The 288358-nt window shown below is 37.6% G+C and overlaps 6 protein-coding genes, 1 long non-coding RNA gene and 1 pseudogene across 7 annotated transcripts; 5 read left to right on the forward strand and 3 right to left on the reverse strand.

Moving 5' to 3' along the window:
- Nucleotides 1-14141: 14141 nt before the first annotated feature.
- LOC140245497 (nuclear receptor subfamily 1 group D member 2-like) lies at nucleotides 14142-68384 on the forward strand. The gene is made up of 8 exons (XM_072325065.1): nucleotides 14142-14256; nucleotides 41046-41137; nucleotides 59454-59598; nucleotides 59803-61085; nucleotides 62056-62214; nucleotides 65003-65132; nucleotides 66674-66784; nucleotides 68191-68384. The coding sequence occupies exons 1-8, from the start codon at nucleotides 14142-14144 to the stop codon at nucleotides 68382-68384; spliced, it is 2229 nt and encodes a 742-aa protein (XP_072181166.1).
- Nucleotides 68385-82196: 13812 nt separating this feature from the next.
- LOC140245369 (activin receptor type-1-like) lies at nucleotides 82197-137657 on the forward strand. Its single transcript, XM_072324944.1, has 8 exons — nucleotides 82197-82272; nucleotides 111948-112123; nucleotides 112819-112966; nucleotides 130115-130323; nucleotides 132035-132134; nucleotides 133501-134121; nucleotides 136066-136196; nucleotides 136934-137657. The coding sequence occupies exons 1-8, from the start codon at nucleotides 82212-82214 to the stop codon at nucleotides 137087-137089; spliced, it is 1602 nt and encodes a 533-aa protein (XP_072181045.1). The 5' UTR covers nucleotides 82197-82211; the 3' UTR covers nucleotides 137090-137657.
- Nucleotides 137658-150732: 13075 nt separating this feature from the next.
- LOC140245172 (transmembrane protein 163a-like) lies at nucleotides 150733-197704 on the forward strand. Its single transcript, XM_072324770.1, has 8 exons — nucleotides 150733-150796; nucleotides 151566-151691; nucleotides 153463-153506; nucleotides 189393-189487; nucleotides 191753-191855; nucleotides 192830-192941; nucleotides 196075-196216; nucleotides 197423-197704. The coding sequence occupies exons 1-8, from the start codon at nucleotides 150733-150735 to the stop codon at nucleotides 197568-197570; spliced, it is 834 nt and encodes a 277-aa protein (XP_072180871.1). The 3' UTR covers nucleotides 197571-197704.
- On the forward strand, nucleotides 162520-166260 carry LOC140245348 (uncharacterized). Its single transcript, XR_011902326.1, has 3 exons — nucleotides 162520-162581; nucleotides 165354-165471; nucleotides 166138-166260. It is a non-coding gene; the product is annotated as an uncharacterized lncRNA (long non-coding RNA).
- On the reverse strand, nucleotides 181453-187922 carry LOC140245519 (uncharacterized; annotated as a pseudogene).
- Nucleotides 197705-216162: 18458 nt separating the features above from the next.
- LOC140245330 (transmembrane protein 163b-like) lies at nucleotides 216163-218696 on the forward strand. The gene is made up of 5 exons (XM_072324909.1): nucleotides 216163-216221; nucleotides 216786-216879; nucleotides 217382-217493; nucleotides 218014-218152; nucleotides 218597-218696. The coding sequence occupies exons 1-5, from the start codon at nucleotides 216172-216174 to the stop codon at nucleotides 218685-218687; spliced, it is 486 nt and encodes a 161-aa protein (XP_072181010.1). The 5' UTR covers nucleotides 216163-216171; the 3' UTR covers nucleotides 218688-218696.
- Nucleotides 218697-221514: 2818 nt separating this feature from the next.
- LOC140245384 (A disintegrin and metalloproteinase with thrombospondin motifs 13-like) lies at nucleotides 221515-236692 on the reverse strand. Its single transcript, XM_072324960.1, has 16 exons — nucleotides 236581-236692; nucleotides 235982-236135; nucleotides 235465-235554; nucleotides 234926-235141; nucleotides 234320-234437; nucleotides 232919-233067; nucleotides 232460-232583; nucleotides 231784-231864; nucleotides 231145-231412; nucleotides 230626-230704; nucleotides 229895-230023; nucleotides 229258-229417; nucleotides 225519-225677; nucleotides 224452-224622; nucleotides 223264-223448; nucleotides 221515-221704 (listed from the first exon to the last, which is right to left on the reverse strand). The coding sequence occupies exons 1-16, from the start codon at nucleotides 236658-236660 to the stop codon at nucleotides 221549-221551; spliced, it is 2319 nt and encodes a 772-aa protein (XP_072181061.1). The 5' UTR covers nucleotides 236661-236692; the 3' UTR covers nucleotides 221515-221548.
- An 821-nt stretch (nucleotides 236693-237513) lies between these two features.
- LOC140245173 (A disintegrin and metalloproteinase with thrombospondin motifs 6-like) lies at nucleotides 237514-262278 on the reverse strand. The gene is made up of 8 exons (XM_072324771.1): nucleotides 262236-262278; nucleotides 259278-259573; nucleotides 253535-253733; nucleotides 244022-244200; nucleotides 242768-242857; nucleotides 241633-241692; nucleotides 238400-238548; nucleotides 237514-237673 (listed from the first exon to the last, which is right to left on the reverse strand). Exons 1-8 carry the CDS (start codon nucleotides 262276-262278, stop codon nucleotides 237514-237516), a joined length of 1176 nt encoding a protein of 391 aa, XP_072180872.1.
- Nucleotides 262279-288358: the final 26080 nt, after the last annotated feature.

Consider the following 288358-nt stretch of genomic DNA (forward strand, 5'->3'; position numbering starts at 1 on the left):
CTTCAGATTTACAGATGGTATACAATCTAGCTCAATATTATAGGGGCGGATCCAGGAATTCTGTAAAGGGGGGGGGGGGGCACAATTATAATTTCTGGTGCCACTTCCGGGTTTCATTTCATTTTTTTTTCTTTTTATTTCTTTTGTTTTAAGGAAAAGTAAAGGGGGGGGGGGTGTGCCGGTTGTGCCCCTCTCTGGATCCGCTACTGTATTATGAGCACCAAATCAGGAGCCGAGATTCAAATCTTTTTTCTAAAAGACAACTCCATCATGAGTAAGTGATACAGTATTGTGCTCCCCTCTGGATCCGCTACTGTATTATGAGCACCAAATCAAGAGCCGAGATTCACATTTTTTTTTTCTAAAAGACAACTCCATCATGAATAAGTGATACAGTATTTCCTGTCAGTGCAAACTGAAGTAGTGCTGTATGTCCCATGACAACTATGAACCACACTAGAAACATGCTTCTTTTAAATTTGATGGATCAAAAAACTCTCCTTTCCCTCCTTGCTCTCTCTCTCTGAATTTATTTGCAGAGTACTTCGTTCCTCTTTTATGGCATGAATCGTATTCTATAATCTTGTTCAAAAACCATTCTGGCTCATCACGAGTGTTTGTGCGTTATTCTTGTTTTCAATATACCATCCATATGTCTTGTTTTACATAAATATGACACCCTGAATATACATTTCAGTCATTGACGAATATTTCATGCAATCGTCCATTTCACAGTTGTTGCTATTATATTGCTTTGGTTTTTTTTTTAGGGGGGGGGGGTTGCCTTTGATTTTTTTTTTTGTCTCTCTCTCTCTCTCTCTTGTTTTGTCTTGTTTAAGAAGTATCTTTTTTTTTATCAGCAGATTAATGTCTACCAGCGTTTTTGCTATAGTTTCATACTTGTATATCATGACTTAAAACATTAAACAAATGACAGATGCACAAGAGAGTTTATGCACTCATGATGGTTCGATTTGGGATTTAGGTCAAGGATTCATGCTGTAAAAACTCTTTTGATATATGTGTTGCTCTTAGATCTGTGCTATATTCGTTTCTATTTATAATATGTATATCTCGGCCAATGTTGAAAACAAGTCATTTCCGCTTTCAGAAAAATCTATGGTGAAATAAGTTTATATGGTCCTTCAACATACCAGGCAAAGTACAAAAGACATATTTTTCGATGACAGTTCTAAAAGAACAACTTACAAAATTATTATGTTATATGGTAAATGGATGAATGAAATGATTTTGCAAAGATATACTTCCATAAATATCATGTATGAAAGCCAATGAACAAGAAAACAGAGTAACATATGATAGGTTAAGTGAACCTGCAACAAGGGACCATGAGTCCTTGAATATGTTGGTTAAATATTCCTTTCTTGAATTGCATATCATTTACAAAACAAAGTTGGATGCATTATCCCTTTACAGCAGAATGGTATGGATGAATTGCTTGTATAGACGCTTGTTGTGGACAGAATGCTGTATATGTTCTATTTTTGGGTCTAGGGCAATTACCCCCTGGGCAATTACCCCGCACCCTTCCCCTGGCCCTAATCCTAATCCTAATCCTGAACCTAACCCTAAACCTAACCCAAACTCCTAACCCTAAACCTAACCCTAACCCTAATCTTTACTCTTACCTTACCACTAACCAGTATTTGGCCGGGGGGTAATTGCCCTCCGGGGGTAATTGCCCGGATACGTCTATTTTTATCCGATTATGAATTTGATGAGAGGTAACCGTTGAGGACAGCATTGCGCGCAACTCTTAGTGCAGACCGTGGTAATTACAGAGTGACCAATTCGTTTTTTAAACGTACCGTGTTTAGCGTCTTTCCCTATGATATAGTAAAGAAGTCATATTATGATTAAGCAAGACACTGATTGAATATCTCCAATCTGGATTGTGCGATGTTTGTAAAACACATATCATAAAGCATCGCTCTTTGCGTCTGACGAAATGAATTTACTTAGTATCAATGACTAATATTAATCAACAGGTCCTGTAATTTCACACGATTGCCTTTCTTAGGTCAAACACATATACTCCATCTTGCTAGAATAAAAAAAGTCATGTAAAATGCTTATCTGAAGACCCAGAACTGTCAATGATATTGTACTAGTAATATAATTTGGCTGGTTCAAATTATTATTATTATTTTTTTTTTTTTTTTTTGCGCTGAATTGTTTTCACTACAAATGATTGAGAAATTGCCCTACCACATCGATGTATATTAACACTGATTGCTCAGTGTTTGAGGAGCTAAGATAAAAATGTCATGCGAGATGTGTTTGTATTGACATGGTTATTTTGGTATAGTGGAATGTCAATGGAAACAAAATTTCTATGTCTGGCATAGACCAATAAAGATGAATGAATGACTGAATGAATGAAAATCATGGGCATATACGAACTCGGGTTGGACTCGAACCAACAACATGTACCTCCTGATTACTGGACTCTCACAAGCGTCCTAGCCATGCATTGTTATAGACTATCCCTACCAAGCATGCAACCAATAGCCAGATGATCATGGTTCTGATCCCTTCAAGGGGATCGATGAAACTGAAATATCACACGGATTTAAAGTGAATGCAACAATATCAGTATCAACACATCAGCTAAAATTTGAGGAAAATCTGACAATCCGTTGAAAAGTTAGGAATATTGAAAGATAAGTTGCAGCCATTGCCGTTATGGATTAGATGACTATACAATTTTGGAAACGCTATGAAGAAAATACCAAAATATCAAGAGAATTCCACCTAATATTTTTTTTAATGAAAAGTACAAATTAACTTTATAATTTTGATTAATGACGTGCATAATTATGGGTCATATTATTCAGTACGCTTTATGAAAGACGTACGTCAATAGTGTTCTATCATGACAGAAAAGTAAAAATAATTGTATGTCGAATTCTCTCCGCATTTCTTTGTATTGTTTTAACGACGTCACAAAGAGATTATCCTCATATTTTCACTCATTTGTTCTGCTGAAAATATTACATTCCCTCAATTCACATACTGGGTTTCATTCTCCATTAATAGCACGTAGTATTGTGTATCAGTTCATTCAAATTTTGATTTTTGCGTCGAGTTGTGTAGGCTATCGGGCTATGTTATATATTTCTTTGATTTGTTGTTGTTGTTGTTGGTGTTGTTGTTGTTGTTGTTGTTTTTACGTATCGGGCTGAAGCCTAGTAGCTATAGTCTATAGTAGATTTTGAGCCTGTTTAGCAAACAGGAGGCCGTTGCTTGAGTCCAACCCGAGCATGATAATAATATAGGCCCATCATGGCTATTACTAAAACACTGATGAACAATCAGCGTTTATTCGCGGCGATGTATATTAGGGCAATATTAGTCAATCGAGTTGGAATCTGGCTCGTGTTGTCCAAAAATCTTGCAACGCAAAAAAAAAAAAAAAAAAAAAAAATATATATATATATATATATATATGTGTGTATATATATACATATATATAAAGGGCAACCCCCTCTCCTTTGTATGTATTCTTTTTTATAATGATGTCTGCAAGTTTATTGTCTGAATCATTTAATTTGAATGTTGCTGCAACCATTATTACCGTTTTGCGAAAGCCTTCAGGTTTCGATGACACTTTAAATGTCCAGCTTGTTTGACTTTGGACTTTTGTTAGTATGTTACAGTTAGGTTAGCGTGTGTCCATTTAAGTTTCATCCGTATTCACTGAGTATATAATCATGATTCTATCTGCGAAAGACCGCCTGCACTAGATCTGCCAGTAATGTCAATTTGGACTGTTCTAGATACAATATGGGATTTACTCAACATTATTATACATCTCCGTTATGTTTTTTTTTTTTTTTTTATAAATAGCAAAACTGTTAAAGGACTGTGTTATTACCTGAACACTGCACTTATTTGACTGATATGAGCGTGATATGAAGTTTCTCCCATGCAGCGGCTGCGACAAGGTATAGTGCTGCATGGGCGTTGGTCTTCTGCTGTACAGCTCGACACTAAATCTGTGTCTATGTACGTCAATAGGGCTAGTATGTCTCCGTTTTCTTCATCCTGTCAACATAATATTGCTGCTCAGTTTCTCTCTGTATTTCATGTCCTGCCTTCGCGTCTTTGATCAATAACATAATAATTTCTGTGATTGTCCCATTGCAGTCCTTTGTCGTTATTTCCATCCTTTTGTTTTGTTTTTACACTTTTGTTTTTCTATCAATGTATCATTAACTGGTATCTGTCTGTATTTCGTTTCGCTTTATATTTCTTTTTTTTTCGTTTTCTTTCTTTTTTTTTTTTTTGGGGGGGGGGGGGGGTGATGTTCGCTAGGTCCGAAAAAAAAAGACAACAACAACGACGATGGAATACCAAACTATTCTTTATAAGAAGTTTCAAGTTACCGAGGAAACTCCGTTGGCCTCCTTTTCCGTAATCCTGCTGCATGTGTTAATGACATTCTTGTTTTATGCCCTCGGGCCCTCAGGCCTATTTTTCAAAACACGTTCATATTGCATACAGCAAATTGACTTTTTGACCGCATAACTATAGCATTGTAATACTTCCCATTTTAATTCCACTATTTCAAAGGACGCATTTGGTATTATTCCTGATGATGATAAAAACGGACTCGAGTTCGTGTTTTCTGAGAAGTGAAGGATGAATATTGGAATTTAGAGAAGACGGTCAGTAAGTTTCGATGTGCATTTCTGGTCTATTTAGTGTGCACTTGTGTAATGTACGTGTTGTCATTATCATCTTGAATAGTTTATGTTCATCGCGACATTATCATCTTCTAAATCGCCCTCATTATAACACAGTGTACAATGCGTAAATGCGGAAAGAATCCACACACACCAAAAAAACAAAAAAACAAAAAACAAAAAAAAACCCACACACACAAAAAAAACCAAACACATAAAACAAAACAAAAAACAAGAACCAAAAACACAAAAAACAAAAACGACGACGATAACAACAAAAACAAAAACATATATATATATATATATATATATATATATATATATACCACCTCAAATTATAATACTTTACTGCACATTAGGTATACCTATTATTCATGTACCAGTATCGTGTGAGAAGGATCTGAGGAATTGAAGAAGAATGTAAAACACAGTAAGAGATTCTTTAAGAATTAACGTTTGCATAAATCACACAACATGTATACCTCTTATTTTGTCACCTTTGAAGTACTATCATACTTGAGTTGTTTACCGAGTACACAATAAGTACAAGACAGTGTACATGGTTGTATTGTGTGTGTGCGTGTGTGTGTGTGTGTGGGGGGGGGGGGTTCTTCCCTAATTGAACTCACAGTGAAGTGTCATCCTTCTTATATAAAAAAACAATACTAGTTTAGACGTGGTACATTATGCACCTCTATTCTTATTTCCGATTTTCCATAGTAGATTTGCAAAATATGTACTATACAAGCCGACATCTAATTTCATCCCTTCATTTCTTTGAAAGTATTTTTGAAACAACAAAGGACCCGAAGATTAATCGACACATTGTGATAATGGCCTATATTGCTAGAGGCAAAGATCCACGTCACACAGTTCTGGAAAAAAAAAAGAAACAAAGCGTTTGCAAGAAAATTTATGTTCTCAAAGAGGAAAGAGTTTTACAATACGAGAAAAGAAATGTTATAGCGTCAGTCAAAGTTTGTTTGTCTCGTGCAATTTCGTCGTAGGTTAATAGGGAAAAATGTGAATTTTGTAACAACATCCAGATTTCGGCTATAGCTCAAGTGCAAGTATTATTTAAATCGCACAGATTTGCCACAGTTGATTTTGAGTTACCCGTAATGCATCGAATAATGTAGACGATTGATGTACCAACCATAATATGAACAAAGATATATTGTTATAATATTTCATATAATCGTGTCATTTAAATCGATAAAGCTGTACTACTTTTTAATACTTTAATGGTGATATTTTCTATAAATAAGGAATAGTTTGATTGAAAGTACATGTATTTTTCGTGTTTTTTTTAATCATCAATCATGATGTGCATGTGTTTGCTGGTGGTGGAGGGAGAAGATCCCCCTCCCTCTCTCTCTCTCTCTCTCTCTCTCTATCTCTCGGCCTAATCGACTTTAATCTTGGATAATCGTATATACTGGCAGAAATAATAACGAATTTCCATCTGTAAGGGTCCTCTTTATCGTTGATTTTTAATTCAATATGTATATTTTCATACATTATACGTTAAAAGTACATCAAACTGCAAGAAACCATTTCTCTGGCGAAAATAATTCTCCACTGAACTGTTATAGTCTGTTCTTGTTGATATAACCATCTGCATGATGTTTATACTTTATAATTGTTATTCTTTTTCTGTCATCATTATTAAAATAATGTCACTGCATGTCATTATTATTGGTATTTCTTGATAATCACAAAACAAAAATAACGGAGGAATATGCTCTATAGATGCAGTGATGTGAACAGAACACAAAACAAACAAAGAAACGGCTTAGGGTATGTAGTTTTTGTTTTGTAACATGTAAAACCTAGTGTCCACTGTGGGCGCGGACAAGACGCGGTAACTCAAAATTAGTAATTTTACGCATTTATTCGAAAATCTCTCCGCATGTTCTTGAAAGATTCCGTTCATTGTCTTTGTCATAGACGTTTCCGCACATTCGGGAGAGGGCAACATTTCTGAGAAAGTTTGAAAGCTGAAATTTTCGGAGACTTGGCATTCGGAGTTTGTGTTGTCGTGCTCAGGAGGACATCGTCAGGACATCCCGCAGTCATATAGCTCGTATACTCATATACTCGAACGCTTCTGTAAACCTCCCCGGTGCAAAACAGTGTTTCTTGGAGGCAAGCGGTCCCCCGGAATGTTTCGGGAAAGCGCGGACGCGATGCGAATGTGCTGTCGAGACACAGAATGGTTGCAACTTCTAGGGAATTAACCTCAAAATCAAATCCAGCTTCATGCCAATAAAACACAAGAAGTCAGAGAGGGGGGGGGGGGGGGGGCGGTCAAGGGTGCCCTCCTGCACCTGACCATCTCTTCCTCTGATAATGAACCAGTGAATGTCGACATTCCCTAGATCCCAAGTCATAGCTCGTATACTCATATACTCGAACGCTTCTGTAAACCTCCCCGGTGCAAAACAGTGTTTCTTGGAGGCAAGCGGTCCCCCGGAATGTTTCGGGAAAGCGCGGACGCGATGTGAATGTGCTGTCGAGACACAGAATGATTGCAACTTCTAGGGAATTAACCTCAAAATCAAATCCAGCTTCAGGCCAATAAAACACAAGAAGACAGAGAGGGGGGGGGGGGGGGGGGTCAAGGGTGCCATCCTGCACCTGACCATCTCTTCCTCTGATAATGAATCAGTGAATGTCGGCATTCCCCAGATCCCAAGAACGAATTTTAAGGCAAAACTGAAGATCGTAGATTCTGTGTCCATATAAGTTTCCACAAGCAGGGAGAAGCAGATCCCTTCATCTCCTGCGAAGCATATTTTTCTGTTTAGCGATTTAAAAAACAAAATAAAATGTTCTATACAATCATTTCATTCTCTATACATTTAGAAATATAAATAAAGAATGAACATCTATAATCACGACTGAGACACAAGTCATGCAGCAGCCAGCAACATTGACCCCGAACGAGGCGATTCCATTCCATGGAGGTGACGGATGCCCCGATGTTTGATTCAATTCAAAAATACTCAATTTAATTCACACACTTCATTTCCATCAAACAAAAAGTAATGCATAATTCAAAGTATACATTTGTCAATTCATGTAGGTGAGCAATGTGAAAGAACTCTACAAGACACTCATAAAGCAAGTGATACAAATATGTATAGTTCTACATAATTATAAGGAGAAAACAATGCACACGTTGCAATTCAAAGAATCAAGGTAGTAGAAAAGAGTGATCTGCTGAAAAGCGGAACTTGGAAAAAAGACGTGGGTCACTCGCCTATAGAAAAAAAAAAAAAAAAGAAAGAAGCAGTATATATACCAAGGAATTAAATATTACATAGTCAAACCTGCCTCGGCGACCAATAGCGGCCATGCAGCTGCCATAAATACTGCAACTAAAAATCTCCCTGAGAGAAAAGCCATGTTGAAGACCATGTCTATAGCGACCACCTGTCTGTAAAGGCCTTTTTTCTTTTTGGTCTCCCTTGGGTGACAGGTTTAACTGTAGACCTATATGCAAAATTAATCTAAACATTGCGTATAGCTCAGCGGCTCCGTTCACCCATTACTTTCTGTCTTTGCTATCGACATTTTTTAATTTCATTTTCAAACCATGTTATCAGTTCTTTCTCTCCTCTCTCTTCGTTCCTATTCTCTTTTCTGTATGACAGCGACTTATAGTGTTGGAATTTGTCTGAGTGTTTGTCTAGGGCTAGTTAGGTTTTTATTATTAGTTCGTGTAATTCGTTTTTGTACTTCCAGTTTCATGTACAAAAAAAAAAAAATAGAAGATCATACAATTATGTATACTTGTTTTACTATGTGGGGGGGGGGGGATGCACCCTATACAAGCGTTGCTTTTTTAGCCCCCCCCCCCCATCTCCTGTATTTTCAAAACTTCAGAATGTTTTTTTTTCTTTTTTACGTTATCAATGGTGTATCCATAAATTTCATTTTTCGTATTTTGTAATGTCTTTATATATATATATATATATATATATATATATAACGCACTTATTATCTTTAACGTGTAGAAATAAAAAAAAATGTATTACATGTTTTGTTGGAGATGGAAAAATGAATGAATGAATGAATGAATGAATATGTACCATTAAAGCATCGATATAATATAATATAATATAACATAATACAATATAATATATAATATAATATAATATAATATAATGTAATATTATATTATATTATCATATTATTTCATGTATAATATTTTATAAGACACACGTATCTTAAACCTCGGATTCTTCCGAGGCCGCATGGTTGTAGTGCCCGGGAGGAGGGGGAGGAGGAGGAACAAGACATGACGGGTAAAAAGACAACAAACAAACAAAAGACAAAAAAAAAAAACCTAACAAACAAAAACAAATATGAATGCTTTGCATTATTTCCTCGTGTTGTCCGCGCATCGGAAAGCCATCCTGTCCGTGATATTACCACTCATGGCTTGATCCAGTTATATGTCCGCGCTGTCCTGCTATTTATAACGGTCGAGTTTCCGCAGCATCGCTGGTTGCTCGCCCTTCCCGAGTGATCGCTGGGCCACTCCCATCTGCAATATGTATTCCCAGGGCCCCGTTTTATCAAAAGATATAATCGATTTTAAATTTCCTTACAACACAGGCTTCAATTATAATCAATTATAACTCTTCATATATAAAACAGGCCCCAGGTTTGTCTGAAACATGTATCAATACAGTACACAGAGATTCGTAGGAATGTCAAGGAAACTGAAAATATACACATACCAGCATGTTGAAGATGCGTACAGCTTTTGTATTTTTATACACTGTACACCTGGATACTAGTATTCTACTCAAGTTTGGTTCACCCAAGGAGGCACTAGGCGAGTACCTCCTTGGTTCACCTATCGTCCATGCAAGACGGGCTTCCCTCAACTACTGTGCAGCTCGAAATACTTTTCACCACCCCTCTTTGGGAATGAACGCGCCTTGAGCGAGCCAATCAACGGAGCCCTGCAGCTGTGCAATATTTTTTGCTTTCAGCGTAAAGCACGATATGCAAGCACACGAGAACTGGGTCAGTGGGTCAATTTGTTTTTGTGTCTGGGCTGGCCCGGCTTACTACCGGGTATCGTCGAGCGTCGCGCATACAGTCGTCACGTCCATGTGTGGATCATGTGTGTCGCGCGGTTCTTCGAAATTAAAAGTACGAGTGCCTTATGCGCAATCTCAGTTGATACTGCTGCACTACTCGACCGGTCGGTGTGTCGCGGCGATAGATGGCAAGGGGGTAACCCCTAGTGAGAAGTAGGTATGAAAACACTTGTTCTGTCATTTGTGAGCATCTCGCCAAACGTGATCTTTCGTAGAATAAAGCTTGATCGCATTTAGAAAGGATACATCACTTCAGTTCCTGCATCATTCTATTTCGGTACGTTATTGCACATTCTTTTCGTTGAACCGTGATACAGATTCGTTGACTAGATGTAAACAAAAGCGGTTGTACCTGACTCGCTCCAGCCTACCACTACCAGGCTTTGTCGTCCCCACACAGGGTCGGGGGCCGGGCAGCTAAGGGCAGGCGGTCCTGCGAACAATGACCTATATCTGCAAAGAGGCTTTGTTCTCTCCGCTGACTTTGGCATGTTTTCTGTATACACGTCACACGCCCGACGAGGTGAATTAAGTATTGTAAATCAACACAGTTGATAAGCGTTCCCAACTACATAATTATACAGCGGCCCAATATAGACCTAGGATGGTTTTATTTTTGTGTTATGACAAAATGTGTGTATGAGGTATGAGTAACGTTACTATGTATGACCACCACATAAAAATGTCAGATATAGAATTATATCAAACCAGATTAAGCAGAAAGTACCAATAAATGTATTTGTTTTTCATGTGAGGGACTGTTGATTTATAAATACAACACAAAGTGATGTCTATTCTAGAAGCTATGACAAGAAACAAATCATTTAGTTTGCTTAGGTGCTCCAAATCAGTATTATTGCCTCAAGTGGCTGAACTAAAATGTGCTTAAAATATAGTCGGCTATTGTGAGACATTCAAACTACACACAGTTTTACTCTGAGTCGATTAATTCAAATCTGAGGGTGATTTTCATGAACAGTATGCCTACTGTTAAAGTAGATATTTTCGCGTGACTTATTTTTCGCGCTTGGCCAGGTATGAAGGGTTTCGCGTGTTTATAATTCCGCGGAATCAATACATCACGCACAAGAACTTATGGCAAGCAGAAATATTTGCGTGCTTTTATTTTCGCGATACTTTCTGGTTGCGCGAAATGCATGAAAATTTCAACACCACAAAAATTTCCACTTTTACAGTACTTAATTCATTGTTAATGTCATACAGTACTAATGTGAGATCTTTGTCCACAAGTTAAGTCATTGCCTTATGTCCATTTGGCATTGGAAACATAAAAATCGTCAGATTGGAACAATGGTCTCTTCTACTGTAGTGAGTGTAGGCCTACATCGGTTTCTCTTTCCCTCCAGCATCAAATTGACAAACTCCTCTTGGATCACAGTCATCTTGTTACTATCACTTTCATCAGTACCAAAACTAACTTATTATCGGCTTCTATAGATGTACAGTACAGCAGTATTATTTTGTTAAACCATTGATGTATACAATTGTAGATGGTATGTACAATGTCGAGCCTACTGCTCATTTGAAGGTGAAAACGTTTGTACAACAAGTATACAACAACTGACAGAGAGCAAATGAGGTAGTGTTGTAATAGAAACTTTAAAAAAATAGGTACTTCATGACTGAAGAGAGTATGAACTTTTTGAGAAGGAAACTAGCAACAACAACAAAAAAAATCTCAGATGTACAGATTTACTGTGTAAGTAAGTAAGAAACTTGTAAGGTCCTGACAACACAGCATCATATAAATACCATTTGTTTTTATTCTGTTCATTTAGTGTAGAATGGAATGAAGTTTCCAATGAACATATCTTTAGATCTAGCAATAGTATGCCTTGGCTATTTTGTGGCATGTAGTACTTGCAGTAGGTCAAAAAAAAAAATATAAGAAACTGCTATTATGTGGATAACCCAAGTGAATTTTCCGGGAGAAAACTAAAAGAAATATCAATCTTTAATGAAGGATGCAACAAATATATTTGACATGTCCTTGAAGAGTACCATAGGGAAATGGATGGAGATGTAATATATGGTATATTATAAGAGGGCATACTAAAAAAAGGCTGGTGATCATGAGAGCTCACCAAAACTTCTATGTTTAACAGTGCAGTGTTTCCTCTTTTCAAATGTCATATTAGTCTTGTTAACATTTTTTTTTGCCATAGCAGAAATGTTATAAATCATCTTGGGAAGTTATGCTTCATATTTCATCATTAGTTCAGCACTGAATATGACATCCAAGACTGTATTCCATGGGCACTTACATTTTTGTGTAGACCTTATAGACTTCATCATATTCATGCTGGTAGTGGAGCATATTGTGGTTTGATGGTTTCATTGCTCAAAAGTGAGAATTTCTATTGTGCATATGCTGTAACAAGTAAGGTGTTCACAGAAAAAAACCCCCAAACACATTCATGACAAAAATCACATTCTTGAACTGATTGCATAACAAAATCAGGAGCTATCACTGAAGCAGAGAGCCAGAAGTTGGAAATGAGGTCCGAAGATGCATCAAAATAGTGAGTAGAGTTGGAACCCTGGAGAATTAGGTGCAGGAAGAAAGTACAATACTGCCAAGTTGGCAATACTTCAGCAATTGTTCTGCTAGGTTTAGCTCAATTCATGATGTATCATGATGTATGATGAATACATGCTACAATGTACAGTCACAAAATGAAAGCAGCTAACAGTACTGCCATGTAGTTTATTAGAACAGTAGTTTTTTTCAGTAATTATATGCAGAAACCACTCTTTCTCAGCTCTTCCTTATTCATTCTTCTTTTTCTTTTCCTCTTGAGATTGATTGGTATGGATTAGGGTTATTGGTCACCTGGATTTTTGTTTACAATAGAGGTAGTTGGCTTGAATGACATGTATAAAATTTTTCTTAAATGGCTTCTTCCCACCCCCCCCCCCCCCCCCCCCCAATTTGACTCAGGTTGGCATGTTGATATTTTGGCCCAGTGTACAAAAAAGGCAGTCTTGCAAACAAAATTGATAAAGACCAAGCTTTGCTCAGTTTACTAAAAGTCACATGATAGAAAGGCAGTTGTATTCTTATTTGTGGAAGCCACCCCCCCCCCCCCCAGTCTACTGTGAGGCAAGAAGAATGTGAACTGGCAGTTAAAAATTTATAGGCCAGTCCGTATAATGAGGTGATCAATTAATCATAAGGTAGCAGAATTGGCACAGCCTACATCAGCTGGGAGAACAGCCAAGTCCTTGGCTTCACAATTACAGGTCACACTTTTCTAGGATGTAGGTTACCTAATGGATATAGGTCAATACTTTTTCGTGTTATTCCTTGTCTCATGACACTCCTAAATGACTTGCTCTTAAAGCACAGAGTTTCCCTTTTATTCTTTTTTCCTTCTATTCTTTGTGTTTACATCTTGTTGGAATGAATGAATCAATCAGAATTTTGAAAAAGATGCATCTGATGCTCTTTGGGTTCATCCAGAAGAAATTGACACACTGCTATAGATTGAAACATGAACTGGGGTTTAACGTCACTCAGGTGATGTTGTTTATTTTCCTCTGTGACAAGATACAAGATATTTTTAGCAAACGTATGTAAAGTGATTTTTTTAAACCATCCATTGCTGCAAGATATACAATAAGTGAATGGCAGTTACAAATATGGGACATACAGTAGTCTGCTTCTTGCTTTGCACAATGGAATTCATCAGTGATAATGTGGACTTGACTATTAAACCAAGGAGGTATTAGTGAATACCTCCTTGATTAAACTCACTTTGCTGGAGCAGAGAGATTGTAGAATTTGAATTTGGGGGGGGGGGGGGATCTCTTCTTAATGGAACCATACAGCTATACAACCATGAATAATCACAATCATAGCTTGACAATCAAATGAAATGTTCACATTTAACTCACATGCAATGCGAATCATGCTGATTGTCATCCATTAGTTACATGGTTATATAAAAAGTATCAATATATTTCATATTAATTTGTTTTACAGGAGTTGGTGTTCAAGTACCCTAATACACTAGCTGAAAAGTGACAGTGTCAGCTAGGTATCTGTCTCTATATCCATGTATAAAACTTAACATTACTATGGTCATGCTTCGCAAAGAAAATCAAAGAAGAAATTTTCTACAAGTACATCTCTTGCTTGTTTGTCTTCATTGTGTCTGGCCTTCACAAACTTCAGATATAATTCTTCTTTTGGCAGTCTTTTACACCTGAGGACCATCATCTGTGACTGAAGAGAAAGGGTTGCTCTACAGTTCTCACATCAGTAGCATTTTGCATTGCCATCATTACTATGGCGATGATGGAGGGATCTCTGGCAGGGCCATCCACGTCTTCAACTCTTGGAGCCAAACGTAAGCTGCCTGTGGAATGGGAGCTGCGAGACAGGACAGAACCAGGTGCTCTGGGTGAGTTGTAGCATAATTTCCAGCGTGCATCTCTGATCATTCATGTTTAACAGCAAATTCGTAATGCTGGGTATAATTGTACCATTGCTTGCTGGTGGGGCCCAAGGCAGTAGAAATATGGATATTGGGTCAGAGTTGTATGTGTGTATGTTTATGTATCATGTATTATTGTTGGGTTTGTATTTTGGCTATTATTCCTCATCATATTGAAGCTACATGTATAGTCTCACAGGTTTGTGACCATTACTTTTAGCATTATATGGTCTGATGGACAATTTGTACTGCCCCAAATTGCCATTAAAACTTTTCATTTGAACCAAGTAGACGCTACCTTTTTCTTTTTGGCTAAATTCTTGGAAAAGATGATGATGATACACTTTAAACCAAACAGCATCATAAGAGGCATCATCAAGAAAACCATTGATCAGCTTTCACTTCTAACCTTAGCTTGAGCTGAAATTAGCTCCTATACAGTGTAGGTTTGAAATGACAAATTATGTCTTAACCTGTACATATAGCGTACAAGTATGACAATTGATTCACAGCTAAAATCTAATTTATGAATGAAAAAAAAAAATCATGATGTGGTTTATATTTGTCTTTCCTTATGATGCCATTGAGACTAAATGAAACCGCAAGTCCTTTCCTATCATATTTTGATATGAGATTCATTTGTGAAGAAGTAGTGTCACTGTGAGATGACATTTTGAGACAGTTCTGTTAGTCTGATACAACATTATTGAAAATAAGTGAAGGAAGGTTTACAATGAAACTTCCGTCCATTCCCAAATTGACTTCATATTTAGAAAACTAACAAAAAAAGGTACATATATTTCAATAAGATTAGGTATCAATAAGAAGTCATAGAATAGATGATTATCACATTTTGCCACTCAGTGATATTGGTGGTGCCCACCTGTACTTGTACATACAGAACCTCAGTACCACTATGTGTACTATAATTGCAAATTAACTGATAATGTTGCTCCCTGACAACTCTTTGTTGGTTTGCATGTATAGTAAGTACAATATGTTTGTAGCAAGTGACTTAACAACTACAACTCCTCCACTTGGAAGTCATGATTGCTGTGTGTATGAAAATTCAGTGATCTGGTGGGAATGGTTCAATTACTGGTACTGTGTTTGCTAGCGGTAAGGCCACACTATGTTTAACCCGTTGAGTATGAGTCCGGAGTATTCTCGGGCAAGTGTCTACGGGAAATGCGTGTTGTAGCAAAATCAAACCGTCCTCAATGGGTTAACAGAAAAAAGCAATGTTGTTCAACAATAAATTGAGGGTGCAGCCTACCTGTGGATATATCAACTCTCTTCTGGTATAGAAACAAGTTTCAGGGATACTTGGGCAGTTGATAAATGAAAAGCTGTTTTTATTATGGGGTTATGCCTTCTAAAATGCCAGAAAAAAGTGCGACCTCAAACGCGTTTGAGCAGAAATGTATTTTTGTGGAGATGATAAAAGCACAAAGTCAATATGAAATATGTTTATACCTAGGACCTACTCATGCCAAGTACAACATGATCTCTACTCATCGGGTCATACGGTGCAATAAAGCTGTGTAGTGACAAGGCCTTCCTCTTGACTCACCACAGAGATGATAAATGCAACAACTCAAGAAATGCGATGTGCAAACACATTTTGATAGTGGGTATTGAAACATTCGTTAAACACAGGAAAGATAATAAAAGCAGCCTATAATGCCACCATAGCCAAATCTAGTCTTTCCGACCCAGCAAATCACGTGCTTAACCAACACATGTAATCAAGTATGGTCTAGCTATGGTCTAGCTGTGGTGCTAAATCCAAACCTTCGGACACGATTCTGTTACGTTGGAAGGTCGGAAAATCATGTCCCAGAAAAATGCTGATTTCTTGCCTTTCCTTTGATCATTTAACTTCGAAATTTCGGCAGATGATAGACAAAACATTAGACTACAAAATTATGCCAAAAGTAGAAATCGGATTGTTTTGACCAATTTTGATGATGTGACTTCAAACTCGATTTTCTCGGCTCAGCTGTCAGCGACTTTAGGATCCTTATGTTGTAGTGGGTCACATATATGCATTGAATGTTGGAGACAACTCGAGAAAATTTTATGAAGCGAAAATATTGCGTTTTACAGTAATTGCTGTTGTTTCCATGTCAATTTTGAGGAGATTACAATTTAAAAGTCTTGAACACAGAGTGTACCAGGAACAAGTGAGTTTGCATCTATAGCCATAATGGCAATTTGTAAGACAATAGCCTGCCCTGCATGCATCACACATAACGCTATCTCATGCAATTCATTGCAGTGTGTCCAGTCCAATATGTTAGCATGCATGGTCTTTTCCACACTAAGTATTTTTCTCGAGTTTGATACTCCTGTACATCAATATTTTGTGCACACATGCTCAATTATCCTTCACATTTCAAACTCAATTCATCAAAATCCTGACTGGAAGCTTTCATCATTTGTAGGCCTAAAACTTCTAGGGAAACATACAGGATGTACACAAAAAGTCAACAAGCTAAACATGCAGAAATACAAATTAAGTTTGTTATCAAAATCCAGGATAGTGAAGAAAGTATTGATAAGAATAATTTTTTTTTTGTTAGTCGCCTACACGTTGTATGTGTGAACATTGAATGACATTTCACATGATAGAGATTACTGAACTGTAATTCCCCCTCACATCCCCCACCCCAAAAAAGAAACATAACCTGTTCCAGTAGACATGCCAGGTCCCAGTTCATTCTCCACTGTGAAGATGAAACAAAATCTGTTATACATCATGACGTGGGCAGCTCTTAGTCTCTTGCGTCACCATGATGGCATGTTTGGCTCCAGTGTTGCCCCCTGGGTGCTCCTCTGCGCTTGTGCCAATTTGAATGGTACATTCTTGGGACTGGAGCATTCAATGAATATTACTACTGTAACTCTGTGGCAGAAAATGAATAAAAGGTGTACTTTAAAACATGATATATTCGCGGCATGAATTTTTCGCGAATTGGAGCCGAAGGCCTTTTTTGCGGCACAAAATTTCACAAACTGCCACTGTCATTCAATGCATATAGTGTAGACAAGAAATTTCGTGTGCATTTTAATTTCACGAATCTTTGCGCTCGCAAAATTCGCGAAATTAAAATGCATGCGAACATTCCTCGTTTTACAGTACTTCTTTGATGTACAATGTAAGTTTCTTTGGTAAAGGAATCAGCCAAAATGTTTCTTCACTCTGTGTATCTATCCTTGTATTATCTGCAACATACATGTATCATACAATGAATAAATGGTGATGGTGATGGAAATTGTCTTAAAAAAAACAAAAAAAAAACACCTTTTGACAGGAGTGTGGTGTTACATGCAGCACCACTGTTTCACAGAGGCCCCATTCAAGATCTTTCTGTTATATTAATGATAAGAATGATAAAGGTCATGGTTATGATGATTTATACAAGTAGGATAATTATAAATAAAATAAGCATTTTCATAATCTAAGTTATCATTAAGATATATGTAGCCAAAAACATTCAGGCTTCTGGCTACCTTGTTGACTAAGGCCATGTTTATGCTTCCCTTTTTCGGGCCAGAATCAGCGTTTTGAAACGTGATTAGTGCAAAACGCTGTTGCGTTCATGCTCACTTCGATAGAAACGCTCATTCAAAACGCCGATCCAAAACGCACAAAAAGGTGCGTTTACGATCGGCGTTTCTGACTAATCACGGGGTTTGACGGGGAAGCATTAAATGCAACAGCGTTTCTAAACGTGTTTAGAGTGACATCATCTAAATGCCTTTCCGGTTCACGTGAAAAAGCGCGTGCCCGGCCAGCCAGTTACCCTGGCCTGTGCAGTTTTCCCATGTACTGTGAACGCATGTCTTTCCCAGCTGCTCTCCCAGGCTAGGCCACCGATCGCAGCGCGTGTCCCAATTTGACCTGCCTCTGCTGAGATCAGCGAAGCAATCGCAAACGCTCTTTCCAAGGCTCGAAGAAAGTGAGCATTAGATAAACAGTGCTCCCGTGAACTGCATTTTGAATCAGCGTTTTGAATCAGCGTTTCAAAACGCTGATTTTGCCTTCACAAATTGAGCATTAACACACCCTAAAAGCTGTGAAATGTCTTGAATCACCTCTTGAAATTACATGTCGTTGCTGGGGCGACAAGACCTCTTATCTACAAAATGTCAAATGTTATAGGAGAGCCAAAAAACATGGTGGCCAAAGCACTGGGGCGAATGGGATAGCCTTTCCTTTGGCGAGCCGTGGTGGCTTCATTTTTGGAGTAAGACAGTTGGGATTTGGATAGGACATCACTTAACCCATTATTTGACCATTAATCCAAAAAAGTAATTTTCACCAAAATTGCAGATACAAGGTCTTGTCACCCCAGCGATGATACAATGTATGTACCTCCTGTCAGCTGATTAAAGGTACTATTATCGAAATTACTTTACACTTTTGAGCTCAAAATACTCCAAAAACAATTATCATCCTGGCAAATCATGTCAACCAGACAAGTTTCTTGGTAAACCCTTTCAATATTGTATATTGCTGGTAAATCCCAAATGGTGGAAGATACACATAGGCCTAAATTTTGAGCCCTTCTGAGAAAGTCCTACAGTGTTTTACATTTAAAAAAAAAACATATTAGACTAGACCATGTTTGCATGTATACAGTAAATATATTTACAGAGCTCAACTAACTCTTCATGTGCCATGGTGGTAACATTATTCTGAGACACTTACGGTTTCATGCCTTGAGAAAACATTCTGTTTTTCAAGTCTATGTAACTTCTTCTGATTTTTGTTGAGCTGGGGCAAATAGCGAGTAAAGTTGCAGAGAAAATGCCAAGCTTTGCTTTGATGTATTATTGTATGACAAATCTATGATTGTTTTTCTTTCACATGACCAGTAGCTCCATTACTGCAAAGGCATGACTTTTGCACACAAAACAGTGACAAAAACTTAGAAATTACTCTCAAATCCAGAAGAGATCACCTCTTGATAGTCAATCACTGCATGAAATGCAAGCTATCAATGTGAGAGGAATGGAAGCGTGAGAAACGCTTTCATTGTACCACGGCATTTGGCGATTTATCGATCGGATTAGGCGGATTAGTGTGTTTGAGCAGAATATGCGAAGTTGGCACGGCGTCGACTGAGACTGACGTGAGAACGTGGCACATAAAGAGTTAACAGTACAGGTGTACAGTATGTTTCATCGGTTCTACACTCTTGTAGTAACTGAAGCAGGTTCCCCTCAAAGCCAGAATTTATAAAACATACAAGTATACAATGAATGTTACAGTATACAATGAATGATTCTGTATCCTACACTCAACATTATGGGAGTTAGTTACAAATTTGCAAATGTGCCTTTTTTTTTTCAGGGAGTGATGTAATTTTTGAAACCTTACTAGTTTCTATTCACTACAATGTACAGGTACAAATGTACAATAAACATCAAAATCATGATCTTCATTCATCAACTCTGTGTCTCCAACCCACTGCCATATTGAAAATGTGTCGTGGATTCATATTACTGAACACTGAAAGACATCCTACTGCCATTCCAACTCTCTCTCTCTCTCTCTTTCTCTCTCTCTCTATCATCATCATCATCAGCTTCCTGTTCAATCAGGAGCGGAATTCTGCATGTTTTCGTGGACTTCCTCTGCCATCTCAGTGAAAATATGATACATGTTCCTGTGCAAATCTTTTTCCAACCAGCAGCTATTCTCATCATGTTACCACCGCTGCTTTTGGACCCCCACTGTGCTTTACAGGTGCATGAATGTATTCGTAATAACCCATGGTTGGAGTGTCATTGGTATATAGGCTATGATATTCTGCAAAGCATATTAAAGATATTGATGTTTAGTCCTGTTGTAATGCAAGTGCTTCATCTGGTGTCTTGAGTTACAAGAATGAAAGAAACGACTAGAAAAATGAAAACGTATGTTGTTATAGTTATATAGGTTAAAGGGAGAGAATAGATTTGGTTGAGATAGGGCCTCAGGTTTCCAACTTTTTGTGAGATGATGAGAAACCTCATGTGGAGTATAAAAGAGCATACGATTCTAAGAGGAATCAAAAGTTTATTTGATGAAAATCATTTTTGAAATAACTGAGATATCAAAACACAAAGCGATCATAAAAGGTGGAACCACCTCTTACAGTATTAGGACCACTTCGTTTAACTTTGTTTTTGCATATTATCAGCCATTTCAAAACCAAATTTTGTCAAATGATCTTTTGATATCTCCTCAAATTGTATGCTCTTTAATATTTTAATTTTCTCACAAAAAGTTAAAATCTGAATTCCCCGTCTCAACCAAAATTATACCATCCCCTTAAACTCAATTCTCGTCGTAAACTCTTCTCTTGATTTGTACAAGTTCATGTTTACAGTGCATTGATATGTTGTAGGCCTACAATGTTCAGTGTAGGGCCTACATACACCCACTGTAGTATACTCCATGCAATTTTCATGCATTTCGCAAGATGTATTTTGACCAGGGCTGCACACTAACCCATTTTTCCTACTGGTTCGACCTGTCTGTCGGACCAGTAGGTATCCACTTTTTTTTTTTTTATGGTCCATTCCTGAAAAAAATTACTGGTCCAACCGTGATTTTTACTGGTCAGGGACCATCAGACCAGTGCCAGTTTGCAACATTGTTTTAGCTATTGAAAAAAAAATGATCATGATTAAGCTTTCATGGAAATTTATGACAGAATTACTTTAAGTCTGGCATTCAATTCTCAGTTGGTATCTTTGGATAAAGATTTTTATGTTTTTTCCATGTTCTGGAAAAAGGTTCGTACCCCAGAAGGAGAGAAATGTTTGAGCAAAGGCCTGTTTTTTAGTTGTGTTTCATGGAACTCTTAAAATACTGAACAGGATATACCACAAGTATTATAAAGTGTAGACTGATTGCAAAGGGTAGACAGATTTTAGTTCATTGCAGTGTATATCACCTACAATGTAGAACTTTTGTGATATATCGTAGACATGTCATCATATGATACAGAATTTCTGGGATCTGATGCATAGGGCCTATATTTTTGTTATGTTCCCTCTGGACTCAGAGTAAAGCTCAAAGGAGGGAGAACCCTTTGCTCAAGTTGCCTAAGCTGTATATGAATAGATACACTGTATGCAGCAATGTGCTCTAGTTTCATTCTTGACCTAGTTCTGCCTCAATTCCCGGTAGTGTTCAGGAATCACATTCCCTCTTAAATTGCATTTGTGGTCTATACCAGCGAGCGTCACATCCTGTGAGATTGACATTATACTGCACATTGATCACAGGGTGACATAATTTAAAGATCAATATCTTACCTCACAGTCTGTACACAAACATCCAGATATTTAGCAAGAAGTTTATTTTCACATTAGCATTGACTATGAGTGGAAAGGGGATGGGACAATTTTAACTCTTTATGAAAAAATCTGATAGCTTGTCTCATATGTTGACCTTGTACATAAACAAGGCTCATATCATTACATGTGAAGAATACCTATTTAGTTTGTAAGTGATATTTATGGTATATTATGTAACTGACATTGTATTCTTGTGTCAGGGCAGTAAACATTGGGATGATCAAAATGTTCTAGCACTCTTACCTTATGGTCAGCTTTCAGTGCATACGGTAGCTCTTTCGCTAGAAACAAAAGTGGAGCTCTTCTCTGGTTGACGAAGGCAGTGCTACTTGAAGCACATTTTATGCTGAGAGCAGCTGTCTCACATTGCTGAACAGGGTTTATTTAGTAGAGGCTTAGTGTAAACAGGTATGTAATGTGTGTCTTTTACTGTAGGCAGTGATGCTACACAGTGGAGTCCTTGTTCAAATATATTTGGACCTACATTGTACATCCATACATGTATCCTATACACCTGTGAAATAGACAGAAGGTGTAAATTGTAGTGTATCTTGTTATCGCTTTATAGCTTTTTCTCATCAATTTATGTTAAATGGCAAAGAACAGATGTCGACTACAGACATCAAAGACTGTTGTAGCCCCCCCCCCCTTTTTTTTTTTTGCAGGATGTTTCTAACTTGTTCAATTACCTCATGAAAATTTGCATTTTATAAAAAAAAAAAAAGAGCTTGCTTATCAAATTTGAAAGCAGAGCAGTTTGGTTGGGAAAAAACTTTTCATATTCAATCTGTTTCACTCCAAACAGCATCTTATTTCCTTGCATTATAATTTAGTGAAAAAGTACTTACATTTGTATTAGTTTATTACAGGAATGATAATTATGATTCACTCATTGTGCTGTATGATGTGTATTGTATTGATACATCTGTGTATGTGTAGTCTTAGTAGTAGAAGTAGTGGTGCTAATAACATTACATGATCATTTAGTGATAATAGTTATCATCAGTTTTTCATACAATTTGAAATTACAATTGTATATTTGATCAGTCATTTGATGTGTCGGTTTATCATTTTTTTTTCAATCTTTTTAGTGAATACTAAAAGATGCACATGTCAGATTTGTTTTCCTCTAAATTTGTGCGTACATTGTGGATTAGCGGCCCCAGTCTTTACAGTATTACGGATAGTTTCTTGGCTGAAATATTCCTTTTTTAATAACATTGAAATACACATTTAAATAGGCCTATCTTAATCAGTGAAAAATGAATGGGAAATGTGCATTTACATTGTAATAATATAGCTCTAGTGCTGATTTTATTAAAAAGTGAAAGAACACCTGCAATGTGATATAGTGTTTCTTCATACTTTCAGTAAACTAAAGATGATGACAGTTTTTATCTGTGTCCATACATGTAGGTGTTTCTTTGTGTGTGTGTGTGTGTGTGTGTGTGTGACCATCACTATCATTATTACCACAACAGTATCTCCGCCAAATACTGTCATATTTTTGTATGTTTTATTTTTTTTTTAATGTAGTCTTCTAGTACATATTCACATTCAAAGTGGCTTGACTTGCAGTATGCTATAAAAATATAATGTAAACCATATGTGATTGAGGTACTAACTCGCCAAAATCTCTTGCCCTCATGGCCTAATTTGCATAAAGTAAACAACTTGTTAACACAAAACTGCTGAAAAGTGATGCAAGACAATCACAATATCTTGCCACAGAAACCACCAAATGAGAAAAATATTACTGCAAAAGGAGAAACTATTCTCTAGTTCAAAATGATACAGAAAACTGAAGGAGAAACTATTGTTTAATTTGAAATGAGACAGCAAATTGAAGAAGAAACTATTCTCTAATTCGAAATGATAGTTATTTTTGGTTTTATTGGGGATAAACCTGTGAACGTAACCTCGAAACCTAGCTTACAAAAACAAGAAAAATTTTGTCTGTAAAAAAACTGTTATTTTCTCACATTTTTCTTGTTTGCCCCAAAATGAAACTTTAGTATATAATGGCTGGTTGTAGTATGTCCATACTATGTTCCAATATCTTTTCTGAAATTTATGTTGCATAGTTATGTTGTGAAAAAATAAAGATCACTGTCATTTAGTACCCATCGAATCTTCGCGGCATGCACAAGTATGTAAAATCCATCTGGTGTACAGTGTAAGTGTTACACAGTCCGATGTACAAGTTTCCGCTGATACTGCTGATTGGCTAAGTGTGCTGTGACCAACAGAGAACACATGCGCAGAAGGAAGATATAGGTGTATGTCCAGCATAATTGCACTGTATGGCTGAGCCTGAATAGTTTCAATGAACAGGTGTTCCCATATCCCCTACAAATCCTTCTACAAATGCAAAGATTTCCCTAGCCACATGTACATGTACATTGTTATATAATGCTAATGTGATTGGATTTCACCTTGACAGAAGCATTAAGGTTTTAAACTAGTGTATACGTGAAATATTTTGCGAGGTTTTTTACTTTTGCAAAATCGTTGGGAAGTCCCGATTCACGAAAATTTAAACTTTCTAAATATATGGCTTATACAGTATATGGCATATACAGTAGGACATCTAGATAGAGTATGCTGTTTATTGTTTTTAGGTGATATTTGAAAGGTACTATTACTTTTAGCTTGTGCATGAACTTCTCTTCAAGTTAATTGGCGCTCACTTTCATATAGTTTTGTATTCAAGAAAACAGTGTACATACAAGTCAATACTGGAATACAAGTAGGACAGGGGATAGATAGTGGAAGTATGCTATGAAATAATACTTATAAATGTTTAATTTCAGCAGCTGTGATAGATGATGGCACCATCTTTTTTTTTTTTCTAGGATGTGGCAGATTTATCTCATTTTCAACCCGATACCTGTAGTTGAGGGGAAGATCGAGGGGAGGGAAGTAATGAATAGTTGACGAGCAAGGAATCATTTGGTGTAATTTTCAGGGCATGTGCTACAGAGAATGAGTCAATTTGACTTACAAATTATGAGTTATTTACCTATGCCCAAAGGGCTGATGGAATCTTCAAAGCTGTGTGCATATATAACAAGAATACACAAATGAGATACAGCCAGCCAACCTTCCCCCTTTCTTTCCACTGTAATTGTGATAAGAAGCAAGACGGAAAGCTGGGAACGAGACACCGCAGGCAGGGAACAAAATATCTCTTTGTTTGTGGGTCAATGATATTGTTTTGAATTAGGTCATAATTTTCATGTTTTCTCTTGAGTCAGCCCCTGCCGCAGGCATCCAGGAATGAAGTCATAGTGACTGGCTGAAGTTGCACGAACGCTTTGCCTCATGCGGTAGATTTCAATGCATCTTAGATGTTCTTCCAATTTTAGGTCATGTAATGCATATTTCTGTTTCATCTTCAGCCACTTTGTGAGCTCATATCTATTTCTTTTGTCAGTACATAGACTTCAATTTCCATTGATCTTCATTTCTGGGTCAAAGTCTGTGATGATGAATCAGACTGAAATCAAATGTTGAAAGATTGTTGATTCAAAGGGGAGGTAAAATGAGACAAATCTTTCCTCTGTTTCTGTGGGGTTGGGGCCGCCAAAAAAAAAGAAAAAAAAAGATTGTTGGTTTGAAGGATACAGTCTAAGGGTTTCCATCAGCATTCAAATGATCTGCAAGAAAGTCACAAGTGTGATGTAGCCATGCTAGTACATGTATTCTTTTCTTCATTTCTTATGCAAGATAGCATCATGTACAGAAACCAAGATCCTCATTTCAGTTTCAGGATTTGCTATCATCATGCAGCGTGATACTGTAAAACACAATATTTTTGTGGCATGAAATTTTCATGAATTGGAGTCGATGGCCATTTTTTTTGGGCATGAAAGTTTTGTGACTTGCCTCTTACAATCAGTGCATACTGTATAGTGTTCAAACCTTGTACACGTGTAGACAAGAACTTTCGTGTGCATTTTAATTTCATGAATTTTGGTTCTCCTGAAATTCGCAAAATTAAAATGCATGCACACATTCCTCGTTTTATATTATTAGCACTAAATGCCTCATGGTGTGCTAGATGGCTATCAATAGAAGACCACTGGTGAAATGATGTTTGGTCAAAATGAAGCAACAGCCAAATTGATAGTGGGTGATTTCAAAACTGTTGCTAGAGCTGGTGCCGATGTTACAATGTATCTCCCAAACAACTGCCGTAAGCTCCAACACTGATAGTCTGCCAATACAACCAATACCAATCATAATTATCGATCCCCTACACTTTGTTCTTCACATTACCGCCGAGTTGTGTGGAAATTGCACGACAAAAAAAAAAAAAAAAAAAAAAAAAATGATTGTGTCTGGTTATAGTAACATATTCAAATATGAAAAGATGGAGTTATGGATGCTTTGCTCTAACATACAAATGTTTGAGAAGGCGTTAAATAAATATTGGTTATTATTGTTATTGCCATTATGTACACTCAAAACTGATAGGACAATCTATGAACCTTAGTGCACTTTTTTGTAGCTGATGTTAAATGACTGTCTAAAAGACTGCTCTCTGCAGGACCCTGAGTGATCTTGCAATTTACCCCCAGTTGTATGAAATTAATCAAAGATGAGGTTTATAAAGATTGTATTATTGATCAGTTCTATCAATTCCTGGAACAGGACTTGCGGTGTAGATGATGAGCAACAAAGACAGCTACATCAATACATGTTGTACAACAGCAAATAGGAAATATGATTATCAAGAGGGCCTTACAAAACAACAAAACAACAACAACAACAACAACAACAAAGGTACTGGGTGATTAATTCCCCCACTTTAAAGCCTTATCAATTTTCTTCTTTCTTTTTTTTTTGCTGAATGTGAGAATATTTCATCATACTTCAATTGAAGTGTTCCGTCAGAAAGTACGCTGTGTAATCACTCACACATTGCCACACTCTGCTACAATGGATGCGAAAGAATAAAAATCAATCTTGTTTATATAGATTTACAGAGTTGTTGGATATGCACTACCAGTCACTGGTAAAGTGCAACTGTTACTGAAATATCAAATATCTTGCTTGACAGAGCATGTAGAATACAGTGTGGATATTACAAAAGTTCTGGTGAACTTCTTGTCACGGAGTTTGACTTTACAATTATAGTCTTGTAGAACATTCTCCACTCCCACCACTATTTTCCTGTTCTTTTTGTTATTTACAGTATAGCTTGCAATAATTCTTGGTAATGGACTCTTTAGATATTAACCTACTTTGCCTGATGGAGCCATATGTTTTGGGCAGGTTATGTGTAGATGGTAGATGCTCTGAAACCATTTTCCCTAAATGTAATCTGTCGTTTCAATGTGCTGATCACCTTGTTTCGGTCCACGAAACACGTTGTTATTAGTATACAACTGTAACTCTTATCAGAGCGTGCAATGTGGTTACTGGAATACAGGAGGTTTATAACTACAGCTATCAATCTAGGGTAATGCTGTCAATCTAGGGTAATGCTACAGGGCAGAGGTTCATAACTGCAGCTGCACATATCAATCTGACAAGAGTAGGTGTGTATCTCTGGTACTTGCACAGTGCCATTTCTCGCAGATGGAGTTAGTGGATATTGCAGAAATTTTAGGCATTAAGTACTTAAAAGTTGGACTATGTGCAAGAATGTTGGTATCAATAATATCATTTCTTAATGAAAAGTATAGCCTGTTTGACCAAAGATATCCACACTAAAGCCCTGTTTTAACAGACCTTACTGCAGCAAATGTCCGGGAGAACAAAATTCCTGTAAAATTCCAATAACACTGCATGATAGAGCAAGGGGTACCGTTTTAGCAGATGCACACTGAAAACCTTACCCGGATAGGTTTTCGTAAAGAGGGTGTGTCTGCTGATACGACTAGCACGCCTACTGGCCAGCGCCGCCTATCACTTCGGACATTGCTACTGTAACTCTAGTTTGAAAGCGTCTGTTAAAACCGGGCTTTATTTTCCTCTCCATATACCTCTACATGTAATCCAGTGATGATAGCCTCCCAATAGCAGAAAACTGTAAGTAATGCCCTTTTCATTTACTCACAATGCTGGTACAATTGCACATGTAATTAATGTGAGTAGAAGCCGACAGTGATGGAAACAAAGGTTATTTTGCCATTTCCCAGTACAATTAGACTTATGCCCCTTTCATAAACTCATCCTCCTATTATCCGCATAAGAATAATGCGGACAATTCAATAAAAAATGCGTTCACAAACTCTGAAAATAATCCGCATTATTTTTACGAGCGCCCGTCTTGAAAAAGGCGGATAATCGTCATGGTGACTGCACACGTCCCTCCTGCGGGAAAGACAGGTGACGTTTGACCGCACCCCGGCAATTATCCGCATTATTTGGGTTTGCGTTCATAAACTCAAAATCTGGTCCCGACGCTGCTATTATGCGGATAATAGAAGGGTCGAAATAATGCGCATTATTCTATCCCCGCTCCGATTTTACGACCAAATGTTGCGGATATTATCCGCATTATTGAGTTTATGAAAGGGGTATTAGTTGCACTGTTGGTGTTCTATTGCTGGTGTTGAAATTCTGATAGTTGTGGGAACTATTAATGGGCTTCATGTCCAATGATGAAGGTGTGGTTTACATTGTATGAGAGTGCTCCAAACTTGGAATACTCTTAATGATCTTATTTCAATTATTTGGTTCATATTAGTGACAGAAATATTTTTTTGCCTTAGGAGAAACATCAACCAACTGACTTTTTATGGAAAGAAGAATCAGAGTTTGGCACTGTACTTGCTTGCTCTCTGAGTGAACTACAGGTACAGGTTGGAGCTTGTTTTTATTGTGTCAATATATGGGTCATTATGATGTGAGGAAATAGGTCAGAATACTTTACTGTCTCTTCCTGGCTCTAGTGACCCAATTAAACTGCTTTGTTGGACTGAATATCCAAATAGATTGTTTCCTAGAAGGAAGGAGATATGAGACAGAGGGGGCCTCAACAGAGAGTCTGGCATGAAACAATATTGATTAAATCCTCTTTGCTGGTGCTACGTGTATAGTATTGTCAAATGATAGTTGAAACATGTAAGGCCTGGTCTTTAAAGGAAAAATCCACTCTATTTGCAAGTTGCCTTTAATAAGACATCCCATATACTAAAACAATGGAAATTTGATTATTATTTAAAGACAAGAAGTTATGCTCACAATCATACAAATATCACATTATGGGTGATACAAAAAACTTCCATCAGTTACAGAAAGAGAAAAGTTTGTTGAAACATATGTTTTTATGGCATATTATGAGCACTGATCTTGTCTCGTTTCTGGTATACTGTAAAAGTGGAAATTTTCGCGGTGTTGAAATTTTCGCGCATTTCGCGCAAGCTGAAACTTGCACGAAAATAAAAACATGCAAATATTTTTGCTTGCCATATGCTCCAGTAGTTGATGTCCTGATTCTGCGAAATTAAAAACACATGAAACTCTTCTCACCCCGCCGAGCGTGAAAAATTAGTCGCGCAAAAATATCCACTTATACAGTATTCAGAAAGATATGCACGCATTGTTTTTGTCAACGACACAGCTATTATGTAGAGACTCCCATTTTAAGAAGTCAGCATTGCTGAATCGTTACAACTTTAGAATGTAGCAAAGTAGGTTTTTTTCCCCATTTGAAGATTGATTCGAACCTCAGCAAAAGGGAATTAAACGATTTGTGTACCAGTAAATTGGAGACTTTGGAAGCTAAAATTATCACCACATCTAATTTCCATACTATAATCATTGAGTTTTCTTCATCATTAAAATGTTAAATTCTTCAATTCCATGATGTTTCAGTACTGTAAATGTGAAAATTTTTGCAGTGTTGAAATTTTCTCGCATTTTGTGCAACCAGAACTAGCGGGAAAATAAAAACACGCATATTTTTGTTTGTCATATGTCCCACTTGTTGATGTCTCGATTCTGTGGAATCGAAAACATGCGAAAACTCATCTTACCCAGCCGATTGCGAAAAATTACTCATGCTAAAATATTCACTTTTGCAGTAAGTCTTTGCCTGATTTGAATGGCATGATTTTGAGTTCCATTCTGTTTGCATCATCTTAATTTTCAATGGAAGCTATAATCATGAGAGTGGAGTTTACATGACAATGTATCTTCAGTGCTGGTGAGGACATTAGGCGTTTTCACATAAGCCTGATAAAAATCCAAGCTCGAAATATTTTCCGCGATTGGGAATTAGAGCGCTATTTCATTTCTTATTCACATCAGCCGGAAGAGGGGGTAGCCCGAATAGTTAAAAATTTTGAAATAGCTAATTCGACAGCTGAGTATGTGCAAACAGCATCAGTAATGTGTGTGCCCTCTCAAAATTTCCTCATGATTTGTGTGCAGTTTGTCTCGGTCGATCGGGTCACACACGCTAGGCATGATGGGATTCATCGTGCTAATTTCTTGAGTCGTTTTCACATTATCAAATAGCGCGCTACTATCCCGCTATTTCAGAAATTTCCCGAGTTGGACTCGAGAAATTTTCTCTATCAGAGCGATACAACTAGCGCGTTAATTTGTGTTCACATTATCAAATAGCGTGCTATTTCGCTATCGGGAAAATTTCTCAAGTCAGAAAATAGCACGCTATTTCGAAACATCGGGCTGATGTGAAAACGCCTATTTTCTCAACACTTGTCTAGACAATTCATTAATATGCCACAAGTCTGTTTTCTTGCTGATCAGTACACATACATCAAAACAGTGATCCCTTGAATCAATTTTGTGAGGTCAGTTCAAACAAAGTGGATTGCAGTAATCACCCATTGTCGCCTGTGATTGTCTTCAGAATTTAAGCTTGATATTGTGGTAGAAAAAACATCTGATGGATAGTTTGTCTCAGTAAGTTTTATGACATTTCAAAATGTATAATTATGGGTAGCTCTAAGATTCTATAATTGTTACTTTTTACCTAATAAATGTTTGAGTAAATGTGTCTCATGATTTCATACATTGTATTTGTGAGAGACAAATTGATTCCACTTATTCTCTTCTGCTCTTACTTTGAAGAAGGAACTATAAGAGATCACCTGATCATTTTAGTCTGATCAAGGGAAGCTACCTACTGCATCACTTGAATTGTTGCCCCAATGTCATTCTTGAATATGAAAGCCATGAACACAGAATTATAAACATTTTTGACAATCTATAGGCGAGGAAGTTTATTTATTTTTCAACATCTAAGTTCATTGGGACTTTTGAATCATGATGTTTTGAAAATTGTACTACAGTATCATTGGTTAAAGAGGTAACAAAAAAGCTTTTGCAAAGCGAAGAAATATAAGCGTCTTCCACTAAAGTTCCTGTAATAATGATTGATACGATCATTGAGCTTATCATAAGTGAGTTAGATGAAATTCCCTGTGGGTGGATCCCTTACTGACTACCATGAACACCTTCACAAGTAGACTAAGGCAGACAATAGTGTTAAAGGGATGGTACAGTTTCGTTTGAGATGGGACTTGGTGTTTCGAACACTTTTTGATGATGATTTTTTTGAGATACTGAGAAACCTCTTATTAAATATGAAAAAGCCTAAAATTCTAAGAGGAATTCAACATTTATTTGATGAAAATTGGTTTTGAAAATGCTAAAATATCCAAAACAAAGCAATCCTTATCAAAGGTAGGACCCACTTTATTAGGATCGCTTTGTTTTACTAGATATCTCAGCCATTTCAAAACTGAACTTCATCAAATAAACACTGAATTCCATTTAAAATTGTATGCTTTTAAGCATTTCATAAAGTGGATTCTTTTTGTTAGTATCTCACAAAAAGGTAAAAGCTGAATTCTCACCTCAACTAATACTATACGATCCCTTTAATCGGGGATTGTTGTCTGTTTTGTTTTGTTTCATGCTATACTGCAGTTCTATATAATGCAAATACACTATATACGAAAAGTTTTGTTGTGTGCATCTACACTGACAAGTAAGGCAGTGCCAGTGGAAAGAAATTCCTGTTGCATACATCATCAAATGGAAAAATTAGAGTAGCATAAATTTGCACAAAAAACCCCAACTAAATATATATATAAGTTATATATATATATATATATATATATATATATATATATATATTTATTCATTTATTTATTTATTTTTTTTTTAACAGGCTTTGACCTTCAGTTTCTCATTATATCTCTGTATAAGATTATTCTTTATCCAGAAAATTTATGCAGTAATACAAATATACCGACATTAATAAAGTAGAGGGCTGGTGTGATTATCCAATACAAGAAGGGTTGAAGCGTCTACTTAAGTTCCATTGAGTTAGTGGCACTCTAACCTTTATTTTCTTCCTTTGTAGGATGAATGCCATATTGCATATTATGACAATGAAGTAATGGACAATACTAACCAGTAACATACATGCAGATCTACAAAGTGTATGTACATTTACAATATTCACTGATTCTATATTTTGATTGCTTTAAAAAATCCAACCCCATAGAGGACTGAACATCAGCATCAGTAAGTGAGTAAATATACATTACAGGGCACAATGGATTCTATACCACAGCATCATAATGCTGTATTTGGGTATGGATATGTAGATTTAACATTTTTAGACTCCCTTTCGTAGCTTTATATTTTTGATAAGAAAATAGTTTTGATGTTTGTATGTCAAATCACCAATTTGCGTATTGTACATACACATATGCCATATATTTTTGCTCTTTAGTTGTGCTACAAAAGTGGAAATATGTTGAATTTCATATTTTCTTTATATTGTTCGTCATGTTATTGTTGTGTTAGTCTTCTTATCCAGCAATGGCTGTACCAAAACTTTAAAAATTCATAACTTTTGCACAGATTGTCCAATTTTCCTTGAACTTTCACTGATGTGTTCTGCTAACATTGCTGCATTCACTCAATCCATGTCTGTATTGGGTATCATCACTCAGGGAGACCACCTCCCTGGTATCATTCTCCTATAAAAGACAATTCCATTACAAAAAGAAGCACAGGAATAGAATGAAAAATTTTAGTACAGTGAAACCCTGTTTTAACGAGTTCGGTTATAACGAGGAACTGCTTATAACGAGGTGATCGCGTCGGTCCAGTTTCTTTTGCGTGTAAACCTACAGCAGTATGGCAGAACAAATCAGTTATAACGAGTTCGATTGTAACGAGATTCTGGTTATAACGAGGACAAATTCGGTGCATTATTATGAAGAAAAACATAAGCTATTTGATCGGATATAACAAGGTTCCATTTCTTGACTTGCCGCTTTCAAACACGAGACAAACGAAGCGTTGAAAACTGAATTCACGCTATCCATGTTTCTTTCCTGTTTTCCAGAGTACCGTTCCTTCGATGTTTTCCTCTAACCCACGTGATAAGACACTGGAATACATTCCGATGTTCCCACTAAGTTATTGAATACACTCACTCAATTTTTGTTTTCGTGAGATATGCGTGCATGATATAAGGTCAGACCACACCGCAACGAGAGAGAGAAAAAAATAACGCATTCAAAAACTTTTCATGTAGTGACACTCGTGGCCAAAAATGGACAATAGGAATGTGTGTGTAACTCATCATTACCTATCCTTTCCATTTTTAGTTCCGACTAAACTTGTTTTGCTGGTTAGTAAATATGGGTGTGTATGATTAAAGCCGAAATAATTATTGAAATCATAGCAATCCCGCTGGGTGACAGTAGCATAATATAGTTGAATTACGCATGTTATTCAACTCTTCCGACTTACACTTGTTTTGCTGGTTAGTAAAGTGTGAGTGTGTATGATTAAAGCCGAAATAATTAATGAAATCATCATGATCCCGCTGGCTGACAGTAGCGTAAAAATAGTTGAATAATGCATGGTAATCTACTTACTTGAGTCGGTTTTCAGAAAAAGAAGCAAACGCATTTAACTGTTTGAATAGATCTGGTTTTGTTCATTATCATTTAACAAATGATAATGTAAATATGAGTGTGTATGATTAAAGCTGAAATAATTAATGAAATCATTGCGATTCTGCTGGGTGACAGTAGTGTAATTTAGTTGAATAACGCATGTTAATCTACTTAATTGAGTCTGTGTTCAGAAAAAGAAACAAATGCATTTAAATTTTGAATAGATCTGGCTTTGTTCATTATCATGTAACAAATGATAATGTAAATATGAGTGTGTATGATTAAAGCCGACATGATTAATGAAATTAACGCGATCGTGCCGGGTGACAAGAGTGTAAAAAAAAGTTGAGTAGCGCATGGTAATCTAGTAGAGTCAGTGTTCAGAAAAAGAAACAAACGCATTCAACAGTTTGAATAGATCTGGGTTTGTTCATTATCATTTAACACTGCATTTCACAATCAAGATTTTTCTTTCTTTCAGAATGGTCTGCGAGGTATTATACAGATTTGCGTAAAAAGGATCACAATTCCCTGTCGCATATTTTTCAAGAACGAATGTACAAAACGTGAAGAGATTTTTAGAAGAAAATAAACAATGCATTTTTAATCCTTTCAGGCACAACGATCGTACATTGTATAAGATTAAGGCCGAAATGATTTGTGAAATCATTGCATTCTCGCTGGGCACCAACAGCGTAAAATACCTTGAAAGTTACGGTAAACAGTGCATGTAATATGTTAACTCTATTTGCGCTGTGTTTAGAAAAACTTAAACGCATTTTGTACAATCTGACTTTGTTCATTTGATTTCGTTGATCCATAATTATGTTATAATGACGCAGAGGATGTTCTTAAGTTTGATTGATGGGTACAAAAATGTACATGACGTCGTGCTTATGTTTTTCTTTGTTTTTGATGTATGCGGTTATAACGAGGTAATATCGCCGGTCCCATGGACCTCGTTATAACGGGGTTTCACTGTATTATTCCTTGTCAAAGGAAAAATTGTAGCAAATTTCCCAACTTTGCAGTTTTTATCAATGTTGCATTTCTTTATCGCAAAGCAATATTTTTGCAATTTGCTCACTTTGTGAATACCAGTTGCACACTTTGTGAGATAAAAACTCTACAAATTTTATACCACAGTAATCATCTTTTTCAGCATCATGAAATGTGTGTTTCAACCTATTTTACTGAAAAGACTTGTTCACTCTACTTATTAAAGATGCCTTGAAAGATATGATACTGCCTGACTGTGAGCTAGCAATTATCTTATTATGTATGTTTAGTCTCTTCCTTTCATGCAAAGGTCTATTCTATATTTGCCAATTTCACTAAGTCAACTTTTCAGAACATGGAATGTCATTCACAGACCTGTCATATAGACCACAACTGATAACATGTGCAACATTGAATTTATAATTTGCAAGCACAAGTGTTGATACAAACTAAAATCTGGATCATGCCACCATGACGAGTCAATTCGTCACACTCAATGACATCTGTTACTTACTGCCAATTATGTCATGCCATTTAACAGTGCTTGTCTGAAACCCAATTACAACAAAGGCTTGGTAATTTCAAATTATTCATGGGCTTCCCCACAACTGGAGCAGACAAAATAGAGCAAACTGGAACGAGTAAAATATATCACGTGAAGAGGATACAAATGGCCAATTGACACATTTACAGCCTCCCTTTCCATCCTTCAAAATAATCCTAGTGTCTTTTCATCAACACTGAGAAAGAGGCCAATGTAATCATTAAATTGAATGTCTGGACAGCTAGCCGAGTATGGCATGGGGAGTTTAATCGCAGAATGTTTTCAGAGATTGATATATTTGAAGATCATTGTGGAGGGGGGAAGAGGTTTGTCTGCCAAAACAAGAGCCCTTTATGGATGTTCCAGATACCACAGAGTCAGATGGGGAACAAAAGGCAAAGTGAGCCTGAGATGGAGGGATGGGAGGAATCGGCAAGCAACGCTGCTTTCGCCATGCAGGCTGCAGATTGCCGCCAAAGAGTATACAAGACCTAGTTCAATTTTGAACGGTAATAAAAAAATAAGGATGAAAAAAACGAAATTGTTCGTAGGACTGGAAACAGGTTAACAAGCTCTCACACCGTCTCAAGCCTGATTTCACGGGATGAATCGAAAGTGGGTCAGAGAAAAATGCGACCCAGTTAATAATACAGACAGGCAGTGCCCCGACCCAAATACGCCACTCTGCGACCCACATATTGCAGGAGACGAGAAGAGAACACGAAAGCATGTCTCTGCTCCCTCCCTCCCTCCCTCCTTCTCTGCATGACAGCCAGAAAAGAGTAAACAAAGGGGGCGGTTCCACACTGTGAGGAACCCTACCTAGCTCCAACATCCATATCACTTGTATAATGTCAGGCACAGCCAATGATTTTGTGATGAGTCTCTTGTGTGGATGCAACCGCTTTGGCTGGATTGGTTTCTCAATGCGTGCCTCGTTGATGATTGAGCCACTTACCGAGCGTTGAAAACAAAAACTTGATTGAAATCAGATCACTGTAACAAATTGCCTTTTTCATTACCTCATAACCTAAATTAGTTCTCAGTGTAATGTCATACTAAGAAATCAAACTTGACATGTTTCAATTCTGTCAGTATTTGCATCATGTCTGCTACATCTCTTATTATATCTTGTCATGCATACAAAATTTCACATTAGCAATTTGCCAGAATGAAATTTCCCTTGCCAATTGGAATATGCCACTAGTTTAGCTTCAAGTAGGATACATATGATACATACCAATTGTAGGTAGGTGATATTTTTTCATCAGTATTAGTCATAAGTTTACCATGAATGTTCACATTTTGTGAAAGCTTTATTAACACTTTTTAAAGGGTTATAGTGCCCTTTAATGATATAGATTGTAGCAAAGTCCTCATATGGTCATCAGTTCTTTCAAGCGACTGCTCATAATTGAAACTGTAAAATTGAGATGAGAGCAAGATGAATGATAGGTTTTATAGTGGTTGAGTCATCTTTTATTTCATACCATGATTTTAAATTTATGGTAGACTGACAGTCTGTTCAGAAGTGTATTTCTTTCAAACTCATTTTTATAAGAACACAAACTGGGGGATTTCAAATCATATTTCAGAAGGGCTAGTAGTGTAGGTTCTGCATCCTTGTTCCTATGAACAAACATTGCGTTTGTACCCACATCATTAACAAATTATAGAATTGACTGCTCTTTTGAATCAGTTGTGAGATAGTGGCACGTGTCAAGATGATATCAGATACATGTTTATGTGCAACCAAATGCTTTTCAAGTATCCAGTGTCATAAGTTGTTTAGGGAAAATATTCATTTGTTTGTTGGACCAAGCATGTTCATGGTAGCTACAGTGTACCTACAAATATATTATTTAATTATCAATATTTTTAATATTGATAATTTTTAATATGATTTTCCCAATAACAAAATATAGTGATGATGAACATGGTGAACTATAGGTCTAACTGTAGAGATCAAGATAATTTTAGTCCCTGACACTTTTCTCAGAAAATATGTACCATATCAAGAGCACTATGGTATCATTTCAGAGCTAGATATTTACTATGCTTCAAATAGAGGATGCATGATGGAAATCAGATTGATGGTAAAAAAGAGAATAAAAAAAAGGATTGATTTGAAAGAAGCTATTATGCAAAAAGAGCCACATTAGTGGTGAAATGGAAATTACATGTATATACCATCTCAAAGTTATTATCAAGGGTAAAGAGCAGTGTTACAGTGTATGTGTGTGGTGTGCAACATGACTTTGAACACACGCACACGTATGACTTATTTCTTGCAGATTATATCTTTTTCAGTATCTCACTGCTGAAGATGTGCAATATCTTCTGTATTATCATTCAGTGGGTTGGCAATCTAGATTGCTTGTTTCTTGCCTACTGCATTGCCAAGTAAGTGCATTACTACAGTAGAAGCAGTGTAATTATTTTCTTGGCCTTATATATTTTTGTGTGCAGTTGGCCCATTTCTTTTGTTAGTAACTACAACTCCCTAGGGTCTTACTTTTATAGATAATAATCACACATATTCCTGTACATCATAGCTTCATAGACATAAATTGACCTTCCAGCCCCTTTATCTTCCTCATATTCTAGAATACAGTTACCATGTTAACTGTTCTTCATGACTATAACCATACTTGCATTAATTGTAATTTCAAAGACTTGGGAAAATTGTGAATACCCGTATTATAGAGAGTGAAGTTTAGATTGTATTGCTCATCAGGAATTATAACTTTTATATATAGATCCTTATCCCTGGTTATCCATTAATGAGTGTCACATGTTGATATGCAATATGTACTGTATACCTTTGACATGCAGTGATATGCACATCAAGATTTGGAATTTAGAAAGACTGCCAGCCTGTCTCTGGTGACCATGTGTCTATTCAGCTTATAATGTTAGTTATTGTAATTCACACGAGAGACAATATAGACAACTACCATGTTTGCCATTTCTTTTTACATTATTATTCATTTTTTTTTAAACACAACTGTGCCTACCGTACTGCATTCCTCATATTTTGTGTGTGTGTGTGTTACAGGACATTGTAAATATGTACACCTGCTGATCAATGAGTGGTTGTAGCACAAAGACCATTGTACAACGTACAGTGCATTTTGTCTTGGAAATTTTACGATTACCAAACCACTACATTTTTAGAACCGGGTCATTCTCACCTTTCTTTCTTTCTCCTCTATGTTTATTTAGTGCATGCTATTAGTTCTGATATATTTTTCATGGTCACTATTTGTACTGTTTATTCTCTCATATGAATATGAGAGTGATTACAAGTAAATCTTCACTACCCTTACAATTGAAGTTTAAAATCGGCTTCCCACACAAATCCTTCTCGTGTGTTTTCCTAATACTTGAATTTTATTCAAATGATAGCATATCTGTCATTGTCAGGTTTGTTTGTTGTTGTTTTTTCTTTTTCATTCCCCGGTTTGATGCTTATTCTCCTGAGTTGATTCCCCCCCCCCCAAAAAAAAAAAACAAAAACAAAAACAAAATAAACAAACAAACAAACAAACAAACAAACATATTTTTCATGAAGGTTGCATTTTCCATGATATATGAGTTTATGTCTTTCTTTCTCTGTGGAACTGTCCTCATTTATGCTACATTTTCTCTACACCTGTAGGTATGCCATGACCACATGACAGAGGTGAAGTGGCAGAAGAATGAAATTATGAAAATTAGGCACAGACCATGAGAACATGGGCTTTAAGTAGGACACACACTAATTGCATGAAAGGGTATTAAAAGCCACAGGATGGCAAGAGAGAAAAGAGATTGGAAAATTAGAACAAATTCATCTAATATAAATGAAAGATATGTGATTGCTTTCACACTTGCCTGGTAAAGAGAGATAAGGGCCAGTCTGCTGATTAAATATCTTAAAATGGAATGCAAAAAGGCACAGGCAGGTCAGAAAATTTCTTAGGCATAATTCTAGCTTCAATATCATGGAGGGACTTCAAGTGAAAAGCCATTACACATACAAGATGACTTTACTAACAAGAGTATAATATCAAACACATATAATTATAATGGTGTGAATTTAATAGAAAAATAAAGATATGAAAATTATGGAATGTCAAAATCTACCAAATGTTTTCAGAAAATAATGATATTGATCACAATCCATGGACTCACTGGTCTCCTGTTTTCCTGCACAAAGATACTAAGAGATACTTCCTTTCTAGAAAAGAAATTAATCAAAAGTAATGAATGATAATTGCCGAAGAAACATCACTACAAATTTTATTTCCCCCCTTTTTTTAAAGGGGATATGGTTATAGTTGCAAAAATGATTAACCCAAGACATGACTGATTGTTGGTTTTCAACCTTGGTGGGACCCTTAAAGGGATGGTACAGGTTTGGTTGAGACGGGGTTTCAGATGTCCAACTTTTTTGGAAGATGATTAGAGTCCTCTTATGAAATATGAAATAGCATACAATGCTTAGAGGAATTCAACATTTATTTGGTGAAAATTGGTTTTGAAATGGCTGAGGTAACCACAAACAAAGTGGTCGTAATAAAGGTGGGATGCACCTGATCACTTTGTTTTACTTTGTTTTTGGATATCTTAGCCATTTCAAACCTGATTTTCATCAAATATTTTTTTAATACCTCTTAGAATTGTAAGCTCTTTAATATTTCATAAGTGGTGTCTACACTTGCAAAAGTTAAATCAGGATCCCTCATCTCAACCAAAACTGTACTGTTCATTTAACCAGGATTTCTTTGATTTGAATCCTTCATTGCATACATCCTTGGACAAGAAGTTTTATGTTCACTTATGTTCTTGCAGACCCAGGTTTTTAACCAGAACTTGGCAATTTTGGGATGAAAATAATGTTAGGGCAGACTGGAAGAACAGCCTGATTGTGGAAGGACCGACTGTACCTCAGCTTCAATACTTTAAGACCACTAGAAATTCTTGCATAAATGATTTTTTTTTTTTTTTTTTTTTGAGGAGCCAAGGTTCACAAAAGTAAAATGCACTCTAAAGTGTATGTGTACACAGTGTGTTGAATGCCAGTGGCCATTCAATATCATTGATATTTGGTACATGAGTTGCAAAACCTTTTGTGATATGGTAAGCAATTGGTAAAAAACATAACAGAACAGTCTGGTGGAATATTTTCTACTGTAGGCATGCATATTCAGATGCTCTTTGTGCTACTGGACAGGCAAATGATTTTGAGATGTTATCAAGGGAATGCATAGTTATAGTTGAAAATAACTTGGTTGTTAATCCAGATTTTGCAGGTAGTCGGGGAAATGCCTTACAGTGACACTACTCCAGCTTTTGTAGTGGAGTGGCAAAGTGGCTCAATTGCACGGTTAACCTCATAAACCTGTCCTGGCCTAATTTCTGAAGGGATATCAAAAAGGAATACTAGGATATGGACAGCATTTGACACCAGTGATATGGCACAGGAGACATGCTGGCCTGAGCCACCCACAGGTGGTACCTTTTCCTGTCTTGGCCATCATCTCATTTGCTGTTACACTTGGTAGCTATTTCTTAGAGATTTTAAAGTAGTATTGTGAGTCTGTTAGTATTTGCCAAATTACTGTCAGTCTTACTCATTTCAAAGCCTCAGGAAGTATGACATACATATAGAATTGGAAAGCAGTAAAGGGTACTCATCAAAGAGATTTTGTGTCGCTGTCAAGTAAGTGCATTTTCGCATACATCAACAACATTTGGGATCACTTCAAGTTGTCTTGAAGTTTCTCATTGTATCTAACATGCACTGGAATTATGAATTATCCTCTTTTGATATGGTATGTGTGAAATTAACATGTACGTTCTGACAGAGATGCAGTTAATGTTGTTATCCTATGTTTGATGGTAGTACACAGAAAAATACTCATCTTATTGTTCTTTCTCCCTTTCCCCATTCCTTGCAGATTTTGATAAAGACATGAACATTCTGTGCCAAGTATGCGGAGACAAGGCATCTGGGTTTCATTACGGAGTCCACTCATGTGAAGGATGCAAGGTACTGTATGACGGGTGCAATATGTCATGACATCATACTTTTTAAGAAAGTTCACCTGACGGCAAAAGTTTATAATTCATGAAAACTGCAAACCAGAGAAAGCCCCAAGAAAATGAGGATGGTATCTAAAGAAAGTTTAGATATTATTTTTAATGCAGTTGAAAAGTGTTGTATATGCATGTGATATTATTAAACTCCTCAGTTCCTGTGTAGATTGTTGTTAGTATTGCATGTAGTTCCCTATTCTTGGAGACTAAGAGTTGTTTATTTCAATATATCTTGTTTTTGTCTTCCAAAATCAAACTGTAACAAAGAGATGAGATTATGAAAATGAAAATGAAAATCAAAGTGATTATAATTGTAAAGGTTGCTTACTAAAACTCATCCATTCTCTATGGAAGTAAAGTTTGCTTAGAGGAAAAGTCACACGAACTATGAAAAAATGGATGTCCAACATAATGTATATGAGAGAGTAATTTATCATTAGACTCATGCCAATCAAATAGGACACATTGTTAATCATCATGAGTTTGTGTAAGAGTGTGGATTATGAGAGCGAGTCATGTCTTGCATCAGTTTAAAGGGATGATACAGTTTTGGTTGAGGTGGGGATTCAGATTTTAACTTTCTGTGAGATAATTACTAACCACTTACTGAAAACATGATATTTTTGCGGCATGAAATTTTCATGAATTGGATCCGACAGCCTTATTTGCAGCATGAAATTTTCGTGAGTTGCCTCTAACATTCAATGCATATTGTGTAGACAAGATCTTTAGTGTGCATTTTAATTTCGTGAAAGTCTGCTCTCGCAAAATTCATGAAATCAAAATGCGCGTGAACATTTTTCATTTTACAATATATGAAAGATAGAAGAGCTTACAATTCTGAGAGGAATTCAAAGTTTATCTGTTGAAAATTGGTTTCAAAATGTCTGAGATATCCAAAAACAAAGTGGTCCTAAAAAAAGTAGCTCCCACCATTTATTAGGATAACTTTGTTTCACTTTGTTTTGGATATCTCAGCCATTTCAAAACTGATTTTCATCAGATAAATTTTGAATTCCTCTTAAAATTGTATGCTCTTCTATGTTTCATATAAATGGTTACTTATTATCTCGCAAAAAGTTAAAATCTGAATCCCCACCTCAACTAAAACTATACCATCCCTTTAAGGCACAAAGCAGTCAATAAAATCATTATTGATGATTCATATAGATAGTAGACATCTTTACAAGCATTTTTCTTGTGTGTGTGATAATACCCACCAGGGACATAAGATGTTCAAGTGGTAGAACTTGATTTATGGGACTAGGCAGTACATAGCAGTAATTACAATTCATTATTTGCCAACATGGTGTTATAATGTTAAGGGATAGTACAGTATTGGTGGAGATGAGAATTGGGCTTTTAACTTTTTGTGAGTTATAAGGAAAACACTTATGATATTGTACAGAGCATACCATTTTAAGAGGAATTCAAAGTTCATTTGATGAAAATCGGGTTTGGAATGACTGGAACATCCAAAAACAAAGTAAAACAAAGTGATCGTAATAAAGTGTAGGTCCCACACTTAATTAGAATCACTCTTTTTGTGATATCTTAGCCGTTTCAAAACCAATTGTCATCAAATAAATGTTGAATTTCTCATAGAATTACATGCTCTTTCATATTTCATAAGAGGTTTCTCATTATCTCACCAAAAAATGTGAGAAACCTGAAATTAGGTCTCAACCAAAACTGTACGATCCCTTTAAGTATCATTTATAGTCAGAGAAACTATCAAGATATTCATCTCAAATGACTGGTAAAGCAGGGAGTGTAAATCTCCATTATTTGATGTATCAGTGTAGATTAAAAAAAAAGAAAGAAAGTCAAAGACAGACCCTGTAACGAGAAGGAAAAGCTTATACTGAAGAACATTCCATAATAGATACAGATACATATAGTTACAGGTAGGTAAGATTTACCAAGTGGGCTTTTTTTGGGGGGGGGGGTGGGGTGGGGGATGAAGAATCAATAGTGCATAATGTTTCTTTAATATAGATAAATGTGAAAGAAAAGAAAAGAAAATCAGTATCAGCAGGTAAGACATTTTCCTGAAGTAGGCATGGCCTGAAGGGGGCTACAGATAATCACTGTACTATGTTGGTGGAGGTGAATTTTAATGAGCACATGACTTGTAAAGGGTACTGGCACAAAGAAAGTACGTCAGCACAATTGACATTTTCCAGCCATGACTCTTCAAAAGTGAACGCTCTGTTAGAAGCAGAGCAATGCCACAGTTATTAATATCAACTTTTCCTGGTCCTGACGTAAAACTGTTCGTGATGTCGACTCTTTCGTGATGTCGCCAGCAGAGTCGACACCAGGTGGAAGTGTGGTTTGTTATTCCGCAAAATTGGCACACTATTAACCCAATTAGTGCCGAACAGTTAGAGAATATTTACTTTTGTCCACAATCTCTCATTAAATTTCACTGACGAAACTGGGTCAGTAGCCCAATTCTTCCTTCCCCACGCAAGCTGCATCCTATCTCATCCACACCGCCAGGCCCCACCCGAGCAAGCCAGCCTGTCCTGCCCCAGTAAAGATGCTGCGGTCTTGGCAAGTTGGCTTGGTGGCTGTCGATAGTGTTTGGTTGTTCTGATTTCTCTTTCTATTTCATCTTCCCTCCTTCTCTTGCTGTCTCTCCCTCTTCCCTTCTTTCTCTCTTTCTCTCTCACTATTTGTCTGTCTGTCTTGTATTCACATAAAGAGAAATGACATTGCATTTCCTCCTGTCCAAGAATGTGATGCTTTGTTGTTCTTTAGGAAAGCATTTTATTTTTTAAAGTGCACCCTCAGGCAAATTCAGAGGAGACTGGTATAGATTACATGTAGCATATTTGGTAGCCTGAGTATATTCAACCACTCCAGGAAATTTCTTTAAGTTCATTCACATTGTCATATTGAGACTATTCTTACAAATGATGTCATGATGATGCAAATGATATCAAGTCACAAATAAAACAAATGTAACAAATAATGTCAAGTTTGATATAAAGGGGTCTAGGGCAATTACCTCCTGGGCAATTACCCCGGACCCTTCCCCTGGCCCTAATCCTAATCCTAATCCTGAACCTAACCCAAACTCCTAACCCTAAACCTAACCCTAACCCTAATCTTTACTCTAACCTTACCACTAACCAGTATTTAGCTGAGGGGGGGGGGGGGTAATTGCCCTCGGGAGGTAATTGCCCTGATATGGATATGAAGATTGCAGGAAATGTTCGTATAGTACTTCTTGAGCAGAAGTAGTAGATTGTCCAGAAATTCAAAAAATCAGAGCTTCATTGATATGTATCCCTTATAATTGTTATTAACACTTTGTAACAGTTCACATCATCCTTTTGCCTTATTTGTCATTGCTGCCATAGTGTTTATGAATTGAAGAACAGTTCGTAATCAGTGAATTATTTAATATACATATAGTGGCAAGAATTATAATTATGATTACATCAATGACATTAATGTTTTGATGTATGTTCTTCATTTAAATGTTTTCGCCTTCCACTAATCTATGAGTGAGCCATGTAATGTGACGTCCTGTCCTGTTCTGTGATCTTAGTCCTGGTCCCATGACCTGAACCAGAGGAGATGTAATGGAGAACAACTCCATCATACAATATTACCCTGTGGCAGAAAAAGTATTCATAAGTTGTTGTTTTTTCTCAAAATCCCTTTTCCATAATTTGCTGGGAATGAAACAAGTGTAAGTAGTCAGTAATATTCTTGCACATTTCACGAGACGAAAGGATGTCAGGTGGTGTAACAAAGTATGCCAATCTCTGAATGTTGTTTTTTCTATATACAAAACAACTGAAAAGTCTGAAGATGTCATGGTCATTCTGGAAGTGAGACAATGGCATGTTATCACTGCCCTCTGTCATTGTCCTCCTATCATACTATTTGAAATCACAATCTATCTATTATTTGTCCTTCACCACAAATACTAAAACAATTCTCTTTGGGGTGAATTCAATGAAATCAATTTGGCAGTGTTGACCCATAGTGCAGGTATTACCCAGCAAGGTGCATGTACAGTGCACAGTGTACTGTATGTAAATGAAGAGGGGAATTTAGGAGGCTGTAAGTCTGCTTTTACTACATGTATACATAGCAAAAATGAGTTTTTCTCTTGGTATAGTATGTCATTCTAATAATTGTTGTATTGTGAAATATCTAGGGCTATAAGATTCAGTATGTGGAACAGTAAGTGAAATCAAGTATACAAGTGTAGGACACCTTGCATCTTCGCTAAAACACATGTCCAGGTCTGACAGGGTATTTAGCAAGGCTTCTTCAGCAGCCTTTCAATGGGTCAGAAGAAAACAACATTAAAAGGTTTCAGAAATATCAAAAGGACAGGATTCTGCATGAAATTATTGGATTTTGCTCCACCCATATGAAATGGGGGGGGGGGGGGGTTGGAGGCAGAACAGTGTGTCTGTGATCAGGATTCTTGCGTGACATACTTGACCTGAGAGAATTAAACCCTCACCATGTGAGCATCACTGAACACAACATACACACAAATGCACACACACACACAAACACACACACACACACACACACACACACACACACAAAAGGCCAAGAAGAGACCATAAAAAGACTGAGAGAGAGAAGACAAAACAGGGTGCTGGTTCCGTGTGGTGCACTTAGATCCCATCTTAAGAGAGTAGGAGGAAATAATATCTAGGTTTCTATTATCGGAAATGATTTGAATGTCAGATCTTTTTTAGAAGTAAAACTGGAGTATCTGGGTCATGAACTAGTTCAGTAACAACATGACATGTTATCCTTTTTCTCTCCTTCTATTGCCCCCCCCCCCCCCTGTCATGCACTACATCACATCTCTGCTGAGCCTAAGTGGTAGTTGTTGAATGCTTGAGTGGGGTTCCTGAATAGAGTAAATTGAAAGTGCTTAATAACCACAAATTTTTGCCAGCGTTTTTTGCAAGATGAAATTGAATAATCACATAATGTTTTGTCCATGCTCTATTTTTTCAAATTGGATTTTTTTTCTCTGTTTTGCTGTTACCTCTTTGTCAGCTGTAACTGTTTCCTTTACAGACAATAAGATGATTGTTATTAGAGTTCCAGTTTGTTGGTGAATACAATTCAGTTTTATGTACCTAATTTCAAACACGCTTCTGTCCTTTTCAGACATAATGACTTTGAGTACTTTGAATTGTAGCAGATTTTCTCTCTCTTTTTCATGAATAGCAGCATACATGTCATATGAAGTTGAATGGCTCTTAAAAGGATGTACTTCCTTATTTTTGTGTTGATGAATTGGAAATTATCTACCTTTAGGAAATAGCTCCTTTTTCATCTGAGCATGATTTATTTGAGTGGCTAATAGCCATTTAACCTACTTTTAGTTTGACGCATAATGATTGTAGGTGCCTTATTTGTAGCTTTTTCAGCAGTGATACAAGCATATATATTAAAGGAAGCTACAGATTAGGTTTAGAATTACATTTTAATGCAATTGGGTCAAAGGTAAGGACCAAATTCTGAAATGTATCTGTGCAAGTTATTATCAATGCATACTGCAGAAAAGAAATACAGTATCAGTAGCAGTTTCTTGTTGTTGATAGGGCTATGCAGATGTTGAATTACAAAGTGATTGACTGATTCAATACTAGCTGCAGCACAGATACAGAAAAACTAATGCACTTAGTGGAGGATACTGTGATACTTCATGCATTTGGACATTTTGATGTCAATGTACCACATTTCAAGCTTAAATTTTGAAAGTTATAATTGGTGGAGACCTGTCTAATTTATTTCTTTTTTTGACTATGGCATGCTGTGCCTCTGCTAAATGCATTTTTTTTTCTTTCATCCGAGACTTACAAATGAATTCAACACTCTTTTCCAAAATAGTTCATATTCCATGCCAAAATTTGCCATCAATCAAACTATTTAATGACAATAAGAGGCTATGAAAAGGAAACATTGAGAGGCATACATGCACATAAGTGCACACATAAAACAAATTGATGGTTCTTGTAGAGTGCATTGGTAGACAGATTTGACATATTGTCTCCCTTGATGTTGTTTCTTTGTGCTGTGTTAGGCTGCTCTTTACTGTACTTAGCTCTCTCCTCCTCACCACCCCCCTCCCCATCATTTTTTGTTATCCCTTTTGTGATGTATTGAGGTTAATAGGCCCACGAATATGCTGAGAATATGGGGCATGTAATCTAGTTCACTCTTAGCTGGGTAATGTTGTGAACAAACCACACTCAAATATTGATAGATGTTTGTGGGAAGGGATCTGGTGGTTAAGCAGGGGAAAACATGGAAAAAAAAAGGGAAATGCATTCATTGACACAGAAAGGCAGCTTAAGACAGATAGGTCGTATCTGTCCCACTGCTTTGTCAGCACTGTGTTCCTATATTCACTCCTGTTCTTCATAGTATCTATTGAAAGGTGTTTTGGTATGTATACTCTTTACTGGCATGATCTTCTTTTCAATACTTTAAAAAAACCTTAATGCACAGTGATAAGTTGTAGCTGAGAAAGGATTACTTCTCTATGCGTACTACAAAAAAAAAAAGAAAAGAAAAAAGACTCAAATGAATCCATCTTTTATAGTTTATTCCAGGATGGAAAGTGTAGATCAATAATTGGTATGTATATAGAGCCCACTCTTCTCAATGTTATGAAAGGTTTCTTTGAATGAAACCTGTTTCTCACATCATCCACTGATCTTGCTGTAACATGCATTTCCCATAGACACCTGCCTGAGTATTCTTGGGACTTGCCTTCAATGGGTTAATAGTGATATGAGTGTGATAACCACAAACCTGTATATTTTTGTGCTGGTATATCTGCTTTTGTAGTTGGTATGCTCGCCCACCCTGGTAGTGTTATATCACCAATCTTTGTAAATGGTGAAATGGGAGATCAAAAAAGAAAGAAGAAAAGTACAGTAAAAAATATGCTACTCTAACACATGCATGATCAAATGCACACAAACATGTGAGTCCTCAAATAGTTTTTTTTTTTTTAAGGAAAATTAATGTATTTATTTTGTTTTATTCATACTATACTGCAGGGTTGGCTTGTTCAGTTTTGTAAAACTGCTTCCCAAAGGTGCCATGCAGTAATAGCAGACATCATTCTATGGTGTATATGAAAATACAAAATACATAACAGTTATACAAGTGTAGGTAACATTGTAAAATGCCAACACAGAGAGTGGGTTAATGGTAAATAAGTACACATAAATACATATGGATATATCACACTGTTATAAATCAATTGAATCAATATATAAGGGTTTTCATCATTTTTCAAATTTATAAAGGGATATACATGTTTGAACATTTACAGGGAGTGTTATGCATTAAACAAACTGGCGTTGACATATATGCAAAAAGAATTTCTTGTATATTTGGTCCTTGGTTTGGGAAAAGATATATATAACAGAATATATAAATTCCTATGAGATTTGTTTAAAAGTGCAATGATATCATTATTTCAGTTACACCAGCATGAACTGGGTCCAGAAGTCAGTGACAGCTAATCATAATTATGAGCTGATATTACAGAGTTCATTTCATTTGTCCCCATTTCCTCTACATCCTACCAGCATAAGTGTTTCTGATTTCACATTAGAAGAACAAGAGCAATATCATAAAACATATAAATAAGATAAGTTATGAGCGGATGAGGTTGTGTTATAATTAGACCATGGAATACATTGTGAGAAGATATGCATGTAGTCTCCTTTTTGTCGAGCCCACCGGAGGTGAGGGGAGACTAAGGGATCGCCTGAGGCGTCTGTCCGTCCGTCGTCCGTCCGTCATCCATCCGTCCCTCCGTCCCTCCGTCCGTCCATCCGTCGTCTGTCCGTAACGCTACAAAAACTTGAATAACTCTTTACTCTGGGCTTCAATTACAATCAAACTTCGAGGGAAGAGGGGTCATACAAAGTTTCACATTTTACCATATCGTCGGCCTCATGCCAAAAGGGCCCTAACAGTGTACAAAGTCTATGGTGTTAAGGCCCTTCTGGCATGAGGCCGACGATATATGAAGGTCACCTCAAGGTCAAAGCTCACAGGCAGGGGTCAATGAACTTTAGGGCCCAATGTTAAGTTTTTATGGCACGTTTCTATTATGGGTCATAACTTTTGATCCATAACTCCATTTGTGACCAAACTTGGATGGTAGATTTCCCTTGGGGAGTGGATGGTCACCACAAGGTCAATGGTCACAAGCATGGGTCAACAAACTTTTAGAGCCCAATGTTAAGTTTTTATGGCGCGTTTCTATTATGGGTCATAACTTTTGATCCATGGGTCCTAGTAGGCATGTCTTCATCAGCCCGAAGTTCAAACTAGCTTGAAATTTTGCGGTCTTAGAAAATAGCCCGATACAGCGAATATACGTCTTCATCAGTTTGAACAGCCTGTTTCGGGAAATTAGTCCGAAAATTGACGCATGCGCACTTTGCAATATTACTCTGCCTAGCTCGCGGATGGCTCGAGAATGGATTTCCCCACTCAAAATCTCCTACATCACCGTATGTACGATTCTACAACCAGGGAGGTGAGCAGTACAGCAAATTCTCTCCAAAGGGATATTGATAACGCTACTCTTTCTTCTGTCCAGTGAGGCATCTTATATGAAATTAACGAATTGCAATGTTTAAACAATTCCAAAATACACACAATCTGCAAGAATCTTCAGCTAAGGTAGAGTGGACCAGAAGAAGTTTATAAAACAAAAACAAAAACAAAACAGATAGCATGCACGGCACTGAGTTTTAAAAGGGAGGTGAGAGAAATCACCTCCCTGGTTTTAAAGGTGTCAACAACAGTAGGCTATAGTACACACATGTGATCCTTGAATACACCATGCGTGTAATGTACTATACACACTCACTAGCTTGTACATGCGCTTTCCATTGCCAGCTGGCTAACCAGAAGCGTGGAGGGATCGAGAAAATTTTGGGCTGATGGAGACGCACCCAAATTAGCGCACTATTTCACGAATTAGCGCTCTAGTTGACGAACTAGACCAAGATTTTGGGGGAAATTTTCCCGATCAAATAGCGCGCTATTTGCGTCTTCACAACACAGCTAGCGCGCTGTTTTGACATCGGACTAGTTTGGTAACCGCAAGATAGCGCGCTATTTTGAAACTTCGGGCTGATGAAGACACGCCTTTTGTGATCAAACTTGGATTGTAGATGTCCATTGGGGAGTGGATGGTCACCACAAGGTCAAAGGTCACAGGCAGGGGTCAACAAACTTTAAGGGCCCAATGTGAAGTTTTTATGGCACGTTTCTTTTTTGCCATAAATTTTTACCCTTTTATATCTCTTTTTATCTGTTATATCTCTTTTTTTATCTGCTATATCACATTCGCGTACAATTTCTTGTACGCGAATGGGCGAGACACATTATGGCACTTGCCTTGTTTTCAGTAGGAGAAAAAACAAGGATCACAATATTGTATTCATCACTATGACCTATTTCTTATTGATTACTTGACCAGGTAGAAGTATCCCTATTTTGCCGCAGTCATAATCTCTATCACTATTCAACTCGAGGTGGTGATTTATATCAATCAATCAAAAGTCAAATTCTTATTTTTTTTTTTTAGATAAAGACTCACACAGTGACAGTGCCAAACTCATGTTGCATCCCACTGGGAATGATATGTCTGCCAGGAGGAGTAATGATCCATGTGTACTCTTTGGGAAGGAAGAAACTATTTTTTATAAGTTCCTATTAAAGTGTTTTTGTGAGCATATAAACCCAAGTCACAAGTATTAATAAGGGTTAAGTAATACACATTATATGTGGATAATAGTGGAATAAAGGATAATTTTGCATTCTTAAATTCAAAGCAGTGACTGCCAACACAATATACAGATTGTATTTTGAATGATTGTAGAGTCTTCATGTTATAGAGTTTGTGCAGTATGCAGCATTTATTTTTCCTTTCCTTTTTTTTTTCTAAGGTAATGTGCTTGCTCACCATCTAGTGACTGTCGTGCATTGTTGGCAGTATATAAAATTGTTCACATTTATTTCTTCTTCCTGAAAAGAGATGGCTAGATTTTGACCAAACTTTGTAAGAATTAGCAATGGAGAAAGAGTTCATAGTTTGTACAAATGCTGGGAATGCCCCCATCGGGGGCCCTAGGATGGGTCCAATTATCTAGAATTTGCAAATTTTTATGATCATTTTTGTCTTCCTTGTGATAACTGGGGGCTGGATTTGGAACAGACTTACTGGGAATCGTTATGGGGGTGGGAATTGTAGTTTGGACAAATAGTAAATAATAGAAAAAAATATATATAGATGTATATTTATATATTTTCGGGGGGGGGGGGGGGGACAAATGCTTGAAATTGAATATTGCCCAAGTGGCCTGCAGCCATCCCCAAGTCTCATAATTTAAAAAAAATAGTTTGCCTCATGTGAAGTACCGTGAAGGGGAAGTGCGCTGCTCAGGTGAGCACTGAACCTGCAGGTCTCCTGGAGAGTCATTCTTTGCCCCCAATTTTTCAGAAGGAAATTAAGCTGTTATTTCTACTGATACTGGTATCTCCCTGTATGTTGCTGATAGTTTCTTATGTGGAACTTATCCTTTATTACCAACAAATATATTGTGAATACTGTGTTTTAAAGGGTGTCCTGGTCGAGGTGAGGATTTAGCTTTTAATGTTTTGCAAGATATTCAGAAACCACTCTATGAGATATCAAAGAGCATGCAGTTCTAAGGGGTATCAAAAGTTTATTCGATGAAAATCGGTTTTGAAATGGCTGAGATATCCAAAAACAAGGTGAAACAAAGAGATGATAATAAAGTTGTGGCATGTCGCCTTTATTATTAGCACTTTTTCGGATATCTCAGCCATTTGAAAACCAATTTTTATCAAATAAACGTTGAATCCTTCTTAAAATTACATGTTCTTTCATATTTCATAAGAGGCTTTTCATTATCTCACTTAGGAATGTTCAAAACATGAATCCCCACCTCAACCAGTACTGTACAGTCCCTTTAAATCATGTGCTTGTGGTTTCTAGGATCATGATGATAATTTTGTTCATGAAAAGAATGCTGTGTTACAGATCGATGTACATGTCCAGAATAAACCATCAGCTTTGGACTGCAACTTACCCATCTGTCAATGTATATGACTTTCATGAAAAATATTATCAGCTATCATTAACAGATTCATATTGAGGATTTTGAACTGATTTGCATTTCAATATTTATAACTTGACTGTGTTTATCGTCTTACTATGGTCATTACTAACACGAAGCAAACTGAGCACTGAAACTCCACAATATCTATCCATGGCATCTCAGAAGTATGGTATGGTTTTTAAGTTTCATATACAACTGTATCTTAATACATTTTGGATATTAGTGTCAATTACATAGCACAGGTGATGGGGAATCATTCAAGGAGGTGTCTTTGTAGCTTTGTTGTAATGATTTATTAATGACTCAGTGTTTATTTGGAATGAAGTGAGTTACATTATGGCATCAATTCAGCTGATGTTGATTGTGAGTGGAGAACCACGGCCATTGTGCTTTATTCTACAAAATAGAATGACATTTCCATTTATGATTTGATCTTCAGCTTTGGCATAAGTTTTAGTTTGGAAGTTACTTTGAGATATAAAAGTGAGTCATTTGCATTTTTATATGCCATAGTGACTGAAAAGATTTTTGTGAGCTAAAGTGATGTCATGATATGGGTTCAGAATACAGAAATCAGAAGATCTTCAGAAAAATCTGCTAGAAAAAAAAAAAGTTGTGACGTAGATAGGAACATTTTTGGCTGCTAAGTGCTTTCGGAACATTGCCCCTGGTAACCAGGCCTGCATCAGTCCATGGATAACCATCTGCCTTGATTTCTCAATGCAGTCACTAAACTTTCTCTTGGACTGAACTGTACATGGCTTCATGTTTGGGATAAAGAAAAGATCAGAAAAATGGAAAGACAAAAAGCACACTGTAGCCTGAATGTCTGACTATCTCTACCTTCTTGTAGCTTTCTAGCTTGTTTACTGACCTGCTGTATCTAAAGTCCTTCTGCTATCACCACACAATATTGTGTGACAATATGAAGACCTGGATGGTATATTACAATCAACCAACTCTGCTCTGAAATCAGGAAGCTTTTGAAAATGAAAAATATAAATGAAAATATATAACATTATATGTTCATAATGATGCAATATTCTTAACATCATGCCAAAAATCAATGACAAGCTTAAAATCAGAAGCTTGCAATGAGTCAAATGTTGCAGAAAACATAATCACATTAAAATCTCCTTGAATAATTTTCATCCTGGTATTACAGCTAATTTGTTGTGGCCAAATATAGATCATGTCCAGATAGCAACAAGGTATGAGACTTGGCACTTCACACACATACATTCACATTCACTCTCAAGATTTTTTTCCTTCCATCCAACATGCTGAAATTTCAAGTTATAGACAACTTTGCAGTTCTATCATTAAAATTTTGCAATGCACGTTACAATTATTTCTCTGAGCTAAATGTTATAATTGCACAGCCTAATATGCAGTGTACTGGTAGGTGGTTATACATTTGAAACAATACTCTACCTGTCAAACATTGCTGAATTTTATCTCACAATTCATACTACATTGTTTCCTTTCCACATCACTGTATCAAACGATGCTATTTGTCAGGTTCTACAAAGCAAAGTACTTACATGTACATTTTGTAACTTTCAAGAAATATAAGATTTGGGTGGAGAAGATATGGTCAGTGTAGTAATTGTGCAAATATTTCATAGTGTTGAAAGATCTAGACTTTCTAGCATGCCACCTATGGACATGTTGATTTCTTTATTTAAATGACACAATTCAGGAATGGTTCATGTCTACAGTTCAAACTACAATACCTCCACCCCAATAATCAGAACAATATTTCCAGTTCATATCGTCGCTGGGGCGACAAGACCTCGTATCTACAAAATGTCAAATGTTCAGGAGAGACAAAAAATATGGCGGCCAAAGCATTGTGGCGAATGGGATAGCCTTTCCTTTGATATGCCATGGTGGCTTCATTTTTGGAATAAGACAATTTGGATTTGGACAGGATATCACTTAACCCATTATTTGACCATTAATCCAAAAAAGTCATTTTCACCAAAATTGCAGATACAAGGTCTTGTCACCCCAGCGATGAGATTATGTTGATTTTTTTTTAAAGTTATTTGAGGGTATTGCCATTATGTATTTCAAACAGAAAAGTGATACCTAACCTTGACCTAAAGCAAAAGGGGATGGTTTAAAAAAAGAATGGCTACCTGAAAAAGTACAATTTCATATGTAAAGCTGGAAAAATATGTTTTTAATAGTTTCTAACTGGCCTAAAGATATGTATTGGTGTATGTGCCAATTCAGTTGTATTGTTTGATGAACATCTTAAATTTTGTTGTTTTATCATTCAAGATTGGAATTGTTTCATGAACTTCGATCTGATCACAGCAGCGGTGTATGATTTTGAAGGAATGTTAATTCGTGTCTGGAAAGTATTTGTTCCTCAAATTTTATCACTTGTTCATTGATGAAACCTTAGCACATAAATTGAATTGAATTTATTTCTGATACATAGTCATGTAGGCCTACTTCACAACAAAAACAATGCACACCACTGGACAAAAAAACAAACAAACAAACAAACCGCAGTTCCAAACTGATTAGAAGAGTAGATGCAATGATGCATGAAGAGGTAAACAACACACCAGATATATTTAAATCAGTGGTGGAATCATGGCAAAGCTGTATGTCCACTATAGATACAACTGAAATATGTTGTAACCAACTAAATGTGATGTTTTCTCAGCCCTGCCGAGATGGGGGAGGGAGAGGAGCTCAGTTAGGACCTTTATCAAGTCTTCATCAGAGGCATTATTGTAACCACATGTTTTTAATCTGTCTGTCATTGAAGGTACACCATGCAAAACCTTTAACATGACTTTAATGAAATCCAGAAGCTGCAGTGTAATGAAAAAAAAAAACCCTGAATTTTACATAATGTTTTAAGAAAGTTATAAGATGTACATCTCTTTGTAACTGTGTGATACTACCATTTCGATGTTGTTTAGGGATGGAGAAGTTGATAAAACAATATGGTATAGAAAAGTGTGCATGGAAGTTGCTTCGATCAATTGACCCAGGAGCACAATAGAACAGGAGACAGAGGTACTGTGTGTAAAGAGGAAGCGAGCTGTGCTGGTGGGGGTTGAGATGGGGAGAACACATTCCTGGAAGCATTCTACCACAGTAATGAAACCATCCTTGACCCATACATCTTGTAGCTGTGGTGTGGTCAAGGGACCCTCTTCCCCTGGAGTGAATAACAAAGTGTGCCCCCATATGCCCAATGTCTGCACCACTGTATCCAACATTGTTCTTTATCCATCTTTCTCTTTTGAAGTCAAAATGCGCATGCCCTCTTAAAGCAAGCCATTACCCCTCTGTTTTTGTCATTCTAATACGCAGAATAGTGGGGTCAATCTTCTGAGAAAGTTTGGAGTATTTCAGTTGCTGTGCATTTTTTTTTTTTTTTTGTCTAGCCATCAGTCATGCATATATATGCCAACTTAAGCGCTTTATTCTCACATCTGTTAACCAGTGAATGAGAGAGGTCAGCCCACACTGATTTCTATGTGGTCAGTGGTGGTATGAATGGACAATTGGCCAGTTGTAAGAGAATTGGTTTTCAGGCATCTGTAGTTTGATGGAAAGTAATCATACAATTGCCAGGAAAGAAGTAATTTGTTTCCTCAGAAAAGCTGTAAATGGTACTTGGAAGTCTTTTGAACTTATTTCTAAGCTGCTGCTTTGTAATTCTATACTAGGTTTCTGTTGAAAGTCCTAGCCCTTAATATGTTGAAGACATATGCAGGTATTGGCCTATTGAAGCAATCTATAACTGCAACTCAAGTTAACCCTTACTGTGCTTTGTTCACAGATTGGCATATGCACAGTGGGGTCCGACGTGCTTTCTTAGGCGATTGGCACAGATTTCTGGAAATTAATAATCAATGATATAATATGAGAGATTACATTTGTATGTAATCCCTGTAATCCCCTTTGTGTCATCATTTCTTTCCTGTTTGACTGAGGCACATTGCTACTCCTGAATGGGTGTGCTAATCTACAACTAGGCCTATATCAAATTTGGACAGACAACTAAAGTGTTGGAAACGACATTTTTCTGTGCACATAAAAGGGTTGATTTATCAACAGCAGACAAATTCACCATAGTGATAAAAATTATCAAATGCTGCCTAATTGACATGACAGATGCAAGGCAAATTTATAAAAGCTTGTATTTGTACTTTTCGTTTTATTTCTAAGACATTTCAATTTACCCAGCTGTTTGTGTGTAATAAGATGATGCTCTTTGAAGAACATGAGGACTTGTAAAAAAAAGAAATGAGATTGTATGAAAATGTATAGATAGTGAAATAGCTGACAGAGTGACTTGCATATATGCTTGAACATTTAACATGCCAAATAGTGCAAGTTTATTATGGTATAAAACAACCTACCTTGAACCAACAAATGTCTTTACATATATGAAAAATAAAAATTGACATTCTGTGTGATGAAAGCAGTGCTCAGTGGCTGCTAATGCAACTCAATATGAGGTAACTCTAACTACATAAACATTTAGATCAAGTTTATTGCCTACAAATACGTTTATAGTAAGGTTGAGTCTAGAAATACTGGAAAATAAAATACAATAGTACAAGCGAACCCTGTTATGACAAACACCAGATACATGTACAACGAAATGTCATCATTGCAAGAAGTTTTTCCTGGCATCAATTTTTGACACACACACATACAGTTCGTCAGCTGAGCATGAGAAGGGCGTTAAGGTGTTTCGAACACTATGGCTTTAGTAGCAACTTAATGCCCTTAGACCATTCTCAGCCAACATACTGTAATAACACAATTCACTTAATAAAGCAAGGTAAAATTTTTTTTTTTTTTTTTTTTTAGTGCCAGAGGATTTTACTGCAAGGTGTCACTACAATGTATTTCTCTCATTTGTTTTGTTCATTACAAGAAGATTGAAAGGGGAGGGGGAGGGGAATGCTCAACTTCGAAATATACACTATAAGGACAACCAGATGCATAGCTTGTACACATTACAAGTACCTGCACGTAATCATGTGGCACACATTGTAGCTGTCATGTGCAAAGTGGAGAGGTACTAATCGCTGTGCAGTGTACATATAGTTTGCAGGCACAAACCCTTGTTGGTCGTAAAGGAGTCTGCGCCAAGAATACTATATGCCACTTCGGCAGTGTCCCACAGGCCCTGCAGTACAGTGGTGCGTGTATTAGTCTTGGCACATGCAGACTCCTAATATGACCAACAAGGGTTTGTGCCTGCAAACTAGTGTACATAAGTTTTGCATCTGCAGTATGCAGTATACAGCATACTATCATATGAAAGGAAGGATGGAGTTTTCCATTAAAACACTTACTATTCCCTCCCCCTCCCCATCTCTCTTGACACAATGTTTGCACTTGCAAACCCACGAAATGAATATTCATATTGAACAGTCAGGTGGTTTTATTGTGTGCACACGGGGGTGGGGGGTGGGCGAACTCTTCAACCCCCTCCCCTTGTGTTGGTTTTTTTTTTTTGTCATCTGCAAGTGAGATGTAATGTGTCATGATCGTTTGCAGTTCTACATGTGTGTATTATGGACTTATGTTTTAATGAATACATTTTTGCAGTTCCAAATATCTTGTTAAAACAGAGTATGCATGTATTCAAGACCCCGTTTACAGTGCGGGGCCGGGCTCGGCCGCGGCTCGGCCGCGGCCGAGCCCGGCCTCAATTGCACGGCCGAGCCTCGCAATTTTGTCCGTTTACACTGCTGGGCTCGGCCGCGCTTTCGATTCAAACCTTTCATTATTTGGTCGTAGTGGCGCTCTGCTTGTAAACTAACGCAATTTGGTATTGTCTGGTCTTCAGACCCTTTGCCAACTGAATTCCGTGGCGACGAAGTCACCGTTCGGGCAAAGGCCTTTGCCGAAGGAAAAAATCCTTTGCAGGACAAAACCATCTTAAACTATACTAGTTTTCGACGTTGAGGGGGTTAATATCCTGAACAGCGAAAGATACAGGCAGAGGGTTTGGAAGCCAGACTAAAACTGGCCGCGCAATTGGCCGCGCATTTGGCCCAGTTTGCGTTTACACCAAGAAAAGGCCGGGCTCGGCCGCGGCCGAGCCGCGGCCGAGACCACCTCCAGAGCGAGGCCAAATGCGAGGCCAATTTTGACCTCGCATTTGGCCTTTTGCGCGTTTACACTGAAGCGGGGCTGGACTCGGCCGCGGCCGAGCCTCGCACTGTAAACGGGGTCTAAGTTGTGAAATTCTCATATGCATATTGTTAATTCCTGGGGGGGGGGATTGTTGCTGTTGTGTTTTTTTTTTTTTTCTGGGCCTGTATTACTGTATGCTGATTGTGAGGCAACAGCTTGCCCAGTTTTAGCATAAAAAAGGCACTGATATCTTTTGTGATATGATCTATACACTAGTTTTTCAGTACTTTGTTCAGCAATGTATGAATACTGAGAGAATCATAGAATGTATACTAACTGATAATTTTGATGGAAGCATTACACAAGTTCTTGGAATATCGAGAGTGATTGAATTGTCCTGTTATGCCCCAATCACCTGAGACTTGTTCTACAGTCACTATCTTTTCGTTGCTTCTATCATGTCAGTGGTCACAGATGGCAGCTTTCATTTTGGCCGAAGTACATGACATGTATCTCAAAATAGTTGTTCATGCCAAAAACAACAAGAAAAATACTTGATACAGTAATGTTTTGTTTTTTTCTTTCCAGTGGAAACCCACTGTCCCTGATGATGTCAGGATCAGTTGAAACCACACCAGTACTGGGGGGGGGGGGGGAGTTTTCATTCTGTCGTTAGATTAACAGGTCATTTTGATCTTTAACTTCAATTGGTACTATTATGTTGAATTCAATGGCCTTCAAAAAAAAAAAACACTTTTCTGTTGAAGCACTCTTGTGAAACTTAGACTGGGTAAACTTAGTGAGCAAAACTTGTTTCGTGCTCCCTTTACCCCCAAACATAGACTGCATACATGAAGGGGCTTTTCACAAACTCAAGACTGTCACTCCCACTATGATTTGAGACATTTTTCCTTGTCTTTTTTCTTAAGTCATTTCACTTTTGTGTCATCCTAGGGCTTCTTCAGGAGAACTGTCCAGCACAATCTAGCCTACCGACCCTGCCCCAATGGAGGAAAGTGTGTCATCCAACGGAAGAATAGGAACCAGTGCCAGTCCTGCAGGCTTAGGAAGTGCATTGTCATGGGAATGTCCAAGAATGGTTAGTGTTGTCAATGACTCAAGAAATCAATTTTAGCTGAAAATTGAATGAGGGAAACATGTCAGTACATCAGTATTTTGGGTTTCTCTGTGTTTTTGCAATGATGCATGTCTGATTTTGAATAAGAATGATATATAGGAATGAAAATTTCAACTGAAATATTTGTTAGAATCATGATTCTGTTCATTCTCTCGTTTATACTAGCTGTGCGGTTTGGAAGAATGTCCAAGAGAGAAAAGATGAAGCTCACACAAGTCATGAAGGAAATTGCAAATAAGACTGAAGATGGTACTGGTCGAGATGAAAAGCCGCTTGACCTGAGCCGACCCCCAAGCCAAGAGGCAATGGTCACCAGTGATGATGCAATTGCAGCTGCCAAAACTCACCAAAGTGCAATATCTGAGCTCCTCCTGGATAGTGGGGACCTGAAGGACAGGAGACAGGGACTCAATGATAGTAGTGATGGGTTGCACAACATCCCTCCCAAATGGTCTGTTTCCAAAGTTAGCCTACCCGACGTGTCTGGCATCACTCATGATGGATGGATGGAGTGTAACGGAAGAAATGGCTTCAGGAACAGTGTGCAAGATGCTCAGGCAGTTGAGAAAAAGCCGGGAATACACGACCTGCTATTAACACAATACTGTAGTGGACAGATGAATGGATATTTACAGAGTAATGGATTGAATAAGTTTCATAGCGGAATGGTTAGTAACAACATCAAACTTGAGCAGGATTTACCAAGTGACTATAAAAGTATGAGAATTAACAACACTAACATACCGCAGCATGCAGACTTGCATGAGAGATCACCATTTTTTGTCAAAAAAGAAGAACTCAGTGCCCATCACATACAAAATGCCACCCACTCTGGGCCAGAAGAGAAGCAATATCTCCTGCCACGACGCAAACAAATTGCACGACTCCACCATGAGGAAGAAGCAAGAAAGAATAATAAAAAGAAGGGTACTGTTATAAATGGACATCTCATGAGTTCCATTGACTCGAACTACTCAAACCATACAACACAAACCCTCCAAAGTACCACCCATACCCCATCAGCTACCCAAACATCCTCATCAAATAATTGGTACAGGTATAATGTACCCCACAGCCTAGACACTTCTGCTGTGGAATCTAAGACTTTGTTTGAATTCAAGAGTGGATGCCACCACCCTAGAAGACAATCAGCAGTGGAGACGAGACAGAATGGGAGGACGGTCAGTGAGAGAGTGTCAGACCAGCGGCAGTCATCAGACAGTGCTGTGCCTCACCCCAAGCACGAGCTCACTCTGCCAAAGGAGCCAGCCAATGGGCAGCATCCACATATGCTTCACCTTTTGCAAGGCATGGGATTGGTGGATTCACTGAGTAAGGCCTACTGTACTGAGATTGATGCCCAGTTTGCCAGCCTAGAGGAGATTCTGTTGGTAGCCATCAGAAAACACCTCCGATCAAGCAAGCCTGCAAGATGGGTAGGTGAAAAGGTTACAGTTCATTATTGCAGAATTTCATTAATCTGAAAATGAAATGAGGTTGTTCGTTTTTTTTTTTTGTGGAGGTTCATAAATCCAAAAATGAAATAAGGTTTGTCATTCCGAAGGTTCATTCATCAGAACACAAAATAAGGTTTGTAATTCTGAAGGTTTAATTAATATCAGTACACACTATCTTTGCATTTTCTTGCAACAAATCTTATTTAATTTTCGGATGAACAAACCTTCAGAATAACAAACCTTATTTCATTTTCAGAATGACAAAACTTTGGAATAACGCCGCAAATGTTTGGATTAACGAACCCTTTTTTATTTTCTGGATTAACAAACACATGTGTATATGGAATTTGTGTGTTTTGGAATGACGAACCTTCACAATAATGAATCTTATGTCATCTTTATATTAATGAACCTGTAATGACAAACATCACAGGGTGATAATGATTAAAGGATTAATGGTTAATTTCAGGTTGCCTAAAACTGATTGGGACATGAAGTCATACAGATCTTAAAACCAATCACCAATAAGTGAAAGTTCATTGAGCAGACTTTTAAACTTTTCTGTGGATACCTTGGCCTGTGGAAGCCCATAGAGAGGACCCAGTGTAAAAATGAAAATACGTCCAAGTTTCCAAAACTATGAGAGCCAAATTGATATGGTATGTTAATTGGTCACTAGGTTGGGGAAGGTAACCAGTTGGCCAGAGCCATTGACAAATATCTGTTTTTTTTTATTTGTAAATGATAACTGAGAAATACAATAGTCCTTATACTTATTTTGAATACTCAAATTCTCAAATTTAAAAATATATATATATGTGTTCTCGAGGAAAGGACAGTGTATATTGAACGTTTGGAGTGTGATTACTTGCAAATAGGCAACAATTGCCTCTCACAGGTAAAGATTCATGGATGCAAATATTGAAGTATAAGAAAGATGATGATACTGAACTTCACTCAGCAGGTCACTGAGCTATCAAAGCCAAGTGGACTTCCACAGGAGATATCTGCTGGTGACAAGGACAGTGCCTTCTGTGACCGTTTTGCTCCCATCATCAGTCGTATTGTCAGCTTTGCCAAGGCCGTGGAAGGGTTTGAAGACATTCCTCATGAAGATCAGGTTGGTAGCAGATTTGATGCAGAACACATGGTACCATAGAGTATCAGAGGAATTCAATTTAATATTCAGTCAATTTTTGTGTCTTGAACAAAGAATTAGAACTTTGTGACCTTGCATCACAAAAGTCACTAATAGTCACTGATGGAACAATAGTACCATTACTGGTGGAGTGAAAGTATGCATTTTGGGTCATGGAAACCCTTTAAGAACTTTTCAAACAATCAGCAATAGAGGTGATATTTTTGGAAAGTCATTGATAGAACATGTTTAACCCGTAGAGGACGGGCTGATTTTGCTACAACACGCATTTCCCATAGACACCTGCCCGAGTATACTCGGGACTCGTTCTCAAAAGGTTAAGGAGTATAACAAGCTTAAAATATCCTGATAGGTACCATGATAGTGGTTGTTAAGACATTGCCAAATTCTGGTTTGATGTGCACACAATTAATAGTGACTCAGGGCACTTCAATTAATCCTGAAATACAAAAGCCCTGTTTCTCATAACTCAAACTCTATGAGTTTGAGTTCCTTATTGCTTATTATACCCTGCCCACACATAATGTGTAAGGGGATATATAGGAATCATTTCAGTTGGATAAGAATATCTATTTGAGCATTTGAGAAGTTGTAAAACTGAGAATCTCTTCTTTCATAACTTGATCTTAATGAAAAATGCTATTTACATACTTTTTTATGGTTTTATGATGCAAGGTCACATTTTAGACATCCATACAACTGCCAAATGTGTTTAGGGTAGAAAAATACTGGTACAAAATGATGATGTTCACATTTATAAGATGATTTCACTGTAACATTAGTAGAACTTTCCAGATATAAACCATGTTTTGGATGCAAGATAATATCGCTGTTGCTTTTACCTTCTTAAGGGCTGATTTCATGGAGCAAGAGAACAATTTGCAAAGAATGGCAAAGTCTGACATTTGTATTTCAGTCTGCAAAAGATCACCAAACCAGCTGCGGTTCGGAAGCTGCTTGTGGTTGTCATTTTTAGTTCACCAGTAATTTCACAAAATTTTTTAATTTCTTCTGAACATTTTCCGCACACTGGGTCTTGATTTGCTCATGATATGTTCTTGAAAATAGTCCTGAAAGCCTCATTATATGCGCACAACCTATGCAAGATGTGCGCAGTATTTGCAAAATCTTTGTGAAACCCCAAACAGATCCCGACAGTTATCAAGAAAATGTCTCACATTTTTGTTTGGCAAAAGCCATGAAGTTCTTCCGATCATTTTACGACATAACTGTGAACTGTTCGCTTACTTTTTGAAACATTCTCATGAATGTTTGGTGCATGTTTGGGGGGCAAATCTGCATCACATGACGTCTGACCTCTATAAAGCACATGACCAAGGTGTCTGACTTCATAATGACTTCATTTCATTGTATTTCATTTCATTTCCTTTATTAAGTTTTCAACAAATTCAAATAGTAACATACATCTTCCCATCAAACAATTAATTAGTAATGACAGTTTAAAAACCTGTTACGTAGAGAATGAAATTTTTTTGCAATTTTGAAAGTCACAGAATACACTTAAATGACTCTAGGGTATGCCAAAATTATATCTAAGAATTAAGATGATGTGTTGGGGTACCTACAGAAAATCTGATGCTTGCTTGGGTAAGCCCTCAGAAAAAAAGGTCATCACACACACACACACACACACACACACACACACACACACACACACACAACAAGCATGTGTGCATAAACCCACTAACGACAGAGAAAAATGAAAGGGAGTGAAAGGAGAAAGAAAAGAGAACAAAGACAGCTATCAACTCTCCTTAGAAACATTTTGCCTGTGATTATTAGAAAATTTGCATTGATTTGAGTCATGTGTCCTCCGTGTATGTGATTGGCCATGGTGTAGCAATGGTACACACAATTTTTGCACGTACATCATGAGAACTACGCACGAACTGCACAAGAATGGTTTACGACTGCATTGTCAGAATACGTTCAGAGAAAACTTTCCACAATGTTGAACTTTACCATGTTTTCAACTGTGCGTCCCTCACAAATCATTCGCGTCAATAGCGAAATCAGCCTTTTATGAGACACAATTATAGATTTGAAAGTGTTTGAAAATCGGGTCAAAGAAAAAAATTATATATCTGTATTTTAATTATTCTCATGTGAGATTTGATTTAACTGCTCATTCAGGAATAGTAGTGTATCAAATCAATCAATTATGTAACAATATGGCGTGACTGGAAGGTAGTCCATTTATTCTACTTTGACAGAGACATCAGTTTGAAATGTTCCATTCATATTCTATTTTTCCTCATGGGAATTCAGTAGTTCAGCAGAAGATGACAATTGAGTCAGTTTTAAAGGAAATAAGGTCATTAAACAAACAAGGATTCAGATTATAATACAGATACCACACATCAGGCTTGGGGATTTTGGATCAGGTTCTAGTGATATTTGTGTCATGTTATCTATGTATGCCAATATCCAGCATCAGGTGTTCTATGTTTTTTTTTTGTTTTTGTTTTATTCATCAGTGATTCTGAATGAATTGCTCCAATTCAAAAGGCTGACTTGTCTGTTTGCTGTTTAGTCACATCCTGTAACTCTGAAATGATAATTTCCTTCTTTACCAAAGTTGTACAAGTTCTATTACATTGGTTTACTATTGTATTATTTCTTTGTTCTACATTTGCTGTGAAATATATTGTAGGAGAAGAGACAAAGCAGAAAAATTTTGTTTAATCCTGTGTGACTCTATAATTAATTTGAGGAATTTGTTTTCCAGCTGACACTCCTGAAAGCCGGATGCTTTGAGGTCCTCCTCCTCCAACTCAGCCAGATTTTGGACCCTGAGAGTGACCGTGTTACATTTTCAAATCAAGAGCAATACCCCAAAAATCTTCTCGAGAACTCAGGTTGGTAGACTTCTGAGTAACAACTAAACAAAAGCATGATGACATGAAAGGATATATTGCAGCATTGTCTTGAAACAACTTTTTTTACCTCCATAATAAAAGCTGACTGATTTTGTCTTTTGATTTTTCATGTGTTTGTCTGTTCATTTATTTTTCCATTTATTTTTCGTACATCTCACTATTGCAATATGATTTTGCTACTTCTACAATAGATTTAGGTGCACTGCATACATAATCAGACATTTTGAAATGTCCTGTGGTAGTATAAATATGTTAGAAAGGGTATAGATGAATATAATACTTGCATGAACCTGACAGTGGTGATGGGTCAAAGTCAAAGGTCTCTGTGGTTAAGTTCAAAATGTTGTTTCCAGCCATGATGTCTGCTTATTTGTTCATAACTTCAGTTACAAAAATCCTGGTAGAAAAGTACAAAAATAGTTCTGTGGAAAAAAGAAATAAAGGTGAATCCTCATTGTCAAGTATCTTTGTCAGTGCACTTCAACTAAATGTGAATACAGGGCTGGACTTTATGCAGTACATAGTGATAGTGTGAGAAAAAAATGGAGGCACCCCATCCCACTATGCACTGCTGTCAAATTGCTCTAGTGCAATCTGTAGTTTCTTTTAATCATGTACACATTTTGTTGTGTGCCATGTCAATGCAGTTGTATCTACAACCGTCAAGTTTACTTGTACTTATGTTGCTGAAAACTCTTTATTTGAATAATAATCATCCAAGTAAATAGGCATACATATATGCATTTATGTGTGTCTGGATTGTATGTGCATGTTTTTATGTGTTTTTGTCTGTCCATGTACATTGATTCTGCTCAAAGATTCCACTAACTTTCAAGAATATGGGCCTATGAACACACACACACACACACAAAATTCCCAATATGCTCTTGTTGTAATGATCTGTCTGGTCTTTCACATGTTTTTCATATCTTTATTTTGTTAGTTTTATTTTTTCTGGCAATGTTTTTTTTTCAGTCCCATTTGTCTGTGTGTGTTATTCTTCCTGGGCTCTGCTGTTGATCCTGTCACAGCTGACTTTTGTGCAAAAGGGCTGACAAAATAGGGTTTTAGATACTTACAGTCATTGAAATTCTTATTCAGGGTAGAAGAATAATTGATCTATGCATATTGTTATGCAATATATGTGTAAACAGTTACAAAGACTCTTACCTGTCATGTTTTTAGTGTAAAAAAGGTATTATTTATAATCTAAAAATGGTAACAAAAAATGAGATAAAAAATGGTAACAAGAAACTGGAAATTAAAGAGAACCAGCTGATAATCTGTGCCTAATTTGTAATATAGAATTCTGTAATACTTTTTCTCTAATGTTGACATTCAAAGAATTTCAAAATTGAATGATTGATCATTTTCTAAACCATGTCCAGAGATTTTGTTTTCTACTGGGAAATATGTTTGTCTTGTACAAGAGCAAGATTTGTAAAAACATAAACACTGTTTGTAATAAAAAAAAAAATCAGTCTACCTTTGACTGTGCTTTTCATGATTGCTTCACACAGATGTAGGCGATCTCGTCACAGCCCTTGCCAAGGTTGCCTTGCAGCTCAACCAACTCAACTTATCCTTGCCTGAGAGGGCGCTGTTACAGGCATCTGTGCTGGTTGCATTTGGTAAGTCTGCTGGTGTGGTTCTCTCGTAGAGCTTAACTTGTCACTTGCAGGGATATGATACAGACTTATGTGCAATGCAACTCACTGTCTAGTGCTTGTTGTGTTAACTATCTTTGTTTTGACTGTCTCGACAAGACAAAAAAAGGTAGATTTCAACTACCATGGCATATTTCAGGAAACCAAATCATAGGTTGTTCAGGTGGAAACACTGACCCTACAAGCCCTACAAGCCCATGAATATCATTTTGGGTAGAAAGCATCTGAACTTTTGAAAAGCTTCAAATTGTTTCTCTCATAAGCAGCATTTCATTTGCTGGTAGGATTTCTTTTGGCTTAAACTAGTACGTTTTGGGATAACTTTCAGTTCATGATCACAATGTTATTACCTCCGCCAAGGGAGGAGGTTATGTTTTCGTTACCGTTTGTTTGTTTGTTTGTTTGTTTGTTTGTCCATGTGCAAAATAACTCAAAAAGTTGTGCACGGATTTGGATGAAACTTGCAGGGAAGATTGGGAATGACACAAGTAACAAATTATTAAATTTTGGTAGTGATCCGATAATTTTTTGGATATTTATGAAGGATTTTTGATATTTTGGCAGGTAGGGTCAATGAACTTGGGAGTTCAAGCTGCGCATTTTTGAGGTTTTCATACTAAAGTGCTTGCTCCACTTTCTGCTAGGGCGAGGCGCGCTGCACAGCTGAGGGTTTATGACATAACAAAGGCTTCTATATTGGGAAAAAGGGCGATTTTTCAGCATGTATACCTATGGGTTGAAATCACTGACCTCTATTGAAGAGCCTAAAGAGCTTTTCCCCAGTGGTGGAAAGGAGAAAAATCTCTTTGGGAAGAGCAAGATCATCGGTGGAAAGTAGCTGCTTGGCAGAGGTCTCTGCTCTCAGGCCCGAATTCTCAAAGCTGGAATAACTATTCCGCGGAATAGTTATTCCAGGGAATAAGTTATTCCACCTTTGAGAATAGATTCCGGGGAATAAATCAAGTCATTTTACGTCACGAGGGCCTGATTTGCATAAGAGGTGTAATAAATCGGCGGAATAAGCGGTGTAATAAAGTTATTCCACCTTTGAGAATTAGGGCCTCAGAGTGCTTTTCTAGTTTCAGATAATACTTTGCATGTAAGTTATTAAAGTCTCACCTGTGATGTGCCACAAAAGAAGGCTACAAGCTTTTATCTTCTCTTATAAATGCTCTTATGGAGGTGTATGCATTTTAACTTCATATATGATAGATGCATGGTCAAATGTATGTTGTTATGTTTTTACTAACGAAGTCATTTTAAACTAGAAAGATCCATTTTCTAGCAGACCCCACCTCGGCCAAAACATTGCTTAACACATACAGGCTACAATCTTTAATCTCCTCCATATTTCTTGCCTCCTCTTTTAGATCGCAAAGGAATCCAAAATGTGGATGCTGTGAGGAGTCTTCAGACACACCTCTTGGAGGTCCTAGAGAACTTTCTCTATGCTACCCATGCCCCAGACAACCTAGTGTTCCACAAGTGTCTGCAGGTAGTAGTTGATCTACGTGTCCTCAACCACAAGTATTCTGAGAAGCTGCTGGCTCACCAAAAGGATTAGTGGTACTAGGCATGCCAATGTTCAGAGGACTTCATGTCCTGGAGCAGAAGGAACACACTGAGGATTGAACAGTTGGAGGAACCAGATGTGTCTCAATTCCTTTGAATATTTCAGGCATCTTCTAGTTGCCTGACTAATAACTTACCTAATTGTCATTGATATTGCGTAATGTCTACTGCTATGATGTAATTACTACACAAATTAAGCCGATTATTCATCTTACAAATACACATTTCATGAGTAAACTGCCTAATGCATTATTGCATTGATGTCTACTACCTTGTTGTGTGGAGAAATAAGGTCAATTCTAATAAGAACAAAACAATGACCATTTTCAATTGTTGCATCTCATCATGTAAGAAGAACATACAAATCCTGCTTTATGAAGAACAAATTATTGACAAGATAATGAACAGTTTAAAAGTAGTCATTAGCCTCTAACAATCATGCAGTTGATCATTGTGCCTGTGATACTCCAGTTGCAATCAACATTTCTTGAACAGTGCAATGCTTTGAACTTCATTCATTTATGCACAAAAAAAAATTAGTGGAGCACCATTTTATGCTGGAATATAATCTATTCAGAGAAATGCATGAGAAGGATTGGTATATCAGAAGATGTACAGAAGTGTGTGTTCATTGAATATACATCAGGCTTTTTAATTGAGAAAACTGGCAAACATTGGCACCTATCTGTCTTGGAAGGCAACAATGTTGTACCTGGTGTGGCCAGTCTCTTATTGATTTGCTTCACAGAGCAGGCTAATCCTCAAGCAACTGCCCAATCCACTCAAGCACCAGGCCTCGTTGCTGGTGCTGAAGGTGACATCAAGGTCTTGGTTTCTTGGGCCCACTCAGCTTACTGGTGTCACTGTCACTGCATTTCCTCCCACCTGGCCTCTATCTATCTCAGGGCTGCCAACTCTCACGCATTGAGAGTGAGACTCACTCATTTTGGTCCTTTCTCACTCTAAAACGTTATTTCATTTGCATGCATTTCTATTGATCTCACTCATTTTGACTCCTAAATTATAGCATTGGCCTATGGGAGTCTCACTCTCAAGTAGTTTCCAATGTTGGCAGCCCTGCTATCTCTCCCCAGCCAGGGTCCCTGTTCTGAAGAGGACTTGCTGTGTTGAAACAGCCAGGGTCAGTTTAAACAAAGCTGCTGCTGATAATGCACATAGTTAGATGTTCTTCTTTGTCAGTTTGTTACTAGTGGACTATGCATCCCAGCTGCACATACATATGTTTCGAAAGATACATGGAAAATGAAAAAGGTATTCAGTGTTTGTGATAAAGTTTGTTTGTTTGAGTCTGTTGACTGATTGCCTTATACTTTGAAAGTGATTTCTTAATCAGCGGCAGCGCTCTTTATTCCAGGAGTCTGTCTTATACATGTCAAGCCAATCAAGAACATTCCAGGTTGGTGTTGCCATAATTTTACTGGTGTCCGGTCTTGGAGTAATCACAAGGATGCTGTGGCTTCTCTTCAGGAATGTGAAGGTATCTTGGTCTAGTGGGTTACAAACTGTAGTTTCAATCAATAAGGTCCAAGGTTCAAGCCTTCCAGTAGCACTGGTGTCCATTAGCACTGCACTGTATCCAAACTCCCCTCTACTACACAGATGTGTAAATTGGTACCTGGTAGGAGAGTGAAAGTCATTGTATTTGGATTTAGTCTGTGTAGGCTTGAGAGTAGCAGCTTAACTGGGATGCTCTGTTGGAATGTAAATTTACTGTAGAACTGTCAGGTGGGATGATAGTAGGAGTTCCATAATGATAATACTCATGTATGCTTCTGTAGTGTGCATTTATCAGTCCACATCAGTAGGCATACAGTGACTGCAACAATGCAAATTCAACTATAATTGATGTGTACAGAGTGCATTAACACGAGAGAATGCCTTCTTTTGGCCATGCACTTTGATAAGGAACATAGTGTGAGAAAAGTGTGAGGATTGGACTTTAAAGAATTCCACATTATCATGCAAATGTAAGGGATAGGAATAATGACCATGGATAGGATTGATGCCACTGCAAAAAAAAAAAAAAAAAAAAAAAAATGGTTGCAGAAGAATTGTTATAAAAGTCACTTACTGGTAGATATACAAGCATTTATGAGCCTTTTTGGTGTAGGAACTCATACATGCCTGCATGTATCTCTAACTAGCAAAACATTACAATTTGTCTCTACATGACACCAAGACAAATACTAGCATGATTTGATTTTCTACTTTTGTTAGGTCACATAATTTAAAAGGTGAATGCTGCTGAACATCAAGGTTTTTCTGGTATGTATTACCTTGTAGGATTATATATAGTTATTACTCATGTAATATGCTGAATGATTTTTCCAAATGCTGCCCTCACATGTGCTTCTTACTTTAACATCTTGCAATCAATGAAAGGACCAGGTATTTAGCAGCTCCATATTGAGAGTGCCAATGTATTTTTATTCTTTGTGTATTTACTTCCTGTCAGCACAGTGTAAATATGAAATTGAACAAGAAAATTGTGCTGCATGATATTAATAGATCATGACGTTACGTCTCTGCCACAAATATCTACCCTTTTAAATTATATATATCTATTCATGAGAAGAATGGTATTCCAGTCTGCTGCACAGCTCAAGGCATTTGAACAACAAAAAGGCTTTTCTTCAAATTAATGAAATTCTTGTGTTGAGTTGCTTTTATTATTGATTGACAAACAGCAATTTGCACTGATGTAGGGCAATTTGTCAAACGGCTGCAAAGGCTTTTCTTGTGTCAAGCCAGTATGGCATATACAACTAAGTACTAGTATGCGAGTAAGTTAAACCACACTATTAGTCATCCCATTGTGTCTTACTTCCATTATCACTAAGTAGTACCATCACTGCACTGAATTCATCTTAGTAGAATCAAACACAAAATAATTGCAACTTATTGTCATTTACAAGCTATCATGCATGGTAAGTGCTCTCTTCCTATGGTAGCCCCATATACAAGAAGAAAAGTGATCAGAGGGGCTCTCAAATTGTATCCTATTTCTAAAACTTACACAGTATGAAAGCTTGAATGTGTAACAGTATATGTAAGATGATGCAGTGCACATATGTATGAAGTCTTTTGGATGTAGAAACTGTTTTGCCATGTACTGACATTTTGAATGAATGGTGTTAAATCTAATTATTTTCCTATCAGAGTTATGCTGTGGTTGTTGATTTATTCCAGCAGCTGCAAGATACAGACACACATACCCAACACATACCCAACCTACACTCCTTCCCGCACAAATGTTTCGATCTTTTAAAAAGATTAAACCATCAACCATAAAATATATACTTATGTGCAAAAAAAAAAAAAGAGAAAGAGAACATTATCCTTGTTCTATTGATATCTTTTCTTCAGTAATTAATTTTATCACTCTTGTCTCTCTATTGTCTTAAGAAAATAATGAGGAACTGCTATACATGGCTACATGCATGGGCATATGAAAGCTTATATAAAAAATATTTACTGTCTGTAATGTATAATAATATGTAGCAGTTACAAAGTGTAATTACTATATAGGGCAAAAGTAAGATCCAAATACACTTGTCAAAAAGCTGTGTTGTTTTTAAATTGTCAAACTTGCAAAGGAAAAATGATCACTCACAACCCACCATAATCTGTACATCTTTAGTATGTTGTTTTGTGACATACTGCTCATAAATAATTTTGTTGTTGTTTTTTTTTTTTGTGTATAGGACTGATGTATTGTTATAATCATAGGTAAATTATATCTTACAGGATATGACCAAGTTCTCTATGCCTGTATGTGAGGCTGTTTCTAAAATTGTGAAGTTCGTATCTGGTTACTATAAAAGTGGATATTTTCGCGTGACTAATTTTTCATGCTCGTCTGGGTAAGAAGAATTATGCATATTTTGAATTCCACAGGGTCAGCACATTAGTTACTGGAACATATGGCATGCAAACAAAAAATTACATGCTTTTATTATTGCTTCTGGTTGTGCGAAGTGTTCAAAAATTTCCACTTTTATAGTTCCTTCTGTAAGATCTTTAAAATAAGTGCTTGCAATTCTTTATATTTCAAACAGGGTACATTAACAGATGAGTGAGGTATCAGTGTATTTCAGGAAATCAGCATGTTAGTACATTACTCTCCATGCTCTTGTGATGACAGATTGATAACATTGTCTTACTACATTATTAATTAACAAATCTTAAAAGTTGTGAAAGGTCATATTGTAATTCTAATGACTCTCTGTTTCTGGTTTAATCTGGAAAAAAAAGGTACTATGTATGTGTATTAAAAAAGCTACCACGTTCTCCCCTTCTGTTAAATGTAGCATCAATGTGTATACCTTCATTACAGGCAATGCAGGTAAATGCTGAAAAGTTGATTTAGTTTTAATACATTTGATATATCATTTGAGGCTGTTACAGCGGACTGCAATTTCATGCTTTCTAGTCATCTGTTTCATACGTTCAAGACCGTACAGAAAGTGGTGTAAGTTGTTCACAACCAAGATGTTTGATGTGACTTAATTGTTTATGGGATATAAACAAACTGTGGTCCTTTTGTCAAAAACACACTTATGAAGGAGATGATTTATGAATGTGAAGGAAGTACTTTGTGACACCTGTGGAATTTTATTACCTGCTTTGTACAATATGAAGCTCAATTTCCTACTGACAGCATGCAAAAAAAAAAAAAAAAATTATCATTATTATTGTTGTAAAGGTGTAAGTTGTACAAGGATCAGTCATTTTGAATTTCTCATTTTTGCTTCTTAAACAGCAGAGTAATTCAAAGGCAGCCATTCCTTTTCACTTAACCAGAGTGAAAGTGACATCTTATTGAAAGATGTTTTAAAGCACAAGTCCCTTTTTATGCATGAAACTCAATTGTAAACCCGACAAAATGACTGTTCTAGTTAATGCACTTACATGCAAATTATGACAAATTTCTAATGTAATGAGTGGAAAGGTTGAGCTAGGGGAAGTTTGCTTGTGACAATTGTCTTCATATTTTCTTGTTTTAGTTTCCACACAACCCGCACACTTTTTGAAAAAATAAAAATAAATCTATTTATGGTACATATTCATGGAACATATTTGTGGTATGGAATGGTATGGTCTTTTCATATTTTGTTATTGGCATCATAAAATGAGCATGAGTACATGATGGCATCAAATGAGTGGTTCATATTATCATCATGAGAATTACTGCCATTACTATACAGTATGTCTCAGATGAAAGGAACGATAACAACAACAACAATTATTTTCAAGCACCCGGGTTAGTGCCAATCAGGAATAGAGAGTCACATGGCTATTATCTCTGTTCATTATTTGTGGTACAGTCAAACCTGTCTGGGTTACCACCTGCTTTATGCAGCCACCTCAAATGCCCCCAAAATAGGTTATGTGTTAGGGCATACATGTAGCTGCTTCCTGTCTCACATGGCCTGCTGTAGACTTTTTTTTCTCTCTCTCTCATGTGGGCAGCATTTAACACTGTGTAAAACGGTAACAAACCTGTCTGTCAGCAGACTTGTTAGCCATTCTTCCTGAGTTTCACGTAATGCCCCTTTTGTTTTTGAACCGGCCAATTTGTTATTAGAGATTAAATGAATTAGATGTGAAACATTTTGTTACGCTCAATTTCTGACATGGGTAATGTAGTCACATCTTGTGACTTTTTGTAGTCATCATGTACTGGGCACGTGATTTCAGATTAGGATGAAGTCAAATAATTGGTTGCCAACCTGTCTGTGGCACTCACCTGTCTGTAAAGGCCACCTTTTGTGTGGACTGTAAGTGGTTGCTATATGAAGATCGTATTCTGTCATCAAAGACATTTGTGCTGGACAGTTAGAATGGAGCTCTTTAGTCAAATACAACCTGTGTTGCCTTTGTCCATACACAATCAAAGGCAGCCATTATGATCTCTTGTTAATCTGTTATATCCCAAGTGTGGTTATTTCAAATACTTGATTTTTATTTGTTTTGAACCACATGCTGCTTGCTTCCAAATTCCAGTTCCAACTATATTGTTATTGGTATTTGTAGTTTACAGTTAATATCAAGCATGTTCTTTTTATAGATATTGGTCTCGTATGTGCACTGTTTCTAGTTCTCCGATACCAGCCTCAGTGAAAACTCTTGATCTTCTTTCCTGAGGCTAGTTCTTTGTACAACCACTTCAACGTGTATTTGCATAATTGTGAACACTACATTCCAGTAAAAGTCAGACATTGCTCAAATACAACTGCTTAAAACAAATATATCGTTTTGTTTTTGCTTCTGTGGAAGTAGGTCTATACTATTTTTCAGTGGCTACTGATGGCAATAAGAGGATATATGTATACAATATATAAATACATCTTTGGAAATTATTATACTATTTTTTTGTGCATAGTGACTGAAAATAATAATTGGTCGTAAGTGTTCTAGCATTTAGAACTCAGAAGATGTACATAGACTTAGATAAGAACACACAAATATTGAATTGTTTTAGTCAGTTTAATTTTGTAAAGCACTTTTAGATGGCGATAGCTTAAAAATCATTTGTAGTTTAAAAGAAAGATCCATTTTCTTGGACATATTGAAGGCTGATACAATATAATGAGTGAGAACTAATGTCTATTATTTATGTTATTGGATACTATTCTCTGCAATGAGTACGTCTCCCTGGTTTGGGAATCTGTCTACACACTAGGGGTTGTGGTTAATGTACAGTCTTCTTTAAGTAACTTTTAATATTTCACAAAATTCACATAAAATAATTCCCCAAATCAGAATAACAAAGCCTCAGAGAATTGTTGGTATTATAACTGAAAAGAAAATGATGCAATTTCCCCTAACAGTTGATAACTTGTGTAGATATCGGGTATCCTCAAAACCTGCAGTAAGAAATAGCATAATAACATTTGATACTTCCATTTGAAAGGAATGCATCAATGGTGAAAATCAGAGTGTACTCTCTTGTTCTCACTCTCAACCTCCTTAAGCTTATAATTATGTCTGCCTGACTCAGAACAGTTTGATATCAATAGAATTTTTCATGATTATATTAAGTATTCATTTTTGTTTCCCGATATCTGTTTCCAAACAGGCTCCTAACTCAAAGCCATTTGTGCTTCTTTGTGAAGCCCAGAATTTTGTTTTGTCATTCGAAAAAGTGTGTATGTTTTTTGTTTCAACCTATAACATTTCTATGCCCTGAGAAACTATTGAAGCTAATATGATGTGTGTTAATGCTCTGCCCTAAGCAAGGGCTTATGGCAAAAATCTTTGCATTTTGAAGTAAGAAATGTATTTGGTCTTTTCAGTCTGATTTATTTTTGTATCTTCATGTGAACTGATAATCGTGTAGTTACCGTGTTCATGCCACTTATCGTACGAAGACAAGTAGAGCGTAGCACAGTAAGGTGCTCATTCTAGCTTGTTGTGACTATGGTTGTGACACAAAACATATTATCTGGAAATTTGCGAGCTTGAAATTCTACAAGTCTTAAAGGTAGGGAATCCCATTTGCATGCCTTAAATGAAGAGTTGTATTAATAGAGTGGTATGTTGACGAGAGTATAATTTTAGAAACTCTCATAAAGTATTGAAAGTGGAAGGTAACATTTAGTACATTTTTATAGACCGTTAGATTTTGAATTGAATTTTTTTCGGGGCTCACCGTAAATTCCAGTACATTACTAGGCTACCTTTGCAGACCCATGCACTACATGTGTGTCCATCATGTATATTTTGTGAAGAAAGTTCATCAAAACTTACAAACATTTTGATATACACAGTATTGCCACACACTCTATATGTTACTACATCAGCTCTTATACTTTTAGATTTGTGTTTATAGATAAAAATACAGAAGACTGCAACAAAAAGGCTTAAGTGTGGCTGACACACAGAACTACTGAGTAGTTGAGTTTTGTGCATTATTCAAATTGTAGATAACTGTTGACTTCCAAATTTCTCAGTAGTGGCCTAAACAAGTCCCCCGAGGTTCATATTTAATGTTTTGCTGCATTTTGGGAGGTCTGTAAAAGATATCCCCTACCTTTAAGCACTCATAGCATTCATAGAATGTTTCAAAATCTTATATCCACATTGCTGAACATGATAATATGAAATTGCCTCCATGTTCTGATGGTAGATTTTGTGTGAATCTAACTATTATCACCTGTGAGACATCTTCACATATAACTTTGTGTGACCACTGTGTAATATAAATTGTCCTACTATTCAGACTGATGTCATTTAAATGTAACTGTTCATATTGCTTGTGATTGCAGATGGAAAGAAGGGAATATATACTCACACACATACATGTATAAGGGTGTATATATGTATGTTTGTACATACTTACATGCATACATATTCCCTATTTGCATGATAATTCTTGTGTGTATATGGAAGGAAAAGAAAACATTTTGACTCTTAAGGAAAAGGAAAGAAGTGAGCAGCTGATTTGGCACTATTCCAGCAGTGTTACATATATCAGTAGATTTTTGCATAGTGATGATTAACATAATGATCATTATCAATTATTTCTTTAACTTCCAGCCGTGTATACTGTTGCCATGTAGCCTCATTGTTGGATTCTGCTGGCCAAGCAGGGAACTACACAACTTCAGTAAATTGTATTTCATACAATGCAGGTATTACTTTTGTTTTGTTTGGTTTTGTTTTTTCAACTGAAAACAAAAGTGTTCCATTTGACCCTAATCAAAATGTTTTGCCATTGCTTTGCATGAAGCATGATCTTATCTTTTTGCCTTATAAGCAGTGTATGTCATCTTTAAGTACTATAACTTTCTTTTGAAAGTGATAAACATGTTTGCTGTGCATGTGTGGGGGAAAAACCCACAAAAACACTGCAATGGTGTCCATAATATACTTGTAAATACTTGCTTGATTTTGCTCAACACTCTTTGTTTTTGACAGTCTGAGCAAGTTAACACCAAAGGGTAGCATTTTCTTTGTGGAATTGTGTAGAATGTATTTATGAAGGCAATATACTGACTTAGTCATTTGCAGAAAAACATGTCTTGTACCTGTGATGATTTGGAGTAAGGTATGCTTTGTGTCCCATAAGAGTCAAATCAGTTGTTAGGAGAGAGAGAGAGAGAGAGAGAGGGAGAGAGGGAGAGAGGCGCAGGGTTAGATGAGATGAGAATGAGTGGACTTTTCTTTTGTCTGTGCATGCAATAGTATTATGTGTGTGTGTTCATGAGATGAAACATGACCAATTAGGCATCATGTTATAAACATGTATCAATCCCCTTCCATTCCTAATCCCAGTCCATAACTAAAAGTAAAAGGATCTGACAATGCCAGAGATTTGACATGTAAAATTCAAATCATCGGACGCTCGTATAGTGTGCGGTGGGCTTATAACAAGTCTAAACTTCCTGGGTTATATATATATATATATATATAAAAAAAAAAGCTGCGGTAAAATATTTCTTCAAACTGGAACTAAACAAGAATACGGATCTTTATAATGCATGTCGATGAACAATTACGCTAGCTCATCACTCACGGATCTCATAATCATGAAATACAGAATAGGCCTATCCCCTTTCATTCGAAAGTATACATTCCTATAACTACAACCGAACTTTGCATGCTTTGATCTTTTCTCGCTCAGAATTACTGTTCTGCAACCTCTCAAAGAAGAAGGGGTGGTGTTCGTTATTTCGCACGTTTTTCGTTAATCCGGAAATGAAATAAGTTTCTTTGTTCCGATAAGGTTTATCAATCCTAAAATGAAATGAGTTTCGCTATTCCGAAGGTTCTTTCATCCGGAAATGAATGTTCATTAATCTGAAACTGAAGTAAAGGAAAGGTTCGTTAATCTGAAAACTAAAAGAAGGTGCTTACTATAACCATCGTTAGAAATTACGACCTTTATTTCATTCTCGGGAACATTCTGAATAACGAAACTTATTTCTTTTTCGGATTGACGAACCTTCGGAATAACGAATCTTATTTCATTTTCGGATAACGAACCTTCGGAATAACGAACTGTAACCCAAGGAAAATAAACTCTAGACTTCTGCAGCTCACCTTTAACACTCACCAAAAATAAGAAAATTAGTAAAATCACATTTCGCCACTTGCAAAGTCTCTTCACTGACTTCTGCAACTCCCAGTCTCGACCCCCAAAATTCTTTTGCTGATACATCATGCTATACTGTTCGTCTTCCGTGATTATACGATTGAATCAATCATTAAGGTGTGAATTTTCTTCACTTTGTCTCCCCTACAAATGAAATTTATAAGATCGCAACTGCTTATCTATGTTGTAACAAGCATGTCGGGAAAAGGAACCACGGGACTCAAACCTGTTATCTACTGCTTTAGATGACAGGTTCAAATCCCGTGGTTCTTCTTTTCCCCGATATGTTTGTTAAATTATAGATCAGCAGTTGCGATCTTTATACATATTTTCATTTGTAGAGGGAGATAAAGTGAAAAAGTTCACACTTTAACCTGTACCCCTCTGCTTAATATTCTCTTGCTTTAAATAAATCATATTGCACAAACCAATCCTAAATCTAAGTTTTAAAAACGGGCACATAAACCATGTACCAAAACACTAATGGGTGCGTGGTTCGAAGAGAACAGAAGACGGACCCGTCGTCATACTAGTTTGTGGATGGATTTAAACTCAAGATGTCGCCATGTATAGGCTGTAGAATCCAGTAAGTAGCGCTTTTAGCTTGTGAATATCCTATGGAGGTCACAGAGAACAGAAAAGCAAGCTTATTCGCCCACAGTGGTCTAATTATTCTATCAAGACAATATAAAGAAGCATATACCTCGCTAAACGTTGATCAAGGCATTGGCCATGTATCCAGGCAGACGTATCACGGAGGTGTCTGCCTCTTGTTTTTTTTTTTTTTTTTTAACCACAGTATACTTACTTCGATCTTTCCCAAATAACCGTTATGTGTTAGCCATCATAAATGCAGAAAGACTGTGAAATCACTCGCTAAAATTAATGTTAGAGGAAATCGGATAATCCGTTCAAAACTTAAGAAGTTTTTAGTTGATTACATGTGTTATCCTCTATAGATGTAAATATACAATTCATGATGTCATGTGTAGAAAGAAAAAACTTTTCAGCAAAAAGTACACATTTCATTGGCTTGTTGCTGATGATGCAAAGGCAAAACAATGCCTTCTGACTTGATATGGAGGAAATTATAAAATGCGGCAGAGTGCCGTCTGCCGCTGCACTCGGTTGCGCGGTCGCCCCTTGCATCACCGTTTTCCGATTTATACAGAATCAAATAAGTAGGGAGGAGTGCATGGAATATCAAACCCCACGTATAAACGTAAAACATATAAGGCCTGACAAAATTAATTATTTCAGACCTTCTGATGAAGACCAGGGAGGTGGTTAAACCATTCCCGTATGATGCCATCAGATGAGATCAAACAAGTTCCCATCAAGCTGAGGTGTACTGGTCCAACAGAGACGAGCACGGACTTTCCAACGACTTTTCAATCTTCAAAGGAAAATAAAGATTGGTATTAAACCGCAGTTAAATCAGAAATTTGAACCAGCTTCCAGTCAAGTCGGGAAGGGGAAATTCCGTGGATTCGACAGCGACATTGATTGGTCAAGAGTCAGGAAAGTAAGGAAGACAGTGGTCAAAGCAGTCATTAAAAGCGTCATTTTGTGAGAAAGCAGATTTCGCCGCCAAAAAACTCTAAAAGTCATTTAACGTTCCATCAACCGGCCTAGAGATGCAATCTGTTGCAGTACCAGTTTTGTTAACTTCTCATTTTCATTATATCCCTCACGATAACAGAATTTCTTTCTTGTTTCTTGATAAGATAACCTACAAAGCATAATGGAAGCGTTTTATTCGCCAGATAGGCCTATAGAGGGGAAACATCCAGCTAGTATTAAGAATCGAGATCAGGTGGTATAGCGACAATGGCCCACAGCTCAATAGGTAAACCCCTAGAGGACATTGAGAATGGACTTATTCGTCTCTCATAGCATTGTCGTGCTAAGGCTGTGGCAGTGTGCATTACTAAACTTGTTCGAACAGGAACATCAGTATTTAAAAAGATAGACGGGCAGACAAGACCCGAGCATGATGCCGAGAAAGCCCTATTTCATCTTCAAGCAACACCCAATTAGAGTTTCCCTCCCCAGCATGCCGAAACGAACGAAAATAAAATACATTACCCATCCTGCATGGAGATACGAGTCTACCAACAAAAATGACCGACTCCAACTGACGAAAGAATGGGGCAGAAAAAATACCGGGGTCATCCCACTTGACCGACATCCACGAGTCATACAGCCCACAAGTTCGACATTGAAAACAGGTCCATGAGTCATACAGCTGACGAGTCATACAGCCCATGAGTTCGATACTAGGTAAAAGCAGCCCACGAGTTCGATAGATACAACACGAGGCTTTAAACAAATGTGTCGGTCTCGTGGGCCTTGTTAGCTAAGTGTCGAACTAATGTGCTGTATGACTCGTGAGCTGTATTTATAACTCATGGGCTGTATGACTTGTGAGCTGTATGACTCGTGAGCTGTATGACTCGTGGGTGTCGGTCTCGTGACGTGCACCTAAAATATCTGCATGCAGACACGTTGATCATACCGCCATCTGCCCCTCAAAGTTTAGAATACTAGTACTGTACCAGTGAAATCACACAAGAGGTTAATACCCCGAGAATAGTGTATACATGAGTTATGATGATAAAGGCCAAAAAACAAAACAAAACAAAACAAACCATCCAAAAAGCTAAGGAGATTTTAATGTCCTGAAATCTAGGAAGCAAAACAAAGAAGATCACGCAAACCATGCCAGGAAGTGACGACCATAATTCACTATGATAACCAGATTGAGACATGGATCAGTCACAAACTAACAACCGCACATCTAAAATAGAGCACATTTAAGAAAGCAATTGTAGAAGGAATACATGCATTTGGTGTTTGAAAGAAGGGAAGTATAGGCCCTATATTTATAAAAAGGCGTATTATAGGCGGTGGCACAACATTTTGCTCCTGCAACAATACTGTTCCGATCTTATTGTCCCCAAGGACTTAGGGTTAGAGTTGTGATAGGGTTTTAGGTGTAGTTTTATGTGAGGATTAGGATTGGGGTTAGGTTTATGTTTGGGGTAGACTTAATGTTTGACATAGCGCGCAGATATTTCATGGGAGCAAATGTCGCAGGAGCAAATGTCATGGAACCATTATAAGCACACCTTTTGTACTGAAGAAGAGTCTCTGTCACTGGGTCTCTACTCTCTATACGATAATGTGCATGCTGCCCTCTACGATTTATATTTTTGACAATTTTTCTGAACATCACTGCATGCTTCTGTGGGGTTAGGTGTGAATTGTCATTTTTCTTGTTATCTAGTCCACATTGACCTGAACACAGGTGATCTTTTAATGCATTTACTGACGTGAATTTATCAAAATACAAAAGCAAAATAATTCTTGTGGCCGTTTAAAGGATGATAGATATTTCCAGAGGGAGGTAATGTTTATGTTTGCAGACAGAACAGCTCCTTCTGACGCCAGATGGCCACCATCATTATATTGTTACATCAATATTTACCTATAGCAAGTTATTTTGCTCATAAATATTATTTTCATAACCATTAAAATCAATTATATAATAATAATGAAGAAATTTTAATTTATTTAAGCAAATAAGATTATCAAAAATATTTTTTGGGATATAACAGTATATAAATAATATTTGATCACTGCAGAGGGGTGACTAATAAAGTTGGCAATCGATGAAATACTGCCTGCGATGTGGACATGGCGACGCTTCGACTGGAGTCCGTGACCATTATTTTTGCCTTAAAAATAATCCTTTTTGGTAAGTATTCTACAAGTGCGTGTGTTTTTCCGTTTATTTGTATTTTTTGATAATGTCAGTCCATGGAGAGTAGTTGTTTTGTCTTGATCGTGAAAATGATAGTTGTTTTTACGAACATTGTTTGTTGCATGCATTTGTACATTGCTGTGGTATACAGCTGAAGTTCTAACAGTACCGTACTACTGGCTCGATGCAGGTGAAACGCACCGTATCGTAGGCCGTGGCTGCCCGCTACAAAAGTTATTCATTACGGCGACGCCACACAGCTAGAGCTGCTGCTGCGCTGCTGCTGCTATGTCTACGAGCTACGGCTCCGCTTTGCGCTGATGAGAACAAATTCCCCCCTCTTTCTTTAACTTTGGTTTTGCAGTGTACAACAAATGACTTCTGTCACCCCTTAGCATGACACAGTTGTCGGAGGTGGTCTATTAGTTATTCAGAATAGGGCCTACTGTCACTGTGTAGCTATGTGCATGTTATTGTAATTCAGTTGGTTTGTGATGTTCTGCATTTGTGCGAGTGCTTGTGTGGAAGATGAGAAAAATGGTGTTACTGTGTTAGGTCACCTGTGTGGAAACCACAAAGAATCAGGAGAGGAGTGCATGATATGATGCTTTAGTACTCTGTGATAACTAAAAATGCTCGTACACCTTTTTGTCTAATTATTTATATTATTTTTTAGTTTTGGTTACCGAAAAATGGGTGAAGTACATGTAATTTTTAGTGCTTTATGCATACTGTACACTGTATACCCGTGCAAGATGATTTTTATTGTGTTTTATAGCAATGCTTGTCATCTTAACACAGCAGTAATTAATTAATGGTAATGCATCAGCCATCAAATACAGTGTAAATCCTGTGATTACATTGTATGTATTACTTTTTTTTCTCTCTCTCTCGGGTTTAATACAGTACCAAACAGTAGAGTAACTGCGTCAGTAAGCGGCCGTGCAGCCGTTCGCGGCAGGTACAACATACACGGTAATATACAGCTAAACACAGCATTGCACTGTTACATGCACACTACACATATACTAACACACTAGCAATCAACAAAAACCAACCGATAAAATGGGCACGATCTCTGACGAAAGTGAAATTTTCTCACCTAAATGACAACATACAAATGTATCGCATCCAAAATGAAATTTTCGGTACTTCTTAACATAACAGTTAAGAAACAATGGTCCAAGAAACTGGATTTTTTTCCATTTTCTCGATGTTCATGGATTTTGAAAACATATCCTCACGTAAAATAGAATTTTCGCGAGCCGATGTGGGCCGCCATTTTTTTCAGAAAATGGATGTTACCATCGAAAAAAATGAGAAAAACACGAGAAAGACATCAACAACACCGCCAGAAGTGCGATCTTGTTTGCGGCCAATGCATGTGCGCACGCTATTTTCACGTGCTTTCGCAATGGGAATTGGCGCTTATGCAATGTACGCGAGACATGTGAAGGCGTTCAGCTAAAGATCGCGGAGCACGCGCGTATTGCATAGGGATTTCTCTCTCTCTCTCTTCTTTCGATCTTTAAAATAACAACATAGGGATTGTACATCGTGCCGCAAGCAGAAATACTACGTCGCATATCGCCCTTATCGGCGAAAATTGTGCCGGGTTTTGCTCTGGTAAATCATGAAAACTGCGTTGGTCAATGGTAAATTTCTTTCATGAAAACAATTGCGTTAATGAATAATCTTGTCTATGACATATGAAATGGTTGAAAATAATTTGCCTGATTTGTTTACAAGTTGGAAAAACTCTTAACAATGCTTAAACTGCCGCAAACGGGATATTTTACTCTATACTGTAAAAGTGGGTATTTTTGTAGACAGTACCAAACAGTAGAAGTCTATACTGTAAAACTGGATATTTTCGCAGGAGTCATTTTTTCTTTACGCTGGGCTGGGTAAGATGAATTTTGTGTGTTTTTTTATTCTGTGGAACCAAGACTTCTGATAGTGGTATGTAGACAGTCTACAGCTACATGTCACGTAACTAGCAAATATATGGGCATGCTTTTTACTTTCATACTATCTTTTGGTTGCGTGAAATGGGCAAACAATTTCAACACTGCAAAAATTTCCGCTTTTACAGTAATGCTATGATGCACTGCTACATGTTACTCGAGTGGTGTTGGCGCTGTGCAGCAGTGCATTTCATGTACTGTACAGTGGGTACAAATGTGTAATGTGCAGCTCAGCAGCATGCAGCAGCAGCACCAGTACCACTGTGCTATGCATAATCAGTTCACAACCGAAAATAACTAATCACAGGGCAGGTTTATGGTATTGTGTCTGAACAATTGCACTTAAAGGTCCAGTTTACCTTTGGGAGCAGTGATTTCAAAAATGTTCAAGATATCACATTTGATGCATACGTGTAGATCTGTTGTATCATAAAACATCCTACCATATGAAATATTTGCAATAAAACCTAAAATATAAGGAGATATCAGGGTTTTTCTCAGTAAACCGTAACTGTATACGGTTTAGTCTGGAAACATTTTTATTATAACTATTGTTCACATTTTGTGTATTTAACAACACTTAACATCGATTATACGGATTCAAATTTTGACAGTGGTTGTTTCTATCCCTAACTCACATTTTAGAACTATTTTAAAGCACTAATGCTTTCATCTGCAAATGGTAAATTATGCCTTTAACATCAGAGATAGCATGCTGCCCGGCAGTTTATATCTTTTACCATGCATTTTCACATTTTGCACATACCGTACCGGTATTATAAAATGGCCATGATTTTCATTGTACAAAACTTACTCCTTTGAGGCACTGGTAAAATAATTATGATCCAAATTGAAAAATAACATGAAAAACGTATCAAATGAAAGAAGATATTTTATGCTATATTTTCACTTGAACAGAATTCCAGTCAGTGATTAAAGTCTAGAAAATGTAGAATAAAAAGTTTACAGGGTGACAACTCTGAGGTTTTGTGTTTTGTTGATGTCCTTTTTGACTTACACATGTATGTCATACATCTGTACGGTAAGCACTTTCGATCATGCTGAACAGGATTGTGCAATTGTCTTTTAATTTTTTTTTTTGTGGATTACCCCCAATCACACTGTAATTACACTCCGATTGTACTGCTGTTGAACCCAGCAAACCCTATAGGCTTGATGTTGTGTGTTTTCTTACTTAACTACATGTACAACACATTGTGTACCGGTACATGCCTTGCAATTTTGTGACTATATGTGGAGCAAATTTCAGTGCTACCACGATGAATCCAAGTATGAATATACAGGGGCAATGGGCAACACATGCAATAATGAACGTACATCCCATGCTACGTAACTTGATGTACGTACAAATACATAATTTTAGGTGCTAGAGACGGCACTCACAGCTTATGCATGCGATTATAGCTTTCAAGCTGTGTTGTACAAAATGCACTACATGTACGAGACTTGCCTTTGCATCAGGAGATCTTGAACCTTGGCAATGTATGCACAAATTAATGCTCGCCTCTGCTAACCTGTGCTCTCGGCTAACTGTAAAAAGAAATGCGCCCATTTCATGCACTTCTGGAATGGGAAACCTTTATTAGCATTGTGCAGCAAAAATTTTGAAATAATTCCATAATTGCCAAATCGCGGCAATTGTCAAGCATCCTATGTGGACTAAAAGTCATAATAAAATCATAACATTTTTAGAGAAAATGTATTGATTATGTAATGATAATGATAATTATTACTATTATTATTATACTACATTATACACATCAGACAGAGTTGAATTGGCATTAGGATCGTTATCTTGGGTCACTAAAATTTGGCAATCATGATAGCTGTGTGCAACTGTACATTTCAAGAAAACAAGGCGGCACTACAAAATGCAGTAACTTGGTTTACTTAGTACCCCAGGTTAGGGCTTGCAGCATCATACATGTACTGTATACATGTAGCACTGTAAAAGTAGATATTTTCACGTGAGTAATTTTTCGCGCTCAGCTGGGTATCAAAGATGAATTTCACATGTTTTTAATTTTGTGGAATCTGAGCATTAACTGCTGGAACGTACATGTACATGGATGTCATGCAAAAATATTTGCATGAGGCACTTTTATTTTCATGTTAGCTTCTACAGTAGTTGCATGAAATGCGCAAAATTTCCACTTTTACAGTACATCATATCTTTCATGAGGATTTTATTTTTGTGAATTTTGTGAGTCAGGTGCTGATCACTAATTTAAAAACTCATGAGAATACTGACTCTGATCCCAACACAAATGTGATGTGCACACATAATTTCTCCATTCGCAGTCGCAGATTTAACCACTAGCAAAATTTGTGAAATATTAGACTCGCTAGATATATGGCATGTACAGTATGTGCAAGCTGATCTGTCTACCAATAAGGAATATTTATAATAAGTTCCTCTTAAAGTATATCACACAGCCTAACTACTTTATCTGTATGTTGAGCAGGACACATTTCTCATCAGATACACTGTATACATTGTATGTATAAACTAAGATACTGTAAAAATTCATCTTACTGGAGAAAGAAGATTTATAAATATGGATGAGGTGTAGCCTGTTCCCATTCATGGAAACTGCATGTACATGTAGGAAAGAATCCTATATCTTACAAGTAGGATTCAAAGCTGAACCATCCATCATGTGGTCCACCAGCATGATGGCACTCACTTTGGCCTACCACAATACAACTTGCACCCCAAACTAAAACACTTTGCAAAACACATTGCAAAACAACCACCCATACATTGTAATTATGATGCATTCGAAATTAATTGTGCTGCCTACATTAAAACGTACAATTGTACATTTTTAGTATTGTTTATATCTGTAGCTGTAAGGACAAATGATGCAACAAAGAGATTACTTCTTGTTTTTGTTCTATGTTTGGTAAATTATACCATTTTTTTAGAGACTTTATAAAACCAAGCTTTCCTGTCAAAACTTTTCATATGTATGTTATATTTACAGGTGTATTTTTTTTTTTTTTTTTTTACTAATGCACAAGTATGTGATACGTGTACAGCAATGTATGTAACATTGGCTTGTTGGTGATATCAAAGTGTGTAAAAGGATTTATGTAATATCACTCACTCATGTGACATACCAGTGTCATTGCAGCAATATTGAAATGCAAGAAGTAGGTGGATTCTGTGATGCATGAATTGTTCCAACAAGGAGCGATATATTTCAAATTTACATTGTAACTTCCAAGTAATGAAACAAAATGATTAGGGGCATATTGACAAGACTGAATGATAATTAAATATATGCATGGCTAAAAGGTGGGAGTGTAGGTAATTAAATTGGTACATACAGTATTCTGAATGGATATAAAATTTGTTTTTATTTGCTGTTTATACCAAGATTGAGTCAGTGATGTGAACAAAGCGGTAAATGCGTGCTTAGTACTGGATGTGCTGTCTTGTTCAAAGTTCAACTCTTTTTCACTTCGACAAGTCACAAATACACAGTATTCATTTACAGTGTTTAATTTCTCAGTGAAAATAGTTTTTAAATTTGCTAAGTACACTGTGTAGAGTCTTACGTACAGAAGATTTTTGTCTGAGTTGCAGATCGTCCAAAAATATTTTATGATGTGTTTCTCTCACAAAAGATGGATTACAATGTTTTTTGTAAATAGAATATTTGTCAATATTATGGATGGGTTTCCATTAATGTACAAATTGTGCATGGATTTGAAAGTTTGGCACAGTTCTACTCAATTGGATTTTTGCCCTGGGTAGTCTTATACCTATCATCTGTGCAGTACTTTGTACATGTAGTACATGTACAAATATTTCATTATTTTCATTTCAATTATTTCAACTTGTTGTGAAAGAGCCTGTGTGTACCATCATCACTACCTGTGCCAGGCATAGTTCTGGCTGAAGTGCTCTATCCCTTAGCGTATATTGTGTTGTAGAGCCTCGTTTGTTAGGTTAGGGTACATGTAGTGACGCAGTATGAGGAGGACAGGTGTTCCGCAACAGAGCATGAAGCAAATCCTGGTTGAGTGATGCTAGGAGGGAAAAGTGGGACAACAGGAAGTGTGGGGAAGGGGATACGAGCAGAACAGGAAAAGGGGGAGATCTGTGGGCCATCCATCCTGGGGTCAAAGGCAAAGCTGTGTGGTGATGTGAGCTTTTTGTCACCCATTAGTTCCACCAAGGAGGTATGGTTCCACCAGGAACAGAGAGAGTGTCCGGCAGGCCAGGCTCATTCAGTGAGCCCAGTCCTGAAAAAAATGAATTCATACCAGATCATACAGGTTGCATAGCCTGATAAAGAGATGATAAAAAAAGGGAAATTCATTTTAGATCTGTACTCCAAGCCCATTATGAATGTGTCATTGGTAGGCTGTTACAATACCTTCATACCGGTACTTTTAGGAGACCACAAAAACACAATGCATTTCAGCTAAAGAGGTACAGCCAGCTGCTTCATGTATTTAGTATCGCAATGATTTGGTTCTTCCAAGTTAGATACTGCTAGCAGTCATTCCCTGGAATTATTGATCAACAATATATACTGTCGAACAATACCATTTTGAATGTGAGTGGTGAATAACTTTACTTTATGTGTTTGAATGAAAGTGTACGGTTGTATGATGTCCCAATGTCTTCAACTGATTAAATTTGCCATGCTCTATTTCTCAAGAATATTATGTAATTATAGATTTGGTAGCAGGATTAAAAAATACAGATTAGAAGTATCATGTGTTTGATATCAGCAATGAATTGTGTGTACAGCTGTATGTTAAGATCCAGAAACTGCATTGTTAGCTTGTATGCCTTGGTTACAGTAGACAATTAATATACAAAGTTACATTTTAGGTATCAAGCAGCAGGTGAACATGAAGTAAGCAAGTTGCAAAGGAACTAAGCAACACACAATCTTGTCCCATGTGCAGCGGTTCCTTACAGTAGCAAACCTCATGTCTCAAATCATATCTTGTTTCCATTTCTGAACTTCCAGCATCTTTAAAAAAAAGTAATAAATGATTACAGTCTAAAACCTTATCAAATGAACTGTTGTTGTTGTTGTTGTTTTTTTTTTTTCAAGATGACAAGCTGAACAACCTCGATATCTTATGCAATGAAAATCTGATGTCTTGGTCAAGCACTTTCCATGACCAAATAGAAAGTACTGTCTTCTTTATATCCCATAACCATACAATGTATGTAATGTTGACTCTGTGAAATGGATGAAAATGCATACAGACTTTAACGACGCCACAAGAATCGAGCAAGTCTCTGTAGTTTTATGATTATTATGAGAAGAAAAATGATTCTGCAGTAAGTTACTAAGGAGCTGATTTATTCTTAGCCCAGAGTTGTGATAATAGAATCATCAACAATTATATTTTGCGATATAAATTAATCTCTCTTCCCACCTCCCTGATCAATCCAGTCCCACACCTATTCACTGTACATTCATTTTCTTGCGAGTTGCCTGTAACTCATTTTGTTTTTTTCACAAGCCCAAAAGATGCATTGTTGTTAGTGCAGTGCATACATGTACAATTATGTACATATTTGTCTACTATTGATTTAATTTTTCACTTTAGCAGCTGCATTGGGCAGTATTGACATATGCAAAGTTGAAACATATTGTAAGCAAAATCTTAGATTACAGTTTCCAAATTAGTACTTGCATAATTTTTGTTTTCCATTGACCAGTTGAAAATATGTTGAGTAATGATCCTGGTTGAAAACAGAAGCAACCTGACCTCTCACCTAAACATTTCTGTGTGCGATTCTACATCCTTCCATTCTACGATGCTGGCATTTCAATCATGACAGGAAACAGGTGCCGCTCCTAGTCATCTCTTGTTAGACCCTGAGGGGGATATATGGCAAGGCACATGTGTCCTCTTATGAACTGGATGTCTGCATTGTCTATGAACCCTTTCACACTCAAATTAAGAGTGGTCTCCCTAGGAATCAACTCAGGGATTTAGTAGAAGTATGCAAGGGCAAGTTTAGACACTTCCTTCCACCCAGTGCTCCCTCAGCTACTTTTGTATCCTGACAAGAATGTAGGATTACCTCTTTTAGTGTCTCTGTATGTAACCTCTAAAGGAAGAGATTTGCTGCCTAGATTACAAGGTACACTGTATGCCAGTCATATTTAATTAATGATGTCAGAGAAGAGTTTGTTGCCCAATAGAGTCATGGTGCTATCAATTTTAAATCAAATCAGAGATAATTGAATGGCATTACTTTATTTTTCATGACATCATGAAGAAAAGATGAATGATATTGAATAATCAGCTGTATTGTCTTGACAGTTTTTGTCCTTTGATCATCAAATTATTAGCATGATTTGTAGTCACAATCAAGTGATCATTTCCCTTAGTATGGTATTAATTCTCCAAGACACAGAGCCCCTGAAATATTTCCAAATACTCTCAAGCAGAGAGCTCTTGAAATCTGTGTTTGTTTGTTTGTTTGTTTTTTTGGCTGTAATCCTGGTAATCATGTACAGGATGTACCGATTATCATTGAGTCATACAGGTGAATGTCTGTACCACTTTCATGTACAAACCACAGACTGAAGTCCTTGCTTAAGATTTAGTGTCACTTTGCTGAAGGAAGAGCCACTCATGACAAACTGTGCCAGCTGTAATCAGTGCTGTTTATTACTGATCAGTTGAGCACGGTTAATGTCATACACGTATGAAAATCTTAGGGTTTTGGTAATTCAGACAGCATGTCAATCTCATTACTAGTTCTGAAAAATAGAAATATGACTGATATCAGAGAAGATGATACAAAGTATAGTACATTTAGGAAAGGCTCTGAACAAGCAGCTCACGCAGCAGGTATTCTTCAAAACCTCGAGTGTGTCTGAAATCTTTCTACAAAGTAGTTGTGAACTTGTGATGGGAAAGAAAGTTGTGAAAATCTGGCTGTAATACCTTCTTCAGGGATAAGATTTGTACAGGTTTCGGTGTTACTACTGTGTATCATAGCACCAATACTTGAGTATTATACAAATAATGAATGTTTATGAGTGCAATATTTCATGAGGTGAATTGAATTACAAGCTTTATTTCACCGCAAAATTTTAAATGAAATACTCGAATTGATTTAGAATAGTTTAGGAAAGAATTCATTATTATTAACATGTATTTCTAGTTTCTTCGTAATTCGCAAATTGAAAGGAAATGAAAATTAGGCCCTCTTAAAAACCTAATTTTTTCTACAATGTGCACATTTCTGCATGTTAATTTGCTATCTGTTAATAAGGGGATATTTTGATCTTTCAAATAAAGTACTCCGTTAAAGCGTGTTCCAGCGTGTTTTTAAACTATTTGCTGTTAAAATTGTGAGTTTTACACTGCATTTTGATTTGCTGCTCCAATTCAAGGTACACAAATTCATTGTTGCCATCACATTGAAAGAGAGAGCGAATTGCAGTAGGAGCAAATATTTCTAGATGTGAGAGCGCTAGTCCCGATTATTGATGCTCTCTTTTGTCAAAGCACATGGGTAACACATGTAGTTGAACGCATAATTTCTCGGCGGTGCCGCGCATGACTTCAAAGGAGAGCTTTAGTTGCCTCTCCTTCTGTAGCACCTCCCTGGGTAAATGGAGCCACAATTGCACGGATGATGACATCATAGTGAAATGGGCCGAATGATCAATGTCAAGCAACCAATCAAATGACAAGGATCTCTTCAGGTATTATATAATGTTAAATATTTGAAATGTGTACAATAGTCTTACTAGAAGCCATTTCTAGAAGAAATCATCACCTTGATGGTTTATTGAGAAATTAGTAGTATCTCTTTATATTTGCAGCTTTATTGCAAAATTTCTGTACAGGTGTTTTGTGATACAGCGGAACTACATGTATACAACCTACATACATTGTATGCATCAAATGTGATAATTTGAAATTTTTTAAAATCACTGCTCTCAATGTTATATAGTGGCTTTGATATGCAAGAAAAATGAACTTGATGCATACTATTGTACTTCAGGCATACAATGATGTACAATGTTTCCGAGTAAACTCCTATCCAAATCACACTTATTGATAGTCCCACTCAATATTATATATATATATATATATATATATATATATATATATATATATATATATATATATATATATATATATATATATACACACATGTATATATAGACATGAAAGAGAAAAATAAAAGTACTTTCTGCTGGTCGGATACTGAAAAACAGGTACATTGTGTGTACATACTTAGGTTTGAGAAAAGGTACATGTACAGTGTAGGTATTTTGAATTTGGTAGCGATAGATTTTGTTTTGTTGCACTGTATTTGAAATCAGTAATTAAGTAGCTATGGTGTATGTGCACGCTATAGTGATTGCTGTTCTTGATACAAATGTGTACTTTTACTACAGGATACTGAGAGAGAGTGATACAGTTTTACATTCAGATGTCACAGCGCTCTGGGACAACAAGTGGTGGTATTTGGATGTGACTATCCCTGTGGTGTCCAGTGTAATAGCCATCCAGAGTACATGTAATAGCCATCAGTGCCACTCTGTCTTGATATAACCTAGTGAATGGGGCAGGGGAAGTGATGCACATAGGAAATGAGGGGCTGGGAGCTGCTCAATTAGCACTGTCCTTACCCAGCCACATTAACACGGCTCCAGTGAACAGACTCAATGGTAAGGCTTCGTGCTCAAAACAGCCGCCTTGCAGTCTGACTTAATGTCAGTTTCGGCTCGTGGCGCCATGAGAAGAGCCCAATCCAATGGGCATGTCTGACCTGCTTCCCTGCAATTAGATGAATTTTTAGTGACTGCTCATTGTATGCTAGAATTTCAAGCACATTGTCTGTCTGCAGGGCAACACAATGATTTCAGTCTTTTAAGTAAGTGGAAATGAGAAACCAATGGTGTGCACTGAACTGTAATTATCTCCTGGGAGTTCATTCAATTATTTTGTTCCAAAATAGGGGTGACTATTTCTTATTTTTCATCTTCTACCTAGGAGGTACAGACTGTATATTAAAGAATTTCATCACAATCCATCATCAAAATGAGATAAATGTCTTCTGCTGCATCATCCAAATATTTATTTATTTATTATTTTTTATATATTTTTTTTTTTTTAGGAGTGGACCTTGTGAGGGCCATTCACACTGCCAGTAGAAAATTGTGATCATATGACAAAAATTGTGACATTTTGGTGAAAGTTGCTTGGAAACTTTGCCAAAAAGCCACTCGAAACATTGCCAAAACAATTACAAAGGGGAGTGTGATATTTGAAACTGAAGATGAAGTTTGCAGTCACAGGCCTGATTTGTGGCATTTCTTCTATAGTATTACTGTTTTGTTCGTGCAGCAATGCCATAAAATTCACTTTTTGTTTCTCCATAGAATATAGACATGTATATAAGGTGAAGCGGGCTTGGCCTCGTATGTTGTAGGTGCTGCATAGTGAACATTACTGTGCACAACGTCTGCGAGTCATTCCTCCGTCACACACATATTACAGTTCCTATTTGGGAAATTGTATTTTACACATCATTTTGACAGAGTGTATCAAACCAACTCCCAATGTACAAATTACAAGTAATGATATTATATACAATTTATGTTTGTTAATCTGTGCTCAGGTACATTAAATGTGGGCATCATTCATAAGTGTACTAAGACAGCTGTATGCGAATTATGACCCGAAGAACACCATGTGCTTCATACATTGTAAATGTACAATAGAATTCAAATAATCATGACTAAATGTTTCTGAGAGTTTATGGCAATATGCTGCATTTGTTATGGCTAATTTAAAATGACTATTTTTCAGGGTTGATTTTTATACACATTTTAAAAATTTTGTAGGATGTACACTGTATCTGTACAGCCAAAGGGGTGAGGCTGTGGCTCGCTCCCTTTACCTTGTACATAAAATACATTGTAGGCCTACATGTGTGCTAGTGGATCCATGATATCATTTATCAAATGTTTGTTGACATTTACAGCCCATTAGACACACAAATTTGCTGAATGAATGCATTCATACCACTCTCTACAGGATGACTACTGGTATTTTTGTGATGTCTTCAGTCTCGCCAGCTCAGACCTAGGCCGCCCGTAAAATTGTCTCCCCTCTTCGCCTGGGTGGCTGCTATGAATGCTGATTGGTTCTAAGAGCCCTCACCATTGAAATATGTATTTCATTGTTCCTTTTGTATTCCACTGTACATAGGGAGACTCTGTGTTTATGCACCAATCTGTTTTCTTTTTGATACTGTGAACAACATTTCTGATGAAACCTGACATATATGAAGGTGCATGTGATCATGTAATGACATTTTATTGACTAATGACTGAAAATGATAAAGAGAACACACATGATAGTGCTTTCAACTGTTATTATGCAGAATATCGATCCTATGTCCCAGTAAGAATCATATGTGGGCAGTAATTCTCTTGAATTATATTTTTCCAACCATGTACTTGTAGGCATTTGAACAGAAAAAAACAACAACAGCAACTTAGTGATACTTGTCAGACACTGTTCGAATAATTAGAACATTGCTGCTCATGAGCTGAATAGAAAACAGCAGGTCATGCAGCGCAAATAGTTTTCTGCAGCTTAAGTAAAAATATGTACATGTACACTTCACAGACTCTGTTGTCTCTACACATGTGTGCTGTACATTTGTAGATACACTTGTACACAAATGTAGGAGTGCAGTGCCCAGCAAAACAGATTTATAGTTTAAAATGTACTGCCATGCCATATTCCAGTTGAGTTTAATAGACAAAAATCACACAAGCAGAATTGGTATACATATCACATATGAGATACAAGTATCTATATAAGAAAGTGACGATATAAAGTTTGGGAATAGATTCTGCCATGATACAGTGTACTTGTCACTGCAACAATATGCATCTGTATGCAAATTGAATGGAGATAAAGATGTCCTACAATCTGCTTGAACATGGAAATCAGTTGTACTTAGATTGAGTATTTTTTTTTTTTAATCCTATACACATGTATGAAAGCAACCAATAAAATATATAAAAAAAAATAAAATTAATCACAAGATGATATGTATAACAATTTGTATTGCTCAAAATTAATCAAATATGATTAACAAACATAAACCATGAAGGCCTTAAAAAAGTACCGGTAATGTGCTAGTAGTGCTTGTAATAGGCCATTTTCGTAATTAATGTATTTAAATTTATGGATGTTTCATTCCCGGGAACAAAGAAGTGAACTATTCCATTAACCTGCTCTTCTTGAAATGAAATTCAATTCCTGGAATCCAGTTTGCATGTAATACTTGTTGTATATTGGACAAGCCTTGGACAAGCTTTTAGGTTGTCAAGAACAAACTCCATTTATTTAAAAAGATATGCATAAGATTTGAATATTACAAAATCGACCTAGGCCTATTTCAGACTAGACATCCTTACCAAATCTGAATTAAATTGGGTCTAGGAAAAGCAAAAGCAAAACAAAACACCCCAAAACTTATATTGTTTAGAGGAAACCAACCACTATTTTGTGGCATTGAAATAGAGAATAGTGGTGATGGACTCCTACAATGTAACTACCATTGCATGAGAGGTTTGATAAGTGAGAATTGATCTCATTCATGTTCTGTGTATATAACATCCAATGCATCAAATAAGAAAAAGGAAATGAGGGAGGCATTTGTCAGACAACAGGCAAATTGTTTGCAAACTCTGGAATTCAGGGCCCCGTTAAGATAAAATCGATTTTAAATTTCCTTCCCACACAGGTTGCCATAGACTTACAAATGTACAGTTGAAATCAACTATATACCAATTCTAACTCTTCATAAAACAGGGCCCTATGTGTGGTAGGGTCCATACAAAGCTTCATGAAACAGCATCATTTTGGGTGCTCACAAGGAATAAAATTCAGAGACTTCAGTAAGCTGATGTTGAGGTTGTGTGTGATCAATAGTTTCTCAAAAGCCATGAAAATCCAGGGAAAGTTAGCATCATAAGAAATGATATCAATTCAAATGCATAATTTCTGTATGTTTAAGAGTTAATTACACATTGAAAAAAGGCTTGAAACAAGCAATCTGCATCAAATAATTACACTGCTCAGATTACAAAGTTTGTACATTACAGTCAGAATGCTGGAGCGTAGGAACACTGGCATCTGACAGTTCTGTCAAGCAATTGTCTCAACCTCTGATGGCATAGCAACATAATTACTAGAGACCTTGCCCTATGATATAATGGGACATCTGTACATACTTAGACAAAAACAAAAAAACAAAAAAAAAACAAACAAAAAAACATGCTGTGTTGTATGGAGTGAAATTCAGTTTGACACTAATGCAGTCTTGGAATCTCTGAAGAAAGCCGATCCTGCATCAGGAATAATTGGCTCAAACACTTGGCTGTGTACAGTGTGCCATACATCTGTGAATAAAGCAGCCAAGGACATTAAAAGTAAAAGCAAATGTGATAGCATTGCCTTTCCTGTCTGCCTGTCCTTGCATAGTATGCAAATCATGGCCTTTAATTAGAGAAGAGTGGGCTAATGGTCCCTTTCCTTTAGAACTGATAATCTAATGGAGCAGAGAGCATACATGTATCATGATTCATTTCTCCCAGGGCTGTCTGGATACACTGCCAGAAGAGGGTGATGAGAGCTCTGCACTTGTGATGAGCTTGATGCACCTCTAGTCTGTATATTCCAGACTTACTTATCACTTTGTGACCACTTAGTCAAACGCCAGAGTGACTTCAACAGCACAGAGTTGCCTGCAATGAAGAACATCCCGATTAAAATAAAAATGATGTTGCTGTGGCGTAGATGCATTAGGTTATGATGCTATGTCTGAGAAAACAGCCTCTTAAACTTACATTGTAAGCTGTAGGAAGGAAATGGAGTTCCAGTGCTTGAGAAGTTTCAATCAAAGTGTGAGTGATTCCTGGATATTTCAAGTTGAATAGATTGCTGTGGTCGAACATAGGCCTACATAATGTATATCCAAGGCATATCCAGGTATTAAACATACCCCTGGCTCGCACTTTGTGGAGATATATTGTACAACAGCTCCCCAATGCTAGTGTTGGCACTCAAATAATTTTATGATGTGTTATGGGTTGGCATTTGGTTCCATGGTATAAATAGTGTTATGTAACATCAGTGAGCAGAAGAAGAACAATTTTTGCAGTCTGACAGGTGTATGGGGAGTGAAAATAGCCATTTACCTGATCTATAGAGGGCGCTGTTACTCTGTTTGGTGATAGGTTGATACTACACCTTGTTGAGGCAGTCCCTGGGCACTGTCCCGTCTCCCTGGTCTCACCTTCCATCACAGGACCAAAGAGGACCGAAATGAGAGCTGGGCTGGGAGTGTGTGCACAGGTGGTGCCTGGAATCAGGAATTAGGTCATGTTTGGTCAGCAAACTCAGCACCATAAGCCTCTCTCTTGATGGAAGTTATGTTTTTGTTCTATCTCCATGGGTCTGTGTCAGTATGTTTTTAGCACCACATGAACCAGTTCCAACGGTTAAAAGATCCCTCTTTCATCCCAACTGTCAGTAGAGGTCTTTTTCCTCCACCTGCATAAGTTTTCTTTATCCCCACCGTTTGCTTGGGCATAGCTTTGGCAATTAATGGGGCCAAGCTTAGGCCTGTTTCTGTTCTCATTGGCTCTTTGGAGAGTGGGATGTTGACCCCAATGCTTTTCTGGGATCACCAGCTCCACAGTCATGAGACTGGCAGTGCAAAAATTAAAAAATAAGAATAAAATAAAAAAAGAGATGTTAAAAAGCATTCTTGTAGCATGGTAGAAAAGAATAGACCTACATGTAGGAGGAGATAATGCACTTAGAATATTAAGCATTTAAACAGCAACAACAACAACAACCAAAAAACCAGGGATGCCATCTTATTGTCCCATTCTTACCTATTTTCTTACCTACAATTGTATTTCTTACATATTTTCTAACCTTTTACATTCTTACCTATTTTCAATCATTCATGTTCTCTGTACTGTATGTGCAGTACTTTGATGACAAAAATCATTAATGAATGGGTCATTACAAATCTGAAGAAGTAGAATAAGTATCACAATTCATTGCAGATGAATTGTAATGAATGGCTTGTGTGGAATTTGCAAGATTTTTGCTTGAAGGTTGAGAGAACCAGAATAATGTTATGTTTAACCAGTTAATTTTCTCAGAGAAGCTGTAAATTTTGATTTCCTGTGCTACGTTTCTATTCATTTGATGATTTTGAAAAGCCCTTGACCAACAGTGTTTCTGTACATTATTTTGCTGAGAGAACGAAAAGTCATTACTGTGGCTCACTGTCACATTTGCAATTACAGGGCCGCATGACTGGTGTATTGTCACTCTGCCATTATTATTTCTCTATGCCATGCGTTGCCACAGCATGATTGTCAGAAACATATGTGCTCATAGCCACAGCAAGGTTGAATCAGAGCTTGGAAAAGTTTCAGGGGGCCTGGCTAGCAAGTGTTACATGTGACTCACTCTCACAATGGTCGTATGACAAGGTTTTATGAATGTTACTTCTTGGAAGTTTTCTTTGATAATGTAAGGAGGAAATTAAATCCCACATCCCATAGTTGATTCCCACATTCCTTGTGAAGAAGTGAATAGAAAAAGTATTAAAATATGTCAGTGAGAAAGATGTCTTGGACTGTTGCTTTAAAAAAAATAATCTGTTTTTTAATTTTTTTTTTATAAAAGTCTTCTTAAACTGTTAGATATGTAGGACAGTAGAATGATATATCAATCTGATTATTTCTTGTCATTTGATCATAAAGTAAGAAACCCACAGTAAGTAGGTTCTAGGGGGAAAAGAATGGGCTCTAGCCTAGAATGTAGGTGTAATAATAAGTTAGGTTGAAAGCTCTTCATTTTGAAGAATTTTCTCTTAATGAGCAACGCACAAAGATGAGGAATCTCCATGGAATGTTTATTGGTTCAGTGTTTAGTCAAATCTCTGTCAAATACTTCTGTCAATACACACAAGATATAAACTCTTTCGCATACACAACCCAACACAAACAGAGAGCTGAAATGGGGGTTAACAGAAGGGACAAAAAAAAAAAAAAGAAGAAGAAGAGAAAAAAGAAGAGAAAGCCTGAAAGGAAGGAAAAGAGGGGACAAGTTTGGGATGTTGAAATCTAGGCTTTAATGTGTTTGCAGGACCTTACATGGGTCTTTATATGGGCCACAATCATCAAATTTGAACTTGTTTGTCTGAAATTCTCATATTTTCCTCACACCTTGCCAGTTGGACTCCTGTGCAAATTAGCAAACTTGGCATTGCCCCATTTTTGTGGGTATAGATAGTCTTTGAAACAGACCAGTTCTGCAAATTTTGTTCTAGAGAGCTTGCAGTAGCTTTACTGTATTGATCATCTGTAATAGGAGTGATGACATTAAGCATCATTATGATAAATGTTCTGTAATGAACTGCAAGTTCACTAGCACTCTAGATTGAAAACACTACTTTATTTTTTCTGAAATAAAAAAAAAAATGCTCAGGAAGAACTCTACTGGGCAGTTATGACCTTCTGTAAATGTTAGAATGTAAACCACTAACCAACCAATCTCTTTGTTACTATGCAGTTTTGATCATTTGGCTCCTAATAGAACACTCAAGCTAGGAGGAAAAGTCAAAAGCCTTTGGCAAGAGACTAGTGGTGCATAGTCTCTGCCGTAGGAAGGAGTTGTTTAACACCTAATTTCTTGCGTGTGAAAGCGCCCAACATGCACCACTCTTTGCTGTGATACCTGGAAGTCTTGTCGTATTTGCTGTGCTTGTCCGCTGGGGCGCTGGTTGTTTTGTAGTGGGGGATGCCGAAGTTACTTGTGTTTTGTTTTGTCACAAGTGCGATCGCTATCGAAGGACTTGCTTGTGAAGATTAACGTTTGTGTTTCCTGTTCTGCATCATGAGTTTATCAGATCACCTTGGGAAAAGTAAGTTTGATAATTTTGTACAATTATACATTGTACATGTTCCTTGTTCATCTTTCTTTCCTGTGTTGAGAATGTGAAGTTGTATTGGATGTGAGTATGATATTCATTCATGTACAACTTGTAACTTCAACATGAATGTGCTTTATGGTAGAACTATGTGTACATTTGTACCTGTGTCGGAAATCATTTTCTATCTCGTGTCTACAATCAAAGTGATACTGAAGTGTCCTCAATCAGCTTTATGCTAGTATTACGCAAATATTCAGTTGATTATATTCATGGAATGTAATTTCAGTTTGCACCACTAGGAACATCTGCATTACATGCCACATGGCCCGTAATTTCTGATAGAACTTGAGAGATTTGATGCAGCACTACCCTCTTCACTAAATGTACCATCTACAGTACTGTAGCATTAAAATTCTGACATGCAAGTGCATTGTCAAGGGAGATGTTGCATTGAGTGGTTTGTGACAAGGTTATATCAAAAGTCTTTGAGTAGATATGACATGAGAAAAACATAATTTAAAGGAAACCCAGAAGACAGTCCAAATTAATCTATAAAGGTACAAAGTGTGTACATTGTATGAGTTGTTACAGGTAAGAATCATTGTCGGCGGTTTTATGACGTAATACCAGTTTTCAGCAATATATTTTATATTCCCTTTCCGAATTATAAATAGTACTTGATTTTATAGTGTCTCTGTGTTATTTTCTTTCTTGATAGCACAGGGAAACCCACTGATATTGCACATCATTCATGATATTAACCAGTTGCAATGTATGTCAAAAGTCAGTTTGCTAAAAAGTAGGAAAAATTTTCCGTTCTTTAAAGCTGGGTATTTTTCAGTTTGTTTTTTTTTTTATTTTTCATCTCATCAGAATGGTCCTACACTTGTATACAAACCTACTTGCAGTATTGTAGTACATGACGATGTCTTGTAAATCTGCACAAAAGTTTGGGGTCCCAGTAATACAGAACAAAACGAAACAAATGCATGGAGTAGCCCTTGTACTGTACATGTACAGAGTGTACCTAAATAGCTGACAGCAAATTGACAATGTCCCATTGTCCAGTTTGTTGCCAAGTTCAGACAAAGGGCAGAGGAGATCCTTGTTTTTTAAAGGAATATAAAATCCTCCTGCCTTCCTGTACCTAACCACTGGGATTTGGGTAAGTCCTGTGAAAGAACCCTGATTATAAATAGTTTGTCATCGACATTCCTGTGAAGACTGTAGAACCCTGAATACTTGTGCTATTCCTGCATAAGAAGTGTCAACAGGGTTCTTATATGTGGAAAATGCATTGTCGTATATTTTTTTTTTTAATTTGTAAATTGCAATGATTGTTGTAATGTAGGCTTACAGACTGTACCTACCATTTACAATACTTACACTAACTTTTACCAATACATGTACATGTACATATACATTTGTACATGTAGTTATATTCTGTTGAAAGAAAGTGAAAATAAAACCTTTGAATTTGAATTTGAATTTGAATATATAGTAGTCATGGTCTTACTGACGATGGTTTAAATGATAATGTAGACCATTTGTGACAAAATCACCATATGGGATTTTAAAACAACAAAAAAGTAGCATATTGACTTTTTTATTACAAGGTTGACAAATGTATTCATTCATGTTATACATTGTAGCCCAGGTGCTAAATTGCATATAACTTTACAAATAATATGTCAACATTTAAATTCATACAATAATATAAGAACTGCAAATTAATTGACTAATCATGCAAGAGATCTGATGCCTATACAGTAACAAAAGTAAGAAAACTTAAATGAATACAACTTTAGTGATCATTTATATATCATGATGATAGCATTTTTTTTTTTTTCATGAAATAATGCAAGGGAATAGTTGCGAGGATTTAGTTGTAGCATACATTTGTACATTTCTTATTTTGAGCAGGGGATCAAGGATTTGATCATACATAAATATCAAGATATCATATGAAGGGCAGCCATAGCTCAGGGGATCAGTTGTTGTTCCTTTATAGCATCAGCAGGGTTCTTGTATGTGAAACACATACAACTGTAGTTACAGATTTATACCTCTGCCATGGTAGGAAGTTATGTTTTTGTCAGTGTTGGTTTGTCTGTGTGCAAAATAACTAAAAAAGTTGTGAGTGGATAAGGATGAAACTTACAGGAAAAGTTGATAATGACACAAGGAACAAATATTTAAATTTTGGTAGTGATCTGGGAAATTTTTATGAATTTTTGAAGGATTGAAAAAAATATATTTTGGAAATACAATTATTGTATTTCCAATAGTTGAATTTGTTTGGTCAATGAACTTGGGAGTTCAAGCTGAGCTTGGTTGAGGTTTGCATACACATGCTCTCCTTGAGGAGCCGTGCAGCTGGTAGGAAGCTGATGAGGTAAATGCGCTTACCTTTTCTCTTATTTTTTTTTTTTTTTTGCTCTCGTGAAATTGGGCAATTTTCAGCATGCGTGTATGGGTAGAAATGAGCTGCTTGGCGGCGGTCTGCGCTCCCTGAGTGCTTTTCTGGTTTTATTATTTGTTCATATTTTATATTTGTAAATTGCAGTGATTGCCATTTTCTCTATTTGCCATACTTACAAAAACTGATAATTGTATAGTAATGGTATTAGTTACCATGATTTAAGGATAATATTGACAATGTATAATGATTTTGTTACAGACTCTCTGTGGTAAAGACCCTTGTTAGAGTCTCATTGCCCAGTGTATGTAGTTTTGGTTGACACCTACAGTATTGTAACTTCAGATTTCTAAGATTTTTTTGGTGAGATAATGAGAAACCTCTCATGAAATACAAGTATGAAAGAGCATGTAATCCAAGAGGGATTCAATGTTTATTTGATGAAAATCGGTTTTAAAATGGCTGAGATATCCAAAAAAGAGCATTCCTAACAAAAAGCGGGACCCACCTTTTATTAGGATTGCTTTGTTTTACTTTGTTTTTTGATTTCTCCGCGATTCCAAACCCGATTTTCATCTAATAAACTTTGAATTCCTCTTAAAATGGTATGCTCTGTTCTATTTCATAAGTGATTTCTTGGTATCTCACAAAAAGTTAAAAGCCCAATTCTCATCTCCACCAATACTATACAATCCAGTTGGAGATTGGTTATTGTAGACACTTGTGTGCTTCCTTTTTTTTAATGTGCCATGCAAAATAAAGTTAAACACATATAATCATACAATGTATGGCAAATTCTCAATCATTATTGCACTAATAGGAGATATCAATCTTAAACACAAGTGCTCAGCAGATGTTTACTCACAGTGGGCACAAAAAAGCCAGGCCATTGTGATCCATTCAGAGGGAGGAAAGAAAGAAAGAGGCTCTATTCCAGATCAATGATGAGGGATGGTACTCAGTCAATATTTTATGGTTTTATGACTGCTTAATTGAGGGATCGTTGGGCAGTGGACACATTTACCCCGCCCAGACTCACAAGAGCTTGATGATAAACAAAGCACTGTGATGAATGAGAAAGGATGGAGTGCAATTTAATACATATTGTATACCACAGCATTGCTTTGCTGCCACTGTTTATTTTGTTCTGTTTTATTATTTTTTTTAGCAAAGCCTTGGTATCATGCAGGGTGTTATTACAGTATTTAAAGATACCATGTAATTGATAAAGTTGAGGCACAAACAACCTCTTCATTTTTTTTCTATGTTATAAATGATAGAAAAATATTTGCTGAATTGTGAAGTACGCCAACATATTCCAACATATACTTGATCGTGAAGTTTCTTTATAATCTCTGATTGACTAAATTCTGCTTGGACTTCTCGTTTGGTATTTCAAGGGGAGGTACAATGTTGTATATATGCATGTGATAATTAATATTTTCATTAGTCCTGTATTCCGTGCCGACAAAGTGAACATCAGATTTCCAATTAAGCCAAAGATATATCCTACATGTACATTTGTACATCCAATGCAATAATGAGCTTTGTATCATCCATTACCCATCCCCTAATCTGTCTATGATGAAGGTACTACTGTATATGTAATACCATCTGTGACTCAAAATGCCCTTCATATCATAATCCTGTATTTCCTAATTGGAATGATGGGGAGGAAGTCTTAGACTGAGATTAACTCACCATGATTCCAGGTTGAAATTGTTGTTTTTCAGGAAACCCTATTGCAACTATTTCTTTGTGGTCTGATGTGTAGTGTTAGTGTGAAGAATAAAAAAAAAAAACTATCAAAAGGCACTGTAAGCTACAAAAAACCATGCAACTCAGAGTTTGAACATAGATGTGAAGTATACATTCTTGTGAGCATCATCAGTGCCTACATTTTAGATTTTCAAAGTACCAGCATTGATTATTTCCAATCTAATTGTTTGAATTTCATTGTCGCAGTTGTCATATATTTTTAAAAGAGAATCATTACTGCAAATAAGAGCTACAATGTAAATCTCCATACCTAGATGTACATTGTAATCTGTGTAATCTTTAAAATGTTAGTAGGAGAGAACAGTTACATTTAAGCCATCATTCCTCTGCACTCACATCCCATCTGCCCCCCCCAAACATTGAATATCTGTCAACATTCTGAAGCACTTAAACAGTGTCCAATTCATTATAGTGAAAGCTTTGCCAAAGTTTGCTGGTTAATAACCCTACATCCACTGGCCCAGGATTGGGAGATCTTACATGGCTTGTGATTGTCCTTGATTGTATAAGAATGGACTATTGATCCCTTCCTTTTTTTAGATGCAGGAGACTGAAGAACGCTATGTGTGGTTGTGCATGATGGCTTTAAGAATTTAGAGACATTCAAGATTCCAATTAACCCTTTCTGTGTGGGGAACTTTGGTTAGTGTGCACTATGCTAAGAAGTTTTCTACATCAATCAGCACTCAAAGCACATTTAAGGGATAAAAAAGTTGCTGTATTGTGTGTGTATCAACACTGCAAACTATGTAGACAGAAATTCCATTACATTTTATGAGCCTGTTGAGGATGGGCTGATTTGCTGCAACATGTATTTCCCATAGACACCTGCCCAAGTCTGTATGGGACTAGTTTTCAATGAGTGAAGAACTCACATGCTGTTTTGGAAAAAAAAAATCTCTCACAGATCCTGATGGGCAATAGGCAAGGTTATTTAAACACAATCAAATGTATAAATCTGACACACATTACTTTACATGTAAGGCTGCCCCCAAGCACTTGATTATTTCCTGACAAAGCTACAACTTTTTCATTCAAAAAAAAAAAGAAAAAAGAAAGGAGTAAAAATTTATGCATGCAAAGTACATTGTACTAAACTGTGTCGCATAAGAACGAGAAAATTTAACAGCTCTTAAGAAATTGCTATGGGAAACTAGCGATAAAGGTGAACTCAAGTAATGTGATTATAGATTGTAATAGAAAATAAGAAAAATGTGTACTTAAAATGACGCAATTACTGTGCATAGTGCATTTGGGTATGGAATGCTTTCATAGTTTACATTGAGTTTTATAGTAATCCCAAGTCCTACTATTAAAAGCCAGGCATACTCTGCTATCCTCTCTTTGTAGTTTGTAGAGGTTTATTTCAATTCTCTATACTCACTTGCCCCAGTGTCTTTACTTATCTGTCTAGCCAAGCCAAGGAGGTATGAAGAGTATTAGCAAAAGCTGACCAAAGGCTGAGCAAAATTAGTATTGTCCTAATAAAATCATGAGCATAGTTCATGGAAGTCATTATTCAGAATTATAGGCTTATTTTGATATTCCTTATAACATGAGAATGATGCTCTACCAGCTTGAGTAAGGATGCCAAATTCTTAGCTTGAAATTCCTAATTTATTCATTATTATGAAAGATACAAGTATTTACAACATAAGATCATATACCCATATTACATCCTTACCAGTATTAAGTATCAATTTATGTATTCATAGCAAAGTTTTTGTAATTATTGGGGCACTTGTCCGAAGGATTAAAAAAAACGACATGGATATGATTGTGTATAAATAGCTATTCTCAACAAACTTTTCCTGATTTTCCTGCTCGCCCTATAGTTTGCTGATGTCTTTAAAGATATGTTTATCAAACCATTCTTCCATCCTTACACCATTCTTACTCCTTCAGGTCCTCACCTGGTCCTCCCCTCTCCCCTCCTTGTTTTCTTTCACTTCTTGTCTGCTAAGCAGGGTGTGGTCAATATCTTGTGAGTAGCAGACACTTTGGCACTACTATTGTATTAAAGAGCATTGTTCTATTCTCCTTGGGCCTGCTTCCAAGAATGGGTCCTTTACCTTCATTTCAAGCATTTGTATTTATTGTTGCATTCTACATTATGCCTATGTACCTGGATACTATACCTGCATCATAGTGGAGTCCTGAGAGGGGAGTGTTTGTCCCCACAAGAGGAGACAGCCACCCCCCTCCCATCACACTTAAGGCTATTAAAAACAGAAGAAAAAAAAATCAAATTGAGTTTTATTTCACTTAATGAGAATTGAAGAACTTTTTGGATGTCATGTGTAACTTACACTGAAAATGCAAGTGAGAAAAGGGGCTGCTGATAGTTCTGGATTTAGGATAGTGCAGGGCTATATTGTATGGGACTAAGAAAACCAAGTGAGAAAGGGGCTCAAGACTGTACATATGTGTTTACCAGCTATATTGATGAGGAAGACATGTCTAAAAATGTGGTAGAAGAAAGACCCGTCCCCCTCGTGGTCCAAACAAAAACCTGCCTCACCTTCTCGTACAAAGTAACAATGGTACAGCTCTTTCCCTATCACACCGCATCACAATGACAGTGATGCTGTGCCCTTTGAAGTGTGGGGATTATACAGACCTCATTAAGACTCTTATGTTGGGCTGTCAGCAATTGACCACTGCTCTTGTGACATCAGGGATGAGGCTGGAGAGGCGTGTGACCCAGAAAGAGCCCAAGGATTTAGAGATAGGCCACTGGTGAACTCTCTTCATGCATCTGTCTCTGCTAACACTCAATTCTGTTTTGAGACTCTCTATCACATAAGTGCAGCATCACTTCTGCTATTTCAGTTGACAAACTATGAGAGGAAGAACGTGGCTAAGAGAAAAATTGTGAGACAAAAATAGACCCACAGCTCGTGCTGACACAAAGGCCAGTACTTCAGTAGCTCTAGCGTTGCATCTGGTTTCTCCAAAAACTGCATTATGTCCTTGTTGAGAAATGCTATTCCCGCGCAGAAGATTTTTATACCTACGAGTGGTGAAAATACTCATCTCTGTGATCCAGAGCAAAGTAAACTACTGGGTATAATATTTAGGTTGCATACTGCGTATAATGCTTTTGAACCACTTTCTCGTGGATGGCATGCTATTGCTCATGTTTCCATCAGCTTGAGCACCGCACAAAGCCCTCTGGATTTCTTCCCACGTGCACAGACAAGCTGGATCACATGGTTTTGAGGCATATGAACTGACAGGAGTCTGGTTTGCATTGGTCTGAGACGACTCTTATGTCACTGTTGCTGTGAGGGACTGCTTTGTTGAGGATAGTGGTTTGAATGAGTGTGAGTTACATCATGTTATATTAGTGATATTATCTCTTTCTCCTTTCTGTGATGGGAAAACATTGTTATGCAGTTTCATGTTAGACAAAGTGCAAGATTTCTTTACCAAGCTGGCATGTAAGTGGGACTAAATGTCTTATTGTGTTTCAATATTATTTTTTTTTTCAATGACTGTTTGTCTATATATCTCACCACAAACAGGAATTCTATTAAATCTTATTTTTAAATGCATAGAAATCCTTTGTTGATACGTTGTTGAGAGATTTCCTTCTGCCTTGAACAATGCAGATGTTTAATGCAGTTGTGTTTGGTGTTCTTTTTGTAGTGAAGTGCAATTTACTATTTTTGTCATTTTCTGTTCTCTAATCAGTTATTCGTGGCTATTCTAGAAGGTGCATTAACCTTGTGCATACTGATTTAGCATGCATGGCCATCTTATAAGACGAACCTGAAATTCAAGATCATGTTTAGCTCTGGTTCAGTCGCATTATCACACAAACAGTCATTTCAGTGGAATGGAAATGATCCTGGATTTGTCATTCTGTACGAGGGAAATCCCTAGCGTCCAGGGAAAGGATTATTTCTCGCAGATTTTCTTAGCAGTGCTCTGTCGCTCTGGCTTACAAGCTGCATGCCAAGCCAGACAATCATTTGCTGTGTTTACTTCCTGTACCCCCTCTAACAGTCATTTATAACTCAATGGTTGTTAATATATGAACTGAAGTTCTAGACAACATGCTTAAAGGGGAAGCAGCCTTTGCTTAGCTTGAACAGTAAGGGCCTGACTGATGGCAGTATGTTTACGTTTTGCCTACAATCTACATGTATTTTACATTCTCCAAGAGATTTTGCCTTTGTAAGCTTGCCTTTAAGACTATCCTCAATGTAGAAGATTTCTGCATAGGTGTGAGTGCTCCTTCTTGTTTCTTTTTTTGGGGTAGTGTAGGGGAAAGATGGTATCATTCTAGTACTTTATGAATAATTTGAGCTGTCATAAATGTGCAGATATAGAAATGTACAGTATATGGCATGCACATACATAATATGTTCAACTGTGCGCAGAAATTGCCAGTAATACGAATGATATTTTGAAAACCCACAATTTTAGTTAAAGTCCGTGGTATGATAATGTATCACTGTTATGTGGACAGGTTTTCACATCATACATCTCTACAACAAATATGTTCAAGCACATGCAGAAATTTGTCCCAAGCAAACCTGAATACTTTTGTGTGTAAATTATTTACTAGACACATACACACCATTGTTTACCAGTAGAGAGAGGAAAAGAATGAAAACAACTCCATGAAAAGAAGAAAATACTGTGTGAAGAATATTGTTGGATAATAACCAAGAAAGAAATAATTTCAGCTGTTTCTCGATCTTCATAAATATGTACATTGTATGAGTACTCTCACTTTTGTATAGTTACTTGCATCAAGAAATATCGACTTCTCAGAAATGTTGTTAGAGAACAACGTTATTTTACTGCTGTAAACATTCTGCAAGAAATCGTAGAGCTAAGCAAACAAAAAAATGCCAATGATGATATGATTTTGGACTTGTTATATTTCTACAGGATCACTGAGATAATCTGACAGGCTTTAGTACATCTTTAAAGGTTGTTTGCTGCTTCTGTTGTTGTGCTGCGGTTAAGGGAGGAGGGGTGGCATGAGATTTTCCACTTTTAGAGGAATGTGATAGGAAATGAGAGTCGACAGTTTTGGCGTGGCTGCAAGCATCCTGGACTCATTTGCAAGTTGCACAGCAGTTGCTGTAACAGTCAAGAGAGTTTGAAAGGGACTTTACTCGTAAAGTGAAAGGATAATGTAAAATGTTTTGTACAGTGTAACCTATTGCAGCTGTCAATATTTCTATCTCTCTTCTGGCTGACGTAGAGCAAGTTTTTATCAAGGAAGTTGCATCAGAAATTCAAATGTAATTTAAAGCTCATTTCTGTGAGGATGGAAGTGGAATGTTCAGAAATATAGTGTAGAGCTTGCCAAATCTACCCTTCTGGAAGGAAATTTTGCATGTTAACACCACAATGTATCTATTTATGGGACAGAAGTGAAAGGAAAATATTTAAGGATCACAGATCAACAAGTGACTCTCTGTAGTGCATCCTTGTGACCCATAATGTAGATGGGAATCTGAATTTGTAGCATTGGAAGCAAGCTGTGCCATGTTCTATTCAAACAATGCTTTATTTGTTATATGAATCTCAGGCTAGAGTGTTTGGTGTTTCCTGACGTTCATGTGGTGCATTGTTGCATTATATTATTTTGCGTGATTACTATTTGATTTTGTTTTTAAAAAGCCATAAAGATTAGATTGCTGTTGTTATTGTTTAAAAGTACTGTTTTTCTCAGTATTGGTCAGGAGAACAAGCTGGCACAACAATGCAGGTTGTCCAGTGAAGGAGAACTGGATGGACAATAACTGCTCAATATGTTTACTAGTCTGATACTAACATTCATCATTATGGAATGTTCTTCTTTTGTGTGTACATGTGTTTGTGCACATAGTTTTTTTTTTTTTTAAATATTGTACATACTTGCCTGTTGCATAAAAGTAAGTACTTGAAGCGCCCTCTTTTGCTCATAGGCAGCAAGTTGTCATGTCACAGACATTGCTTCAGACAGGTATTGTGTGCCGAGAGAGAAGAGGTAGCTTCCTTTGACTAGTTACTTGAGAATTGCTAATGACATCACATGAAGTTTACATTCTGTAACCCCCCACCCACCCACCCACACACACACACCCACACCAGAAAAAAAAAAATCAGTCAATGATGCACTTTTTGTGTGTGTTGTTTCAGATTTGGGTTGGGTTTTTCTTGCACAAGTGTAATTTCAGATACAGTTATTCTATCATGCGCTTCTCTGATATGTGTACGTCGGGACAGGCAGGTGTCTGGATAATCTATTTGGCCGGATAAGGGAGATATAGAGCAGTTACACACGGTCAAAAATTCGTCATTTGAATGATGATTCCAGTGAAAAATAATTCTAATGATGAATTTTTAGCACGTGTGGAAGCAAATTAGAATCACGAATGCTAATCACAATCACGAATTCAAATTCTAGTCCGTAGGTGAATTCCAGTGAAGTTTCACTCAAACTATGGTGCGAAGTTTGCGTGTGTAATGCTTGACCTCCAAAACATCTTTTGAGGGGCGGAGCTTACGTGACCTTTCAAGCACTTCCGTAGATAATACGCGTGCCGCATGCATGCACTCGATCGTACGTTTTGATTGACAAGTCGCCAAGGATTACGTAGCGCCTCAGCTCGAGAATTTGAATTCTAATCACAGTTTTCGAGCGAGCGTGTGTAAGGTCCGATAATTCTAAAGACGAATTGCAATCATCATTACAATGATGATTCAAGTTACGAATTTTCTCTCGTGTGAAACCGATCTTACTCAAATACAGCTCTTTTTAGCATGTCATGCTCGGGGTATACACATGTTAACTACCAATTCACTAGTATTATGATTATCTGCATGGCATTGTCATGTTTCATACTTCATAGATCGATTTGGAAATAAAATGAAATATACGTAAAATATCCCTTCATGTATTATTTGTTTGATTGATATTGATCGATAATGAGATTGAAATTGTGACTTGTCAAATACTGCCGCTGCATTGTACAGTAACCACTGCTGTGCTCTCAGTGCCAGTGACAAGCATAATGAACTGTTTCACTGCGATGATAGGAATATGTCCCGTTGTGTATTCATACAATAATGGTTGAACATGTGTTTGTTTATTAGTGAGATTTGGCACTGAAAACACATGAAAACATAAAAAGTCAGCCAGTCGACATCCGGATAGCAAAGAATCCGGATCATCGATGGCCAGATAATTGTGGTCTTATTGTTTTACATACGAATGTATGTACAGATTGGAAAAAAGTGACACTTTGCATTCTTTTCACATTCTGCTAATGCCTTGGTTCACATTATTTCTTGACTGTGGAACATCATGAGCACATGGGGAAGTTAGACAGAAATTACACAGTGATCGTGCAGTTCTCACAGAAGGAATGTTCCACCTCTGAATGAAAATGACACAAAAAAATTTCTAAGAAAAAAAGCTAAAGGGCCTAATCTGGCATAAAATACTTGTCACTGGTTTCATTTCTTTTCTTTTTTTCAGTGTCGACAATGCGAGCCAGCCAAGACATGTATGTAGCAGATGTACCCAACAAGAACACGTCCATCCAGTGCCGGTGTGACCAACTGAGCTGTGATGGCACAAGCATGTGCACAGCTGCCAGGAAGTGCTTCACCTCCATATCTTCCGACGACCATGGCCGCATCTCAAGAAGATGGGTTAGTTAGCTGATGGCGCTCTCCCCAGACAGGGAATAGTGTAGCTACGGGATAAAGGGAACCGTAAATTATGTAGTTAATATTCAAGATCAAATTTTCTTGAGGAAATTCAATTTAGTAAAGGAAATTTTAGTGTGGGAAGAGCTTACCGGGTAATCATGCATCAATAAAGGGTTGAATAAATCATGGTGAACTTTCTGATTTTATAAGATTGTCATCTGTGACCAAGCCCATCTATTTCCAATGCAAATTGAAATCTGTTGTTTTAGCCATCTTAGAAGTCACTTCTGAAAAGAAAGTGCAAAGTGTTTTTGAAGGTCTGTAAAAAGTTTACTTCGTAAAATATGAATTAAGCAGAACTATGGGATGAATCAATTATTTCCCCATGGCTCCATACACATGGCATAATTCTGCTGACCACCTTCCTTTATTACAAGAGTTATCCTCTTGGATATTTAGTATACTAACAATGTTTCTATAATGTAAGATTGATAAATAGTGTGTTACAGACAACAGTGGTGCCTAGAATCATATTTACAAACACTTAGTGAAAATTGTGTGATTTGATCTAAGTAACAAAGTTTTGGAGGTTATCAATATATTTGTTATTTTTGTAAAATTTTACTAATTCAAAATTTGGATAATTTGTAGAGAAGTGACTGGAGCATGTTGAGTCTATCATTGTAACACTCTAGGGTTGTCTGAACACGGAGGCAGAGGTTAGGATGAACTGCCAGGTGGAGTCTACCAGTGATATGTCCATCATCTGCTGCAGTGAGCCATTCTGCAATGATGAGATCAATCCAACTTTCTTGCCAACAGCTACATCACGCATCACAGGAGGTAAAATACACAGACAAAAGAGAATCATAGAGGAAAATGAATAGTAAATCCAGAAAAAAAAGGGAAACTGACAGGAAATATATAATATGAATGCATATTTACAAAGAAATTGGGGTTCCAATTTTGATACTTGAGTGGCAATTAGTACTGAAATAAAGCTAGGGTAAGGTCAAATTTTTTGTTGTACAAGCACTGTCAAATGGAAAGAGATCTGCATCCTATAAATCTCACAGTATTGGCATGATGTCTCTAGAGCAAATGTAGTGCATGCTGTAAATGAATGCAACAGTGTGGCCACAGTTTTAATACCAGTGGTATGTTAATGGAAGGAGGAGTGTCGTGATTAAAGGGGATGGCTAGTAACTGATCAGTAGGAATCAGTGTGAATGCTGGGGGATGATTGTTCCAATCCTTGTGGGATTCATTTAAGAGTACATTATATATACATATATTGTTGTGTGAAAATCATTTGCTGCAGAAGGGTCTCATATTCAAGTAATGTGCAGTTTAATGTTTCCAGGTTAGCATGCCTGTACAGTGACGGGGCATTAAACTGCACATTACTTGAATATGAGACCGTACTGAAGCAAATAATTTTCACACAACAATAGATCTATATATAATGTACTTTTAAATGAATCCCACAAGAATTGGAACAATCATCCCCAGCATTCCCACTGATCAGTTATAGCCATCCCCTTTAATCATAACTGATATCTACATTAGAAAAGAAACATTATGTGCAACCGAGGGCTTACCATTGAGAGGTTAAAATCTTGCCATTTTTCATTATTTTATCACATGATTTTCAATTCCGTTGTTGCAAAAGATAATTCTCTAAGTCTTGAAAAACTCAATGAGAGTCCTCTTCTGAAACTCAGGATATGAAAATATTTTTTTCTTTCCAAAATCTCTTTCACACCAACAGGTAGTAATAAGAAAATAATTATGGTATCTCTGCACTGGATTGCAATCTAGGCCAGTTTGTCCATTGTATAGACACACAATGTGATATACAATATATTGCATCTAAATGTTACCTGTACAAGACTTTGGATCACACATTTGTCTACTTCTATCATCACAAAACTAAGAACTCGGATGTACAGGTAGACCTAGGCAATACTATTGGGATGAAGATTTGATAGTGGATATGCATTCTTTCCAAATTGGATTTATATTAATAGAAGGGTTTGGGAGTATTGATATTTTGAGTGTGACAGAAATATGACGAATAGACCAAATGGATTAGAGCTACATGATTATAAAGGCAATAAATCTTGTACAATATGTTCACTTCAGCAGTTTACTCAAAGCTGACAGAGCGCATATCATCATTAATTTGTTGCATTTGTTGTGATTGAGTGTAGATGTATGGGTGGAGGTTCAATAGACTGTCTATGAATTCCATACCCCTATATGAATTAGAATACTTGTCTGCAAGTGAGCTCAGAGACATTTTAATTGGCTTTGATGCAACAAAACCCTGCTGTGAGCCATTGCTGATTAAATGAATTGTTTTAATGTCACTTGATGTCCAATTATAACAGTACTAAGCACTGAACTATTAACCTAATCAATATGTAGCTGAAATATAAAGCTAATTTTCCCTTCAATAGGTCATACTGAGAAATCTTGCATTTGTAGACCAACTCTTATGACTGATTAGATTTTATAGAGTGTTTACAGTAGTCAAATATCAGCCATTTATACGTATCTACAGACACTGTGCCATCTTTGACTGTGACTGAGTAGTGCCACTTTCTAAAGGGTGCAGTATACTGTGAAAGAAAACAAAGTGGTTCTGTACATTCCCTGCGAAAGTGCCAGCTCAATAATTAATGAATCATTTATTAGCCTATCACTTTTCTACTTGCACTTCTAATTTCCAGCCCTTGTATTTTCAGATATTAGTTTCATATCTATACTGTCTGTCTCCAAGAATGTCCTGGTAGTTTTTAAATTTCCCTGAATGGGTTAGCTCTGGTTGTGAACTTTAAGTTTTGTATGAATATGTTTTACTTACAGTATACTTCTGTGCATGAGTTAATGATGTACTGTATTAATGCCTGCACAACAAACTATCCCTTGCCTACTTGCCAAAGTGAATTAGAGAATTATCAATCTTGCAGTTTGTTCAAAGGAAAGATGTTTATTCACAGTCATAACATATTGACATGGGTTGGAAATATGATTCATGGGAATGTGTCCGCACTCCGGAATCACATTTGAGAAGAGGATGGATAGAGCTATATGACAAGACAAACTTTTCTCACCTCATGAATCATGGGGGAGGTGGACACATCGATGCAGACCAATAAATCTTGGTGAGGGGTGGGGACTGTTGCCGTGGAGCTCCATAATCTATACCAAGCAACCAGATCCATCATTTGCCACATTGTACTGTCAATGTAGCACACCCAACACTTTCCTACTCTCCACTTACGGTGTCAATAGGATACATGTGTGTGTCAGGCTCTGCTTCCGAGGTTAATACTCTCTCTCTAACAGCCGAAATCTAAAGAGAGGAGTGGGATGGGTTGTACGTGTATGTTGGTGGGTCAAGAATCGACAGGGAAGATAAACTTGTGATTGTACTCCAAAGTCAATTGATAAAATGAATTGGTGAGATTGCGGGGAAGGAGATTTTGGAACTTCTATGCTACATACATTGCTGCATTATGTTATCTCATAAATTTTCTGGTAAAAAGAACGTTACATCATTGCCAGCATGCCAAATCATTTTGTGAGAATGGATTTCCTCTTCTTTGTGCCCATGTTAGTTGTGACAATACAATGTATGTCTTTGTAAATTTTATTTATCCCATCAGCAGTATGTACTGTATATAATACACTTCTGGCACACCCCTCGCATACAATTGTACATATATATGTATTTAATTTGAAAAAAGAAAAAGAAATTATGTTCTCTTTCACAGTGGGAATGTTTGATTTTAGCAGTAAGTATTTCATTTTTTTTTTTTTTTTGATGGGGTCTAAAAAGTTCATCTATGTCTCAACTTTTTTGATGGGGTCTAAAAAGTTCATCTATGTCTCAACGTGCGCATGCAACACATTTAAAAAGCAGCAGCATATGTACATGTAAGCTCTTTAAGGATCGTTTATAAATATCTGATGAGGTTTTTCCATTAGTGAGCTTTTTAGAGCATTCTTCCCCCCCCCCAAAAAAAAAAGAAAAGAAATTGAAGCAACCACCATGCCCTTGTGTTCATTCATCACCGTGCATCATCATATTGAAAAGCCCACACAAAAGAAAATGCCCAGTATCAACAAAGTATTGCTTTCAAGCCATGAAAAATTATGGAGTACATATTTTATTTGAAGAGGGATGCTTAAAATAAAATGTTTGAATAAAAAAAAAGAATCTATGCAGCATTAAGAGATTGGAAGGAGACAACAGACACAAGTTACAAATTTTGTACATACACACACACACACACACACATACACACACACACACACACACATACCCTCACTCATGAGCATCATACAGAAAAGTAAGCAGATATTTTTTTTTTATGTTGTATGTTTTAGTGTCTGTGCACTGTAGCTACTCTTAGACTCAAGAGATTGACTTAGGAATGGGAAGATGACTTTGATTGTCCAATAGGGAACATATGAAGTATAGAACTTTGAAAGTCAGCTTACAATGCTAATACACACGTACAAGTCTGTTCTTGGATAATCCAACATTTTTGGGTGGATTAAGTTCTGCACTGTCTTTTTCTTTTTAGCTCACCTGAGCCAAAGGCTCAAGTGAGCTATTGCGATCGCTCTTCGTCCGTTGTCCGTCGTGCGTTGTCCGTCGTCCGTTGTCCGTCGTGCGTAAACTTTTACATTTTCATTTTCTTCTTGAGAAGCCCTTGACCGATTTTCACCAAACTTGGCAGGTAGCATCCCTAGGGGGATAGGATCTCAATTTATTCAAGTGGGCACCATACCCCACCTGGGGGCCCCCAAAGGGGCCCAAACCCCCCAAAATTAAGAAATCTTAAAAAATCTTCTTCTCTAGAACCAGAAGTGATAGAGCTAAGTTAATACTATGAATTAGTACATTGATGACTGTAGTTTCAAGTTTGTTCATGGCGGAATCAGGGGTGCCCCCCTTCGGACCCAGCAGAGGGGGTTGGGGAGGGGTCCTAATGGGGCCCAAATTGTACATTTTCATCTTTTTCTTGAAAATGCTATTATGACTTTTCACCAAAGTTGGCAGGTAGCATCCCTAGGGGAAAAAAATCTTATTCCCATCAAATGGGCACCATGCCCCACCTGGGGGCCCCAGGGGGCCTAAATTTGGACCAAAGTTGTACATTTTCAGCTTTTTCTTGAAAATCCTATAGCTAATTTTCACCAAACTTTGCAGGTAGCATCCCTAGGGGGATAGAATCTCAATTCCATCATATTGGCACCATGCCCTACCTGGGGGCCCCATGGGTCCCCCCCCCCCTCCTGTAGGGAATCTTTACAGATTTTCTCTGGAACTGGAAGTGATTGAGCTTAGTTAATACAATGAGTCAGTATATTGATGACTGTTGTTTCAAGTTTCTTCATGGGAGAATCAGGGGTGCCCTCCCCACCCCCTACCCCCTTGGGACCCAAAGAAGCGGGATGGGATGGGGGGGGGGGGGTCCAAATGTGAGCCTAAATTTTCATCTTTTTGCTGAAAACGACATAATGGATTTTCACCAAACTTGTCAAGTAGCATTCCCATAGGGATAAGATCTCAAAGTGTTTGAATGGGCACCATGCTTTCCTTGGGGGCCCCAGGGGGTCCAAACCTCCTAAATTAATGAATATTAAATAATATTTTTCTCTAGTTCTAATTAAAAGTGATACGGCTTTCAGTCTTTTTTCCCAAGCTGCATAATCCAACGTTCTATTAAGTACAGTGTACTTGGCAGGTATTTTTACCAGTGTGATGGAATATGTAAATGGACACCATGCCCCATTCTCACCGCTACCCCCACCATAAGTTTCCAATGTTCTCAGGTAAGAGCCGCAAGAATGCATGGAAGGTGAACTTGCGATACTCAGGTGAGCGCGTGACCCCCGGGTCTGTTGTTCTTTTCTGTGGTCAGGTAATGTCAGATTACATTGTAAGTCTCTACACTACTGCCTTTGTTGAGGAAACAATCTTTCATGGATTCTGGTATAGCATATTCTCTGACAGGATATCGTGTTGACTGATGTACCTCCAGAATTGTAAAATAACTGGATTAAAGAGGTACTTTTGCATTCTGGTTTTGAACCATAAATTAAATGGAGTATTATTGCAGTTGCATTTGTCATTTTCATGTCAAAATAAGATCATAAACCGATTTCTTGCTACTTTGTAAACATTTTCAAAGCAGTTTTCCACCAACCTGCAAAGAGATGTCAAGGGAGAAACAGGAGAAAATGTCAATTCAGAAACATTCAAGTTCCAACACGTTGATATCTACCAAGTCATAGATGGCAGTGAACAGATAACAGTAGAACTCCACTCTGTAATATCTGATTTAGTATGAAAATCAATCAAACTGATTTTTGCTTTGTTATCTTTCCTGTTCAAAATATTCCATTTTTAAATGAAACTTAAACCCTTGACTTCCCTTTTCTGACTCATATATGTAGAACATTATATCAAAAAGTTGAACTTAAAACAGGTTGGAAAAAATGCCAATATTGTTGATTTTGTTGCCTCCACTCAATCTCTGTGAAATGAAACTGTGGTCTTTTGTAGCTAGTTACATTTTAAAGTAATAAACATAAATCACAGCGCCAGATTCCCCAATAAGTAAACTAGTAAGAACCCAGCTTGAGGCTTTGCTTTAACAGACAACGGCTAAGAGTAGATAGTAGATGCCACTTGAGAGTCATGAATCTTTCATGCTGTCCTGTGGTCTAGAGACATAATAGCTTTTCTAACAGACTGAAAGATCCAGTGGAATATTTAACCTTTTTCTTTAAAGTGGATGTTCGTTGCCACCTTCCAGCCTTTACTTGTTGGAGTATTGATGTTAAAGAAAAGCTATGCATTTAGAGCATACATATTGTGGTGAAAAGACCACAAACTATCAATCCAGAGGTGTGTATCCCCCAGCTGCGGGGGTTGTGCCCCCTTAGGCAAGGCACTTTATCCTCACTGCCTATAGTCCTTAGGAGGGGACTTCAAGCCAAGCAGTCCCATGTTTCACTTTCTTACAAGTATTCATTGCTTTCATACCAACCATGTAAAAACAAATCAAAATGCACTTCATTTCAGTGCAGTGTCACCATGACTCTGTGTAGCAAGTAGTTTTCCAGTATCCAGTTTTATTTCCTGCAGTTGTTTGATAATCAGATATGTTCATGCTTCCTTCACCTTACGTATGAAAGCACGTTAGATTACCTTTTACATATTCTGATATGATTTGACTAGTGTTATAAACCTAGTTGTAATTCGTGTGAAACATCTTGAGATTTATGGCTAATAAAGTCATCTAAACATTATATAACATTGTGATTTGATAGGTGCACCTGAAAGCCTTTTTAAATGCAGAAATTTTGCCATAATGAGCGACAAAACTACAAATGATTGATATATACTAGTGAGCTCTTTATTCCAAAATGCTTTATGATTTTGCAGGAAAGCCCCATTATCAAAGATATCTTCCTGTTGGGTTATGCCTTGAAATGTTGTGTTAAAAACCTATTAGAAATAGCAAAAACCGGTAGGAAGATAAGTAACCAGCTGCTATTCACGTAGCCCATGTCTAGTGGAGGAAATGTTATCTTGAAATCAGTATTTTTATGTCTTCTCAAAGTGTTAGGGATTGTTTTCAGAAAATATTCAGAGGAAATCAATATCAAAGTGCTTTCAAGACATAATCGAAATAATCAAATGAAAGTCATTATTTTTGCTACACCCGTACAGTCTATTTTTTCTTGACTATTCTGTGCTCCTAATGACTATTGATTTGATGGGAGCGGGTTTTGCAAATTTTCTCGTGATCAATCACATCACATTAAAGTGACTGATTGCTATTAAATATGTGAATAGTTCATGATAGATTATATTCCAACATCCTGACAATCCCCCAAATTTCAGTCAAATATGATTTCTTATTCCACTATGTCTACAGGTTTTTCATGTTTCCGCCCCAAAGGGTGCATTCTGTCTGTCCGTTCGTCAGTCCCATCTCATTGTCATGATTTAAGAAAAGCTGCTCAGTGGATTTGCTTGGTACCCAGCCCAGGTTTGCCACATGGGGTATAAATGTGCAGATTCAATTTTTGCCAAATATCTCTCCAATTGAAAAATCAAAAGTTCACTGAACTTTTCCTACAAAGTGGGCTTTTTTCAGCTGTATCTAACAATGGCAATTGTTCAGATGATTTTGTAGAAGTTGTAGAAATAAATTGATAGTTATTTTCATAAAATGATAGTGGTGAAAGGTTAAAGGTCGCTGTAATTTTGCCAAAAAAGTCATTACTTCATTTGTGAATTAGTAAAGATGTAGTTTGTAACTTGGTTGACAGGTCAGAAATAGACTTGAATAATGATAGTGGTGAGAGATGAAAGATTAAATTACTGTCACCCTGGACTGTTAGTTTTGCCCTTCAGGATTTAGAAAACATATAATTGTATACCTGTCTCCAAGAAAAACTGATTCATCAGAGCTGAAAGTGATGACCTAAGAACTATTGTTACCTTTGCCAGTCCATTTATGTTATGATAATCTCAGTTTTCACTCAGTTGTGGAGCTTAGTATTTTGTGTAATGCAATAGGAATACACAATTAAGTTCCTGAGGATTTCAAATGATGTTAAAGAAAAAAAAAAAGGTTTCATCTGTCCTACCCAAATTTCAACGACCCTTATAAAGTATGTGATATATCGTGTGTATGTACCAGAGGCTCGGCTCATGATGGACAAATCTTTATACATGTAGTGGAGAGTAGAGAGCTTGAAAAATGCTGTCCATGTTCACATAATATGTGAGTCATGAACAGTCCATTTCTGCCTCAGACCCTCCTAATTTTACTGATCTTGGCCACTGCCTTTAAGTGAAAATAGATTGAAATTCAGAGAACACTTTGTTTCATTGTCAAATTATGGCTGTCGATTCGAACTTTGCCATTTTGTTCTGGTGCCAACTGCTACTTGAAACTTGAGATGACTTTCTGTGAAAATTTGGAGTGCTTGCAAAAATACAGCTACTACCTTTAATGAAAAGGAGATTCCTGACTTAAATCTTGGCGGACGGTTGCCATGGTGATCTACTGAAGAAGCCAGTGAGAGCGAAAGAGCTCCCAAAGTGAGGGGGGATGGAAATGGGTCAGGTCTGCTGTGGAATGAGGTATTAATGGCAACGGCTCCAGTTGGGGGTTAGAATCATTGGGTAGATTCATGGGGAGAAAACAACTTGTTTGTGTTTTTGTTTTGTTTTCTGCTTGTGAAGGCATTTTCATTTCTTTCTCATATGAGTGACTCACTGTAGATGCCAGATTATAGTACAACATGTAGGTCCTATATGGAGACAGAAAGATGTGATTTGCTTCTTACCATTCCCTTTCCTCCTCCAGAGAAAACAAGCAAAGTAATCCTAAAGAATGTGATCTGAGATCCATCCTGGTTAGTGCAGCTGCAGGAACAGTTTGCATTGCTTCAGTAGATTGGACATCGCTGTGGTTTTGTATGTTTTGAATGTCAAGAATTATGATTCCCAGTTACTTGGCAAGGTGCTGGTTAGGGAATGCACCTCTTCTTGCTCCAAATTGCAGAGCCTATAATTGTTTGTCATCATTCATGAATGTGAGAAAAGTTTAGAAGTGGAGAATACTGTATGCTTCATTTTCTTCAGCTAGTGTGATCTTTTGGGACTGAAATCCCTTTGCCAGGCTGATATAGAAAATGACCCAAATAATTTAGTGCTCTTTTGAAGTTTTGAGTATCCAAATTGAGAGTGGTATTCTATTTTTTTTTTTAATTCATCGATCTTTTTTCATTACCTTGACTATCCCTAGCTTACTTGCCAGGCTGATACGGAAAACTAACATGCCCCATCACAGGTTTTTTTTTTTAACTGTTCTGCACAATTTCCAACCAAATGCAAATGAATACAGGATAGTAGTGCTTGCCAGTGCTACAAGCAAGAGCATGTATGTAGAAAAAAAACACAACATATTTTGAAGCTGCCCCAACCACCTACCAGGTACTAGAGTGACCCATTTACATTGGGACGTAGACCACTTCAGGACTGCTTCTCAAGTACTCTAGCTGCCAGTGTAAAAGGGGTATGGGCCAATTTGAGCTGATGTTGAAGAGCTGTGACGACTGTGCTGACCCCATTGGCTTTTTCCAATCAATTGATCAGCTGCTGAACTGGGCGCTCCCTGGATGGTGGGTATCAGGAGCACATTACCCTCCACAGATTGTGCTTACTCATCCATTTGGTCCCATCTTTACAAATTTGGTGTGACAAATTGATAGAATACGCCCTGAAGCTGAAGAGAAGTTTCTTAATGGATCAAGATTGAGCTTCACTGTTTGCTCACCTCAGTCACCTAGACTCTCTATCTATGGGGAATTCATGAAATTCTGTGTATTGGAAGTAGTTGGAACATGCGTGTATTTGATTTTCTAGTAACCTCAAACAACTTGTGTTTATATGATGCACACTAATGCACACAATTGAAATCAGGTATTAGGATGTGTGCGAATGTGAGTGTGTTTTGATAAACTCTTAGTTTGACATATAAATGTATTTTATTCCTCGTGTTAAAGTTGACAAATATATTACATGTGCAGTGATGGGATTGGTGGTTCTTTTATTCAGCTGAGAATGGTTGCCTTTCTATAGATCAATTTCCCCATGATTTCTTGCTCAATCACCACAAAATTGTATCTGTATACCTTACAAGTAGCTGTAATGCTAAGAGGTGAATGCCAAAAGCCACTTTCTGTTATCTCTTTGTGAAGATTAGTTTTGCTTTGAAGCCTCAGCTTGGAAAGGATGTTGGCAGCATTTTTTCTTTGATTTCAGGTTGTTTAACAATTACAGACTCAAACTCAAATTCCAAAAATACAAACAATGACAAATACAAATGTTACATATTTTCAACAAAGTATTTAGGTAAACATAGGCATTAATATTACACAATAAACATATACAAAACATGCAAATAGGAAAAGAAAAATATAGTATCAAAGTATTCATTTTTTTTTCAGTTAATGAGAGAAATTTGAATGGAGAAGCTCACCATTGTGAGTGGTCAGGCTGGAAATGATGGGGCCTCAGAAAAACAAACAAACAAAAAATGTTCATTTTCACTCATTTTGGAGTGACCTCAGGGATCACTCGAAGATTTTAGAGTGATCCTGACGTCACTCTAAAACGAGTGAAAATGAACATTTTCACTCAAAATTCACTCCAATTTCACTCTAAAATCACTCTTTTTTGTATTCACTCCTTCAAGAGTGAATATTTTCACTCAATTTTTTTTAGAGAGTAAGTATACATTGAATATAATTGTAGTGACAGTTGTATTAAGGGTATAATAACAACAATAGATACGGAAAATGCCTTGTACAATTAGTATTTATCACTATTGTGTTCAATGAATTCCACACTTTCAAATACTCTACACTAATTATGAAACAGTTTTTTTTTTTTCCTGTCAAGCTTTGCTTAATATACTGTGCTGTCAATGTGCATCATTCCACAGACTCCAAGTTACTTTTTTGTTCTAATGTGCACTCAAGCAAACTCATATTCCAGGTGCTCTTGGGCCACAGTGCACAGTAAATTAAAGATAGCTGTGTTCATTGCACTCCTGAACAGTTTGTTGTAGAGTGTAGGTATACACTGCGCTCTCACTGTGAGATAGCCAAGATAAATGTTAGTGTTCAATTTGATTAGTAAGGGTTCTCTCTCACTTTGTTCTATGCAAGCTTTTAACAAAATACATTGTATACAGTACATGTGTGTGTCAATGACAAGAGACATATTCCTTAAGTGACCAAAGAAGGAAATAGTCATTCTCTGATTCATAGCACAGGAAATATTCTTACTGACAAGTTTATAGGGTTGTCGGTCTTAACCTGCCATATACTCACTTCCCTGCCATCAATAATTCTACCTGCTACACTTCTCGCCTGCTTGGTGGCATTGAAATGGTTGATGCTGATTTATGTAAAATGCAGGCTGTGATCATTATACTGTTGTTTGTTTGTTTTTTCAAGTTCCATGTCTGTTTTCTTTAATCCACTGTAGAAATGTACTTTGAAGAAGTAGTGTATTGTGACATTGCGCTCCTCTGCACATTTAGGAATGTTCTTGCAAAATATCAATTTCAGTGGCCTTCAGCGATGGATGTGCGACACAGATGCTATTCTCCAAGATGAAAACTTATAAAATGCAGTAGGGGTGTATGGGTGTGGGTTGGTTGACTTTGATGAGGGTTGATGACGCTAGAGGTACCAGGAGACATGTGAGGAGACAGGGTTCACAAAGGGTCACGTCTGATACTAATTACCCCGCCATAATTGATCCTGTCATGAGGCTGAATCACATATCTTCCAGTGGGGGGCAGTGGAGAGAGAGAGAGAGAGATGAGTGAGACGCTCCCATGCAGTCCTCTCATCGCCAGAGAATCTCTTTCAATGTTTGCTGAGTCTTGGTTGTGACAGCATACCCCCTTTGTTGTAGTCAGGGACAGAAGATATTAATTAATTGGTTCAATCAGGGAACATTGGAGGGGGGGGGGGGACATTCTCCTATAACAATGATATGAGTTGGCAAAGTTCTGTGTTATCAGCAGGAGAGCAGTATTTTTTTTTTTTTTTTTTTTTTTGTCTGGACTGCAATGTGATCAGAGTTGATAATGGATGTTTTCACCCAAGCAGTACAGTGTATTTCTGATGCTGCAGTACTAAACAATTGAATTATATGGTCTTTTGTATTTAAATTAGTGTACCTTGTGTACCTTCAAAAGTAATGACATAATCTCATATAATCTGGGCATGGGTAATAGATTTGCATCAGTTATGTTTTCAAATCATAATGGGCAACAGATCTTTGTTGAATATTTGCACAAGTACAATATATCTAATATTCAGTTGAGGGTTTTTTTTTTCATGTTTCATTAGAAAGCTATTGAATACTGTAAAAGTGGATATTTTTGCATGACTAATTTTTGCGCGCTTGGCGGGGTAAAAAGAGTTCCACATGTTTTTAATTTCGCAGAATCAAGACATCAACTACTGGAACATATGGCAAGCAGAAATGGGTGCTGTTATTTTCGCGCTAGTTTCGGGTTGCGCGAAATGCACAAAAATGTCAAATTGAGGAGACTAATTATGTCCGCGCAGTCTCAGCAATGTTTCTGTGACTTCTTAGTAAATAAGTTGTCACCTTGTGTAAAGACTTATCGAACATTGCCCTGGAGTCGCCTTCTTGGTAAGAGCGTAAGCCATTTCTTGGTCTTTAGAGTCACATGAGTTGCAGCGACTGATCAGTTGTGGCAGTTGATGGAAAGTCTCCCTCCATCAGTGAGATACTGTACAATGTAGGCCTGTAAGGGAGCTGTTTGAGGCTTTTCCATATCTCTTATCTTATGCTTTGGTAGTACCAATTTGCTACAAGCAGGTCATACAGTAGCGAAAAATCACAGCTGATCAGCAGAAGCTGTATTTGAAGAAGCTTATATGCATATGTATTCATTTCGCACTGACAGCTGATGGTGAATCTGGAATTTCAATGACCACAGTAATCAACTGAATTATTCAGGAGGAGTGGTGCTTTCCCTGGCTCATTAAGAGTAATTACACTTGCAGATCTCAAAAGTCCTTCATATTGATGCGCTCAGCATCAGCTTCATGATACATGTAGTTTGCACTGGCGACAGTGTGAGGGCCTTGAAAATGTCTGTATTGTACTTGCTACAGTAGGTATGATGAAATGCAGGGGTATCAGCAGTGACTGTATCATTTGTGATACTGATGCGAGGGAAAGGATCTGCCAGCACTTCCCTGAGGAGCTCTGATGTTTGCTAGCTGTGATGGATCACGGATCATCAGCCAAGATTTGCAGGGGACTCCGAGATCCGGCCGAACTAAGCTGCTCTGTGATTAATGCCCTTACCAAGAGACATGCCTGTGAATTCCTCACTTTTCTCCTGCCATGTCCGCATGTGCCTGATGGCCTTTGCTCCATAATCCAGTCAGTTCTAGATTGTGACAGTGACCTAAAGCCAAAACCTCAAATGAATCTCATTCTGATGAACATGTCGCGTTTAGCTCTGAGTTGCCACACTTTTTTTCTTTGTATCTGAATGGCACAAGACATATTGTTTGTGACATGTTTAAAGGCAAAATGAATGCACATAATGTAAGTTATTGAATTATGATGGCCATATACATGTACATAATATATGTACAGGTGTCATATTTTTCCAAAGGAAACCAGCATTTGTACAAAAAACTTATCTGTTAGTCATTTATAAGTCCTCAATTTGGCCAATTAGATAAAAGATCAGACATTTGCTTGTGCCGGGTTAGTTAAATATGGCAGTTTGTGTGTCTGATTGTATTCAAGTTCAATCAGCATTTGGCATATATATCATAGCATACATGTGTCTGTGCATGCTGTTGATGAAAGTCTATAGGTAAGACTAGCTCCATACCAATCTGCCATATTCCTGTCATCCTTCTAAGGAATCAGAGTATTGTATGATAATGACATGATGAAATCTCGGTTCTCATCTCAACTGCAGTAAGGGATGAGCAGGATATTTTGAGGGCATGTGAAGTCCACCTCCTCAGGAAAGGAAAAGAAAGAATGTGGTGGGGGGGGGGGGGGGGGGGAGTGAGAGATTTAAAGGTATTATTTACCATTGGGAGCAGTGATTTAAAAAAAGTTCAAGTTATCACATTCTATGCATATGTGTAGGTCAGTTGTGTCACAAATACATCTTACCATATAAAGATTTTGCACTAAAGCTTGAAATATAAGGAGATATCACTATTTTTTCAATAAACCATAACTGGGGACATTTTATTCTAGAACCAATTTTATTATAACTATTGTTCACATTTTATGTATTTAACAATACTCAACATTAATTATACTGATTAACATTTTTACATTAATGTTTTTTTTTCTCTCCCTATCTCACATTCTAGAATTATTTTGAAGCACTAAAGCTGGGTTTTTTGTTTATCTGCAAATGGTAAATAATGCCTTTAAATCCACATTATTTCATGATAGTTTTTGTACTTAAGGCTCCTCTCCTCATTCCTGTCTGAAGAGGTTGCCTACCTTGTATGTAGTATGACAATGCTCAGTTTTTTTGCTGTACTCATAAAGCTACTTAGTAGCTCCATGCTGTACTGTAAAAATACAATGTATGTGTACTTAGTAATGTAGCTCTCACTTGTCAGCCATTTTCCTGTAAAATTCACTTGACTCCCATTTTGTTTGATTACTCTGCTTTAATTTGTAATAAGTATTAAGACTTATAACTTGCAAATGTTAAAATGACATTAAAACTTTAGTGTACATGTGGAAAGTTTTCCATGCTGCAAATAAGACATGTATGATATATGTATATAATCTGCATTGCATTCAGAATTGGATATCTTTACCATGCCGTCCGCTATCCTTACTGCTGTCAATGAAATCTTGGCATGGATCTGGGCGGTGCAGGATCTTTGCGATGCTTACTGCTATGCATCTGCCAGAGTAAAGTATGAATGGTCCAATCCAGTGTGGAAGTGCAGACTACTCCTGGCTAGGTTGGATTGACTGCAAGGATAAGGAGTGATCAACATGTTTACATCAAGAAGGGAATCTTGTGACTTGAGTTATATTGTTGTTGACTTCACTCTTGAATAGCTGCCTTGAAATAGGGCCCAGTCATGCAGACAGATGTGTAGATTTGATTAAATGACCATGACTTGAGTCTACTTCCTGCATTTCATAGTTGATTAAACTTTCAAATTGCCGAAGGAAAACATATTTTTCTTGTCCAAAGAGTGTACTGATAAAAGTGAAACGTTGATCTTTCCATACTGCCTTTGATTAAATGTATCTGAAAGGTCTAACCAAACTAGTTAATTCAAGATTATTTTTCCTTGCTTTGTACATCATAGATCATGCATACTCTCCAAAAAAGACTACCATTCAAATCTGTTGCACAGTACAGCATATAGCACCCTACAGATATGACATTCCATCAGTCTTTTTGGAAATAGATAATGTGATGTCATTTACAAATTATTTCATTCCATTTTATAGCACATTACTGAGGGCATGTATTTTCAAATAAAACCTGATCTCTGCTTCCCGGGTTGAACTGCGCAAAGCAGCTGTGCAGTGACAACACTCAAATCGTGATTGATGATGGTTAGATAGACGTGGAACTGCGAGAATCACGTTTCAAACCACGTTTACAAAAGCTATTCCAAATGTATTTTTAATGTGATTCTCTCTTGCGAGTTAGATAAATGCAGCCTTTAATAGTCCCATCAAAGTGCCAGGCAATGAGGATAAAGTGCCTTGCCCTAGTGGCACGACCCCTGCAGGCACGGGACTTGAACTAGGGACCTTGTAATTCATAGTTCATGACCATATCCACTGAGCCACAGCAGCTCCTGTTCTTGTACATTCGGTTCAACCAGTTATCTTATAAATACAGTCATACATTGTGTCACTTGCATGACACTTTGACAGAAAGATTCTGGAGCTTATCATTGAACACTATTCCAGCTGCTAAAATTAGACCCGAAGTCTTCATGATGTACATGTACTGGAGGACATAGGTGCAACTTGTGTATAGTGACAAACTATCTTGCCCAACTCTTCAAGGTCCCATTAATTAACCAGTCACTGAAACTTGTGTGGAACTATATATTTGCTATCCTATTAGGAGCACTTCTTTTAACTTGCTCTCAAACTTTGAAACTGAGGTGTATGTCTATGAACTGAGGTATACATGTCTATGGTGTAATGGGCCAGTGCAGGCAAGGGGCCAGTGCAGGCAAGGGGCTTCATCTCTCCTTTTCCTGACCCCACAGTCTTCCTCCTTTGCCCGCCCTTTTAAAGAGAAAGTATTTTTTCATGAATAACTTCCAATTTTCACCACCTCCGAGGAAGTCAGCGACCAGGGTGCATGCATCAAAGCAGTGCTGCAATAGAAAAGAAAACATGTTGACAATGAGATCTAATGAGACGGAGATGAGTTTATGAGTGACCTCAGTGGCCGGCCACTCCAGGCCAAATAAACCTGATGTGGCAATGATTACCTTCATTTCCATGCAATCTTCAAGCTACTCTCCAAGGGCATTCTCCCCAGTAGCCATAGAAAGGGGAAAAGTGCTCCTGAAGTTAATGTCATTGGCACTCTTCTGTGTGGGTTGAAAGTACTCATACAAAGACATTGATCTGTTGTAGTTGATCTATATCAGCTGAATGTAGGCCAGCATTAATGAAGGTGGATTTTATAGTGTTTTTCCAAGTTTGTGTAAGTTGCTGAAGAGCATGAATTATAGAGGCAGCAATGTTGTGCTTCATAAGAGTTCATTCATTAAAGTTTCACTGAAGAGTTCATCAAAGACTTGTGCTTGCTTTATCTCAGCGCACTGTAATGTTTGTGATGAGGAACTAACATGTTTGTTAGGAGTCTGACAACAAGAAGAGATTGTTTGTGCCTTGAAGGAGTTTTTATGCCTCCGCCCGAAGGGTGCCAGAGGCATTTTTTTTTCTCTCTCTCTGCATAAGCTTTATGTCGCCTGCTTGACAGAAGGGCCCTGAGGCCTTTGCGCTCAAAAAAAAAAAAAAAAAAAATATTTACATCATATGAAGAGCTTTCAAAACTCTACTGAATTATGTCACAAACCAAAATTCAATTTTTGGGTTGAATGTCATGCTATGGCCCTTCCATCCGGCAGGTGACAATATGTGATGATCTCTTATCAGTTTATCTTTTTTTTCTTTTTCTTTTTTTTTGTGTGCCAGAAACGAATTAGCATACAATCAGAGTTGGCTTTGAAGTGATATGCACTTGTGGCATATTTTCAGAGTGCTATTTATGTGTCTTCATCTAGTCTCATATGATAATGAAATCAAAAAATTCTGGACAAAGTGTTTCCCCTTCTGTTCTTCAGATTTTGGTCAGAAGGTGCCCTACAACCTGACATATACCATCCTTGGTGTGGTGGGACCACTGGTCATCTCTTTCATCTGTCTGGCCATAGCTTTCTACTGCTTTCGACGTCTGCACCGCCGGCGCATGTCTGAGCTGAACCACCAGGAGGCGCAATATCGTCATGCCTACGACATCCGAGCGGTGCCTGCTGGCGACAGCACCCTGAAGGTGAGTGACCCTGTGTGGTGCAGCAGAACTGAATGTGCAGGGGGAAAAAAATCAAACTTGCGCATAAATACATTAGCAGGAATTTCATATTTCTGTAGACATCATTCATTTCTTGACATGCTCACACACCATCTTTGTCACGCTGTATTCATTTGTAGACTGTATCTGTTTTTTCTTAGCCACAAGATGAGGCTTCCACAGTGTTCTTTTTGCTTTGTTGAATAAGGAGAGGGGGATTCACTTTAAGGCAAGGTTGTTAGTGATGTATGAAAACAAAACAGCACGTCTCTAAATATATCAGCAATGTTCTGAAGGCATCTATCAAAGTTGTGACAGAGTACAATATTGGTTGATATCAGAAAGTTATCTATAGTTGTGTCCTGTGAGGTCCTTTGATGTGATGCTTTTGTAGTGTCCTTTTGTCCCTGTGTACTTGCATTCCTCATTGGAATTGTTTACAAAAGACTAAAATATGATTTGTCATGAATTGATATGATGGTTTAAGCTCCCAGCATCATGGAAGATAAGTTATTGCATGATAACTATGAGATGTTATAAGGAGAATCAGCGTGATATAAGCTATCACAAATAGTTCTGTAGGAATTAGCATCTTCTGCCTTGAAGGGTTTCATTTTTTTGCATAATATCCATACAATATCTGGAAAAGAGCAAAAAACATGAAATGACAATCTCAGATTTCTTGAGTACTGTGAATTAGTATCTGCAGATGACATTAAAGTTGTGCTGTGTAGGTCCAGTGATATTATCACAAAATTCATGAATTCAGTTTATGATTGATATTGAAATACATCTGTACTCTTTCATTAGTTGTGTAGTGCAGATATGAATTCATTCAATAAATAGGATGAGCATCCAAACAATCAGAAGCTATAAGAATTATTCTGTCATGGATGTTAAATATATATCATATCATTCTTTATCAGTCATACCACTACAACTCATCCAGCCCTAACGGTCGTGAGATACAAGGGGCCCCAAAAGTTCAGAGATGTTTTATTACAACAAAGCTTATTTTCCACATGCTGCAATGTATCATTGAATTTGTGTTGTTCCCTTACAGGATTGTAAGTGTACAAGTTTATTGCAAGGTCATGATTGGGTGTTCTTTGTGTGATGCAGATGCAGCAGATTCAGCAGGTCATATCCAATATCACTTCACAGTTTGAAAACTCACAAGAATTCATGTCAGACTGTCAGTTTCTGAAAATAGAAGTGATATTGAGCTGTAAAGCCCAACTTCCTCTCATTATTCTTGGGGGATTTTGAATAACAAGTGATATATCCAAAGGAAATGAAGAAAAGAGTGAGAGAGACATAAAAGATGTCTATGTCTATCCAGCTCAGAATGAAATGCTATGCTGTTTCAGAACATGATTTATAATGAAAAGCGTTTGTGAACGATGATTCAGTGATCCAAGTGAGAGCTCTTTATTGGCTTTTAATGGGTATATCTTATAATTCATGCAATTTGCTGATACATTTTGTATACACTTAGAGTTAATTAAGTGTTTTATTTCTTAGTGTTCCACTAGCATTGTATACCCTGGTACCGATTATTTATATTTTCTCAATTCAGATTAAATGCATTACCTTAAATATTTTGCTAATTGTCAAATTCTCCCTTGCCTCAAATCTACCTTATAAACATTTCTCAAAATTTGATTTTTTTTTTTTAATATATATCTTACAGGACCTGTTTGATCATTCCAACACATCTGGAAGTGGATCTGGTCTACCCTACTTGGTACAAAGGACAGTAGCCAGGCAAATCAACCTGGTGCAACAAGTTGGTAAGGAGTCTCATCTACTAAATTCATCCTCTGGAAACCAAAAGAGAATGCAGCATCAATCTAGGAAATCCACCTGCATGGGGGAGGAGGATATTCCTTCCTCTGTCAACTCTATTTTGTCATGATCAATGCATCTCAATTGTTACTGTCCTATACCATTTCCCAAGTCTCATTTTGCTCCCCTAAAATTCTTTCCTCTGTTGCAGTTTTAGTTCATGTGAGTTGAGGGCTCCTGCAAACTATTGTGATATCTTTTTGTCTATATTCCATCATTCATTGTGGGCTTTGTGTCTTACATAGCTTTTCACTTGTTCAGCTCCATTATCAAAACCAGCCTTTCAAATTCAAAACAAACTTCACAAGAACCATTCTTAAGAGAAGAGGAGACAAACTTCAAAACCGTCCTGGGAACCAAAGGAGGGCCCTTGGGCCTACCCGTGTGAATTTTATGCCTCACTTTTTCTTGATTCAAAAGTTGTACAGTCAAGTCACACTCGTAGGTAATTTTTTTTTTTCTTGAGAAATAAAATCAAATTGTATGATCATAAGATTTAGGTAATCACATTTCATCAAGATGCAGTAGCATCAAGGTGGGAATATAGAATTTTTGAGCTCAGATGAGCATTTTATTTGGTGAAGGCTGGTAACATGTGGTCAGACCAAATAGAGGAGAGTGCAGTCAATCTGGGATGTAAGGTATATCAACAAACTGCATTTCTTCCTTTGTGTTCTACATGTCAGTCTACTGCAGAATATGAAGTTAGATATATGAATGTTCTGTGTGAGTACTGTAAAAGTGGAAATTTTCGCAGTGTTGAAATTTTTCGCGCATTTCATGCAACCAGAAACTAGCGCAAAAATAAAAGCATGCAAATATTTTTCTTGCCATATGTTCCCATACATGGTGTCTTGATTTCGCGGAATTACAAACACTCTAAACTCTTCTTACCCGGCCAAGTGCAAAAAATTAGTTGCATGAAAATAACCACTTTTACAGTAGGTAGATATAAACCACAATAGGTCTGTTCAGCTTCGAGAATAAGCTAATTTAAAGATAAGTTTGGAATTAAGTATAGGGCATGAAGTGTCTCATGGTCTCTTTCATCAACGAAATCATTTCATCATGAAATGACAATTTCATCAACAAAATACCAATTTTGTTGATGAAATTGTCTTTCTGTTGACGAAATTGTCATTTCATTGATGAAATTGTTTCGTTGAGGACTCTGTCATTTCGTGATGAAAGAGACCATGAGACACTTGGTGCCTCATACTTAACTAAGAACTTATCCTCAAAGTTAAGGATCACCTACCGAATGTAACTATAGACTTTGGAATGAGATTGGTATTTCTTTCTTTCTTGCAGGCAAGGGAAGGTATGGAGAAGTCTGGATGGGTACATGGCAAGGAGACACAATAGCCATTAAAATCTTCAGCTCTATTGATGAGAAGTCCTGGTTTCGAGAGACAGAGATCTACAACACAGTCATGCTGCGCCACGAGAACATCCTGGCTTTTTTCGCTTCCGACATGACATCGCGCCAATCGTGCACCCAGCTCTGGCTCATCATGGAATACCACGAACGAGGCTCTCTGTATGACTACCTGAACCGCCACGTGCTGGACGCCAGGCAGATGTGCCGCCTCGCTCTGACCGCTTGCAGTGGCCTTGTTCACCTACATACAGAGATCACATGCAACAACAGCAAGCCTGCAATTGCGCACAGAGACATTAAATCCAAGAATATCCTGGTCAAAAGGAACTTAACATGCTGCATTGCCGACCTTGGCCTTGCTGTCATGCACACACAAAAGGACGATCATATTGACATGGGCACAAATACCCGAGTGGGCACCAAGCGGTACATGGCCCCTGAGCTCCTGGATGAGACAATGAACATTCGCTGCTTTGAGTCCTTCAAGCGAGTCGATGTGTATGCATTTGGATTGGTTCTCTGGGAGATTGCCAGAAGATGTGAAGTTGGAGGTTTGTGGCTCACTCCTTATTAAGGCTCGCCTCGCACTATACGATCAGACTGGTCGCATGACTCTAGGGCATATGACCAGTCGCATGACTCGACACCGCACACTATACAATCAGACTACACAACTGGGCTTACGACCGTTCTGGCTTTAGTACATTTTACCAGTTTTGTTGAGTTTATAAGCGCACGCAGTGCACATTGCATGCGCTCTTTTACTTTTTGCATAATACTGTATCGTGATTGGCTGAAAGCCCCTGACCGATTGTGGTGATTTAATGTGTTAAATCTCTACGACTGGCATTAAAGGGGCATAGTCCCAGTAGTGTAGAGGGCGCTGTTGATGATACTGCCGATCACCGTTAGCATTGATACGAAGATTACCGAAGTTGAGCTGTCATCAAGAGTAACTGCGTAGCTGTTGCTAAGTAACGTTGCCTTTGTTGTCTTCTCTGCGCATCGCACAGTCTGTAGTAATGCCAGGGTGCGTGCATATGTGCTTGTTATTATGATATCACAAAAGAAGTTTGCTAAAGCTGTCATCCTCCTCAGCCGAATCATGAGCCGAACTGTGATCCGACCACTGACTACAGTGAATCGGACTTCTTCGGACTTGGGGAAAGTGGGCCAAAGCGTAAGCGCTAAAGAGGAGTCAATAGCGTAGGTCTCTATAGGAAACTTGCGCCATGCGCCCGCGTATGCATTTGACTAAAACACTGGGACCATGCACCTTTAAGACCCAGTCACACGACTGGAAACTGGCAAGGCTGGTGATGTCACACTTCTGATCTTAAAGTTGTTCGACCAGTCTGATTGTATAGTGTCTGGCGGGCTGTAATATACAAGTGTAGATACCGTAGTGCTGCTTTCCTGAACTTTATGTTGTTGTTCTATGCCAATGTAAGTGTATTGGCATACAGTGTAGCAAACCGTGAAAGTGTGGCATAAATATTCCCATTTTTTGTTCATTGCAGAGGGAGAGGGTCATGCCTTTTTCAAGACTTGCCTAAGTCTTTGAGAGATATCATCAGATTTAACTTTGTTGTACCTCACTGCAAAGCTTGTAAAAAGCATGATGACCAGTTTCGGTGTAGAAATAAATACTCCCCTGCTCATGTGCTCAAGAGATGTATCAAGAAAAAGTACATCAGAGCATTGATAAAGGAAAAAAGCCACATTTTAAAAAACAAAGTAAGGAATGATATATCTTGGTTTTACAGTTACTTTTGTTATTCAGCTACCAACCACTGAGTTTGTATTCCATTATGTGTACACCATGATTACATTTGTATACATGGTCACTTTTTCTTTTTTCAACTAGTCACACAGAAAACTTTTGACTTGTTTACTGTTGAGCTTTATTCAACATTGACTTCTGGTAGAAATGGGGCTGAAAAATCTTTTTCAAGGTTGTCGAAATGACTTTATTTTTGATAAGGTAGAATGTGCTGTACAGCATTATCTGCAACACTTTTTCGCTCCAAGCATGTGGAAATCTAAGGATTTGAGGAATTTTAGAGAGATTTTTTGAGAGATTTTATGTTTGTCTTGAAAGTCATATGCACAATTGCTAAAAATGTAATATAGCATCAACACATCAAAATTAAATATTATTGAATTTTGTTAACAAACAAGATTGAGAATGCCATTTGGCAGCATTGGCATTATGTAACATGGTAAATTTGGCTTTGCTACAAAACATTTGTTTTGATAGTTAAACAGCTGTCAAATTTACACTGCTCACAAGAGACCAAAATGTTAGTTTGTTTGAGTTCAAGAGTTACAGCACTCATGACCACTTCTACTAAAGAAAGAAGGAATGGAAAGGTCCTTGACATAGGACATTTCTGCAATTACTCACTTATTTATATGGGACAGTAAACGTTCTCCAGAAGGTACCAAAGGTTGTTATAAGTTGTGCATTATATCTTTATTTCTTTGACATGCAGGTATGGTAGCAGACTACAAGCCTCCATTCTTTGAATATGTGCCAAGTGACCCCAGCTTTGACGACATGCGAAAGGTTGTTTGCATCGAGAAACTCCGACCAAATATTCCCAATCGGTGGACAAACAATACAGTGAGTTTCAACTTGGACTAAAATTGTTTTCTTACTACTTATTAAAAGCGTGATGAATGCACATTTGTGTGGAAGAACGTTGCTTTTTGTTGTAGTGAAGATTGCTCATTTTAAGTCATAACTAGTGCTTAAGGGGTCAAAGTGTAGTATATCTGAAACCCGTCAAGAAGCATCCAGACCAATCATCTCATCCAGAACCATATACTTTGATTCATTTTAGCAGCTTTTTAAAAAGATTTGTTTATCTTATGACTGTTGCAGGTAGATGATGATATGAATGCAGTTTGAAATGCATGGCAAATACAGATTCAAACCTGTTAGAGCACATGACATTGATCATATTGTAACAGACAAGATAGGCAAAAGGAATATGTTATTGCTTTCATTTCGAAGAAAAAGGTGAAGGGCTGTGTCTAGTGAACTACTTGCTGCTTGTAGAGAGATTGTCTTTGTATTGTTCACTGTTTATTCAAACAGTCAGGAGGAAAAAAGGAACCATGTATTGGGAGCTACAGTGTAGTTTAATGGTCGATGAGGAATTATGATGATGATGATGATGATGATGATAATAATAATAATAATAATAATAATAATAATAATAATAATAATAATAATAATAATAATAATAATAATAATAATAATAATAATAATAATAAAAATTATAATAATTTAATTGTTGTTGTTGTTATTGATGTAATTGATGTCACATCCTTTTTATCCTGTACTCACTCTTTCAGGTGCTGACATCTATGGCCAAACTGATGAAGGAGTGTTGGGTCCATTCAACCTCAGCCAGACACACTTCACTCAGAGTGAAGAAGACTCTTATGAAGATCTCTGAAACGTGCCCAGTGTCACCAGACCCATACCACTGGGACAAGATCATCGCTTGAGGGTTGCAAACTCTATTAGCTAGCTTAGTGTTGAAGAGTGGACTCTGTCTGCCACCGCAGGCCAGAAAGCTTGTGAACTTTCACTGTCGCCGTCTGACATACCGCCAGGGATGTCATGGAAGTCCGGCTGTGATTTGTTGAGTGTCATATGATGAATGGAAAAGACTCTACAACGGTGCTTGGTTTGCGTCTGGTTACTTTGACTGGGAGCAGCCAAGCAGATCATGTGTTGAGCTGAGTGATGTGCTAGGATCACACTGTCTGGAGTGGAAGAATGAAGTCACATGCAAGGGTTAGATAGCTTGTCCTCTGCACCCTTGGCATCTGGACATTCTCCATCCAGTGTGATGCAAAACATGGCATGGATAAAAAGTGGCTGTGGAATTTTTTGCCTGCTGCTCAGATTGTTGCTCCTACAAACAGATTTTTTTTTTCTTGCTAAATAGTATTGATACAGTATGTATTCAATAGCATCATTTCTTATTGAATGTGACGGTGTCTATAATTGACATCTAAGACCAAAGTATGTCTGAAGTCTGAAGTCTTAAGCACAGGACCATAGGCATAATTGAAGAAGCCTCCAAGATTGGCACCCAATATACATATCTAATTTGATGCCCTCCCCCCCCCCCCCCCAAAAAAAAAAAAAAAACTAAACTAAACAAACAAACAAACCCAACAACAAACAAACAAAAAAACAAACAAACAAACAAACAAATATTACGTATTTCATATTCTCCAAAGAGTAATGATGAGTAGCTAAGATAGTTCAAATGCAACAAAGATTTCAACACTTGTTTCACAGAGATATTCCACCACCTGTTGTTAGTCAGGCAGAAATGGGTAGTTCTTTTCACTGTGCCTGCCAAGATGTGTCTGACTGGCCCTCCTGTGACAGACTCTCTGACAGTGTAGCTAGACTTGTCACAGGGTGCTTGGTCTCTTACCAGAACTCCTATAAAGCCATATTCGCAGCCAACACTCATCAGTGTACATTCCTTTGAACTGTTGTGTGGACAAGTGTGTATATGCATGTATTCAAGCAGGTTAATTCCATAGATGGATGAGGCTGAGAAGACACTGTACATAGCTACTGAAAAGAATCAACGAGAGGTTTAAAGTTTGCTTGAAATTATGGTAAAAAGTTTACTTGCTTGTGTGTTAGAAGTCTGTGGCAACATATTGTTGAATGTTTTTGGAATTAATCATGTTCATTGAAGCATGCCAGTTGGTCTACCGTGGGACATCATATACACAGCATAACTCTCAGCAAGGATGTGGGCTGTGAGAGTAATTCATAATTTTGTTGTAGTTTGTGATATATATTTGCAGGTGTTGCCTATGAGAAATACTGCCGAAGTAATGTTAAGAATTACCTCATACCTTCAAGTCTAAGTGTATCTTTCCGACTGTATTGGAACCCAAGGACAGTTTCAATTATGATTAGAGAAATCTCTATTTCTAATCACAATATCTTTGAAGGATCTCCTCAAATCTCACGTAATTGTTATGTTCTCCATATGTCTCCAAAGTAATGCAGAAGTCATATGAGTCTACAAAATCTTCCATAGCCATCAGTATGTACATACATTGCTTCTTGGCTTAGGTTCTAATTTGTTTTTGTTTTATTTCATTGTAGTTGATCACACATTTTATAATTCAGTATTTTACAGAAGTATTTACTTTTTAAGAAATTATACTCATGAAAATAATTGTGCAAAATGTATTTTTATAATCGGATCTTTTCAGTCCTCGTCTGTAGTTTTAGTTATGTCAACATGTCCGGTTTTAATACAGTAAGTCAGAAAGTTGTTAACCTCGTATGCACAAAGTCAATGTTCTTGTCATCCTTATGTTTCTGCCTCATCTCAGTCACTGTCTGCCAATGTTGGCTCATATCGTCTGAGAAATAACAGGTTTTACTCTGCCAGGCCTCACTTTGGTCAGTGTAGCAATTAATATGCGATCATGTTTGCATGTTCCGATGTGGATATAAAGTTTTGCTTGTTTTGTGGGATCTTTTGCTTTTGTTTCTTTTGGGGGAAATGCCCAGTCTTTTTTTATATGAGACACTACTTTCCTACATTGTATTATGCATAAATGCCAATTGTTAATTTTTTTTTCAAACATACTGCAAGTTTCATTGAAAATACCATTTTTCCCTAGTATTGTTACAACTTATATCTATTGCAGAAAAAGTAAAAAATACTGTTTCTTTTCACCCCCCAAAAAACACCACCTTTTCAGCCCTCAGAATATTGTAATGCTGTTTACAAGGTTGGCATCCCTGTATTGTGTGAAACTTAATCATATTCCATAAAACAGCAAAAATGTGAAAATCAGTGTGGATATAGATAAAACTGATGCCTCAAAAATACTCTTGAGCATGTTTCTGGACCTCTATTTTGATTCCCTCCCCCCATTTGCACGAACTATTCTGTAGCCCATGATCTTTAACATCAGGAACATGTGCTTGTCTCCGCATTGATTTCATTGTCGTGCTTCAAATGATCTTAATTTTTTCTGTAAAGTGCCATGAAAACTTAAGTTCTGCACCATCATAGCACATCTTGGATAGGATGGTGAGCATGTTAACATGGTATTATGTGTATTCGATGAAACTCTGCATATGGAACGCACATTCTCTGTGAACATGGTGGAACAAATCATGTCACCAGTGAAAAACTAATACACCGCCTTGCTTCAACTTTTATTTATTTATCTTTTTATGGGGGGGGGGGGCAATAAATGTGGGTCATTTTCAAGAAATCTGTCACATTTGTAGGTAGTTAGTAAATTACCATGCATTCATTCAAAAATTTTAAGCTACCATACTACATATGATAGAGCTAAAGTTCTTGATACAATTGTACATTACAAGAGTGTCTTGATGTATAACATGTTGATAAACCCAAGTCATTTGCCAGAAAATTATGTATCATTAAAATATAAAGTTGATAATATAAAATTCTGATCTTATGTGACACATAACTTCTTGCTCATTTTGTGCGTTTGTGTGCTTGTGTGTCACTGCAACATGCAGTGTAACGCTGTTACAGATTTATGGCAGTTACAAGCATATGTGACCCGCTACAACAAAAGGATCCTAAAGTCGCTGACGGATGAGCCGAGAAAATTAAGTTTGAAGTCAGATCACCAAAATCTGTCAAAACGTTCAGATTTCTGTTTTTAACATAATTTTGTAGTCTAATGTATCTTTTATTATCTGCCGAAATTTCGAAGATAAATGATCAAAGGAAAGGCCTGAAAATAGCATTTTTCTGGGCCATGCTTGGCTCGCCCGTCGCGACTTTAGGATCCTTTTGTTGTAGCGGGTCATATATTATCTTTGTCATGATTTTAAAGAAATGTAACTGTATTTTCCATGAAATAGAACAAAGTGAGAGATGTGGAAGCCAGTCAGCTGCTCAGGAGAGTCAAAGCACAAAGCTCCCTCACATTCATCTCTGCGGTAGTAGTCCCGTTGAGGTGGTATTTGAACTGTTTGTGCTTTTTGATGGTGTATATGAATATAGATGGTGTATATGAAAATAGCTACCTATTGTAGCTATAGATGAAGTAAACAACTGCTGAGAGTTGATGGGATTAATAGATTAAGCACAACTTGTATTGAGAATAATATTGCTTGAAACTTACTTCTGAAGAAGACTGACAATTTTTAATGATGTGGTCGAGTGCTTTCTCAGGATGGTCAAACCGGGATGGTATGGCATTGTGTTGCTGTCTGCACAGGGTGTCCAGTCCTAGTGCCATCATTTAGTCAATCATGAACACAAAGATAAGAGTTAAATGACTGCAGATCAATATGTGTTACACTGATGTCAATGATCTGTGCAGATGTTATGCTGTTGGCCTCTTGAAACTTTTCCTTTTAACTCCTTGTCCGTGCTTCATCAAACAAACAAAACAGGATTTGTGACGTCAAGTACATTGTAAAACCATGGAGCTACTAACAGAGATTAATAGTGTTGTCCAGTGTCCCAAAAAGTGGAAACTTAGAGACAGAGAAACACTTTTTGACAATAATTCACAAGACCTCTTATTAAAAACTTTATGTATTAATGTATGCTCTTACATGGTTTACAGTATACATTATTTTGAAATGTAGGTTCGTCACAATAAAAATTAATGGTATATTGCAACTTTTGAATCCGGTTTACTGTACATTGAGCTGGAAATTTGGAATCAAGTGTTGCTCTGCACTCAAAACAGACTGGAGGCACAGCATAGATGTTGAGCTGATCTATAATCAGTGATATGGAGAAAACATGTTACCAGGTGGCAGATTATGCTTCGAAATAATCTACCAGAGAACACATAGTACCAAGTGTCCACAAAAAGAAAAAAGATAAAAACAAAGAGAAGTTGATCATGGGCCAGGCAGTAAAATTATTGTCATTTTTGGACAATAGTGTCTGTCATAAGGGAGTCAGATTATGATAAATGTTATGCTCTGTATTTTTTGTTGATTATTGATCAATTTCATAGATTCACAACTCTAGTCTGCCAAAGGCAGCCAGCTAAGCCCAGGCCTAATTCTCCAGTGAATCTTAGAATGAAGTCGAGTTGGCAAATCCAGTCACATACCTTATTTCATGGCAGATTTCATGTCTGGCATAGTTTTGGATCACACACAAAAAAAAGTTTGTGAATCTTAGAATGAAGTCGAGTTGGCAAATCCAGTCACATACCTTATTTCATGGCAGATTTCATGTCTGGCATAGTTTTGGATCACACACAAAAAATGTTCACCACAGAGCCCTTGTAAAGTTTGTGTTGAGGTGTGGAATGTTTTGTCAATCTTGCAATAGTGTTTGCCTGTGCCAAAACCAAATGGCGCATGCAGATATACAATGAGACTGACAGCATGAAGAACATGCTGCTGTTTGTTTGTACATCCTGTACAGGAGAGTGATGACAGTTGTCACTTTTTAATAAAACAATGCTATCCATCATGAAGTAATGCCACTCAAACTGTGACAAATATGAAGTGGAGGTCCTTCACACAGTACACTTTTGCCTCCACAGTCAATACAGCGGTCGTGAAACCTTTTGACTCAGTGGAAAAGAATGGTCTACTTCAAGGCAAACTGCTCTTGTGCACAGAGATTTATGAATCTGCTAGATTACTGTGATTTATTTACATTTTTATGATTTATGTTATGGTCACATCAAATGATGTGTAAATGGAGCACTGTATATTTTGTGCCTTTCTTTTTGAACAGTAATTCTTTGTTGTTCTTTCGCAGTAATAGCAATCCTGGATTTTTTCCCTTTTTCTTTGGCATAAATCTGATAATTGTGTGACACCTGCTTTTCTAGATCCAAAACTAATAGAGCCCAAGTTGATGAAGTACTGTAAGTGCCTTGGTCAATAAAGGATAAAATTGTTCATTGGTGTTTGCAGAATGGCCACAGAGAGGGCCAAAAAAGAGTGGGGGCGGGTCACTGACAATGACAAAACTCGCTATCTCTTGCTGTCATTATGATGCATGCCTATTCTTTAGCCAAACTTTGTCAGAACCATCCAAAGCATACAAGAATCCATTTTGTTGATTTGCATGATTTAAAATGGATGCGGTATTTTACCTTTGAGAAAGAGTAAAGTGTTTCTGTTAAGTAATACAGGGCCTTCACAATAAGCATCAAACTTTTCATCATTTGTTTATTACTGATATTATTCTTTGATTATATATTATGATTGCACAAACAAGGAATACCTGAAGCTTTAAATTACATGAGGCTGTGAAAAATACAATGTAGCAATTTTTAACTTGCGAGTGACGGATTTGCTCTCACACTTATGGTGTGATGAGATGGAGAATTAGCTTTGATATGTGGTGTAATAATTCAATAGTAATACTTTTATTTTCAGAATTGTGTTTGGTAAACATTTAAGATGAAGAAATTGTAATTAGTCAGTGCTCCTGTGCAATTGTTGGTCAGCTTTGTTTTGTCATAAAATCATGAAGTTACATGCCCTTTTGATAACTTCCAATCATGTATACTTTCTGGTAGACACCAGCATACCAATTTGACCTAGATAAGTTGTGTTTCTGTTATTAAGGAGTCATATTTTGTTATAAAGCATATATGAATGTAAATAATGTTACTGATACTAAAGAGTTGTTCATACAATTGATATTTGTATAATACATAACAATGTAAATGGTCTCTTTCAATAACATTTGTTTTTCTACATATTCTGAAATTTAATTTTCTTTTCCAAACATTAAAGGCTATGTAGATACGATATGTACATGTGTATTTGTCTTAGAATTATGTGGCGTTTCAAATATTGGATTGATTGTGTATGCGTTATGACAGTACACACACACACACACATACACATACACATTTTTTTAATGATCTTTATTTATTGACATTCATATCAATACAGATATATTACTATCACCTGATGCCACTGCACAAACAGAAAAATCACCTATTTTCACAAAAATAATAACAAGTGTTATACCTTTCTTTCATAAATAATACACATGCACACACAATGATACACATGCACAGTAATACACATGCACACACAACATACACGCATACACATGCACACACACGTACACACACACAAGAGCAAGACTAATTAACACAGATCATGACTGATATGTGAGTATTTGTTTGTAAGCATTGGATCCATTGACCTTTGATACTTTACATAAATCAATGCAAACACTATGCAGGGGGAAGGAAGGGGATAACTCTAAGCATTGTTTCATCTTGTTGTGATAGACCTAGCCAAAATCTGACATTCTTTATACTAAATATAAGTTTGTAGTATAAAAGCCTCAATTCGCGAAAGTGCCGTTGGTATAGATTTCTGTAAGTACACTATTTTAATCCCTAGTCTCAGATATACAAAAACATGGAGAAATCATTACTGCACATATTGTGTCGTGTAACAATGATATTACTGTATGACAAAAATAGGAACCCAAAACTGAAACACACTCAAGATAATTATGGAAAATAGAAACAAGTGATGTTATTGTAACGCCTTACGGGACAACTATTATTCTAAGATGGATTTCCCCAAAATTATAGTGAGCTGAAGATTTTCTGGACAAAGTGAGAGAAGTTCGATAAATGATAGCCAGATGAACATGGACACTGCAGGTGTTACATTACACCTCATGATGAGGAACTGCATCGACATATTCCCTTGGTTTTGTTAAAGTGCAAACACGTACCAATCTAGGGTTAACTTAAAGTTCCCCAGAACTCCAGGTCCAGGTGAACTTCCTGAATTGGAATCCTGGACATGATTATGTATGACAGATTATTAGTTGTTGTTTTTTTTTTTTTTTGTAAACGCAGTATTCTCTTTCTGCGCCCACTATACTCCGCCTCTGTAAAAACAACAAAACAACAACAACAACAACAACAACAACAACAAACTTTCTGGTCTTTCGTGATATTTTGAATGGTAAAGTCAGTAGGAATACAGTCAAACCTGCCCAAGCGGCCGCCTGTCGGATACGGCCACTTCGAACAGTTTTCCTCCAGAGAAACCATGTTTAAAGACCCTGTCTATAATGGCCTTTTTCCCGTTTCTCTTAGGTGGCCGCTTTGAGCAGTTTTTACCATATTTGTCATGATGCTAAATTGTTACGCAGTGTACCTATACAACTGGTGCACAAACGCATGATAACACAACAGGTCTCATGGAAGCGACCGTTTCTGCAATGATGTTTCTTTTTCCTTCACATTCTAGCATCAAACAGTTTTATGCACCTGCCCCTCCATTTTCAAGTTTCTTGAGCAGGAATTCACTGTAGCATTCATCGGATGTTGCTACGTAGATAGGGCAAGCTTTGGTTGTTACGGCAATCTTCCCTTCATAAGATTTGTGTTTTTATAATGATCTGGTGCACCTGGATAATGCAAGGTGCGTATACAGTTACGCATTGTTATGCTTATTTCACCTGACTTTACTTCAGACTGGAAAAAAAAATCAATTCATTCAATGATTGTCATACGTCGTAACGTTTTAATTTAATATTAAGTTATGAATTTGTGATGAGAAGACTCATTCACATCAGCGGAAGTCATGGAATGGTATTTAACGTGACATAAAGAAAAAAGTCACGGGGCCTTTAAACAGACTGGAAAGATATCTGGCAAAATTCCTGGAGTTGCCACGCGATGATAATCCCGAACAATCTTGAGAGGCACTCAAGTAATCTACCAGTATGTCCACCTGATAATATTAGTCGTTGGTAAAGCGAGGAGGCTAGATCCGTACTCTGTTCATAACGCGTCTGTGACAAGACTGCAGTTATAAGTTGGCGATAGTAAAAATTTTGTTCATGACAAGTAAGATCCCATCGACATAAAAAGTTAACACCCTGATGGCTTCTGAGAGATGGTAAGTATAGGCTTACTTTTAGTTTTATGTCTGTTGACCGCCATGGTTCAGTAAAGAACGACCCTTGGATGCATACTTTTTAGGTCCTTTACTGTTGACAGGCTAGTTTGAAGACGAAGACAAGCCACACGATTATCATACAGTTGTACGCCCTTTTCTTCGTGGTTGTAACAGTCGAGGCAATGCCTGTCCTGAATGATTCACCAGAGGACGGCTGTGTGATCGAACGAGGCTACGAACATGACCAGGAATTGGCAGCGAACTCGATGAGTGAAGGCCCTGAGGATGATGGGTCGAGGAGGAAGACCAGGGATGACAAGGACACCGACCACGACTTCTACCAGAGATCTATCGAATTCAGAGAGAGCGGAGATGACTTCCCCTCAAAGACGAGCACTGGTAAGTTTAAACGTTTCCCGTATTCTAGCTGTCCAGATCCAGGCCTAGTTCTATTCTAAGTAAATTTTGATATAAATTTAGATCTATATCATCATAATCTTACTGTATTTTTGTATGCAGCTTTGCATGTCCTATTTTGTGTTGTTTTTATGCAGTGCCCCTTTGGAAATGGGGTACTCTGTGAAAACAAAACGGAATAAATGAATAGAAGAATTAATGACACATAGATAATAGTGACATACGATACAGTAATTTGATGCACAAAGTCATTTGATGCAAGAGGATGTGATTTACTGTATCTTATGTCACTACATACGTGCCATTAAACATGAATAAATAAATTTAGTACCAACCCGTGTAGAGTCAGTTCGAGAAGTGATAACAAACCCCTTCGGTACTTTTATGATATGCATCTGCTGTTGCAAATGGTATTACTTTGGTGTAAAAATTTGTGAAACTTTACTGTTTAATGTCCGATTTCAATTTTCACTTCAGTTAAAGTTATTTTTGTTTTGAACAATGACATCACACGACTTTAAACATTCAATACCCCACGATCCGTCTGGTATCCAGTCTGTCAAAACATGAATACATTTGGCCCAACCTTAAAAAAAAAAATAAAAAAAAATAAACCAACCCCCCAAAAAAAACAAAAACAAACAAAACAACAAAAACAACAGTACAACTGGCTGACAATTATTCTCACACACACACACACACACACACACACACACACACACACACACACAAATAAATAAATTACTAGCATAAAATTATTCAGACCCTCTGCACAGGCGCATATCTTTATAATATTGGTAGCTCCTGACTACAAGAAAGCGAATAGCAACTAGTTAGGCAAACTGCTCCGAGTATTGAAATTCATCCCGTAGAGACAGATGAATTCGACATCTCTTTACCCTGTTGTTTAAAGTAGGCTGGGTCAATAATGCAGTCAAATTTATGAATAGTCGTCATTCATAAATGTTACTGCATTATGGACCCAGCCTAATCAAATTTATGTCACCGACTTTGATTGATATCCATGGAATGTTATATTTTATGTCGCCATAAAGGGGACGACCGGCCCAGTGCTGTTAATGAGCTTTGCTTTACGCCAATAAAAGCATGGCTATAATATCTGTGCAGATAGATACCTGTAAAAAAAAAATAATCATTTGCGTTTATGGAGTTTATCGAGCATCCTTTATTAAGTCCATGCACGAGTTTCGTCTGTTTATTAGTATGTATTCATAATGAGCGTACTTTCATCGTTTATTGCTTCTGTAAATGAATTGGTCCTCTGTTATCTTATGATAGAGTTATAGCAAGGAGGTTCAATAGAATGGAGTCAAAACTGTCTTATTTGCTTCGCTGGATGTTCGATGCCGCCACTCAAAAATATTTGAAGCATGTTCCAAACAGGATCTGCCACGCAGATAGGAAGACAATAGACTCGTGTCTCATTGCATAATCACCAGCCACTTTCTAAGAAGATATTTCATTGTGATGGTAATTACTTTTGGCTATCCCGTCTTATAAAAGGTATGTTGTACTGACACGAGGACGCGCGAATAGAAATTGGGCAAAAAATGCTGAAATAAAGATAAAAATTACTCGACTTGGTATACCCGGGCACTAATCTGACATAACTATCAATAAAGAATTGTACTTGAAGATTATTCCATATTAGTTTTATTTGCGGAAATGAAGTGGAAAAGTGATAAAACCGGCTTTCGAGGATAGTACAGTTTTAAACATTTTCACATGATACAGCTCTGATTTACACTTTTGCACAAAGTTCTGGACGGGATCGGATTTTGTTTTACATGCTTTATCATTAAGTGAAATTTGATTTCATTTAATAAATAAATAAGCAAAATATGGCCAATATTATGTCAACGTTCAAAATAATATCTTCAGATTGCTCAGCAAGATGGCGGCATCGAACATCGATCATCAAAGGCACAAATGCAGCTGTGGAATTCTTTTGTACATCAATAGAAATCTGACAACTGTTTGAATAATTACAGCCAGTTGGAACTCCAACTCTTAAACCTCCTTGGTTATAGGCATCGGCTGCACGCTTTAAGCAGGTATAGAACAGCAATGTGCATAGCCAGTTTGTAATTAACATGATTAGCTCATATGCACATTTCCCCAAATGACCTCTTTTATCTTTTGTCAGTTAGTCAGGTACTTATCACTCGTTTTCAAGCGACATAGTGCTTAAGCTTGCCCGATGTAACAATCTATGGAATTCACGATGAAACCAAGAATGATCTTGCGTAAACCAAAGTCAACCCAAACAAAGCCCCTATCGTTAGGGCAACAGATTTGAATGGACACCAGAGATACCAATCCAAGGTCAATGACTGTCAATGACAATGAGGAACAATGCCATGGCTAGCAGACATTTCCTTTGTTATCTTGCAAATAAATTCCCCAACCATAAGGCTGCGTTCACATAGAAGTATTCGGTATACGGTATTCGCTATTCGTTATTCGCTATTAGGCGCTATGCGCCGTCAAGTCGACCCAGTACACAATCACCCGCACCATCTCCCTATCCCATGCAGTGATGATTTCTTCCTCCTACACAACCATCCCAGCAATCTTATTAACAATTTCTAAACTGCATCAGAATGTCAATCTACATGCTTATTTTTGCTATAGGGCAAATCCAGACCAAAATTTTCATCATTTCATAAACGAAAGATGGTACACGCTGCTCGAAAATCGAACAAGCGCGATTCCCACTATGCTATACTATTCTATGCTATTCGGCATTTTCGAATAGTGCCCTCTAATATGTGAACCGATGTTAGGAAATCCTATCGTTCGATTCAAGCTATTCGCGTGCCCTCGAAAACGCGCACTGTATACCCGAATAGTATACTTCTATGTGACATGGAAGAAAAGACCGGCCACATGCACTAGGCGTTTTCACATCAGCCCAATGTTTCGAAAAAAGTTTCGGAATCTTGAGCTTGGATTTTTATAACCCGATGACGGAATAGAGCGCTATTAGATAATGTGAATTTATATTACCTCATTAATCTGAAGGCTAAGCTCGCCCCCGTTGTTGTTGTTTTTTTTTTTGCAAAGTACACAGGAATACATAGGGTCTAACCACTCCCCCAACTTTGGTTAATGTTGTTTTGCTTGTTATATGAGGCGATGTCAATATTGGAAGACGATTGCAAGTTGTACCAGAGAGCTTTTTGTTGTTGTTGTTGATTGCAAGCCGAAGAAACCCGGAAGTGGCACAAGAAAGTTGCGCTGAAGGCCTTTTTTTACTTGTTAGTTGATGAAACCCGGAAGTGGCATTAGAAATAATAAACTGCCCCCCCCCCCACACTTTTAAAAACGTGGCGCCTGCCCTGATGTTTAAAATTCATGTCAGCATATATTACCCATCATTGCAGTGATATTCCCAAACTTTATAAATAATCGTTCCTTGTTGTGCCTTAAATGTTGTATACAATTTCCTTTTGCAAACGTCATGAAATTTTGCATTGTTGAAGAATAATATCTCTCAACATCGTGTATGAAATCTTTCGGTAATACGCCTCACTCGCGTACGCCATCCTTTTGTACTTAGAATAACAGTTTGGGGTTTTTTTTCGAGGTCCGAATAAATTCACTGGAAATCTATAGAACCGCTCCACCGTCTATCATGCAGGAGTTTCCAGGTTTATCATTATTGCGAGGAAAGGTCTGAATTACCGGTTGCTGTTCGTTATTCCGAAGGTTCGTTAATCCGAAACACACAAATTCCCTATACCTAGAGGTTCGTTAATCCGAAAATGAAAAAGAGCTCGTTAATCCGAACATTTGTGGCGTTATTCCGAAGGTTCGATATTCCGAAGGTTCGTTTATCCGAAAATGAAATAAGGTTCGCTATTACGAAGGCTCGTTTATCCGGAAAACAAATAGGGTTCGTTATTCCGAAGGTTCGTTAATCCGAAAATGAAAAAGGGTTCGTTATTCCGAAGGTTCATTGATCCGACAATGAAATAGGGTCCGTAACGAACCTTCGGAATAACGAGCTTTGTTTCATTTTCGGATTAACGAACCTTCGGAATAACGAACCTTATTTCATTTTCGGATTAATGAACCTTCGGCGGAATAACAAACCTTATCACATTTTCGGATTAACGAACCTTCGGAATAACGAATCTTCGGAACAACGAACCTTCGGAATACATTTGTAACGAACCTTCGGACCAAAGAACCTTCTGAATAATGAACCTTCAGAATAACGAACTGTAACCGAATTACCTACCCCTAAGATATACCAGCTAATGAAAGGCAACTAACTTTAAGGGTTACAAGATGGACAATTAATTCCATCGCCAAATGAATACTCACATGTATGCATACTTCACATTCGGGCACATCATGCACTTCTACACTGTCAGGCTTATTTCCTGATCGTACGTATGAAGATTACTTTCTATTCGGATGTAACTTTACCACCACGCCAGTTGGCAAGTCAACGAGTAAGACCTTTGTCTTAAAATGAATTACGCAAGTCAAGGAAGGGAAAATTACCTAGGCACATGACTATAGGGTAAACTCTCGATGTAAGGCTTACAATAAACCCGTATCATCTTTCATTACGTGATCCTACTATTCTTGTCGTCTTACCAAACACTGCATGCTCTGTGTATTTTACTGGCGTCTTCCCTTGTTAAATGGATGAGTAAATGTTAAGACCTTCCAAACTGTGGCTTAGCTTCGGTGCTGAGAAGACAATCAACACCTGCTAATCCATGTAGGAAAAAGGTCAGTTCCGGACACTTATTTTCTGTCTTATGTCTCTGACTGAAAGCGAAAAATGTCCATCACACTCTCCGACAGGTACAGCCCGAGGTTGAAAGATTTAGATAAGCCTCTACTTGGTATGTACTTCTTTCCGTTGTACGCAGCATTACGAGATATTTTTTTTTTACCATAAGATGTTGATGTATTTGTATTTGTATATTTTCAGCAAAAAAAAAAAAAATAAAGAAAGATACAAAGTGGATGTTGTGTTCGCGATGAAAAATACGTAGAATGATTAGTCAAGTCTGTGTAAGTTTTGCCTACAATTTATGAACACCTAGAAGAGCCGAAGTAATCAGCGCGTCTGTAACAAAAGCGCGAACTACGAGTCAAACCCCTTTTAGTGGTGGATGGTTCAAGGCACACCTTGTATTCTTTCTTGGATGTGGGTGTGGTCCTGAACAGGACCTACTCACTCGTGACGTTGCGGAAAACATGTTCCTGCTGTCTTCAACCTTCAAAACATACTTTGAGAAAGCCTGAAACGTTCCTCAAAGTAAATAATTTTCATGGAAGATTTTATATCCATTCGCGCCGGTGACAAATCTTACTTTTAGAAACTTGGTCGCTTTGGCATCATTCTATCACGAACACAGTATTGATCTACAAAATGTCTTGTGATTAGTGAGGTTTCATGGTGCGTTTTCTTCTAGTGATGACAGTTTATATCAGGTTGGTACACCCTGCTGAATTGAAGCTAACTATTTACTGTGTAAAGCATAGACAAACACTGAGATAATCATATGAGATACTAACATTTGTTGAAAAAAATCCCCTAAATTGTTAATAGCCCTACATGATAAGAATGATGTTAAAGGAATACTCTTCTCTCCTCTTCTTCTTCAGACAGTTCCGACAAAACGATATCTCTGGTATGTTTCTCAGTTCGGGAGGATCGTCTGTGGAAAACAGCCAGAGTCCTCGGCTATGTCTCCGCTATGCTTCTCATCATCCTAGGTATATTTTGTTTTGGTGAGTAAACGCTGATAACTTTTGTTTTTCGTTTTGTTCAGAATTTTTTATTTACCTGAATAAACCAACACTTTGGTTAGTCAAAACACTCATGGAGAACGTCATAGCATCATAGAACAAAGGTTTGTGTGAGTTTTAATATATTTTTTTTTTTTTACTATACTGTAGTTATCCCATTTCGAATACTCGTTTAGCTACGACGAAAATTTACTCGAAAAATCAAACTGAATGAAAGAGGTTCGATTCTGATCAAGTACATAAACCAGAGACAGTTTCAAAACGAAGAAATGATCAAAGAGATAGGGACAACCAAAGTGATGCTATGATGGGTTCATTCTCTAGAAGCAACGAGTTTGTGGTAAGCGTGCAACCCCCGCCCCCCAAGAAAAATAATAATAATAAGGCAAAACAGGTAGAGGTAGATCAGTGTGCGGAAGACGTTCGCAAGATTTTTTTTTTTTTTAAATCACAGCCGAACAAAAAATGACACCCACGAACAGTTGTCAACGCTTGCGAATCCCGCCGCAGGTTTGGCAATCTTTCGCAGACTACAAATAATATGAATGTTGGACTTGCCCATTTCTTTGACATTCGCATCCTGCGCAAATCGCTAGCGTGCTTCGTGAAATCAGCTTTTTAAAAATTTTTTTTAGGGTACCAGGTGCAAAAATAATCGTATCTCATCATTGTGACATGACATATTATAAGCAACATGTTGTTTAAGTATTAATTACACTAATACTGCATTGTATATTTTACCAAATGCACCATTTAATACAATATCAAAGAAGTATATCTCTGTTTCTCGGTATTGTGGGCAGGTTTTTGTCTTGCTCGCTTATCGGAAGCAAGACAAATTCATCACGTTTACGTCGTTGTCGTCATCGTCGACGGCGTCTTCAACAATTTAATGTACTATCTTAACTTTCCACACCTTTGAGTTCTGACCACCAAACTCACATCACAGGTACATAACCTAAAGATGGTGGTCAGGTTTGAATATGGGTAAAGTCCGACAAGTTCAAAGGTCAAAATTTAATGAACCTTTTCCCTGCACTGTGCTAACAATGATTGTGGTATACTCTCAAAAACTTCCACAGCTTTGAGCTATGACCGCCAAATTCACACCACAAGTAGGCTACGTCACCTAAAGATGTCATTCATGTTCGAATATTTGTGAATGCCGACAAGGTCAAAGGTTAAAATGTAACTTTTTGATGAACTTTTCCTGATTTGAATAAGCGCCATATATTCAGTATGCTCTCAATAACTTCCCTCAGCTTTTATCTACGACCACAAAACGCACAGCACAAGTACATCACCGAAAGATCGAATTTCGAATATTGGTTAAGTTTTACAAGGTCAGAGGTCAAAAGGTCAACGAGTTTACAATAAATGATATAATCACAAATTTCCACGTGTGAGCGGATGAGATATCGCTTGGCGTATATGCCTTGTTAAACAAGGTGTGTTGTTTGTTTTCAATCTAATTTGAAAATATCAGCCAGCATCAAATATTACTCAATGTAAAGAATGTCAACGTATTCGATATATTAAACAGTAGCGAAGGTTGCACAGAGGAAACCATGCGAGAAATGACAAGAACAAATACCGGTTCTTAATTCTATGCGACTTCTTTTTTCTGTAGATATTACATTTGTTTAGCCTCTTCCTGCATTGTTTACATTTTTGGACAAAATGCTCTGTTAAAATTTCTGGAATATTTGCATCAGCGTAACCTCTTTCTTCTCACTTTGTTTGCATTGTGCAGTTGAATCCAAGAGATCAAGAAGTGCTTCTGCTTTTGCATTTGCAGTGAGTATTGTCTATAGAGGGGTCATATCCCACGATCTCGACACCCAAGAGTTATATTACCCATGAGCGAGACACTGAAGAAAGGTCTATGAGTCATACACCGACGAGTTATACAGCCTACGAGACATACCGTACGTGGTGTAATATCGGTTTCATGGGCCTTTTTTTTTGCCCAGTGTCAAGCTCGTGGGCCCTGTTTGCCTATAGTGTCGAGCTCATGGGTTTTCTTAGTCTAATGTCGATCTGGTGCACCGTATGGCCCATGGACCTATTTACTGATGTCGAGCTCCTAGACCTTCTTCACTTAGCGGCTGTATGATTCGTGAACTGTATAACTCGTGAGCTGTATGACTCGTGGATTGTATGACTCGTGGGCTGTGTGACTTACGAGCTGTATAACTCGTGAGCTGTACGACTTGTTGACGTTGAGTTTGTTAGATGCACCCATTCACAACTCGATGACTGTATGACACATGGGGTGTATGACTCGTTGGTGTCGAACTCGTGATATGAGGTTACTACTTTGAGTAAATTGTGATGACTGCTCAGAGAGTGAAACTGTATTTGATGAAGTAGGCCTACTAAGGCAGCTTACCACAACAATCGAAAGACATGACGAAACTGCAGTCACGTTGTCTGTCTGCATTTTGGCGGCTGCAAACATTGGAGGTAGACTATTATACATGTACTCATGCGATACGTTTGCATGATATCTATCGAGTTGTGTTTGTCGCTCTGCAACAGTAGGTCTGATAGGGATCATCTTCTCTCATCTTGGTTTCCTATATCAGCAAAGTCAAACAGAGGTTGCCAAACGCAATCGCCTCCATGCAAACATCACGGTGATAATTAGTAACATAATGATATCGTTTCGTTTTCTATTCACTCTGAAAGCTTCTTAAATTGGCTGCAGAGTATATAGGTGACCCTTTGACCCATTTATTCAATGAGACTTTACGAACATGTAACTATTATTCCAAGAGGTTTTAAGACAGCACGAATTAGTTCAATTCATAAAGGGGATCTTCTGATATTGATAATTTCAGACCAATTTCTGCGGTACCTGCCTTGTCAAAAAAAAAAAATCGAGAGAGCAATACATGATCAACTTCATACATACTTAAATGTTAATAAACTCCTTGCAAATTGTCAATCAGGGTGTACACCATCTTGTTCTACTGCTACATGTTTATTTGAAATTACAGATTATTTGTGTGTTAAAGGGTGTGTACAGTTCTGGTCGAGGTGAGAATTTAGCTTTTAACGTTTTGCGAGATATTCAGAAACCACTCTATGAGATGTCATAGAGCATGCAGTTCTAAGGGGTATCAAAAGTTTATTTGATGAAAATCGGTTTTGAAATGGCTGAGATATCCAAAAACAAGGTGAAACAAAGAGATCCTAATAAAATTGTGGCATGTCGCCTTTTATTATTAGCACTTTTTTGGATATCTCAGCCATTTGAAAACCAATTTTCATCAAATAAACGTGGAATCACCTACATGCTCTTTCATATTTCATAAGAGGCTTTTCATTATCTCACTTAGGAATGTTCAAAACATGAATCCCTACCTCAACCAGTACTGTACAGTCCCTTTAAAATAGACCACAAACGTGTTACTGGAAGTATTTTTTTATTAAGCAAGCCCTACTAAGCAAGCCCTACTAAGCAAGCCCTTTAATATCATTCCACATAAATATGTTCTTGCAAAGTTTCAGTACTATGGTATTAAAGGGAAAGGATCCAACTGGATGAAATCCTACTTAAGAGACAGGAGGCAATTTTTGTTACAGTTAGTAATTGCTCTAGTGAATTTTGAAGCTCAAATAAGGTATCCTGCATGATCTATATCAGGACCGTTGATATTTTGACTTTTTATTAATGGTAGTCGTAATGTTAATTTGCATTTCAAATCTAAAATGCTTCTTTATGTTGATGATAAAGCCATTTTAATCATGATAAACAATTAAGGAGGTACAGAAAAACTTGCTAGATGATTTTGTTACAATAATCTATGTAAATGGTTCAGACCTGAATGATATACATTTTGTCATGCACAGAATTTGGTCGTAAAAAGAAATAGGAGAATTATGATTTGTCAACAAATTTCAGAAACTTATCTTTAGAAAATGTGAAGGAGATCAATTGGGTGTTATGCTCGACTCCGGTTTGACGTGGTGTGAACATGTTTCTACTAGTTTGTTTGTAAAATCTCTCAGGCAATAAGTTTTATACGGAGGATTAAACGTTTGCTGTCATTCAAAATAACGAAGAATCTGTATTTTGCTATTTTGCTATTTTACCTGATTGTAGTACATCTTGGAGAAGCTGTGCAAAACTCTACAGAGATAAGATAAAAAGCACTCGAAAATAAATATGCCAAAATGACTTTGAATAAAGATTATCATACATCTCAAAGTTCCTTGTGACTCACGCTAAACTGGCAATCAGTTGAGCATCTTACAAAATACAAATATTACGTTCTTTTTTTAAATATACAAGACGATCTAATATGTAAACGATCTGTCAATAAATAGGACAATCTATTCTTTAAATTGCCCCCTCCAACTTCCCCACCCAAGGACAGAATATAAAAGAAATTCTTTTCTATATGTCGGGCCCAGTTTGTTTTATGCACTCCCAGTAAATGTTCAAACATGCATGTCCCTTTGTAGATTTAATAAAAGTGATGCAAAGCCCTATTATTGATTCAATTGATTTATAGCAGTGCTATATATCCATATATCTACATGTACTTCTTCACCATTAACCCACTTTCCATGTTTATAGTTTACAATGTTGCCTATAACTATTATGTGTTGTGTATTTTCACGTAGAACGATGTTTATTATTACTGCATGGCACCTTTGGAAAGCAGTTTTACACAACTGAACAGGCCAACCCTGCAGTATAAAATAGATAAAAATGAAATACATAAACAAGCATACTACACACATCTATGTCCATTTAGTTCGAGACGGCCAACTCTAATGAAATCAAGGGGCTGTTGCATTTAACTTTTTACCTGAGAAAAACTCGGGTTGAATTATTAACAGAATTTTCCTGTAATAAAATTCATTGTAGTCCAACGATTGATACTTTATAATAATGATGCAATAAAAAGAATGTATTTGATATCCTTGCCAGAAACATGTTGTGTATGTTCGTGGGTATGAAACATCTTTGTACCGCTTCCATACATTTAGCCCTGAAGATGTACATGTGAATATTATCATACTGTTATATTGAAGAGTTGTAACAGGTCATGAGTTCATATTGTATCGACTCTTTATTTTGCCACAACGGCCTCGCTTGGATAAGAGATTATAAACAAAAAGAAAAAATGTAAATAAGTTGAATTTCCGTTTGTTTCTACTTTTTAATACGACGAACACAGAACAATAACTACATTGATCTATTTTTATTGGCTGTTAGTGCAACAAAATTGTCACACGGCTGATCGAGAGAGATTGGCAGTATATTGGGATCTCTTCCGGTATTTCGCGACTTTCGTTGATGCGTTATTTCATGCGATATTTTATTAATTTTTCTACTTTCGTTTTTAATGCGTTATTTCATGCGATATTTTATTGATTTTTCAACTTTCTAAATGCAATTGAAATGTGAAAGCAATTCTACATAATTATATTAGAAGGTTAATCTGAGAAAATCAAAGCTCTATTATGTCATATGATTCCCCAGTTGGTCGGAAGTGAAAAGGCGAAGAAATATCACAAATTATCTATGGCAGCGAGATGTTAGTGGGCGAAGTTGCCTTTTACCATGCCACATCAACAGCGACAGGGAAGAGACATTTGCGTCGCAAAGGCAAATCAACTCGCAGACCACCAGTCTTTGTTCGAGACTGGGCTGAGGAACAAATCGACATCCAGGGTCATGCCACTAGCTTTCCGAAGTTTTCTTTCTGCATTGAGGAGAAATCACGTTTACCCGTCAGCGCTCCAGTCAATTCAAACAAACAAACGAAAAGAACAAAACAAAACAAACAAACAAATAAACAAGCAAACAAACAAACATAAAACACACAAATAGGTATATAGTTTAGTAACCTATGGCGCGCCAGAGGGGAATCAAATATTTATGTTCGACACCAACTAAAAAACCATTTCATCAATTTAAATTTCATTCCACAAAAATATGTTCGATAAAATATATATTTCATAAAATATATATTCAAACAAAATATATATTTGACAAGAAAATATGAAGGTTTGACCGAAATATATTCGACAAAATATATATTTGACAAAAATATATATGTTTCACCAAAAATATATTTCACAAAAATATATTTGATCAAAAATATATTTGACACAAACTATGTTTGACCCAAAATATATTTGACAAAAAATATATTTGACCAAAAATCATATTTGACCAAAATATATTCGACAAAAAATATATATATTTCACCAAAAATATATTAGACCCAAGATATATTTGACATGGCGTTCTATACTTACGACAAGAAATCATTCGATGAACAAAAAACCATTCGATGAACAAAAAACCATTCGATGAACAAAAAATCATTCCATGAAAATAAAAAGTCATTCGATGACAATACAGCGCAGCGCAAGCTTACACTGCACGTGTCGTTGCGTGTACACTGTGGTATACACCATCAATCTGCAAATTGCATGCGCAGCACATCCGCGCGCGCTTGCTAGCCCGTATACCGTGCGGTGACAACACGTGAGCTGAGAGCTAGAGCTAGACGCTCGCGTGGTACGCGCGCTATTATACAAAGCATTAGCGATTTCGATGTCTGTCTCTTCTCTGAAAGTGGGAGTAGGAACGATCTCGATGGCATTATGCAAGAGATTCAGCTCCGCCATTGCCAGTGAGATGACGAGCGCGAGATCGATCGGGATCAGGTCGCCCGGTCGTGGACATACTTGGAGACTAAGTTTGCACGAGCAGAGCAACATCAGCGGTAACCGCAGCAGCGACCCCAACACGTTACTGGTACAGCGCCCGGCCGCCCCGGGCGGGGGTTTACATCAGCGGCAGCGTTTACGAATAGCCCGACCATACGGAGGTACGCTGTGCGAATATCCTACGTACAGCGACTGGGCTGTGTATAGTTACGGCAGCGCCTGCCATGACGATCCGGTCTCCAACCCAAACATCAAGCAGGCCAAGGGCAAGACCACAGCCTGAGGCTGTAAATAGGCTCAGGCTCAACCACCGGCACCGCACCGGCACTACGGATACGGGCTCAGCCTCAGCAACCCCAGGTTGGTAAACTGTCGTAGACCGATGAGATCTGTATCTGTATGGTTTAGTCAGCAAAATGTCCAGGAAGACATATCCACGCTAACTTGTAGAGGAGCACTACGTGTGGACAGAGCGCGACCATTGAAATTTGTCTGAGATCTGTCTCTTCTCGTTGCCGTCGGTCATGGGCTTCTTAGAGACAGATTCCGGCGGTAGTAAAATGGTAATGCAGTATTGGCAGTAAGCCAATATCGTATCTAAGAGGCAAGAAGATATACCGGTACCTCAAATTTCACTCTACCAAATTCCACCAAAATTTCAGGGATTCCTTAGTATCTCATTCTCATTTCCAGTCACTCACATAAATTTGAATTAAATGAGACATGGGGAAGCATTGAATTCAACATTGACTTAGTTGTGGTTGTTTCTGCTCGCGCTCACAGCTTACGCTGTCTAATGTTAACGTTACACATTACGGTGGCTTTTAAATAAGGGGGACCATCATAGACATCATAAAAAACAAGGTTATATGCCTTCTAACCTGGAGTAATGTGTAACTCATCATGAAATATAGATTGCTAGTTGTTCTCCCCCCCCCCCCACCCAATGAGACTAACAATTAGAGTTACTGTCACACAGGTCAGTATCATTACGACAGCGCGTTGCTGACTGCAGTTATTCACGCGATCACGATTACTCTCCACAGGCATTCAATGTCGGCAGGTAGTTCGCCGTACAGGAGGAAAAGAATATGAAGTTTCCGTGACAACATGAGGACATACGTTGATGCAGCAGGAAGAGATGATGGATGTGTGAGGTAAGACATCGTGTCCTCATTGCTAGATTCCCACTGGTGTGATATTTTGAATGGAAAGTGCTTCAGTAATATTATACTAATCACAGAGTTAGGAAAATTGACTTTTATTTCTTTTTTTTTCTTCTATGAATGTGATGTTTCTTATGGAAAGTTATGAGATTGAATAAGCTGAATGAACAATTCTCAGAGGATATAGATATGTGATATAAACAGCCATCCCTATCTTTCAACAGAGCAGAATTCTGGATGCCTAATCCAGTCAAGTACTAACTTAGTCAAGTACTTGTACTGTTTGAAAATTGTTGTTCAAATTTTACCTCTTTATTGTTATTTATTTGTGTGTGTGTGCGTGTGTGTGTGTGTGTGTGTGTTGAAACTAAAGTTTCAAAGATGAAGTTTAGGAAGTCAAGACTTTATGCCCCATTGTGAATGTTTTTTACTTTTGTGATAAACTTGGAATATAGTGATTTGGTGTGTTTTTTCAAAGCTAGTAATATTAGGAATAATAAAGTAGTGATGGTAGTGATCATAATAAAATTTTCATGATGAATTATCACTGTTGTTATTACTTGAATAATGAAAATGATGTTTCTAGTCATGATTATCATCATCATCATCATCATCATCATTTATCATTGCTTTCCCCCTTGCAGAATTACAATATATATGCCTCTAAATATATTGTAGGCAAACTGTAATAGCAGTACCTAGAGAAACCTGAAACAAGTACCGGTACATCAATATGGTACTAATTGGAAACATTTCAGTTCATCTTTTCAACATCAAGTTTATTATATGTTGATAAAATTATGTTCCAAAAGGTATACAGTATTTACCCAGTAATGTCATGCATTGTATTTCTGTTGTTTCCACTAATACACAATGGCAGCTACAGTGTGAGAATGTTTGAGGCCATGAGGGGACCTGTAACTATGCCGTCTACGAGATCTGGGAAACAGAAGAGGACTGGAAGACGTGAGTCACTTTGTGTTGATCTCTATTGATCCAGTGATGGTTTTGCCAAGGTTTGACACTGTAGCTCCTTATTATAAAGCATAGATTATTAAGTTCAGAAGAAAATCAAGCAAACAATTCCATACTTCTTCAAATTCATGAAATTCTTCCGTCGAGATGTTTTCATTGCGACTGATTGACAAATTGCCCCACATCGACGTAAATAAGCACTGAATTGATCAGTGTTTTAGTAGTAGCCATGATATTTACGTCGATGTGGGGCAATTTGTCAATCAGTCGCAATGAAAACATCTCGACGGAAGAATTTCATGAATTTGAATAACAAAGCAGTACCCGCTGCATGCTATAAGGATTAGAACCAACACTTGCTGTCGGGCGAAAGCTCAGTGGTCTAGTGGAGATGACGCCTGTCCGGTGATCAGGAGGTCGTAGGTTCGAATCCTGCTCGAGTATGTACGCCCATGATTTTTTATCATGGCTACTACTAAAACACTGATCAATTCAGTGCTTATTTACGTCGATGTGGGGCAATTTGTCAATCAGTCGCAATTCCATACTTCATTTGTCAGAATAAATTGTGCAGTATTAAAAGAAAAAAAAGTGTCTTGTTCAGAATGTGTTCACTGTTATTGTAGTTTGTGTTTATTTGTTTGTTTGGTGGGCCATAGGATTTCTGTACCAGATGTAATTGCTTATGATTTGTGGTATTTTGTAGTACATGTATCATGTTCTTTGTTGATACGCTTGTCTTGTATTCTTTCAGGAACTTTGCTGGTGCCAAGTCAAAGTCTTTCCGTCGAGAGAATGTGGATCTTTTGGACAAACCAGAGCAGCTGTCCTCAATGGCTATACCAGGTGAGAGTCATGTTACCCCAGTGATAGCTGGAGTCCAATTCCAGAGTGGCTAACCCTGACTTTAACTAGTGGGGAAATTCTGTTTAATCAACATATTGCTTACAGGAGCCATGCTTGTGCTGCAATAACTATTTTATCAGAGGATCCTGATCAGTGTATATCAAAATTTTACGACCCTCATAAAGGTAGTTACATCAATCAGCTAATCTTTGAGGAGTTGTAGATTCAGAAAGAAATGAAGACAGGATACTGTAAAGATTTTTGTTTCAAAAAGTAGATTCTAGAGTATCTATCTTGTGTTGCAATAATCAAAAGTGCACACCCAATTCTTAACAATCTCTATTCTCTACTTACACAAAATGTTGTTCTTACACCCCAATGGAAGTAGTTTTGTGCATACTGTAAAGCAAGAAATATTTGCAGTGTGAAATTTTCTTGAATCACAGCTGACAGCCTTTTTTTTTTTTCTTTTTTTTTATGCCTCCGCCACGAAGTGGTGCCGGAGGCATTATGTTTTCGGGTTGTCCGTCCGTAATGAATTTTGTGGACAGCGTAACTAAAAAAAGTTTTGAGGTATCGTAATGAAACTTGGCATGTATGTGTATTAGGGGGTGAAGTTGTGCCTATCAACTTTTGGGTGCACATGCTCAAGATCAAAGGTCAAGAGGTCAAGGTCAAATACGTAAAATTTCACTATTTCCACCATATCTATGCAATGCCAGAAGATATTTTCTTAAAACTTAATGTATACATTTATTACCCACTTAAGATTCTCTGGTGGAAGTTTGGGGTCATGAGGTCAAAGGTCAAAGGTCAAAAGGTCAAGTAACAATATTTTTTTTGTCCATAACTTGGAAATTGTTCATGGTATCTTCATGGAACATAGCATATATACATGTACTGACTGACAATGATTATCTAGAGAATTTAGGGTTCATGGGGTCAAAGGTCAGGGACCAAAGAAAAGGGCAACACTTCAACATTTTACTATTTCCCTCATATTTATGCAATGCCAGCGGGATTATTTTTTTTTTTTTTTACACTTGGTGTATGCATGTATAACCTGATAGAGATTCTCTGGAAACTTTTTCTTTTCTTTTTTTTTTTGCCTTAAAGGTCAAAAGGTCAAAGATCAAGGGAAAGTGCTGAACTAACTTTTTCCTCCATATCTCAGAAGTGGCTCAAGGTATCTTGAAACTTTCTACATATTTATGCATGTTCTGCCTGACAGTGATTATCCTATGAATTTTACGGTCAAAGGCCAGATGAAAATGGTAACAATGTACTTTTCAATACAGAAATTGCACTTTTTCTCCATACCTTGAAAAGTACTCAATGCATAAACTTATGAATGGGCAAAGTCAAGTTAAAGTCCTTAAATCCCCAAATGCATGCTCTCCTATTCATCCAATTAAGCTTAGGTCAAGGAAGGTGAATATTCAACACATTTGTGACAAACTTGTTATTTTAATATTTTGCCAATTGTGTGAAAATGTAATCACACATTGTCCACATGTACAGTAGACCTATTAGGAGAATCATGCATTATGGCGGAGGCATACCAGTCGCCTTAGCGACATTTCTAGTTCAGCATGCCACTTGAATTCAATGCATACAGTGCATACAGTGTAAACAAGAACTTTTGCATGTACATGTATTTTGATTTTGTGACTCTTTGATCTCACAAAATTTGCAAAATTGGAATACACATGAAAATGTTTGGCTTAAAATGGTTCACTATTTTTGCTTCAATTGAGTTCTGCATGCCAAAAACGAAAGATTGTATACTTCATTCCGTTCAAAATAATTGTATGGTGGAATAATTATTCAAATATAGGCATTAAAGACTCTAAACAGTGTTTTCACAGAAGAATTAAAATGGGTTGATGCTTATTCTCCAACAAACATTATTCATTCATTCATTTCATTCATTCATCTCATTTATTTTCACTTTCATTATTGGTTGACAAAATCTGTATTAAAAACACAAACAAACAAACAAAAATGCACTGTGTCAAATATGATAATGGAGAAATCATGAGAAGCACAAGGTACAGTTGAACCTCTATTATCTGGCCTCCCTTTATCCGGATCTCTCTATTATCCGGACGCAATCTCGCCGTGATTTTTTTAAATAATTACGGGAAGAAAGGGGGATTCCCAACTCCTTGAGAACTCAAACACACATGAATTACATATTACTTCCAATATGATTAACATACATTGCATCAAATTTCCTTACAAATTGCTTACCTTCAGACATTTCAACATCCCGAAACATCCCCAAATGTAACAATGAAAAGGTTGCAGTATACACATTACTACATGTGGTACTACAATGGGCCACATCAGTACATGTGTATGTATAATGTACATGTATAAAGCATTGAGTCTCCCGTATCCGGCCAAATCCCTTATCCGGATGAGCCCCGGTCCCGACTTATCCGGATACGAGAGGTTCAACTGTAGTCTCATTGAAAATGACCCCTTAATAACAAATATGATGTAAATATGTGTAATCATTTAAAATCATTTGTAATTTGATTGAAGGGTCATTCCATCGGGTTGGGGCAAAAATTGTGACATCAGAGTCCAAAAATAGAAGTGTGATAAATGGATTGTTTTGTTTACTCCAAGTTTTGTGGGACAATTCTTCAACTAAATCCACTCAAGGCTTCATAATACTGTCCTTCATATTTGAGTAAACTGAGAAACAAGATTTGACAAAATACCACCATTACATGGACATCATTTATCATCCTTGCTAAGACTATACTTGCTTACCTTCAAAATAAAAGGAGTTGATCTCAATCACTCCTAAGAAACTTTTTACTAACAAAATTGTTAATCACTTTGTTCAACATTCTTCAACATGGTACAAGTATTTTGACAGATAGAGCATCAATAAATGGAACATGAGACTCCTTGTGTATAGCAGTACCATGTTCTGTGTTGTTCTTTTTTCTCACCAAGCAAAGAAATTCACTTTATGATGGAATGTAGAACTAGGTATTGAAGAGAAATCATGCCTAATCAGAATGCAATAATTTTCATTGGAAATACTTGACCACTTTTTCTGGCCTGACCTTCCATGTTTTATGTTACCACCGTTACATGGACATCATGTCTCTGTAACAGAGGTATAATTGGGAGCATTATAACTAAATGTCCATCAATGGTCATTACATACCAAATTTCACTTTTTGCCACACGACCAATTAATACTACTACTGTTGTACTAGCAGAAAAACACCTTGAATGTCAAATTCTTTGGATGGAAATAAAAGAACTAAATATTAAAGTTGAAACGAGAATGTAAGAAATCATTTACAAGTGATTTTCAAAATCATACTAATCCTGTTCAAGTTTCCACTTCAGTTTGACTTTTGAATCATGTCTTTTTCTGTGTAAATACAAAAAGACTGTTAAATCTTATAATTTCTAAATCTTTGATTACTTTAAAATGTCAATATCTCTTTCAAGACATTATCTTAAAATGTGCATGCATCTGTTACACACTTGTTACCCAAAAACAGAGCATGGACATCATCACTAAAAGACACACCGGCACCAACTCTTGTGATTCAACGTTTTTATTTCTTCGTCAAGTAATCACCAACACAATTACCTTCCCACAAAACCAAATTGCAACATCAAATACCTAATGAAATTTTCAGGATAAAGCGAGCAATTCCTTAGGAACACAAAAAAGTGCTGTTGCCCCAACCCCGTGGAATGACCCTGAAACAAACATGAATACAAATTGTGATAAGATTATGTATTGATTTCTACTTTGCAAGAAATCAGTTGAAATTTGAATTATTGATGAAAACTTATCCCGTAATGACCAATTTGCATGGACACATTAATGATTATGCAAAAGTATGAAGTGAAGGATCTATAAAGATAGATTGCAACATATAATTTTGTTTGTTTGTTTGTTTCTCTGTGTTGGTAGGAGCATAGCTGCCTTGGACCCTGATAGCCCTATCCATCATCATGAGGTTTCCCAACCCACTCAATGCCATGCAGAGCCTTTGGATCAACGTCATCATGGAAGGACCACCTGCTCAAGGGTGAGCCACAATGTGCACACATCAGCAGGTCTGAGAGTATTCTGAAGGGGGAGGGCAATTATGCCGGCAGTGCAGTCATTATTCTGATTCAGTCTAATCAGGCCACTCTGCATAAAGATTCACAATCAATCAATCAGTCAATCAGTCAATCAATTAATCAATCAATCAATCAAATTTCTTCAAGCAAATATCTTTGAACCTCATTAAAGCTTTGGTTTCAAAATATTTCATTTTACCTTTTCATCGGCTAAAGCAGCATCTTAGTGAGTACCATTATAATTCTTCAGTCATGGGGAAAATAATTTTGTAAAAGTAAAAATCAATACCTCTCAAATCAGCAGTGTTTCGAAGTCTCATTTGTATGCCACTCTCCTTCTCTTTGTGACCCTTCTTATTGGAAAGTCTGGACGCCAACTATTTCTACTCTACACATTAATGTTGTTTCCAGAAATCCTTTCTGTCTATATGGCTACAGATTTTATTGTTAATTTGGAAGAAAGGACAAATATATGTTCATTCTTTAAAAAAAAGAAAGAAAGAGTGTGTATACATGTATTATCAAAGATGGATAATGAACAAATACTGACATGAAAAAAAAAATTGTGCATTCTGTAGTTCACATTACTCTATGATAATGTTTCATTCTCTCCCCACTCCTCTGTCCAGTCTCGGAGTGGAGCCATTGGACAAGGATGTAATAAGGAAGCCTCCTCGTTAGGTTCGTGACCCCATGATCACCAGACCTCTTCTTATTTATGTAGTCATGTCTGCCCTCATCATCGTCGTGGGGATCCTCTGGGTCTTCTGGAGAGAGGTTAGTGCTCCCTTTATTGTCCATGACTGTACACACATTTCTATTAATATTGGTCAAGTTCTTCCTTTACATAATTGTAATATTATGCCCTTGCTACATTGTGCCGAGTGATAACATTAGTGCATTTAGCAAGCTATCTTCTGTCAGATGCTTTGTCATGCGGATTGTAATATTAGATAATGATGCATGTATTGATTTGATTAGATTTATCCATTGTCTTTATAGATACTTGGCTGTGTATATTAGTACATGCAGTAGCAGCATTCATCTTCACATACAGTATGCAATGAATTGTTTTGCTCCATGAAGCCTTTTCAGAGTATAAGGACAAGCATGATACTATCTTGAGCTGGAATTTATCAACTTGTGCCTGTCAAGCAGTCCAGATGGCACTGTAATGATGACTGCTCCTCTCGATTAGATGCAATCCTGCCTCAGCCTTCTCTGTGTCAGACAAAGTTATAAAAAGACGTGTAGCATACATGTATGAATACAAGACCATACATACTGTCTGATGCACCACTGGTGATGAAATTACTCAATTGTGTACAGACTTTGTCAGTACGTTTCAACATAAAGTAATGAGTGATAATTTTGATAAGTAATGTTGTCAAACATGCAGATCATGCCTTGGTTAGCTGTCCTTCAAGATGTAACTGATGTTGGTTATCTACTTCCCACCACTACAGGAAATATTCCAGATGGAAGCACTGTCAGTATAAGGTGAGTGTGGCATGAACTTCCCTCCCCTTCTCCCATCCCACTGGTGTATTCGCACACTTTTGCCATGTTATTGTTGAAACCAAGGGCCGTCATTTAAATATAACAGGCTAATTGTTAATTGTACACATTGTAAAATTATTGCCCATTGTACGCTAATGTGTACAAATGTGTCCTTTAAAAGCAAAAAAATTGAACGAGTTAACTATGTGTAAAACATCTGTCATTATGATTGTACTTCTTCACAACTAAACCTCAGCACTGCTGTAGGATTTCTTGTATTCTGCTCTGCTTCATGTTTTGAGAAAATTAGAGGTTTCTTATACTTTTTTTCACTTTATAAGATATTTGTAGGAAAATAATGCTATATATTTGGTTTCATAGGCTGCTGACTGGATGGTATAATTGACTAATTTAATGTCTAATGCACTACAATGACTTCCATGTCTGTTTAATTAGAGGGGCAATCAGGCACAGTTTTACTCTTTTCCATAGAACTCCTTTTAATGACTTACTCTCGATTGACTGATTTTTGTTGCTCATTTCAGATATCTGTTTCTTGGTGATGCTGACTTCCTCTGTCTCAGTTGTGCCGGAGATTAAAAGTAGGGTCATCGGCGGTTGAGTCGGCGTCACATCATCAAGCAACTGTGTGATTTTGAACTTGTTTGACCTGACGATGGTCTCATTGATACTTGGCAGGAATCCTATGTGGTTTTGCAGTATTTCTGACGCATTCAATCTGTCAAAATCTTCATACATGTACTGGTGCACGGACATTCTTGTTTGGTTGGGTATACTCGGTGAAAGTCATTAATAAGTGAAGACTGTGTACAATTGTACCTGCTACCTGTATTTTAGGTGTAAAACTCATGTTTAACGAAACCCCATTCGATAGAGAGGGTCTGTTGCATCCGAAAATTTGTTATATAACCAGTTTAAAAGCCGTCACGACATACCGGTCAGAAATTCCTGGGCTAAATCACCCAGCGCCACTGACAAATCGATTCTCTGAATAATACTAAATAAAATCTTCGAACCGGACTTATCAGTCGCCAACACGCTGTACTGCACGGCCATTTTCCGACACCAGGTGTTGTTGTTGTTGTTGTTGTTTTTGATAATTCGCAAACCCGTATCGCGCCCTCTCTCAGTAAAAACGATGTATTTCCTTTTTTTTTGTGTGTGAAAAGTTCAGGGTCGGGGGGTTTTCTAGGGTCGGGCGGGTTACGCCAATACAATGATTTTTTTTTTTTTTTTTTTTTTTGCCTTATGGAAGTGTTCCTGTTTGCTCAAGGTTTTATATTTAAGTGTTTCTCATGGTTCTTATAATGGGCATTTACTTTAAACAATTATGACTGATAATGGTTTTTATTGATGATGAAGGTTGCCAGTATTGAGTAATGCATTTATATTTAGTTCATTTCTTAAATCTGTAGCATTTGATTTCATGTATTTGAAATTTTGCAATTGGTACATGAATGCCAACTCTTTCATCTGCACTATTGCAGTCTTTCAGCAGTTACAGATTTGTATGATGATAAGATGACAAGAACATTTTAATGTGTAATGCTGCTTAAAGGGACAAAACAAATCATGCCCCTATGAAATTGAATTCAGGTTAGTTCTCTCCCTCCCCTTTCCCAAGTAAACATACAGATTTCATAGTTGTGATGACATTCTCTGTCAGAATCGTCTTTGATATATTTGCAAGTTATATAGCACTGGTTACTCAGAGGAATACCAATACCAATGTCAACCCATCACTCTCAGTCAAGCCATTTTTTTTTTTTTTTTTTTTTTTTTGGTTGATAGCTGATGATGTTAGGGGAAGGCGAAAGATTGATTATATGGCTCATTGCCAATCATTCCAATGTCTAATCCACTCAATGTGTTTATGTCACATCCTCAGTCATCATGACATCATAATAATGTTTGTATTATTTTTATGACAATATTACATCCCTATCACATCGCCAGCTCATTATCAACATGACATCCTCACATCATCATCATCATTAGATTATCATGACAGAATCCTGATAGCTGAATTACATTCATGAATGTGAACAGGAACCACAAGGAGAACAGTGCAAAGATCACTAAAGTGGCTACCCTCTATGAATAAGACTAAATCATCATCATCATCGTCATTGTCATCAAGACATAATTCTTATACCTTTATAACATCATAGCATCATTCTCACATTATTGTGATATCATCACCAAAAACTGTGACATCATCATGACACTAATGTGACATCACATCATTTTCCTATCATTCTTCATATTGTCCCTAAACCGTGACATCATCCTGCCATTAACCTTCCATCGCTTTCCTTTTACCCACTCCAATGAATAGCACTTTTAATGGGATAGAGATTTTATAGTCTCTATGCAAGGGGTAATCCCAGTTTATCCTCTTTATTATGAGCAGGTCTAGCTCTGTAAGAATATTGGATATCACCTTGCTCAGTACAAAAATACTGTCTGTGGTGTTTCCTCAGTATTCATGACTCTTTAAATTGCCAGAGGTTACAATGTAAATATCTCGAAATACTGCACCATTTAACTTTGAATGAAATTTTATGATAGATTAATTTGATCACTGTGGTCCAATTGAAATGTACTTACATTGTTAGATTACATGATATGAGCTGAAGGACCCCTGACTGTAAACTATAAACGGCCATATGTAGATTGTTGAAAACAGTAAGATTTACAGTGGAAAGGCAGGATTTACATCCTGGTGTTGGGAAGAAAAATCCACATTCAGTTTTTCACATTGGCTGTGATAATGCTGGAAGAGCATAAACAGAATTGATAGTGTTTAGCTCTCAGTCTTCTAAAGTTCTAGTGGGTTTTCCTTAGTTCAAAAATGTGATTTAGTCCACATTGTGAACAAAGTTCCTTCATAGGTGTGTGAGTTTTTATTGTGTGTCTGTCTGTTTGTCAGTGTTGTTGAGTGTATATGAATCTTTCTTTTGGATTCAGAAATTATTCGTAAATGTACAAATTATCGTCTTATCAAGGAGGTACTAGTACCTCCTTGGTCTTATAAAGTTTTTATTTTTCAATTACTTAGCAATGTACAATCCATACAGGAGTGCCTCTCTTGATCATGTTTTCCAGCTTATCTGAGATTCTAATATTAAAGACTTCCTACAGCAAGTGTAATTGTGTGGTATCTTTAGACTGATGAATATCTGTATAGTTCTATTTGTCTCGGAGTTAATTTTAAAGGGATGTTGACTTCAATCCTGTTTATTTAAGTGATCAATGTGAAATAGTTTTGTTTATTGACAAAGTTGAACAAAGTTGCTTACAATATACACTGGAACTGGAAATACAAATGAAGTCAGTGACACGATGGGTGCATCTGTTTTACACTCCACATCTTTATTAAAGTTGTACATACAGAATAATATACTAGTATGTGGTAACAGTTCAGCATTGATGTTCATAAGGCCTTGTGTGTAGTCTTGACTTTCAGACCCACCTTATCTTTGACACAGATGTAGTCTGTATCATGTTAACTCTGATTGTTTGTAGGTTGTTTTCACAATGAAGTACACAGCAGGATCCTGTTTAAACTATTGATGTGCAGTAGTCATACTCAGAGAATGGGACTTCATTGGATGATACAATACTTTACATTGATGATCTTTGTCCTGTAATGGCGGCTGACAGTAGACTGGTGTAAGCCAAGTTTTAATGTTAACAAGAATTTTATTATGTGTTCAGTGCCTTCAAAGATCAGTGTACATGTACCACTTGCGAGTAAGAATCTTTATGTCTGGAGGTGCTTCAAGTCTGGCTTAACAGAGTTTCCTCTTAACCAATTGAGAACCAGTCGGAGTATACTAGGGCAGGTGTCTATGGGAAATGCTTGTTGTCGCAAAATCAGTCAGTCCTCATTGGGTTAAGGCTAACTTGTGTCGTAAGCAAATTTCTGCCCCCTCTGATTGAAACAGGTTTACAGTATACAGCATAATTTCAGAGCAGAAGCATTGTACTTGCCATTCAAAATTAGCATTCATTAATTATTGTGAGACTGAAATGAAATGAATTTGAAAAATATAGAAAAAAAAAAGATATGTGACAAGGCATGTACATTTGTGCCAATTGCCTCATTTAGATTGTAGAAGATTGGAATTTGATTTCATGAATTTGAAAGATTGGAATTTGTGACACCTTGACTGTGGCATTAAGCTGGCAATGCCAGAGAAGCTTCAACCACATGACATGTAAGAAATATGATTGAAGCTTGGAAGTTAAGGGATCTGTTTTTGATAGAAAAGAAAGATCCCTTCTGAAATGAATCAAACCTGCATTAGTTACTTGTGACTTTTCAAAGTGTAATATTTCAAATATTGACTGGATGTGCCATGCCTACGAGCCCCCTACATGTTACATTGTAAGTGGATCAGTGTTGTAATTGTTGAAGTGCTTCAAGTCTTTTTTGAAAAGGCACTATATACTGTAATTATTGGTTATCATATGTTATTATGTTTTATCTGTGAGTGTCTGATGAAGAAAATGTATGTTTCAATATCTCTCATGTTTCAACAGGAGAAATATGGGGGTTATTTCAGTGCAAATTGTAATCTGCGATGCAACTTTTACATCATAACGGTAAGCATACAAATTTTACCTGGTAATACATGTACTCAGTAATATTCAGATCTTACTCAGTAACATGAAATAACAATGCCATAATGTTAGAAATACTGCCTGCTGGCTCATCTGTGAAATAAGTTCAGCCTCTGAAATCTTGTTACTTCTGGCCATAAGTGGGCGATTCATGACAGGAAACAATTTATCCCCCAAAACTGTGTGGCCTACAGGTGACATCTCTTGGGTCTGTTGTGAATGGAAAATATGGACTGATAACAAAGGGACTGTACCCAAACTACTGTGAAAGCAGTGTGGTTCAGAGCTCTTTAGTAGGTTGTGTGAAATACATACAACAGCAGTGCGAGCTGTCTTGTTGAATAATGGCAAGCCAATTTGAATATACAGTGTTATTTACATAAACTTTGTATTTCTTTTATGTCCAGAATTGTTAATGACTGCAATTAAATTTCCATCTTGTGATTGGTATGGCACGAATATCTGTCCTTGTTAACTTGGCATACAAAGTGAAAGGAGTGATTGAATGCGTGAGTGGATGAATGATACACAAGATAAATTTATTACTGAAAAAGTGAGATAGTTACTACGTACATCATATAGCTGTGTACACAACTGAATGACGCCATCCCACAAACTTAAGTTTTCTATATATATTGTAAGTTGTGCGACTGGAAACAACCAGTTCATTGTGAATGGGCAAATTAGTTTACTGCTGCTCAGAAGAGTACAGTACAAATGTATATGCTCCAGGTGAATGACTGCAAAATTAGAGGTTTTGGTGTTTGTTTGTTTTTTTCATACAAGATGCAGTGCAACATACTACTAGTACTCGAGGAATAATAACAGTGTTGAAAGTATGGAGACCTATAAGTGAACAAACCATAAGAGCAATCAAATGAAAACACACACACACACACACCCTCACATACAAAAAAAACAAACAAAACAAAAAAAAAAAAACTTGGCACATAATAGCATATATGTGTTCCTTTTCAATCCATGACTATGATTGTGATGAAATTAGTGTATCATCCTTGCAAGTTTTATAACATGGATTCTATATTTGTATCCAGTTTTATTCATTCTTTGATGACTGCTGCAAAAGTTCCAACACAAATGAAAATACAGTCAACCTTGCTTAAGCTGGCCTCGCATAAGTCAAATAATCACCCAAGTCAAAGGTCCTTTTCAAGTCCTCTTCTCTTTATACCGGTACATTCTATTAATTTTAATCCCTCATTAGTTGAATTTTCTCTGATCGAAGCTATTTCTTCAGTCCAAATAGATTGAACATGGGCAAGGTTGACTGTAGTTCAATTCCTTCAACATATTCTACAAACATTTATTGACATTTTGATACTACATATGGAATATGTTTGCCGTAGTTCAATGGCACCTCTACTAACCACCACACAACACTTCTCCCATCTATTCAGACATGAAGTTTTTAATGACAATCTCCTAGAGTGCAAATATGGACTGCTCTTCGGGGAATTGTTGATATCATTACCACGAGGGATCTCGGCTCTGTGCTATGACCCAAGGAACCTTACAGGGGCACCGAGAGCAACAACTGCCTTAAAAAGCAGTTCATATCTGTACATACATGTATTATATAATGAAGAAAATTGTAATATATTGTAGGTTGATGGCAATAGCTCTTGGATAGCCAATTCACACATCTGCACTGCCATTTCACGTGCATTGCAATCGTATTGGATATTGGTCACCTCTCTCACTATTGAAGCCAAGTGCTTACCCTACATGTGCATATGAATGTGCTGCTACAAATCAAGAGGGCAGTTTAGTATAATATGGGTCAGTTTGGGTACTGTGGGAACTACAGGTAATTGCTGACTGTATGCCCCAATTCTTAACCAATCAGACTTGAAGATTCATCAAATGAAGTATCTGGTTGTAGTGATGAAGTATGTATCTGGTTGTATAGTGATGAGGTATATAGCTGGTTGTATAGTGATGATGTGATGAAATACTAGTACTATATGTATTTGTATTGTGATGGTGTAACCCCGGCGCGGGGCGCTGTAACCAGTAACGTGTTGGGGTCGCTGCTGCATGCGGTTACCGCTGATGTTGCTCTGCCACGGCCACGACCTGATCCCGATCTCGCGCTCGCCAACTGGCAATGGCGGAGATTAAGCTGTGCTGAATCTTTTGCATAACGCCATGGCGGGATCATTCCTACTCCCACTTTCAGAACAGTGGAAGCCCATGGCCCATGCGTGAAGTCTTGAGCTAGATCGACATCGAAATCGCGAAAGCTACCGCGCTCAAATCCCACCACTCGATCGAGCATCCCACCGCGGCGGCCAGCGGCTGCGCCGCGCCGATGACGGGCTAGCTAGCTGTAGTGTGCTATGCATGGTACACGTGCAGTGTATGCATGCGTACGTGTTGCGCTGCATGTAGACAAGTCGCATGGGCCAGCTTGGTACACAGCGAATATTGCGCACTCGTTTTGTCGAACGTATTTTGTCATGAAACGTATTTCAGCTCATGAAATGTATTTTCATGGAATGGTTTTTCGTTCATCGAATGATTTTTTTTTCTCGAAAGTATGGAAAGCCATGTATGTAAAATACGTTTTGTCAGATATATTTTGGGTCTAATATATTTTTGTTGAAATGAATATATTTTGTCGAATATATTTTCGTCAGATATTTTTGGTCAAATATATATTGGGTCAAACATATTTTGTGTCAAATATATTTTTGGTGAAATATATATTTTGTCGAATATATTTTTGGTCAAATATATTTTTGGTCAAATATAATTTTGGTCAAATATATTTTGGTGAAATATATATATATTTTTGTCAAATATATATTTTGGTCAAACCTATATATTTTTTTTGTCAAATATATATTTTGTTTGAATATATTTTTGTCAAATACATATTTTATTGAATATATCTTTTATCAAATATATATTTTGTCGAATATATTTTTGTTGAATGAAATTTTACTTGATGAAATGGTTTTTTAGTTGGTGTCGAACATAAATATTTGATTCCCCTCTGGCGCGCCATAGTAACCAGTGTATGGCGCGCCAGAGGGGAATCAAATATTTATGTTCGACACCAACTAAAAAACCATTTCATCAAGTAAAATTTCATTCAACAAAAATATATTCGACAAAATATATATTTGATAAAAGATATATTCAATGAAATATGTATTTGACAAAAATATATTCAAACAAAATATATATTTGACAAAAAAATATATAGGTTTGACCAAAATATATATTTGACAAAAATATATATATATTTCACCAAAATATATTTGACCAAAATTATATTTGACCAAAAATATATTCGAAAAAAATATATATTTCACCAAAAATATATTTGACACAAAATATGTTTGACCCAAAATATATTTGACCAAAAATATCTGACGAAAATATATTCGACAAAATATATTCATTTCAACAAAAATCTATTAGACCCAAAATATATTTGACAAAAAGTGTTTTACATACATGGCTTTCCATACTTTCGAGAAAAAAAAAAATCATTCGATGAACGAAAAACCATTCCATGAAAATACATTTCATGAGCTGAAATACGTTTCATGACAAAATACGTTCGACAAAACGAGTGCGCAATATTCGCTGTGTGAAGCTGGCCCATGTGACTTGTCTACATGCAGCGCAACACGTACGCATGCATACACTGCACGTGTGTGTACCATGCATAGCACACTACAGCTAGCTAGCCCGTCATCGGCGCGGCGCAGCCGCTGGCCGCCGCCGGCCGCGGTGGGATGCTCGATCGTGCTAGTGGTGGGTTTTGAGCGCGGTAGCTTTCGCGATTTCGATGTCGATCTAGCTCAAGACTTCACGCATGGGCCATGGGCTTCCACTGTTCTGAAAGTGGGAGTAGGAATGATCCCGCCATGGCGTTATGCAAAAGATTCAGCACAGCTTAATCTCCGCCATTGCCAGTTGGCGAGCGCGAGATCGGGATCAGGTCGTGGCCGTGGCAGAGCAACATCAGCGGTAACCGCATGCAGCAGCGACCCCAACACGTTACTGGTTACAGCGCCCCGCGCCGGGGTTACATCATCACAATACAAATACATATAGTACTAGTATTTCATCACATCATCACTATACAACCAGCTATATACCTCATCACTATACAACCAGATACATACTTCATCACTACAACCAGATACTTCATTTGATGAATCTTCAAGTCTGATTGGTTAAGAATTGGGGCATACAGTCAGCAATTACCTGTAGTTCCCACAGTACCCAAACTGACCCATATTATACTAAACTGCCCTCTTGATTTGTAGCAGCACATTCATATGCACATGTAGGGTAAGCACTTGGCTTCAATAGTGAGAGAGGTGACCAATATCCAATACGATTGCAATGCACGTGAAATGGCAGCGCCGATGTGTGAATTGGCTATCCAAGAGCTATTGCCATCAACCTACAAATGTGTACTAAATTTTCATATACAATTTTCTTCATTATACACAGATATGAACTGCTTTTCTTTAAGGCAGTTGTTGCTATCGGTGCCCCTGTAAGGTTCCTTGGGTCATAGCACAGAGCCGAGATCCCTCGTGGTAATGATATCAACAATTCCCCGAAGAGCAGTCCATATTTGCACTCTAGGAGATTGTCATTAAAAACTTCATGTCTGAACAGATGGGAGAAGTGTTGTGTGGTGGTTAGTAGAGGTGCCATTGAACTACGGCAAACATATTCCATATGTAGTATCAAAATGTCAATAAATGTTTGTAGAATATGTTGAAGGAATTGAACTACAGTCAACCTTGCCCATGTTGAATCTATTTGGACTGAAGAAATAGCTTCGATCAGAGAAAATTCAACTAATGAGGGATTAAAATTAATAGAATGTACCGGTATAAAGAGAAGAGGACTTAAAAAGGACCTTTGACTTGGGTGATTATTTGACTTATGCGAGGCCAGCTTAAGCAAGGTTGACTGTATTTTCATTTGTGTTGGAACTTTTGCAGCAGTTATCAAAGAATGAATAAAACTGGATACAAATTTAGAATCCATGTTATAAAACTTGCAAGGATGATACACTAATTTCATCACAATCATAGTCATGGATTGAAAAGGAACACATATATGCTATCATGTGCCAAGTTTGTTTGTTTGGTTTTTTTTTTGTATGTGAGGGGGTGTGTGTGTGTGTGTTTTCATTTGATTGCTCTTATGGTTTGTTCACTTATAGGTCTCCATACTTTCAACACTGTTATTATTCCTCGAGTACTAGTAGTATGTTGCACTGCATCTTTTATGAAAAAAACAAACACCAAAACCTCTAATTTTGCAGTCATTCACCTGGAGCATATACATTTGTACTGTACTCTTCTGAGCAGCAGTAAACTAATTTGCCCATTCACAATGAACTGGTTGTTTCCAGTCGCACAACTTACAATATATATAGAAAACTTACAGTTTGTGAGATGGCGTCATTCAGTTGTGTACACAGCTATATGATGTACGTAGTAACTATCTCACTTTTTCAGTCATAAATTTATCTTGTGTATCATTCATCCAGTCACGCATTCAATCACTCCTTTCACTTTGTATGCCAAGTTAGCAAGGAAAGATATTCGTGCCATACCAATCACAAGATGGAAATTTAATTGCAGTCATTCACAATTCTGGACATAAAAGAAATACAAAGTTTATGTAAATAACACTGTATATTCAAATTGGCTTGCCATTATTCAACAAGACAGCTCGCACTGCTGTTGTATGTATTCCACACAACCTACTAAAGAGCTCTGAACCACACTGCTTTCACAGTAGTTTGGGTACAGTCCCTTTGTTATCAGTCCATATTTTCCATTCACAACAGACTCAAGAGATGTCACCTGTAGGCCACACAGTTTTGGGGGATAAATTGTTTCCTGTCATGAATCGCCCACTTATGGCCAGAAGTAACAAGATTTCAGAGGCTGAACTTATTTCACAGATGAGCCAGCAGGCAGTATTTCTAACATTATGGCATTGTTATTTCATGTTACTGAGTAAGATCTGAATATTACTGAGTACATGTATTACCAGGTAAAATTTGTATGCTTACCGTTATGTTGTAAAAGTTGCATCGCAGATTACAATTTGCACTGAAATAACCCCCATATTTCTCCTGTTGAAACATGAGAGATATTGAAACATACATTTTCTTCATCAGACACTCACAGATAAAACATAATAACATATGATAACCAATAATTACAGTATATAGTGCCTTTTCAAAAAAGACTTGAAGCACTTCAACAATTACAACACTGATCCACTTACAATGTAACATGTAGGGGGCTCGTAGGCATGGCACATCCAGTCAATATTTGAAATATTACACTTTGAAAAGTCGCAAGTAATTAATGCAGGTTTGATTCATTTCAGAAGGGATCTTTCTTTTCTATCAAAAACAGATCCCTTAACTTCCAAGCTTCAATCATATTTCTTACATGTCATGTGGTTGAAGCTTCTCTGGCATTGCCAGCTTAATGCCACAGTCAAGGTGTCACAAATTCCAATCTTTCAAATTCATGAAATCAAATTCCAATCTTCTACAATCTAAATGAGGCAATTGGCACAAATGTACATGCCTTGTCACATATCTTTTTTTTTCTATATTTTTCAAATTCATTTCATTTCAGTCTCACAATAATTAATGAATGCTAATTTTGAATGGCAAGTACAATGCTTCTGCTCTGAAATTATGCTGTATACTGTAAACCTGTTTCAATCAGAGGGGGCAGAAATTTGCTTACGACACAAGTTAGCCTTAACCCAATGAGGACTGACTGATTTTGCGACAACAAGCATTTCCCATAGACACCTGCCCTAGTATACTCCGACTGGTTCTCAATTGGTTAAGAGGAAACTCTGTTAAGCCAGACTTGAAGCACCTCCAGACATAAAGATTCTTACTCGCAAGTGGTACATGTACACTGATCTTTGAAGGCACTGAACACATAATAAAATTCTTGTTAACATGAAAACTTGGCTTATACCAGTCTACTGTCAGCCGCCATTACAGGACAAAGATCATCAATGTAAAGTATTGTATCATCCAATGAAGTCCCATTCTCTGAGTATGACTACTGCACATCAATAGTTTATACAGGATCCTGCTGTGTACTTCACTGTGAAAACAACCTTCAAACAATCAGAGTTAACATGATACAGACTACAACTGTGTCAAAGATAAGGTGGGTCTGAAAGTCATGACTACACACAAGGCCTTATGAACATCAATGCTGAACTGTTACCACATACTAGTATATTATTCTGTATGTACAACTTTAATAAAGATGTGGAGTGTAAAACAGATGCACCCATCGTGTCACTGACTTCATTTGTATTTCCAGTTCCAGTGTATATTGTAAGCAACTTTGTTCAACTTTGTCAATAAACAAAACTATTTCACATTGATCACTTAAATAAACAGTATTGAAGTCAACATCCCTTTAAAATTAACTCTGAGACAAATAGAACTATGCAGATATTCATCAGTCTAGAGATACCACACAATTACACTTGCTGTAGGAAGTCTTTAATATTAGAATCTCAGATAAGCTGGAAAACATGATCAAGAGAGGCACTCCTGTATGGATTGTACATTGCTAAGTAATTGAGAGATAAAAACTTTATAAGACCAAGGAGGTACTAGTACCTCCTTGATAAGACGGTAAGTTGTACATTTACGAATAATTTCTGAATCCAAAAGAAAGATTCATATACACTCAACAACACTGACAAACAGACAGACACACAATAAAAACTCACACACCTATGAAGGAACTTTGTTCACAATGTGGACTAAATCACATTTTTGAACTAAGGAAAACCCACTAGAACTTTAGAAGACTGAGAGCTAAACACTATCAATTCTGTTTATGCTCTTCCAGCATTATCACAGCCAATGTGAAAAACTGAATGTGGATTTTTCTTCCCAACACCAGGATGTAAATCCTGCCTTTCCACTGTAAATCTTACTGTTTTCAACAATCTACATATGGCAGTTTATAGTTTACAGTCAGGGGTCCTTCAGCTCATATCATGTAATCTGACAATGTAAGTACATTTCAATTGGACCACAGTGATCAAATTAATCTATCATAAAATTTCATTCAAAGTTAAATGGTGCAGTATTTCGAGATATTTACATTGTAACCTCTGGCAATTTAAAGAGTCATGAATACTGAGGAAACACCACAGACAGTATTTTTGTACTGAGCAAGGTGATATCCAATATTCTTACAGAGCTAGACCTGCTCATAATAAAGAGGATAAAATGGGTTTACCCCTTGCATAGAGACTATAAAATCTCTATCCCATTAAAAGTGCTATTCATTGGAGTGGGTAAAAGGAAAGCGATGGAAGGTTAATGGCAGGATGATGTCACGGTTTAGGGACAATATGAAGAATGATAGGAAAATGATGTGATGTCACATTAGTGTCATGATGATGTCACAGTGTTTGGTGATGATATCACAATAATGTGAAAATGATGCTATGATGTTATAAAGGTATAAGAATTATGTCTTGATGACAATGACGATGATGATGACGATTTAGTCTTATTCATAGAGGGTAGCCACTTTAGTGATCTTTGCACTGTTCTCCTTGTGGTTCCTGTTCACATTCATGAATGTAATTCAGCTATCAGGATTCTGTCATGATAATCTAATGATGATGATAATGTGAGGATGTCATGTTGATAATGAGCTGGCGATGTGATAGGGATGTAATATTGTCATAAATAAAATACAAACATTATTATGATGTCATGATGACTGAGGATGTGACATAAACGCATTGAGTGGATTAGACATTGGAATGATTGGCAATGAGCCATATAATCAATCTTTCGCCTTCCCCTAACATCATCAGCTATCAACCAAAAAAAAAAAAAAAAAAAAAATGGCTTGACTGAGAGTGATGGGTTGACATTGGTATTGGTATTCCTCTGAGTAACCAGTGCTATATAACTTGCAAATATATCAAAGACGATTCTGACAGAGAATGTCATCACAACTATGAAATCTGTATGTTTACTTGGGAAAGGGGAGGGAGAGAACTAACCTGAATTCAATTTTATAGGGGCATGATTTGTTTTGTCCCTTTAAGCAGCATTACACATTAAAATGTTCTTGTCATCTTATCATCATACAAATCTGTAACTGCTGAAAGACTGCAATAGTGCAGATGAAAGAGTTGGCATTCATGTACCAATTGCAAAATTTCAAATACATGAAATCAAATGCTACAGATTCAAGAAATGAACTAAATATAAATGCATTACTCAATACTGGCAACCTTCATCATCAATAAAAACCATTATCAGTGATAATTGTTTAAAGTAAATGCCCATTATAAGAACCATGAGAAACACTTAAATATAAAACCTTGTGCAAACAGGAACACTTCCATAAGGCAAAAAAAAAAAAAATCATTGTATTGGCGTAACCCGCCCCACCCTAGAAAACCCCCCGACCCTGAACTTTTCACACACAAAAAAAGAAAATACATCGTTTTTACTGAGAGAGGGCGCGACACGGGTTTGCGAATTATCAAAAACAACAACAACAACAACAACACCTGGTGTCGGAAAATGGCCGTGCAGTACAGCGTGTTGGCGACTGATAAGTCCGGTTCGAAGATTTTATTTAGTACACGTTGTATTATTCAGAGAATCGATTTGTCAGTGGCGCTGGGTGATTTAGCCCAGGAATTTCTGACCGGTATGTCGTGACGGCTTTTAAACTTGTTATATAACAAATTTTTTGATGCAACAGACCTTCTCTATCGAATGGGGTTTCGTTAAATATGAGTTTTACACCTAAAATACAGGTAGCAGGTACAATTGTACACAGTCTTCACTTATTAATGACTTTCACTGAGTATACCCAACCAAACAAATGTCCGTGCACCAGTACATGTATGAAGATTTTGACAGATTGAATGCGTCAGAAATACTGCAAAACCACATAAGATTCCTGCCAAGTATCAATGAGACCATCGTCAGGTCAAACAAGTTCAAAATCACACAGTTGCTTGATGATGTGACGCCGACTCAACCGCCGATGACCCTACTTTTAATCTCCGGCACAACTAAGACAGAGGAAGTCAGCATCACCAAGAAACAGATATCTGAAATGAGCAACAAAAATCAGTCAATCGAGAGTAAGTCATTAAAGGGAGTTCTATGGAAAAGAGTAAAACTGTGCCTGATTGCCCCTCTAATTAAACAGACATGGAAGTCACTGTAGTGCATTAGACATTAAATTAGTCAATTATACCATCCAGTCAGCAGCCTATGAAACCAAATACTTGTATATAGCATTATTTTCCTACAAATATCTTATAAAGTGAAAAAAAGTATAAGAAACCTCTAATTTTCTCAAAACATGAAGCAGAGCAGAATACAAGAAATCCTACAGAAATGCTGAGGTTTAGTTGTGAAGAAGTACAATCATAATGACAGATGTTTTACACATAGTTAACTCATTCAATTTTTTTGCTTTTAAAGGACACATTTGTACACATTAGCGTACAATGGGCAATAATTTTACAATGTGTACAATTAACAATTAGCCTGTGATGTTTAAATGACGGCCCTTGGTTTCAACAATGACATGGCAAAAGTGTGCGAATACACCAGTGGGATGGGAGAAGGGGAGGGAAGTTCATGCCACACTCACCTTATACTGACAGTGCTTCCATCTGGAATATTTCCTGTAGTGGTGGGAAGTAGATAACCAACATCAGTTACATCTTGAAGGACAGCTAACCAAGGCATGATCTGCATGTTTGACAACATTACTTATCAAAATTATCACTCATTACTTTATGTTGAAACGTACTGACAAAGTCTGTACACAATTGAGTAATTTCATCACCAGTGGTGCATCAGACAGTATGTATGGTCTTGTATTCATACATGTATGCTACACGTCTTTTTATGACTTTGTCTGACACAGAGAAGGCTGAGGCAGGATTGCATCTAATCGAGAGGAGCAGTCATTATTACAGTGCCATCTGGACTGCTTGACAGGCACAAGTTGATAAATCCCAGCTCAAGATAGTATCATGCTTGTCCTTATATTCTGAAAAGGCTTCATGGAGCAAAACAATTCATTGCATACTGTATGTGAAGATGAATGCTGCTACTGCATGTACTAATATACACAGCCAAGTATCTATAAAGACAATGGATAAATCTAATCAAATCAATACATGCATCATTATCTAATATTACAATCCGCATGACAAAGCATCTGACAGAAGATAGCTTGCTAAATGCACTAATGTTATCACTCGGCACAATGTAGCAAGGGCATAATATTACAATTATGTAAAGGAAGAACTTGACCAATATTAATTTAAATGTGTGTACAGTCATGGATAATAAAGGGAGCACTAACCTCTCTCCAGAAGACCCAGAGGATCCCCACGACGATGATGAGGGCAGAAATGACTACATAAATAAGAAGAGGTCTGGTGATCATGGGGTCACGAACCTAACGAGGAGGCTTCCTTATTACATCCTTGTCCAATGGCTCCACTCCGAGACTGGACAGAGGAGTGGGGAGAGAATGAAACATTATCATACAGTAATGTGAACTACAGAATGCACAATTTTTTTTTTCATGTCAGTATTTGTTCATTATCCATCTTTGATAATACATGTATACACACTCTTTTTTTTTTTTAAAGAATTAACATATATTTGTCCTTTCTTCCAAATTAACAATAAAATCTGTAGCCATATAGACAGAAAGGATTTCTGGAAACAACATTAACGTGTAGAGTAGATGAAATAGTTGGCGTCCAGACTTTCCAATAAGAAGGGTCACAAAGAGAAGGAGAGTGGCATACAAATGAGACTTCGAAACACTGCTGATTTGAGAGGTATTGATTTTTACTTTTACAAAATTATTTTCCCCATGACTGAAGAATTATAATGGTACTCACTAAGATGCTGCTTTAGCCGATGAAAAGGTAAAATGAAATATTTTGAAACCAAAGCTTTAATGAGGTTCAAAGATATTTGCTTGAAGAAATTTGATTGATTGATTGATTAATTGATTGATTGATTGACTGATTGATTGATTGTCAATCTTTAAGCAGAGTGGCCTGATTAGACTGAATCAGAATAATGACTGCACTGCCGGCATAATTGCCCTCCCCCTTCAGAATACTCTCAGACCTGCTGATGTGTGCACATTGTGGCTCACCCTTGAGCAGGTGGTCCTTCCATGATGACGTTGATCCAAAGGCTCTGCATGGCATTGAGTGGGTTGGGAAACGTCATGATGATGGATAGGGCTATCAGAGTCCAAGGCAGCTATGCTCCCACCAACACAGAGAAACAAACAAACAAACAAAATCATATGTTGCAATCTATCTTCATAGATCCTTCACTTCATACTTTTGCATAATCATTAATACAAACATGCATACACCAAGTGTAAAAAAAAAAATAATAATCCCGCTGGCATTGCATAAATATGAGGGAAATAGTAAAATGTTGAAGTGTTGCCCTTTTCTTTGGCCCCTGACCTTTGACCCCATGAACCCTAAATTCTCTAGATAATCATTGTCAGTCAGTACATGTATATATGCTATGTTCCATGAAGATACCATGAACAATTTCCAAGTTACTTGACCTTTTGACCTTTGACCTTTGACCTCATGACCCCAAACTTCCACCAGAGAATCTTAATTGGGTAATACATATATACACCAAGTTTTAAGAAAATATCTTCAGGCATTGCATAGATATGGTGGAAATAGTGAAATTTTACGTATTTGACCTTGACCTTTTGACCTTTGATCTTGAGCATGTGCACCCAAAAGTTGATAGGCACAACTTCACCCCCTAATACACATACATGCCAAGTTTCATAAGGATACCTCAAAACGTTTTTTAGTTACGCTGTCCACAAAATTCATTACGGACGGACAACCCGAAAACATGATGCCTCCGGCACCACTTCGTGGCGGAGGCATAAAAAAAAAGAAAAAAAAAGGCTGTCAGCTGTGATTCAAGAAAATTTCACACTGCAAATATTTCTTGCTTTACAGTACGCACAAAACTACTTCCATTGGGGTGTAAGAACGACATTTTGTGTAAGTAGAGAATAGAGATTGTTAAGAATTGGGTGTGCACTTTTGATTATTGCAACACAAGATAGATACTCTAGAATCTACTTTTTGAAACAAAAATCTTTACAGTATCCTGTCTTCATTTCTTTCTGAATCTACAACTCCTCAAAGATTAGCTGATTGATGTAACTACCTTTATGAGGGTCGTAAAATTTTGATATACACTGATCAGGATCCTCTGATAAAATAGTTATCGCAGCACAAGCATGGCTCCTGTAAGCAATATGTTGATTAAACAGAATTTCCCCACTAGTTAAAGTCAGGGTTAACCACTCTGGAATTGGACTCCAGCTATCACTGGGGTAACATGACTCTCACCTGGTATAGCCATTGAAGACAGCTGCTCTGGTTTGTCCAAAAGATCCACATTCTCTCGACGGAAAGACTTTGACTTGGCACCAGCAAAGTTCCTGAAAGAATACAAGACAAGCTTATCAACAAAGAACATGATACATGTACTACAAAATACCACAAATCATAAGCAATTACATCTCATCTGGTACAGAAATCCTATGACCCACCAAACAAACAAATAAACACAAACTACAATAACAGTGAACACATTCTGAACAAGACACTTTTTTTTCTTTTAATACTGCACAATTTATTCTGACAAATGAAGTATGGAATTGCGACTGATTGACAAATTGCCCCACATCGACGTAAATAAGCACTGAATTGATCAGTGTTTTAGTAGTAGCCATGATAAAAAAATCATGGGCGTACATACTCGAGCAGGATTCGAACCTACGACCTCCTGATCACCGGACAGGCGTCATCTCCACTAGACCACCGAGCTTTCGCCCGACAGCAAGTGTTGGTTCTAATCCTTATAGCATGCAGCGGGTACTGCTTTGTTATTCAAATTCATGAAATTCTTCCGTCGAGATGTTTTCATTGCGACTGATTGACAAATTGCCCCACATCGACGTAAATATCATGGCTACTACTAAAACACTGATCAATTCAGTGCTTATTTACGTCGATGTGGGGCAATTTGTCAATCAGTCGCAATGAAAACATCTCGACGGAAGAATTTCATGAATTTGAAGAAGTATGGAATTGTTTGCTTGATTTTCTTCTGAACTTAATAATCTATGCTTTATAATAAGGAGCTACAGTGTCAAACCTTGGCAAAACCATCACTGGATCAATAGAGATCAACACAAAGTGACTCACGTCTTCCAGTCCTCTTCTGTTTCCCAGATCTCGTAGACGGCATAGTTACAGGTCCCCTCATGGCCTCAAACATTCTCACACTGTAGCTGCCATTGTGTATTAGTGGAAACAACAGAAATACAATGCATGACATTACTGGGTAAATACTGTATACCTTTTGGAACATAATCTTATCAACATATAATAAACTTGATGTTGAAAAGATGAACTGAAATGTTTCCAATTAGTACCATATTGATGTACCGGTACTTGTTCCAGGTTTCTCTAGGTACTGCTATTACAGTTTGCCTACAATATATTTAGAGGCATATATATTGTAATTTTGCAAGGGGGAAAGCAATGATGAATGATGATGATGATGATGATGATAATCATGACTAGTAACATCATTTTCATTATTCAAGTAAAAACAACAGTGATAATTCATCATGAAAATTTTATGATGACCACTACCATCACTACTTTATTATTCCTAATATTACTAGCTTTGAAAAAACACACCAAATCACTATATTCCAAGTTTATCACAAAAGTAAAAAACATTCACAATGGGGCATAAAGTCTTGACTTCCTAAACTTCATCTTTGAAACTTTAGTTTCAACACACACACACACACACACACGCACACACACACAAATAAATAACAATAAAGATGTAAAATTTGAACAACAATTTTCAAACAGTACAAGTACTTGACTAAGTTAGTACTTGACTGGATTAGGCATCCAGAATTCTGCTCTGTTGAAAGATAGGGATGGCTGTTTATATCACATATCTATATCCTCTGAGAATTGTTCATTCAGCTTATTCAATCTCATAACTTTCCATAAGAAACATCACATTCATAGAAGAAAAAAAAGAAGAAATAAAGTCAATTTTCCTAACTCTGTGATTAGTATAATATTACTGAAGCACTTTCCATTCAAAATATCACACCAGTGGGAATCTAGCAATGAGGACACGATGTCTTACCTCACACATCCATCATCTCTTCCTGCTGCATCAACGTATGTCCTCAGGTTGTCACGGAAACTTCATATTCTTTTCCTCCTGTACGGCGAACTACCTGCCGACAATGAATGCCTGTGGAGAGTAATCGTGATCGCGTGAATAACTGCAGTCAGCAACGCGCTGTCGTAATGATACTGACCTGTGTGACAGTAACTCTAATTGTTAGTCTCATGGGGGGGGGGGGGGAGGGGGAGAGAACAACTAGCAATCTATATTTCATGATGAGTTACACATTACTCCAGGTTAGAAGGCATATAACCTTGTTTTTTATGATGTCTATGATGGTCCCCCTTATTTAAAAGCCACCGTAATGTGTAACGTTAACATTAAACAGCGTACGCAAAGCTGTGAGCGCGAGCAGAAACAACCACAACTAAGTCAACGTTGAATTCAATGCTTCCCCATGTCTCATTTAATTCAAATTTATGTGAGTGACTGGAAATGAGATACTAAGGAATCCCTGAAATTTTGGTGGAATTTGGTAGAGTGAAATTTGAGGTATATCTTCTTGCCTCTTAGATACGATATTGGCTTACTGCCAATACTGCATTACCATTTTACTACCGCCGGAATCTGTCTCTAAGAAAGACCATGACCGACGGCAACGAGAAGAGACAGATCTCAGACAAATTTCAATGGTCGCGCTCTGTCCACACGTAGTGCTCCTCTCAGTTAGCGTGGATATGTCTTCCTGGACATTTTGCTCACTAAACCATACAGATACAGATCTCATCGGTCTACGACAGTTTACCAACCTGGGGTTGCTGAGGCTGAGCCCGTATCCGTAGTGCCGGTGCGGTGCCGGTGGTTGAGCCTGAGCCTATTTACAGCCTCAGGCTGTGGTCTTGCCCTTGGCCTGCTTGATGTTTGGGTTGGAGACCTGATCGTCATGGCAGGCGCTGCCGTAACTATACACAGCCCAGTCGCTGTACGTAGGATATTCGCACAGCGTACCTCCGTCTGGTCGGGCTATTCGTAAACGCTGCCGCTGATGTAACCCCCGCCCGGGGCGGCCGGGCGCTGCACCAGTAACGTGTTGGGGTCGCTGCTGCGGTTACCGCTGATGTTGCTCTGCTCGTGCTAACTTAGTCTCCAAGTATGTCCACGACCGGGCGACCTGATCCCGATCGATCTCGCGCTCGTCATCTCACTGGCAATGGCGGAGCTGAATCTCTTGCATAACGCCATCGAGATCGTTCCTACTCCCACTTTCAGAAGAGACAGCCATCGAAATCGCTAATGCTTTGTATAATAGCGCGCGTACCAAGCAAGCGTCTAGCTCTCACCCGTACCGCACGGTATACGGGCTAGCAAGCGCGCGCGGATGTGCATGCGCATGCAATTTGCAGATTGATGGTGTATACCACAGTGTACACGCAACGACACGTGCAGTGTAAGCTTGCGCTGCGCTGTATTGTCATCGAATGACTTTTTATTTTGATGGAATGATTTTTTGTTCATCGAATGGTTTTTTGTTCATCGAATGATTTCTTGTCGTAAGTATAGAACGCCATGTCAAATATATCTTGGGTCTAATATATTTTTGGTGAAATATATATATTTGTTGTCGAATATATTTTGGTCAAATATGATTTTTGGTCAAATATATTTTTTGTCAAATATATTTTGGGTCAAACATAGTTTGTGTCAAATATATTTTTGATCAAATATATTTTTGTGAAATATATTTTTGGTGAAACATATATATTTTTGTCAAATATATATTTTGTCGAATATATTTCGGTCAAACCTTCATATTATCTTGTCAAATGTATATTTTGTTTGAATATATATTTTATGAAATATATATTTTATCGAACATATTTTTGTGGAATGAAATTTAAATTGATGAAATGGTTTTTTAAGTTGGTGTCGAACATAATTATTTGATTCCCTTCTGGCGTGCCATACCAGTGACCTCCGATATTAGTTTGATAATTTTATTCACTGTCGATCCATCGAATTGAGATCTGTTATACGTATAAGACACCCGGAGATACTTAATACTCTGAAATCTCAAGTCTGCTCACATTCTAGTACATACGCGATGTTTCAGAAAATCCTGTTTCACAGTATATCTTGCACCTTATCGCAGTTAACATTCAAATCAGGATTAATTAATAGGTAAGATGTTTTTCTTCTCCTTTAATATTCATTAAAGTGCTTTCGACGACAGCAATCAATTTTATTCACGGTTGTCTGGGGTTCTGAAGATGGGACTGGAAGCAAATTCTCTCCAGTCCCACGCGTTGTAGAGGCAACCACAAAGACACGACTATACGGGCAAGAGTAAATTAGTGTGTTAACTGATCTAATTTCCATAGTAATGAAACAAATTGTGTCCATTCTGTCTTCTTGCAGTTAAGCTGCTTTTTGGATGCGTCTGGTGCTGTAGTGGTTATCTGGAGATCTTTTGTATCTGAGACAGGGGAAAAGGCCATTCTCAGAGAACTGCAGTGAGTTCTGTCTATTCTTCTATTTATTTGCTGATTATTCAATTACGATGCTCAATGCAAGTGCAAACCGTGAAAGCAATTGTTATCGTACATAATCGATATAAATGTTTTGATGGAATAAAATCAGTGGAAGTGGTATTTTGCAGTTAGGAAAAAAAAAAGGCGTGCAGTTTATCATTGTTCTTGTCACAAGTTAGTGAATGTAAATGATTTTACATGTAATATGATTACAAATTAATGATTCTGGACTCCACAAAGTGCTCCTCAATATAAAGAGAATTTATACAATTCGTCTAATGTTTCTCTTACAAAGTTATTGCTTTTCTGACAAAATGTTATCTGCTGTTTTCGTATGATTCGACCAGAGTAAACCATTTCAGAGATGTTTCCAAAAAGGATGACTGAATTTTTTCCACTAACCGATATTTTGACACGAGCAAATTCTAAATATAACTGACAGTATACACTATTTAAATATCATACCCGAATTCCTCGTTTTAATCAGTGTATTCATCCTTGCGATTTTACATTTCGTGTGAAAGAGTATGTCAATTACCTTAATTCCCCGAATAAACATTTTAAAGACTTTGGGAGAATAGAAAACAAAGGATAAATGAACGTTAACACAGTGACTTAAGGATAGTTAATTGCCGATTGTGTTACTTCTCTAACAGACCTCATTTTCAATAATCTCTTGAATACTTTCAAACTGGCAAAAGTCGGTTTAAACAAGTCTTTTGAATTGCAATAACAATACTTGTTTGATGAATCTATCAATTTTGCAATGACACATAACCTCAAAATAGTGGATATTTGGGGCAACCTTGCTCAACATGAAAACATCCCCCCCCCCCCCCACACACACACAAACAAACTCCAACAACTCAGGAATGTACACACGATTATCAACACAAGAACGCTGTTGTTTGACCGGAGTCATTAAAATTAATCGTCATCACATTCAAGATAAACGCATTTCACTGTTTAAACATACCATATCACTTTACCATCTAAGAATGCTTTCAAATTGTCTACAACCAAACGGAAATCTGTTTTGCATAGCATTCGAAATATCAATCATTTTGAATGCTAAGCGAATGTTTTTTCCTGAAGCAACGACCATTTAAAAATTTTGAGTGTTTGTTACTTGTAATCTTATAAAACGTTTTCTAAGATTAACTTGAGCCAGTGATTCGTAATCTGAATTTTAAGCAAATAATGGTCTTCGTGTCTTCAGAAACAAAGAGTCTTGTTCTTTGATCAGGATAAAATCAAAGTCAAAGATACATATTTCCCGACTGAAAAGAGTAAGTAAAGCTATTCAAGATATTTTCTTGAATCTGTAAGAAAGATGTTCTTAAACTCAACTGAGAAACCATTCAGGACTGTTGTGTATTATTATCCTTCAACATTTTAGACACATCTAGACACTCCTGCCATGTTATCGAACCTTCTTATCTATCCTTGATACTTTTGACATTTTTAAAATTATATATGCTTGCTTAACATTCGTTCCAAAGGGAATCCCAGGAGAGTCATGAGAGATTTATATTATCTCCTGATATTACAAACTGCAACGTACTATGAAATGATGCTTTTTGTAGAATTGCCTTTGTCCTGCATTTTTTAAATCATAAATCTGCGCAACTTTGGCTCTGTCTCCACCGCCTCTAATATACTTTCGACCCCCCCCAAAAAAAAAAAAAAATCCTAATGTGTTCATTACAGAAGAGATGTTCAGTCATTTTGCACCAAATAATAATCTTTTACGAGCTACATATTCGAAATGATAATACCGAAGTGAGGTTGAGTAATATATAATATATATTGCACCACATCACCTTCTTTACCAATACATATCCGAAATAATAACGGCTATACGTTTTAACACTTGACTTGGACTGAAAGCAAATATCATTAATGTCACCAACACTATAACCTGTAAATCGTTAAATTGAATATCTTATTAGTATAGTTTTCTTTTACAGTTCATGAGTTCACGAGTTCAAAAGCTCTGACTCGGTGACATTCACAAATTTTAGTTAGGCGATCAAACAAACTCCATATGAAAATATTGCGCTCTGTATGCACCAGTGATATTAAGAAGTATCTTGTCAAAATAGAGTAAAATCCTAAAGAAGAACTGTGCATATCTTCGTAGCTGCATGGGTCCCAAAGAGCGCCTTAAAGGCAAATGCTACTTAAATACTTTTTAGGCTATCCATCTATCAACTCGAAGACAGTCAGTTATGTGTAATGTTTCAGAGCTCAGGTGATCATGGGAATCTTGTTCTGGTTGGCTGCATTGTTCATCCTCGTAAGGTCTTTGATCTATCTCAGTGACTACGGGCGTGGAGATGACGAAGAGGTAACTTCTTCATTAAATTTTGTTTAATAATAGCCCAAGATTGACAGGATGTATTTTCGTGCTTTGTCTATGTCTTTATGAGTGGGGGAGGTTGGTATGAACGCAAGTATTTATAAGATTCAATCCACCGCATTTGTAACTCGTAATTGATTGACAATCTTGAAGTGTAACTTGGCGATTTTTCACAAATGAACAACCTAAAAGAGTCGCAAAGACGAGATATATTATGATATATCATGGCGAAGTTTGCAGAGACAGAGGCGTAGAGAGATCCTCTGTATCCGATTAGGATGGGAATTGGGGCATTGATGTCAACATGCATGGTGTCTATGCGGCAGCTATAGCTGCTAATGTACATGTAGCATTTTTAGCTTTTTGTAGCTTTTTAAGTTTATGACTTTCTATCTAGATTAAAGAAGATTAATAAAGATGTCACATGATTCGTTCAGGAAAAGCACAGTTTGTTGGTTGAGGGGCACTATGAAGCAAACAAAGAAGTCAGGAAACCACTTTTTCGCCGCCTAAATGAGTTGCCAAATGCTCCCTTAAGGAACTACATAAACATATGAACCAGTCAAAGATGCTCACTTGTGACTATTTTTTTTCCTATTCAACAGTTACCACTATTGTCCCTATTTTGATACTCTTACTGAATTATTATTCTTGTAACAAGAAAGTGGCATATGTTGTTGTTGTTGCAACTATTACTCGTTTCCTACAACTCCTGTAACAGTGTAAGCGCTATTAGCAAGTATTTCTTCTGATAAGATAACTTCTGTGACAAGCCGTAAAATAAATGCTGTCAGCATTGCTCCAGCCACAACTATACTACTATGACTGATTCCAGTAAAATACATCCGCACTTATGCTATATACCTTTTTCAACTCATGCCTAATTTTTCTATTACTCTATTTGTATCGATTATCAAAACACGATAACTTGCTATGGTGATTTTGTTTCTGCTGCTTGACAGAGTGAATTACTGTACATTCTACTCGGAATCGGATGTGGTCTCCAGTTTCTCTGTTTTATCTTGAAAACTCCTCTTGCCGTTCTCCTCCACAGCCCGGCACTGGTAGCCGACGGTTTGTCACATTCCCTTAATTCTTTATGACCAGTATTGTCCATGTTAAAGGATCACTCCTAGTAGCTATAGTGAATTACTCATTCATTACACAATGTTACATCTTTATGATAGTCACACGTATTTCGCTACAGAAGGATATCTATAAGAAAAAAAAAACTGCCTTCAAAGTCTTCAAAATGTTCTCAAAAATCTGGAAAACTCAACGACTATCACAAAAGTCGAGAACTGTTTAATATCAAACCTTGCACCTTCTTCCGTTTCGTGATGCTTTTCACGTTGAGAAGAAATAGCGATATTCAAATGAAGCAGTTAATAGCTGCTGCTTTTATAACAAAGGAATTGGAGATGTCAAGATCAAGCTATATCAAGCACAATGTCTCAAAACGTTGTGGGCTGTATATCTTTACCCTGGAGTAAAGAGGAGTATGTCCTACAAAGTATTGATTATATCAGTATATAAGATAACAGACTTCTCCAATGTTCTCCAATGTTTTCTTCTTCTTCATCTTTGCAACCAAATTGTGGTATGTTTTAGTACTGTTGTATTAATCAGACACCCAAAGCATCCAAAGATTTGATTTGAGAGAGAGTCTGATGGAGTACCATCCATAGAGTACCATCTACAGAGTACCATCCATAGAGTGTCATCTATAGAGTACCATCCATAGAGTGCCATCTATAGAGTACCATCCATAGAGTACCATCTACAGAGTACCATCTACAGAGTACCATCCATAGAGTACCATCCATAGAGCACCATCTACAGAGTACCATCCATAGAGTACCATCTACAGAGTACCATCCATAGAGTATCATCTACAGAGTACCATCCATAGAGTACCATCCATAGAGCACCATCTACAGAGTACCATCCATAGAGTATCATCTACAGAGTACCTTCCATAGAGTACCATCTACAGAGTACCATCCATAGAGTATCATCTACAGAGTACCATCCATAGAGTACCATCTATAGAGTACCATCCATAGAGTACCATCTACAGAGTACCATCTACAGAGTACCATCCATAGAGTACCATCCATAGAGCACCATCTTCAAAGTACCATCCATAGAGTACCATCTACAGAGTACCATCCATAGAGTGTCATCTATAGAGTACCATCCATAGAGTGCCATCTATAGAGTACCATCCATAGAGTACCATCTACAGAGTACCATCTACAGAGTACCATCCATAGAGTACCATCCATAGAGCACCATCTACAGAGTACCATCCATAGAGTACCATCTACAGAGTACCATCCATAGAGTATCATCTACAGAGTACCATCCATAGAGTACCATCCATAGAGCACCATCTACAGAGTACCATCCATAGAGTATCATCTACAGAGTACCTTCCATAGAGTACCATCTACAGAGTACCATCCATAGAGTATCATCTACAGAGTACCATCCATAGAGTACCATCTATAGAGTACCATCTACAGAGTACCATCTACAGAGTACCATCCATAGAGTACCATCCATAGAGCACCATCTTCAGAGTACCATCCATAGAGTATCATCTACAGAGTACCTTCCATAGAGTACCATCTACAGAGTACCATCCATAGAGTATCATCTACAGAGTACCATCCATAGAGTGTCATCTACAGAGGACCATCCATAGAGTACCATCCATATACAGTACCATCCATAGAGCACCATCCGTAGAGTATCATCTACAGAGTACCATCCATAGAGTACCATCCATATAGAGTATCATCCATAGAGTACCATCCATAGAGTGTCATCTACAGAGTATCATCCATAAAGTACCATCCATATAGAGTACCATCCATAAAGTACCATCCATAGAGTACCATCCATAGAGTACCTGCCATAGAGCAATTTTATAAATTACGATATTTTCGTGTCAGGAACTCTGATATAAAATAGATGTATTCATTGGGGAGAACAAAAAATCTCAAGTGTGATTTGTTTGAGCCACTTTTTAACTCGTTCTTGAATAGAGCATATCATGTGTTGGCTAATATCACCTGTACCGTAAAGGAGACTCCACAACCAAAGCATGCCAAAGTACTATAGCGCCTCCATCGGCAAATATTTTACAGCTAGTGTCAATCCCTCGAATTGACCGGACAAAAGTTGCCAGGAAAGCAAACTCCGAGAATTCAATGCCAAAATCGTATTCGATTAAGTACTAGTGAAAAGGAGTCTATATAAGTGGGAGACTGCAATAGATGTAAACATCAACAACAACATCAACAACAACAACAACAACAACAACAACAACAACATTATCAATTGCCCAACATAGGTGAGGGCGATAGATTCATTTATTAAGTGTGACTTTACCAGTGTGTTTGACAGCTGTAATTAAGTGCATAATGCCGATCATAGGAAAGCATTTTTTTAACACCAATCTAGAGACTGAGCTATATCTGGTTATGACTATCGGCTTTATAATTATGTTAATGTGTTTTGATTAAAAGAGAGAGAGAGAGATGGGTGATGAGAATGGCAAATTCAATTTGGAATATTTGTTTGAAAGAGAAATTATGTATGAGAACTCTGACAGCCATAAAGTATAATAATGAAAATATATCATGACGATGATCACCATTATTTGATATTCCTCGACATTAATGCTACATAATCATTGTAGACAAATTTTCAAATTAGATTACATGTTAAACAATGTTATGCAAGTATTATAATCTGTGTATGATTTTTGTTTCGTGAGTGTGTATCGTTGAAAACATATTTTCATTTATGCACTTAATGCCTTAATGACGATAAAATAAAAAAGTAGACATAACAAATATCAAATCTTATGTTGTTATGTTCTTTTAATTTGTTAGTTTGCATAGTAGGTGTATTATGTGTAAAGAGTTTGCGGTGTCACCACTTCAGAGTGCAGAGAAGGACTGTCCGAATATACAATATATATTCTGCATTGCTAATCATTATTATTTGTATAACTGACTGAATCTTATCACTTTTTGTAGTAATGTCATGATTCCAATAATTGTTTCTACAAAGACAATTATCTGCATTGCATTGTATTGCCATTCTTGATCAATATTGGTAGTACGAAGAGTATTGCCACTGATATTACCATGGTCATCGTTGTTGTTCATGACCTTGTTTTATGTCATTATAGGAGTGAATTCTTTGGCTGCTTGTTTGCTAGCCGCAGCGAGTATCATCGTCAACGTTATAGGTATCACCTCCCCTCGACTGGCCATCGGTGACAAAGTAGTAGGCGTTGTCATTAGCTTCTTCATCGCCGGCTATGGATCGTTGTGAGTACAAACCTGCAGAGTTGCCAATACATTCCTTCTCAGTGCTGCTTCTTCACCTTTAGTTGTTTCTCTCTTTCTATGTATGTATGTATGTATGTATGTATGTTACTAATTTGACTATTTTTTGTTTGGACATTTTCTGCATAAGTGCAACTTTCTTCTATAAAATTTTCAGCCAACGTGGTCTGACTACAACCATACCATACAATACAATACAATACAATACAATACACCAATAATACATCTGTAAAGAGATCTGAAAAAACAAACTATTTACATCACATTGTCTATACGCAACTGCTATTTATAAAAACACTTTATATCTATTCAATTTCTGTCTAATTGTACATACCCAAAACAATTTCAAATCCAAAACCAAATGCATCTTATCAAACTTAATATGCCATTACAAAAGCTTATAAACTGTACCAAAGAGACAATGGAAACATGAACCCCCTACCACCACCAGTACCGCAGTACTGCATGAATACATATGAACAGCGCCTCACCTACGTCAACATCAGTGAAGTTTGATCTTTCCCGGGAAGAGACGCCTTCTAATCCTACCTATATAGTATGTGTTGTATAATTGGGTTCATGTTTCCTTGGCATCTCCATAGTTTCCTTCGATCACATTGTATTCGAACAATTCTGGCATTTATTTCACGAATTGGAATAGGAAATTACTTTAATCTTGCTATGTAAGATTATCGAAGATGATCATGAGTTTACGTAAGTCCATATAGGGTATGTCTTGTGATATGCATAATATAGTGGTTATTATGTTGCATGATTTTCTATGCGGATCACGCGGACAAGATTCGAGGGAAAACATAGCATATTTGATAGGAGTATTACCAAGAAATTGTCATGAGAATAACCACAGCTCTATGTACAGAATGTTTTTGATGGAAGGACACTCCTAGCTTCAATTAATTGCCCAGAATTCACGGTCAGGTGAGGTCGCAGACACATTTATCACAAGACCGAAAGGTATACTCCACTCCACCCCCGCCTCCCCCAATATATGCAATGAAAATTCTGTCCACATTATAAACATTCAATCAAAAAAAAAAAAAAAAATCAAGGGGGTTCAGTAATATTGAGTTTTATCGAGTCATAAGATGTATACAGAATCAACTGTAAAGCTTGCATATAGATGGACTGCCATTTTTCATGGGAAATTTCGTTTTGTTTTGTTTCAAGTCTTTTCTACAGAGTGTGGGCGCAGCTTTTGAAGATGGACGACACACAGGTCTTTTGCTGTCCACCAAGTTGCTTTCGACGAAGCGATGCAGAAAAACAACATTTGCTGGCATCACAAGACGACCAGAGACAGAAACATGGAGCCTAGAAACAAAACTAGCGTAATGACTGATTGGTCACGCGTTTATACATCCCTTTTAGGGTGACCTTGTATCATAAGACCCATACTCAGTAAAGGTTTTCGCTTGAAGGTCGAATTCTGGAAGAGGAGAAACTCTAATAGCACTATGAATGACACTAATCTACCAAGATGGATTTTGAAGTTCAGGGTATAACATGAAGTGCACGTGGTCATCTCTTATTGTGTTTGAATTGAAGAAAAAAAGAAGAATGTAAACTACAGATATTCGTTGTGATGGAATACTTACGACGCCAAACACCCATTGACGACATTCCAGACAAAACACGCATTGACACCATTCAGCTAATGCTGACACTTTTTGAACCTTCTAGTTGGTTTTCGTCAGCACTTTTTCTCTCTGGTTTTTCATTAGCACTTTCACATACCCAATGGGTGGAAAACCGAACAAACGAACAAAGTAACAAACAAAAATGACTCTACAAGACTGGAAGAAACACACACACACACACACACTATAGTTAGCTTTACACCTCAAATAAAGTTAACCATTTTAAGGACGTAGCTATCAATGTACGTGTGCGTATTGATATACTGCAATGGCATATCAAATTCAATCACAAAGCCCACAAAACATCCTATGACTAAATTTTCCAGTTTTGGTCACATTTATGGGGTTCTTCCGGTGTTTACAGAGGTACATGTATTCCTTTTCTAATCCATACTCATACCTGTTCGGAAGTATAAAATCAACGCAATCAGTGGGTTTTGTGTGTGTGTGTGTGTGTGTGTGTGTGTGTGTGTGTGTGCGTGTGCGTGTGCGTGTGTATGTGTGCGCGCTTAAGATAGAGGAGATGTAGTGGAATGGATGAGAGAGAATTCATACTACTGTATAATGAACTCAACAAAATTAGCTGAGGGAACTTTCAATTAAGAATGATTTCAAAGTTTTATGAGCATGGTTATAAAAGGATGGCTACGACCGAACTTCAGTATTACCTTTGTGTGTGAGTTGGCTGACTTATTCCACAATATTCCTTTTATGTACTGTATTGCTACAATATGAGATTTATGGGTCATTGCTGTGGGACTAAGCAACTATAAATGCAATTTGAAAGGATGATATGGAGAATGTAAAATAAAAGGAAAAGTGTGATATAGATGTGATGTAATGATAATTACATCAGTCCAAATGCATCGTAACTAAGTGACACTTGTTTTGCTCAATTGGAAATATATTTTGATAAAGTGCATCTGTTATATTGCTTGGGCTCATGATCTTTTGCTTACATGTAGTCGAGATCTATAGAATATAGATGTTTATATCATTTTGTGATGAACTTACATGAGGAGATTCAAGTTTTCTATACCTCTATAAAGTTATGTATTGATCGGAGTATATGTACATGATTATGCATGTATGTATGCGTGTATGCATGTATAATATATATACATATATATATATATATATATATATATATATATATATATATATACGTATATATATATTTACATACACAAACCAATACATTCTACAGTATGTACATGATTATGCATGTATGTATGCGTGTATGCATGTATAATATATATATATATTTACATACACAAACCAATACATTCTACAGTATGTCCCCTAACCCCAACCCCCCAAAAATAATTACAATCGGACTTCGCGCTGTGAGCAAGTTTTTGATGGATTGTTGGGCTATAGTTATACAGAAGTATATACTCTTATCATAATCAGTGTAATTATCATCATCATCATCATCATCATCATCATTATTGTTATCATTACTATTATTATTATTGATACATCTCAAAATAATTAATATAAATTCTAGCTGAGGGTATGAAAGTATAACTTGTTTCTTACATTTTGAAGAAAAGCCATTCAATTTGGTTTAGTGGTCATGGAGAAATGTGAATCTTCGTAATGCATGCCCTGGGTCCATTTCTCCCAAGTTTAGCACTTTGATGCCCTTGGCATCCATGTTAACGAGTGAAATATTTTGCTCACAACATTACTGACTAAGCAACAACATTAATCAAGAAATTAACTTAAATTTTGTATATAACACTACTAGTGGGGCGGTTTAGCTCGAAAATTTGAAGGAATTGTGCATTTTGTGATACAAGCACCAAATTTGGCACACATGTACAGTAACATGTTGCAAACATTTTTAGATATTGGGCCACTCGGAATTCTGTCTTTATGTCCGCCATATTGGATTTCAAAATGGCCGCCACTTGAAATCTACATTTGCGATAATCTCTGGGTCTAATGCTGCTATTGACTCGAATCTGGTGTCTAAATGTATGTTTTGGGGGGCAAGGAATCCAATGGTAACAATCTGCATTGCGTGTTTTCACCAGTGGGCCGCCATATTGGGTTTCAAAATGGCTGCCATTTGAAATCTACATTTGCGATTATCTCTGGGTCTAATGCTGCTATTGACTCGATTCTGGTGTCTAAATGTATGTTTTGGGGGCAAGGAATCCAATGGTAACAATCTGCATTGCGTATTTTCACCAGTGGGCCGCCATATTGGATTTCAAAATGGCCGCCATTTGAAATCTACATTTGCGATAATCTCTGGGTCTAATGCTGCTATTGACTCGATTCTGGTGTCTAAATGTATGTTTTGGAGGGCAAGGAATCCAATGGTAACAATTTACATTACGTATTTTCACCAAATTGGCTGCCATATTCGATTTCAAAATGGCTGCTTTTATACATGGCCGCTTCTCGATCTACATTTGTTGTTATCTTTGGATCTAATGGCTTGATTCTGGTGGTGATGGTAGTAGTTGTAGTTGTAGTGGTAGCTGTAGTGGCACTGATGTTGCCAAAAATGTTACATGGTGTCATTCCAGGTTCATCGTGATGCATGCATACCTGTAGACTGACAGTGCTGGTTTTTGTTCAAGACAGTTCCACCATGCATGTCCAAGAGGGTCACACTAGCTCATGCAGAGCGAACTTCACCATCAACATCACCGTACCTCACCACAAATGACTGCAGGTTGTGCCTCATATGTCAAGAAGACAAGATGGAGACATTGACCAAACCTGACCAATCAAAGAGGAAAGACATTGGTAGTGGGTATAGTTCACTCGCAGAGAACTTGATCAAATTCAGTGAACTTTTGGAGCTTCGCAGGATCATTTCACTTGGAAAGACTCAATGATGGTCATGGCATTGAAGCTGCGATGGTTGCACACGATGTACATCACCAGACGTGCAGGCTCCAGTACAACAGCACCAAACTACAGAGGGCACAAAAGAGAGCACTCAAGAAAGAAGGGCAGAGCGATGAGGAACAATCTTTATGGAAATGCACCAGGGCACATTCACGTTCATTGAGTATAGAGACGGTCCCAGAAACTTGTTTGTCTTGTGTGTCTGCTGTTTGCGGTCTACAGTATTGGTTCCCATCCTGGAATCCTTCGATCACCCTAGCAATAACCTCCGGTCCCGCAACCATACAGCGACGAAGGGCACTAGCTAGGGTTGTCAGTGAGCCCAACTGTGCGCCACTGTCTCCTTTGATGCAGGCATTATCCTGTTCATGTGCCTTGTCAATCGGGATTGAAGAGAACACCCTCTGTGTTTTCTGAACTGTGAAGTAGCCTTCACTGAATTTCCTGGCTACGTCTGGGTGTTTGGTAGTGAGTTCGGCCATGTCCTTTAGGTGCACTGGTATCCACCTAGCATAGGTGGGACCAGCTCTATCAGAGCATCGAGATACATCATCAATGCTCCCTGCCTGAGAGAACGCACATACACTATAGAACCAACAGTTCTAGTTCTAACACAGTTGCCCAGTAGCGAAACTGGGGGATGTTGTCTCGTCTCTGGCGACACCAGTCTTCAAATGTAGGAAGGTCCTCTGCGTCCCTAGTTTCTCCCAGACAGTAGTGGTTGTAGGCATGGTGTTGCAGGATGTACGGTGCTGTTGCAGTCACTTGATGTGCTCTTCTTGTGCGCAAAACATGAAATGTTCGCAGGAATGAGTCTACTGTCCCTGCTGTCACGCTCGTAATCTCAGTTTGTACATGTGCTTGCACCCAATAACTCTCTTGCAGTCAGTCCCCCAGTGTTTTCAGTACCGCCATCTCAATGTGGAGACCACCAAACATCACCACTATGTGGTCTTCACCATAACTCTCTTGCCACTTCCACTGTATCTGCTTGGCCAAAGCAAACAGCAACTGATCAAAGGTGACCACAGGTGTCTGTCCAGGATTCAGGTGTCCTACAGCATTTTTCACAACATCCATTGAATGCCGGATCATGGCCACAATGAGGGCACTTTCTAGGAAGAGTGGAAGCAGCGACATGGGCCAGATGACTCAAGCATCTGGTGGCTGTTGGCTGGCATGAAATGCAGCCCAAGATGACGAGAGAGAGATGCTCAGGCCAACGTGTGACGTCTGTCGACCAATTCCTTCTTGCGTATATGAGCATGCAGAAACATCATCCCTATGTATGTTGGAAGTGGGGTCTCCTGTGCAACACTGTGCTGGACACAGGTGGATGATGTGCCACATGTTCACCTGTGTTTGATGCTGTTGAACTTCAGTATCTGGGCTGCGGTAAGTGCTGCAGGGTTAGTGTCTGCGGTATGGGCCTTGATGCTGAGTTCCTCTAGGATCATACTGACTAGAGCAAGCAGCAACGGTGGCACAGATCGTTCTTCTTGACATCCTTCAGGGAATCCCGTGAAGGGCTTGGCTTCTCCAAACATGTGATGGCGAACAATGTGTGCAGCACGGGCAAGATGGACTGCATCACTATCACTATCCAGCTCGCAGGATTTGTCAAGAGCAGCACCGAGATCTTCTTTAAATGCCATCAGGATGTCTCTCCCCTTGGTGTGCGCCCGCAAGTCAGGAAACTGAGATAGCAGTCTCTGTTTCAGTTGTGTGGAGTGGACTTTCGTGTCAAGCTACACTCCAAGCTGTTTCATTCTGGACTGATAGAGGTGGAAAAGATCGGCCAATCTGAATTCTGGTGCCGTCTCCTCATCTTATCTCGTTTCTTCAATGTAGAGGACGAGTTAAGCGAACACAACTGCCGACATTGCAAGCTTTTGGTCTGAGTCCTGTAGTCCTGTTGACTGGACCTTTCTTGTGCAGTTGTAAAGTCCTATCAGGCACTGTGGGTGATACTGGGCGTCCAACGCTACCATGTCCCCACCACTGAGACGGCTAAGGAGACGGCTAAGCAGTTCTGTATCTCCAAGAAGGGTTGCACAGGCACGTACCCGTCTGCCCATTTAGAATGTTGCAGCTTTCCAAAGACTGTTAGCCCCAGTAGGTTATCCACAGTAGAAACATGTTTCTGGGACCTCTGTACTCGATGAACATGAATGTGCCCTGATGCGTTTGCATAAATATTGTTCCTCATCTCTCTGCCCTTCTTTCTTGAGTGCTCTCTTTTTGTGCCCTCTGTAGTTTTGTGTTGTTGTACTTGAGCCTGCACGTCTGGTGATATTGTGCACCGTGTGCAACCATCGTAGCTTTAATGCCATGACCATCATTGAGTCTTTCCAAGTGAAATGATCCTCGAAGCTCTCAAAGTTCACTGAATTTGATCAAGTTCTATGCGAGTAAACTTTACCCACTACCACTGTTTTTCTTCTTTGATTGGTCAGGTTTGGTCAGTGTCGCCATCTTGTCTTCTTGACATATGAGGCATAATTATACCCCCGCCAAACGAAGTTTGAAGGGGGTATATAGGAATCAGCGGGCGGTCGGGCGGTCGGGCGGTCGGTCCGTTGCAAATCTTGCGTCGCTAACTACTGCCTCAGTTTTCAACCGATTCCCATAAAACTTGGCACAGATGTGTGCCTTGGGTTGTAGATGTGCAAGACGTATTTTTTTACAGTACCCAAAAGTACGTTGCCATGGTAACGGCATATTATGGGCAAAAATGGGTACAAATCTTGCGTCGCGAACTCCTCCCACAGTTTTTGATCAATTTTTATGAAATTAGGTACAGATGTTCATCTGAATATGTTAATGTGCAAGACACATATTTCCGCAGTGGCAAAAAGTGCGTTGCCATGGTAACGGCATGTTATTGGTAAAATATAGGGCAAAATGCTTCATGGCAAAACTGCTTCATCAGTGTTCTTCCAATTCTCATGGAATTCATATTGAATGTTTGTCTTAGGATATAGGTCAGCATGACACATTTCTTGACAGTGACAAAAAGTATGTTGCCATGGTAACAGCTCACATATTATGAGCCAAAATGATGGAAAATTTTGTGTTGCAAACTACTTCCTCAGTTTTTGCCCAATTTCCATGAAACTTGGTACAGATGTGTGCCTTTGGTTGTAGATGTGCAAGACGCATTTTTCGACAGTACCCGAAAGTACGTTGCCATGGTAACGGCATATTAATGGCAGAAGATCAAGGAAAGATCTTGCGGATTTAACTACTTCCTCAGTTTTTTTACCAAAGCTTATGAAATGTTGTTTTGACCAAAGCTAATGAAATGTTGTTTGGCGGGGGTATAACCAGTCGCTGTAGCGACATTTCTAGTTTCCAGTTAGTTGTGGTGAGTTACGGTGATATTGATGGTGAAGTTCGCTCAGCATGAGCTAATCTGAACCTCTTTGACAAAAACAAAAAACCAGCACTGTCAGTCTACAGGCATGCATACATCACAATGAACCTGGAATGACACAATGTAACATTTCTGTTATCATTACCACCACTACAGCTACCACTACAACAACTGCCACCACCACCACTAGAATCAAGTCATTAGATCCTAAGATAACGACAAATGTAGATCGAGTAGCAGCCATTTTGAAATCCAATATGGCGGCCCATTGGTGAAAATACGCAATGCAGATTGTCACCATTGGATTCCTTGCCCCCCAAAACATACATTTAGACACCAGAATCGAGTCAATAGCAATATTAGACCCAGAGATAATTGCAAATGCAGATTTTAAATGGCGGCCATTTTGAAATCCAATATGGCGGCCCATTGGTGAAAATATGCAATGCAGATTGTTACCATTGCATTCCTTGCCCCCCCCCCCCAAAAAAAAAAATACATTTAGACATCAGAATCGAGTCAATAGCAATATTAGACCCAGAGATAATTGCAAATGCAGATTTTAAATGGCGGCCATTTTGAAATCCAATATGGCGGCCCATTGGTGAAAATATGCAATGCAGATTGTTACCATTGCATTCCTTGCCCCCCCAAAAAAAAATACATTTAGACACCAGAATCGAGTCAATAGCAGCATAGACCCAGAGATAATCGCAAATGTAGATTTCAAATGGCAAATGTAGATTTCAAATGGTGGCCATTTTGAAATCCAATATGGCGGACATAAAGAGAGAATTCCAAGTGGCCCAATATCTGAAAATGTTTGCAATATGTTAATGTTCATTTGTGCCAAATTTGGTGCTTGTATCACAAAATGCACAAAAAGTTTGCTAAGCTGCCCCACTATACATCAATATGTGAGTATACACATTTGTGAATAAATAACTATTACCGTAATGATCACTGATGACGAGAGAGAGAAAAAAAAAAAAGAAAGAAAAATGAAAACACACAACGGGGAGCCAAAAAGGAAGAAGACTTTATCCAGACTTCTATGAGTTAATAATTTCTTTTTTATTTTCGTTAATTATTCATTTTCAAACCTTGCTGTTGTTTGCAAAAGTCAGATATCTGCATCCTTTATGATGTAATATTTTGTTCATTTCTTTCGTCGAAAATGAAAAGAAACAAACGGTCACTTTTCCAAAACATATATTGTTGTGCAAGAACACTGTATTTGTAAGACGTGAACACAGTACACAATGCATCCACTTGCAAAACTTGAAGGGAAGGGACTTCTGACATGCTTTACAAAGATCGCCATTTCTCTGTCACCACTGAAGCAAATCGAATGGGGTTTTGTGGAAGATGTAGGTAATAAGCTCTAGTTTCATACCCTCAGATTGCACTTTGATTGATCCACTACGTTTAATGTTATTGTTGCATAAAGTATTTTGGGACATACGGTGTACATATATACATACATACATATATATATATATATATATATATATATATATATATATATATATATATACATATATACATATAAAGATAGATAACATAGGTAGATAACCGTGTGTTCACATGTACTGTAGATCTCTTGACAAGCGTCAAACTTTCCGAAACAGGCGTGTATGTTAACAACTGACGTTGCGCATGATATTGCTCATCTGTTTTCTGGTTAAGATATTTAATCAGTTCGCTATTTGGTCAGTTGTGCGTGCATGTTTGTCTCTAATCCTCATCATGCTTCAGTTCAAAGCTTTGGAATAAACTCATGTGGCAACCCCGTGATCATTAGTTCTTTGCAAAGAGGTGGCAAGAAAAAAAGAAGAGGGGATAAACGAGTATATGAGCATTCCCCACACTGAATAGATCCTGGATAATCCTTAGATGCATGGCTAATAGGGCCTAAACACTTAACAAGAGGTTGTTGGAAACTTTCAGTTAAAATCCTACCATTATTTCACCTTCTCATAAACTTGTAATCCTCAAAGCTGGATTCAATGCTAGCTATTTAAATGTCATTACTGTTTTGTAACTAAAAACCACTACGGTAAAGCTTGGTCTATATATTGAAGTGCAAAGGAAACGTGCAAATTAAATCGCATCATAAAGTATGGATTATTATGATTAAACAACTAAAAAATAATTAAGCAACATATAATAATTGCAGAGTAAGGGTACGAATGAGAGAGAGGGGGGGGGGGGACGGAGAGCAGTCATTTTTTTTTTTTTATAATAGTGATAGTGATTATCAATGGCAAATCTTTGGTGTGAAATCACCATGTATAGCCATAATGATGGAAAGAATTGCAACCATGGTAACGAGGAACTGTCACTCGGTAGTGGAGGTAGCTGTAGCAGTGGCGTTAGTTGCAGCGGTGAAGAAGGAATGAAGAAGCATGTTTTCCGTTTGTAATCACGTGTTTCAACGTGTAATGTTCAAGCCAAGAAGAACTTCAATTCCGATTAATATTCTTTGAGCTACACACTTCATGGTTTCGAGCGTGATGCCAGTGCTGGTGTTAGTGCTATCTTAACACTACACTGCAAAAAGTCCGGTGTTAAATATGAAACACCGAGCTGGTGTTAAATTTCCGGTGCTCATTCGTGGTGTTAGATTAACACCTCAAAATATATATATTTTTTTAATAGTTTCTTAGTTACTGTTTTTCTTTTTGATTTTGAACTTCAACAAGACGATCAAGAATTTTCCGATAAAGTACTTGCTTTAAAAAAAAAAAAAATGTGTGAACACATTTACACCACAGTAACACCAGTTGATGTGGTCTCCTATTGAAGCTGGGCGGGTGTTATACCATTGACATTAACACCAGCAATATCAAATCAACACCATGCGGTGTCATTGTTGAATTAACACCAGCGCAGTGTCAAAATATCAATAATAGTGTTAAATTAACACCATGAAGTACCAGATGAACACATTTCAACACCATAACAATATACTTTCTACACCTGTGGGTGTGATCCTCTATGACACTTGATCGGTGTTAGATTTAACACCCATGGTGTTAATTCTAACACGGATGTTTTGCAGTGTAGCACCAGTAATAATCCTGAATTTGAATCAGTTAGTGTTTTGCAGGATGACCTAAAAAAGCAGTTCCCACGGCTAATAGTGTTGGGCTCGGTGCTGAATGTCAGCTGAACCTAAGCTCCTTCATTCTTGATGGCTAGTTACTTACTAGTATGTCTAGTGGCAAATCAAGATCGTTATTTTTTTTTGAGATGTTAGGCTATATTTGGCATTCTGGTTATTCTTTCGCATGGCCAGTCTAATATAAAGTGTTCGTGGCTGAATCTTTTCATATTACGCTTGAACCAACTTAAGCGCAATCACTTTCTTTTTCCGTCGTGCAATTTTCTCGCGATTTTCCGCTGGTATAGTGTGATGGTAAAACTTGTGATGGCATGGGGATCAATAATTTTTATCAGTATCACTTGCATTAATCTGACCGTCGGTGTTAAAGATCGATTTAAAGACAGTTTTGTTTGTTTGTTTGTTTGTTTGTTTGTTTGTTTGTTTGTTTGTTTTTTTTTTTTGGGGGGGGGGGGTATAACACCAACGCTAGCACGAGCACCGAACTTGAAGTTACCATTATGAGTAATTTCAAGTTCAGGATTACAAATTTACAACAAAATTATGATTTTGTTATGATTCGTTTTTGCAAGTTATGATTGCTTTGACTCTCAGTAAATAAATGCGGTGACCTTGCTCCTCTGTTGAGTTCAACCAAGGAGATTGAACAGATGTGGCTCCATGTGAGATCCCACGTAAACTTGTGATGATTCCGGAACGGATACTACGTTATGCGTATTCACGTGGTAACGATCAACAAGTCACCTCCGTTGAACAATATTGCAAATTATCGCTTGGATGCATATTGCATTGTTGCTTAATCCATTGTTGCCTCGTTATCAACGTAGGCCTATAACCAAAAGAGTACACTTTGAATAAACCTTGTGATGGTCACAAGATTCCTTTCTGCTGAAAAGAAGTAAAATGGCTTAATTGATAAGAAAATTACCTTTTCTGGAGAAACCACTCCAACTAAAACCCAATGACAGTATACGCTTATACCGGAAAGGCAACAAAATATTAAGTCATTATTGTCACTGTGCAGCCATGGTGCGCCATTGCACTCCTACTACAAGTTGTAGCATTTGATTCGTGTGACTCCAGATGGGACACTGCAATCATTCACATTATTCCCTTGATTGTGATCTGAGATTGTGTTCTTTGATGACGAGACAGCGCGTATACAGACACCAGGCAACGGGTTCAGGTCCGACTCATAACAAAGTTCAAGACTGGATAAAGGTCTAAGAGGATGCTCTCTTCCCAAACATAGATCGATGCACTCAACGTCATCTTACAGGCTCTACAGGGATTTTTTATCTTTTTTTTGTAAGTTGGGTCGTCAGTTTTTGTTAAGGCCTTTTCCATCATGTGATGGAGCAACGTATCGATGTTGAGTTTCCCAAAAGCATAATAACGATTCACAATATCTTAAAACTGTGTAAAGAGTAAAACAATACACAGAATTACCTGTGGTAAAACTTTATACAATTCCATCAAAGCGTGCAGTGTGTGGATGTAAATAATGTATAAAGTCACTGCAGTGCTACTTGTGATATGTTCCCACGATAAAATGCATCGTTAGATTAAATTCTTGTCAATGCTTTTCCCTTACTTTCCGGATATAGATAAAGGCACAACCCACTCTCTGTTATGAAGCTTGAACCCCCAAAATGGCGAATGAAAAGGTAAGTTGAAATTTGTTAATGTTTTGGATGTCACTTCTGCCTGTTTGAATGTGGGGAATGGTCTATCCAAGTACGATATCATATCCAATGGCAGGGCTGCGAGTTGGCTCAGTGGGAATATATAGTGTATCTGCCTTTCAGTCGAATGGCTGGGGTTGGGGCTCGGGTTCGAATCCCAGTGAGTCTTAGCAAGGAGCCAGGAGGTGGCTATAGCCGCCAGTACCTCGTTAGTCTTACTGTTTGGTAGAATACATCAGTGAAAATTTGAGGAAAATCGGACAATCCGTTCTAAAGTTATGAATTTTTGAAGTTTTGGTGACGAGACCGCTGGATAAGAAGACTAATAGAGAACATAATCACATTATTACGGAAAACGATGTTATAAAGAAAATATAAAATTTCGATATGTTTTCCCTTTTCTAGCATTATGAAAGACACTAGACTTACCTCTTTCATAAAGCAACAAGTCGATGGAATGTGTATTTTTCATATAAAATGATATTTTGTGGAATTTTCTTTGTACCGTTCCCCGAAGACGTCATGATCTGTAGTAGTCTTTTGATCCCGCGACCTCGTCACCAAAACTTAAAAAAAAATTATAGCTTTTGAATGGACTGTCCAATATTCCTCAAACTTTCACTGATGTGTTCTACTAATATTCCGGCATTCACTCAATCCACATGTATGATTGGGTTTCATTCCCCTTAAATGGTCTCTCTTTTCGTCTCTATGATTTGACTGTAGGCCTATCTTATCTGAACTGATTATCATATGTGTTGCAGTCAGCGAGACACCTATAAGAGGAAGAAAAGCGTTCCCAATCCTTCCTGTAAATCAACAAGCAGAAAAAAAAGAAAAGAAAAAGAAAGTAAACACTATATCGAGTTCATATTTTTCATAAAAGATTTTGATGAAAATCAATGCACGTGTATTATATACCATATCAAAGGTAATTTGATTGGCTATAAAGCTATTAGGTTAATACAAAGGGAAACTTTGCGCATGAGTGAACATGTTTTTCTCTTCCAAGGCACAAAAGTAAAAATTGCAAAAATTCACATGCTGCCTTTCAGCTGCAAATGTTCTTCTAGATAACAATAACAACAAACGACCAGATTAACACAATGAGTGACATGAATAAAATAGCAAAAATAAGTTTTCATTATCTCTTTATAACCTCTAACAAATACAAAGTGTTATACTAAAGGGTGGAAAATAAGAATTTTCTGTCAACTCAAACTTCAAATGACATAGGGAGCAATATGCATAAAGATGATTAAACGAATAAAATTTCTTTCTTTTTCATTCTTTTAATTTATTAATTTAAGAATTTATTAATTTAAGAATTCATTCGATATATTCGAGAACCAAATATCATTTAAGATTTTCCTAATGTAAAAAAAGTTCCAATTTCTAACATTTTCTTTGATATCGCATCGTCTCTTATTTCATTTGAATTTGGATTTGAGAGAATTAAATGTTAAATTTGAGAGAATTAAAGGTTCTCCATTTTCTTCCATTATTCTTCCATCATTTTAGCCTTCATTGATCTTTTGGGCTTTAAAGATATTATAGAAATCATAGGTTTATTTGTGTGACTGGATTCATGTTTCTTTTTGTTTGAAATTTACTTTGTTGTTGTTATATGGAAGAGCACTTACGCATGAGTGACAACTTGTTCATTTTTGTAATTTTTACTCTTGTGCCTTGGAAGAGAAAAACATGTTCACTCATGCGTAAAGTTTCCCCTTTTAATGAACAACCAGGTCAACTTGGTCATTAAAAAGGGGAATTAGATCACCTTTATATAATACATTGGTTTTTATCAAAATCTTCTATAAAAATATGAACTCGAAAAAGCGTTTACTTTCTTTTCTTGCTGAGTGTATATCAACACAATTAAGTCAACACAATTTACAATCAGTACTATCTAAAAGTATAGCCATAATTTCTTTTTCCAATGTTCAGGCCCGACGAACCAGAATGTAACATGAACATTGAACTGATTCCTATCGAGAAGCATTCAAATGGAGAAATCTCTTCATATGGTGGCCTTCAAGACTCAAGCAGAGATGAAGGTGACCAAGCACATGGGTTAAAATGATGTAGGCTCATGTAGGTATTATGATGAAAGTCCATAATCTTGAACATTTGTTGAATGCACCATGTTTATATACAGAACATAATTATGCCTAGTTAGCTCAAGTGCAGTTTTATCCCACCAAGATCGAAGGAAGTCAATTATGCATTTGGAGGGTATATTGACTAGAATAGTGCATGAAAGCGTACAGTCAATGAAGCGTATCTATACTATGACATTGATTTATAATAAATTGTTTAATCAGGCATAATTTGTACAAAAATCAAACGATTTGGTTCATGACCGTGAAATAGAACAAACTCAATGACCGCCATGTGGTACAAATTCCAAAAAACCCGCCCAAATCTTCAGGTGTGAGTTTCTTCAATTTGTCTCCCTCTACAAACTAAATTTGTTAAGATTGCAACTGCTGATCTGTAAATTAACAAAAATGTCGGAAAAAAGGAACCAGTTAGACTCGAACTACTTTCGTAGGCTTTCCGGGCAGTGACACTACCACCATGCTGTCCCTGAATAAATATCTTTCTTTCAACATCAAAAAAATCTTGTTATATCCCTGCTGGAAAGAACCCAGTGTCCCAATCCAGTGTGAATCAGAACATTATATGTGAACACTCTTGAGAAAAATCACACCACAGTGTGAAATCATCTTCACACTGATAAATTCGAGCGTTTTCACATAGCCGACTATGTGAACACATTGTAAACACACTGTGTGACACTGTGTTCTTTCCATCAGGGATAATAACACACATACACACACACACACACACACACACATATATATATATATATATATATATATATATATATATATACTATATTTATAATGCATGATATTAGACAATACACTTGAATGAACATGTGTTATTGAGCTATACTGCATGTACACGCAAATAATTCAAAGTGAACGCATGTGCCAACAGCAGTAAATCCTATCGCTTTTGAGTCAGAATAATCGGTTTCAGGTGAAAGAAAGTACGGTAACTAGGAAACCAAAAGTTATTCAGTTAATAACGTTATGAGCACTGTACTGCTGTACACATATCATAATTATATGCTATTTCTGCAGAGTGAATGTCAGCGCTACACCCATGCCACATTACCATGGTTACAAAATTTTGACTTTAGTCGCTCATGTGTTGCTTTACTTTTTCCTGTTACAGCAAACACACCAGAAGAAGGAGGAAAAAAAAAACTGAAGAAAACTAGATTCTGTAAATGTGGAGTCAGGTCCATCTCAATTAGGATTTTATCAGTGAATAATCATTCAACCATTTATTCTGCACTTGTTTTTTTTAGTCAGTAGTTGTGCAACCAAATATTTAAAACGATTCATTCGAGTTCAGAGAGGAGCATTAAGTTCAAATACGATAAATTAGTTCAACCCTATCTCTCTCCTTCTCTATCCCTCTTTTCTTTCTTTTTTTATCGTTGGTCACAGATTTGCTCACGGGAATGCAAGTTGTTGTTGTTGTTTTCAAATGATGTAGTTTATTCATCATAATCTCAAAGCACGAAAGAATGCATCAAGAAAGGATGAATTGATGTAAAATTACACCCACGGAGTGCAAGTTATATGTTTATAGATATTTCCACTGCGAAAATACTGGACACTGGTATTCGAGCTTAAAGATATGAAAATTGCATTTTATCACTTGGAATTTGAATTTATAACATAGAATCTGTAAAACTACACAAATTTCAACAGAAGTCTGTCCAGTATTTTGATCAACACGCATCTGCATAATCCGCTGGAAATGCACACCGTATAGCATTTTGGATTATCTCTAAACTAAGTCGATTAGCTCTTATTCGAAATCACTGTCTCGACAGTAAGATCAATGTGAATGTAAAGTGTACAGGTATAGTCCCTGCTGAATTCGTCCTTGCTTTTATGATATGTAAACACAGATACTACTTGTTGTTATGTATTATATATACATTTGATACATTTGCTTTATGTCTCCAGGTTTTATGAATTTCTCCTCTCGTTCTCTTTCTCCACTATACTGTCAGAGAGAAAAACAGACACCGCCACCTTTTGGAAGCATGTATATTACATCAGTCTCGTATCTCTCGTTCTTTTGTTCCTTCTCGGAGCATGTTCAGTAGGTAGGGTGAATATCGTTGCTTCAACATGTTTTCCAACATTCAAAAGTCACAGAAAGCATCAACTTTACAATCTTTTTTTTTTTTTTATTTCTACTAGCTGGAGAAAGTCAGCGATATTTCAAAGGATATTGAGTTAAAACGACGGATACAAACATATCTTTATTTCAACATGTCAAAAGTCACAAATATCATCAAGTTTACACATTTACTTTTAATTTTTTGGTTAACTTTACCAACTGGAAAAGTCAGCGATATTTCAATGGATACCGAGTTAAAACGAAAGATACAAGCATATTCTACTAACATGTTTGTATTTTCAATCAAAGATGACAGATAAGATTACTTGTCGAGCTGCCCTTGTGGATACGAGAAAAGTTTGCTGGTGGCGTCACAAGGCAGAATACACGGAAACTAGATAGATGTGATAGATTTCGCATCTAGATAGTGATAAATACGCCTATAGAATTATTGAAATTCGTATGCTTATACAATAATGTTGCATAAAACAATGTGTAGCAGAACATCATAGCAACATCCGGGGCAACATCACGATTATTTGATGAATCGTGATGAGATCTCGCCGTTTCAAAGTCACTCGAACTGTTTGTTCGATAATAACTGTTATTTTTTGCATTTGTAAAATCATGGGTTATACCTTTGCAGAGTTAGTTATTCTCAACCATCCTCTCATTTCAGCATTTGGCAAGGCAATGGACCGTGCGGCTGTACTTGCTTTCGGGGTAAGAGAATCGCAATGTCTTTGTTGTTGTTGTTGTTGTTGTTGTTGTTGTTGTTGTTGTTGTTGTTGTTTTCTCATTTCGGGAATTTATACAAAACGTAAGTTTTGTATAAATTCCCGAAAGGAAAAAAAATCTTGAACGACCTTGATCTCTACAATATTAAAAAGAGATGCAATCTATAAACTCGTGCACTGAGCACCACTTAGTTGGCTCTCACCAAGGCACATTGAAGTCCCTTTGTCTTTCAGTTTGCCTATTTGGTAGTTCCCAAAACAGTGCGTGTTCTCTTTGTAGCTTGTAGGCACAATGATTGTTTTCTAGTTGAAAACTAATACCATAGGGCGTGATTCCTAACTTTTCGAATTGATTCATTTATTTCCACTTCATTAACACAAATTTTGCGTGATAATGGAGTATGCATAGCATCAAGTATGTGGTGGTGGAATCGAGTCGAAAATATAAGCTTTGTAAAGGTGATAAGAATATCTAAATACAACACTGTAACTGCATGCAATAACTAATATTGATGTTATAAATAGTTTAAACACAATTACTATTAATACAATTGTTCAAAATACGTAAGAAACATTAGATTCATACAAAAGTCAAAGAAGAGAAAAATCGAATCCCCCACATCGAGCTATTCATCAATTTGAAATCAGCATAAAAAAGTGTTGTTTATGTATATATAATCTTTTATATCTTTATGATCTTTTCGTTGAGTTATACATACCTGCTAATCACCCTCCAGTCGTTATATCCGGCCGCTTGTGAACAAGAGACGCGCGTCCCGGCCAAGTAAAGGCAATCTTAAAAAGGAGCAGAACTCTGGGTATATCCTCTGAATTACATAAGAGTTAATGATTTGATCATTAGTTCCTTGACATGAGCGACGTGCATGATTGGAAATACGCATCGGTTAAACAGCTTAAGTTTAAGAAGAAGTGAATTGTTAATGTTCGTTATCGTTAAAACCATAAAGCGAAATCGAGTATTCGTTAACATTAACCTTTTTTTTCAGTTAGAATTGTTTTAGTTTTGAATCTGTTAGAAAACGTCAAATCAATGTGCTCTATTACATTGCACCACATCAATCATCATACGGGTTCCTGAAATGAAGCTTATTGAACCTCCGTTAGTAGCAAGGTGCATGTCCACGTTTCCATGAGTTTTGACTTGAATATTATATTCATGCTATGTCGTATTGTTTAGGCAATCAACTCTGAGGCCATTGTCCTCGTCAAGCGTTTGCTTATGATGATGGTCTCCTGTATTTCTGTTACATCCAGAGTTGCTTAATTTGTCTTTGAACGACAGCTACACGGGTTCCTATGTTTGCATAGATATAATGCATAAAATAATGCCTGTTTGTTTTCACTTTGCATTGTGCAAGAAAAAATGTTGGTTATTTGAATAATCATTCATCTGTTTTAACTGTCAGATTCAAATTACACTGTCCTGACTGTGCTCAATTAGTTCGTTCAATAGACTTTATGTCTTATTTATGTATGAAAAAAGAACTTCAGAAATGAAATAAAGTCAATCAATCAATCAATCAATCAATCAATCAATCAATCAATCAATCAATCAATCAATCAATCAAAAGGTTTGTCGGTCTTCCGTCTTCCATCCGTAACGTGCATGGATAGGACACTTTTGTACATACTCTTCCCATCTCTGCCCCACTAGCCCTTTTAATAAGGTGTGATGACGTCGCATGAACCCTAAAGGGGGGGGGGGGGGGAGGGGATGGGGAATAGATTCCGAGATACGTTTATTTTACTTGTTCACCTTGTATGTGTCTCTAGCATCAAGCTTCCCGGCCACAAATTTATTGCGTGGACAGTAATTTGAATTGGCACAATAATTTGACGGCAATTGTTTATTTACAATATCATTGTCAATGCAAGCAATGAATATCTAACAACGTCGTAATTGTCATTACCACGTTGGAAACATTGAGCTACACACAATGCCATTCGTTGAACAATAAATCCTGAAAGGTCATTGCACGATCATTCATTGGCCTATTTTTGTTGTTGTTGTTGTTGTTATGTGTATAGACATAAATGAAAATAATGTGTAATTAGTTCAAAGATATGAGGACACTCCAAAGTCGTTAACTATATTTGAAGACAGATGATAAAGACACTATATCATGCGCACACCTAACCCGCATTTCTTGGTTTTTGTTTTTTTTTCTGAATTATCTTCTTTTCAAACAGCTGGAGTTGTTACTTGAAGGAGTATGTGCAGGGGTTGTGGTTTGGTTATCCAACTCAATGCGGAAAGGACACACATCACAAGACGGACACCAGAAATTGGAACGCATGTGCGTATTACTTGGCAGGTGGTGACTTTTTTCGCTGTATAGTGACGCTTGTCCAACACTTTCTAGTCCTTTTTTAATGACAAGTAGGTCCTTCACATTCCCTCGACTTGTTACTGATGTAGGCCTGTGTAAAAGGTAATATCATCCCCATGCCTTTTAAAAGAGGTAAATCCCGAGCGCTTTCATTACGCTGGAAAATATGTGGAATTGTCCTAAATTTTCGTTGTATTGTTGCCCTATTGTGACATCACGAGTTGTTGTAATCTTGATGACGATACATACCAAAACTTAAAAAAAAAACAACCCAAATCATTACTTCTGAACTGATAGTCCCATTTTCCTCAAATTTTAAAGATGTGTTCTACCATATTTCTGCATTAAATCAATCCACATAATATATATTTGGGGGTAAATTTCCCTTTAAATTAAATTCTGTGTTATTGATGTTATTGAGACATTCCAGTGATAGTGGTTTTGCCATTGAATCATCATGTTGATCCGTGTATGCACGTGATAATGACATTAATTTATCATCTCAAATTTCCTCTCTCTGTTTCTTTGCAGAGCCCAGTTTTTGCTGAGCGTTTTATTCTTAACCGCCGCCGTAGTGATTGTTCTTAAGTCTATTCATAAGTTATATCATCGGAAAATTGAATCAGTGAGTATGATTATGTTTCTTTAGTTTAGTTGGTAAGGGGAGAAAAGCGCATTATGCAGTTGATGTTATATATATATATATATATATATATATATATATATATATATATACTCGTATATGATATGTATGTATTCTCTCTTTTTAATTCGTGGTTGCTTGACATTTACATATTGGTAAACCTGGCGGCCACTTTGTGTTAGGTTTACGTAGTAACATTATTATCATGAGAAGTGATTCTCTGGAAATAAGATTCTTCGATGTAACTTTTTAATAACATAGAATCATATCATATTGACGAACAACAAGGAGAGAGACTGTATGCAGGGAAATTGAGGAAAAATGCAGAATGTGTAGAACAAGAATAAAAAAAAATGATAATGAAAATATCATGATAGGGAGATGAAAATAAAACGCCCTATGACCTTAGACAATTGTTAGACTATTAGCGAGACTGGTATTTGACTTGATGTTTCGTCTTTATTCACTTGAATCAATTCTGCAGTCGTACCTTCTAATCGCGGTGGTAGCTACTGGCGGACTGATGGAGATTGCCTGCAGTGTGTTCAAAATTCATTTCGGCAGAAAGCTGCAAAGCTCTTCAGTTTTAGCAGACGGTAATTTCAAGCCTTTAACACCAGAACTACATGTACCAATAATACATTTGTTACACGTATAATTTGTTAAACAATAACACTGCTGTTGACTGGATTTTATTTCTTCTCACACGCTATTTCCTTGCTCTAAAATGTTAATCATTAGCATGCTAGTAAAAAGAGATATTTGCTGTTATATTCGGTTTACGGGTTTAATATTCCGTTTTCGGATGAACGAATCTTCGGAATAACGAACCTTATTTCATTTTCGGATTAATGAACCTGTATGCGGAGTAACTAATTGTAACATTTGTGACGCCCCATTCTGAGTTTGCCTACCAAGGGGGCGTGTGGTACTTCCTTATGCCTACCAAACTGCCAAAATGCGGGTTGTAACATACCAGATCTGGCAGGGTTACGGATCGTTGGTAAGCGTTAGGGGTTATCATTCGAGAAGGCAACATCAGTCAACCGGCCTGGTCTCACGGTATCGGGCAAATATGATAACGTCCTTGAAGTGTTGCGTCTCTTTCTCACACAGGTATCACCTCTCTCGTGTCTGGCGCAGTTGGATTAAGCATCATACCATGTCAGTACATATCTCATGACGTACCAAACGTATCACTAGATCACGTGATCGGTATCGTTGAGGGAATCTTCATGGCTATCTATGGACTGTGGTAAGTTAACTTGGACCTTCATGTGAACGTCATAAATGTTTTGTGTCTTTTCCCTGAATAAAAACCATCATGCGACTGATGCTTATCTCTCCTTTTAATGAATTATTTTTTAGTTATGGCTTCTTTGTCAGTAACAGCCTATGTTTTTTAATCATTATCAACTTGTTCGATGTATGGCTTAGACTTTGAATCTTGTAAAGGGGTAAACATAAATGAGTTGAAGTCCGAGTCGTCCACATGCTACATGCTGACATAATGAAGGTGGTTAGAATTCAAACTATTATCGTATATTCGGTACTTGTTCGGTATACTTGTAAATTGCTTCAAGTAAACGTGACGAGTGTGGTTGTGGCGATATGTCTTTAGATCACTGTGACAGGTACAGTGTGTGTCATAAAAAGACGTTTTGATTCTCATGGGTGAATGGTTTATAATCATATTTAGGATGCTCTTCCTTGGCATTTCCAACGGATCCACCATCTGCAAACGGCGAGTAAATGAAACCCATGATGAGGAGTTCGAAGGTCATCGATAACCACAGGATATCAGAATGAGCTGTTGAGTATAATAAACTTTACAGTACTGTATATTAGACGACTTTGAAGTATATGAACTTTCAAGCGACACCCGATGGTTTGTCGTTTACTCATATAGGAACAACGGGAAGCATTCCTTGTCATACTCTTGTTTAAATCAGATGAAGATGGTGAAAAGGAAAATGCTAAAATGTGACTGAAGACGAAGACTTATTAAGAGCGATCGCAATAGCTCACTTGAGCCAATGTTTGTGGGGGTTTTTTTACATGAATTTTATTTTATGGAATATTATACACATATTTTATATACCGTATCATAAATATTCTCATACATATATTTATATAAAATCCCTGTTTATATAATGTATGAATATTCTATATATACATATATATACATATAAATACATTTATATACATATATATATATATATATATACATATACAGAGAGAGAGATAGATTAATGACTTATGGAAACATAATTTCCTTATCATAGTTTGGTTTAAATCAAACCATGAAGAAGATGAAAACGAAAATGTTAAGAAGTTGACTGAACACGGACAAAGACTGGCGAAAAGCGATTGCAATAGCTCACTTGAGCCCGAATGCATTCTTTACATGTAGTCGTACTTCTTTTAAGGTATGTTATATTTTATACACTAATGATATACATATGTATATATATATATATATATATATCCCAGGTGGACTTTAGGCTTCTCTTTCTGTATTACTTCAGAAAGGTAATGCTGCATTGTATTGGCTTCTTATTTTATTAACTGTATTTCTCTATCGTAGTTCCTAGATCTATTTCCTTCAAAAGAATGTAAAGAATATAAACTTTCTGTTATCGATTTCATCCTATATTGGTGCTTAATCGACTTAATCGACATGCAGTGATTCCTAGCGTCACCCGAATTTACGTCTGTAGTTATGTGGTTATGGAAGGCATTATGTTAAAACAACCCATGACGTCTTTTCTTCCCACGGGCGATGTCACGCAATGTCGTAATTGTGATTATTTGCTCACAGTTTAGACATTTTATTGATTACGTTTATGTGTTGTGAAATATTTTGTATTAATTCATGACGATTCTGAGTTTAGCTTGTTGTTTAGCTTGATTCTAGTCTAGTTTGGTATATATATATATATATATATATATATACATATATTTTTTTTTTTTGGGGGGGGGAGGGAGGTATATTGAAAATTAAATGTATCACATCATCCTTTTTTATGTGTATGGTGTTTTTATATATCACATATTTTTTTAACAAGCTTCGCATTCAATATTTATCGAAATTAGCATTCTGCATTTCTTGACATATTTCCGTTCCTTTTCCCTCGTTTATTTTATACAAACTGAATCGATAACAATTATTTATATTTTATTGATGCAATAATGAATTGTATTTGTTTTGTATGAGCCTGTATGTTATGTTGATTGTGTAATTTTACATATATATATATATATAATGTAATACTGTATATGTGTTTTTTATTTTTGTAAAATCATTTGTAATTCAGCCTCGGGCTGCGATGAATGATTTTAGGAAATAAAGATACCATTAATGACAATGTAATGTGGCAAACGTGACCTTTGGCTTATGTGTATGTGTGTGTGTGCCTGTGTCATTTTTCCTTCTCATCTCTGTGTATGTGCGCGTGTAACTGGAGACGCACGTTTGTGTGTAATGGTATTACTTTCTTGTCAGTCATATTTTAAAGATGACTAACACACGTGTATTAAACACAAAGAAAAGGAGTCTTATTATGAGGGGTGATTCACAACACCATGTGACTACAAACTTTAAATGACATTCCTCTTAGACGGTCGACAAAAATAGTTTAATATTCCGACATATCAAGACAAGAGTCAACAAAATAACATCTGTTTCAAACCAACAGATGAAGGCAGATAATTAACACAAAATAACATTTGTTTGTCGAACTCAAGTAATACATGTAATGCACTTTGAAACCAAAGAAATATTTTGTAGGAATACTCACATAAATACTCTTTCTACCCGTTTGAAATGAATAAAAAAGGCAATGTGATCGAGACATTCACAACCGAAACCCTTGTTCAAGAAAATGGTGCATGGGTCTGTGCTTAAATCGTGAAACTAGACATATATTATCATATCAATAGTGACAAATAATCATGGAGTTAGCTCTATGGTATAGTTCAAAGACAGGACGTTAAAAATACTGTCATTCACATAAAAAACCTTAAAACAAAAACCAAAAACGGAAAAGCAAATCTATGTGAACATGACATACGTAATAATTTAGATACGTTCGTTTCCCCCTTTCACAGTATTTCCACGAATTTGAACGTTGCTTGCCCACTCGTATCGCCCAACGATACCTAAAGGCGCTTGATTCGATGGATTATTTTAACATGGCATAGAAGCGAATGTTGATGATAGAGAAATGTACCATATCAACAGCATGGCACTCATAACAAATACGAAGACGCATGCACACTACACACATACTCACATTCATGCAAACATATATAGACATCCATCTTACACATATTCACGCACACACAGACATTTTAAGTACGATCACAATACCTAACCAGAGGCCTTCTCTTCAAATCGGATGCACAGATGACATAATAAGGTGAATATTATTACCCTAAGCACTTAGAAAAAATAATATTACTCACCGAGAAAGTAGTTAAAATTTAAAACAATATTTACTGAAACGAAAAAAAAAAACAACCAAACAACATCAACCCAACAACAACACTGGCACAAAAGCAGAGGACCAAAAGTAATTTGAATGTATTTTATTTTGTCACTGTTTCCAATGACGGTACTGTACTTTTAAAAATATCTTGTAAGTCCACTTTAAGTTATGTAAGCGATAATTTTGAATCCACCATATTGACCACTTTCGTTCGAAGTAAATCGTATTAAACCGTCGTATCCTGAAAGTCTAACGGTGTATTTTGATGACGTTGTACCGCATCGAACCAGCTTGTCACTCGTTAACAGGTCTAGCATCTGAAATACAAGAAAATAATTATGTTTTTTAACATATGAGTCAACCATGAAGCATGTTATCACACATTGATAGCTTATCATCAGCTATAGTATAAATGAGACAATTAGACTTCTTCATCATGACTGACGACAAGGCGTCCGAGGAATGTAAAAAAAAATGATAGATCGTTTCAGCTCAGATAGTTTTACCGTACATTAAACACAGGTGCCCCTCATTCCAAAACACATCGGAATAGCGCAAAAGAGTTGTACACATGTTCGTGGGCTCTAGTGTAAACACAGACACAGATTAGCACTTATTATCTTGATCAGCTTACACTACGCTTCCTTCCCGTAAATACAACATGATTACAAATAATGAATTTAGTGAATTTAATGAATTTGATAGGATCCAGACAGTGATCACTGGCAAAATTTAATCGTCATCCTTGTGTCATTATATATCAACTTTTCCTAAAAATCTGTTAATAAAACTTTGAGTTATTCTGCAGACAACACGCAAACGAACAAACAACGATAAAACAGAACCTCCTAGGATGAGGTAAATACCATCTGGTTATAAGTTTTCCTTGCTCTCGTCTAAAAGTTTTAGCGGAGTTAAGTGGAAAGCACCTGGGCACCTGTCATTATAACTATGCTCTCGTAATTTTGTGCAGGATTATGTAAGTACAATTATATTATAGTATGCATTCAAATTGTGAATGGTGTAATACCAGTAAGAGTTAGTGAAGACAAGGAGGTTCAAGAGATGGAGTTCCAACTGGCTATGATTATTCTAACAGCCGTCTGTTTCCTATGGATGCACAAAAGAATTCCACAGGCGCATTTGTGCCTTTGATATTCAGGGGTTCGAATCCGCCGTCTTTCTCAGCAATCTGAAGATTCGTTTCTAACGCGACCACAATATTTGGTATAATATTATTTTGCTTGTTTTAAAAATCAAATGAAATGAAACTTCACCTAATGATGCCCAAATCGTATTACACTAAAATCAATGCCACCCAAAAATACCGCACGTGCAAAAGTGTGGATCTGAGCTGTATGATGTGAAAATGTTTGAATATTGTATCCACCTAGAAAGCTGATTTTGTCACTTGCGCGATTTCTTTTGCCGACAAATGGGACTGATATGGTATAATCTTCAAGTATAGTTCTTTATAAATCGATGTATTAGATTAGTGTCCAAACATGTCGCAGTCGAGTAATTTCAATTTTTATTTCAGAAATATTTGCGCAATTTCTACTGGCGCATCCCCTTGTCTTTACCATATTAATCGACCGCTCATAATTCATAAGTAAAGATGGCAAATAGTAATTACCGTCATGAAGACAACGTCCTTAGAAAGAGGTGTGGTCATTATGCAGTGAGACATGAATCCATTCATTGTCTTTCTATCTGTTGGGCAAATCCAGTCTGGCACATGATTCATCCAATATTTTTGAATGGCGGCATCGAACATTGGGTTCTTAGGTGATATACTGTTGTGACTCCATCTACCGAACCTCCTTGATATGGTGAACATAGGCGCATGCAGAGATTCATCTCATGATATACATACCTCGACTCGATCGTGTTTACACCTTGGTTCTTTTCCTTGCAACTTGAAAGCCTTCACTCGAAACGTGATGATGGACCCCGGAGGACCGACGAAGCGATACGTGCAGTTCACATTAGGCGGATATCGGTCTGGCCAACCTGGGCTGGATAGCTTGGTCTTTTTGGCGGTGATCAAATGATCGCAGGCTATTAAGATCGAAGAGAAGAGTAATTGTGCATTATCGCAGAAACGGAGTGTGTTTGTGGGTATGTGTGTGTAAGATGATTATGTAGATTTTGCTACAGTAGCCTTAAAAAAATGTCAGGGTTTCTTTGTAAATAAAACTGTGGCAGCAAATGGAAGTGACATAGGTTGATAAAGATATTGAGGCTGCAATATGGATAAACAATAAATGTATATATATAGTAGTACATGAACCAGGACGACTCATCAAAAGCATTAGCATGATTTTAAGGCAGTCACGTAGGTACCGCACAACCTGATGTACATCTGTTACGTGACATATCATTTCACTGTACGTATCTACACTCGTGCTTCTAAAATGACCTGAAGGAGGGCAAATTCTACTGTGATGAGCACACGAAGAGGGACACATAGCAAACTACATGAAGACATTTCAAAGGGCTAAGAAAAGGCGAAAAGCGGATTGACAGGGCATTTGCCGCAATTAATTCGTCACAAAAAATAATGGATGCTGGGTGGGAAGAGGAGGATTGAACAGCAACAGAGATGATAATTCTGGGGTATGAGAGGGAGAAATGAAAGAAAATATCGAAGTTGAAAAGTTTGCCGTCCAGTGTATAGGAGAAAGGTAGGGAAAGGCAATGAATGAACAAGCGAATGGAATAGTAGGACGGCTGTGGAAATTATCTACTGACAGGAAACAATTATCAAAAGGAATGTTTGTAAGTGAAAAGATTCAATCTGCTGAGAAGTATCTAAAAGTGGTAGAGATGGAAAATATAAAAAAAAATGGGAAAAGACATACGGTTTGTACGCGTCTCCGATAAAGGGATAGTAAGAAAGATTATACATAAAGACAAATAGGAGACAAACTGGAATACGATGGAAAAAGAAACACAAGGGAATTATAGATTAAAAGGGCGACAGAACGTCACAGTGAAGATATTTTTTTAATCTTTTTGTGCAATTATCACAGGTTTAGACAAAAGAAACTTGACAACTTACCACTGATATCTATACGTTTCCGTAGGTGATATTCCAATCGGTATCCGTGACCTTTTCTATGTGTTTTATGTTCTATGGCCACAACGTTGCTATGGGTATCTATCACGTAGTTATGACGCTTGCCGCATAATCTTTTCCTTTCTTCTCCTATTCTGATCTCCAACGATTCGCCTGAAATTTAAATGACAAGATACAATGACAAAAAACGACACGAATTTCCGACATTGTTTTACTTTGTGTACAATCATTGCATGAGTTGAGTCTTTAGGCATGCACAACCTTAATTTGCTGAATATGAAGGGTTCTGCATGTTTATGCTGAGAGCCCGATATCGCTTTATTGATGTTCATAATGCAAAATGAATAATCATAAATATATTGTATTACTGAAAGTCAGAAAAGAAACCTTGGTTCCGCCGTTCATCTGAATAAAGTATACACAGGACTACAACGTTCCGCAAATAGCCACAAGGCGAATATTCATAAGAATCCATTTTATTTTCACCAAAGATTCGGCGATTTTATTTTTCACTGCCAATGGTCATTGTTGCCATCAAAAGATTCAAATGATTTCTTTGACACTAATGGCTGCATGAATATTATTTCAGAACTAATAAAGTCTACAACGCATGTCATACACGTGTTGCGACAAACGGACACGAAGTTCCTTGATGAGTGTTGACAGTAGAAGAAGTGGTAAAGTAGGAGTTTCAATAGCTGCTCAAAAATGGTTTAAATCAGTGTATTTCACTGGGAGCATTCTCGATACATTGTGCCAATTAACTCATTTACAGCCAATAGGCTCTTAACACAAAATTTCAAAATAAGCTTTTCATTGTACACTGTACTTCCTTGCTAAATTGTAACATTGGTTATTTGAGCTCTAAATCATACCGGTGTCTCCTACTAAACGTATATTATATATTGCAAACTTTCGAAGAGTAACTTTGTACTCAGGGCACGATTTCATTTTTTACCATTTCATCTCGTTTCGTTTCATTTCATTTCATTATTTCATTATTCATTATTCAGGTTATTGTATACGAGGATGCGTGGTCGTGACTGTACCTGCTCGACAATCGATATTCATATCCTTTATGATGACCATGACGACTTTCTGGATTGGTGCAGCGATGACGGCTGTGCAGGCATCGCCGCCTGTAGCTTTCCTCATCTGGTCGATGTAACCCTGTTTGCGCTTGATAAGTCCGTTGCAGGCAATATCAACTACAAGGGAAGAGAACATTCATAAATTATCATGGACAGGAACGGCCAAGAACCAGGACCCCATTTCATAAAACATGTTAGGATAGCAACTCTTGCTGGAATGGCAACTTCCAATAGCGACAGCCAATCAGGAAGCTGGATTCTTGTTGTTACCATGACAATTGCCGTTCCAGCAAGAGTTGCTATCAAATAAGCTTTTTATGAAATGGGGCCCAGGGTCACTTTGTTATCCTACTGTAATATTGCACGAAGGAAAGCTACATAAACCGAAAACATACATACGCACTCGTAAGAACACACGAAGGATATACAAATAGATGCACATATGTATATATATATATATATATATAGAGAGAGAGAGAGAGAGAGAGAGAAATGGATAGATAGATAGATAGATAGACGGCATAGTGACAGGCAGAGGGAAGGGAGAGAGTGTGTGTGAGATTCAGCCAAGTTGTTACGCGTTTGCACAAGAAATTTGTATCAAAGACATTAAGATGACCGATTGAGACAAACTGCGATTTCAGGAAGATCGTAATCTCCACTTGGCCTTATCGGTTATACAAAAGAAAATTCTGAGTTCTAAGGAGGTACAGAGAAGATAAAGAAAGTAATCTGAAATCTGAGATCATAGGAGACAACAAAAGAAGAGAACTATACTTGCCGAGTGTCTTCTACTGCGGGTCATGCAGGAGGGGTTGCTAGGAGACGACATTCACTGCCACTTTTGCGGTCGGGCTCACAATGCAGGATATCATTGCCAAAGCATGCTACACAAGATACAAACCGTTGACTTGGAACAATGAACAGCAGCAGAGCTATATATGTAATTTCAAGAAGTTTGACGGAAGCACTAATCCATCCATATAGATTTATATACCATGCGCTCCAACACTATACTTTCATGCAAACTCAAGGCAAATACAACTTGCGACAAGAATTAGACAGATTGACATATATAGCATGATTTATCTATATAGTTCAATAATTTATTTATTGCTTTGTACAATTGCACATTAATAAATTACGTCGATTGTACATAAATATTTGTTAGCAGCGTAAAGGTACATGGAGTGTTTGTGTATGAGTTGTCCGGTTCTAAATAAGACAGAGTAGGACGGTTACAGTCCATGCAAGCAAACAAGCACAGGGAGTAGCAAGGAAAAAGTACAACGTGCATGCACGCGATGTTGATGTCCATTCGGTAGTCATTTCGTCACGAGAAGCATCGTGGTAGTCATTGTCATTATCACTTGTCAACTCCAACTGAAAACTTTCGGTCGTCGACGGTGGCAACGATGGCGATGACGATGTCGAAGATGTTGATGTGGATGTTGATGCCGGCACAGATGATAAGTAGTCAGAGGTTGACGGTGAAGGCGTCGTTACTGTCGACGTTGTTGCTGTCGAGGTATGAAGCAGTGTGGACGTTGATGTTGTCGTCACTGATTTACGAAACGTCGAAGATGACAATGAAGTCGGACTCGATGTAGAATAGGACGTCTGCTCGTCTGTCACCCCGGTAGTCGTTTCCATTAAAGACGTAACATGTCTATGAACTGCGTCAGGCATTTGTATGGTTGTGCTAGTGGACGAAGCTGGAGATGTTTGTGTAATCTGTGTAGTAGTATCTAGTTCAGTAGAGTTTGTGCCGGGGTTGGTTGTGCTAGGGTTTGCTACAGTGGAGTTCGTACTATTTCCTACGTCAGGGAAGTTAGTTACGGGACTGCTGTCAGTGGCATTTTCTACGGTATCAAGCATAGTTGTATTCTCCCAAAGACTCGGGTAGGGTGTGGTGTAATTGAAGCGGACCGGGGAAGCAGGCGTGGTTACTATAATGCAACACGTAAGAAATAAAAGAATAAAGCGAGCAAAGCACGAACACACAAGCAACATGCATACATTATTTTGCAAACGACAGAGCAATTAAAAGTATTATAGGTATTGTGTAGAATGGTCTTTGGGGGTCAAATATGGATCACTAAACGTCGTCTAAGGCATTTCGGTCCCGTTTCGGCTTTGACATCGATTAGGTCTGGTTGTTCTGTAACATTCAACACCTATTAAAGTCGGCATCTATCAATTATGTTTATAATTAACTGATAGTTACTGATGTCTTAGAAATGGGTTGGTCTCAGCTAACTTTTGTTACTTTTGCCTTATTTGTAATCATAATCTTCTGAGCTGGGGCACAAAGACTTAAAAAAAAAAAGAACCACACACACCTAAATCATTAACTTCCATTCAACAACACCTCACTGATATCATTTTCCAGTCTATCATGTTTATCTCTGAATTGCCACGTTAGTTGATAGATATCATGTACATATGCCCCAGTTATGTTAAACTCGTTGGATTTTTCTTTCATTAACCCTATTCTAACTGGGCTATTTGAGACCAAGATCTGAAGGGGGGGGGGGGGGGGGTCAATTTGACCCCCCCCCCCCCCCCTTCAGATCTCGGCCGCCGATCACGCAATCGCCGCGAAATTTTGCCTGAAGATAGAGCTGGATGTCAACTACAAGATTACATTGTCATACAATAGAAAATATTGCCTTTCTATTTTTAATAAATTAATTATGCAAATTTGTGCATGAAATCATATTTTCACCTATAACTCCATTAAAAAAGACTGGAGGATTGCTAAATTTTTGTGTCAGAATTCCTCAAGACACATCAAACAATTTTCGTGTAAAAAAATAGCTCAATTGAAATTAATGTCTTTTGTTTTTATTGTTTCGTTAATTTCTTATGTATTTTATTGTTTTTTCAACCTTTTGTTTTCTATTGTTTTTTTGCCAAAGCTTGTTACAGGCACTTTTCAGGCTTATCTACACTAGAATTGATTAATTTCAATGGTTAAAAGTTGAAATAATCTAATTTATATCAATTTAACCAAAAAACACAATTTGCATTGGATTTGCACACGATATCCTGAATTTGAGCTGTTTTTGGTTGACATGCATATGCAAAATATTACGTAACTTCAAAACGGTGTACCCGGACGTCGCAAATTTGGTCTCAAAATATGCGGGAGACTTCAATGAAAAAAATCGTGAAACGACGCGGCAAAAGCTTTGCGCGTTGCAAAATCGTGGCGCAAAACGTTGGGGGGGGGGGGCAATTTGACCCCCCCCCCCCCGTTAGAATAGGGTTAATACGTATAAATGTATTGCTTGAATCAGTAAAAATTTATTAAACCAGAAAATTTCAAAATACAACCACATCAAACCTCTCAAGAGAAGAAAACTGTCTTGAACACAGTTTTTCTTTCCATTTTTATTCCATTGCTGTCAGTTCCAAGAAGAACTGAGTAGCTTTGATGCGTTGAAACGACCAACAAAACAAGAATCTGCATTATTTTGGCCGGCGAAGACTGAAAATGCCCTCCAGTTCAGGTAGAACATAAAAAGACCACTTTGTAAAAAATGTGTGGCAGTGCGTGTGGTAGAATTTTTCTACTAACGGGGTGAGGAGCCTGGAGGTGGGATCTTCATTCGGGGCACGTTTGCAGCATAGAGTCAGAAAAATGACATGCACTCCGAGCTTGGAATGGTTAGTGGCAGTATGAGAACCTTACCTTGTGGGGCTAGGTCTGTGTAGCAAGGGGCATTCGAACACCTCTCCACCTTGCTTGGCCTCTTGGTAGGATCGCATTCGCCTTCTCGAGGCTCCAGCGTCGTGTTCAGCCGGCACTCCACAACCCGCTTGCGCCGCCCAACCCCGCAGGAAGAAGAGCACTGGGTAGAGAGACAGCAACTTTCATTCAATTCAGTTCAAAAGTTCAATTCAATTATACTTCATTTCCAGCAAAAAAAAAGTCATTATATAACACAAGGTATATATCTCCCAATTCATATTTTTAAACAATTTGAAAGAAGTATATACATGGCATAACGTCATACAAAATGAAATATATGGATAATAATTTTACGAAAAAAGGACTTTGCAATGGTAACAAAAATAGATAAATCGATGGAAAAGAGTGATTTATTGAAAAGTAGAGCTTGAGGGACGTAAATCACTCGAAATTTTCAGCAGCAACTTTCATGATGCATACACCCTCATATTACCATGCATTAATCTAAAAAAAAATATGCTTGATATACATGTACTTAGTAATAGGTCCTTTAAACTTCTCACTCTTGTGGACGGTGCAACCTTTTATCGCGAAATATACGTTCTTCAAGAAGAATATTTTATATGGAGAAACTCACCGCGCTCCACATACTTGTCATCCACACGGGAGTGGGACATGGTCGCAGGCTACAGCTATGATGGTCAGCTGGTCTAGTGTCAGCTTGGCAAAAGAGGTCACTCACTTCAACCGCCACACCTGCGATTTCCTATTGTGAAATGATGGAAAGACATAAAGTACTCTTTGAAAGAATGAACAATGCCGCAAAGTAGAAAAAAAAAGAGGAATTGCTTGATGACCTGTTTGGTGTACTTTATCTACTTTGATTGGGAAAGCAATTTCTGCGACCAGTTCATGGCAATACGAACGGAGCAAATGCCGTGTGTAGATCTCAAAATGGAAATAACAATTACAGCTTATGATGGCAAACTGAACTTTCAGTTGAACAGAAATTAATAAAAATGAATGATCTACCATGATTGGAGGGCCAAAATTTACATCGAATTGGCTTGCAAGCGAGGTGAAGATTGTTTCACTTATACACATCTTGGGATGTAATCAAGAAATGCAATATCTTTTCGCCATGGAGATTACGATATCACTTTATCAGATTCAAATGTTGGTTTTAGCTGTACATTGTTTTTCCTTTTATGGGGGGGGGGGGGCGACTGACGGCTAATGTAAGTGTGAGATCTTTGTCCAGCTGAGTAAGAGGAATGATAGAGAGGGAAGGTCCCATTTCAATCCTTGCAATGTACCACCTTCGTGAATTCGGGCCAATGTGAGTAAATGTGGCTTGAATCAATTTACCTCCACACAGTACACCCTTCTCCACTGGACACCTGGGCCGCAAGACGCCGAGCACTCTCCACCAGGACGGTACTGCCAACTGTCAAAATTGAGTGAATTATGCATATGAAGGGCATCATGTTTTTTTTTTTTCTTCAAAAGAAGCAGTAAAAGGTAAATACTTACATGACTGTAACGTAAAACATCATTTGCAATCTACTATCATTCTGACATTTTCAGAAATAAATGTTGCGACGCGAAAACACTTGAAATCATGGATACTAAAATAAAAATAAAATAAAAATCAGTGTTTCAATTTGTACTGTGAAATTCATGAAATGTATTTAGTCACATAGCATATAGACACCAATCATGGTTGGGAAGCTGACGTATCGTTGAATGAAACCCAGCGAGTGTGGGAAAGAAAATAATATGTTTTTATGTCATGCATGACTTGTAATAAGTCGATATAAAACAAGCTGAAAAATCATTGTCCAAAATAACACTGTCCATCACGAGAAGAACGTCAAGACCACTTACTAATACGTGATGGGGTCACTGATGGGTGTGTAGTATTCCCACACGATGTCCGGCCTGACCCGGTTGCCCTGGTAACGTGGGTTGTGGAGGAGGATAACGGAGACTTCCAGAGTCTCGGTGGTGGGTCCGGACAACAGCCAGATCTCCTCCTGGTTTATAGACGCGTTGGCAAGGTACTTGATGAGCATGCCACGATGGCTGTACCGTTTGCTCAGCGGTGGGATAAACATCTCACCCCGGAAGACGATTTCCTCGCCCGCTACTACAGCTGTAATATTTAGGTATTAATACGTTTTTATTTGAAGATTATAGCATATAAAAGCCATATTATGTAAAGTATTACGGTTGAAAACGCAAACACCTTTTTGTGCGCGTGTCACATTTCAGTGTCAACCAATAATAATAAGTCTCATTTCATAATCAAACGATCCTCACACGAAAAGTCAAACTTGATGAATGGAATTAAGAAGTGACAATCATATATTCTGAAAATAAGATTCTTTATAACATCCCTCCTTCAAAATACCGTCACTTCATGTCGTTTGCGTCCGGTAATGACGTTTGTCCGGTATACAGTAATGTTACGAGGAATTATACATTACTTATAATTGTGCTCGAAAAGAAAGAAGGAAAACTTACACATGTGGGTGTATCGGAGGTTCCGATTGATGATTTTTACACGAGTTGAATTGACCGGTATCGTCAAGAATGTTTTGAAGTCTGTGAGGACAAGGAGGAGATACAATATAGTGACAATCTCATTGACCGAGGAAATACTGCTCATTAAAAGATGAAAGACAGAAAGCACGCTTTGTAAACCCAAAGGAATTTGAATTACATACTATTAACAACAACATTTTCGATCTTTTTTCTTGAACTGTTGATTTATACAATCAAAACGCTTACGTGATTACAACAAAAATGTAACTACCTGTGTTAATATAGTGGAATATATCTGCAACGTATAAAAGCGATAATTCAATACTTGCGGATTATGCACGACAATTATCTAGAATTAATTAGAATTAGACTGAAACTGTGAATAGCGATTCCGGAGAACAAAATTAAATGCTACCTAAATAAAAAAAAAATATGAGCAAGCAAACTAAGGTTTATTTTAACAAAAGGAAATTGAAACTAATTACGCAAGCTAAATTTAACTATAAGATTATGTTGGTATTACAATAAACACGACACCAACAGTCTGTGCTTTCTAACATTATATATTTCATAATATTGAAGTGACCAACGATTGTCTTTGATGATGTCATTCATATGACATTGCTAGTCACGTGACTGATGCATGAATGCATACCGTGAATGGCACCAACGTTCCGCACCCTGCCAACTCGACGTCTGCACGTCCTGCCCGATCCGTCGCACTTCCAGCACTCGTCTCGAACGCGACCCGAATTCATCTTCCCATCGCATCCAAACTCCTGTTGGTGAAGGTTAATACCGTGATGCTTTACACAGATATTCCATTCTAATAATCACTGTGTTGATGATAATGATGATGATGATGATGATGGTGGTGGTGGCTATTGCTATTATTGTATTTTGTCGCTTCGGTAATCAATAACTCTTCTATCAAACCAGTAAATATCGGGATTATTATATTTGAGATCTTCTAATGCACAACAGGGACAATGGCTGGCAAAAAAAAATATCACTTTGATGTGGTTGTGAAGTAGTTACTCATGGAAACTTCAGCAATTTTGTTTTAATCTTACGACTAGTTTCTGTGCAAAACGGATCGAATGATTCATAGTACCTTGCACTGTCCTTCCACGCATACTTTGGTCTTTGGCAATTCATTCGTCTCACTGTCCCAACACTGTGTGCCATCAGCAAACGAACCCGGCTCACGTTGTGCATAGAAATTGGCGTTAGATATACACTGCAGCTTACAGATTTGATTTCCTACAAAGAATAAAGGAAAGTCATACTTGATTATCGATTGATGTTCTTTCTTCCAGAAATGATGTCGTACATAATATACAACTTGATATGATGTGATTTCACGGTGTAAAGGCGAAAAAAAAAAAACACAAAATGAAACAAAACCCAAACAAATATTGATTCCATTACCAGACGACTACCTCAAAGTTGAAAAGACAGCATTAAACAAACAAATAAACAAATAAAAAAAAAGTCGCTACATTCGCGACATGTTCATTACACAACCTTCATATTACACATCGATCCACACTGCGGCTACTAGACACCGGAGCATGCTTTGACTGAACGAATAGTCAGTTACTTATTTCTTTCTCCTTCTTCTTTTTTGTCTCAGGGCACTAACTGATGTTCGTTTGATTTGTTAATCGAATAGGACGCAATTGTTACCAGAACGAAATAAAAGTATGGAAATGACTTTAGGAAAAGTACGGTTTGGTGCTTCTATCCATTGTTACAGTTTGCTGAAGTCTGCCTTTATTATGTACTACGCATCATATATGTTTTCGTTATTGAGATTATCAAAGAAATATTAGTTCAGTTGTGAGCTCCTTAGCAAATATCGCTCCACAGATCATTGCTGCCATCACTTACTATCACGATTTCAACCTGAAGATGGCGCTATTCATGAAAGTAAGATGGCAAGATGTCGTCGCATAATAACTCAAAGAACATCAATCTCTCAATACAGTAATACTGACGTTGGCGCCTTAGTTTATATCTGAGGCCTGTTTGCTACAAGGCAGTTGAGATGAAAATGCGAAGTTACCCAGATTATAAGATTATTCCGCAGTGAAATACCAAATACATTGTACACCATAATCGACCAAGTTTGCAATGTAAAAGAGACAGGGAAAACTGTCTTCTTCACATGACTATAATGTGATCCAAATGACAATCCTGCGAATTCATTGGTTGTTTTAATGGCATGTCACGCATTTTCTATCTTTCCCTTCAGGAAAAAGCAACAACAAAACGTTGAGACATGCTTCTCACACATTATCCAGATATACATATACATCTCTGTATAACCCTTTATAACATCTATGGAAGCAATATACTTTGGGCTTTTTAAGAATGACATGAATGGCATGTGTGATTGACACCGAAGTCATGACAGTCATGATTTGGGGTTTACTCAGTCTTAAGCAGTCATTGATTTTCCCATATGATCTGATTTTTCAACAAAATTTCCTCTATCGCAATATTTTCTCACCTACTAGAGCGGACGGTAAGAAGGCTTTCCACGTGTAGTACTGATGCATAAATTGCTTCGAATTGGTTGCCGCACATTGCTGGTTCTTGAAATCATCTGAAGTCGTATTTTCGCAAGGCTGCAAGGTGTAAGAATAAAGACAAATGGTTTGATTATGATATGACCACGACTGAAATATTTCGAGAATTTTTTGTAATAAAGTTTGCCACTGTGTCTCAACCACGACATTCAGCGAAGGAACTTGAACTGCTTGTTGTATAAAATGATGGCAACAATAGAGGGCGCACTAACTCTTCCTCGCTGTAGACTGCCGTTGCAGGAGTACAGGACCCCCTCACAATCCATTCTTTCTGAAAGTTACCGAAACGCAATGACATACCATAAGAAACAGACTCATTTTTTTTTCATTATTGTAAGTCCTTCATTACTGCTTATGAGTAAGATTCCAACAAACAACGTCATAATACGACGAAGTAATATGATGCACTTGGAAAGTTATTTATTAACGTTGAATCATTATCACTGGTTCAGCGGAGCAGGCTCGTAAGATCCGTCCATTGCAGATTTTTAAAGAGAGAGCTGTGGTTGACTCGTGATATATCTTACCTCCATATTACATAGCTCCACTTCTTGAGTTTTGCCTGGGCAAGCGAGGCCGCCGTACATAGGCGCTGGATTGACACAGTACCGCTTCCTTACTCTCACCCCAGTCCCGCATGTCCGGGAGCATTGGCTAAAATATGGCTCCCATTCAGACCAACCGCCGTCCACTGGTTCTGGAACGCCTCCACTGGACGAGATGCATTCACCACTGATACACCACTGAACAGAGATTATGACAAGCAGATTACATGTCAAGTTCATTCAAGGTCTTTTGATTCTAAGCGCCATTTATTTTCTAACAGCTTGAAAGTCATTATTGTTGGTACGTTTCACGAGAGCGAATCAATTACTCTAAGTCAAACATGGAGATAATCTAGACTTCGTGATCCTTTATGATATGATATGATAAGATATCATATTAAAAGTTGATTAGTTTTTCGCTCATCACTGATAACATATATTGTAACTGGTGGGGAACCCCCTCCCCCAACACACACACACACACACACATAAACTGTCTCTTCCCATGTCCCTGGCCTTACCTTGTTGCGTCCACACGTCGTGCCTTCCATGACCGTAACTCCCGCATAGTGACAGTAACCAGCTCGTTGACAACCTAGACTTCCACATACCTGTTTTCAGCAGTAATGTAGCAGTAATATGGAGCATGAGAACAAAAAAAAAATAATAATAACAGCAGCAGCAGCAGCAGCAACAACAACATTCTAATAATTTTGCATACTACAAAGTTAAGTGGGGTTCTTAATTAATAAGGCATTATGCAGGTGATCAGGAAACATAGTTATTATCAAAGCGATGTCCTAGAACGGCGCAGTGGTGGTAAAGCGATTGGCTTACCGTCGAGGACTCCGCCATAAACAATAAAGGTCATTTAACAACTTATAAATAGAGGGAAGTTTATCATCTGCGGAAAATCTGCTATTCTGAACATCGGTTAGATCAGCAAATAGTGCAAGTGTCTTGTTAAAACATAGCTCAGTATGAGGGCAGTTCAGCGTGCAGTTGCATGTATTAAATGTATAAGTGACAAACTCCTACCGATGACGAACACACAGTAGAGCCTGCTCCGTAGGCCAGTTCGCATTGAGAGTCCAATCCGTATCTTGTGCCCGGGAGATCATCTACTGGTAGTAGATCCACTTCCGGGTCTTCTATTGCTGGTGGGTCCTGGAGACATCCCGAAAATCGAGTTCTGTATCAAAATATTCGAGAATAAAAAGCACAGTGTAATGTGTTAAAAGCCTGCTCCAAATGTTGTCGAAGTTTTGTCTGTTGCACACAAAGCTATGAGCTTTTCTTACATGCAATAAATGAAATTCATTATAATCTTGCTTTTGGAGATTGTTGGAATGACAAAATCATGTTGAAATTTCAAAATCATGTAAAGGCTTAAATGATTTTGAATAAATTATTATCATTTACAAAAAAAAAATTAAGTACTGTTTCCATTTAAATTGTCAGTATACAAAATATCCACCTCTTTCACGTTCTTGACAAAATTTAAACGATTACATTTCAATACGAAAGATCGTAATTGTAAAGTTCATTAAATAGGAGTGTAGAGCTCATCCCGTGTAAGTCAATTCTTCATCATTCTGTTTGGCGTCATGGGCCAATCTAGCATTATTCCAACTCACTTGAGGAAAAGCTTGATATTTTGAGCACTACATAGCGACCACTTGAAGGATTCTACCCCGACGGGTCTGGCGGACGACATCACATGGTGTCCGTTGTTGCAACCGTAATCCGCATCGTGGTGGAGATTCAAGCTGGTGCAGGAAAAAAATAAATGCCATGTGTTAGTTTCGTGAGCTGCAGATGTCAGGTGACGGTTAAAATCAAAGAAACAAAACAAAATAAAACAACAACAACAGCATCATCATCATCATCATCATCATCATCATCATCATCATCATTATCAATGTCTATTTCAGACCAAAATGACTCGTGCCCCTTGTAAGTAGTCAGCGATAATGAAATAATGAGCAGGTTGGCGCATCCCCCCCCCCCCCATCACTTAAGTCATATTGTTCATTGCAACTGATTGACAAATTGTGTTTCATCAACGTAAATAAGCGCTGATTATTCAACGTTCTGGTAGTAGCCATGATACAAATAAAATCATGGACATACATAATCGGGTTAGACTTTTAGATTATGGCTACTACTAAAACATTGAATAATCGATGCTTATTTACACGTCGATGAATGGCAATTTGTGAAGTCATTTGTAGTCGACAGTAATATTGATGATACCGACGCTATCAAGGTGGGTGAGTATCACTATACTGACAACGACGGTGTGGAGGAGAGGATATTCAATCCCGGTGACGTCTGTGACATGATGGACCAGCCATTATTATGACCACTGTATATGACTGTAAGAAGTGACCGTGATATAGTATTGGGCATACATTTTGACGGACGTTTTGTTCTCAGTCAACAGATTAATTTAAGATGCAACGATCCTGGTATCAATTTTAAACTCTCGACGTCGTGACATAGCAGCACAGTGTGCAGTTGACACTAAATAGACAACCACTCCATGTTCTTCATGGGTCACTGACAACTTACTTGTGGCCCGTCTCGTGAGCGATCACAGACCCCGTGGTGAGTCCATCCTCCTGGTTTACTGAACACTGCAGGGATCGCTGACATGTTGTCCCTATGTAGGCTCGTCCAAGGAGATTCGTGTCCCTGTATTCCTTGGAAAGCTTGAATAGATCTTTCCTGAGGAAAAACAAAATGGAACACAATTTATATCTTATTGTTTCCCTGTACAGAAATGCAATCATGTGATATAACATACTATGGTTATATGCTTGCGGGAGAGCAAGGCTCGCTCTTCAGTGAGTTGTACGTGTCAGCCATTACACAAAGTGAATTTCTTGAATGCTTTGCAGTAGAAATTGAACTGCCAGTCAAGTCTCGAAACCCTGATGAAGTTCTGCCGGTGTTTTTCACCCGTCAGAGTGATGTCACCATTTATCCGTTTTAAGCAAGACACCAGCCCTATTAATTCCGCTCGTTAGAAGTGCATCAAGAGGAATGAATTCTGAATAAAAACATCCCTTACATTTAAATACGTGTTGTGCATTTTATCGATTTATGGGGAAGTATCATCATATCAAGTGGTGCTGTGCTTATAGGAGAAATAGGAGTGATTGACACCTGTGTATAAAATATTTCTGATCACATCCACCACCATCATCCGAAGAACACGATATTACATGTTTATCATGTGGAATTATATCATCGTATATCAAGCATCATTCTCACTTTTTTCTCACTCTCAATGTATATGTGTATGTGTCTGCATGTACTGACCCCGTTATATGAAAATCTAATTTGAAAGACGTGCAAAAAATACTGTAGTAGACGAATTAAAGTAAGGGTTGACTCAAAGAACATGAGATTGACGAGGAAACAGATAATCACATGTGATCGTAGGCTAACCTGGTCAAAAGAGTGGCGATGTCCCAATGTTCTGGGTGCTCGTCGCTGAACGGGTTGAATCCGGCCTGCCACCGGCAGAAATCCTCTAGAAGTTGCGGACCGTTTGCTTGCACGTTCAGGCTGATGTTTCGACCCAGAAGAGACATGGCCTGAAACGCATAGGAGGAATCGAGAACAAACAGATAAACGCATTGATGATAATAATAAAAAGTAATAAGTTGGCATGAAGGTCGTCATCAGGTTTGATCAGTGTGACCAACAATCACACTATTTCTTCTTGTCTTCGAGCACCCGAACATTGCACAATGTCTTAAAATTACAATTAAAAATGTTCAGGAAAAAAAAACAAACACTGGACCAAGAACGACTTGACAGATATACTTACACGTAAAATACTGGTACAGAGTGTTCGAAACTCTGTGACTGTATGAAGTTAGCGATTTCTTTTTTTATAATTATCAGAGATACACATCATATCGTGAAATAAATTGATCGAATTAAGATCATTTTTCCAACTCTATAGTGTATATTTTCTTACGTCATCTTCTTATTTCGTTTTATCAGTCATATTTCATTTCATTTCAATTCAGTTTACATGTATCTAGCCTTTTTTTTTGGGGGGGGGGGCAGAAGTATGTAATGTAGACTCATTACTGCATAAACGATGACCTCTGTCTATTCATACTTTTCAGATGACAACACTGTTTACGATGATGATTTATCTGTCTCTGCCTCTTGCACAAACACTTTGTTTGTTGCTTTTTTGTATTTCCTGCTTCTATCCATCACGTTCAATGCAGTCCAGATTAAAAAGCAAGCTCCCTCTGCCGTAAAACATGTTTTTAACAGTTTTATACAGTTTCTATTATTTGCGACTGTCCCCTCCAGCGCCTGTGACTAAATTTACGATGGCTCGTCCTTTGTGAAATGTGGATTCCTCATTTTTATATTCTGACAAAAGTACTGAAAAATTACAGGTCTCGAACCAGGCAGTAGTGATTACGATGTCATCAGTTTCCATTTTCTTCTATTCCTCTTCTCTCTCATTGTTTTCCTTGTTCTACATGTTCTTTTTCTCTTTCTCCTCCTTTTCTTGCTTTCTCCTTCTCCTCTTTCTCCTCTCCCTTCTCCTCCCATCCTCTTCTCCATCCTTCTCCTCCTCGTCGTCGTCATCCTCCTCCTTTTTCTTCTCTTTCTTCTTGTTCTCCTCCTTCTTAAATTTCTTCTCATTCTTTTCCTCTATTTAGATATTTCGATTATGCACGCACGTCAATATCTGTAATTAATAATCTTATGGCCATTTAAACTTTTGTGGAGTTTGTATTCCCTATTGCATCATGATTAAATAAAGTCACGTGGTATTCAAGAAGTGCGATATTTATAACACATTTAAGTCAACATCTTTAGTAATGATCATGCTTTCATGAATGTTTCTGGTAGCAAAACGCGTGTGTCAATTCGTTGGTTTCCACAGGAAAGCCCATAAGCGGGCGTAGATTATCCACGCTTACCTCTCGGCTGAAAGCTAATGTGTTATTGTAAAGGATTTGTCAGGCAATTTTCCAAAGCTGCCTCGTTCGCGATGAAAGAGAACGGTATTTTCCAATGGAAATATCATGCGATTAGGCACACAGCATGTACATGACATGTCATGACGTGAATAATTACCTCTCATTATTGAAGATTTATCTACGCCCGAAGGTAACACAAGTCGCAATGCAATTTTTTTTAACAGACTTTACAAGATAAGAGTGACTCTGAACATGCGTTGCAAAATCTAGTGACATGTTCACTATACTGAAAGTGCATCACGTTTGATTCATCCAGACAAAACGTAGATGGCAACAACTCTTGAACATTGCATGAACGCTAGTATACAAATTAGTGAGACATTGGAAAACTAAATTTGTAATGACACACTCCGGCCGACCCAGATTAACTTGCCCATAATTATGATATACGTGATTTGTCCCCCTCCGGTCAATTCAAGGCAAGACTGAAGCTGACCAGGGGTCATTCTAGAGTAGGACAGGATGGGGAGAAGTCGATCTAATTACGATCAGTAGTTTGTCACACTTTTTTTCTCCTTCAATAGTCAGACTCAAGTATTGTTGGCAAGATTTATTGGGACGGAAGGCAAAACGTCCTTCTATCTCTAATACTTTACAGGGGTAGGCAAAGGTTCAAAGTAAGGGCACTTTAATAGTCTTTAAACAAGCGACTTCTTCCAAAACGATTTAGAAACTATGATTGTTGATTCTGATATAAATAAACCTTTATACAACTATGACAACATTTACTTAGTTGGTAAAACAGAGGTTCGAAAAGGTGACATCCGTATTTTAAATGACATTGAAGTGCATATTGACGTATCAGAAAAGCATATCGTGCCAAGTCTCGGCTCAGTCGTTTCACTGTATGGGTGTCATGAATTAATATTAATATTTTCTCAAATTCTATGGAGAGTGTCCTCATAATCTTAGCAAGTGATTTAATCACGGTCTTCCTTTACGTAACATCGGTTTCGATCTGACCGTGAACAGAATGTTGTAATGACAATTGAGCGTGCCATTATTGTAGAGCATCACGTTTTTATCACGTTTGCATCCATGTGATAAAAATGATAAAAACCGTCGAATGAAAGGTCAGAATTCCGCACGACTTCCGAAAGTTTCGAACACATCACCAACAAACGTAAGTAAATACAGCAAAGAATAAAACAAAAAATATTTATCCTTCTATTGGCACAAGATGAATTCTGACAGAGATGAAAGACTAAAGATGCGGTGCATAAAACGTTGAGAAATGGGTGATTTCTATCTAGTGCACAGGAAAACTTGCAAGCGCTTTCGACAACGATCCTGTCACGACGACTCCACTCTTCAGGCAGGGTATAAAAATCAATCTACTTCGGAGGGACCTGCAACATTTGCTCTTATCAGTCGTCGGGATGAAGAAGGGAGAAGGGAAGAGGGAGGGGGTGATCTTCCTGAGTAAAACAATCGTTTTCAAGTGAAAACTCGACATTGATCTCCTTCACGTGTAATACATGAATTTTACCACAACGTTGTAACCATTTCAAGCACAGTGAACTTCGTTGCTATTATAAGTAATAAATTTCGATTCAGATGTGAAATGCATCATCTAAGAAGTTCTTCTCTGACGGTTTCCATGGGAACGCGTCTCTGACATCTGCTGAAATTCATCAGAGACGTGGCCTATTTGCGTTCGACCATTCGTTTGGGCAGGAGGAAACTGCTTTGGATGCGGACGCGGTACTCGTCCCAATCCGTCTAGACCAAAGAGCGGAAAGGGATGAAGGTATTAACATCATAATCATAACGCTTTCCCCTGAGAACGGGTGTGACAATCTCAGACCTCGAGCCGACCTCAAGAAGAAGGTTCAGATGTTAAATATCATTTCCCTTCTCAATGCTTGGCCCACTAACCAAATCGACACAACACGTTGTTGATGATGTCCCCTATTGTCCCGGGAGTTTACCAAGCACAGGGATGAATTATGATGATTTTACAATACCGTTGCTGTCACGAACTAGGATGAAGAGAAAGTCGATTCATGCATTCACCTGCATAAAACAGACCGCTTTCTTAAATTACCACTGTACAGAATCGAATAGCTGTTTGTGTCCCTGCTATTCGCACTGCTTCTGTTTTCTTTTCATGATTAAGTAGATAGGCCTACATTCATGACATCGTCCAAATCAAGGACAACTTTCCTCCGAACAATAACGTTAAGGAGGACTGGACACTGACTTTTGACCAGTAAGATTCTCCAAAAGACATTTGATAATACCAAGGATAATATACTTTCCCTCGAAATTACTCCAGGAGTTTAATGTTAAGAGTAAAGCTATGTTTTTTTTTAGTGTAATATCAATAAAAATACAAAATGACATCACACTCAGGTCATACATGAGTGACCAGACTGAAATTGTAACCACGTCATCTAGAAGTCATAAGCAAGAAGTGACTGAAGTTTCAAGCTAGGAGATGAAATGATAGTCGAGATATATTATGCCCTGCACAAAAACAGGAAAGAAAGAAATTAAAAGAAAGAAAGATTTTGACAATATTAAAAGGTGATCTGAGAAGTACTCGGATTACATAAAAATTCTAAGGCAACATGAAGACGTTATGACTGCAGGACTATTGGTGAGGTGGCAAATATCGAAAGCGTGTTATACGAGGTTGAGGACGACTAAACAGGTCTTGACAAATCTCAAAGTAAAGCAAAGCCGTGACAAGTCCTCAATCCACAATTGAATCAGCACGCTTCATCATCGTGTGTGTTTAAAGTGTGTGTGTGTGGGGGGGGGGGGGGGGAGAGGTGTCCCTCTGTGGACTTACAGTTGGTGTGTCTGTGTCAAGGATGATGAACTTGGTGATTGACAGTCGCATACTGACACCCAGTGACGGCTCAGCGAATCTCCTGGACACCTATAGATGACATAAAAATAACTCTTAGATATTATCCGTTTCGCTTTACACTCTTTTTAAAGCATAGTGTCACATTCTATGCATTTCGTTTAAACTTTGCATTAATGTATGAACATGTTTTCATCGAGAAACGTAATGATGATAACGAGGCGGTGATACTGTAGTACTAAGTTGGACCGATAGCAATGACAATGATAATTATAGTTAACAGGTTCTTGTGCACAAAATAATTAATGTAATAGAACTCTCTCCATCACAATTTGTAACTGCGAATAGTAATATCGTCTTTTTTAGTTTTCGTTTACAATGACATTAGTGGTGTATTTACTGCAGAGTGCAGGACGTATTGCCTATTAATGTGCTGTGCGTAGTGAATTAAACATGATTTTATTCTAGATGGGCCTTTTGTTTTGGCGGCTCGAGACGTGTTTAAAATCCAAATTGACGCTGACAAGAATCGAGGAAGAAGCACGAGAAAAGTCAAGGAGGGGCATCGAAAATCGAAAACGTGCACTTTAGAGTATAATACGACGCCCCTCATTATGGAATCTAGATTGCTTGCGTCCACGATGGCACGTGCTGTAGTTTTTTCCCCTTTTTCTCCCTTTTTTTTTTGGCTCTTTTTTTCTCTCTTTTTTCCTCTTCTTTCTTTTTCCCTTCCCAATCATCTTGATGTCAGTTGACATCGTTCGTTTATTTTGTTTTATATTGCTGTTTTGTGTATTTTCTGAGGGTCCCATATCGTACAAGCTCTGCTTCTTAGTGGGACCCTCCACTTCCATCCTCATCCTTAGTTGACTTGTCTTATACGCTTTATGTATATATTAACAAAGATGTAATCGCATCTACTTCTCATTTTCATATTTATGTACCTTGCTGTACCTTGTTCTGCAAGTATTACAAATATCCTGCACATATGCAATGTATATAATTTCTTTGTTTATTTGATGGAAGTGAAAATAAAGTTGAATTGAATTGAATTGAAATTGAAAAATTTCACTTTTAGAAATACTAGTAAGAAAACGGCGTCGAAATCGAGAATCAAGCATCAAATATGCTAAACACCAGAAAATGTACTCAGATAATACATGCCAATGAAGTGTGAAAGTGTAGATACAATTTAAGCCACAGTCAGTTAATCTATAAAGTGCTGAGAGAACTCACAATATTCATTAAGGTCATGGTATAGTTGACTGCCTGGTCCCCGTGGAATTCAGCCATGGTCTTGTCGACAACGACCAGGAGCTCGATGTACCTCTGACCCACGTAGACATCCTCAACGGGAGATGTGTACGATGACGGTCCTCTCGTGTGGTTCCCTATCTCCGAGTTTGATGCCAGAGCTAGGAAGAAAAGAAGGAAAAAAAAAGGTAATTTGAAAAAAGTTATGGTAGTTGTACAGACTAGTTTTGTGAGGCATTGTATGTACTGTCGTAAGAAACGATTAAAGTCGTCAACGTGGTAGACTGTAAAAAGCGAGGGGACATGAAACCATGTACTGTCTAGAAAAAAAAAATAACTATAGGTTCTCAACCAGATGTAGTTTATAGCACTTTGTCAACACTCAAACGCTTTTCTTACATGCAACGCGGCTTTATTATGACCCTTATGAGGCACGACGGAGATAATATCAGAAAATTAATCAGTTATTAGGATTATTACAGTAATTCCTTTGTCATGTTTGTGATCTCTTAATTTAAATATGCGAAATCAGCTTAAATTTGCTCCATAAATCAGAGAATGCTGCAAACTTCACGCATGACCATGTTTAACATTAGTTTGTGATAACAGCTGAGTAACAGAATTTGAACTATGAAAAAGACGGTCAGCTCCTAGACAATGCAGCTGACATCAGTGTACGCCCGACTCCCCAGTGCCGGTATGTCGTCGATTGATGATGATGATGATGATGGTGATATTGATGATGATGATGATGATGATGATGATGATGATGATGATGATGATGATGATGATGATTCACAGCAGTTGCATGGCGCCATATTTCTGTTAAAAACATTAAGATGCGCAGACTCCTCCAAGAGATTTAGTATTTATTGTCTAGTGGAAATATGAGTCCCGAGTGAAGCTTTGACGTGCTCCAAAATTGTCCATTTCATGGAGAAGTGATGGAGAGGAGGAGCAGCATAGAGTAAAATGTCTGGTCTCGGTATCCCTTGAGATGTTTAATGGGCATCTGGAGAGTAAGGCCACATGAACGAAGGCCAGGGCGAGGATGGCGCCGCTCGATCAGGGAAGACAGATATTGTGGGACCTGACCATGAATGGCCTTGAGTATAAGATCTTGAAATCAATTATTGCTCTTCATTTCATTGACAATGAACTACCATGATCAAATGTTATTCGTTTACCCTTCGTGCTTCTAAATCTGTCATAAATACAAGCAATCAATTCCTGACTGGTAAATTGTCACAGGTTAAGTCTTCAATCTGCACTACGTGGTAGCTTATAGTTATATCGTTTGGATTTAACTTTGATTTATTTTTCTGCAGCGAAGCAATCGAATGCTCACCAAGCAAACACTGTTATGTAATACACTGCACTGCCGCTGTGACTCTAATGTAACTGGACGTTAAAACATATTTCAAATAATTATGTTTTTTTTAAACACATGTCTGGTTTCGAACCATTATTATATTGTGGACAACAATTTTGCGTCTTATTCAAAGTCTCCGTAGAGTTTCAAAAGAAACAGAAAGTGGATAAGGAATTTGATGTTTTGATGCCAGAAGTCGATGGGTGCACGCTACTCTTGTGGTGATCGTTGCATTACTGCTTAAGATATGGCAAGACTTGCAATCGATTGCAGACCGGATATCTGGATATCTAACATGGGTGTAGCTCGAAATGAGATCTCACCGGGCTTTCCTGGATGATTTCCGAAACATCCCATGGTTACCAATTTGGCATCAACACTAAAGTATGTTTAGCAAATATAACACACAAATTGTACACTGCCCCTATGGGATGAAACCGTTCATGATTCGGTGTGAGTGAACTTTTTCAATTGTTTGTTGTTATTGGTCAACATCATTCTTAGGATTATAAATCTTATATATACATCACTCGAACACATTAAACTCTTACAACTGTTCGTTGTTATTGGTCAACATCATTCTTAGGATTTTGAATTTTATATACATCACTTGAAAACATTAAACTTTTTTAGCTGCTCGTTTTCATTGATATACATCATTCTTATGATTATGTATTTCACACACATCACAGGTGCCGTCCAACAAATATAAATGAAATTAGTTTCGAGTGCGAATTGCAAAGGTAAAATATCTGCTTGAATTAATTAATTCATTCATTCATTCATTCATTCATTCATTCATTCATTCATTCATTTATTCATTCATTTATTCATTTGGCAAAATATAAATTACTCTCTTCTCAATACTTAACAAAAAACTGCTTCCCTCAAATCTCCAAATTTAAGCAAGTAACACTGACAAAAGATGCTTCAATGATCAATAACATGTTTTGAAGAGCGTGTCAAGTACTGTAAGCCACCTGTAAATATTCATCCTTTACATATCCTCTTAATTTCGATAAAGCCCCCGGGAGGAAACTCTATCAATTAGCTAATTGGGCTTTGTAACTAATGGTAGAGGTCACGGTCGCATGGCCAAACAGCATGAATCACTGATCCATCTGCCCTCATTTGTTGTCGTTAAGAACTTGTTCATCGCTTTTCTGAGAGCGTTTCTCTCTTTCACAATGATTACATTTGTATACAAACAGAAAAAAAAGCAGTTTCGAAGGGTGGATCCCTTTCCCACAGACAAGTCTATCCATACTCCTGGCGAACTCTAAAAGCACTGCCCGCGGTCACATTGGTAATGCTGTTTTATAACAAGAAAACGCCTGTCATACATTGTACTATAGATTTCAAAGATGTGTCCTATTTCAGCAGTCACATGTTCCTGAATGCTGTTTCATGTAGATCTTCGCACAAATGATTGGGTCTGCGTACATACCATGCTACGTTTAAACGTTCTCAAATTGTGCCAATCGAAAGGCTGTAACCTGGCACACAAAACTACAAATTACATCAAGGAGGTAGACATGTATTGCAAGGTACTCGGATGTTTTGTCAATCATATCATCAACATTTTACTGCTGAACCCATTTCATTGCGCCAATTCTCCCATCTGATCTTGACCGTGGTTGTGGTTTACCTCCGAGGAGAATGTAGCCCAGAAAGAGATAGAGAGAGAGTTGCACGTACAAAGAGTGACTTACATTTCATGAACACAGTGAAATGAAAGGAACAAATCAGTAAAGTCTGGGCAAAATCAGTAAAATATCCCCTAAACAAAAATCTTGTTGGCATTGATTCGAATTCACTTGCGCACTCACAAAGAGGTCCAGCAATATTTCATTTTTGATAAGCAGTTATCTTTTGCTCGAAATTTCCTTTTTCAAACATATGCTAGAATAGATAAATACTTCATACGAATTCAAGAAAAATTCGAAACTCCTTCGTCTTGCGAAGAAGCGAACGCCCATTTTCAAGCAATGAACTTATTCGACAACTTGTTTCGACTATGTTTACCTTGGTCTACTTGAACGTTGAATTCACTTGGTACACTATACCACTTCTGTACAATATTTCGATACTATCGTTTGTTCAAACAGTATTCATTGCTATGATGCATTTTATACTTGGACCCCTCTGACAAACAGAAGGCCTACACTCGACATTTCTGAATCGGGTTTTTAAATCATCCGTACCTTTTAATGTTGTGTTTCGCTTTTTTTTTTAAACTATAATGCTTGTAAGAACACTTTTATGCCCTTGATAAAATTGATTCACCAATAAAAATGTGTCCATGAAAGTATAAAAAGAAAGAACAGAATACAATCCGTATGTGTCAGGCAGGTACTGTGTGGCAAAGCAAAGGATTAAGAAATTAACAGGTTGAGGCATCCAGGCCTTCTAAACGTTGGATGTCCGCTCATAACCCAGGGAAACGAGTGCCCGGTCGATAGGAAGGTGAGGTGAGGAGGCGGATCGCCTCAGGTAGTAATGTGCTTCTGGTCTCAATCCCACGGGGGTACTAATCCCTACTTCCATCTGCGATGAAACCACCTGATACTAGGAACATTGTTTAGACTGACTTGAAACGTGAGAGGAACATCACCTTCTGGAACACTTTAATATAGGTTTATCCTCGATTCACCTTCACCCTTTCCTGGCACAAAGTTCTCTCGAGCAGCCCCTGTCATTTCTACACATGTCATCATCTCACGAGCCCATCCATTAAGGTGATTTTTAAAAACTGATTAGTGACACCGAAAACCAAACCAAAAAGAAAAAAAGCGACACCGCAGCGAAATGTATTATCTTTGGAAACCATTACTAATATTTGTATGAATGACAGTGACCTCAAGTTTATTGACATCGTCAAGGTTTTAAAAGTCGGCAACGGAAAGTTTTAGAAATGTTAGCACGGTGCCATTCAAAACAGTGCTGACCGCAACAACTAACTAATATTCCTGATCCCATTCGGCACCCTTTCCATATAGCAATCCTGCGCCAACACACTCATTTTGAATACAATGACGTATCAATGGTTACTTTTGCAAACAATCATTGTTTCTGTGACAAAATACATGCCGCTACACTTCGACAGAAGGTCAACCTACACTTGCATGAACTATACAATCGTAAAATGCAAGTTGATATTTTTGCATCTTACAACTTAAACACATAGCCCAGATCACATTGGTTTTGCTACGATCCATGTTTGTTCTGTCTGAGCTATTGGTCTTGGTTTTATGATGGCTTTAATGATTAAACTATTGTTAATCATAAATCTGTTCCGTGCACTGGATGTAGAATCTTAGGACATTTTCTTCTCTCTCTCCTTTTTTTTTTCGTTTAGATGACTGCTTTTTGATGGACTTTTCTAAAAAGGCCTACGAAAATAGATCACCAAGGGGGAACCGTCTTTTATGAGAATTTCCTGTTCATATTATGAAATTTCCCGCACAATGGGCATGAGACTTTGAAAACAAGAAACAAGTCGATACAGAGTAGTTCCTTGAGGGTGACATATGTCGTCGGTCTACAGCCCTATTGAGGTTCGAGATCGAAGCAGTTCAGAGGAAGGACATTGGTCAACTTGCCCTGGGGTCAATGTCACCAGACTGGAGAAAACTATAGACCACCCTAAAATAGGTTATTGAAATTTACGTGGTCAAGATATTATCTTCAGGATATATATAAGAAGGCTGTGAACCTTTCGTTTTTCTCGATGTTTAAAGGATAATGTAAGCATATTGTAAAATCAAAGTGATCATCAAGGCCCGGCATCAAGGTACATTTTCCCTTAGATGAACATAATTTTTAAAGATCTTATCACCTGGTCCAGGGGGAGATGTTCTGTTTTGTTTGTCAGACTGTTTGTTGGGCCGGGGGCAGATATTTAAACAGTTACAATAATTCAGTACCATCGTAGACGGATGGTAACAGTGTGCGCCTCAGCAGTACATTCCTGTACAAACTCCTGATACAGGCAGCTGAGAAGCAGGATTTTCCATAGAGCGGGAAAATGACTCTTACCAAGGGATAACCCATCCCACCACAGGGTCTCTCTCGGGAGCTAAACCTAAGACATTCAAAGCAACGTCATTTATCCGAACAAAGGCTATACTCTGCTCATTTGAAAGGTTGGTATGTGAAGTAGCACTTCATCAACGATAATTTTCATTTGAATTGATTTGAGATTTGAACAATTCTCAAATGAGTAGTATGATGCCACAAATGTATAACAAATAATTTCACCAAGATGTCATCGAGAATTACCTGTATTCTCTTCTTCAGAGGAGGAGATTTTCAACAACCACTAAGCTGCGAAAGTATGCATGCAGAGTCCAAGAATCATATCTTTCCGCATGCTTTTTCTCTCGAAGAAAATATTGCCTTCCCTACACAGAGAGCTAAGACATGATTTACCTTGAACTGTGAGCTGTGCATTATACACATAGGCCCGAATTCACGAAAGTGGTACAAATGCAACCATGGTTTAAACCATGGACAAAAAGTATGGAGCGCCAAGTGTCGCACGGAATATTTCGTTACGAAATTGGTCATTTCGTCGACAAAATGACCGTTTCGTTAACCAAATTATCATTTCGTAGATGAAATGTTCATTTAGTTACAAAAAATTGTCATTTCATTACAAAATAATCATTTCTCGACGAAATAACTGAATTCGTAACGAAATATTCAAAGCGACACTTGGCACTCCATGGTTTTTGTCCATGGTTTAAACCATGGTTTCATTTGTACCACCTTCGTGAATTCGGGCCTTTATGTAGAATAATGAATTATCTATCTATTTTTGCCGTGTCTATAGATCCTTGTTTATCGCTGGCCACTTTGGGCACAACGGACGATCGATCATCGATGGGCGATCGTGACCAATCAGACAAGGATACAGATAAAAGGGAAATCATGAGCTATTGGCCTGTCTGAGGTCAAACAATGAGCAAAGAGTCCATTTGTTGTCCTAACAGACATGACGCAAGATGAAGCCCAATTTGTCCCTAATCAGGCCAAAAGTGTGGAGTCGCCAAACGGGTCATCCCCTTTTTAAACCGACGAAACAAATTTTGCAAAGGCCGTCCCGTCCGTTATGAGTAAAACACCAGCGGAAGCAAATTGACTCCAAGATCAAGGAAGGATGATTCAACGAAGCTGACGATCTTCTGATTGTATTACGATCATCCCCTCCGAGGACCCCAACTTCGGAAGTCAAGGACGGTGCCTCGAGACACACAGAGCCTCTGGCGAGCGTATCAGATCTCCAGGCCAGATAAATGTTTCGTATTGTTTCTTTCCCATTGGTACATGAGAAGTGATGACATCTTTTGAATGACGAATCCTCCGAGAGGACAGGGCAGTAATTTGTTTTTGTCTTCCTTGGCTGCATCAACGGCATACAAATTATTTCCCGTTTCTTTCAGTCGCGTCGCCTCGCATGATGCAAGCAAGGCGCGATATGGGTCGTCACCAAAGTCTCTCCAGAAAAGACATTCATGACTGACAAGTCGGACAGATGTGACGAAAGACCGGAAACCATTTCCCTCTTTTTTTTTTAGGTATATCAATCTTAATCAAAACAGACAACGGCCTAATTTAGGTCAATAAGTCGTCTTGTTACAAGTCTCTATAGGCGTGTCTTCATCAGCCCGAAGTTTCAAAATAGCGCGCTATCTTGCGGTTACCAAACTAGTCCGATGTCAAGATAACGCGCTATCTGTGTAGTGAAGACGCAAATAGCGCGCTATTTGATCGGGAAAATTTCCCCCGAAATCTTGGTCTAGTTCGTGAACTAGAGCGCTAATTCGTGAAATAGCGCGCTATTTCGGGTGCGTCTCCATCAGCCCGAAATTTTCTCGATCCCTCCACGCTTCTGGTTAGCCAGCTGGCGCATGTAACGTTACAAGCTAGTGATTGTGTATTATAGTGCATACACTCACGGCGTATTCAAGGATCACAACTGTCATGTGTGTACTAGGCCTACTGTTGTTGACATCTTTAAAACCAGGGAGGTGATTCCGTGCATGCAAGCTGTTTTTTGTAAACTTCTCCTTCTGGTCCACTCTGCCTTAGCTAAAGATTCTTGCAGATTGTGGGTATTCTGGATTTGTTTAAAAATTGCAATTCGTTCATTTCGTATAAGATGTGTCAATGGACAGAAGAGTATCCCTTTGGAGAGAATTTGCTGTACTGCTCACCTCCCTGGTTGTAGTATCGTACATACGGTGTTGTAGGAGATTTTGAGCGGGGAAATCCACTTTCGAACAGCGAGCTAGCTAGGCAGAGTAATGATGCAAAGTGCGCATGCGTCAATTTTCGGACTAATTTCCCGAAGTAGGCTGTTCGGGCTGATGAAGACGCACATTCGCTCTATCGGGCTATTTTCTAAGACCGCAAAATGTCCCGCTAGTTTGAACTTCGGGCTGATGAAGACACGCCTTATAGGATCTAGAGTTCGGGTAGCTCTTAACAAAACCGAAAATCTTGTACTGGTTACACCACCTCTGACAATTCAGTTAAGTAAAGTACAGTACAGTTCAGTATATTTTGCATTGCTTGTGTAGGTATTCACAGACCAGTTCCTTGTAATGTGAATGGCTCAGGTTTTTAAACAGGTGATTTTGAAACCTGAGAGTTGTTCTTGAAGCGAGAAACCTGTCACCGATCCAATTCATTACTCATGGAAAATCCCAGGTCGACGATTATCTGTAAATATGATTAGTAAATAATATCAAGCAAATTGATAAAATACAAACTAAATGTTTGGGGAAAATGCTGCATCATTTGAGAGAGTAGAGGGAAGAGAATCTCAAAAGGGAGAAAGGGAGAGAGAGAGGGGGCGGCAAAGCGAGTCACTGAAGTTTCATGCCAAAAATGTCAGGGTGCTCACAACGTGATTGACGTGTTAGGCAGGTACAAGAAGAGACGAGGCGAGCAGCGCAAACGAGCTAAAGGCAATTAATTAGCAGGTGTTTTGTGTTTGTTTTGTGAATCTAACATAATTGAGTTGAGTGTCCATAACTTCCACGTTCTGTCCACATTTTGACGTCTTCTGCGCAATGTGATGGTGATTATCGTTGCGGACAGACGAGATAGACAAGATCAAACGTGTTCATTGGTGAAATACGGGCAACTGTAAAAGCCTCCGCATGTTCCTGACAACTTATACCTAACGCTTGTCATCACCCACATCCCTAGACTCGACTTCAACCCAATGTACATCAGTAGCTCCCAGGGAGGTGGAAAGCGATCTCTTTCCACCTCCCTGGTTGCTCCTTACTGCGTTTGTCAAAGGTTCCTGACCAATGTTGGAGCATGGAGCTACTAATTAACTTCATGGCTGGAGAGCTGCTTTGTGATCCTACTTTGAAATCATGAATAAAGTCAGAACTATTGTGAGTGCTATTGTGTATCGATGAAAATATTGTCCTAAAACAAAACATTCACAGAATGCAAATAATGTTGTTCATGTACACGACTTTGCGTAACACTCAACCACACTCTCCTCTGTTCCTTTCTGTTCTCTTAATGTTGATTTTCATTGTTATTTGTTTCCTCTTTCTTAACTTTCCAAAGATCTATCACTTCTCCCACTTCATCGACAGAAACGTAATAAAACTCTTTGAGAGAAACAGTTCTTGAGTTAAGTCAAACGGTCAAACGAGAGAGCAAAAGTAAAAGCATAAAAGTGAGAGAATTTTGGGTGTAAACAAGCTGTAAAACTTATTGTTTTGCCTAGATAAGTGTTGAATGTATATCTGACATTATTTTAGCTGAATGTTTTCTTGAAATAAGTCGGAATACAATTTAATTGATATTTATGATAATCTTGTTCATTCTAGCTTCGATTTGTACCAAAAACTTGTTTTTTTTTTTTTTACTTAAACTTTTTTTTTAACAAATTAGGACCAAATATCAAACTTTGAATTTCTCTACCACATGCATTATGACATAGCATTTAATCTTATTTCGGATGGAAAATTCTGTATGTTCCTTCCCTGCCAGTCAAAATCTATTTAATACGTTGCAATAAGAAATTTCTTTCATTTGTTTGTTGTTGTTGTGTTTTTTTTTTCACATGAGAATGAGTCGGCACAACTCACCGTCATCTTCTGATGCGCAGAATTCTGTCGGATCTTCGTGCAACCGCGGCCTAGTCGACTGCAGGCTGGTAGCGCTCCGCTTGTATACGATGTGCGGATTGTCGTGCCGGATATTCGCCTTTCTCCTGAGCCTGGATATATGGTGATCTCGGAGCGGTTCAATGTATAAATCCGTGTCTTTGTGGCTGATGACTCCCCGCTAGGTTTCAAAGTAACGAAGAAAGAATAGGATAGATTCGTCAACACACAATATCCTGATGATTTAAGGCATCCCTCTCAAGAAGCTTGTGCAAACAACTTTGCGTCAACACTAAGTGATTAAATTATCATATTACCCGAAGTAGCGATGAAATAATGTGCTAACTGTTTTTTAAGCTACTAAAAAGGAAAGTCACGATGAGAATAGAGTGTTAAAGACATGTGGTAAACACATTTAGCATACCGGTACATAGGCCTACATTTTACTTTTCACATTCAACTTGTAGTCGGCCTATTATTTCATCATATTCCTTCCGCAACAAACCAAGCTTTGTGATCATTTATGTTAGTTATATACAATAAAAGAATACAAATTTTTATAGCTGTTCGGCCCGAAGGAAAGTTATTCCCAGTACCGTTATAAAAGACTAAAACAACTGTTGAATTTACCTGCTGCCTTTACTGCACTGTGCATTTAACCTCTTGCTGAGCGACTAGGAACACAATATATTAAATACATTTTCCAAGATAATTTTTTGCGACATTCACGTTTAAAACGTGGAGCTACCATCAGCTCCATGCGTGCTTAAAATCTTTGAAAAACATGGTTGTAATCCAAGTACGCAAAAATGATTTTTTTTTTCTCTCTCTCTCTCTCTTGGTCGTTTATTATGACCTGTCAGCATGAATACGCATGCAAAATTTCCGCGATGTGTGAGGAAACTCAGGGTTCGCTTCTCACGTCGAGGCACTTTAATTACTCGAAGATTGACGGGTAAGAGTCTAGCAAACCTGAAAACTAGGATACACCCGATTGAAGGTGACAAGAGCAATAAGATATCCCCAGGCTATAACCAAGTTGGTCAGACATTTGCTAAATTTAAACGTCCGCTTATTTTGACCACTTTAACTTTTCAAGAGCTGCTAAACTGTGGTCAAACATGTGACCCATATTTATGAATCACCTGTTGGAAGAACTTGTTTGCACACAGTGTACGGCGTTGACAACTGAAAATGAAAATTGTCTGAGAAGATATCTTACACATCAAAGCGATACCGCTCACCACAATTTTTTTTTTTTTTTGGTCTGTTTGGATGGCCCATTCGGGCCACTAAATTTTTTAAATCTTATATTTTGGTAGCCCACAAAAGATATGCAGCGGCTCGAAATAAGAGCAAAAATATGGCAATCTATATCTTATATAGTTTCCCGATCGGACAACCAAAAGATAGATTGGGTGACCCAATACCTATTGTGTGTGTGTGTGTGTGTGTGTGTGTGTGTGTGTGTGTGTGTGTGTAAATCTGTGTATCTCTCTCTCTTTCTCCATCTATCGCTGTGTAAACTTCACGATTACTACTGCGTCATATAAAAAGTGATTAAAGCTAAAACATAGTTTGTATAAGGGCTCAAAATTCACCTTTCATCAATTCGAATTTGCTTGCAATATATAGAAAAAGCTCTGTCAAGAAATTTGTCGGGCTGACGCGATTTGCCAGGATGATGAGTTATTTTGGTAGTATCTGGAGTTCAAAAGTGCGAAATAATAAAAATCGTTATACCGACTTTATTCCGGCAGCGCCCGCCCCGTTCAGCAGCGGGTGCGTAGAACGCTGCTTGTACGGCAATGATTCAATCGAGTCCTTGAATCGCATGCAGAACAAGCTGCATGCAATTTACTCACGCGCGTGATATTGATATGGCCCGATATATTATTGTAATTGATGTAATCGAATGTAAAGCATCATGTAGCAACCATGATGGGGTAAGTTCTGAGACCGAGTAGGCCTACTTCCGGCGAACCTTTTGGGTTAATAATTCGCATTTTCGTCATTACACTCATCAGTCGTGTTATCATGTCTTTCTCATATTTCTTATATATTAGTGTACATGTATAACATATTAGAGCATAAATCGACAGTTCTGCAGGCACACGAGAATTATGTTTTCACTTCAATCTTTAAACAAAGCAACGACTGCACATTCACCGGAGCCAAGATTGTTACACGCGGCTTTCATGCCAATACGCCCTGTAATCACTGATTTTGCCTTGTCACCAACACATCACATTCCATCACGTAAATAATCCTCATCAGGATGACATTGTACGTTCCCCGCACCATTACTTCACAGTTGATTCAGGGCACAACATCAGACGAGTGTTTGTATTACCCATGTCCCATAATTTACTCAGTCACGTGTTCGAGGAAATGTCAATGTCAATCTAGGCCTACAGCTATACTTCTCGCCTAAAGAGGAGTTCGAAGAAAGTTCAGCATTTTCGCGCATACAAAAGCGAGAAGTCTAATCGACTGTATCAGTAATGACCTATTTATGTTTGTCCTTCTTACTTTATTTTGACTTCTTCAAGGAGATAACCACAGTTCAGGCAACTAATATTAAATCACCACACCATTTATAAAAACACAAAATGTCAGTTGTTAATGATAGAGTAAACTTGGTTTTATCATTGTGCTACCCATTTTCAAACTATGCACACACTTATCAACAGGTGTCGTAACTCCGTCTGACCAGTGCAGTGTACAAGCCACAAGTGGTGAATAATTGATGAAAACAACAGAACTTGATATTCAAGGTAATTAATAAAAATGACATTCTGTAGGGTACAGCCACTGTTTTCCCTCACTTTCTTTGTGAATACGGGCTAATTGCTAATCACAGGGTTACACAGATGGATACGTATAGTCAACGCACAAGAAGCAAGACCATCATACACACACACACACACACACACACACACACACATGCACACGCACGCACGCACATAATATGTATGACTTGTTTGTTTAAATGTCACTTCCCCCTATGATGACTTGAAGACATTGATGAGCGATTGACTTTTTCGCTGACAGTTTACGATGAGGGAGCGGAGTGACCAACATTTTTTTTTTTTACATAATCTAAATAGGTTAACATAATAATAAATAAAAACTTTCTTTGTTCCCGATTAAGCATTCGGCCTTTTGTAAGGCCTGCAAAGTTGGTATGTTTGCAATTCAGGTAAGATATTACTCCAATGAAATCTCACAGTGACTGCTCTCACAGTGACTACGACGTCATAATAAGTACCACATCTGTAAAGATCTCGTATATGTTGCTTTAAACAATACTACAAAGATGTGCCTTTGCTGCAGTTATAAATCCCCTATGTTGATGGCACTAGATGGCAGAATGTCATGCGTGAAAGGTAACTCGAAGTTGTAATTTGTAAGTTATTTGTACGTTATAATTTGCGGCAGGGGTAATAAATACCAAATCCAAGTTTCCTGTATGTCTTCTTTTTAAATCGGTTATTACTTAGATTTGTAGGAGGTGACCTTAGGAAGACCTGTGCAGTATATAAGGCTCAGAACAGAGAAATCATCAAGCGTCAAAACCAAGAAGCCACAATATCAAATATCTCGCTATGATTCACAATCGCTGTAGCCATGTAACAGAATATGCACGTGGAGTGAATTAGGAGCTGACCGCAAGATAAGGTCTCTTTAACCCAGAGTATTCTCGGGTGATTTCGTATGACAAAAGGAGTTCATGTCAAGTTCAATACCAAGGCATTAATTAGCACAATATCTTAATTGAATCTCAAGTGAAGTCATGCTATAAATGCCCGATTGAGGAGCAGGAACACGTATGGGGTCGTCCGAGAAACCGACGATCCCACGAGTACTGCTCTCAAGGGCTTGCCTGGAAATTCAGCAGATTTCAAAAACAGGGAGGGCGTGTCTCTTGTTAAAATAAAAAAAAAAATCCACACATTAAGGAAATTGAGAGCTACATTCCTCCTAGAAAAACATTCATTGTGGTGACATTTAAGAATGTTGTTTATGCCAATGTAAACCTACATATTAATTTAAAGTAAGAGAGGGAATATTGCTTTGAGCTGTTCTAAAGAAAAAAAAAGAAAGAAACAGAGAATAAGCTCTCAGCTCTTTTGTGGGCGTTTGTTGGTGCGAAACACCTTGAAAAGAAAATTCTTGGAAACAGAATGCTATAGCAACAATGGCAGCATGTTTATGCATTTTTCTCACCCAAGTGAATACACTTGATAGATTATACATTCGTTAACTTCCTATTACGCCAATCACAGAGTTCATCCATTGCCCAGTACCATACTCCAAATGTGATATTCTACATAATCAAAAGAAAACAAATGCAAAGCCTTGAATGATTCCTTGATATTTAAATCCCTTGTATGTATTCTTCAATACTTCTATTCTATTAATGTGGCCTCCTTTTCTCAAGATTGCAGAAGTACTACCTATAGAGTGTCATTGATATTGATATTTCTGTCTCTGTATCAGAGACTTTTTGTCAATATCAATGTAATCAACTCAATAGCCATCTTGTGTTATAAAGTTCCAAGGAGTCTCAAGTAATAATGATTCAGCAAACATGGAAGTCAAATAAACAAACAAACAAACAAACAAGTCATGAAGACATCCTCTGATTGAATCCAGCCAGTTGGAAAGAACCAATCATTCATATTTCTGAGCGACAGTGACCTAAACATTTCGATTCACATCAAACTACGCATGTTGTTTATCCCCGTTTATCAGTCAAATTCATGTGCGATCTTCGTCACACTAGACACATTTTGAAATCGTGTGGATATCATGCAACCACAAAACCGAATTCTGTATAGTGAGTCCATCGACCCCTTGTATGAAACAGCAAAGTGTTGATTACTCATCCTTTGGTATAAAGGAGGTAGAAACGTTGAATGGAAAGGAATTGTGCTCAATTTATCAATCCTTCCTCTTTCTACTCTCTCCTCCCCCTTCCCGTCCCCAGTTGCAGTTTGTATTTGTTCAGGGTCTGTCACAGAACTCCAGAATAAAAGGAAACTGAGAGGGCACAAAGAGTTCATCCAACACATCTGCCGGTTAGGATAAAGAACAGGACCGAAAAAGAGAAGTCATTCCTGTATTTGATTTCAAACTTACGATCTTGACTTCAAAAGCCCGCCATCACACGGGCCGCCACTTTTGTTATTTCTCTCAGATGACCTACAACATCTTTTCTAATTATCCCCTTGACATACGTCCCTGAAATTGAAAAGGAAATCTGTAGTCGTCGCAAGTCACGAAAGAGATCTAGCCCCACCCCAACAAATAAGCACACACACACACACACACACACACACACAACTTCTGGACGATAAACTTGGATTGGTTTTCCTCGTCCATACATGATATACCTCTGATAGCATTGTCCCCTGTACCGTGGAGATGTGAGAGGTTGTCTCCAGTCAACCCGACTACCTCAGAATAAAGGGATATGTCATCAGTATAAAAAAGAAAGATATATAGATAATGAAGGTATCATGTGACATTTACGCTGGTAAGTCTAATAAAACTGAAAAATAAACACACCATAATGATTTTCCTACAGATATAGAATATATTTCAGCATTTGGGTAGTCTGCATTTACATTACATATTATATGCATGTCTTCATGTATATTTGTATTATTAGCCGGTTTGTCCAAATCTATTGGATGATCTTAGCAACGGTCATACTTACCAGCCCATGGCAAGTACTGATGGCTCCTACTGACTCTCCCGGATGTGATATAAGTTCACTATAGAAATGGCAATGTTTGTTGTAGTATTTCTCCTTCCTCCACACACCGTCGGCTCCTAGCCTGTCCACCGTCAGCCCTCGGCGGTGTAGCCAGACGTTTCTCTTGAGCCTCACATGATAGTCTTCACCGAATGCCTTGAACTTCAATTCTCCGTGGCTCGGGTGTATCTCGGAAGCATCTAAGCTGCGTTTGTGTCTTACATTTTCAACAAAATGCGGTGATATAATGTCGTATTCTGTTGAAGAAAAGAAAAAAGAAAAATACGACTGTGAAAATAGGACGGCTTGATACCAGATCATCAGATGAGAAATACAACGTCTAATAGAATGCTGTTGTAATGACAGTCGTAGTGACAGTGGTAGTCGTAGTGATGGTAGTAGAAATTATAAGTGTATAGTGGTATCGGTGTGTAACAATAAAATCATAGAAATGGCAGTGACCGTAGAAGTGAAAGTAGTACAGTGTTGACAGTGCTTTCTAGAAAAAAGAAGGAGCAAATAAACAAACTTTGGCAGCATTTCTGCTGCAAAGAAGTACAGAGATGGCATGAAATAACTGTATTCTGTGTCTCCCTATGTACACCATGACTATTGTTGTCTCAAATAAGAAAAAGGCTTGCTTTGTACCTGATTGTTTCGTCATCATTTGAACTCTGGAATGGACAGAATTTGGAAAGAAGCTGGATCCTTTTGTATGTAAATCATCACCGAATTTACCCTGTCTGCCTTTGAACTCTTGAGAAGAAAGCTAGAGGTAAAATTATTAACAAGCTAATACAATGCAATCGTCGTCGATCCCAAAAAATGATTGGTTGTCGTCACATCACTCAACAGATGTAGGTTTTCCCCTCATTTTGCAATCACGTCCATATTGTCCTTATAGAGTTGAGTGCAAGGTGCACTGGAACTAGCAAACATTCGAAGAAAAACAGACCAAACTGGTTCCAATTTTTACGATTTTACGTATGTGTCTTCACGTTGCCGCCGGGAAGCACTGCAGTCAGTCCTTGTAATTCGAGTAAACGTTTGCAGCTTAATGAATACGAGCATGTACATACGAGAGGATACACAAATATATCCGAACAAAAGGTTACTTCGGGGCACATCCCGCTAAAGCCGCTTTCCCACACACCCACGTCAATGCTGGTTTATTTTCGTCAATAATACTATATAACAGGATTTAAATAAGGCGGGAAGGTGTTGAAATGGCGGATACTTCATTGATAACGCGATAAAGAGGGTTTCTGATACGGATATCTAACACCAATGAAAAGAAACTGGTTCACAAGATCTAGCTCCGATTACAACTTATTTCATTCTTATGTAGAATGCTAATATATTCATGCATGGACCCTACCACAAAACTAGGGTCCATGATTCATGTAACCCTCCGTCACACGTTTATCTCTTTGTAGTTTCTGTTGTCGATTATTACAACATGCACGCATTCTCAGTGACGAACTGGTTGAAGTATACAAAGGCGAGTTTCAATCACCTCATTGTTAGCATTGCTAGGCAAGACAAACTGAGGGTTCATGCACCAGAAATGTATTTCGCATCATTCAAGTTTGAAAAACAACAACGACGACGACGACAACGACAACAACAATGATAATAATAATAATAATAATAATAATAGTAATAATAATAATAATAATAATAATAATAATAATAATTATTATTATTATTATTATTATTATTATTATTATTATTATTATTATTATTATTATTATTATTATTATTATTATAATAACAACAACAACACATGTTTGGAACACACCAGAGGGTAATCATGGTAATGCCGGAATTTGTGAGGCATTAGCTTGCCTTTCTTTTAAAATTAAGGTAGTTTTTGTGTAAGTTGTATGCACAGGCCATTACTCTGTTGATAGTCGTTACTTAAAATGTTATGACAAAAAAAAAAAAAATGTTTGAGCGGTGTTACATAAAACAATTCCTTCACTTGTTCCAATGACATTACCTATGGCATAATTGATGCAAGTGATGGAAACAGTGGTACAAAAGACTGTAATATCATCACAGTCTTTGTGCCACCGTCAAATCAAAGAATGACCTTACAAAGATGTCGAGTGTTTCTCGCAAGCAGAGATGGGCAGAAGTGAGATATGTCCATGACCTACGATGGAGCACAAATCCCAAGAAGTCGTAAGATATGCGGCAGAACTGCGCTGTCAATCAGCAACGCCAGGCTGACGAGATCGTCACTTCCTCGTTTTCATGTCATTTGGACGTCTAGACTATTTAATCATATCATTAGCCTGCATAGTAACTAAATTTAGCTCTTCAATGCGTGATCTCACAATACATTATGATCGTCATCTGTCCACGCATAGTGTTAATGATCACAGAAGAGATCGGACTTCTCTCTTACAAGTAGACATGACCGGAGAGAGTATATACTCAGTAGTCATTTGCCATTATGGGAGTCATCAGTCTAGAGAATATGTCAGATCCTTAAGCGTCGAAGCCATCATGGGCTGCACACTTCTTAGAAACAAGAGAAATAAAATCTTCACCAAACATGCTGAGCAATGTCCATCCGGGTATTTTCCCATCCGCGATGTGACGTCAAACCAAACAATCATTCTTATTGGAAACAAGCAGGAGAAGATCACGACTACCTTATAAAGAAAGGGGAGATGGATGTTAAAGCTAGGACATGAAAGTATGTAACAACGTGCGGTATCGAATTGAAATGAATTTTATTGAAATAAATTGAATTGAAATATTATTGAAATGGATTGAATTGAAATTAATTTGATTGAAATGGATTGAATTGAAATGAATTTTATGGAATTGAATTGAATCGAATTACATGATTTCCCTAGCCTCTAAGGAAGCAATGAATGTTTGCAAAGCACGCAACTGGCCACGGGCCCGACGGCTTGAAGGCATCTCCGAAGGTGGTGGCCGTCGTCATAGATACGAGAGGAAGCGGGATGACATGAATTTGTAACGCGGCATGATTTCCTATGAAATAACATATTTCCTTCCCGTGCCATGATGTGTCAATCAAGGATTGCTACCCAAGATATCGCCACGCCTTTATGTCTTCACAACGCACTGTTTCTAGACCATTGGATGTACAGTACTCTCCGTTGGCTATCACTCTACCAGCTGCGTGACGATGTCAAAGTGCAGCACTACTCCATATTTACGAGTATTAGACACAATGTATGCAAAAAAAAAAATTATATGCTAGTTAAAATTCCATAATTATGGTGGCATATGTTGCAACAACAACAAAACGTCTTTATGAGGCATGTCATCGCCTCACAAATTTCCCATTAGTCAGGACATAAAACCCGAAATAAAAATCATGTTTGTTGCTGACACTTAACCAACAACATTCCTGTGATTTGTTATACATAGTAATCATTATAGGTTACATCTGCAATGATTTAAGCCGAATGATAAAGGCTACTTCGTTTATTTTCATTTCATTACTAACAGCGAAAGTTTGTGTGAGGTCAATCTGAGACTTCACGATATCCACTTTACATTTTGTTTTTCATGTGACTAGCATACCTTATTTCTTGAAAACTGGTGAAACTTTTCTTTCTTATAGCTTTCTTATTTCTAAGAAACTTATATTGCTGTGTCTGTTGTAATTAACTCACTTCATAGAGAGATTCTGAATATGGAGTGCCTTTTTTTCCCAATGGATTAACCTTCCCCATTCTCCTTGAGGATGGATTAAATGACTTGACATTTAGGTCGAGAACACATTGTTGACTCAGGACTTACACGTTTATGAGACATAAGATTACATTGCCACGTCATAAAACAATGCTACACCAATCCAAAGCCGTAAGATGATTAAAACAGGTGAGGTACTCCATCACAGTAATCATACATATCTTAATTTCTCATGTTTCCGACTCTGACATTGGACTACAGAGGTTATAATGATTCCAAAATGTTGCAGTCGTCAATGAAATGTGCATCTTTGATAACAATAAAGGGCTGGTTTAAAAAACAAAAGAAACAATTTAAGGTGCTTTAAATGATTAAAATGATCGAATAGGTGGAGTGACTCATAAAAATGATATCCAAAAATGCCTGCCCCATACTGTTTTCAAACTTCAATGGTGCGTGTTTTATTGTTTGTTTTTGTCTAAAATTTATGCCCCTTCATTGTGTGATCGTCTATCACGTTAAGCATGATGAAACTGCACATTGTTATACATGTACCAGTCTGAAGGAGACAAAATATAATCTCATAAACAAGATTCCATACAAAAAAAGTGTTTATTTTGAATCATAGTGACATGAATGATTGTAGACACTCAATTAATTATAATTACCTTCTCACAAGAGCGAGCTGTGGTGGAAGGAATAATCTTACCTTCTATTCTTTGGTTGCTGGTGTATGTGTGTAGTTCATCCTCAAGTAGATCGACTTGTCTCTGCGATGTCAAGGGGAGAATAAGGTGATATTTATTTATAATTTGACCAATGATTCACATTTATAACAATTGGTATTCATATCTTGATGTTATGAAATAGACTTGAACATTTATTGTAATACTATCTACTACTTTTTGTTTAATTGCATAGATTCTCGAATTTTTCTTCTCACTCCATTTCATCAATGAGAGAGTTGAGGTAAGTATTACCCATTATATCTGAACGGCAACGATATCCCTGATTCGATTCCAAAAACAATCATAAGATTAGAATCATATCATCATGCAGGCATAGACAGAAAAGAAAGATATTTATCATGTCTTCATAATCCTCATTGCCAGGTGAGTGCCATCGTGACTAACAGATACAAGTACAGACATTATCAACGTGATATTTTACTGTATAACCAATTATGACCACGGTCATTTAAACACAACACAAAACAAAATGAAAAGGGAAGTTATATCTGCAACAAGTCCTTAAAATGGGGGTCATCATCAAATCAATAAAATGTTTCTCTCCGTACCCCTCAAGCGCTTTGACAGAAACCTGACAAAAGTGCGAGATCATATCAATAACGAAAAACATGCACCCAACCGGGGAATCATTATCGAGGAAATGCCCTGTTTCGAAAAGGGGAGGGGCCTTTTCAACTGATCTATGGGGAAACCCCCGGAAGGGTTGACGCTACATCCGGCGTTGACGTCATCGCGACGGCTCGGTATGGAAAGGAAAGGGAGTTTTGTTTTAGACAGTCATTGCACTGTATATAAACAAGTGTGTGCAAGAAATTGTAATCTTCATTTGTTACAACAACATCAGCATACAGTGTAGCTCAACCTTCAGCCGTTCATACTGTTGGAATCCTCATATTCTCTAATACATGGTGTGAACAACATCACAAGAGACATGAAAACTAATCCTTGTGAAAAAACAGGGTGACCTCACAAGTAATGTCTGAGGCTGTATGAAAGATAACAAAATTCTGAAGGCTCACTTCTTCTTTTTCTTCATTTGTTGATTTCTAATCCTCCTTTCCGATATGTCATGTCAATATGTAACCAGATGCACAGTGCCTGCAGATGACATATTTTGATATCAGAACAAAGTGTTACGAGTTTTAGAACACGATGGTATAAGTAGCAACGTATCACAGCAAGGTGTGTCGGTAATTAGTCCTCTGGCAATGCCATTTGCGCTTGACAACTGCTTGATGGCTAACTTTATCATGCTTATGTCGTATAAGTAAAGAAATCAATTCATTTATTGAACCTGTGCAAACGACAGATCCTATCCTATCTGTAAGAGTTCGCATTAGTCACGCTGCCAGGGAAAGCAATGCCCAAGAACAGAAGTAAAAAACACAAGCTGACCTCTCAAAATGGCGGATCTGGATGGTTGAAAGACATAATCAATTTCTACATAGGTTTGATGCAATAGTATTTTGTTTCATTGATTGCCCACCAAAAGTACAATATTTGCTGTCGTGTACTACCTTTAAGGTCTGGACGATAATAAGAACAGACAAGGTCTTTTATTCGGCACACCTTTACCGGTTTACCTTGAAAAGAGTGTTGGCGTAGCATGAAAAGTCTCGGCGGTCGTCTCGGCAGAGCGTTTGACACCGCACAGCCAGCCGAGCGAGACCGGCAACTTCCCACACCCAAATAATCCTATCGCCCTCTATCTTTCCCACTCGTTAACACGTACATTTAACCTATTCACTTTTATTGCCTCATTACAAAGACAAGCAATTCTTCTTTTCAACGTTATATCCTTCTTTTCTCTATAATATATGATGCATCACCTACAGCAATGCACATAGAGCTACGAGAAATACTTTGATAGCTCCAACGTGTTAAGAAACCACACGAAAGATACTTCCAATACTCATTTCAAAATTCTTGAAGTAAAGAAAGGAGATGTTATTTGAAATGTTATACATGTGCAAGTACGTTTAAACAACATTAACTATCATAGCTACGCTTCTCTTCAGTATAATAAGGAAATAACTAACTAGTTCCGTCTTACAAAGATGAGCAAAATAAGGTTAAAAAAACACCCATATTCTACTTTTTCTTTCACATTGTTTGTACTATGCACCTCTAGCATCTCTCGCTGACCAGTGCAGCCCTGGAATCCAGACATTGGAGGAAACCATGACAACCATCACATATCCAAGAACGTGGTATAGTTAGTATGACAATGTCAAAAATAACAAATCTAAACGAATTCCTTGAAATGCAACGCCAATAACTATACCAACACATGCATGGTATGGAACGATGCTACCAGGCCCTCCAATAGTACAAAATTTATATTTTTTGGTCGTGGCAATGAGAGTTTTGTTTTTAGACTCGTAAGAGGAATAGGGAATAGAAATTTAGCGCAAACTTGTGAACTATGTACGTGCTCGATGTAGTCAACTACTTCGGCAAGCCATTGCTATATAGGTCCTACCTGAGTTCGACGGAGTATGCAGCGTATACTTATCATTACATGTGGCAAGTCAGAGTTTCAAAGAAAAAAAAACTACCTTTCGTGGTGGTGAACAACAACAGCCATTCAAGTAACGTTCTGTTTTCATTGCATGTTTAGTTTCTCTTCCAGTTACATTAAGACAGAGGGTCAGTGTACTCCTACATGTTTGAAATATTGTGAAACATCCGCAAACTGAGGCTCGATCACTTTGCCTATTTACATACGGGTAAATCCTCCTGATGTTTGAAAATAAGCATTTCTATTGGCATAGCCTCCAAATTAGTGATAAACAGATAAAAAAGCCTAATGATATCTAAACTTACTCAATTACGTGACTCACAAGAACATTCTTTGATGTGTAAAATTACTGTAATCGTTCGTTTTATCTGCCAAAATTCTTGTTACGAAGACAGTATACAATGATAATTGCCCAAATCGTAAGTGACTGACGAGAAGAACTATAGAACGAGCTATTTCTCTTATGATGAAGCTCTCAAGGAAAGCAGGAATTTGATGCTACGTGAAGTGAATCACACTAAGCGAGGCTTTGATTACGCTAAACGCCTCAATTACCTGCTCGAGTCAAATTATTCGTGTGTCATCCTCCGCACTTTCGACACTTTGATTGATGCGTATTGTCCTTATTTTTTTTTTCCTTATTGCACGCATAAATGCCTGTGGAACCCATCCTTCCCTCCACCCATGACCTATATAGATGAGAGTATAGAGTATACCTTGCCACAGGGACATCGCAAGAGGAATTTCTCAGCGTTCGGGAAAGAATCACTAAAAAAGAATGGAGGTCGATCTTCCGCATCTTTTGGCACAGCGATGCCCACTGTCTCGAGACAGTGGGTAGCCTGCACCAAAGGAAAGGCAGGGAAAGGATTGCCCCTCCAATGGATGTACACCTGCCGATCACCCCTCCCCTCCCCTCTCCATCTCTAGCTGCACCCCTTTCAGGAGGGATATCATCATTCATAGGCATTGTTTAACAATGTGACGACTTTGACCTGCACAATCCTACATGCTCCTAGTTGTCCCTCTGGTACCGTGTAAAGAAAATGAAACGGTGAAAAGTGTGGTTTAAACCATCGTCAAAGGCCTCAAAAAGTTAAAATTAGTCACGCAAGAGACCGGATTTCCACCAAGTATCAGAATAGACTACTTCACAAATAGTGTACTAGAATGCTGATAGTCATATCAAAGAACCTTGACATTGATGATATAATTTCACAAACATTGTTGTTTAAATCATCAAAATACAGCAAAGTCATGTAAGTTCGATTTTTTTTTTTCCGGGGGGGGGGGGGTGGTGTTAACTCTTTTTGTAACAGGGACTTCGGACAACGTGTAAAACATTCAGGAGTTTTCTGTGCCAACCGGCGCTAAACATAGATCATTTTCTACTCGCAGAGAACATTTTCAGTTTCCGAAATCCCTTCAATGGGAAAGTCTAACATGCAGTTTCTTCAATGCTAACAATGGTTATGTAAGCACAAGTATCAAAGAAACAAGAATGAGAACAAGGTTTCTTCAGGACCCTTGGCACAATATTTCTACATCTGAATAGTCAGCAAATAGCAGTGTAATGACAGTCGAATGAGTAAAATATCATTGAAATGGGGTTCATTCTCAACGTCTTAATTTTTTTAATGTAGGATGGTTTATGCTGCAATCGTTGCACAAATGTTGCAATGATCTAGCCTAGGCACAGCCATTTATCTGTAATGCTTTTGTGGTTTGTGGATATATCTCAACAGAAAAAAAAATAGAAGATGGATGGCAACATAGGTCTTATACAGCAACCGAAGATAGAAATACGGTATATATACATGGTGTCTGGCATGGCATGCATGGAAGGCTGCGGAAACCACACTTCTGCCTATAGTGACTTCTGTCAATAAGAACTATCACATTAGCATGCAGTATAAACACGAACATTGTCCGATACCACTGAAGTGCGACTTCTCTACTTTGCCTGTGTGAACCGTGTATGAAAATCTTTTGACTCTGTCGTTGTTCGGAAACCTTGACTTTAAGCTTTACGATTAAAAAAAAAAGAAAAGAAAAGAAAAAAGACAAAGACTATGAAACGTCAATACACGCGCAGTCCAGTGTCGGGGATTTTTTCATTATTTCCCAGAAGATTACATGTTGGCAATAATGATGACATTTGTAATTACGACGCGCGCGCGCGCACACACACACACACACATACATATGTGTGTGAGTGTGTGCATCAGTCAATTTACATACATGTTCCCAAAGATTGTTTTCCATGATATATATTTTTGAATCAATAGTCGACTTATTGTAATATCAAATTGGTGCACTTGTGTTGTCATGATGACAAAACCAATCATCATACCCCAACACTAAGACTGCACTGCGGCTCGTCGGGCCTCTCATTCATTCGATAAGCGCGCTCATCATGAATCGACACGGTCGATGAATCCGCCTTTGAACACACTCAGTGAACTCTGTCAACCTTCGAGGTACTTCCCAATTTATTGCTTTCAGATGATCGACGTTTTTCAAAGTGCGATCATTTTAGAGGTAGCAGTTATCATTTTGCAGGGCACCATGAATATGTTTATATCTCGGCGAGCTTCAAAGTGACCGGTCATGTAATCTACAGATCAAAACATTGTTATCGAGAAAAAGTTACAATGAGACATTCATCGCTAAAACTGGTAGACGCGGCACGAACCCGGGGACAATGAAAGAAATGGGTCGACTTCCATCGCTTAACATGACGCATTCAATTCGGATGCTATACAGTTGTTCTCTTCACACAAGGACTGGTCAGAAATCGAGAAGGTTTAGAAGAAGAGACTAACACATTATTTTAAGTGCAGTAAATACTTTTGTTCCTCCATGAAAATGGTTTCATTGTTGAGTTTCAAAATTGTCTTAATGTATTTCTAACTTTAAAAGGATTATCAATCTCTTTAGACGTTTGCATGTGGCAGAAACTGTATATTCCTTGCAAGGTGATTTGTTTTTGCTCATAGATGATGGCTGAAGTTGTGGAGGTTAGACGATATTGACTGATGTCAAATGATACCAATAGATGATAGAAGTGGCATTTACAGACACATAATACGCATACATCCATGTACATGAATCGACAATCAGTATGAGCTTAGACCGTCCTAAGAGACATACGTAAGACATGGTAAGAATAGACTGAACGCACGGCGCTCCTAATGGGGTGCACGTCACGAGTCCGACACCCACGAGTCATACAGCCTATGAGCTATAGCCCAGGAGCTCGACATCAAGTAAGACAGGCCTAAGAGCTATACGGTCCACCAGATCGACACTAGGCTAATAAGGCCCATGAGCTCGACACTAGGCAAACAGAGCCGACGGCCCTGACACTAGGCAGGAAAACAAAAAATACCCACGGAACCGACATTGCATCACGGGGCTTTACGCAGTATCGGTCTCGTGGGCCTTTTTTGCCAAGAGTCTTGTAGGCCTTGTCTGCGTAGTGTCAGGTTCATGGGCCTTATTTGCATTTGTGTCGAGCTAGTTGGCCTTTTTTCTCCTCGTGTCAAGCTCATGGGCAGTATGACTCATGGGCTGCATGACTCATGAGCTGCATTACTCATGGATTTTTTTTTTCATGGGCCGCATGACTCGTGGGTGTCGAGTTCGTGGGATGACCCCCTCCCCCTTGCATGTGGATCATGGTGAACGATGATCTCAAAACATTTGACTCAATTAAGACGTCTATGAATATACGGAACAAACAACACACGAAACCATTGTACCCGGACCATGGAACCCTCTTTTGTTTAGACATTTTAAAACAGTGCCTTAGGATCTGTGTCTCATTCCATCGGGCAACACTAGCTTCAAGCGGAAAAGCCACATCGAGTCACAAACGGGTCGCACAAGCTTTGGGAATCTTACTCCTATCATATCATATTTAAGTGAAATCATATTATGGACCACATTATTAATTGAACTCCAGTTTTAGTTCTATAGAGTGGAAAGGAGAAAACTAATTAATTCGATGAAAATTATCACGAGATGGGTAGACGTAACGGTGATCTGCTTCGGGAGTGATTAAGAAATCAGGACCTATCGCCAAACTTTAATTATTGCAGGGCGTGTAAGCACACTCTCCCTTTCCTCTCCCTTTAAACATCCGTCCCCCGCTCTCTTTTGTATCTGTCGTCTGACTTTCTTTCTATAACTCGCTCAGAGCTACCGATGCTGCAGATTATATAAGTTTACTATATGGGTATAGGCTGTGAATTCATCACCCATCCCTTCTCATTTCACGCATTCTCATATTCATTATCTCCTTTTGCATCCGGAGAATTGAAGTGATAATGAAGGGATTATGCTTGCTTTTTGACAAGAAAATCAGTAGCACGGCTTGGTAGTGATTTCTTGCGCGTGGGTCTAGAATGACAACGACTTTTGAGAGAAAGATGTGCTTGGATCTTCGTCTGGCATAGCTGATGTCTTTGATGTAGGTACAAACTGGTCATGATTCCTAGGGAACGGCGGGAGGCATATTTCGTTTCATAGTTTGTGGATTTAATCCGCGTTGAATAAAAGACATCTGGATCACGGAGGATATCACTGATTGTTGATGATAGTTCGGCATTACTTTCCAGATAATATGTGACGAATGATGGGTTGGTCACAAATAACTTACTGATTACAAAAGATGTAAAAAGGTAAATGTAGTTCGGCGACCAAATACCTATCAATTTCACGACCGTCTTTTGCCTGGAAAGAAATCTAAGCAAAAGAAAGAGACAGAGAGAAGGAGAGAGAGAAAGAGAGAGAGAGAGAGAGAGAGGGAGAGAGAGGAGGGGGAAGGGAAGGGGAAGGGAATGGCTTGCATAGGATTTCACTTGTATTATTCATGTTCGTGTGTTAAGTACTTGAAATCAATCGGGTTAATTCCCGATGTGTTCGAGGCACGCGTTATCTCTTTGCTGTTATCAATTATTTAGGCCTTTGTTCTTATTGTGTGTGTGGTTTTTTTTTTTGTTTTTTTTTTGTTTTTGTTTTTTGTTTTTGCTGAGCTTCTGACATTTTTCGTTTTTATCACCTCACAAAGGTTAAAGTCGGTCTTCTCACCTCCCCGGTTTAATGCACTGATTTCCTTTACATTAATAGTTTAACGATCCGGAATCATGTCAATTAATCAATGAATTCATTACATTAGTTCCCCTTCCATTAAGGTAAGATGTGACCTTTTTCTCCAGTCAGCTGTCGGCTTTTACCACCACATAGTGTTAACGAAAGATAGCATTTGGTGTCACAGTATTGTGCGTCACACTTAGGATTTCATTGCCTCTGGATTTGGCAGGGAGCAAATAAACATAACAGCAGAACTTTCTTTGGCACCCTTACAATCAACGATGACATTAGTGTGTGTATGTTGCACCCAGGAAATGGTCTGATTCATTACCCATGCCACGTAACAACGGTGATTTCGAATGTCAAATCATTGGGGTACAATACGCGTGGTTAGCTCTGGTGTAATCCATGACTTATGTCAAGATGCATAGTGTCAATTCTCTTCGCGACTACCATGATGATTTTGCAAAAGAGAATTGCTGTCTTTGACCATCATTCAAAGGGATGACATAAAGAAAATAAAAATGTCACCGAATGGGCGTCATTGTGGACCCAGGGAAGATAAAACGCATCTAACAAATGGTCTGAACATATGTTGAGCATCTTATTGAACTGTCTATATAATGTCTGCGGGGATTACAGGAGTTTAAGAGGGATCATGTCGACCATATGTCGACTGTTTCTTTGCATGTTGTTCGACAGTGAGCGGAACAGATGTGCTCAAGGCTTATGTTTGGATGTTAGCCCCAGTTTGACGGTTTCAAAGGGGATCACAGTGGAGGGAGGTCCATGAAAAACATGAAGTAACATATTACAGCATCTGAGGTATTACCAAGTGGAGGTTATTTTTTAGAATATAAGCAAGTCCTGATAGACACACCCAGAATTAAAGAGAGACCTGTTCTAGACACACACATAGACATACAGAAAACTTATTTATATAGGAAACCCGAGCCTAATTGCTGCAATAACAGAAGTTGGAGAGATAGTCTTAAAAACGAACAAACCAAGCAGATGTTGACTGCATATCTGGGAAAACTAATTTTTTACAGACGTTGATATCATATACCTCGCAACACTCTAACACTAATATCTAAAAAGGTAAAAGTTGTGCCTAATAATCATACAAATACAACTATAAGAGACAACTGATGCAGCATTTTCAAATCACTTTCTTGAAAATTCGTTAGAATATCTCGTTTGCAGGTTTTGGGTAGTCACAGCGACGCCATATCACGAGACACATATTTCACAAAACACATTCATCCCAACATGGGAACGCGTCATTCATGTTACAGTATCGTTCCATCGACAGATAGTAATCACCAAGACCAACGGAGTTCTGAACTTTTCGGATTCCTTTAATAATGAACGTGCTAGCTGCCCTTAACCCGTTGAGGACGGACTGATTTTGCTATAACGCGCATTTCCCATAGACACCTGCGCGAGTACAAGTATACTGGGGACTCGTCTTCAACGGGCTAAATGCCTGGTGGGGTAAACTTGTCAACTGGAAACCATTCTAGAAGAAGGATGATTTGCGTTGACTTTTAGTACAGCGGGGTTGTGAAGAAACTTTGTACAATATGTCGTTTATGAAAATGAAACTATAATTCCCTTGATATCGTCACCTAAATAAAAGGAGAGTGCAACGTCCTCAAACATCGTCCGAGAAAATACAACCCAAGAACTTGAGCATCTCATAACAACTCCAATATCCTTCAAGATATTATACATAAGTGTAACGTATGTGTCGGTCTGTTACCTTGAAATTATTTCAATTGGGCAGGAATTATATACGACATGGCGATTTATCTTGATGTCAGCTGAAAGCTATCTGCGATGTACCATATTCAAGTTCTGACCAAACACGCAGAGATCCTCATGTCCTCATATTATCATTCTTGCTGATTAAACCCAGTTTATGTTGAGATGAAGCTTGCGTCATTATAGGGCTAGAAATGTGCTCTTGATTTGATATGACTTCTAGTGACAACATTCTTCCTCCTGGATGTATCATGTATCTTTAAGTATACTTATTGCATACAATTAGGCCTCAACTTAATTCTACGACGTTTCTGCATTGCAATGAAGTTGTTTATTAAGTACACTGTGAGAAAATATGCACGTCCATTTATATATCAAAGGTATATGTATAATTATAAATATTATGTATGCTGTAAACATACACGTATATACATACTGAGAATGACAAAGATACAAAAATGACGAGTCTACTAAGTTGAATAGTAAAGGAATGGAATATAATTAGTTAAATGAAGACATTCATTTGGCGTTGCGTTACTTCTTTTATATTTTCATTTCTATGTATACATTCATACAGCATGTTGCAACTGAAGTGATTTATCATGGACACTTAAACTATCGTGAGTAGTGGTTTTGGAGAGGAAAAGATGTACTACCAAACAACAACAGCAATTATCTAAACCTAGAAATAGAAACGTAATATAAGTATACTATAAGATATAGTTAATACATACAGCCGGACTATTTTGGTCTCTGGCAGAGTATACCATTTTTAAAGCAAAACGTGTCTGGCAATCTATAAAAAAAAAATCGACTGATCCTTTAAACATGTCACATTATTCGATAGAAAGTCAAACCACAATGATAACGTGAAGGCGGACTCTAGCATATATAAACTGGATTGATGAAATAAATTGTTAAAAGAACAGACTGGCAGGTCAATCAAATCAATTTACTTCTCATATTGATGCCAAAAACTAACCACTAATGTCACTCATGAAATTGGAAGTGTTTGATAGAGAGTGAGACTACTTCGGTCTGTATAGAGGAAATGATTTAACGCGCTGATCATTACTACTTGAGTGGCATTCCACACTTGATTAGGTTGCGGTTTTACAATGATTATTCACATATTTGATTTCAGCGATCATTAATTCAGAACTGACTCACTCATATCTCACGTTACAGATGGCCCGCGTTGATACATATGACGCGCGTGTGAGTGTGAGTGTGTATGTCCGTCTGGTTGAAATGGCTGTAAATTTCAGAATACCGAATTACAAGCAATAACCCTTTTGGATATCCTCCAGAATCTATCTAATTTCACCTGAAAATGTAATTTCTTATCAGCTAATATTGCATGTGCCAGATGAGTTATGCGTTAACCTATAAGAACTTCATGGCTCTCGCGACTTTCCTCCATCATTCCTTGAGATGTCATCCGCAGCCGTGACGTAACAGATCCAATTTTGTCAGATAAATGTTACGATGCGACGGCGATCTGAATACTGTAATGCGCCTGCAGAGCAGATTGTCACTCTACGAGCCCAATTTCTGTCCGAGATAAATTTGAAACGGGGAATTCGGAAACTACCTTCCACAAATCACAGTATGACGGGTAGAAGTGTAGTCTATTCTGAGCATCTCTTTCAACACACACACATCGGTACGTGTCTCGGTAAGTAGATTAGTTGTAACTTCACCATCATTGACTTCACTTACAACAATTAACCCGCTGAGTACTAGCAGATGTTCCTAGAACGCGCATCCCCCCATAGACATCTGCTCAAGTGTGCTCGGGACTAGTCTTCAAGGGGTTAAAATCAACGTTTAGTTGTAGAAACGTTTGGAAGTTAAAATTCGACGTAACTGGTTGCCGCACCACTCGTAATCAATGATGGCAAATATTCTTGTGTTCTTATTTTATTTTCGGGTGGTCACTGTATATATTATATATACTATATTTTCTTTTGAATACCATCTTTTGCAATAAAAAAAACCCAAAACAAAACAAATCTTCGAATATAATCATGACGAATCTGGATTGCGGGAATCTGAAACATACATAAACATACGGTGACAAGTCACAAAGAGGACTTCGCAGCCTCGGAGTTCTAATAGAGCAGAACCTAACTTTTTCTTTAATCACCGCTTCACCAGCAGGCCCAGATTTCCGTTTTTAGGAGCTACCCTAGGAAGGCACACCGAGGGTCGTCTTTGGCACGCGGGCTAACGAGATGAGATTTAATGAACTGTAAAATGTGTTAATGCGGTTTGACTCGGTATTGAGCAATTGTCTAATTTTCGTCCGGTGCTTTTTAATCGTGCATTGCGTATCATTCTCATGTCTCGATGACGGGCACGTTACCATCCCATTGTCTTGGTTGCAAATAAAAAGTGGCCTTTTTATCGGCTACAGTCTGTTGCACATTGCAATCAGAATGATAAGCTTAAACAAATACGCGTGGTTATGTAAGGTATGTGAATATAAAGAGAGGCTGATACTAGACAAATGCCTGTGGTTGGTGGAGGCGCGATATAATTCTATAGCACTGATCCAAAATTATTTCTGAAGTCATATTCCCATTCAAATGTCAAATATTGCAACAAAGCTGTAAAATTCCAATTGTGAAGTGCCAAAAGTAAGTGGGATGGATGACAGCCTAAGCCGGAAATAATGCATAAGCTGAGGAATGTGCTTCATTTATTCCACCTGCCACTCTTGTCAATCTTTCTGATACTGCCTGCGTCTGTTTTTTTTTTCTCTCGACCGAACAGTGCTATCAATTATGAATATGTATATAATTATGTGTATTATATGTTTATGTGCATATTATCGTGTGATGAATGTTGTTTTCGGCATGAATATGAATTTATGCAGATATTCAACTTTAAGTGCACGTGTAAATTTGGATTCATTTATCCCTAAAAATTCGCCATTTGTAAAGAGAATCAAACCTAGCTTATTTCACACTCTTTTCCCAGAAAGGGATGAAAGCTGAAATCAATGCACGTCAATTTCGTGTCTGTGTATCAATTAAATATCAGACCTTTACGAAGTCTTTTGTGCTTCAAATTAGCAGATTAATCACCATAATTGAGTAGTCCGTGAATTTGATATAGGATAGTATGTCTTGTCTTCATGATATACATACTTACTCATTTTGTTGTTAATGAATAAGATACCTTTGGCCTAGTCTCATGCACTGAATGACAATTCAACAATAGGTTGACATCATTTCGTTTTCTCAAATCCTGAATAACTGATACATCGTGACCTGCGAGACTCAAAGTGAGCGATTCCATTACATTATTTTTAAAGAAAAACAATCTTGTATCGATCGGAGGGGGATGCGTTTTGACGTTTCTGAACTTAATGTTACAATTTACTAAATGTAATTCTGTAACCTTCATGTACACTTCTTCAGCAGAACAGCAAAAGCAGGTGACATTATCAGGACGAAATTTGTTTCAGTCTATATCAAAATTGAATTAAAATGGCGGCGAGTCCCTTTCAAATTACTGCGCGTCACTTGCTATGTAGCCGAAGAAGGTAAAGGTCAAAGCTATCATCTTGGGACTCGACCACGAATTAGAGATGAAACCTTGAAATCAGGAATGGGAGGAGTGTGATGCAGGAAGAGCAAAGGAAACAAATGACGATCTTTTGGTGACAAATAGCTCACTGACTACCGTAGCAAGACAAGCAGTGGGTGTGAGGCAAAGGTTTGAAGTAAAGATGTAGACTTGTTCGGTTCAGCTTAGACTTCAGACAGTTCATACCACCAGGACAACATCACTGTTCTTCTAAATAATATCGACGAAACATTGCAGATATTCGTTCTCTTTCACTGATTTCTACTAGGCTAGAGTCTTCTTATATCAAACGTAAAAAGATCCATTCAAAAACTGATTGTAAGGTGCCCTATAAATTTGTCCTTAAAGGCTCTCCATCTTCCAAAGCCAGAGGTTCCTTCGCTCAGTCGCTCGCTGATCAAATCAGGGTTACCATTTGTGGCAACCGACGCGCAGTTCTCTATTCACACCTTTTCTTGTCAGGTCTTTTATTTTCATTCATTTCCATTCCCATTCCCCTTGTGATATGCCTTTTTAGGTCATGGGTTGGAATTGTATACGCTAATTTCATTATTGTCGCACGTATGAGTTACATTACACTACGTTTTGAATCGTTGACGAAATGTCAAATTGCGTTTTGTGCAATTGTTGTGTCATTCGATTCAGCGCTGATCGTGAAACCCCGTCCAGAAATATCATTTTCGACCATTAATGCGGAGAAACTCCCACTGATATTGTATTCCATGACACAAGAAAGCCATGGTTACTGCTGGAAAAGACCGAAAACAGGTCACCTAAATATCGCGATGTTGCAGAGCGAGATCCAACGATCCAACCTTGCTCTTCTCAGCAGGCATACGACCCCGACACGCAACTCTTGCTTTCGACCCATCCTAGCAAAATGTTATACCTGGCATTTTTTTCCCCGACAGTTGCACTTGCTCAGAGTAGTTGCGGCTGCCAAATAGACCTTCACCTTGACGTGCGGTCCTTTCTTCTTCTCGCCTTCTCTCCCTCTCATTTTCTCTGTGATTTATAACAGAAAAATTAACTCTACAATCTAAGTTCAATTCTTTTAGACAGGTATAATGACAATCCCTTGTCGAAAATTTGTGTGCGCAATCTATAAGAGAGTTGAAAGAAAATGCCGAAGTTGTGGTGTCACGGAATAGTCTACTGCAAATGTTATATTTGATTTTGATTTGATTTTGATTATATTTCTGAATTTATGGAATGAAAAAGTAACTATCTAGGGACTAAGTAAATTTTTACTTACCGACAAAAACGCCTATAAGCAATTTGATCGTCAGACGTGCATCGGTCTATCTTTAAGAGTCACGTCGGTAAAATAAATGTTATGTTTCTTATTTTGTGTGACCACCATTTAGGTCCAATGGCAGTCTCAAAAGTGTTCCGCGTATCAGCTTTGTGAATAAAACTGATATCCAGCTTGAACAACAAACAAACAAACAAACAAACAAACAAACAAACAAGCAAGCAAGCAAGCAAACCGAACGCAATTTACCTTCAACGCACTTTAGTGTATTTTCTTTACGTTCGTCTTCAACTGCCTTTCATTTGCCTTCAGTCTTATTTTCATTTTCTTCTTTATCAATGAAAATTGTGCATGCTTATATTATATAACCGAATGTGTGAATGCCCGTCATCTACGTAATTCTCTTCGTTGGTCCAAGCAAAGATCACACCAGTCATACCAGTAGCTCACTCTGGTGTCCATGTATAGTATCAGTCTGGTTATTAATACCTATCCATCCACCATACGTGTATCTACATCTGATAGTTTCAAGTTTCAAGTTTCAAGTTTTATTTTTTATTAAACCAATTCATTAAACATTTGACATTTTAATGAATGGTTTGGGACCCCAAAAGAAGCAGAGCTTGTAAAAAAGGGGTCCCGGATAAACATATAAAACAAAACATACTAAAGTTTAAGCATATTAACAAGAAGTATAATAGTAACATATTAACATAGGACAGATGCAACACAAGCACACATACACACGCACATACACACACACATTCAATCACACAAACACGTGTCACAAAAACGCTCATGCACATACATGTAGTTCACATGAAATTGCAGAAAGATACTTTCTATTTTACTATACTTTTAAATTCAGCTTCCCTGATCAATTCTTGTTTTGCAAATTTCCCTCAAGATAGATGCGACATGTATATACGTTTAAAGTTGGATAGTGTTGAGGCTGACCTAATTCTCAATGGCAAATTATTCCATTCTCTAATGCAAACATATACGAATGAATTTTGGGCAGTTTGAGTTCTTACAAAGGGTTGATGAATGAGATTACTTTTACGCGTATTATAAGCATGAACGGTAGAATTTAACACAAACGCATCCTTCATGAAAGATTTCGGATCACCTTGTGTCTTAAACATAAAAATCAAGCAACTCAAGATAACTAATTTTTCAAATGGCAAAATATGAAGTTGAATAAATAATGGCAAACTTGGACTTCTATAGTTTGAATTTGTAATATACCTTACAGTTTTTTTTCTGAAGAACAATCAACTTATCTATATGAGTCTTATAAGTATTTCCCCAAGCTACATTACAGTACATTAAATGATGCATAACTATGGCATTATACAGAGTAATTAAGGTTTCTTTTGGTAAATAGAGACGTAACTTTAGTACAGACGTAACTGACGTGGTCTTTCCATGATAAATATTCATCGACTATAACGCCTAGGAATCGCACACTATGGCTTCGTTCAATCTGGTTACCGCCTATTACCAGTGGAACAATATCATTTTGGATTCTTTTCCCTCTCAATCTAAATACAACATATTGAGATTTATAGTATTCAATAATAGTTTATTACAACAAAACCATTCAAATATATTACCAATTTCATCATTTACAGAGTTTATTAAGGGTAACAAATAGTTGTGGTGAGCAAGTAAGCAAGTGTCGTCTGCAAAAAGCGAATAAGTAAACAAGCTAGATGAATTGATAATGTCATTAATATAAATAAGGAACAATAAAGGGCCTAGGACTGAGCCCTGTGGAACACCACATGTTACTTGCCTCGACTGTGATTTAACTCCATTTACCGTCACATATTGCTGTCTATTTTGCAAGTAATCTTTTAACCAAGCTAAAGCTACCCCACGAATACCATAATGCTCAAGCTTACACAGGAGTATCGAATGGTCAATAGTATCAAAAGCCTTCGACAAATCTAAAAATATGCCAATACAATACATGCCACTATCAATAGCATTAATGACAGTATTCACTAAATTCAAGACACCCATGCTCGTGGAACATTTTTTCCGAAAACCAAATTGTTGTGGAATCAAAACACTATATGATTGAAGATAATCATCCAATCTTTTATACACAATTTTTTCAAGGATCTTTGAGAAAATGGGCAACAAAGCAATTGGTCTATAATTTTCTATACATTTGTTATCATTCTTTTTAAATACAGGGATTACATTTGCTAATTTCAATTTTTGTGGAACAATTTCTTGTGAAAGAGACTTGTTGAAAATATCACACAAGGGATCAGCAATATACTGTATACAACTCTTTACAACCATTGGAGATACATCATCTGACCCACATGATTTTGATGGGTTTAGGGCAGTAGCAAATTTTATAATTTCATGAACAGATGTTGGAGTAAAATACAATGATGAGGAGTGACTTTGCACAGATAAGTATTCTAGAAATGAACTTTTGGCAGCAGGTATATCATTGGTTATCTTTGAGGGCAAATCAATAAAATATTTATGAAAATATTCAGCTTTATATAAATCTGACTGAAGTGTAATGCCGTTATGGTACATTTCACTCGGAATTAATGGTTTCTTCCCTCTCCCTAATAATTCATTTATGTGATACCATGTCTTCTTAATATCATATTGTGTTGACCGAAAAACATTATCATAATATCTCTTTTTGCTCTGTCGAACAGCAGAAGTCAACAAATTTTTATGTACCACATACTTTTTAAAGTTTGCATCACTTCGATCTTTAATAAACCTAGAGTACAACTTATGCTTCTGATTAATAGATTTCAGGAGGCCTGGGGTAATCCATGGTTTTCTACATTTTTTCTTTGACTTCATCTCAACTAAAGGAAAAATTGAATCATATAATATCAAAAAGTATCAATAAACTGTTCATAAGAGTCATTAGCATCATACAAATTATACAAACAAGACCAATTAACGTCAGATAACTTTTGCTTAAAAACATTAATCTTCTCTTCATTAATAACACGCCGAAATATTTTACCTTTGCTGTTAACAGCTGTAACAGCATCACCTTTATTGATGCTAAAAATGGGCATATGGTCAGAAAAATCTGAGCACAGAATACCAGAATGAAAATGGTCTTTAACACAGTTTGTAAAGATATTATCAATTAAGGTTGCGGTTGAAGACGTAACACGAGTTGGTTTATTAATTAGGGAGAATAGACCATATGAAGTCACAAAGTCAACAAAATCTTTAACTTTATTATCTACATTAATATTCAATAAATTTACATTAAAGTCGCACATAATATATATTCATATGACGCTCTCGCTCCATCACTGGTTATCACTGGTGCAAATTTTCCCCTGTATTTTCTAGCATGCTTTGCTCCAATGTCAACTCATGTGAGCTACGGTCGAACCCTCTTCTTATTACTGCACTCGATGACTCAAACTGAAATATCAATTGTGATGTGTGTAAAGCTAAGCAGATTTTGATGGCTGATACGTTTTGTTCAGCGTACTACGTCTTTGGCATCTGGGCATGCTGACAGACCCACGTCAATCGTCGCCGTCAGTGCTCAGCTATGAAATGATATCATATATCATATAGCATGGCATTCCCATGGGCTTCCACCCGCTGACCGACGAAATCTATGCGGTCTGTCAATTATCAGTCAGTGAGGGAGTTTCACTTATGTTACAAATTTACCAAACAAGTTTTCCTCTTCTACACAGGGGCAAGTGCTGACGTGTTGACAGCAAATGTCGACGTACGGCGTGTGATCGAAGCGGTGATCATTTCGTAGCCGATCCTCATTAGTTTGCATATTATGATTTGCGTCTATTTGATTCAATTTCATAAAGTTCGACGGGCTGTGAGACAATACAAACTGTACTTCGTGCCAATCTGGACTGGTAAATAGAGCTCGTGCTTATTGCAGCACAACTAGTATATTTTGTTTCCAAGATGGAGCTTGACAGTGTCTCACTCTTATAGAAAAGGACTGTCGATGCTACAGATCATTTCGTGGGATGGAGAACCCTCATTTTGTCAATTCAACACTGGATAAATGACGCTTTGAAATAAAAAAGATAGAGATTTGGAAAGGCTTATGAAGAATATAATAATCATCACCTCTCAGAGATTCTTGTGAAGAAAGGAAGGTTGGAAGATAAATTTGCTCTTGGTGACGTCAGATAAAAAAAAAAGAAGATGTTTGGAGCATCGAAAGAAAGAAAAATATAATACTGTTAGATTCTTTTTTCCGCACGTCGCTGCCAAATGCATCCCCAACCCCACACTTATTAGAACTTTGGCAACGACAGAAAAGAAGATTTACCAAGCACTACTGCCTTCTGGCGCGCTTTCGCCGAGGTTGCAGACATGTAGCTCATACCATGGCAGAGAACACATTACTAATTATTGCAGATATTGTAACATCTCACTCCCTTTCCGTACCGGAGAGAACGTCGTTCAACACCCCGCCTACTCCACCCTGGTGTCGGGTGTAACCTCACTCTCTTTGGGAAGGGTGTAGCGAAGGGGTGGGAACCTAGCAAGGGGAAGTCGGTGTCTTCCCGACTGAACCCAGTGTCATCACCATCGGAGGGCTACTAGCTGTCAGTTTCTTCTGATTGAAAACAAGATTTCATAGCTGCTGCAGAGGTTTCTTCATGTTTCAGCTTATTCTTACACACCTACTTTACTACAAATACTGTGAGCTCTACTAATTAAAAAGTGCAGCTGCTACTAGTACTTTTGCTGCCACCACAACTTACACCATTTCTATTGAATTTCTACTAAATGCATGGACCTAATAATGAAATTAACATTTGTATTTCTCATTATTCGTGGAAATGTACATACCATGGTAATTTCACCACAATGGCAACAGGTATATGACACGGCTACATCCGCATCTGCTGCTGGAAATGACAGCTTGACAAGGCCTACCGTTCTTTCTACTGTACTGTTATTACATAATCATGGAAATCCTGATCTCACGGGAAAAAATACAAACTTCGAGAGAGGTATAGGGAAAAGGAAGTCTGTACATGTGATATCTACGATTTTTTGGTTTGTTTGCAATGTTTGTTGGTCCGTTTGTCTGCTACTCGACCTGTTCTTGAACCGCAAAACCTGTCAGTATACATCATGAAACCAGCAGACCTCAACACCGCCTTTGTCTCCTAATAATGAGAGCTGTCTCATCCTGGTGGGTGTCCGTGATTTCCCTCCGAATATTTCGAATTCCTCCACAAAATTCCTTCCCTTTGTGTTCCTATTTAAACAATACCGCGCCAAACCTACAGCATAAAATACAGTGATGCGATTGAGCCGGCTCTGTGTTAGCTATAGTTCACAATCTCGTTTTGATATTGTGGCATAAGTCATCATTAATTGCAGGCTAGATTTGCAAAATGAATTTTCAGAGCAATGCGCATCAATTTTAGAATAAAAGGTCTAAAATGGTATGAATGACGTAATAGTCTGTGAGACGACAATCAGTCTTGGTTATGGTAATGAATCAAGTCAAGTGATTTTATTTCCACATAAAGTTATACAAAGCAATATACATAACGCTTACATGAGTACATGATATTTGAAGGAACTTTGAATCACGTAAGTTTCAACAAAACATGAATACAATAGGCCTAATAGTAATATCAACTTTGTGTGCGATATCCCAAACGTCCTAATATACTTTCATTTTCCACATTCATAAATTCCAATAATCATAATCATTATTAGAAGCATATATTTAGGTTCATTTGAGTTCCAGATAAGTGACGACTTTCACGTGGGTCATAATGTGATGCGTATTTCAATTATTTCCTGCTTATTTTGATTGAGTCAGCCCTTCATTTTCACAAACAGCACTTATTCTTTGCTCTATGTGCCCTGTAAATCCATATTACTCTTTATGATGAGATATACTCTATACATCCATCTATGCCACCTTCAATTCCCCTCAAGATGCCTAAGATATACAGGACAGTATTTTGTGAATAGGAGTGGGCGTCTTTTTACTGTCATAAATGAATCATAATTTTTAACACAGTACACTATTCTTTTGGATGAAACGTAATTCTTTTTAGCAGGAAATTTCTTTGTACGCCTTTTTACCAATAGAGGTGACGAAATGGAACCGCTTTTGTGATCGTCGGACGGTGCATGGGTAGGACTGACGAAGAATTCGGAACGATAGTCACATTGTACTGGCAAGTGTAAATGTCATTGCCCTGTAGATTTTGTCAAGGTTTCTTTTGTGTCATTCCAGTCGACTCTGTGCAAATTCACACGGAGTGTAAAAAAATCTTATTAACGTTGACAACTCTATGCACGGGGTTCTAAAATGTGATATTCACTGTAGGAATGATAAGAAATTATGTAAATGAACAACTTGTAGTTGAATCCTTATGTAACAGAGCCAATCAAGCTACTGTTCCTTCCATATAGGTTTAGTGCATAATAGGGCTACATAGAATTGTATGAAATGTCTCAGAGTCACCATCAGAATAGACCTTGAATCTGAAATTCTTTACTCTACTAAATAAACATATCACTTCCATACCACCTTCTTATCTGTAATCTTTCCGAGCTGCATAATGTGCATAGTCTTTTGTCACTTTATGGTTTGATTTTGTTACTGATGTTTTTCTTTCAACAGTACATAAAGAATTATAATGCATCAAAGTGGCAAAGGCTTCTATTAAGTATCTATATACAATTAAATTTCTTTTTTTTTCTTTGACATAATCATATACATCTCCAATGTAAATTAAAACTTGTTTGCGGTTTGATAAAAATTATTTGAGCTATTAAAAAAAAAACTGATACATGCAAAATACATCTCAACTTAGACAATAATTATACAACTGAATGGAAAAGACGAAGTGAGAAGTTAATCATGACTGTTTATAATTCAAACGCTCAGTATTCAGCTACAATGTATTTGCTTCTTTAGCCTTTGTTAAAGGCCCTTTCGTCGTAGTTATTGTGAGAAAATTTGAGCGCGTGATTTTCGGAGCTAACAAAAGCGTTGATGGCCTTTGAAAGAGGATATTGCTCCCTGCGATCGACAATGAGGGTTGAGAATACATTACTGGGGTCTTGTTGATAGGTTAGGCAGGCCTCGGGCAAACCTTCGCTATTGGGTTTGACACCCTTCTCTGAAAGAAATACACATGAAATGCACTGTGGGGATAAACTGGTTTTGTACTCCTGAAACTTTATGGCTATGACAACTGAGCAAACTCTTCTTTCATGTCTGGTTTCATGAAGACATGATGGAAAGGTGTATGTTTCAATAGAGTTCAACGACCTCGGATCTAGATCTGTCTAGAGAGATTGCGCATATATTTTCTAACGCGGAGTTGTGGTTTGTCGGTGACATAAGTAGAGGTGACAGGTCTTTTTACGAGTTTAGGGTATCATGGACTCGCTCAGGAACACTTCTTAGAAATAACTATGGACATGATGTACAGAGCGTGGATTCCAGTGCTAAAGTAAGAAAGAGCAGGTGTATGTTGTCACATGTTTTCAATAAAACAATTTACAGATATCTAAATCACTAGATATGTTTAGATATATCAGTGGTAATCTACTCTTATTACCCTTTTTTCACCTACTATTCTTCCTCGTTTTACTATTTGCTAAGAAATGGTGGCAGGAAACCATTGATTCTCAAAATGTTATGAACAAATGAAATTCATCGTGCGAGTCTTTCAATAATCATGATGGGAATCAAATTACACGGGTCTGTATCAATGTGGATTGTGCTGATCGCATTATCCATCGATCACACGTTTGCTCTCGACCAATGCGTGCCATGGGGAGAGGTGCAGAGGCCATCGTTATCTCTTGTCAGTGTTCATGTTGACTGCCCACATGTGACAACACGATGAAAGTTCCACGTGAGTTCGGGCTCATTAAAACGCCGATTCGCTGCTCCGCAACCTTCACAAGTTACAGTCTGTGTATCATCGGAATTTCATTCCAGGACCCTGTGGGCCAATGTTCTTCTCTTTTTTTTTTTTGCCATTCTCTCCTTCTCCATCTTCTTCTTCTCCTTCTTCTTCTTCTTTGCCATCCTTTATCGAGCTAATTTTGGCCGATATTACAAACAACTAGACTACACTAAAAAAAAAAAAAAAAAAAAAAAAAAAAAAAAAAAAAAAAAAATGTCCTACTCAAATGACCCCCATTTATTGGCAGTGTTGAGTTTGAGTTATACGCAAGAAAGATTAATAGTGTGGTTATTATGACATTTGTGAAATCACGCTTTCATCAGCAGTGGTAGCCAATTCAAATTAAACTCATAACTTACATAAATAGCTGGATAAAAACCTACGAAGGAATAGTGAAGACAAGAAAGGGCATTGTTCTCGTCTGCGAGGTATCGATACCTGCTTTTTTTAATACTGATATCACAGCCAAACTATTGACAAGATTCGAGAGCATAAGTGTTAATTATGCCACCTATACCTGGCCTACAGTAGCTGTGTTGAGCCAATTTGAATGTAGTTTGGAACCAATGCTGATGACGTTATGATGTAGACATTTTATCCACCATCACAAACGGATGCCCTTATACAATAATTACTCAGACTTAACAATGATCACTCGGACGGAATCGTTTATCAGTAGATGTGTTGAAGTGGCTTTACATGTGGACCGTAAGTGGCTATGTACGTGAACAGTAGTGATCCATAAGAGCATTCCAGTAGTAGGCCTAATTCCGATTTATGAGACGACTGATTGATATGGCACTATGATTATAATCACCTATTCACACGTTACGTATGCCAGAACCCGTCAATCTATATCATGTCCTTATTACATTGTATCATGGAGGTAGAAAGACTATACCTCCATGACATTGTATCATGTTGTATCATGTTTGGTACATGTCTAAATACGCATAACAGTGTACCCAAGCGTGCTAACAACTACATGTACTTACAAGGTGTATAACTATACATTATGATCACCCTTGGTGACGTGTTAAATGTATAGTCACCTCGACTAGGGCTTAGTCACTGATTCCCAGTAATTGAGTGTGATTAAAGTATTCAAGAATGCGCGCTGTTATGACAGCCTCATCAAACCTTATCACGGAGGTCATGGCACGGTCATCCAAAGGAAAGTGGGTCATGATATGACTATTATGTAGTCCTCCGTGAACTTAAAAGCCCCAATTAACCAGACTTTGCGCATGATATACCTTTATAGTAAAATCATACATTCCATTAAGTGGTAGGTGCGGCTTGATAAATGCAGTTATCCAACCACTTACAGCATTGTATCTCGACAAATTAATTTTCCTTCGAGTTTTCTTTCTCCCCCTCCGTCGCTTCTCCTCTTTCTTTTCCCCCTTTTCCATTTCTTTATTTTTTTGCATGCCTTTTCCGCGTTCGTCTTCCTCGTGGTAGATTTCTTTGTTCCTCTTTCTTCTCTTTCTTCTCTCTCTCTTCTTGTCTTTGCTTTCAGCTTCTCCTTCTCAAGCTCCTTTTCTCATCTTCTTTTATCTTCTTTTTATTTTTTCATTGCTTTCAATCTTACTATCCATTGCTCTGCATATCTTTTCTTGTTCTCTATTCTTTCTTTCCTGTAGTATGTCTTTTAGTTCATATTACACTGACTATAGGTACCTCCGTGGAAGCAATGTTGCCTTGTAGGTAAGGTCACTGATTGGTCGAGCTGTAAATTGTATAGCTCCTCATCGCTGGAGGCACCAGTCTACACGGATGTTAACCTTTTTAACTCACGGAAGTAAGATTCTTTTGACACAGTGAGGACGCTGTAACTCTCCTGCGTCCGTTATCAATCTCATATCGACGCCCAACGAGAAGATCCTCGGGGCAAGAAAAATTGTAATGTGTATGTCATTGTCTACACCTATATCAATGTTTTAAGTATTCATTATCTTGCTGCTCTGATGACCGCTTCCAATGTAATAGTTTATCATTACATCTTCTCGACATTTCTCTCTTTTATTTGAGTGAATTTCCTTGCTAGAAATTAAATTTTGTCTTTCTTTAGTCTTTCAAGATTCCACTCCTGTCCCTAGGTAATTATCAAATGTCTTTTCTACGAAAATTCACAAATTTGATATGTTTACCTCTACCTGTTTTCCTTCTCCACCCATACCCGTCTTTCATTTCAATCTATTTACTTTCTTCATTCCTAGTTTTCTCAGCGTTTATTATGTACTCAGTAGATCTTTTCCTCCCTTTTCCCTCCCCTAGGAGCTTAGATTATCTTTATTACCCTTCGCCTTATACGTCTTCCAGTAATTGGACATTGTACGCTGGTCAAGCGTAAAAAGAAAGAATTCAGCGAGATGATTCCCCGATGCCTTTTGCCCACTTTTTATGCAGTCGGTGATTAC

Source organism: Diadema setosum, chromosome 22 (assembly GCF_964275005.1).
Source record: "Diadema setosum chromosome 22, eeDiaSeto1, whole genome shotgun sequence".
NCBI lineage: Eukaryota > Metazoa > Echinodermata > Echinoidea > Diadematoida > Diadematidae > Diadema > Diadema setosum.

Excerpts from the sequence above, each read along its gene's own strand:
- LOC140245384 (XM_072324960.1), bottom strand. The coding sequence starts at position 236,660 with ATGTCGTCCGCCAGACCCGTCGGGGTAGAATCCTTCAAGTGGTCGCTA. Across the intron at positions 235,555-235,981 it reads CTACTGTGTGTTCGTCATCG|GTATGTGGAAGTCTAGGTTG; the intron begins GTAGGAGTTTGT and ends TGCTGAAAACAG. Across the intron at positions 230,705-231,144 it reads AGTGACCCCATCACGTATTA|TTGGCAGTACCGTCCTGGTG; the intron begins GTAAGTGGTCTT and ends CAATTTTGACAG.
- LOC140245172 (XM_072324770.1), top strand. The coding sequence starts at position 150,733 with ATGTCCATCACACTCTCCGACAGGTACAGCCCGAGGTTGAAAGATTTA. Across the intron at positions 151,692-153,462 it reads CCTAGGTATATTTTGTTTTG|TTGAATCCAAGAGATCAAGA; the intron begins GTGAGTAAACGC and ends TGCATTGTGCAG. Across the intron at positions 192,942-196,074 it reads CCCGGCACTGGTAGCCGACG|GAGTGAATTCTTTGGCTGCT; the intron begins GTTTGTCACATT and ends ATGTCATTATAG.
- LOC140245497 (XM_072325065.1), top strand. The coding sequence starts at position 14,142 with ATGGCGATGATGGAGGGATCTCTGGCAGGGCCATCCACGTCTTCAACT. Across the intron at positions 41,138-59,453 it reads ACTCATGTGAAGGATGCAAG|GGCTTCTTCAGGAGAACTGT; the intron begins GTACTGTATGAC and ends GTGTCATCCTAG. Across the intron at positions 59,599-59,802 it reads CATGGGAATGTCCAAGAATG|CTGTGCGGTTTGGAAGAATG; the intron begins GTTAGTGTTGTC and ends CGTTTATACTAG.
- LOC140245173 (XM_072324771.1), bottom strand. The coding sequence starts at position 262,278 with ATGACGACGGCCACCACCTTCGGAGATGCCTTCAAGCCGTCGG. Across the intron at positions 238,549-241,632 it reads TCCTCCTGCCCAAACGAATG|GCCATGTCTCTTCTGGGTCG; the intron begins GTCGAACGCAAA and ends TATGCGTTTCAG. Across the intron at positions 237,674-238,399 it reads ATCGCCACTCTTTTGACCAG|GAAAGATCTATTCAAGCTTT; the intron begins GTTAGCCTACGA and ends GTTTTTCCTCAG.
- LOC140245330 (XM_072324909.1), top strand. The coding sequence starts at position 216,172 with ATGCGGAAAGGACACACATCACAAGACGGACACCAGAAATTGGAACGC. Across the intron at positions 216,222-216,785 it reads CACCAGAAATTGGAACGCAT|AGCCCAGTTTTTGCTGAGCG; the intron begins GTGCGTATTACT and ends GTTTCTTTGCAG. Across the intron at positions 218,153-218,596 it reads ATGGCTATCTATGGACTGTG|GATGCTCTTCCTTGGCATTT; the intron begins GTAAGTTAACTT and ends AATCATATTTAG.
- LOC140245369 (XM_072324944.1), top strand. The coding sequence starts at position 82,212 with ATGGCGACGCTTCGACTGGAGTCCGTGACCATTATTTTTGCCTTAAAA. Across the intron at positions 112,124-112,818 it reads GCCGCATCTCAAGAAGATGG|GGTTGTCTGAACACGGAGGC; the intron begins GTTAGTTAGCTG and ends GTAACACTCTAG. Across the intron at positions 132,135-133,500 it reads CAACCTGGTGCAACAAGTTG|GCAAGGGAAGGTATGGAGAA; the intron begins GTAAGGAGTCTC and ends TCTTTCTTGCAG.